The sequence below is a fragment of the Poecilia mexicana genome, unplaced genomic scaffold (assembly GCF_051168715.1).
Source record: "Poecilia mexicana isolate PSO_F unplaced genomic scaffold, ASM5116871v1 scaffold_11, whole genome shotgun sequence".
Lineage (NCBI taxonomy): Eukaryota > Metazoa > Chordata > Actinopteri > Cyprinodontiformes > Poeciliidae > Poecilia > Poecilia mexicana.
The window spans coordinates 4631789-4915336 of NW_028263380.1; the positions used below are offsets into that span (position 1 = coordinate 4631789).

Sequence of the window (283548 nt, forward strand, 5' to 3'; positions counted from 1 at the left end):
TTTGATGACATCAAAAGCAGAGAAGAATGAAAGAAATCCTGATGAACATCTAGGTGTGAGGTCGTCCTCCGGTCAGGGAAGAGGATCCTCAGTCACACCAGGTTGTGGTCCTTTGTTATCCAATGAGGTCATCAGCTGGTCACCATACTGGAACAGAGTCTGTCACCTATCTAGAGCTCCTTAATATATTTTAACAAGTAATTCCTTCCGATTTGAATTAATATTTTATTTGCACTGATTTATTAATTGATACTCTAATTATTCTTTATTGTTTCAAGTCATATATTGTTCTTGTTCTCAAATCTTATTTTAATAGTTACTTCATTGTATTATCAGGAAGGAAAAGATTTTGTGGTAGCTTTTAGTTTTATTTATTTCTCTTTAAAACTTCATTTCAAATTATCATTTATTTCCTTATGTTAAGTCTCTTCCAGTAATTTTCCTTTTGTATTATAAATCTGCTCCTTTAGAGCTGCATTTTATCAATCCTTTGACCCTCTTTTTATAAAAAGGCCTACATCAGAGAAATAAATGTTTTCCCATTGTGTTGAACCCAAACCTTAACCATATTTTAGAAGCAGTTCCATAATTGTTCATTTGTAAATCTCCAATTTAGACCAATTTAATTTCAATCATCATATTTTCTACTTTAAAACCTTAAAGAATGATCAGCCTGTTTTACATGAGTAAAGTTAACCGTGTCACTAAATATCAAAATGACTTACTTTATTCCAATCATAGTTTTAAATCCCAAAATTTCAACCATTTTTACTTTTGATCCATTTATTCTTTTGAAAACCTATTTATATTTAATTGGATAATGAATTACCCTTTTTATAGTGTTTATCAATTATCAATGCATTTTCAGTTTTGGGGAGAGATTCGATACAACTAAGTTTATTAAATGATGTAAATATTTAGCTTAGACCTTCCTGGATGTCTTAGTTAAACAACTTATTTTAAATCATATGAATAGAGATTCAACAATCCAACAATCACCTTCCTTGTTTTAAGAAACACTGTTTTATGTAAATAATTTGATAGGTAATATTTAGTTTAGTGTATTCAATTTATAAATTTTAGTTATTCCATATCCAAATAGTTAGCTCATATTTAATGAATTTTGATTTAACTTCAATAACCTCTTTTTCCGAAAAGTAAAGAGAGATCCAAACTAAAAATTTGCTTATTAGATCAATTCCATTCATCTCCCCCTGTTTCTATAACAGAACAAATGTTCTGTCATAGAATACAATAAAAATCCTATACAACTCATTGAGATGAAATCCGCCATCACCACTAACCTTAGCCTCATGTAACACAGTTGGATGCAATTTAAACATGGTGTCCCAGATGCTGTTACAATCTGCACACCTCAAATAAAGAATTTAATGTTTGATTAAATTTATGAAATCAACACAGAACTTGGTGTCATTAGCTCAGTAAGCTCCACAGACACTCATCAATCCACTTTAACACCTGAATTTTAAATTCCATTTAAATTTAAATTTAGTTTTCACTGAATGGTAGCCTGATCCTATGCAAATAAAATTTAGATCATCTTCCTTAGTAGATGAAACGTAACACACAATGAAACTCAGCTATGGTTAAGAAAAACTTTTGTAATTGTAATAGTTCCCTTCCCATTCCTGTTTTAGGAAGGAAGGGAAAAACACATTAGCATTTTGTGAGACAAACAGAGTGAATCATGGAGGAAGTTAATGCATTTCCAAGAAATGCAGAGAGTCGTAACCGCTGGGTCACACGAACCCTCAAACTGCATTGTAAAACCTCTGACACCAGGAGATGGGGTGTCCTCAACACTTAGCATTTCACAGCATGGGTTCAGGACGTGAAGGCAACAGGGCGCATCAGTGCTATAACTAAAGTAAGGAGAGAACAATGGCATCACTCACTACAAAAATTTAAAAAGAACTCATTCACCACTACCAAGTTTTGTTGGCATCCATTTCGTCTCCAACCTGCAGACTGAAGGGAACCCCAGGAGTGGGCCTTGGCGCTCAGGTCACATGATCAGAGGTGAGAATCCAGGATCAAACATGAGAACACACAACAGGACCACTGCTGAGCGACTTGCCATGCCCCAATTCTTTTCTGCTGTATGAGAAGGTGTCCAGAGTAGCAGTCATTCCCGCAGTGCAGAAACATCTGGATACAGTCCCTGTTTGATGAACTTTGGTCAGCCTTTCGTAGTCGACAGAGCAGGACGTAGAAACCAGCAGATCAGTCATCCTCTGAAACCCCGTCTGGGTTTGGACAACAAGCTTTGATCTTTGTGGTCCCGACTCCCTGCTGATTCCAGGCCGTAGAAGACTCTCACAGATAACGCCTGAGTCCCTTTTGTTTTCAGCCAGGTGTGAAAAGCAACACTCAAAGCAGACATCTGTTGCCAGGTCCTGTGAGCAGCACTTTGCCCTCACGTGACAACAGTTCATCTTCACTGACCTTAGTAATCGTTCAACAGTTTTTGGCTTTCATACAGCAGTCCAGCAGAAGATGGGCACAGTTCAGCATCGTCATGTCCTTGTTCAGCAGCAACAACAGCGGCCTGATGCGGTAATCAAGAAGATCCTTTCAAATCACATCGTCCCATGATCTCTGAGCTTGAAAGACCCTGCCCCCAAGATTGCCATCAAGTCAGAAGGAAGGAAAACTGCCAGAGAAAAATAATACAAAGTAATTTAAAAAAAAATCAAAACTTATATATGCCACATTTTGTTACTTTCACTATATAAATAAAATTAAATTTTATCTTGTGATGCATCCTCCTTTGTGGCTCTAGATTTGTTGTTACAGCACAAACGGCCAACTGCCTCAAGTCCTGAACTGCAAAAGAATAAACATAGAAATGTATTAAAACATTCCACCATCAGACGTGCCAGAATTAAGAAAATAAAGACACTTACTGTTCAAAATCAATAGACGTCTATACCTCGATGACATTCACTCTGTTTGTGCCAAATATCAACTACAAATTTTAAAATCACAACCTCACAAACTCATTAAAGAACTAGAACAAAATCTAGAATGTCCTAGTACTAACACTTATAAAAGTTGTGATTGAATTGCACTTTGTCAAATAATTATGAATTTCATATTGTTCTACTAAATACTAAACATCCTTATCATTGTCCCACGCTTCAAGACAAAGTCCTATTTTAAAATTTCAGAAGTTATTCACATTTTATTTGAATTTCATAGCAGTTTTAACCAAAATTTTTCTCAAAATTCACAATTTACACCCAACTGTATATAATTAAAGTCAGCAGTGATGCAGAAATCTATCAACAATTTTAAATGAAATAAACATGACATACATGTTGTTTTAAAGCTGTTCAATTCTAGATGATCAAATCTAATTTAGTAGAAGCTTCTATATCATATACACCATATTTTAGTCAAACAGGAAGGCAATATGAAGGCTCTTTACCTAAAGAAATCCATAATTCACTATTGTTGAATGAAAAAGTTAAAATTATTGATTAACTAATTTACAATTAACCATATCCAAAAATTTACCAGGAATTAGGGTCTACTTTTCCTTCTCCCCCTGTTGATATAATAAAATTATCATTTTGAAAACAATATTGAATCTGTTACTGTTATATAATAATTTGCTGAAAAACCAAAATATTATAAGATGTTCCACCATTTCTCCATTTCTCCAAATCTTCCATCTAGTATTCAAACTAGACTGCGATGATGTAAATTTCAAAGTTCTATCAGTAATCTGTTATCTTTATCATATCCCCCTGTGTTTTTCTTATTTCCAAAAAGAAAAACAATCTATAGGTGGAGAACCAAAATCGAAGAACTTTCCCCATATGCTAAAAGTTCAACATGTCCAATCAGTTACCCATGTAACACATAAACCAAGTTAATTTAGTTAGAAGTTAGGTTAGTTTGTTAGTGTTGTTAGTCAAAGTTTATAAGACAGTTTCCTAATAACTACATATATCGTCTTCAAGCCAAGGCTGAATTCCTGTTTCGTATTAATTGTACTGCACACGCAGATGATTCAGCTTCAACCAGATTGTGATACCAAAATATGTAATCATCACCTTTAAGATTGGCCGTAAACCAGTAATACAAGTAATTTTATGAAACAAAACCTTTACTGTCCCTAAATAGTTTCAAAATAAGAAAAATATCACACAGCTACTCACTAAAGTGACGTCATATTTACATAGCGCTTCCTAAAACCCAGCAATGGCCATTTGCATACACATTCATTCTCATTTACACTCAAGCAGACTCTTCAACACCCCATTGTAAGAAAGATGCAGGATGTTACCCCAGATGAAGCTGACCAAACAAAATGAGGTGTGATCTGCCCCCAACACTGCTGTGAGACCAAGAACATGACCCCATTCTCAGTATTTGAAGGCATCTGTATATTAGTTGACCCATAATTTCAAGAAATATACTCCCAATTATCCTCGATGACATTGGGCAAACACATTGAGTAGTGTAATTCACTTACAGCAACTGAAAAGATCCCCATGTTCACCTGTAATTTGTTCGTCACACTCCCACATGTGAAATAAAGAAATTCGTGAACCATAAAGGTAGAACTGCCCAATTTGTACTGAATCCATCTTCCAAACACATATTTACCCAAATTTCAAACCACAAATCGTCCTGTAGAAAGTCTTAAACACAATTATTATAACACCATGGTTGAAAGAAACATAATTATCCAATAGTTCTAATGTTGTTCAGTTTTGAGTGGACCTGTTTCAAAAACTCCATTTTATACACACAACCTTATTTCATGATAGCCCACTGTTATTAAATGGCTACCCAGTAACTAGACCCCCTGTAGGAAAGCCCCAAAAACCGTTCATATGGTCATGAAATAAGAAAAAATGGGCTGCACACGAAGATCATCCTACAAGAAACAAAGTAATTCATTAGTGTTCCAACATGTCCCACATTAACAGTGTAAAAAACACTGTCAAGGAGAAAAACATCACATGTTCTCGTTTTGTTCTCTTGTTCCAATCAGTGAGGGTGTTCCATCCTGTGTCAGAAAACCTAGAAATTGAAGTGATTGTCAATGTTACAATATTATAAAAAGCAATGAAATCATTCCAGTGCTCCAGCCTGGAACTGATGCCACACATTTCTCCCGCTGAGAAAGTAAAAACATCTGTAAATCTGTCATTTTGTACTTTTCATTTCAACATAAAACACAGTTCTAAAAGAAATTCACATCAAATTCCAAGAATCCTGAAAAAGTGAGCTGGAAATGTCAGTTCTAACAGAACTGAAGCACTCCCAAAATGCAAATGGAGTGGTCAATCAGGCCCCCTGCTCTGTGAAACAAAACCTGTAACCAAAATGGAGAAGAAATCTCTGTCCCACAGAAGCATGAGTTAACAGAAACACAGCAACATAACATCCAGCAAAACAGACAAACACATAAGACACAAATCACTTTTGCACAATCTCAGCACAACTCAGACTGAGACAGACAGCAGCGCGTGGTGGAACATATAACGGCGGAAGACAGACACACAATCAGTAATAGATCAACCCGCACACAAACACAGATACACAGACGACGTCGTAGTTCAGCCAAGAAAAGACAGGAAAGAAAATGTCAGGCGCCGGCTCAAAAGAACGTATGATGCATCTTATAATCTTCCAACTTCACTTTTACAAATCTCTTTTATTCTCATTTCAACTTATCAGTCCTTCAAGGTGATTCAACCTGTACCAAATTAAATAACTTATCTCAGTCCTTTATACTCTTTGGCAACTCGATTCAGGGTCCCAGAGAAAGACGATACATCCAGTAACAGACTTCTACTTACGGCGACCCGGTTCAGAGAGCCACAGTAAAGGTGATTCAACCTGCTATCAGTCCTTTTACTCCCAGAGTAGGGTGATTCAACCCAAACCTATCCAATTAATCCCAAACCAGTCCAATTATAAGTCCACTGGAGATGAGTCGTAATCCCCGGGCCGATTCAAGCCCATACTATCTGAATACACAAAGACCCAAATTCTTTTAAAGAGGTACGGGACGACTCTCAGGGCAAAGAATTCAAAAGAAACCCAGCTTTAGCAGAGGTAGCGCAAAGTCCTGCTGCTTGGAACAGCCACGAACCCCCGTTTTATGTGTATTTTCAAATCCTTAAACTATAGACTCTTTTAGGAGGGATTTTATATACCGCTGCAGTTTCCAAATTCTGCGATGCCGCACACACCAAGAACAACCAGCGACAGTCCAACGACACAGCGCTTCAGACAACCAAAAAACAATTAAACAGTGTCTTACCACACCGAAGCGTCGGGCCGAAACGGATCAATCAGGGCCAAACAGCCGCCCGCCGAGACTCCAGAACCGGCACGAGCCCCCAAATGTTAAGGAAGAATATTATCTAAAATAGTTTAAACTTAGAAAACAGTTTGGCTCTCTCTTCCTTTAGATCCCAGGTCCTCTCGGCAGGCCACGTGTAGGCACAAGGAAACAACAATGCGTGTTGACATCACAGAATTACAGAATTTAATCCAATATAAGACAATGCATAAACTTAGAAGTAAGACAATGCACAAACTTACACCAGAAACTGCAGAACAACGGAGACATACATTCATTTACCTCACATAAATGTAAAAAAGAAGAAAAGGAAAGACGTGCAAAGACATCTTTGGAGAATTGCAAGGGCAAATCTAATTTGTTACTTCTGTGTAGAAAGTTTTATCCTCTTGTATTTAATTTATTCAAATAAGGCGTACCTTTGCTCCTCCAACCAGGAGCTATCTCTGACCCTCTATCTCAAGCCAGAAACCCCTGCCGTGTTTACGGCTTTTCACAGATGAGTGTGAAAAGCTACAACTTCCACTGTATTGTTTTCCCACAGACAAAAGGCAGTTCAAACGATCCTAACAAACCATCTGCTGTAACTACAGTTAAATTAAGGTCAATAGGCCAGAATAAGTCACTGATTTAAAACCACAATTTAGGCCATTTGAATCAAGACATGTTAAGTTTTAAAACTAGCTTATTTTAAATTTATTTTCTCAACAACTGTAACACCTTCACTTCCTGTTTTATTTGAAAAGCAGACATATATTTGTGTTTTTGTTGCATATGGGTGTGTCCTTCATATTTGTTTTCTTTTCTTTGATGCTTTTTTCCCTATACATCCTCAGTCCAGAACTCGTTTTCACTCTTTTAATTCATATTTTATTCATGTTTCTTCTTTTTTCCAACAACGTTACAACATAAATTAGACAATTTTGCTATAAGGCTAAAACTTGACATGACCAAACAAAACTGAATTGTAATAACCTGAATTGAAATTGGAGTTGGCCTGAAGACTAAATCACTGCATGAAAACCCCACGCCAGCAGGGGGCTCCCAAGAGTTGAAAACCCTGCCTGCTTTGTAGCCAGAGCGAGTAATTCTCAACTTATTCTGCACAACACAACATGTTGCCAAGCCGTTTAATAAAACTGAGTGAGTATTTTTGCATGTTTAGTATTCTACAATATATTTGAATTATATGCAGAGAGCCGAGGACAAAACTGAAACTGCCGACGGCAGTAAAAATCATCTAAAGTTTACATTTCCTGTATTCATGTTCAGTTCGGCCACCATTCATTTCATTGCACTCTCACAGCTCCTGTCAGAAATTTACATACACTCTTCAGCTTTTAGCATATTTCTAATCAGTTTATTTCCATGGCGGAACGATTTTAAACTGTGTAGTTTCAGGGATTTTTAACACATTGTATTATTTTTCTAATCTGCACAAGGTTAAAATGATAAACACTGGCTCAGATATTGTCAATACTTCTAAATGTTGCGCTTTATCTCAATTTTTTATTTTATTTTTTTGCACCCATCAGCAAGCTTCTGGCTTCATTCTGGGCAGACGTGTGATCATTCTTCTCAGAACTCATTCAAGTTGATTGGTTTTCTGGCTTGATCCTGCCTTTCAAGGGATAACACATTCATTTTCAGCATAGTTGCACTCAAAAAAATCATCTACAATGGTTCTGGAATCTGATCAGGATCAGGGAAGACATGGGGCACCTTTGGTGCCGCTGCACAAATAACTTCAAAATAAAAACCTGTGAAGACACTGAGCGCATCTTCCTTCTTCACAAATTGTAAGCACAATGGAGTGGCGTCAGATTGCTCCGGTTGATTCTGTCCCTATATGGATTGGAGACCATCCAAAATTTTTTTCCAAAATTGTGCATCCAGTTCGTGATCATATAGTTGACTAAAGTTGTTGAGTGATCACTGTAGCGTCCCGGTTGAAAAGATGGTCTCTTTAACTGATGGTTCACGTTTCTTTATTCAACAGCCTTTGTACATGAACACACCGTAAGAGCTACAAACATGCAAATAAAATACCATTAGTAACTCTTAGTGGTTCTAACCTTTTACCTTGACCTATAAACCTTACTTTATGTAATATCATTAAATTTACAATACATGTATTTAATTAACTATAACATTTCTATATTACAAATGAACTAAAACGTATTCCAACTGTTTCAACTGTTTGACAGTTAATCAAATAATAACACCATTTCATGTCGAAACATAAACATCACGCTCAATAAATACAATTCACTCATCAAAACACCCACCTTGTTCCCTCATCAACCAAGCACTAGCTAATTGATTGTCTGGACCTTAATTGGACTATTCCTTAGTTATCTCCCCTCAACTGTGACTCGTATGCTCGCTCACTCTCTGCACTATGTCCAAAACAGCCAACCGTCAGTTACCATCAGAAGTTTGTGTAGATCGCCTAGCAACCTTGTCCCCCCAAAATCCCCTCAAATCAAAACATCGGTCAAAAGGCAACAAACAACTCCCGGCCAAATGAGGAACACCAAACAAAAAAAAAAATAAAATAAAATATATATATATGTTAGAGGTGTGCCGATCGATCGGTCACCGATCATAATCGGGCCGATTTTCGTGAAAAAGTGCATGATCGGTGATCGGCGATCATTGTCTCTTTTACCGATACCGATCACCTGCTTCTCATTTCGCAGCCTGCCTGTGCAGCTGGTCTCCTCTTTCCTTCACTGCGCAAACGCGCAGCAACAAATCCTAAGCGATGTGGAACTATAACGCACTGAGTGAATGGGGAAGTTTGCGTGTTGTGGGGAAAATTGAAGCACGTCAAAAATGCATCAACACAACGAAGCTAATACGACATAAAAACAGTGCCATACTTGACGGAGGTTGGCTACATCGAGGCTCACTGCAGTACAAAAGACATACGGAGGATCAGACAGCAGGTAAAGCAGCGCACAGCTACAAACACTCACCTGGATTAGCATGACGGTCAGAAAGCTAAACAAATAACCTGGAAAATTATTTAAGTCTTCGAGCTGCGATGTCAGACGCTGGTTCTGCTCTCACTGTTGAACCGCTGCTACGCTACAGGTAGTAATATTTCACAGACGGAGCTTCGCTTCTGCTCCACCTGGTAGTGACTCTCACACCGAACCTGCTTAAAGCTGCAGCATCTAACTTAAAAAAATACATTTTACCTACATATTAAAACTTTCGCTGTCCTAACATGAGACAGATAATCTCTAAAAAAATAATCGATCTCCTCCCTGTTCTGCATAATTACTCCGCTCAGTCAGAAACAGCCAATCAGAACTAGCAGTAATCAGCTAGCCGCCATGCTATCAGGAAGTTTTCATTCAGTAACTCTGGATTGTTTATTGTAATGGAACCTGTTTTTGCCTTTGAATGTTAAGTTTTATACTTGAACTTCTTGGCAATGTTGAGAGGTTTTATTTTGGCTCTTTGCATTATTTAGCCTCTTCAGAGCCTTCATATGTTATCAGTCTGTTAAAGATAGTATTATCAATAGCAGTACAATTTGCACAATCCCTGTTTTGTTTAGTTTTCTTCTTGGAAAAAGTTATTAAAAACAAGTGTTTGTCTAAATTAAGGTGAATTCATGGTTCCTTTTTCCACATAATGTAACCGGTAGTGTTTATGATAAAAAAAAAAATAATAATAATTATGTGATCGGTATCGGTGATCGGTATCGGTGTATCGGCCCTCATGGGTGATCGGTATCGGTATCGGCAGGAAAAAACCTGATCGGCACATCCCTAATATATATATATCAATAAAGTCAGTCTTTTACAATCACTGCACCTTGACAAAGATATGACACTAGCAAATGATAAATGGATGCAGTCTTTATGTTAAGTCATATGAAGAGATTGATGCAAATATACAGCAACAGTTGGTTTGGGTATTTTCACCTTCTGATACTAAAGGAAAGCATTTGAATATGCCTGGCTCAACAACAACTGAGACAAAAACAATTTGATAAATGTCCTGCTGAGGTGGATGCTTGACTTTAGATTTTTTGCAAAGTGGAAGTCTCAAATTAACAGCTTAATAAAACCTTAGAGAACCACTTTATGGCAGCAAACCCAAAATACCTTTTCAATTGGAAAAAAAAAAAAAAAAGAAAGCATGATGAGAGGAGAAGCAGGTGAGACAGCTGGAGAGATTTCCTCGACCCAAAAACAGCATTTCATTTTAAAGTGTAGCTTTTTTTTTCTGTTAGAATCAAGATCGACAGAAGGGCCTTTAGCCTTTCACCAGCATTTTTGACACGTTGTTTCATTGTCTGTCACAAGCAATCATTTCATTTCTACTATCGCGGGCGGGAGTCATAAATCACGTTTTATGAATAAGCCACATGGCTGCTGGGAGCCTGCAGTCGGGCCCTGTGAATGTGTTAATCATCGGGTTATTAAGACAGAAAGTTTCATATTGGCTTGAGGTTTGTGTGTTTGTGTGTGTGTGCGTGTATGCGTGTGTGCATGTGTGTGCGTGTGTGTGCGTGTGTGTGTGTGTGTGTGTGTGTGTGTTTCGGGGTCAGTGTCCCTCATTATTCATAATTGTACTGAGTGAACAATCACTTATCCTGCAACATTACATATCATATTGAATTTTATGGGAGGGGTCCAATGTAATCCTCCCCTGAGGACACTTTTCTTGTTGATTCCACAAAAGATATATGAATCACATTCTCTGACACAAGCTAAGAAGAGTTTTATTTGGTGGAATGTTCTTTTTTTATGCCCAACTTTTGAGTTGGAAGAGAAATATTCAACCATTCTAAATCGTCCTGACTACAGAAGCTGTGAAGTGTTTTCTGAACATCGTCTCCTGCAGAGGTAATCAGGCGAGTTCTGACACTCTGAATTGAAGGTTATAAAAGCCTCCGATAGATTATTAATGATCCACTGACTTTGTTTCCCACAATGCAGTCGTCTACTTACTGACTCCGTCATTTAAGACAGTCAAGGTCAAAACCCAAGGCACACAATGTAGGTACTCAGCTGACTCACATACTGTAGAATTATCACACAAATGTTCCTTAATGCAAATACGATTAGCATTTTCCTGGAAGGATCATTAAAGCGGCGCTTCCATGACAAATGTGCTAAAAGCTGTGTCGATATTCCCCTGATGTCGAAAAACCAAAAAAAAAAATTATGTTTTCATAGAATAAGAAATGCATTTAAAACCACAGCTGAATAAGTTTGTTCACATTAGAAGTCATTAAAAACAGGCTGCCATCCTCCTGCCTTCTTCGTGTTTTGAGTCGTCAACATTTGGTTGTTGATCATGTGACTTGTGATGCAAAAAAAGAAAAGTGGAAACCAATTTTGAAACGGCCAAAAAAAAAAACCGCATTGAGTTTTTTCAAACTGCCATATATACGTTAAGCAAAATTACTTTTTGAAGTGTCACATTGCGCAATTATACTATCATAACCCTTGAGTGTTTGAATTTTGGTTATTTTGTTGACGTTATTCATTTTTTGCCTTAACCTGCGACACTTAACCTGCAGAACATATGAAAGTAAACTAAGAGTCAATTTAAGCTGAATTTAGATTCAGATAGATCAAGTAGAAACTGACAAGAACTGGATGAAACAACAAAAATGAAAACAAATTTATTTTCCAATATAAGATCAAAATGGTCCCACACTGTGGAAACCTTTCCTTTGAGGTTGCTCCATAGTTGATGCGGTTCCATAAAAGATCAAGAATTCTTTTGGCAAATGCTTTTGACAGACTGACAGATTTGCTTCCTTATAAACACAGTTTGGCGCTTTAATGTCATTTCGAAACAGTTCCTGTATCGGTCACGTGACTTGCTGAAACCAATACGCGCACCGACACGGGATTTGGTGTATGGGCTTGACATATGCGCCGACACATCGGTGTTGCCGGACCCATCACTAGTGCATTCACACCAGCACTGATGCTACTTCATTTTTTGAGGAAGAAAGTTGCATTCAATGCTTTCAGAGGTTTTCATGTTTCTTTCAGTGGTTGTTAGTGCAGAACCACCACAGGCAAGGAGGTGAACAGGTTTTTCATGTAGTTTGGTTAGTTTGACACAGTGCAGTGTGAAAGAGAACCACAGCAGATGGAAATGAAACAAATGCTGCAATTTTGTTCCCCAACAAAACTCGGTCTACTGGACTACCAGGGGTGAAACCAGCCTAAACGATGACGCAATTTCTAGTCTCTGATAAATCTTTCTATTTTTCACTTGTAACCTGTATTTACTCCTCCTGTTTGAAGTCGTTACCTGCAGTAAGTCCAGTACAGGATGGTGTCTATTTCTGCTCATTCGCTGGTAACAAACTCGTATCGGTTCTGCTCCACTGGCGGGCAAAAGCAAGGAGGAGGCAGATGAATGCTGTAAGAACTTCATAACTCTTTTGGGAGGATTAACAAGTACAACATACTGGATAGCTGGCTTCTCTAAAGCTAACACACTCTACTCTACACAACAACGGGACTCTTCTTCCTCCTCCCAGCATGTTGCTCTCTACTGCCCCCTAGGGAAAGGCTGGGGCTGTAACACTGTATAAAAGACATTTGTCCACACACAGACTCCAGCCTCCACCATGGGCAATGTTGTGCTTCATGAAGAAAAAGTAGGAAGCCATTTCAGTTGTCCCAACACTGCTGTATTTTCTTTGCCACACAGGTATCTCTAAAGTGATATCTTCTTCTACTTATATGTATGTTCCAGCTTCACCATGTGATCAAGAATATTACTGACACCTAGTGGCTAAAACTGATAACAGTTATATCAGTATAGGTAAGACCAAAGAGCTGTCAAAGGGCAACAGGGGGAAAAAAATAGATCTGCACAAAGATGGGATGGGGCAGGGTTTTTTTTGTTTGTTTGTTTGTTTGTTTTAGTAATTTAACTTAGTCAATAAGACCTTAATCTTTAATTCTTTTTTTTTTTTACTTTGCATTGCAAACCTACAAGTTTGTGTCAAATCGTCGAACCCATAACCCAACTCTGTCGTCCTGAATTAACCGAGGCGCGAATCGCTTCTTTTCGAGCAACGTCTAAGTGAGACACATAGTTTTTAACATAGCTTATTTCACTCCGCTTTGCCTCTGCTCTCTTCTGTTTGAGGGGAACTCGCTCTCAAAAGAGATCTACATTAAACACGTGAAAGTATTACAAGGTATATTTCCTTGAAATGTGGTGTGAAATTATATGAAATGACTTCTGTGCTCCGACTGACTCAGAAACTTTCTGCAGTAATTGGTTTTGTCTTCAAAAGCCGCCCTCTCTCTCTCTCTGCTTCATCTTTATGTATTACCTGCAGCTGCTTCCTGCCACTCCATTGTATTCCCCGGCGAGCGAATGAGTTATTAAGTCTGGAACACATGCAGCACCTCCACATGGACTGGAGAGATTTTAAAAGGTGATGGATAACAGAGAGAGAGATTGAATATAAACAAACCTTAATGCTTGTTTGATTTCTGGATTACTTAATTCCTTTTTTTTTTTTCTTTTTTTTTAGCAAAGCCCAGGTTTTTTATTTCCTCCTGAACTCTGATTATGCAACATCCAGGAAAACCGGAGAATTCCCGGTAGTGTCTCCAGACTTCCATTAGTCAGTCAGTCAGAGAGCCGGGGTGGAACAGATGTTCCCTGACGGAGTGCTGGGACAGCTCAGACCGCTTTTGATCGTGACAGCTGTAAAAAAATAAATAATGCAAACACCGCGCATTAATTATTACTCCTGACTGTCCGGCCTGTTGTACGGTTAACACACGTTCACCAGCTGCCGCCGTTAAGACACGGTTTACTGTGAACGTATTCATACCCTCCTGCACGGTTTGCCACTTTACAACCAGAAACATCAATGTGTTGTTGTGATTTTATGTTAGAAATCTAAAAAAAAGCTCACTCAAATTGACTCAGACTACTTTCTTATTGTTATCAACTTTAACTGTCAAGTTAAAGCTATAGCTGAAACCTAATTTAAGTTGACTTAACTGTCTTTAGCAATTATATTAAACTAAATATGATTTTAGAGAAATTTTGTAAAATCTTGACCCAATTTATTTGATTAATTTTCACATTACCATATTGATTTAACATAAAATTTTACATTTAATGTAAGCTATGCGCAGTTATGCACTTTGATATTATACATTTTTCAGGCTCAAGAGTTTGTTTTTTTCAAAATTGCATTGTTTCCTTTAAGCAAATTTGTTTTTGAATTGTTAAATTTCATAAATTCATGGTCTGTGGAAACGCAACCTCTGATGCCTTCAAATTGGGTCTCTGTCTCTTTAAGAAGCTCCTGTTCTCTCCGACAATCCGCCTTCAAGTTATTGCAACAATGCTTCTCCGTGATGCCGTTTACAATCATTCTTCGGCGTGTTGAACTTGTAAGTAGATCATACGTCAAGCTCAGTAGACTCCACCAGGTGTTTGCTAATTGCTGCTGCCGCTAGTCTGGAGGAGCTGAGCGGAGGAGTCGCAGAGTAGGGGTGCTCTGTGAGGAGGAAACTCGGTTAGACTGATGATCCAAGGCGGATTCTTGGGTGAGCAAGTGTTTTGGTACTTCTAAATGGTTGCCACAGGAGACTCAAACTTGAATGAGAGACTCAGAGCAACAGCCCAGGTGTATTTCTGATGAAAGAATAACATTATAACATAATCTGAAGCTCAAAAAAGTCAGTTCTGTCTTTAATAACTTTTTACAAATAATAATCTAAAATGCCTAAAAGGTCTCAATGTTTTCATGAGAAAAAAATGTAAGCTACTTGTCCTTTCACTTTAAAATAATGAATTTCTATGAAGTCAAATTAAATAAATTAAAGTTTGTGACTGTAATGTGACAGAAAAACGACAAACTTTTGGGTTATAGATGCTTCAACAAGACAATGAACCACGGCAGCAAGGACAGAGGCCTCTACGGGGAAAACTTGTCAGTTGGATGTATTTTTCACTTCTCACACCTGGGTTGTCTTCCTATCTTGCCTGCAAATTGAAGTCCAGATCCTATTTCCTGTTTTTTCTTCTTCTTTTTTTTTCTTCCTCTTTAAGACAGAAGGGGAACACTCTGAATTAACAAACATGGCTGGAAGTGCAATGCATAAGGATGAATGTTGTGTCCTGTGGAGCAGCAAATTGTGTTTTTTTTCCCCCCTCTGAGCTTCAGGATATGTCACCGGTAATTAATAAACATCACACATCTAATAACATTTACTAGCTGGAGTTGAAAATTCAAGACTCAAATACGCAGATCTCAACACCGAAGCAAGGAAGAGAAAAGAATCCTTGCTTTTATTTGCATCCAAGGATTCTGCTAACCTTCATCTTCACACCATGACTCCCATGTTTCCTCCTCAGATCTCACTGTGTGGCTCCCCGGCACATCCACTTACAGGCATGTGAACAATGATTTGGTGTCGCGCTAAAACGTGAAATACAGCTGGTGGTGCTCACTGTTTGTGAAATTCATGTCATAAAGAGAGACGGGAAACTAAAAACTACTCTTTGGATCAGAGATCTGCACCGACGGTCCTGGAGGCGCTGCTGAGGCTGATGGGAAATCCGGGGACGGTTAGCGGCTGTCACACTAAACAGCGTTTTTAGTCTGTACGTTTTCCTGCTGGTAACTGTGATCTGTGATGAGTTTTGCAGAAACTGAGAGCAGGAAATGGAAACCAGTGAATCTGTAAGAGAAAAAAAAAACATTTTAAATATGCTGTATTTTTCTGAAATATTTTTTAGCATTTTATCAAGTGGATATACTTATTAAGATTGTATTTAAAAAGGAAAATAAATTTTAAAAATGTAGTTTGGGACACTTCCTCAGTTTTTTTTTCTAAAATATACTTTAAATTCTTATTAAATGTATTGCTAAAATTATACTTTGGATAATTATTTTAAAGATACGATTTGTATGTAAAAATTTATATTTTAAATGCACATTTTAAAAATATATTACAAATATATGCAAACAATACTGTTCTGAAGTTGTACGCTGGGTAATATTTTCAAATAGGCTCTGTGTATATTTTCTTAAATCTCAAAAATAATTACATTTCAATAATATTTGTAAGTACTTTGTAAATAGTGTCACATGCCATACCCCCAGGGGGCAGTGTAGCGCAAAGCTTGTCTTCAGGATTGCAGTTTGTCTTCAAAACAATTAAGGCTTCTTTTGAGAAAGAAACATGGTGCCAGTATATTTAGATATACAAGTCTGAACTATATATATATAGGCAACATAGAAATATTATGGATGGAATATTTTGTAGCTAGATTTGGTAGATTTTTATTTATTTGCAGTGTAATGCAAATCTAATCTTTGCAATGACTTGCATGTTGATGTAATGCAAATCATTCTACATTTTCGTGAGTGGAATAAAGTACAAAATAGAATATAATATGACAGCCAACATCCAAAATCATTCCAGAACTTAAATTTCTCACATGAAAAAAAAATTCCCCAAAAAATACTGCCTATATTATTCAAATCAAATTGTTATTTAAGAAATGTACTTGTTTTGTTAGGCATTCTGAACGGCGTCTCTTCAACCTTAACTTCATTTCCAAATCCTGAGAATATCTCATATTGCCGCCACCTGCTGTTTTTATTTCTCGTTTGCTTGTTTGGCTCCTTCACACTTTGGATCAAATTCTCATGGAAGTTCTCAATCCGTTTGGCTTTAGATGGTTCGATAAACAGTCTGTGATCTCCTAACAGGTGGACGTGGTAAACGTGTGATGCCCAGTCTTTCAGGTGCGAAACTAAAATCTCTTGGAACCTGCTCAGTGTGAACTCCAAGTCTTTTCAGAAATCTGCGTATATTGTGGAATCTGTTCAAACTCTCCCGCTTGACTGCGTTTGGGCACAACGTGACATAACACCATAACCCAAAATAACCCAAACCGAGTTGTTTATTTTAATCCGCCGGCTTTTGGAGTGTGTGATTCGCTGCAGGAGTGTGATGGAGGACAAACTGCATACGGGGCCAGTTGAGAGGAGAGGAGACAGCTGGCCATTCAGCTGCTGTTCACCAGGCAGGACCTGCTTCTGCAACGTAAAGGATGTTTGGAGGGGGAGAGACGCTGACGACTGCACCAAATAAAAATAGGAAAAGAATAAATGGAGGACTTTTCACCAAGACAAAACAAATGACTTTATTATTGCAGGGAATGTAATTTATGCAGTCAGTTGACTCGCTGAACCCACAGTGATGTGAGTAGTAAAAAAGGACAAAGACATTACACTGGAGTTAACTGAGTGTGTCCAACACTTTAAAGTCAACATCCTGCAGGAAAACAAAGAACTACACCAACCGGTAACGATTTCCACCAGAATTGTGATTTAGTTGCTTTTGTTAATACTTACTGTAACTCTATCACTACTGCAGTCTCTCCTATTCAGTTTTTCTTTTGGCAGCAAATATTTTGTCTTGGCAGGGATAGTCTTAAATTGCTGTTTCAACACTCTTGAACACTCTTTGTTTAAAAAAATTAATTTTCTTTTTACATATTTGTTGGAACTGTCACTATGGCGTGAAAGTGTGGAAAAAAAAAAAAAACTCTTCTGCATTCTCCCAATGCTAACCAGAAACAACCAATCGGTGCAAGGAGGCGGGTCTTAGTGCTGTCAATCACCCTCAGTGACTTCCAGATAACAGAGCCTGTCATGGATGCTAAGGCTAGTTAGCATGGCCACTGATGATGGCGGACAAATGTTTTTCCTTGAATGGTGAGTTGCTTCTCTGCTGTGAACACATTGAGCAGCACATACAGAAGACTGATTGACAGCGCCAAGAGCTCAATTTTTTTCACAAAAAACTTTCACGACATAGTGACAGTTTCAACAAATATGTAAAAAATGACTTTTTTATATAAAAAAAATCTCTCTTTCTCTCACACATTTATCATCATCATGGGTTAACAGTAATAGATTGTTCAGTAAAACCTAGATCATTTACCTCAGACAACACATACCTTAAATCACGTCTAGATTTTCTTCTTCACTCTTTTTTTTGTTCTCAATGACTCGGGAAAAGAAAGACATAAAATCTAGTGAATATGAATTCTGTTTTCCTTGGAACAAACAGTAGCTTTGCTTTCAAGAGGCTTTACATCACTATGCAAAAAAAAAAACCCCAGAGGAAAAAAAAATCTCAAACACCCACTTTCTAATCTCTTTGAGCTTGTCATTCCAAACCAAAGACTATTTTCTTGCTGCCAGTCATGCAGGGATAGCACTTCAAGGCCTGCCAAGGTTGAAAGGGAAGAAAATCAGCAGATATAAGAGGGGCCTATCACGCTTCTTTGTCACTCTTGATGCGCGTAACCTTGGAGTCTCCCCTGTTTCACTGTTACAAACGGACACATCAGCAACCCGCATGGAGCGCTGGATCTGTTACGCGCTTTTCACACCTTGACGGGAAAAAAGGTCACTGGTGATATCTGGATCTTTATAATAATAATAAAAAAGGGAGTTTCTGTCAGATATTTTTGACAAGGAATTGGAGCGGAACCCCTTGACTGCTTTGTTTGGAGTTGCGCCTCCCCGGCCCATCTTGTCCTCCTTAGCTTTCTTGGCTGTTTTGGCACGGAGAGTGATTATAATGAAAGGGAAGTATCCTCAATCCTCACGTCCATTGGTTTCGAGACACGCTGTATTTCATTAGACTCGAAAAACTTCGTTTTACTTTAAGAGGCTCTTCGACTGAATTTTTCTGATTGTGAAGCCCTTTGTTAAGAACTCGTCAGATAGATCAATTTCTATCCCAGACTGAAAAGGTGTTACATATGTTGCTGGTGATCATCATTCTTATCAATATTTCTTTTTCTTTCTTCATCTTTTTTTATTGACAGAAGAATCCCCTTGCACCCAACTTTTTTTTTTCTTTTTAGTGTGTTTGTGTGGATTGAGAGATAGATCTACATATTATGTAGGTACTATGTCCATTTTTTGATGTATCTGTTCCTGTCCACTGCCATAGTATAGTCATTTTGACTCAATCCATTTCATGTGTGTCTGTATAATTGGTGTATGTTAATGGTACTCTGTCTGTGTCACTATTATCTGTCTGTGTCACTATTATACTGCTTTTATCTTGTACCTCAGTTGTACAGACATATTTTTAATGTAATTATTCTCAGGTATTAGCGATTAAATAAAAAAAAGAACATTGTCAAACATGACAATATTGTAAATGCAAATTATTAATTCATTATTTTGACGAAGGGGGTTGTCATCGATAATAACAATAATTAAACACCGTCATTGAAGGCACCGGAGGATACACGAGCCACACTAGTAAAACGAAGGAAAGTAAATATTTCCTGCCGTTCATGTTCGGAGTCTGGAAGCTATACGGCTAATTCTGAAGCAACAGTCTCGTTTTAGTCTCCTCGGTTGAAAAAAAAGAGAGAGAGGAACATTAAAAGTCAAGCGGCGTTTCAAAATTAAGTGGTTCCAGGTGATGACTTGTCGGAATAGACTTGAATCCTAAATATGCACAGGCGCGTGCACAATGCTACAGGTTAAACTGAAAAAAAGGAAGAGGAGAAACACTTTGTGTGTGGAGGCTGCTAAAGGAATGCGCCTGGAAAAGAGTAAGTAAAAGTTGGTTTCTTGCTATTTTTTACACTAGGACTGTTTTGGCTTATTAGATCAATAGTCTCAGTGTTGTTGCATAATTTATACAGTATTGAGCTGCTGGAGTCATATCTGTACCGTGGAAACATAACCTTAAAGTAGGGTTACTCTCAGTCAGGTCAACGACAGCTGGAGTTCAACACTTACAAATTCAGGCTTGTGATTCAAATGGTAATGCTTTTAAGTTCTCAAAATGAAGTCCGCCCACACAGAGACCCTCTGAGCCAGTGATTCTCAAACTTTTTAGAGCATGTATCATCTCAGTAAATTTATAACCTGGTAAAAACCAGCCCCTTGTTATACGCTTTGCTTCGTCCAGAGGTTCTGGACCCTTGGCTATTGAGAAACGATTACTTCCTGGAAGTTTTAATCAATCAGATACTGATTTTGCCCGATTGCTAATGTTTGGCCGTGACGTGTGTAATGCGTTAGCTTGATTGTGAAAGAAGCTGCGCTATGAAACTTACCAGAAATTGCCTGTGCTGTACAGAAATTGTGTGTTCTGTACACAACCGTCCCAGGGCCACAGCATATTTGCCAGCAGTAAAATGTCTTAAACGTCCCTCTTGTACCATCTGTCACTTTTTTTTAAAAAACAACTACATCCCCAGTAACCATTTAATAAAAAAAACTATCATATCAACTATCATAGATGGTAGTTTTCACTGTAGATGAAAACTAAGTATTTCCAATAGCATGTAGAAATCAGTCAATGAACAAAAGGCATTGTACACACAGGACAGGTCAACAGTCTAGCACAGAGACACAAGGTACAAACAACTACATGTACACACTCATTTGAGAGAGTAGATGATGCATCCTTAATGAGTCATGTTTTGGGGTTCAGTTTGGCTGAAGTGAACTTTGGCACGGTTTGAATACATATGTGAATGCCAAGCAGACGAGATCTCTCAAGAGGTAGGAAACAAACTACAGCACAGGGCATTCTGGGTAAATACAACCAAAACACCAGCACTAGCCTAGTGCTATCGGGTCAAATGATTCAAGGTCTTTTACCAAAGACACAAAAGAAATCCTACAACCACTAAAATCTGACACCACTTCATTTGTTTATTCTTTGTAAAGAAGGAAGTTGCACTCAGTGTGTTCTTCAGAGGTTTTTGTGTCATTTCTTTCGGTGGTTCTTGGTGCAGCGCCACCACAAGTGAGGAAGGGAACAGGTCTTTCAAAGGGTTTGGCTGATATAACACAGTACGGTGTGAAAAAGAACCGCAACAGCTGAATGTGTGTTTCTCGAAGTGTGTGTTAGGGTGTTTTCTAACAGGCACAATGTCTGCAACAGGTTTGTCAGCACCACATTTCTAGAGAATGATTACTCCACCGCCCCCTTTTGTCAAATGCATCAAAGGATGAAGTTGTTTGCAGCTGGTGCCGTCCCTCATCGTGCTGCTAGCCTCATTTGCTGTGTTCTGGGCCCCTAGAGAGCCGACAGAGTGGGATGAGATCCCGCTGAGGGAATATTCTACTGATGTGAAGAATTAGGAGATAAACGGGGGAGAAATAATCCAGTTAACCCTAAGTGGCATGGCTAGAATCAAAGCGTTTAAACAGGATGCGCCTCGAATCCAGCTTTAATTGCTATCATGCTGTAGCTGTGTTCCCAACAAGATCTTTTCAAGGTGAGGTAAAGGAAAAAAAGAGGATTGCAGGTGAGAAAAAAGGAAATGTTTCTAATTACTGTGTCTTGTCACAATCCCTTTGTAGCGTCACGACTGCTTTGTCTTTCCCAGGCAAACGTCACCATGGTGGCTTATTAATTAGTAAGACTGTTTATCTTGATCAGCATAAAACATCCAGTTTCTAATTATCATGATTGTTGATGTCTTTGAGGAAAATATTTTTTAAATCAAAGAACTTCATTTCTTTTTGATCTGTACACTGCAGTTGTCCAGAAACTAAGACATTTGTTAAAAACACAGAACATGCCTATTATGTTCAATGTTTCTGCCTTCTCTGTTTGTTTCCCTGTGGCCAGGCTGCAGGCCAATCTTAAAATAAGACTGAAATGTATGGAGAACACAACACGATAAATGAAAAATTCAACTAATATGGAAATACTTTATTAACAATAATAAACAACTTAAAAATATTTGTGAATCATGAAGGTTCATATGGTAGAATTTGCCCAAAACCAAAGATATGTTATGTTCTGACAACAGTCCTTAGAAACATATTGAGATAAAAAAAAATAATAATAATAATTAAAACTTATTTTATTCTTTATCTGTGTTGTTTTGTGATAACAGAAGTTGGGGATGAAGTACTTTTTTTTTTTTGCAACAAGACGATGTAAATCTGACAGGGAGACAGGAAATTTATTAGGAGTGTAGTTAGTGGATTTTCCCATTGACTGCATATTCATGAAAGTAACAGAAAAGCAGTTCAGATTGCAACTGACAAAATAAATTATCTCTCGCCTTTATTCGGTCCTTGCATGCCCCTTTCTTATGCTGCCCTGGGCAACTGCCCATACGACCCAGTTCAAAAACCTGCTCTTGTAATACTTTTCAGTAATATTCTCATTTTTGAATGGGTCTGTATGTTTTAATTAAAAGTGAAACACATTATATAGATTAATTACACATAGATGGATGTTTGAGAGCCTTTATTTCTGTTGATGATGATGATGATTTTCCACTTACAGTTAATGAAAATATGATATTTAAAAATCAGAATATTACATCAGACCAATAAAAAACATTTCAAAATAAAGAAAAGTGTGTTTACCATCTAATTTAGGGCTATTTTCAAAAGGTAATTTTAATCTGACAAATGGGTCTCATCTGAACACATTCTAATTTATTGAATATGACTGCATTAAGTGTATATACAGAACGCCAAATGTCCGATAAAGTCAAATATTTATTTTTTTATCAAGCTTTTTATGCTTTTTATGTCAAAGTGTCAGCCTGTGCTTTAGTTAATGATGTTACACCACCAGCTGCAGCTTATGAAAACAGCCTGTCACGTTTCCTGCATCATATTTATGCATCATCAGGGCAGCAAATATTAAAGTGCGTTTACTGTATTGACCAACATGGCAAATCAAGAATGTATTTTCTTTGTGTAATCTCCCCACATGTTGAGAGGCTGCTGCTTGTTGGCAGCTCATTAACTGCAGTCTGATTCTGTCTGCACCTGGTGTCCAGCAGCCGCCGACCGGGTGGCTCAAACCCACTCAGCGGTGCCATTAGGCCAGCATGAGGTGCTCAGGGTAAGGTGTATAGTCCATTAGCTGCAATGCTGCTGTGACTCTGCAGGAAGAGAGGACAGGTGGAGCTGGACCATGTCCCCAAACTCAAACTTCCCTGTTTTGGTTGTTGGATATCTTTCCAGTTTGCCTCAATGCATGCTGGGAGCCTCGTTAATAGTGGCAGCACAACATGTATGGGTGATGGGTTTGGGTTCTGCTTATTATTGTTTTATTTTTTTAGGTTTTAAATTGTTATATTTATCCAGCAAATGCCCATACAGTGAGAGTGCAAAATTATCCGCGCTCTCTGAACCTTCTCACAGTTTGTCCTGTTGGTTTGTGATTCTATATGAGAGAGCAACACAAAGTAGACCATAATTATGAATAATTATTTGTTTGTGACCTTTATTTAAGCAGGATATTTAAAAATATATACATATATGTCATTCAGATTAAGAATCTCATAAGTCCTGAGCTACGTAATGAAAATTATTTCAACCTTTAAAACATCTTAAATATGACTGCTATAAAACAAATACAGCCTCATTTGTATTCAATGAATAATTGAAAACTAATTAAATTTCCAAAGACTGCAGGTTTTGAACTGGGTCATGTGGGTGGTTGCCCAGGGTGCCATTCGAAATGAGGGGGTACTAGACAAAGAGTAGAAATGGCTTGTTTTGTTAGTTGTGCCCTAAACAAACTTTCAGTTTTTGTGATTTTGCAACATCAATCTGTTAATTTAAAAAAATTATTTTTTTTTGCATTTAGAGCAGAGGTCTACAACCCGCAGTTCACAAAAGGCTCTCCAGACGTTTTAACATTGCACCTACATTAAGATATTAAGACTGAAAAAAATCGCAAGTTTTAGCTGTTTTTTGTTTTCTTTGATACTTGTCATTCATAAAGAAAGCTTTTTCAGAATCAGAAGCAGCTACATAGGCTAAGACTGTGCGCCCAAACAACAACGTTAAGCTCATGTTTGGGCTTTAGACATGAGCTTTTAAATCATGACTTTTGACATAAATATATAAAACTTCAGAGAAAATAAACAATTTTTTACAGCATTTTCCACAATGCTTCCACAATGAATCTATATGGATACATATAGATTCCCATATGTATTCATCTATTTTGCATCTTTGCTTTGAAACCTAATAATAGAAATATATGTGACATTTTCTATAGGAGATATTTATAAAAATATTTTTTTAAATAAAGGACTGATCAGATTTGTGGCCCTAATCAAGTTTTATTTAGCTGGAGTCAGAGCAAAATGGCTCTTTTCATTACAAAGGTTGCAGACTCCTTTAGAATAAAATGTTTGCGCTTTCTTCCTGAAAAATAGCACACGTTTGGTTAGATTCAGTGGAGGGTTTCTGTTAATTTTTCAACTTTGCGTTCACTTATTTTTACTTTACTTTGACTAGACCTTGTTGTTCTGGCTGTGTATTCGGTGCTGTCGTCCTCATGAACAGTGAACATATTTTTCAGCCTCCAACAGATTTTTTTTATCCAGGAACTTCCCATCATGCAACAGCACGTGTCACTGTGGGGGTGGTGTGTTCTCTTCTGCTCATGGTTTTTTTGCATGTAGGCCAAAAAACTTTTATTTCAGTCTCATCTAACCAGATGCTTCCCCTGCATCTTTGGCTCTCAAGCCTGGCCCTCAGGGCCCAAATGTCCCCCATGTTTTAAACCTGTTTTTTGTTAATTTGTTTGTTTGTTTTAGAGCCTGACTCCACTTAGATGTAATCAATTAGTCACATGTTATTCTAAAACTATATTTTGACAAAGTAAGCAACATTTTCAATTCAGAAACCCTTTTTAACTGCTGAATTACTGAATAAAAAGACATGAGCTCAACAGCAAAGATATTTATTGGAGCTAATCTGATATTAGTTATTCCACCATCAGGGTATAATACCCATTCAGCTTTCCAGTGTTTTAGAAACACCTGATCATTCGTATAACTTCTTTAAAACAGTTTGTTAGAAATGTGGACCGTGGGCGCTGGCATTAGCGCTGGAGATGTTAAAATAAATAAACATGTCATGCTTTATTGATGTAGATTTTAAGAATGATCCAGAAGCTTTTCCTTCAGCGCATGTGCTAATGAGCTAACGGTAGGGATCGTGCTTCCAGAACGCATCGAGTAGTGACAAGGAAGTCAGCTTCTTTTTACACAGCATTGACACAACAATAGTGTTTTTCAGCGTCCCACCGCAAAAATTAACCCACAGTGGGCCAAGAGAAGCAGCTTTGTCCTCCTTCGCTGTTGTTTGTGGAGGTTGCTTTTGCGACAGATTCATGGGTGTACTAGAAACGCTCAAATACGACAGTAAAATAAAAAAAAATAAATATAATGTGATTGTGTTCAAATTTGTAATGATAAAATCTATGCAATCAATGAATCAAGCTTGATGAGTTAATGTCCCAGGCCGAATAAAAATACACTTGAACGCCGTACATTCCTTTCTTTTATTCCATACATTTGCGCTACATTGTGTTAGTCAAAAGCAATATAGTTCTTTTCAGCATACGGTACAAAGTTGTTTATTTTCTTCTGTCATATTTGCTCCCCAGCATCAGATATCCTCTGCCAGAGAAAGTACCACCTCACACAAAAAGTAGAAAAGGGCTCCGATAAGAGTGTTGTGTCAGGGACACATTCACCAAAAATAAATAAATAAATAAAAAAATCAATTCATACCAGCCCTCTGCTTTTCTCCAGTCACTTCGGCCTTTACATTGAACATTTCTCTAAAACTGACATGCAGCCTTCGTTTCTGAGATGACTGAAAGTGCCTTATCTTAAAACGACTGACCCTCCGTAAGATCCTCAGGACTTGTCAGTGATATGCAGTGGTGGAGAAAGTACTCAAAAAATGTACTTAAGTAAAAGTACAAATACACAGTCAAAAATGTACTCAAGTAAAAGTCATAGTACCACATTAACATTTTACTTAAGTAAAAGTTAAAAAAAAAGTACTGGCTTTTAAAAATACTTAAGTATTAAAAGTAAAAGTACTTGCTGAATGCATTACCTAATCACTAATATCATTAAGTGTGCCAATCATATTTTAATACACATGCGCATGTCTGGAGCTCCGTGTGCGAGTAAAGGGGGAGGCGATGGGTGACAACATACAGTCCCTGAACTTCACATTTTAACGGACAAAAAGCGCAACGCGACTTGGATGTAACGAGTAACGCGACAGTTTTGTAGAAATGTAGTCAAGTAAAAAGAACAGTTACTTACTGTAAAATGTAGTGGAGTAAAAGTAGAAAGTAGCCATTTTACATCTACTTAAGTAAAGTACAGATACACGAAAACTCTACTTAAGTACAGTAACGAAGTACTTGTTACTTCCCACCACTGGTGATATGTAAAATTTAAGACCATTTGCAAAATGTGTGATTTATTCATAGCAAGCCGATGCATTGATGGTAAGAGATGCTGATGGAAACAGAACCAGAAATGTTTCCTCCAGGCTGTTTCACATCATTTTGTCCTCCTCAGTGATTTCTATTAGAGTATAAACCAGCAAGTAGATGGCACCAGAACATTCTCTTTCTCTTCAGCCAGCTCACTAAAAATAAAGCGGAGTTGGTTCAGGAGGCGGAACTGGAGCATGTTCATGCAGTAGGTGAAAAGTGGATGCTGTCAAGACTCCTTGCTGTCATAGACTGTTTCTGCCTCTTAGCAAAGTCCTGCTGCTGCTGGATGAAAGAGCGTCTCTCACCATGAGCTAAAATGTGGAAAACAATCGTCCGTACGGAATAGAAGGTCATCTCTGATGTTCGCCGTTAAGTGATTTGATCGACTTTCTGTGCATGCCAGGCGAGGCTGGGAACCCTTTCCTTTAGCTAAATATAACTGGAGTCCTTATTTCACCTTTGAGACCTGGACAGCTTGTGATTTACCTCAGTTTATCTGTTTTTCTGTTTGTACAAAATAATCCATTTGTATTTTTTTCAGTGTTTCAATATCGACAAAACTGTGTAATACAGCATAAAATACAAAAACATGGTTGAAATAAACACATGAGCATGCACAACTAAACTCCTATTTACTCTTTTTTTGCATTTATTGGTACTTTTTAGAATTTATTTTATCTTATTATTGGAGCAGTATAGCAAAATGTTGTTCAACATGTACATTTAAAATTTGCCAGAAATTGTTTTTCTATTGTTCTTTTCAGAAGTGCCAGATTTACCAAGGTGTAAAATTCGTCTGAGATTTTGAACTGGATTGATATGATGATGTCACACAAACCACAATGTGATTCCACCATATCCTGACGGTAAAAAAACACAATCATATTTATAATTTTTTTTGTCCAATTCCTAGTACATTGGAAGTAAGAGAAGACTAATTTACAAATAACTTTTAAGCAAGGTACAGCAGATTCATTTTTACACTTATGACAAGATATTTTTTCCCTGTTATAAGTGAAAAAATCTCCATGGAAGTAGTAATTTTTTTTCTTTTTACAATTAACTTGATTAAAAAATTTAATTAAGTCCCAGGACTGGTACTGTCCAGAGAAAACAAAAAATCAACAGTTTCTAGAGTTGGACCATCTTAATTTTTTGCATATTTTTTTCATACCCATAATATCAGCAAATATTTATTGAACAAGAGTTTTTCAAAAAAATGCCTTTGACTTTTGTTCCGGCATACTCCAGTGGGTCAGCAAAAACGCAAAATCTTACCAAGTAGTACGTTTTTACATTTAACTTTATTAAAATTTTAAATTTACTTCAGCCACTATTTCAGGTCATTAAAAAAATAAATCAAACTAACAGTTTCTAGATTTAGGTTATACCCATAATAATGGCAAAGACTTGCTGAACCAGAATTTTTCAAATTTTTAATATTTTTGTTCAGGCAGGACTTGGTAGGCCTCGAGTGTCATGCTGTCTGCCATTATCAATCTCTTGTCTCACGCTATTTTAAATCTCTTCAGAGTATTGCTGTAAATTAAAAGCTGTGATTTGTCAGAGTGGCAGCTGCAAGGATAAAAAAGACAAGACGGGAAGAGCTCAGCTCTGGTTTAACGCGATGAAATGCTCAGAGAGACGTGTCATGTTGCATGGCGGACATTCTCAATTAAACACCGCTAACGCATTTATCCATCAAACATTTAAGGGCAGGAAAATCTAGAGCATGCTTTCTGAAAACCTCTCCCAGCAGGAAACGCTCTTCGAATGAAAAAAAAAAACGTACAGGCATAAACACGGGACGCCGAGGTGCCTCGTGTGCGTCAAACGTCAAACAAAAGACCAGAGAGAGAGCCTTTTAATCGATTTTCTGGCAATCAAATGGTTGTTTAAACCTCGTGCCGACCGCTGTGTAGCCACAGCGCATTACCGCCGTGTGACAAAGATGACACATATTTAATTCAAAGGAGCTACCTACGCAAGAGGCGGCCCAGGACGGGAGCCTTTGAATGTTAATACTGTAGATATACACGGTGCTTCAGAGAGCCGTTGTACCGTCTCGGCAGGAGACTCTCCCAGCTCCCAGGGTGGGCCTCCCCGAGAGCACAACGTCAAACAGACTTTGAAGTCTTTCAGCAATCTGGTAAAAGCGCCTGTTAGGAGCTCTGCATCGTCACTGCAACCCTCAATGCCATAAAACTTAAGAGGGAAAAGAAAAAGACCACAAGATTCCCACTAGGCAGGATGGGAGGGAGGGTGTAGGGTGGGAAATGGTGAAGGTATTTGGTTCCACGTTGGATTTGGTCACCAGTTTAAGCCAAATTTAGGGCATTTGTTTTTAAAGAGGCAGTGTTGTGTTTTCCAGGCACACAGTGCCATTTTGTGGCCATTTTGTTGCACTAACATTTGTAAAATTTCATTTGTTATAACAATGTACATATATCAAATATGATTTTGTAATTTAGCGCCTTAAAGTTGGGGACACTTCAGAGTTCGATTGTGCGTTCACACCTCCCCCCCAAAAAACAGACTTTGGTTATACATTAAAGTGTGACTAAAAAAACAACAATGTATCTAGGTAGTAGAAATAAACAGGATAAACTGCATAGAGATGTTTTTTCATTATGACATAGTTATACGTTATTACATTTTTAGTAGATTTTCGATAATCTAAAAATTGCATTTTACTTCCTGCTAATTTTTTTCAGTGTGTTCTGTTTTTATCTCCAAATAAATCTGTTAAACAGATGCATCTTTCCCCTCTCTTCTACCTGCAGCATTGTTTATAGATTTAGAAACATTATCCTAGCCTGATTCATCCACAGAGAATTGGTTGAATTGCTTTGTTTTCTGTTGTGTTTGTAAGTGAAGAGAAACCAACTGCGGTTCTGCTGGACTCGTGTGGAAAAGCTCCTCTATTTATTTGGTGCATTCTGCTTTGTGAATCAGGTGCAGAACATTTCCAAAACCTACACATACGGTAAACAGTTGGCAAATGGAGACTTCACTGCTACTCGAACAAAAAGAAAGATCATGTGCCATTAATTCAGCTTGAGCCAGACACGTTCAGGCAGAAAACACGAAGAGCCAGATGGGGAAACAAATTGAAAATAATGGGAGACAAAAAAGAAGGAAAATTGGAGAAAAGTATCATCAGACAATGGGACATCTGTTTCTTCGCAACTTTTAACAAAGAGAAGCTCGGTGTGAAAAACAAATTGGATTAGTCACTCATTTTTCCTTTCTCTTGTTCATTCTATTCACTGATACATGAGCTGCATTTCCTGCTCCCATTCATGCTACCCTACAGTTAAACAGCTATATTAAGAGTTAAAGCATTAAATTGGTGGTCATCTCATCCAGATGGTCCACAGTGGGTTATTACGTATCATCCGTCATCTCTCACAATGTAAAGATTTCAAGTACAGGAAAATACTGAAGGCAAAGAAAAGTGCAGAAGAAATCCCAAGAAATGAAATATCCCTTGGAGAGGCAGGAACACCATCACAGTCCACAGAGAAACTGAGTTCTGCAGGGAACAGCAAAGTACAGCCACATGAGAGTATCATCATTAATTATGCTTGATGAAACCAGCAAATTAAAAAGTACATAGTTTACTCATTGAGCACTTTACAGTGTAATAAACATCATCATTAAACACTGTGCAATAAACAAAAGCCAGAATTGTGCTGATTAGCTGCTAACCACTAGCATTTTCATTAGCTTAAAGCTAATTTGCCAAAAATCACATGTAGAATGAACAACATTTCTCTCAATGGACTACAGCATTCAGCATCAACTCACCATGTTGGGTCACACTCAAAACATAAATAAGAAGTAGTTTTAATGTTAATACATACATGTGGTGTCTCACTCCAGTGAACTTTGTAACCGACAGCCAGCTTGGCAGGCAGTTGCTATGACAACAGTAAGCAAGCCACAAGCTCAGGTCTATGTGTCCACATATTTTCTTTTTGTTGATCTCGAAGCCATGGGTCCATGCGCTGTGATTCCCTACCAAGATGGCGCAGATCACTTCCAGTTCTGACTTGTGGGAACGATGTATTCACCTGGCTTGCTTCAGCTGAAGGGGCCATGAGATCAACTCTGGTTCACAGTCAAGTCTCTTAAACCAACGTAAATAATCTGCAGAGCCCCCTAGTGGAATGGGAGGAGAGACTCCAACATCAATAAAGTACACTGAAGGTACAATTTAAACAAACAAAAAAAAACTTTCCATTTTGAGCAGCAGTCAAAATGCAGAGAGTATATAAATGTGAAATATAAAGTTATTCTGTATGTGTTTCCAATAAAAATTAATATTGCTATTGTAATTGCAATATTTTAAAGACACATGAGATGTTTTCCCTTTATTGTATTATTATTCCTGCACTTAGTGTCACCAAGCATAAACCTAAATGACAGAGAAGGCTTTGTAGTTCCTTTAGTTTAGACTCAATATTAACACACACACATCTGATGGCCACAGGGCGCTGCAGCGCAGAGACACTTTCCCAGATCAACACCAGACGACTTCAGGAAGAAAATATACTTGGAGATCAAAAGTGAGACAAGACACGACATGCCCTGGCAGATGGAGAAAGGGGACAGCAATTTTCCTTCTCCAATCCATTTGATGTTTTTTGATTATGACTCTCCATCAGGAAAAAAAATGGATTTTAAATTCCTCCTTCGATACCGTTTGTCAGCTTTCCTCAGCCGCCACGTAGCTCTCCAGTTCTAGCCCCTGCAAACACTTCTTTCATTTATTTCCCCACAACATAACATGCTTTAGCCTGCCCAATCAACCTGCGCCCACACAAACCTGTTCACACGGCGTCCCAGGCAGGCATAACAAGAATTGGACGAAGATTTGAAATAACAACGCTTCCCGGGAGAGAAGGGTTTTTTCTTTTTCTTCCTCCTGGCAGGTGGGAATTGATAAATCACTCTGTAAAAAACACTCCTGCGGTTCCTGCTCAAGTGTGGCGCTGCTGCCGAATGGCCGGGGCAGCACTCAGGGTCACCACAACCAATTCCCTACATTGCACATCTTCATCTAATCCTAACTGCACCTCTACGAAACAGTAACATGGCAACAATGCACTTCTATTGGCCGTTATTACGTCTATCAATCATTGACGGGATTTTGCTTTAAGGTCGATTTGGAACATCGAAATCGACCTTCGTCTTAGCAGCCGAAGCGTTCTTGGTTTGCTAATAATCTCGGGAAGGCTTATGTGCATCCGTCTCATTGAAGGCAATTTTTCTCATCTCGTCTCATTCACGAAGGATTTTAACTGACAATATGACCGGGGAAGCAAGAGAAACGGTGAATTGCAAAACTGTTTGAACCCATTTGCACCGTCTTGCTTTTTGTACCGTCACAACCACACAGTTTGACGTATTTTGATGGGACTTCACATGGCGCACCAACAAAAAGTAGTGTATAATTGTGAAGCGGAAAGGCAACTTTCTGTGCCTGTCTGTCACTGCTTCAGCTTCCTTCATGCGTTCACAGAACGTGAACAACAAAAACAAATTCCGTATGTCACCCAGATTTACAGAATTTCTCTCCTACACCACTCAAATTTCCTAGACAAAGTAAGACAAGACACATCCTTTCAATCTAATTATCATCATCAGTTCCTCACAAGTTTTTTCCAGTCAGATATTCTTGGATTCCCACCTACAGGTAGAAGACACAAATCTATTCTTACTGAGTTTTCACACCTGATACTCCAGGAGATCCAGTTGGATTGGGATGTTCCAAAAAAAACCAAACCCATTGACAAACCGGTTCCCCTCCTCACCTGCGGTGGCACTGCACCAAAAACCACTGAAGGAGACGACACAAAAATCTTTGAAGAAAACACTGAGCCCAACTTCCTGATTGACAGAAGGTAAACTAATATAGTTGCGTCAGATATTAGCGGTTGTAGGATTTCTCTTTCGTTTTTCCATTTCTCCCGCCAGCACTAGACTTGCACGTTTTTGTTTTGGTTTTGGTTGTATTTACCCAGAATGCTCTGTGTTATAGTCCACTTCTTGATTTTGGAGCGGCCTCCAGTCCACTTGGCATTCACATACGAATTTGAACCACACCAGAGTTCACTTCAATCGACCTGAGACCGAGGTTTGTAGGCGGACCAGAATTTTAGGTCCGCATCAGAGTTTGATTACACATTCTCACACCTCCCAAAACAAACCGGACTTCCTAGACAAACAAACAGGAGTTGGATTAAAGTGGACTGACCAGGGTTTACACAAGAAGCACCTTCAAAAACCACTTACTCCACTTACGGACATATTTTGTTTTTTGTATATTTGTTTAAAAAAACCACATTGCTCAAACATCAATGTTTTTGATTGTGATGCATTCCGTGTTTATGCTCCAAAAAAACAACTGGAGCATCAATTAATATAATGTCTTTTTGATTATTCTTGATGATTTTGATGATGGCCTTTGATAATTGGTTATTATGTTATACTTTTATTACATGAAGCACTTTGAACTACCTTGTTACTGAGCTTAATGTGACAAAATGTGAAAAAGATTCAGGGACACACAGTAATGTTGAGTAAATTAGAATACGTCTTCCAATGACACTTGTTTTGAAAATAATCTCAAGGAAGTAAAAACATATTTTTCATTAAGCCCACATTTATACGTTAATTTTTTTTTTTTATTGGTCTGATGTAATATTCTAAAGTGAAAGGTCAAGTCCTCTTCAGCAGTACGGAGAAAATCATCATAATTAACAGGCTTGAAAAGCCTGCAGGTAATTACTCTATACAATGTGATTCACTTGGTGAACTGAGTTTCTAACATTCTAATGTATTGAATGAATCTACACATTTGTGTTTCTCATTTCACCTTAAACATGTAGGACTTTACCTGATGAACTATCAGGAGGAAGGATGAAAGAAATGTATGAAATAAGTGAGGTCACTTTGGAGAACAGAAGAAAAACAAGGCACAAAAAAGAAAAAATTAAAAAATCCATTCCTGGAAATGGAAAATGCTCAAAAGAGCTCTGCTCTATTGTTCCAGATGGCTAATAAATTTAGAAAGCTTATAGAATAAGAGTTGCTTTATGCCCTGAAGAACAAAAGGGGGGAAACACATACAAATTGGACCGCGCTCAAAAGTTGAGGATTTGTTAAAGGGAAAAAAAAGTGCTTGTAAGGATTTTGGCCCCTCCGGAGAGCGGCCCGGCAAAGTGGTAATCCCATTGTGCTGAGATGAGATGCTGCATCCCGCTAAGTGACCTTGGCTTCATGTGGGAAGGATGATGCCAGAGGGACGCACACATCCTGCTGGGAGGCGACGCGGCTTGGCTCCGGCGCGGATCGCAGGAATAACGTCCCTGTGGCTCTCTGGCTGAATAGGGAGCCAATCAGATCTTCGTTTCTATTAGCAACAACACAGAGGAGAATTTTTTCCCTATTCTCACAGTCGAAGCTGGAAAGACTTAGAGACACGATATCTGATGTCAGCCGAGCTATGAGAGGCAGATGATAAAATTAATTAACTTTTACTTCATTGCTGTGTAACACACACACACACACACACTGCCGCAAAATCAGACACGCAACAATTGGAGAGTTGGTAAAATGGTTCAATACTTTTTATTTTCTATATCTATGATTATCCAACACAGATGCCCAGTTTCTCTCCATCTTAGTCATATAGAAACTCTACAGATCCATTCAGAAAGGTAATATTATGAAAAATTGACTTATTTTAGCATTACATCATGTTATAATGTTATTCCCTCATCAAAAACATACCTGGAGTGTTGCCTTGATTCTTTCATGCAGGTTTGAGAAATCCTTCAATCTCCATGGCAACCATTCAGCTGTGCAAAACGTCTCTGTGGACCTACCCCCGCCTTTGAGGACGAAGCTCCTCCTCTGAGCTGCAGTTTCCAAGCTGAGCTTCAGGGACTCCCCTACTCAGCTCCTTCAGACTAGCCAGCAGTAATTAGCAACACCTGGTGGAACTGAGCATCAGCTGAGCTCGTTATAGGAGCTACTGCTCAGTGAAATGTTAGTAAAAATGTTGTTAAAGTGTTAATAGAGGAACCATGTTGTGATGACTTCCTGGAGGTGGAGCTTCAGAAAGAACAGGAGATTCTTAAAGAGAGAGAGGCCCAAATTCAAGGCGGTAAATTACAAAGTAAAATTTCTTTTTAAGTAAAGCATTTTTATAACAACTGAAAGTAACACAGTTACTTAATTGTGCTACAAATTAAAAATTAAACATGAAAATGTGAAGATTATGAACAAAAGTCAAGAAAAAGAACAAGTCGGAACATAACAGATACTGCAACATGCAAAAAATCCTAACATCTAACATCAACATGTGAAAATGTCAGACCTTTCTTCTTGACTTCAGTAGAGTGTAGGGCTGATTTGGTGATTGCTATCCAGTTATTAATTGATTAATCCAAAAAAACAAAAGTATGTTAAAATATATTTATATTATGTACAATTTAACTTAATTACTGCCCTCAATATTCTTTCAGGAAACTAGTTTTTTCTTTTAGTCCGTGTACCCCAGTTAACCATTACTAAATTATTTCAAGTCCATCATGATTGCTTCAATGAATTGTTTTAAACCTAAAATGTATGTAGACTTTGAAACTTGAGAAGTGTTCTAAAAATGTTCTGAAGATTTCTTTCTCTCGTTGTTCTGGCATTCACTAAATATAAATACTTTTGATAATGCTATTTAACCTTAAAAGAGGTTGGGTGGGGGGATAAGAAGGGAAATGTGCCCTGTTTTATTGTTAGGATGTAGTAGTGTATGTAAATCTCTAATTTCAACCATATTAAATAATCCAAGATGACAAAAATTATGCTGATCATATAGAATTTGCCTGAACTGATTCACAACAGCTGAGACAAAATGCAAAATGAAGCTCTCATGAAGATACAAATCTCGTCAAAGTCAGAGACCTCGAAATCTATCTCCCATTCATCGTTAATTGAACTCGTCTGGACTAACACTGGAGAGGAATTGTTCTAGCCTGCAGTATTGATTGACCTGCATTGGGCTTTCAGGGGAACTGTGGCAACGCTGCAGAAAGAGCACAAATTCCACCTCGCCGTCCTTTTTGTAATTACAACCAGACATCACCTCCTCTCCTACATAAAGAATTCATGACCCGAGGACAAAAGTACGCCACTGAAAAGTAGACGAGGCTCGGCTGCCAATCAGCCCATAGAATGGTAACTTCAGTTGAAAGTTTGTTGTGCTGTTGGCGCACGTCAACTTGAGCCGTGACGAGTTCAAAACTTCGCAATACAGGTTAATATCCTGTTATCTATTTGCTTTGCATTTTAATGTTACGAGACAAATAATTCTCCAGCATCTCATTTGTTCTTATCTGATACTGCAACCAGTGTGATATAAACTCTGACTAAATGCCCATTTATACTCACTTTTAAATACGCAGAAAGTTCTCTGTTTGTCTTCCGCGTTCATTTTGTGCTTCATCTTCTGATTCAATACCACCAGTAAATGTGGGGGGCAGTGTGGAGTAGCGTAGTTAACCTCTGAATAACAAAAGGAATGAGGAGGAAAATGAAATGGTCAAAATGAATGTTTTACTGAAGGGGTGGACTCTTGCTGATGTCTTGTTGAAACAAATGAATCTGATTTTACTTGATCACTAATGTCACTAACCCGCCACAGCTCAATTGTGAAGGAAGCTATGCTCTGAAGCTAGCTGGAAATTGTCAAACGGGAAGTCTAACTTCTCCTCGAAGGCGGGGCTTGTTCTTCTCAGGTGTTTTGTACTTGGTTGCCACGAGTTCTCAAACATGCATGGAAGAATCAAGGCAATGTTGAGGTATGTTTTTGATGAGGGAATAACATTATAACATTATAACATGATGTAAAGCTCACAAAAAGTTAATTTTACATAGTACTGTCTCTTTAAACATTTGCCTTGCTCTGACTTTAGTTGTTCAATAATTGGAAGCGTGGCCAACAACATTGCTGACTTTCAACCACAAGCAGACTACAATTCTAAAACAGTGCAGCTACTCAAGGTAATTGTTCACGACTCCTCCTTCTGTTTGCTGATTGGCCCGGGTGAAATGTGTCCTGAGAAATCCAACTCAATGGGAGAAATCCCAGATGGAGCACCGAATCGAGATGAGAATTGAACGGAATTGCGTAGGAAAGCAAAGTTCAGGCTCACGTTTTGGTTTTCTTTTCTTATTTTTCCTGTCCTCAGGGATTCCTCTGCACTTCAGGAAATGAAAAGATGTGCCCTGGCATGCAGCAGGTTTATTTTCAGGAGGTGCTAATTAAACACCACCAAGTTTAGCTTCATGATGGGGAGGACAGATTTGGACAGTTGGTTCAAATGTTGTATAATTTCTTTGATGTCAGTTTACTAAGAATAGAAGAATAGAAATATCTGTTATCGTCCCACAACGAGGAAATTCCTGTGCAACAGCAGCAAAGTGACAGGCAATAAAAACACTTCTGCAAAAACTCAAATACTAAAACACATAATAAAAAATTAAATAACTTTTAGTTCATTTACTTGATGCTTATGTTTCATTATAATAGTCACTATAATGACTAATAATAGTCATTATAGTGACTATTGCGCTTTCTTTTTGTTAAGTAATTTGTCATAATTTGTCAAAGTTTGTCCTCTTTTAAGGATCCTGTGACATTTTTCAATTTCTTTATGTTTTATTTTTGGGTAAATAAACCCACATTTCTCAAAAGTACTACTCTCCTCAAGCCTTACATATTTTTTGTTGTTCATTACAAACGCTGGATGGAGGCGCACATCACACTTTTCTGATTGTAATTTGTAAAAACCATATATGTAACCATCTATATGTAATTTAAAATCATCTACAGCTTAAAATCAATAAAATAAAATAAAACTGCAGCACAATACACTCAAGATTTGAGATTGCAACATGATAAAGTGTGAAAATAATTCAAGAGCTCTGACTACGTTTTGGGGATTTATTACAACATTTCGAGCCTTGAACACACATAGCTATTTCTCATCGTTCCATCTTTTTCTCTCTCTCTCTTTTTTTTTGACAAAATAGCCAAGAAAACGGGTTTGGTTTTCTTATGATGGATAAAATATACAAACTTTGTTTCTAGAGAAAATAAGGTTTCTTGATTTTAGAGTATAACACAAGTTGACTCGTGATGAAACTAGCTTTATTATGCCAACATAATGAGATGAATTACTCATTTTCTTAAACCACTGGAAACTATTTTTTCCAACAGGGCTTTTAGAAGCGTCCACGCTCTCGGGGTTTGCCTGATAACAGAGCTGTCGACTCATTTCTCTCCACTTTGAGCTTCTGTCTGACGATGCCTTCGCTACAATCAATGTCAGAGAGGAATGAGATTGATTTTCTCAGCCCAATCAGTAGTTATCAACAGCACGCCTGTCTGACTTAAACATCATTTTAAGCCGACATCGACGTGAATCTCGCTAACACATTTCTTTTCACAGGGCGGTACGAGCGAAGCCGGGTGAAGCAAGTCGTGTTTATCACATTGCTCCATTTCTGATTCAGCAGCCATGCTTGAAAAGAGGTGAAAAAACTGAGAAACAAACGGCAGATCAAACGGCGTGGACCACTCAAAGTTGCAGCATCTGTTTACAGAGCGTCAGGCCAAAGGAGAAAAGCATAGCCAGGTTGCGTTCAGGTGCTTGATCCCACAAAGTAGCAAAAAATAAAAACATTATATAATTATATTATTAAAAGTATTCACACACTTTGATCTTTTACTGTTTTTATTGCTTTTTCATAGCAATCATGAGCAACAAAAAAAATTGCTTTTTTTTTGGAAAAATTACCACAAAAAAACCCTTTAATGTCAAAGTGACATGTGAATTTTACCAAATAATAATTTTTAAAAAATGATTTACTCCCTTTGATGGTGTGGTATGTAATGTTTATATTTTTTTTCATATTTGTTAAAGATCACTATGTTGTGACAGATAATCTATGAAAAGATCCAGCTCCTCCCTGAGCTCCTATTTCTGTCTGAAGAAATGCACTGCTCCCTGTCAGAAACAACCTATCAGAGCCAGGAGGTGGGCTTTAGTGCTGTCAATCAATCTCATGCACACGGTGCTAATTGTGCTATTGGCGGAGAAACAACTTAATGTTATAGGAAAACTGTCCATCTGCCGTCATCGGTTGGTCATGCTAACTAACCACTGCATTCACAACAACATTGTTATTGACAGCGCTAAGACCCGCCCCCTGGCTCTAATTGGTTGTTTCTAGTTAGTACTGGGAGAAGGCAGAGGACATCTTTTTTTCACAGATTATCTCTCTCAAACCATACTGTAACAACATAGTGACAGTTTCAACAAATATGTAAAAAAAATATATTTAAAAAAAAGTTACATAACGCCTGTACAATGGCCTTGACTCAAAAATTGTAATCTTCCTGCAAATTAATCGTCATACTTAAGAACAGCATTAGTTCAGATATAGCTGATTTTATTTCTATTTACCTCATGAGTCTGAAAGTACTGAGGGGGAGAAAAATAGAGGTCTGCAATAAATCCATTTCTCCCTTTAACAGGAGTAATCATCCTGCGTTCACAATTGGTGCAAAACACCATGGCAACAAACATTACCATATCTGGCATCACAACGGCACATTGTGGCCAAAAGCAAGAGAAGAAAACAAGATTTTGCATACAAGCTCCGCTTCCGTTTCCCGGCTCCCGTTTTCACAGGCCTGTCTTTGCTTTCCCACGCAACGAAGACGCGCTGCATTTCCCACTTTCCCCGATGCAGATGTGGTGCCAGCGAGCGCTCCGATGTACATGCTCAGCTGACTTGTTAAGGACCCGTGCAGCCAAAGCGTCAACCCGTCTGTGGAACTTAAGATGGAGCGCTAAGCCGAAACCACAAAGGAAATGGGGAACTTATCTACATGTGAACAGGGTGTTGTACAGGCTGCTGGAGAAATGTTGCTCATATATTTAAAAGGAAAATTGACACGAGTGTCATCCTTGACAAAATAGTGTGACCTTTTTGAACTTTATCCATTAATGTTATTTTTTTTTAAAAGTTTATATCATATCATGATTTTTCTCACCTTAAAATTAAAGCTAACTTATATTGGCTTCACCTTTTTGGAAAGCAGATGTACAATACTTTGAAAGAGTAATCTGCCAGTTTATAGAGGTTGAAAATAAATGCACGCCACACTTTTCAGATTTTTTTTATTTATTTATTTTTAGCCATCTTCAGAATTTTAAAATAAAATTCCAGTAAATACAGTAAGGTTTATGGCTTTCAAAAAAGTGGAAAAAGTTCTTGGGCAATGCCCACCTTGACAAACCACACGTCTCGGGTTTTCATTAAAAAACATCTCAGGTATTCTCCACTGAAACCTTGAAGGTGCAAGTTTTACACTCCAGACAGATCAAATCTGATATGACTAATTCAGCAGCAGTAGCACCCATTCAGAAAAATAAGTTTTCCCCTCATAGCTTCAGGACATAAAGGAACAAAAATTAAATAAAATTGGCATTGCTGGTGGCACTGGCCAGCCCAACAGGTCCGTCTCCTGCAGGGCCTCGGGCTGCTATGACTGAGTGTCATTAGCTTGGTGGAGTTTACCCTGCTTAGACCGGCTGCCTTTAATCCGCCAGTCACTTCTGTTATCCTATTAGTCAGCTGCACTGATGGAAAACAGCTGCAGCGATAGCGTGAAGGTGGAAGGTGGGAGGGCACTGCAAATAAAGACAGTTTATTCTTTAGGTTACTGTCACTAAAGTATCACCAATGAAGCAAATACAGATAGAAATCAACTGCGGGTGATGTAGACCGGGTGGGTTTGTTTTTAATGACCTGGGTAGTGATAAATAGGAGGATTTCTGACTGAATGATCAGATGTGAGTGAATGGTGAGGATACTGAGGGGCGTAGCGGCGTTGTGCCCCTCATGGTCAGCCTTCAGGAACTAACCCGCCCGCCTCTCAGTGCCTGGGAGCGGAGGGAACAGCAGCCCCGCACTTCACCGCTCTCTGCCGTCCTCCACCTTCGCGGATAACAGGACAGGAGGCGCAGCCTGCTTCTGCTTCTGCCTCGCGGAGAGTGAACTTGCATTCAAACAGGCAGTTCGGAGCGCGTGCTCTCGCTCGGAGCTCTCGCGGCGGGGCTGACTCGCCCCTCCAGTCCGCTCCACGCGGAGCCTCCGGCGGCTACGGCGCACCGACAAGTACCGGGACACCGCGCGCCGCTCCGGAGCGACTTCAGGTCAGTACCGAAACCAGAACGCGTGCTTTGACACTTTGTAGCATCACCTTCTTTTCTAATTATAGTTTCTAAGCTGGCTGCGTTAAACTGAGAGGTGAACACGCGGGATTAAAGTCTTAGTGAGGATGACCAGGTGTTGAACTGTAACTTTCCTGACTGATCTGGGCAGATGAGCAATTTTAAACACCCAGTGCGGGAGCTGCCTTCCTGTCTGCATGTTTGCCTCGTGCTTTTTTATCACCTGTATTTAGCCTGCATTGAGCATGTGCTTATTATTTTAATTACTCCTATACTTATAGGCACATGAAGTTATTTTGAAGAAAAGATAATAATTCCGGTTTACCTACACGCTTTCCACATCAAAAATTAGAGGTGGGTGGCTCCAAAATATTGCTAATATCGATACCAAGTTGGTATCTGATCGATACTAACATGAGACTTAAATTTCATGTTTCCTCTTGAATTTTTTAAAATTATTTTTTCATTGTAGTTTCTTATCACTACCGTAAAAAAGATTTTGATTCGTTCATAAATCATAATTTTAAAAAAACCATTTGTTTATTTGGAAAACAATGCACACAAATTAGTTTTTTTTTTTAATATCTGTTTATCATGGAAATATGTCAAATATTTTGTAGATATCTATAAACTTTATCTAAATTGTGTCCTAGATGTTTGATGAGATATGCTTAAATAATTATCAGTATCTGCAATACCTCTTGGTATCGGATTGATATCAAAATATGCAGCATCACATGCCTCTATCAATTAAATTTTTTTCCCCATTCTCAAGTTGACATTTGTCTCGAACCTTTTATGCTCGATGTCAAAACACAAATGCAAAAGTTTACTGTTGGAATCTAAATTGTTCAGGCTTTATGTTAAGATGGCTAGAAATATCAAAAACTAGAAGATAAAAAGGAAGGAAGGTGGGATGGATGACAGGATAGATAATGGACTATTGGATGGATGAATGGACATACTGATGGAATAATAGAGGGACAAACGGGTGGATGAATAAATTGATGCTAATGCATTTCTTCTGTTAGATGCAGAGGTGGGTAGAGAACCCAAAAATTGTACTCGAATATGAGCAGCAGTTCTTCAGCATCAGGTGAAGGTAAAAAGTAATCATCCAAGAAATTAGTTGTGGTGGTTTGGTCATGTGATCAGGATGTCTTGGACCTTAGAGTTTTTCTGTGTACATGCCACATTGAAAAGCCTGTTCCCACCAGCCTGCTTCTTCTGTGGTAGCGCTGCACCAAGAATAATTGAAGGAAACAAAATAAAAACCTCAGAAGAAGACACTGGGCAGAACTTCCTCCTTCACAAAATGTAAATGAGAGGAATGGAGTGACGTCACATTTTAGCAATTGAAGGATCTCTCTTGTCTTTGGTAAAACACCAAAAGCTAATTCTCCTGCTAGTACTACTCCCACAAGTTTGTTTTGGTTGTATTTTACCTGAATGGCCCACCCTGTAGTTCCTGCTTCTGGAGACCCCTCCAAATTCACATGTGCATTCAAATCGCACCAGAATTCACTTCAACCGAACCTTGGTTTGTAGAAGGAACAGAGTTCGCTTATTTGGTCCGCAGAGTTTTGATTGTGCATTTACATCTCCCCAAATGAGCCAGACTTTCAAGACCACCAAACTTGAGTTTGATTAAGGCGGACTAATCGGAGCTGGTGTGAATGCGTCCTGAGTTTCCTTCCTGCACCTGTTACCTTCTTGATGTGATCTCAGATATGCAAAAAAATGATGGATTGATGGTAGAAAAATTGAGAAATTTATAGGAAATGCATCTGGAAATGCAGATTTTTCTACATTTTCCTTCTTACTTGTATAGACCTGGAAAATGCTTACCCAGTTCCAAACTGCATGGGATTTTGTGTAACTGTTGAATATACAGCACACTGCGAGCTCAGAAGAGAGATATCTCTGCACTAAACACTTTACAGGAGCTGGATAGTCCCCTGGCAGCAGGCTCATTAAGAGCAACAAAAAGATTTCCTTTGATATATTCTCTTAATATGTCGTAAACATTAATCAGTCTTGCTTTCATGGCCTGCAGTGTCCCATGTGTTGATAAATTCCAAGTTTATGGGCTTGGAGTTTTGTTGTGATCCCAGAGATGTCATTTCCTAATGAAGGCGTCTGCAGCTTGTTGCCTAGTTTTTTGTGTGTGTTTTTTTCTTTTATGAACAAGCTGGTGGAATAAAGGCGCAGAGGCCCTGGCTCATCAGTTCTTTAATCTGACTGGATGGGATGACCTTGGGTAGCTGAGCTGCAGCGTTTAGAGCAGCCGGGGGGCAGAGTTGTACAGGCTCTTAAGCAGAATTTGATTTGGGGGGCTTTCCTACTACCACTGCCCCTCGTTTAAGACTGACGCAAAATTCAACTTGTACAACCATTATTTTGCTTTATAGCTAGAAACTAATATAGTCAGCACCCGGGTCATCAAAAATAATTATCTCAATTTACTATTATTATTAAAAGGAACTACTTAAAGATATTAATTTGCATCAAATTGATCAGATGACACATTCACTTTTACCCAAATTTTTGTATTTCGTCTTTTTCAGACTTTTATAAAGGAAGCTTATGTTTCTATTTTATTATAGAAGGGTCTTTTATTTTTGCCTCAGTGTTACGTTTTAAGTACAGATAAATGGTAGCACACACTAAAGTAAAGCGGCTATAACAAAGTAAAACAATTGCACAACTGACTCAAAGGTACACACTTTCATGAAGGAGAGTAGAGTATAATAAAATTATCTATCGTTCCACAGTTGAAGAAAATCAGGCAAGTTAAAGGTTAATTGAAGCATTCATATTCAAATTAGGATTGAAAAATATATAAACACAGAATGATATATACTGTACATGAGGGACAAATGTATAGCTTAACTAATTAATACTGTACAGTTCTCAACATTAACCCTTACACTAACTGTTATCAAATGTTGTGCCAAACAGAGAAGCCACATCTTCAAATTATATATTTTTTATTAATGATGCCTTAATTATGCCTTACCCATTGGTTTTGCCCTAATTAATAAAGCTAAAACATTGTCATATGTTATAAGCATGGTGGGTAACCAGACTTTTCTTGCCACCCCCCCACCAGGCTGAGCATCGTTTGTTTATAGGGTTTTTAATACAACAGTAACAGTGATAGCAATAACAGATTCAGCTAGGTTTATAGTTAATGCATTAAACTGGGCACAGTCCCTACACCTGTCCATTGGTCTTGCACATGATTATGTTGGAATTATCATGTGCAACCCCAAATTTTTGTAACTTAATATTTATCACAACACGAAAATGGGCCGCAGCTGGACTGCCCTCGAACCCTCAGCACCAAGTTTTCTGGATATTGAGATTAATTATATATTTTTTTCTCTTGCCTAAAAAAGAGAGCATGTGCCTTCGAAATGTGACTGTGATATCAAAAACGGTGTCAAGTTTATTTTTTAGTATCAATATCAAGTTTGAAAATTAAGTATTGTGACATCTCTAATTGGCACATCTTGTGTATTTACTGTCTTTACAACTGAATTTTTGCTGCTTCATCTATGAGTCTGTATATGGGATTCATATAATTGTACTCTTTGACAAGGTTTTTGTTTTTTGCTAAAGTCTGGACTTCTAAGGCTGAGAACTTAACATTGGTAGAGCTATGGAGTAAAGAATGGACATCTAGCCAAAATGAACACGAGTTTTACAATTGCATATTTGGTGCTAAAATTTCACATTTGTAAATGTGACTGTGAACTATAGGGAGATCTCTATGGATGCTACAACTGATGGAACCAAATTTTGGATGGATATTTTTTTTCTCTATTAGCAATCGCAATTGGTTACATGACATGCGACGGGGGAAACTATTTTAAGAGGAAGGCTTTGCTGATAATTGCCGCCTCAGCCAGACTTAGACCTGTCTTTCCCGAGTGCTCCAAAGATTTCAATCCAGAGGGGAATGTAATTCCTCTGAATGGCAGTCCTTTTCTCAAGCTCTTTTACCACACGTCACAGTGAATCATGGCAACTTCCACCAGCTGCCAGCCAGATGAAGACGCATTGCTAGGCAAGGCCTGATGAAACCGCTCTAGCGGTGATGCCGGCGTTTCCACTTCAAAGCGCCTGTGCTGAACGGAAAGTATTCCACACACGAGTGCCCAACGGCTCATTCCAAAGTTTCCGTGGGTTTCTCATAACGATCCGACTTCCTGCTTTAAGAGCTTTCCTGTAAGGTATCTTCCTTTGGTCCTCGGCTGCCGTAGCGTGAAGGTTGAGTCCAAGTCAGCGCTGGCTTTGCTGTAATCAGTTATTCAGTTCTGCCGTTCAGTCTCAGACAGAGGAATCCCCATGGCTCACCACACACCCAATCAGCCTTTTAAGTGTGCTGCTTTACAGTTGTAGGTCTTCGACCGAGGCTGCAGCAGAAAAATGTTTCTAGACTCCGGGGGGGGTTTGGTGGTCGGGAAGCCTCTGCACCTTGTACAAGTATATTTCACCAATAGTTGTCCTGCGCTGGGGCCTCTTGGCTCAGTCACAAACCGTCTTTTCTTCCTTCAGAGTATTCCCTTTGGACATCTCTCTTTCTTTTTGATTTGCCCTCTGTTTCCACTTAACAGTCCTGGCTGTTTTCCAAGAAACACCTCAGCAATAGTCTTTCTTTTTTTTTTTTTTTACCCTTTCTGAAAACCTGAGCAGACTGCACAAGCTCTGCGGGGAATGCATGGCATTTCCTACGTGTGAGCATTCACAAGAAAAGAAAAACGTCCTCGGTCACGTTTTCCCTCAGTCGTGAAGTTATCACAGATGATTGCTAAATGACAATTAAAGTCCGTCGTCCTCCGCCTGTCGAGAATCCCCACGATTGCCGCCTTGATCTTTCCCGAGTGCAATCAGCTGCGTTGAGTCGACTCGTCAGTCCTGCAATTAGGCTCGCCAGATTAAAGCGTGGCGTTTTATTGGCGGCAGTGGTGGCTCGTATGGTGATGCTTATTGGCAGGTACCTTTTTGTGGAGCAGAGCATGACATCTGCCAGCTTCTGCCGTATGTAAAAAAAAAAAAAAAAAAAAAAAATAAAAAATGTTGTACCCCTCTTGGCACCACAACCAGAGATATTCTTTTCCTCTTGATCTGAATTTTGATTAGATCTTTGTTGAGCAAGTTGTTAATTTGCTGTCCTGATTATTATTTGGCCAAGACACTTGCAGTACCTAAAAGTATTTACAGATGTTTTGCAATGCAATGACACAAATGAAAAAGGTGCAAACATGATCTTCAATCAAAATCTTGTATTTTATTCTTTAAATTGTTCCATTGTAGCTCTGGCTCCATGTTTATAGACATTGTGCTAGAATATGAATGTCCACCCTATTCTCACGATCTTTGTAGTTTCTGTAACAGGTTGTCTTCCAGGATTACTCTGTTTTATGTCAGTCCATCACCCCGTCTGACTCTGACCTACAACCCTCTTCTTACTGAAGGAAAGAAAACCCTCAACACGATGCTACCAGAATTAATGGTGGAATCGGTGTGGGAATCTGGTTAGTTTTTGGCAAAACTAATCCTCCATGTCAAAAAGCTCAATTTTGTTCTCATTTGCTTAGTTTCCTAGATGACTTGTTTTAAAATTGCTAACGAGACTTCTTATGTCTTTGAACATTGGCGTTTTTCTCAAGATTCTTCCATGTAGAAATGCGTGACTAATAATTGTCCTAACTTGATTTCCTTTCATGTGGATGGTCAATCTTTAGTAAATTAAGTAAGTGTGGAAGTCTTGGTTGATTCTCTGATTTTTCACGTTTGTTTAGGCGTCTGTTCATTTGGGGACAAAAGTTGCAACATTTTACGTTTTCAGGTAGTGCAGTTGACTTTCACACTGGACTGTCAAATGAAACAAACCCTTTAAGAAACCCGTTTACTCTCTCACTTGTGGTGACGCTGCCCATAGTATCACTGAAGGGAAACATGAAAACCATAGAAGAAGACACTGAGCACAATTACCTTCTTCACAAGATATAAACAAAAATGGAGTGGCATCAGATTTTAGCTGTTGCAAAAATTAGCTTTTATCTTTCGTCAGCAATGGACTCAGGACGAGCCATTGTCTCCCACTAGCACTAGGTTCTTGCATTTGTTTTGGTTGCATTTAAGCAGAATGCTCTGCGCTGTAGTCCGCTTTCTGCTTTTGGAGTGGTTTCTGATCTGCTTTGAGTTCAAAAATGCATCTAAACTGAGCCAGACAGAGACCCAAGCTTTTATGTGGACCAGAGTTATCTTGTTTTGGTTCGGATCAGAGTTTGATTGCGCATTCATGCCGCCACAAATGAAATGGACTTCATGGGCAAATGAATTAGAGTTTGACATGTCTTGTTAGGTTAGCACTTCTCAAAATATTCTTTCCATTTTCAGATGACCATCTGAACAAGCTTGGTATATTGTTTTATAACCTAACCTGGCTTCAAAGGGTCCGCCATGTTCTGTGGTCTGTATGAAGCTGTCGTGGAAATCCTCTTATTGAAAGGTAGTACCATTGAATCAGTTATACAGAGAAATGCGCATTTGTCTTTAAGATATTTTATTCAAGGGTCAACAAAGCTTAAACCATTGAGAAAAGATAAGAATGAAGAAACAAGCTCATACTTCGCCTATATTTTTTTACAGCTAGTCACTTGCACAAATTTACACTTGGAGAACTTTCCAAATCAAGCATTAGCGTACATAAAAAGATGAAGTCTGATATGTCTGGTTTTGCATCTGTCATCTATGAACACATTTCAACCAAAGATCAAGATGATAAAAACAACCTTTTCATAAGTTAATTTTTCCAGTAAATAAGTCCGAAGTACAAAGTTTGTCACCACAAAGCCATTTATATGATTGGTTCTCTGGTTGTTATTTAGGGGTGTTGGAGTAAAGTGGGCTGAGAACACAAACTGCATGTTTTTTTTAATGTTCTTTCTTTGTATAAGTTTTCATTTTTCTTCCTCTTCACCAATGCACACTACTTTGTGTTGGAGCATCAAACATAATCCTGTCATTTGTGGTTGTGACGTGACACATGGGGTGTGAATACTTTCACAGGGCTCTGCACTCTGAACTGAGTGCGTTGCTCTTTCCTTCAGTGTCTTCATGACTGCAAAACGTCTTCCACGCTAGTTATTTTCATCACTGTGATCTTGACAGGCTGGCAGTCTCAGTGACCTTGTCAGGGGAAGAAAATAAATGTACTCAAATAGGGACTCAATATCGTATGAGCACCACTTCAGACACTCAGCAAGGCCATGTAAGGTTCTCTGCAGGGTTATATTTGCAAACTGAAACGGGGGGGAAAACAGACTTTGGCAGCGGGCTTTATGAGTTTCCTCTTGTTGGGTTTATTTAAAGGTGAGGCTAATTGTTATGCCTCCGAGGTCCATTGGTAATTAGAAGTTATCTCGGGCCGCTTCTCACATGGTCACTGCTCTAATTGGCAGTCGAAGCTGTGTACCACCTGGCTCATGCCTTCAACTCGACAAGCGCTGCCGGCAAAACCGACGGCCTCACGCAGGGACGCCCTCTCAAAAGACGAAATGCAGCAAAATGGGAGAAACACAAAGAGGAAAAGGACAAAGAAGTGACAGAGAGGCGCGCTGGGCTGCAGACTGTATGAGCCTCTTTAAACAATTTTTGTTGCATAAAAGTGGCAAAAAGGTGATATTCTTTTTGGGGTCAGTGTTTGACAGAAAACACAGAAAGGCTAAGAGGTTTTAGATAAGTGACTGGATAGACAATGGGAATTCAGACTAATTGTTACATGAATGACTGTTTAAAAGACAAACTTCTAAGCTGCACATCATTTGTTGATTATATTTGAGATAGAAGCCGAATTAAAAATCAGTTTGAGCCTTAGATGTCAGGAATAAGAACATTTTCTATGGATCAATTCACACAATTAGGACTTAATTTTGAGGGAGAAGAAAAAACTTAAACCAATTTTTTGTCCTTTTGTCAAACAGAGAGAAACCATCAGCATTCACATCAGCAGCATGTAGTATCTCCGTCTGTCAGCATCTCCCTGCATATTGTCACCTTCCATAATGGCTCAAATAATTTTTTGTCTAAAGTGATTTTGGCAACAAAAAAGCCCCTTTTTTATTTTTGCCAAAGATGAAATAGGCTAGAAAAAAATAAATTAAAATAAAAAGATTAATGCTTTGGCAATATTGCTGTAAAGATGAGGAAGATTGTAGACGTTGGGCTTTTCAATAGTTCGAATACAGTTTGTGTATTAATGCATTTTAAGGTATACTTGGTGTTTGAATTAGTAACAAGTGTTTGTAGGTATTTTTAGGGGGACACAATTTTGTGGATGTTGGCTATTAGCAGGCTTCTGTGGTCCCTAACCCTGTGAATGCTGAAGATCCTTTGCATTGATATTTCACACCTTGATATTGTAATGATTATGTATTTATATTTTTATGCAGTGTTATAATGGAAATTTGGCAATAAATCTACTGATCAATTATAAGGTACTTAGATTACAATGAATAGCGCGCTGGGCTGCAGACTGTATGAGCTAGCTTAACTGGACTAGCTTAATGCTTTGAGGCACATAGTTTGTTTTTCTAGACAAGTTCACAATTTTGCTGCCCAGCTAAAGTAAGTAGAAGAGCAGAGAGACTTTGGGAGACGATGAGTCAAAGTTTGAACAATGGTTCATACTGCAGCATCCTGGACAAGTTGGCTTCAATCGAGGAGGTGAACCGAAGCTGTTTCAGGTTTAGAGCTAGCCTTTTGAAGTCAATGTAATGAAAGGTTCCATAGAAATTAGTGTAATCTTTTAATACTCACACACACACCAGGACAGGCGCACTCCTCCTCTGCTGCAGTTTTCTAACGACCCAGGGGATCAGAGATGACAGCTCAGTGACACCCTGTTCAGCCTCCCAAGGTTTGTTTACTTGCGCTGTGTCTTAAAACGACTTTAAACCTGTGGAATAACCTGTAGCTGGCAGCTTTTTAATTCAATCTGTTCAAAGCTAAAGGGGGAAAAGAAAAAAAAAGTAATGACATTAGTTGGAATTTTAGACGGGGACAAATAACATTTAAAAGCAGTTCTAGCTTAAGGTTTTCGCAGAAGTTGGTGAAATGCAGTTGCATTTGGAGAGCCTCGCTGGAAGCTGTGCTGAGGAAGCGATTTAATCAAGAGATGGCGCAGCTTGTTTACACGCTGAATTGGAAAACCCACACCAGGAGCTCCAGCTGAATAGAGACTTGACTCGCCCACGTATTATTAGATCTTAGGTCGCTTTTTTTATTTTTATTATTATTATTCACCCGTGGCCATAGTAAATCTTGATTCCCTGGATATCACAATCCATTGGCCGGTCAGAGAGCCAGACAGGAGTGAGGATGACAAGGGGAAAATCTCTGATAAACTGCGCCATGCATCTCTGTGCTGCTGCAGAACAAAAAGGTTTTTGTCTTTCTGTATCCCGAAACCGATTCCCAAAATGTGACGTCTCTTTATTGTTCTTTCATCACGATAGGGAGTTGAACATGTAAATCAGACTTGCGATCAGCACCGTTTCTTGATGGGTGGGCTGAATGGAAACAAATCTGTACATTGCTTCCTCACAGTGTTATGATGGCAGAGTCTGTCAGCAAACAGCGGAGCGGAGGATGGTGTGGATTTGTCTGATTTGTTGGCTGTTTGTCTGTGGAGCTCAGACTCTGAGCTTGTGTTTTAGCCTGTCGCCTGATGTAATCCACAGTATGTTCACTGCACTCTTAAGAAAACCTAAATAATACTTTTATTGTGTTCTGCATTTGACAGCCAGTTCAAAATCAGCCAGAATCAATTTAGTCTACAGTTTAGTGACAAAACATTTGCCACTTTCTAAATTTCGTATTTTGTCATGTCTAGATGTTTCAGATCACAAAACAACATTTTTAATCAGACAAAGCAAGCCTGATTAAATTCAGTAGGTGAGATAAAAGCTTTCCATCCCTACCTATAGAGATCGTCTCCTAAACCGAAGGACTCGTTGTGTCACTCCTGCAGAGGGAAAGTACCGTCTATTAGTCCTGAAATTTGCAATTGCTCTTTCACATTGGAGGAATTTTGACCCGCTTTTCTTTTTAGGGTTCATAATTATAATCGCATAGAACATTTTTTAGGAAATTTTAGGAAACCAAATGTGCTTTAGGTCAAGTTTACAAACTGTTGGTCAGAAATTCTTATTTAGCATTTTCTGGTTTAGATCGACATTCATGATTCTATCAGTTCATCACGTTGTCCAGTTCTCAGAATAGCAAACCAGTCCCAGACCATCACACTGCCATGATTGACGATTGATATATTCTTTCTCTTAAATTTTGTGTTGTACCATGTACGTTACAACCACATGTGGTACAGCAAAATGTAATGTTTCAATTATATTTTTGTATTTTAATGATATAAAGCACTTTGAACTGCCTTGCTGCTGAAGTGTGATACACAAATAAAACTTGATTTTGACTGACTGATACAGATTACACACCTTCCAAAATGTTCCACCTTTGTTTCATCAGTCAATTGACATTAAGACAAGTGAGACCTGCAGTGGTTGGATGTTGTTCTGGGTCTTTTTTGTTGCCTCCCAGATGAGTGGTTGATGCACTTTTGGAGTAATTTTGGTTGCTCCCCCCTCGTCCCTGCTTCTGGGAAGACTTACTACCGGTTTGTATTTTCTCCAAATTTAATCCAGGTCAGTTAATTTATAATTTAACAGGAAGATCTTTTTCACACAACGCCAGCTGTAGATGACCTTTTCCCAGGTTTCACAAACTCAAATTTAAGACGTTTTAAGACCATCATGAATGGAATTTAAGACTTGTATCTGCACAGAAATGTATGAACTTCGTTCAGTTCTGGGTTAATGCGACAAATTTGCATGTACCCACTGAAGACAGAAAAAAGCCAGCTGCCTAGCAGGGATATGTTAGCAGTGACAAAAGAGAAAATGGGCAGCAAATATCTTGCACAACTCTATAATTTGCCGAGTTTCATAGCAGGTTAACAGAGACGGAAAACCAGAACTGGCTTTCACAGCCTAATCACAATAAACAAGCCAATTATTACTTCCGCTAATACCCCACTGCAACCAGTTTTAATAACACTCCATTAATCAAACATGATGTGGAAAGCAGCAGTTCTGCTCAGTGAAAGTTTCTCCTTGACTGGACACAGTTACAGAGTCCAGTTTAATTTTGTCCTGAGGGCCATCTCAGGAATAATGAGCAAAAAATAATGCAAATACTGTTTTTGCTCAACGGTTCTTCTCTTCACTTAGAATACCTGAAACAAGCTAAACCTAAAAATCAGCTTCCTAATGAGCAGTTTATTCAGACAACAAAAAGGTTTAAGTGCTTTATCGTTAAGCTCTATTATCGCATTGTATGATGTTTTAATGAGGCTATGAATTCATTTTGGTATTTAATTTGATTTATGTATCTTGCTATGATGAAAATAAGACGTGATTTATTTTATGAGACAGCTGACCTTAACCTTTTTCTTAATGCTGAGCTGGTGTAAGGATGAGAAGGGCTTACTTTAGCATAAAAACTGAACACTAAGAAATAAACTTGCCTTGCTTGTATCTTACAGTTTATGAAACATTTCTAAGATGCTTTCTAATTTGTTGTTAGACAGCAAGTTTTGGGTTTGGACTCCAAGCTTGTTTTCTTCTAGTCCTTCTTTTAAAGCTTATTATGCTAAGTAGTAAAATGTTGCTGATTACTCAAACTAAGGTTATTGACCAAAATAAGATATAAAATGATGGAAAAAAAAAAACACACTAAATGTAAGTGCGTTTGAAGTATTTGCTATTTTCACTTACTATATTTTCGCACTTTAGCTCCTTGTAAGATTTGGAACCTGGCAGGCTAATGCTAGCGAGGATAGCTGCCAATTCACCTGGAGAAAAACTAGCTCTTGCTTATTCGTCCATGCCAACCAATTGAAAGCAGATTTAACTACTGAGAAACATTAAAACACTATGATTGTTGCTTTTAAACAGTGTTGGGTTTAAACAGAAATTCAGCATTTTTCTACATTTCTGGAAAACATTTCCTCTGAATTTGTCAGTGTGAATTAAATCTCACAAGTACTGCTCCCTCTAAGAATAATAACAGTTGGTTATACTTTCACCACTTTTCAATTATTTCAGTAATATGTACTTTTGTTACCTGGGGGAAAAAAGTGCCAAAGGTGGAGTGGAGTTTTAGTTGTGGGTGTACTGAGCACTAAATATTCTGTTTTTCATCACCTCCCTGTGTAAGCCTCTGTACCGTTCATATCTTCCGTTTTATTTATTTTTTATTATTATTATAAGCCAGAAGTAATTGGTATTTTTGTTTGCCAATACAATATTCAAACCCAGTCGCTCGTGTTGAGGAATAGACGTTCACAGTGTTCCCTTTTAAATATCATAGCCGAGTTTGATCCAGCCAGGCTGAGAGTCGCCTCTTTTACGTTTCGAGTCGTGGTTCTCAATCGGAAAAGGCTAGATTGCTCCCTCTGGATTGGTGAAGGAACTCGAATGTCTTGGAGTCTTGCTTATGAGTCATTAGACTGCTGTATTTGGGGCGTTATTCCCCAAATACATCAAAGACTGAGCCAAACAGCAAATCTCTGTCAACACCTGTGGCCATGAATAAGTCGTGAATACAAGCGGCTTCAATGATTTTCCTCTTTAGGAACTGACAGCCTTAGATGCAGGGTGAAGAGCTCAATCCAGGCAGAGTTTGAGGTGGAACTATACCCAAGATGGTTCAGGGTGTTTAGGACATCTGATCAAGATGCCGCCAGCCTTTTGAAATTTTCTGGCACAATCCATTGGGAGGAGAGCCAGAGGCAAACCCAGAACATGCATGGGAACCGCTTGAGATCTCTCTAAATGAGCTGGAGAGTGTCACTGAGGAGAAGAATGTCCGAGCTTACCTTCTCAACCCATGTATGTACGGACGGTCAGGTGGGCTCGATGGACATTTGACGAGGTACAGGATCCAGGCTCTCCGCGCATCCTTAAAAGGTTTGAAAAAGTCTTAAATTCTTGTATCTAAAATTAAGGCCTTAGCATGTCTTAGATTCATAAAAATTGTTAAATGGTCCTAAATATGTTGATCCCAAGTCTTAAATGTTGTTGTGCCAGGACTATTTACTTTTGTATATTCTGGTATATGCATTTTTTTTTATTCATTTATATATTTTTTTCTAATTTTTTTTTTATATTTTTGTCAAGTTGAGTCACACGCTGACATCATCCTTGAATTCCGTGACTGGAGGCGGTTGAGGCTACCGCTAACTAGCTGCTAATATATCCTTGCTAGCCATCTATCTTTTCTGCGTCTGTCATGGATAACTGCAAATTTATCACAATTTAGCTGTTGCTTATGTCTGTTGCAAACTCATACAAATCTAGTCCAGACATGTTTAATGTTTAAGTGGCATGCTTAAAATAACTTTTACACTAGGCACTATGGGGGTCAAGACTGTAGAGAACCACATGCGGTGTCAGAAACGCAAAACTACTGCCAAGAGCCACGGTTAAATTTTACAGTTTTTACTATGCTTTATTGTAATGGGGCAAGATATACCAACCATTTCCAATATTTATAGATTTGTCAGCCTTAAATTTGATTAAAGGTGGCATATAAACAGTCTTAAATTTGACTTCCTGACACCTGCTACATTTTCTACTGAGGCTTTTGTCTTAAAATCAGTTTCTACCAGATTTTAAAGGGAAAAGTTGAACACAAAGTCCTACGATACATTGATCATTAGAAGAATAATCATTATAATTTTCATAGATACTTGTGAAAAGTCTTACCCTATAAAATGATGCCAAACTAGTGAAAATGCATCCCACCCCCACACACAGCAATCCTCTAGACTCCATATAACCATCATAACTTTTCTGTTTCCTTTTGCAGTCTAATGTCCTTTTTCTGCGTAGTCCTTGAAACAAATCAGACTTGGCACTGGTCTTTAGGAGCGCACCGCACACATCCTAATCGGCCTCTACAACGCCTATGAATAATTACTTTCTTCAATTCAATTGTGCAATCAGTTCTGGAAGTGCATGTGGCTAGGCTCGGCCCGGATACAGCAGGGATATCAGACGTGCGCAGCCTGCTTTCTAATTTCTAAGTTATTGCCATAAAGGCCGAACCGAAAACCCATTAAATCAAAAGTAAGTTTCTTCATTTTAATTTGGCTTTGCAGATATACTGAGTAAAAGGTAAAAAATATATATGTGAGGAGTCTAATTCCTGATGGCGTGTTTATGAAAAAAACTGAAAAGACTGCGATCAGGTAATGGTGAAAAACATTCATTTTATGGTTTCTTAATGTCAGCGTGAAGATCTGTCTCTCTACCAAATGCAAGAACTGTCTTTTATTTTATTATTTTTTTTAAAAATCTTCAGGATCAAAGGGTTTCTCCATCCACTCTTCTTTGGAATTCAAAGAATTTACATCTCAGCTGGTTTGATTTTTTTTTTTTTCCTTTTTTAAATCCAGGATGGAAGATTCAATCATGTTTGATAGTTTTTGCTGAAGAGGGTAATGGAAACATCTCAACACTCACAGCCACCCATCTGGACATATACATTCCTAATACTAACAGACTAATTACTGGCGATTTTGCGTATCGCCAGTCATTAGCAGCACGCGCCAAATGTAAATGACTGTGCTCTACGAGCTGTTCTGGTTGTAATCATTGATTTTTCTCTTGCATTTACCCGGTTGCTGTACCATGAGTGTCTTGGGGCTCATTATGGAGGGTTACAATGTGTGCAGATTACACACTATGAGCCAGGGTCATTAGCTCTGGGTGTCTATTCGCAGCGCTACTGAACTGTTCAAAGTGATTGCCTGTTTAGCATTTCTCCATTTTACATGGTATTTTAGATGGGGTGTTGGTGACGATGCAGCAGCTAATTGCAAACGTCAAAGCTTCCCGCAAGACGGTGGGTTTGATCTTAGACTCTGAACAACAGGTGGAAGTGTTGACACACCTACTGTGGTGCTAAACATGTTTAAATGGCTGCAGCTAATTATCATTACATTCAAGAACAAAAAAATGCTGTACAGCTACACCTGTATATGTGACCCTGAAGCAGACCTACACTGTTCTTATTATAGCCCAGACAGTACAGCTCTTATTCACCAGGGAAAATAATCTCCCAACATGTCAAGTTTTCTCTGTCAACATGTTTCTGATAGATGGGGCTTTTGACATCAACATCAGAGGTCAGTAACTATCCAAGTAATCCACACAAGCAGAAAGGTCTAAAACAGTTATGTTCAATAAATCAAGTATGTGTTAGAAAATAGAAAGATTGAATAAATTTCCCAGATGTGTGTAATATTAAAGAAAGTAGTTGGTTTTTTTTACATAGAAAATATCTTCCTTACATAGATCAGTCTTCAGATCTAGAATGTCCCTGGAGAATACAGATATAATTTGAACTGATGTCGATATCCAATACTTTATATGTATTGTATATATTTCACTACACTTTGGTCAACTTGGGGAAGGGGGGAGGCCGCAGCTCTGCTTCAGTGAAATTCCCCACATTCCTTTGCTGCATTTACTCATTAGCTGCTTTTCAATTACAAATGTGCGCAAAACTCTGTAGGTGTCCTGCTGAACAAAACAACACAATTTTTCAATTTAACATTTCCATTAAGTAGGAAACCCTATTAGAGTTATGCATGAATACGTTTGTTCAAGCAAAAATTGAACAGCATCCTGTGACTAAAAAAACCCACCTCATCCTATCGTCAAGCATTTTTTTAACTGAAGAACAGGTTTTTCAAAATTGGCGTATTTAGATTCAGCATGTTTATTTTCAAAATGTCAAATCGCGCAATTATATGATCAATGGAAAAGTAGCTGTCACATGACCAAACAAATACCACATGACCAATCTCCTCCAATTTACCTTCGTAATCGGCAACAAAATGGAAATGAATACTGATCATTAATAAACTGGGCCAGTTTTATCAATCAGGCTGATACTGATATGTTAAAAAGTGACTAATATCAGCCGATACATCATTCTAGCTGCTTTATTGCAGAACTACCTCTGCAAAAGAAACTGCAACACATTCTCTGGTTTTATGTGTTCTAGTCCTGGAACAAAAAGATCATCACAGGTCTAGACCAGACCTGGAGGCAAACCAGAGATCAGTATCGATCAGGGAAAGCGTGGTCGGTGTATCCCTGAAAGTTTAATATATTCACCGTTTTAATCTCGCCTTTTGTCTCTGCCGTAAGCGTTCCATCACTATTGTTTCTGACTGTGCATCAGAACCATTCATCTCATTTATCAATCCTGAAGGACTGTCCCGGTACGGTTTCCTTTCTCACACACACAAATGTTTTTACCTTTGTTATGAGTGCCTGTTGGGGCCTATAGATCGCTCAAATAATTTTTCTTTGTCACTTCTGCATCTGCTCTGTAAAAAATTTGAATGTGTTTGCTCTATGAAGGGCTGTTGAATATTAAATATTGCGAGTTTAACAGTGTGTGGGAGTTTGGTTTCACTGCTTTCTAGGACTGAGACTGGTCCATTCTTCCCCTAGGCACCTTTTTAAGTAATAGATGTGCAAAGTCTATTTTTCTTTTTACTGTGTTCTCGGCAGATTGCATATTGTGAAGTCTATGTCAAATTAAAAATTACGTTGATAGTTTTATAACATATGTAATACCATAATGATGGGCATCATTTCAAATAATTCTTGCTGTCAAAATGTCGTTAAGGTCATTGGTGCCTGAGGCAGCAGGAGCCCAGTAACCTGTTGGAGGCTCCGGGGACTCATGAGTGGCTTTGAAAAGCATCAGTTGCTCTGAATGGCCAGAAGGAACAGCAGCTTGTAGGGGTGGTGAAAGCAAGAACTCAGGCTTGGAAAGAATTTTGAGAGAGTAAGGAGACACTGGCTGAGGTTGCATTGCAAATGTGCGCCAAACTTTTGCAGATATTATGTTAATGTTGAAAAAATAAGTTTTGTATTTGCAGAGTTCCCATTAAATAAGAAACACAATCAAAATCACAAGAATGTTTGTTCATGCGATAAGCTATTAAAAAACATCATCCTTCTACTACTTCCTGTAGTCTTCTTCATCTCTTCCACCTGTAGTAACATCTGGATGTTAATCACATGACTTGTGACGTGAAAAAATGTTTCCATTGCAGTTTTGTGAAACACAGTAATTTGGATACAGCCTAAAACCCACCTCATCCTAGCACAAACTTTTTATTGAAAAGTGAACTTTTTTTTGTTGCTGAAATTGGGAAGACATGGCATTGTCCTCAAGGGGCAGCTCCTCCCCAAAGCTGTAGCTTCTTCTGAGCTTCTGCTTCACAGAGCTGCCTCACTCCACTCAGCTCCTTCAGACTAGCCAGTGGCAATTAGCAAACACCTGGTGGAACTGCTTCTCAGTGCAACACTGGTAAAAACCTTATTAAAGGGTTGATGGAGGAGCCATATTGTGATGACTTGCATATGAAGGCAGAGATGCAGAAAGAACAGGAGCTTCTTAAAGACACAGAGACCTTATTTCAAGGCGTTAAATTAGGAAGTCAAATCTCATTTACGTTTATTACATTTATACATGGCATTTTTATAAGAACTGAAGGTAACATAGATACTTGATTGTGCTATGAAAGGATTCTGTGTGGCTGAAAAAATGCAAAAATACACTTTGGAAATGTGAAGAGCCATTCCACATCTGAGATTTTCTAAATGAGTTCATCTGGGTTAAGTCTTTAATGGAAACTGATGGCAATATTGATTAAAAAAAATAAAAAATCCTTGACAGATACCAAGCACATTTACTCCTAAATATTCCTCTGATAGTGATGGTCCTCATAATAGCTTTGTTGTTTTTGCATAAAACCATTTAAAACAAAAATCTACATTGGATCCTAAGCTGCTGTGTGCAACAGAACTCCTGGGTTTTCTGCAGCTGTGCTGAAGGTGTGGAAATGATCCTGAGTCGGCCTGCTGATTGAGTTGAAAGCTCTTCATGTGAAACACACACATCTGACTCCACATGTAACCTTTGGGAATTAAAACCAGAAAGCTAAGACTCAAACTTTCTAACCCCGCATGCCCCTCGCAGACGATGTGGAGAGTGAGTGCGTATCCGTGCATAATTAACACGGACTGTGTGTTATTTTTAGGGAGAAGTGGTGTCTGTCTTGCCACCTGACTGCACAGACCAGAAACCCTGAGAACATGCAAATGAGAGCGGGATCCCAGCTCACACTACAGTGGAGTTATTAATATTGCTGCTGGCCTCCTGGATTTGCCTGATGTGCTTTTTTTTTTTCCCCTTTCCTGCAGCTTTAGTCAGTCTCAAAAGATTCTCCTGACTTGGATGAAATCCTGCTGCTGTATAACCAGCAGTCTGATTACATTTATTAATTGCGTTTAGGTTTTCATTAATGGGAATCCTTTATTTATTTTTCATCAGGGGCTTTTGAAAACGGATCATATTGAAGATGTGTAAAATCGTTACTTTGATCAGAGGATTTTAGGCTATTGGTGTTGGGTAAACGCTATTTTGGTGCATCATGGGACATTGGGAAATTTGAAGACTAAGCTATATCTTATTTTTAAAAATCTAATGCGACTTTAAAGGGGTGAAAATCAATTTTATTTTAGCCATTAAATACATTTTGTTGTATACTTGGACTCTAGCAGGAGAGGAAAAAGTTTAATTTAGTCTCTCCTGGTTCGTCTATCTTTATTTTTCAGTCAGTTTCAGTTTTCTCCATTTCTTGTTTTGTTTTTTGGATCATTATGCCACACTATTTGAAGTGGAAATGCTAAACAAGATCATGGATTTATGGCTAACCAGTTTTTTTTTTTTTTGTTTTTCTCATGGCAATTTTGTAAACAAAATTAAAAATTTTTGGTTTGTTGTATTAACCCAAATGATTCATACCACAGCATCAGAACTTTTATGGAATTCCTGGCTGAATGCAAATTTTCTTGGAAATTTTTACACCTCAGTGAGGAAAGCTCTTCAAGGATGAGCGCTTTAGCAATTTCCATAAGTATCAAGACAAATTCACCCAAAAACCTTGTCCAGTTGAGGCCCTGATGTTCATTCCATCTATGGAAAGATGGGAACGAGAAAATGGTAAACGGCAAATAACACTAAAACAAAAATAACGCTTTATTTGACGAGGCGAGCATAAGATTGAGATGACGGTCATAAACATAACGCCTGCCATGAACATGAAGTCTTCATGAATGGTTATGATTGTTGTCATGAAGTGTCATTTAGTAAATGACACTTTTTGTGCAAAGTTGTATTAAAAGTCCACTAAAAGCATCAACTTTGCATTAAAAGTGTCATTATTTACCGAATGATTCTTCATGACAACAGTCATAACCATTCATAAAGACTTCATGTTCATAACAGGTGTTATGTCATGTTGTCCAGTGCTGTTTCAGAGTTCAGCAGCTCTGCTTTTATTATGAATCTTCCTACACCATCTGCCTCAGCAGTGCCGTGACCTGGGGTCAAGACTTATTACTATTTTGGAGCAGCAGCCTGAATACTAAAAATTGAAAGAGGGGGAGGAACAAAACTCTAATTTAAACAGAGTCTCATAGGCCATTCTAATGTTTGCCTTTAGGGCTCTAGATTGCTGGTATTTTGCCAATGAATTAGAGAGGCCTTGTCTTAGCCGGTATTTGGAGAGGTTTTATGGGGGACATCAGGAAAGCAGTGCACTTTATTCATGATGGAGTGGGAGTTCAGCAACTGTTTTAGCATGCACAACACTTCTGGGGTGAGATCGTGGCAACAAATCTAGAGGTGCGGGCCGCAGTGAGAACTTATTCATGGGAGATGGATGGAAGTTTTTCAGCCTGTGATTTAAATGCAAAATGTAGCCATTATGCTGTTTACCAATCAGAAGGGAGGACAGTAGAAGTACAATTTCAGTTGCTGGAGTATAGAGAGAGTGACTCGGTAAAAACACAAATCAATTAATTGCATGATCAATTAAAATGAGCTTGATGATTGTTCTGAAATTATTTGTAGGGCAATTTTGTTTAGTCACTATAATCCGTTTTGGTTGTGTGGTTTTAATTTCTGTTTTATTTATTGTTTTTGTGGGGGTTTTTTTTCCAGATATTTAAAATGTCTTCCAGTTCCATTCCTGATTGTTCTTTACAAAATTAAAGTTTATTTGAGTTTCAGAGGGAAAACTTGCATTAGTTTGCCAATATCAACATATTGCTTGAAAAGGATCTCAAAACGACAATATTATCGTTTATCACAATATTTTCTGGGACAGTTCAGCCTCCAGCAGAATTTATCGTGACAGGATGTAAATACATGTCCTATTTAGACATTCCTTTTTTTTTTTTTTTTTTTCTAAAAATCACCTCCATCATTGCTGGACAATGTCGATAAATGTAGCGTCAGAATGTTTTGTATATCTTCTTTTGATGAGATTAAGATTGCATTGTATTGAATGTTTCTGGGTGGGACAGGGTTCATCAACAACACTGGCTCAGGTTTGGTTTCTGCCATGAAATGCACGTCCTGCGTGTCAAGAGATTAATTTGCAGTCGATGTTCTTTCACCTTTTGATTCCTCCATGGTGCCCCGGCTCACCCGCCGAGGTCCTCAGCTTGACTGACTTCATCTTATTTCTCACAACTGGGAGTTTTAAGCCTGCGCCATCTCTCTACCCACGTAGCTTTTTTTTTTTTCTTCTTTGTTTTTATCGATCCATCAGCTAACGCCTCCTGTGAAGCTCGCGTCACAGATGTTGTAATCAAAGCTGTCGAGAAAAACACGAGGTGCTGGATCCTCACCTCCATCTAATCAAATGACCTTAGAAAAGTTCCCGCTTCGCTGGATCTGTCTAAGAGCCGAATCACGCCGATAACTTTCTCATCATTCAAGTAAACACACAATATATATGTGTCAGATTAGGCCAGTCCATCTCAAAAGAGCTAGTAATCAGCTTAAAGGATAATGCCACCTGTATCGAGCTTCTCTGTATCTGCAGCACCTTGTGATCTTCTCCTTCCTCCTCCGACGGTTCCCCTCTATATCTCCAAATTAGAGTTGATTTATATTGCGCTCGGTGACTCTGGTGTGCATGAAAACGGTATGCAGTCACTGATTGTTTTTTCTTTAGTCCTCACCAAGAGTAAGTGTCATTAAAACAGGCAAATTCCTGCTTGCCTTATTCAGTTGAGCCCTCCCCGAATATGCAGCCTAGTTATTCACATTTCACTTTCATGAAGATGTTTCCCATTAAAACATGACCCGAGGGTTGAACCGCTCTTCACAATATATCATAACTGTGGCACTCATAGAATTAGTGCTGCATAAATGCGCAAGGAAGGTATAGCCCTGACAGACTGCCATTAATTAGTTTTTTCTTTTGCGATTGAAATGGAGTAGAACCGTCAAAAGGATTATACCTTTCACTTGTGTGTGGACAAATGAAAGGTGGTGTGTGGAAGTTCTAGAAATGCATCGGACAAACTGGCGTTGTCGCACTGTCCGGAGCATCCTTTAAACTTTTCCCTTATTTAAGGCAACTTGATGCTCTGAGTGAGCAGTCTTGTTTTTCTGTCCTTTTTGCCACAGGTGTTGCATTTGTGCCTCTTTCTGTTGGGTCATTATGTTCTGCTATGTGTCCCTGGACACACCAAGTTTTGACGTTTAAAAATGCAGTGGCCCTGCTCATGTTCATTTTGGTGTAAGGTTGCAGATTAATTCAAAACACAAAATCAACGATTTTCATAAAAGCTAGAATTTGGATGACTTTTCTCAAATAAACTGTGTTAAGAGGAATAATATTTGAAACATATTCTTATGAAAATATAGTTCTATATTCCTTCTGCTTTGCATTGTTTGAACACAAACCCATTGTTCTTAATTAGTTTCAAGCTAATTCAGTGTTGGCCTGGTAGAAGCCAGCCCCTTGTTCTACGCTTCACTTCGCCCAGCGGGTCTGGACCTTCGACTGTTTAGAAACGATTGTTTCCTGAACTAATTTGAAGCTTTAAATTTTATCAAGTCACTAACGTTTGGCTGTGACAATGCATTGATGCTATGAAGCTGTTAATAAATATTTGGAAGAGTGGCCAACATGGAGCACTGTTGATTTAAAAAGCAGGTTATTTCTGGTAAGCTATAGCGTCAAATTGACACACTGACTCATCACAACACAAAACTTTGAACAAACAAAATAACTCAACAATTCGTTATGGCGTGAAAATATTCCGGTGCGGCTATATTCTGAAGAGTGAATCAACTTCCTCCACATTGACTTATTTGCAGTCATCACAAACTAAGATGGGAGGACAATCATTAGGTTCTCATCTGCTCTTGAATTCCTTTAGCCAACCTTTTTGTTGTTGAATGGTTTGTGTTTAAATGATTTCCAGATTGCACAGGTCTGGCAGTAATCGGGTCTGTGTATGGCAAGTTTTCAGAAACGTTTAACAAAAGAAATGACTTTTTTCCATGGGGACAAATTGGTTGGCATTGGTAGTAGTAGGTTGGAGTTGCTATAGTTTCAGTGAGGCAAAAACAGAAGGACTTTCTCATGAATAATGAAAAACAAACTACTGTTGTTGAGGGCGGAGTTCTAGGGTCTGGAATTGCTTATTCAGTTAATTACTGTAAAAACCATTCATCACCACCTCGTAAATCATTGTACTGCTGTTTAACAATCCAATCGATAAAATATCTCAGACATGCCAAATTAGTTCAATGATATACGGTTTTCTTTCTTTTACAATTTATCCGATTTGTCCTAAAAGCAATTGACTGTTTAGGCTTTGAAGGAGTTTTATGTTTAACACGCTGGTACTTATTAATCCCATTTTCACTAGCAGTTAGAGATCTTATGTTTTAAAATGCTTATTTAAACAGATTCCCACAAAGTGTCTCTAATCAGTCTCATCAACACTGAGATGTTGCATGTTTATGCAAGAGACGGGCAATCATAATCAAGTTTCAGCCTCTTCATCTTTGATTTAAGATGATCAGTACAGAGAATTTCACAGAACTGATTACAGTAAGTAGATGAAAAACCACTTTGCTTTTACAATTTTTTTAATTAATACAGACTGTGACTAATGAGAACTGTTATCCGTCATCCATCAGAATCTCTTGGCAAGTCGAGATTGCAGACACATGATTCATCCACCATATTGTACCGTGATTAAAATCTGTCCAAAACAGTTTTCAGTTTCGATGAGCTGGTATTAATCGTTGGCATAGGAACCGTATGGCTGCAGAATAAGTTTCTGCACTGCTTACAAAAGAACATTTTCACACCTACAGTTCGTTTACTTTGATTCAGATCGGTTGTTAGCTTGTTAACTTGAAGCTTTTTCCAGTGCTTCTGATTTTTTTTTTTTTTTTCACAGAGAAAACTGGAAGGGACTGAAAACCTCAGCTGTGAAAACACTCTTAATTGCACCAGAAATCTTCACGGTTTCTTTAAGAAACCCTTAAAATAGGTGTTTTTTTCCCCCCTTTTTGTCCAGATTGATGGTAACATTAAGATCAGGGATAAACATCTGATTTACTTCAGTTGTGTTAGACTCATGAATTTGCAAAAGTCTTTATTGCTATTTTACTGATTCTGTGAAATGGACATGTTTAAAATGCCGCAGAGAACCAAGATGTGTCTTTTTTTTAATGCTGATGCCTCAACACTTCATTTTATTCCAGAAAATATTTATTCTTGTTATTCTGATACTTTAAGATGTGGTCACATATCAATTTGTAAGTATGGAAAAGAAAGTAACTTCAAACAATAAATGCTCATTTATTTATATATATATATATATATATATATATATATATATATATATATATATATATATATATATATATATATATATTTTTTTTTTTTTTTTTTTTTTTTTTTTTAACTGAGGTAAAAGATAGGACAATGCCTAATAGTCGATATTTTTCCCATAGACAAAAATGATTTCCTGAACATCTTCTGAATGTGTTCAAGATCTGTCTCTTGTCACCACAGGATGGCAGTTTTAACAAATATGTAAAATCTATACTGTTTATAAGTTGCACCGCAGCTTTGAGTGTTTTGTCTGAAACCCTATTGGTTCATGTTTTGATGCTGATTCACAATGTAAAATCCCATTTGAGTACTTTTCTTTTTTAGATTAAAAAACAGTTTCACAGTCTCTTCAGTTTATCCCTGGTTGCTTCTGCAACAAATAAGCTGCTTGTTCTTAAAAACTGAGCTTAAAAAAAACCACACAAAAAAAAACCTGTCAGGTGAGGAATATCGAACTGTATCGGATGCCCTGTGGAGCTGCGTTTAAGGACCGGGAAGATAAGCAGAAACACAAATGATTTTGTTTTTCTTTAAACAACTGGAGGACAGCTTTAGGACTCCTGCTGCTACCCCTCATATAAAGCCACTATTATTTTATTTAGAGCTATATGAGCTCCAGGAAGGTTTGGCGTGCCAAACAGAGATTGCCTGACAGAAAATCGAAAAATACATTTCCTGTTTAATATTAAAATGGCTTTCTCAGGAGGATAAGACCTGCACTCGGAGCTGATATTAGTCGCATAGAGAAAATCCCAAGAAACTTCCTTTTAGCTGCGAGGTAGATTATCAAAGCTTTATGTTGAATAGCACCCCCTGTAGGAACAGACAGAAAATGTGAAAGAAAATGCAATTTTTATGATTATCAAAGGATAAGGATATTAATCCTTTGATAATCACGTCTTTTCTTCATGATTTCATAATGAAAAATCATCACAAATGTTAACATTTACTCAAAATCAGACTAAGGTGAACCAAAATTAGCCTTTTATCAACTTATTAAAGTTGGACAAACATAGTAAATGTTTTCATAGAGCAACCCAAAGTCCTTGATGAGAATAAACAGGATTTTTTTAAAATAAAAAAATAAAAAGATTGATAGATTCTGATGCATTTAATTTATTAAGTTGAATTTAATTTGTCACTATACACATGTACAATGAGATTAAAGCCAACTCCAAAAATGGTGCAAACTCTGTACTTGACAATAGATTGCCAAGATTGACTATACAAATAATAAACCCTCATATATTTTGAGACTTATCGCATGTAAATAGTTATTAGTAAATGGGCGTTTCATTTTGTTTGTGTTAGCAACCGGATGCTAACAGAAAAACCATCATACCTTCAAATCTTAGTCCTTAGTTGGAGCTAAGCTAACAACTCTTTCTAAAAGACAAACTGAATGCAATCCTACGCATTGCTACTTTTATTATCTGAAACAAACATGTCTAAATAACATCTAGATTGTCTACTGACCTGAATGCTAAAGTCAACCAGAGAAAGCTACCACTGATTTAAATTTTGAACGCCAAGTCTCAGCTAGTCAAAACAACAGGTGAGGCCAATCAAGGGGAAGTGTGGAACCTGGAGTTGCAGTAAAACGCACCTCTTCACCACCTGTACTTCTACATATGCTTTTACCAAGTTAACTTTATGGTGCATTCAAGTCAAATCGTACACTAGATCATCTGCATTGGCATAAATAAAGCTTTTTCAAGGCTTCATTTAAAGAATGATGTTCTCTTCAAACCAGTTCATCAAAAACATACCCACTTAACTCTTTCAACAACAATTTTACATTTTGTATTATTATTACAAACACTCACCAATTCAGTGATGTGTGTTAAGTTCAGGCTGTGACTTCATTCATCAACACAATTACTCGGTTAATGTATCCTTCATGGTCCAGTTCTTAAATACGGTTAATCAAACAATCAAATCAGTGGACATCTAAAGCTCTCAATCTGTCCAATATCTACTAATAATGCCACAATAAGCTTCATTAAAGCTTAGAGGATAGTAGTACTTGCCATATTGCACACCTCTAAGCCTAAAATGGATCCTTCAGTAATGGTTTATGCAATGTGCCTCAGAGCATTTCATGCTGCTAAATTGCAGTGTATGAAGATTGCACAATTTAAGAAGGGTTATGGCAGAACAAAGACTTATTAAATGTTTTTTATATATATATATATACATACAGGAGCAATAAATGCAGGGTAGCAGATATTTGCATTAGCCCTTTGCTGCTCTATTGACTTCCTAGATCAGCACCCTTATCTGGAAAGTGCCTGAGGAAAAATGTTACTTTCTGACACTTTGACTCAGCTGCTTAGAGATATTAATATTTAAATTAATGGAATTCTTACTACCAAAACGTATCAGGATTTATGATTTATTGATTTTTTTAAATTGTTGATGCCATTATATAATTCAGCATATAGTACAGAGACCCCTGACGATTAGAAGAAAAGTTTAAACCAAAACTGTGGGTTTTGGTTTAAAACTGTGTCTCAGTGTGGGACATTCCATGTCCCACACTGAGATATTCAAGAAGCGTTTCTCAGCCATAACTTTGAATCACTGAGATCAATTGGAATGGGCATCAGCTGGCCAATTTGGTTATTCATCACTCTGTGCTTAATACTGGTTATTTATAATGATATTTCAACACTTTTGTCAAGCTCGAAGTCATGCGAAAGCGACTCTGATTCTCCCAGCAGCTGTGTTCAAGTGTTTTCTCAAGGACGTGAAGTACAACAGAACAATCTTCTTGACGTGGAACAGTCACATTGTCAATCAGTGTGGCTCTCTGTCTGAATGACTCTGATTGGACACATACAAAATGCATAAAACAAGATTATGCAACATTTAGAATGTGAGATTTTTGTCTGTGCACAACCATAGGCAAAAAGAAAGCCAATCATTTATTATAATTTCTTTAGATGTTTCAAAAAATAATCAATATTTCTGTAACAGTATCTACATTTCTATTTTCCATTTGCAGTTTGACATTTTGAAAATGATTTCGCTCAATGGAAATGCACCAATTTTGTCAAAATTGTTTTTGGATAAAAAGTTCTGGTGATAGGATGAGGTGTTTTGGCTTGTATTGGAATTGGTTTATTTCTCAAAATCGCAACAGAAGCACTTTTTTTTCACGTCACACCAGTCACGTGTGAGAAAATAAATAAAATAACATTTAGGATCATACTTGCACCACTTCTGTTTATTTTCCATTAATAATTGAAATCTATCAAAACTCTTAGCAAAATGAGATTTTTTTTCACAATAATAAACGACATAATAAACTCCCTAGTTACTGCTAACTTTTTTTTAAACTGATTTCTATTTGAATCTCTTAGTAATGCTATTGAGAAAAAAAACAGGAGTTTATCATAGTGAAGGTTTCAGTATAAATGTTTTTTTCTTCTGTCTCATAAGTACAACTTGTTCTGTACAAATATGGCGCTGCACTAAAATCCAACGCAATTTCTATTCCATTAGCTTCGTTTTCTAATGGGTTCATGCACTATTCATAGAGCTGAATGAATAAAAGCTTTGAGTTTTTTTGCTCAGTCATATACAATTATGTAAATAATTACATTCCTGCTTCATCGCATATTTAAAGACTACAACAAACCGAGTTGTAGTCTTCCCTTTTTCATATCCAAGCTAATCGGATAAAGATATTTAGATGATGATACTCCGGCTCTTTTATCGGGTTACCATCGACTGAGTGGAAATTGACTGCCGTCAAGGTTGACCCTCCTGCGGTGACGGTGCCAATGCCCAGCTGCTCTTTCTCTCCCCTCGGTCAGATGACTCACTTCCTTCCTTTGTCTGCCTTTGCAGAAAGCACACTGATGCGACGTAGGGGGACGAGGTGTGGGCAGTGCAGGTGGATGCCCCTGTGGCGTGTTGCCACGAGACCGCAGCTGACAAATGTGTTGGTCAGCGTGACACCTGAAACTTTTGTCACGTTGGAACAGTTGCAAGATTGTCAAAATGATTTCTATGAACAGTAGCAATGGGACGTTCGACTGTTTTCAGAGAGCCGGCTCTTTTGGCTCGACTCCCAAAAAAGAGCTTTCAAATGGCTCTTAATCTGTTATCGTCTGCAGCCCCTTGTTTTAGCTAATGTGCCAATATGCTAATATGAAGGTTTTCTATGCTAAGTCCTTTTACAATTAGTGTTTTTATGAAAAACCTTATATATTCGCAAGCAAAGCATCAAAGTCAAAATGTCTTTCTTCCAAAAAAATTGTTCTAAAAAAAATTGCACATACAGAAAGAAGCTGGATTGTTTTGTTTTTTTTATTTTATTTATTTATTTTATCGCTTTCTCAGAAGAGCTGAACAGATTGTGTCATTTATAAATGAAACGGCGGCGCCGTTCAAACCCTCATTGTTCATGGCTTTACCAGCAGTAATCAGCTGCAGTTAACGGTCGCCTTTTTCTTTTCCTTTTTTTCACGGCATCAGAGCCAGAAGAACAAAACACAGACTTTTCACTCTATTCAGATAATCTTTTCCGCCAACAATTTGTTATACACAAAGCAGCTTGCCAGTTAGCTTGGGATGGTTTTTATGACTAAATGACATGTTGTCAGCTGTAATAGTAGTTTCTTATCTGAAACAACTAACTTTTCTGGGAGTGGAACTATATTAAAAAACATTGTTGCATTCACTAGTTGATGTTGCTGAAATGTGATGTGGACAACATATTTTTTTCTGCTCACCACGTTTTACACAACTATTTAATCTACAGAAATATGCCATGCTTTTGTGGAATGAAAAGGTAACCGAATGAAATTGTAAAGAAGATGAAAATGTGGTTGGGAAGTGAACAGCTGACTGTCTAAACCTAATGGAGAAACCGATGGACTGGATCAAAGTGCAATTGGAGCAGTGGTCTAGGTTTCAGTACGTTTTTATTTTTCATACAAAAAAGGTTCATTAAAGAGTTGAAACGCAACTGGTTTTGTTCTAATTCAACTTTCCTTCCTGAAGAATACCTTTTCACAGGAGGAACCTGGGATGTGGTTAGGCTGACCTTTTTTTAATCAATACAAAATAAATAAATGTAGCCTCTAATCCACATAAAATTAAATTTTAGAGGGAGGAAAGAAAACGACTGTCTAAATTAAAACATAATATATGCAGAGTTGGCTGCTTCAGTTACTCTGATGGAAGCAGCTAACTCTTCAGCTTACCCTTCAGTTAGCTGCTTCAGTTTCTGAAGCAGTAAGCTCGTAACAATTCCTGAAACTAGACCTACATCACGTGTTTACCTGCTTCAAGCATAAGTTCTCATTATTTCGGCTGTCCCACAGAGCCCGAGTCGACCTTCGGCTGCGGTGCCAGTCATCCAAGTATGGGGCTAGCTGGTTATCAAACTACAATGTTTTGATGGCTACAAACATGAGGTAGCTTACTTAGCATTAGCTGCTAGCAAGCGAAAGGCTACTGGTGGAACTTCTTTTCTTGTATGAAGACAAAGACATCTTTTTATAAATATAGCTCTATTTAAGACTTGCTGCTCTTTGCTTTGCTTCAACTGCCTTTTGCTTATGTAGATACAAACAGGCTGCAGTTAGTGGACAATTAAAAAACCTGGAGATTTATACTGCACAACCACCAAATACAGATTTAATGCTAATTTCTTTGGGAAATAGTAATACTGATGGAAATGTTACAGAAGTAATGATTATTTCTTTTCCTGCCTTTTTTTTTCCTTTTTTAAGTAGAGTTAACATATACAATTGGAGAACATATGATTATTTGCAACGTTATGCTAATTTTTGTATTTGTAATTATTGTAATTATTTGTACTTTAATGAGTCATCAGTTTAACAAGATGTAATTTCTCATTTTGTTCCTCTTGACCAAATTTATAGCTACGCTAATTTAAAAAATAAATTGACGTTTTTTTGCTCAAAAAAATGTTCCAGTGAAAATGTAATTACCTGGATTCTATTAAACATTGAGTAGATACCTAAATCTGCTACCAGGAGAATACTCTGCTGTATTTCCAGTGATTCATGTTGCACAATTTATTTCATCCAAATTACTCATGCCTTCAAATTCATTTAGTCTCACCAGGACACCAGCATCTACTTACCTATACGGTAGTTTTACATGTACGGTACACAACAGCCAATATCGTAGATCTTAGTGTTGATGGCTTAACTGGAAAAAGTTGAATTTACAACTGTCTCGCATCAGGAGCAGAAACAAACCAGGTGTTACAACCAGAAGGCTCAGAGTTCATCCAACACGCCACATGGCAGCGCCGGCCTCGACAGCTGAAGGGAGGGGTGGCGGGAGCCAGAGCGGCACTTCCATTATTAAGAACCTGCAGTGGTCCGATAACACTGTGGCAATAGATTAGACAGAGCAGAGATGGCTGTTCTTCCTGTGGAAGGTCAGGTTATTTAATATAGCCTGTCTTAATCCCACACACTGCTACTGCCAGAAATGGTCCCATCTGTTCCCGGTGTCTAGGCATCTCCAGTCTGTCAATTTGATTAATATTTTAAACGGTGTGGGGTTTTCTGATGACGAGTGGATCACTGAAAGAGGTTTTCACATCTTGTTTCGTGTTTATTTTGGAGATTATCACCTTTTTTTTTTTTATTCAAACACACAGCTACTGCCCGCCTCCAGCAGCAAATATACAATCACAGAACTTGAAACTCTGGATCCTCTGTCGGCCTTTTCACGTTCTGCCTAAAATTAAAAGGTATGACTATTCAACAGCAGAAGACTGTGTGTTTGTAAAATATACCTCAAAACAGTATTATGTATTTTAGGGATACATAATATTGTATGCATCCCACATTGTTCACTTCGATGTTGATTGTTCACTTCAGATACTGATATCAATATCTGGGGTTTAGTATCGGCCAATACCGACCCGATACATAAAAAGTGCTGAATTGACTTAAAATGTTTATTTTTTTTAACACATACATAAATGTACTAATTTACAAATTTATTTAATAATTCTGCACCAGTGTAGCGCACTTAAATGGACCAGTGTCTTTAACTTAAATTTGTTCAGGCAATGAAATTATGAGTATAACAGTCAATGTAAAATAAAAATATTTTAAAAACTGACAAAAAAGCTTCTTTCAAGTGGTTTAAAAAGGTCAAAGCATAGAATTATACTGAATAGATCTGCCCTTATGTATAGCTACTGATATCAGATCTAGAATATTTTTCAATATCAGGACCGATGTAGATAATGACATCGGATTAGTGCATCTCTAATGTATTTTTCAGACATAGTACAAAAAAGAGAAAATAGAAATTCAATTTAGTGTATTTGTATAAGCACCATTTCACGACAAACGTCAAGGCACTTTAAATAAGAAAACAAATCATAAACCAAAGATTCATATGTTGTAGCTCCTCCTTTGACTTTTCCAGATTTCTAATAGTTTTATTGCATCTAGCAGCTGATGGGTCATGTTTTGTAGGATGGAGTCTTACTAGGACCCTTTATCTTTCCCCACAATCCACCAAACAAGTTTATTGGGACTGAGTTTAACGGCCTTGTTGATCTCGCTTTTACGAAGGCAAGTTTGATGGAGTTCGTCTTGATGCATCAGTATCATCGTCTTCTCTACTCCATGTCATCAGTGATGGTGGAAATCAGCCATCTCCATATGTTTCATTCACCAAATAAACATTTGAGCTTCATCGTATAGGAAAAGCCAGACTTAGAGTTTATCTCCGATTCCCACTTTCATCCAATCATCCATGGCTGCTTCTCTTCAGTAGTTATTTTCTTCTTCTGTGGTGCTAAGGATGACTCTAAAATGCCTTTTCTAGACACAAATCCCACTTTCTACTTCTACTTGACTCTTGTTTCTGCCCATTATTGAATATGTCCACGACATTTGTTGTTTTACATTCTTAAATGAGTTTTATGACCATTTCAACAGCCAGATCTCTTGTTCGGACCATATTTTCCCAAGGAAAGTAGAGTTAATCAAATTGCTTTGAGGGACTTTGAGGGAAAATAGTCACAACAATCTCCTCCTACACTACTTTCTCTTTTATTCCCTCCTCCTCTTCCCACACCACATGAAACTTTCTAACGGAGAAGAGGCCACTCCATAGCGAAGAGCCTATTAGAAGCTCTAGCATGCATCATGAAAATTGCTGCATTTTTTTTTTTTTTTCCATTTGCATTTGGGGCTGAAAGCTTTTAGATCTAGTGTACCACAACATGTCCGGATTATTTTCTCTCTGTATTAGAATATGTGACGGTCGTCACTGATTGCTTTTTGTGTCCCTAAATTGTACCTTCGGTCGCCCTTTCCTGGACTTTAACCATTTGTATAACAGGATGTAGGAGCTGAATTTCCTGGGGAAATGTTTTGGATCCACAATGGCGGTCATGAGAATGTATCACCTCTTAATTTCAGGTTTTGTATGCAGCTCCTAGTTTTATGCATCTGTGTAGTGCCAGTGGCAAGAAGGGTTCACCAGAGGTTCAGATGCATTGAGTACAGAAGTCACAACACAGTCAGGATTTGGGCTGCAAAGGATGAATAAAATCTATAATGTCCATATTTTTCCAATCAAATTTTTGTAAGGACACATTATGCTGCTAAGAAAAATTTCAGTAGCATTTCATTTGAGGGGGTGTGCATAAGACTGACATTACACTGTCAAACATGACATGGCACCTGCCATGAGTATAAAGGTATCTTTATTTTGGTAAATAATGATACCTTTAATACAAATATGCATTAAAAGTGTAAACTTGGCAATATTTGGTAAATAACTACATTTTTATGCAAAGTTTCATTAAAACTTACATTGAAAGTCAATTAAGAGTCAACTTTGCACTCAGTCAGTATTTACTCAATGACACTTCATGACGACATTTATGAAGACTTTCATGCGTTTCAGGTGTTATGTTTATGACAATGTAATGTCAGTCTTACACACACCTCTCAATATGAAGTGTTACCTACATTCTTAATATGCTAAGATGGTAGTGTTTATACACTGGGATGAGTTTTGGAATACCAAAGCAAAGCATAGTACTATTATTATATTACATAATATTTCAAGAAAAAAAAGCCACGAAACTCTTGAGTATGTGACTAACATGGAAAACAAATGTCACATTTTACTTTTTTCCCCTTTTCCACCTCTGCCACAACCCTGATTCCTGTGCTTCCTCAATCTCTACCACCTTCTGGTGTGAGCATCTGGGATAGCGAGTTTCTATATGCCATTAGCTTGCAGAGTGAGAACGCACAACACCTGGAAGCATCATTTCCTCCCATTTCTTGCTGTCTAAGCAGTCCGTTGTTGTATTGATGTGGTTTGTTATGACCGTGTGCATATAGGGATGAAACTGTTGGCCGTTTTTATGGTAACTGTGATAAAATTTCCGGGCATTTTGAGAGGACATTACCGTTAAACGGCTCCAATATAAAACAGAAGCATGTTTAACAACAAAGGCAGAAGGTAGAGAAAAAGTGTTGGACATTTTTCAGATAAAAACTGCAGCAGGTCTTGGATTTTAACACCTTTCATAGAAAATGTTTTCGAGATGTTTCCTCTTTATGGAACTCAATGCAGAAAGAAGAGACGGGAGTTAACATAAGTCCTCCAACTTCTGCAGTTACTTAGAGCTAGCACCTGATACTAAGTTAGTTAGTTGCTAGCCATATGTATACAGTCTAAAGCAGGGGTCACCAACTCCAGTCCTCGAGGGCTACCATCCTGTAACTTTTAGATGCGTCTCTGCTCAAACACACCTGGATCAAATAAACTGCTCGTTTCCAGCCTATTGCAGAGAGGAATGAATGCTGGTGAGGGAATTCAGATATTTTGGAGCAGAGGTGAATCTAAAGGTTGCAGGATGGTAGCCTTTGAGGACTGGAGTTGGTGACCCCTGGTCTAAAGAATCATAGTACCGTAGTTTCTTTCTGTACCGACAGAAACCGTCAGTACAGACAGTTTACGCAATTGCGGAATTGCGGACAGGTACAACCCCTGGCAAAAAGTATGGAATCACCAGTGTTGGATGAGCAGTCATTCAGACATTTCATGCTGTAAAACAAACTCGGATCAAAAACATGATACAATATTAAGGTCATTCCAAAGTGCAACTTGTTGGCTTTCAGGAACACTCAAAGAAATGAAGAGAAAACATTGTGGAAGTCAGTGAATGATACTTTTATTGACCAAACACAGGGAAATAAATATGGAATCACTCAATTCTGAGGAAAAAAGTATGGAATCACTCAAATTGGAGGTAGAAAAAAGGACACACCCAGTCTATTTCCTTTCCCTAAATGGACACCTGCCCCAGATTAGATGTGCCCGTTAGTGTGCAGATCAAAACACCTGCAGTCATGACACCTTGGAGGGCTGCTGGACGAAGTGGAGTGGCGAGAACCATGACTCCAACAAGAGAAATGTCCCTTGAAACAAAAGAGAGGATTGTGAAACTTCTTGAAGAAGGTAACCCTTCACGCATGGTTGCTAAAGATGTGGGCTGTTCACAGTCAGCTGTATCCAAGATATGGTCCAAACACAAACAGCATGGAATGGTTGTTAAAGCCAAGCGTACTGGTAGACCAAGAAAGACATTAAAGCGTCAAGACAAACAACTAAAGGTCATTTGTCTTGAAAACCAAAAAAGTTCAACTAAACAGATGAAGCATAAATGGGAGGAAGCTGGAGTCAATGTATGTGACCGAACCGTAAGAAATCGCCTAAAGGAGGTGGGATTTCAATACAGGAAAGCTAAATGAAAACCAGCATTGACACCTAACCATAAAAGAACAAGATTCCGATGGGCTAAGGAGAGGCAATCATGGACTGTGGATGACTGGATGAAAGTTGTCTTCAGTGATGAGTCAAGAATCTGCATTGGACAAGGTGATGATGCTGGAACTTTTGTTTGGTGCCGTTCCAGTGAGATTTATGAAGAGGCCTGCCTGAAGAAAACAACCAAATTTCCACAGTCCTTGATGATATGGGGCTGCATGTCAGGCAAAGGCACTGGGGAGATGACTGTGGTTAATTCTTCTATCAATGCACAAGTTTACATTGACATTTTGGACAGTTTTCTCATCCCTTCAATTGAACAGATGTTTGGAGATGATGAAATAATTTTCCAAGATGACAATGCATCGTGCCATAGGGCAAAAACAGTGAAGGCATTCCTTGAAGAAAGACACATTCAGTCGATGTCATGGCCTGCAAATAGTCCAGATCTCAACCCAATAGAAAACCTGTGGTGGAGATTGAAAAAAATGTTCCACAAGAAGGCTCCAACCTGCAAAGCTGATCTGGCAACTGCTATCAAAGAGAGTAGGCACCAAATACTGTTTGTCCCTCATCAAGTCCATGCCTCAGAGACTAAAAGCTGTTATAAAAGCCAAAGATGGTGCAACTAAATACTAGTGATGTATTTTGAATGGTCTTTTGTTTATGTGTTTTTCATGATTCCATACTTTTTTCCTCAGAATTGAGTGATTCCATATTTATTTCCCTGTGTTTGGTCAATAAAAGTATCATTCACTGACTTCCACAATGTTTTCTCTTCATTTCTTTGAGTGTTCCTGAAAGCCAACAAGTTGCACTTTGGAACGACCTTAATATTGTGTCATGTTTTTGATCCGAGTTTGTTTTACAGCATGAAATGTCTGAATGACTGCTCATCCAACACTGGTGATTCCATACTTTTTGCCAGGGGTTGTAGAAGCAAAAACTAAGAATTTTTACTAAAAGAAGATGAAGGTCTTTATTCTGTTAACGTCAATGGAAAATGCAATTTGAAACAACTTCCTGAAAACCTTTACAAATGAAAGTTTTGAACATAAAGAACTTATCTTTGAAGACTAATTATATAGTAAGTTACATAATGCATGTGTGTGTCCTTACAAATGCACAACAGTATTATTGCTTAGTACATAGGATCTATACATGGTTGACTTGCATCCAAAATATGGATTTAACAAAAATAATTCAACTTTCCAGCTAAAAGTTTAATGAACAAACTCACTAAGCTAGCACCGCTTATCTACTTTACTCAGTAAATAATGAAAACTATTAAACTAGCAAAACATTAAAAATGAAGAAATAATAAAAACAAAAAAAAATGATACAATGATGTCACAGTTCAGTATGACAGTGAATTCTGAGAAACCAGATTTACTTTGCGGAATTTTAAAACGAGGCCTAGTAAGCTTTTAACTAATTAGGATTATAGTTTGTACCAAAATATGTTTTGTATTACTCGCACATCAGCCTCAGTATATGGGAAGTAACTCGTACAATGTTATGTAGTCCAGTGTGAATGTTATGTATGCTTAAAGACCAATGTTTGCATTGGAGGAGTTGAAATTAGGCCAAGTTAGCTGTAAGCTAATTAGTATTAGCTTAAGATTGACATTTGCCGTGTGTTCAAACAATCAGTTCACAATACAAACAAGAAGTGAAGATAAAAATATTATTTTGAGAAAGTAATGTTTCATTGAGTCATTTGCGGAATTCAATAACCTTTTGGACAGTTGATTGTGATTAATCAATGTATTTCTTAATCAGTAACCAAAGTTGTCATCTGATTTAATGCACCTTGAGACACGGGGTGGGAAAGTATCTTTTTATTCACTATATGTATATTTCTGGTTTACTCTTGCAATTTTTTTCATAAAATTAGATCCCAAACTGTGTTTTTATCGTGTTATTTTCCAACATGAGCAACTATAGAAAAAAGGGAACAAGCTTTATGGGGGGAAAAAATTAAAAAAAAAAACCTGACGCTAACCTTGGTGTTTTCGTGCTCAGCAACTTCCAATGCTTGGTTGCACTTGCCTACGGTTACTTGAACTTTAAATTAAATAATGAAGGGTAATGATTTAATGACTCTCTTATCTTCTGGCTTTTTCTCTATTACACAGTTTAAACATCTTCACTCAGCTGTATTGCAGCACTTTTCATTTTCATTAAAGCGAATTCAAGTGTATCTGATCCAGTTAAAGTGAGTGGAGTAGTCTCAGGTCAAACAATGAGAAAAATGTCTCAAGGTCTCCACTGTCGACACAATAGGTGCCTTTCCGTTGACTACATAATGGTGCAACTTGACATTTCGAAAATAAGTTTGCTTAATGGAAACACGACAATTTCGTGTTTTGGCAATATGACTTGGGTTTTTTTTTTGTTTGTTTTTTTGGCAGTATCAAAGTTGATTTATTTCAAAAAACTGCAATGGGACCACTTTTTTTTCGCACTACAGGAGTCACATGATCAACTATTGACTGTTACCACTGGCACAAACCACGAAGAAGACAAATTGGTAGCAGAATGATGTTGCCACATGTTTTTTTTAATTTTTTTTATTACTTTTGTCAACAAACTTATTCACGCGTGATTTTAATTGTTTCTAATTTTATGGAAACACAGTTGGTTTATAATTTTGCTACAGCTTTAGACGCTCTGATGTTTTTGTTCTGTTGTTTTCAGCTGTTTATCCTAAAGAGAAACACAACCTTCGTTTGTTTCAGTTCAATTCAAATTTATTTCACGTGAAATAATTTCACTTAAAACAATATTACATGTGAGAAACAGAACAACTCTTGTTTTGTGTATAGGCTTTCTAGTCACAGGCTAATTTGCAAACCCAGTCTTTGATTGGACCTGTATTTGTTGGACCTTTATTAAAAACAGTCAAATTAAAAATTCCTCTCACACACAGACACACACTGAACCCTATGCTGAAGTTCTGCAACTATTAACAAGAAAACAAAAAATACAGTTTATGCATTATTGTCATCAACAAGGGAGAAATGATCAATTCGCTAGCATATACAGTCTTCAAATACTTTTTTCTTCCTCTTCTTGTGATTTGAGTTTTTCTTCCCTTTTTGATCGTCACAAAAAACTTTTGCTTGTCCACAATCGGTGATAAAGCCTGATGCTTGAGTGGACAGTCAAGTTGCTTTAAATGTATGTATTTGCTCTAAAAGAGAGTGATTTTCTCAAACGCAATCAAGAATCTCAAGGCTCTACATTCAGACATCAACTTTCTATCCTTTTTTAAATCACACCCTTGGTCAAATTGTTTTTGGTCATGGGCTACAATTTCATTTCTTTGGTGATGACATAAAAATCTACATCAGTATCAAGTCACTGAGCAAACTGTCCCAGCAATCAGTGGCCAACAATAAAAGAGAGACCAGAGTATGGATGTCTGCCAAACAACTTAAACACAACAGCAGCACGAATGAGTTCACTTCTCAGAGAGGCTGGAGGTATAATATACCGATGTAGAAATGTTTTCTATCATCCGAGATCCACAATCTTGGCTTGACCTTGTCTGAATCCAAGAAACGTCTTGAGGCTCGGACAACGTATCCATGACTTTGTAAAAGAAACTCTCATTAAGCCTTTAGTTTCGTCTATGGCTTGGTTTTCCATCAAAGCTTTTGAAAGCCTCTGATGCATTTAACACTCCAGCGTCAGTGTCTTTACACACACCGAACCACGACCAAAGTATAAGTGTTTAGCTGGTAGAGCTTGGAAATAAATTCAGAATCTTGTTTAAGTGAGAAAATGTTCTCGTTGCAATGATATTTTAAAAACTTGTATTAATGAGATAAATCTCTCATTAAAACCAAAACATATTTTTCTTTTAATTAAGAAAGGTCGTAACAGTAAAACAGCTACACCTCTTGGAGTTTTTAGATGTAGCCTAGAGAAAACGGGGTAAAAAGAAAAGTGGGAAAAAATGTGTAACAGAGTTTTATTTTAACAATATCATAAATGTATGGAAGAGAATTAGGGCCACTGGGAAAAAAATAATTAAAAATTCTGACTTTAATCTCAGAATTCTGAGAAAAATCTGAATTATTTTTGAGATTAAAGTCAGAATTCTGAGATTAAAGTCAGAACTCTTTTATTTTTTTTCCAGTGGCTCTAATCCTCTTCTGTATAAATGTGAAGTTTGTCAAGAAAATATTCTTTGAATTTATTTTGTTTAGTCAACTTGTTGCTTCTTCAGACATTTATTGGTGTTTTAATTTCTGTTCTGTTGCTCTTGATTGTTGGTTATCGTAGTAACCAATAACTGCTATTAGCTGCTGCTAACCGCTCATTGAGAGCTACTGATTTGTAGCTTTAGGATTATTTATTGTAGTTTATTTAATGTTTATGAGCAGAAGCTGTCGGACTGATGTTAACCACCAACTTGATTTCCTCTTTTCTTAAAGTAAATATAATTGCCGTGTCCAAATTCAGGGGCTGCATCCTTAAAGGACAGGGTCTATGTAGGACGGTTCCTTCGCAGGCCGCAAATATCAAAGACCAGAAGAGAGAAACTGAATTTGGACAGGTCTAGCCTTCAGCTAGCTGTCTAGTCTCCACCTCAGCGTAGCTCATGTTGCCTAACAACTGTGACTCAGTGAAGCACAGAGTGGCAAAAGAAAAAAAAGCTGTGCCGAAGTTTATTTTTTAACCATGCATTACTCCTGATTTCTGTTATTATTCACATTTTGTACTAGAGGTTGTTAAAAAAAATCTGTTTGATTGTAAAATGTTCAAACATGTGTTTACCATGTCTGCTAAAATATGCTACAACAGCAGCAGAATGTAAGAAAATGATTCATTTACAAGTGTAATGCTCTCCAAATTTCAGATAAGACATTATAGTTAAATAAAACTACCATGTTTGAAGCCTTAACTTCAATCAGTCAAATCAATTTGCTAAATTAAATACTGTAAACCAAACATTTTACCACTAGATATTACCTGACTCAATAATAGTAAGGCAGCGGGAGCAGACATCTCAGAAAATGATGGAGCAATATTGCAAGTAGGTGATGTTTTGATGAACCGAGCAGATACGAGACGTACACAGCTACATTCCCGCTTAAAAATGTTGAAAAAAGTCATGTCATCACTTATAGCAAAATAATAATTTGCCTCCCTTCGCCGCCATTGCTGCTTTGTCTGAACGCCTTGTTTGGACCCGCAATGAATTATGGGATATCGTGGGCTGTGAAGGATACACCAGACCCATTCTTGAAATCTGGGGAAAAGGCCGTATTTGAAGGAGTTTTCGAATTCAGACAGGCCTTGTCGCCACACTATGTTGTAAGCGGTCTACAAATCCAGCGTTCCTTCGAAGGACACAGCCCCTGAATTCGGACACGGCTAATGAACCTGAATGCGTCTGTTGTGAAATCAACCTATTAGACCCGCGACGAGCATAGAAGGGTGACAAATGTACGCCTCCGGTTTAAAGCAGGCGTGGAAAGACCTGCTGCGATCCACAGCACTAAAACCTAGAGAATTATCACCATCATGGCAGAGATTTTTATGCTGACAAAAAATGCAAATGCAACGGTTCATTTCACTCAAGGCCTCCCACAACTCTCCCGCCGATCATGATTAATAGGGCCGACTTCGCGTTCACAACGGAGGACTTCGTCCACCGGGTGCATTAATCCCAAGGTCTGTTTTGTATTCTCTTCGAGGCTGCACCTAGCTATCGGTGACAGCCCCGGAAAACATTTGTCTGCATGTAAAGTAGCCTCATCAAAAATAGAGATAAAAACGGCAGACCTCCCCGGCGCGTGGCGCCGGGGAGGATTGAAGATCCTGAGATCTTCAATCTGTGATTGAAGATCTCCGTCCTGTTTTACTCCGTCAGAACCATCCGTCATCCTCGGCTTTGTCAGTGATTAATGCGAGTCGTTCCGGTACGTAGAATAAATGTGACAAGACGCATCTACAACTCGGAGTGCTTTTATTTCTATTCACCTTGGTATTTAGAAAATATCAAGGTGCATGGAGGAAAGCTTTCAGAATTTAGAAAAAAAAAAGAAGCAACTTTTACTCCACCTGATGCGTTTTTTTATTTTTTCAGTCAAAACAATCCGCTGGCTTAAAATAACACAAACTGGACCTTGTACCGCATTTCATAAGTGGATTGAATTTGTTCTGTTGGCTTAATTTCCATATTTATGTCGGAACAAAGCTGGGCTGAATTTTATTTGCTATGATTTATGTTCCAGGCCCGTTTGTTGTGCTCACGTCAGACAACAGAGGCAATATCTTCAACAGTGTGTCCTGTATTGCAATTTTTGCATCCTGAGAAAATACACAAATTTAAAACGTAACTCATAACTGATGTGTTTAATTATGTTTTTATTAAGATGAATACGGCACTAAGATATAATTTCTCATAGTGAAAATATAATGAAATCTCTTCAACTCGCAGAGCAACAGTCTTCATTATTTAAACTTTTTGTGCCAAGGAAAAGAAATGATGCTCCTGGATTGGCCGGTTTGAAAACATCAGCCAATAGTGTGTCAAGTAGCATTATTGTTAAGCAATTTCAGCTACCCTAGTTGCTTTTTCTTTTGAATAATTCAGATAGGTTCCTAGATAACGTACGTGAATAGACGGGTTTTCCGTGAATGATTCAGATTTGGAGTACATCGTACGAAAAATACATAAAATATCAACTCCGTGAAATGACGAGAGTCCAATGAAACCCAAAACAAAAAGATTACAACTTTTTGTTTGACATGCGTACTTGTTGTAAATGTTTTAGAATAGAATTATTTATTAGGTAGAGCTATAGAGAGCTCAAAAAACTCACTTTTAAATATTTTACTATGACCCTGGTGAAAACTCACGTTTAATGAATCAATTCTTAAGGATTTATGGTAGAAATACTGCCAGAAAATATCCAACCTTCTCTTAGTGCTGTTTTCTGCAATCAATTGTTGAAAATCCCGATGCTGCTTCTTTTCAAAAGGGAAAAAACACAAACGATAAAGCTTTGAAAATGTATTGAATTCATCGAGCACTTAGCGCAGCTACCTTTGCGTCAGTCAAGCTCCACATCCTACTCAGGGGCATAAGGGAGAATACATTTACAAGCTCCGCTTTCCGATTTGTTTTCTTTTAATTTCACTCCACCAATATAGACGATGTGAAGGTCAATTTTGGAAAAAAAAATTTTTTAAATAAATGAACCATATCCATTTAAAGTGCGAGGTGTGATGCTTCTGAAAAAGAAAAACAAGCCAAAGGGGGTGCACAAGTTACCGGGGTGCTCAAGCTTTCACATGAATACTAAAGTCTGTCATTCATTGCCAAGACACGGTGTGGTTTTAAGAAGCTTTGAATATTTTATCCTTAAAAAAAGGAAACATTTTAAATTAGGCTGCAACAGGGCGATGCGTCGTATGGCTGAAGATTGCTTAAACAAACACATACTTTATCATGGTAGAGGTGAGGATGTTGCTCTGCGCTAGGGGTTTCTCTCAAGCTGCAGTGCTTTGTGCTGCACACAGTGACAGCAGCCTAAACTCAACAAGGCAACCTCACAGGGACTCGACACACCAGAGGAAGTCCATTGCTTCAGGCAGCTGCAGGTACATGGACAGAGTGTGAAGGACGTGACTCATGCGTCTGCCGTAGTCGGCTCACGAGAGACTCTCTAAACGAGCGGCTAATCTAATTCTTTCATTATGAAATTAGATATAGAAAGTGCAGGACACATGAGGGAAGGTTGACTGGAGATGTGATTTACATGTGCAAGGATGGCAGGCCAAAATGGAAATGGAGTATCTGCCAATTTAGGTTGAGGGCATTTTTGAGCAAGTGTGTGCTTGTAGCCCAAAGCTCCTAAATTCGCTTGTTGAGCCTTTAGGACTGGCCGAAAGCGCGCCTAAAATACACCGAGTCATCACAAACAACACCCAGTCTGCCCTGAAACTCTGATTTCCACATCATGTCCTCGGGTCTCCTGCTGTACTTAAGTCTGATTGGTGCTATTTCACATTACGCCTAGCTTCAGAAGCAAAACAGTTTTAAAGGGGTAGTCTGAAATGTTTCTTTCTTGTGAAGATCTTGTAAACGTTTATTGCAGTGGCTTTGCTGAAGAACATGGAAGTCATCAGGGTAATAATGGAAGTCTAACAGATTATCAGGAATACAGAAGTACACCAGTGAACACTGTCTACACGTTCATAGGAGGCTGCTGCAGAGTTTGTCGCCGTCTTATAATAAACATTGGACCCCGACATATTTGCAGTTTATTACTTGCAGATTTTTTGTGGAATATGACCCTACATTACTTGCTGATGTTTTCATATCTGGAATATTTTTAAAAATGCAGCTTTGAAGGGTGACAAATACCTAGACACAATGCCATTTAGTTTGCTTTTGGCAGACATTTGCAAAGAGGCCAATCCAGGCCATTTACTTTTCTTGGCACTGATTGGCTGTAAGTATAAGACTGGAAATGAGGTTTGTAAATGGTGTAACCCTCCTTACTTAGTCTGCTACCCCCACGACCCGACTCTGGATAAGCAGAAGAAGATGGATGGATAGTGTTTTTAGAGAATTCTATAGATTTTGGCTCGTAATGCTTTGTAATTTCTGTTCTAAGTTGGTGTTTCACTGGTGGACACACCACGGCAAGACCAACACTAAGATCAGACCTTCCAAGACCAATGTCGCACATCCCAACATCAAGACTAGACCCAGACCTCTCACGACTAATTTATATTTGTAATTCATTTCACAACATTACATTAGGTACCGGCAGCGACGCTCTTTCCACTCAGGAATGGGAGAGAACGCGCGCTGATCATAGAAAATGCCCTAACTTCCCACCATCAAAAGTCCTTTTTAGAATATTTTTTTTCCAAAAGCAACACTACTGTGTTAAAGTTCATTGATTTTCCTTTCCAATGATACCAGTTTTATGTATGTTGAAGCAAATTAAACACTTTAAATTTCCCAGTAATTTTCATAATTTTTTCGAAAAGCCGCATTATTTATGCTAATTCGAACGCCCCTCCTGACACATAGTTCAAGAAAATCAGTTGGCGCGTCACGAACATATGACCAAATGAGTCAACAGTGATATCATATTAAACCTTAAACTATAGGCTTTCTCTACATACCCGGTTTGTCAAGGATTATTTTTTTAGTTTTTTTGTAAATCATAAAAGTATCAAAACTTCGTCAAATAGCGAACGAATTATAAAAAATAAACCAGACAAACCGGGTATCAAAATAAAGATTAATTTGTTAGCTTTAATATAATACAGGAATCACACTTGTAGAATCAATGTGCGTGACGCGCCGAGCATATCATCAACGAAAGGCACGTCGCCCCTCTAGCATAAAAAAATGGAGCCGCCTTCTGTGGACGCTGCTGACTGTTCGGATCACTGCTCTATTCCGGACGTACTAAATCCATACTTGGGTAAGTTAGACACACCTTCTTACATCAGATATCTTTAAAGTAATGTAAAGATAATAGTTAGCGTTATTTTGATATGTGATTGCAGCTATTTAATCCGGTGTGGGAAGGCGGTTTCTGCCGATCTGGTCGGGCTTTCTCTAACTTCGCCGTCCTGTTAGCAAGCTGCTTGTTTTTAGCTGGGTTTCTATATAGCTTACGCTTAAAATACAAAACGGAGTGGTAGGAGATGGAGCTTATATGTGTGAATTTAGATACCTGGTCAATAAAATAAATAATATTGATTGTATATTCTCAGAGAAATGGGTTCGGTCTTGGAGCGGATTTTTTTTTTTTTCATTAGTGTGCCGCTTACGCTACAACCAGCGGTTAAGAAACAAAAATATCAATGCTCATTATACATGCTAGTTATTAAAGATACGTTGTTACTTCATTTCTCATATCGGACTCTTTTTATAGACTATTTAATTTTACTTGTCTGGTGACATCGCAGCACAAACGTGCGAGATTTCACAGACGAGAGTCTGTGAAATCGATCGATTTCCCAATGTCTGTGTACAGAAAAACATCCGACATGACAGTTCATGGATGAAAAAATAAACAAATGAACATGGTGTTTTTTCATGTTTATTTTTATTTTGTGTTTTTTTTAACAATAAGATGTGTTCATTTTTATAATCAAAATCAACGTGAGCAATAAAGAAAATCAGGGTATCTAATTTCAGTAGAAGCTCAAATACATGTAAAGCTTAAAAAAATTTAATGAGAATATTCATTGCTGCTTTCTTGTTTTTCAGTGAATGATGACTACTACTAGTTAACTCTAGACCATTTTTATGAAAAATGGCACCTTCTTTGGCACTTTTTCAGATGGTCGCTAATAGTGAATTTTCCATTAAAAAAAGGAAAAATCTATATTTTCTGTGCCAGCTTTATTAAGAAAACTACTGAAGATAGCCCTAAGTAAATGTCTTTATCTGATGCAGCAGCCTAATTGACATCTAGGAAGGAAGTTTCTATGAAACGCATAAAACAACAAACATTTTGGAGCAAGTCAAAAATTGTCTAAAATACGAATTTTTTAAAAAACGCCTCAAAATCCATCTTTCCTACCTGGAATATTAAGGAAACTATTGAAGGTAGCCAAAAATGGATGTCTTTATAATATTCAGCAACCTAATTTACTTGTACTAAAGAAGTTTCATTGAAATCCAATGAAAGATACAAATTTGAGGAGTGGTCAAAAAATACTCAATTTTGTCTATTTTTGAAATTTTGTTCCGTCGGTCAAATTAGCTTAGGAAGCATTTTTGCAGCCAAATAATTTTTTGTTTGACTGTCCCAGACCCCTACAAAAAATTGGGCTTGTTAAAATCACATAGCAGCCTGGGAAAAATGGCTTTTGGGCCTTAGTTTCAATATATATTTTTTAATATCATATCCCAAACATGCCATCTCTGCTGTCAGGGTAAATATTGAAATTTCTGTTATTTTAAAAATTCAATTTTTTAAAGAACCTTCATTTTTAAAGTAAGCTAATTATACTGCACATTTTCATGTTTTAGAATATAATTTATATCTATTTAAAGAATGTAATTACAAATAAGTGTTAAATTGATTTATTTTTTGAGTAATCGACTTTCAAAAACCACATCTTTTTCTACTCCAAGGTGCGTTTGTGGGAAGGTACACCTAACCCCCAAAATCTCAAAAACCGTTAGAGATAATGGGCTGAAATTTTTTCTGCTCTTTTCTGGTAATACACTTAGTAGAAAAATGCATTTAGAGTACCAAAAATCTAAAGAAAAAAAATTGGCTGCCGGTACCTAATTACATTTCCCTTTGTGATCAATAAAATACTTCTGAATTTCAATTGAATTTTGAAATCTTAAGACAAGACCTCCCATGACCAAGACTGAAGACAAACGTTTAGAGTTTGGCTAATACATCAGCGCATTGGGGGCGGGGTTTGTTTGTTCACCATGAAATGCAAAACTTAATGGAGAAACAGAAACCAAAACTACTACTTGTTATTGAATCAAGAACTGACATAATAATTAAGGCTTAAATTATTAAATGCAGCCACAAATTGATACACAATCGCTAAACCAAATTCAGTTAGCTTACATTGCTAAATGAATTCATAGTTGTATGATAAATAATAAAACAGTAATGGAGTAATAAAGATTTATATGCTAGATGTGAAGTCAGGACCGGTTCTTCCCAGAGCGAGGCCAGAAAATAACAGTACGGAGCCCTCGGCCCCTGGCTAAGGTCCTACCTCCTTACAGCCATTTAGCAGAATCTCACTTTAAAAATCCTGAACTCTCGCCTTAAGATCTTGTGAGAACATTTGTAAATCCATCAGCGCCCTGTGATTCATCTCCTTTGTGCTTGAGCAGGAAACATTACTAATGGCTTTTTTTTTTTTCCTTTTTGATAAAAACCAAGCTACGAGTCGGTATTTGCTCAAATGAAATTCTCCGCTCTACACTTACAGGACTTATATACGTGATGCCATCAGATGTAACATCCGGAGCTCTCTGATGGTATTATTAGCTACAGAGCTGAGATTTCATCGAAGATCCCTCTGGATTTCGTCTCGGCTGCCTTTACCATCCCTGAGTTTTCTCATTCATTATTCATTCTGTCAGGTGAAGCTGCAGATACTGAATGAGAACGACAGGAAAGATTAGGGGATTCTTACTTATAGTACCAGCATTGTGTTGTTCATGCCGAGGAGTTGAGCCATGAGACGGACCAGCACATAGCACAGAAATCATTTCAGGCTCTGTCTGTGAAATTTCCCTGCCTTCTCCTCCTTTATTTCCATCAACTGAAACTCAGCATAAACTAAACACAGTGCCATCACTCATTTCAAGTGGCGACTCTGCTTCCAGCCGATCGCTAACAATGAAAAACGCAGGAAATAGTCAGTCAGCGAAAGAAAAAAAAGTCGAACCTCTTTGCAGCAAGTGAAGTGCTGAGGTTCTAAGAAATGGCCCGAGTGTGTAGTTGCAACGGGAAGGAGTGCAAAAAACGCAGAACTCATGATGAGGTCCAATAACTCTTGTAAAGGTGTTTGAATTAGCTGCATTAAACGGAGGAGAAAAGCAGAAAATCTGAAATTAATGCCGAAGCCTCAGAAGCCGTTTGATGCCTGAAATGCGGCTACACACCTGACGCACACTGTGCATCACACATTCCTGCCAGGAGTCATTTTTACTGGGTTTTATTTGGTTTTCTATGATAGAATAGGCCAATATGAAGCAATGATGTAGATGAAAAGAGGTTTACATACACTGAGTAAAATGATTTTTTTTCTTCCCATTTCCTGACATCAAGTCAGAAACTTCTCTTGTTTTAACTCGGCTTGAATGATCAAATTATTTCCATTTGCAAAATGCCACAATGAGTGAATTTGACAGATTTGCTTATTGGCGTCTTCAAAATCAGAAGATGACACATTTCCACACTGTTTGGTTGCATTGCCTTTGAACTGTAATATTTTGGTTAAATGTTTTTGGACGTCCTTCCACAAGCTGCTCACAGTAGTTTGTTGGAATTCTGGCCTCTTTATATATTTCCACATAATTTTTGTTCCTCACAATGTCATCAGTTCCTTCTGCAGCGAAACAACCACTAAAACACAATGCTGCTACTCCCATACTTCATAGTTGGGTTAGTTTGCTCCTATTCTTGCCAGCATCCTGCTTTTTCCTCCAAATGTGACAAACCATTCCAGTTTAGTCTCATTAGACCAGGAGGCATGTCCCCAAAAGTGAAGGACTTTGTTCCTGTATTCATTTTTACTTTTCTTTTGGAGTAATGGCTTCCTCCTTGGTGAGCGGCCTTTCAGCCCGTCACTCATCAAGGTGCATAATAACTTTGTGGGAAAAACATAGCTGAATGTAGTGAGACAAAGTGTTTGGCTTTTGGTGTGGGGTAGATTTGCACATTTTGAACCAAAACCCATTAACCTCACAGAATCGTCTCCATCCTGAGTGGTGCACTAATTGGACCTTACCATCATGTCGATACTTCCGAATGAACGTGGTACGTTCAAGCAGCTGGAAATCCTTCAAGAATGACCCAGACTTTTGTTGTTTTTGCTAATAAAATCTGAATAATCTGTGGCATGTACTTGCATTGAGCATCACTGGGACATTATTTGATAGAAGTGACATTGACTCCAGTTAAAACTTTGACGATTTACCTTTAGTTATGAGGCTGTACGGTCTCTTTGCCATCACCCTAATCATTAATTCCCTCCATAGATTTTCTATTGGATTCAACACATTAATGTCCCTTCCAATATTGGGGGTAACGCGCAGTATAATAGTTATTAGCATGTACTGTTATTACAACAAGGAGTCTATAAACTTTTTTTATGCTTCTAATTTAACTTTCAGCCACTGAGAAACCCTCAGAATAAAGCCAACTTAAGCATGATTGTCCACATGTAAAACTGACATGTTCCAGTCGCTGATGCACTAAAGTCAGGAGTTAAACGTTTGACTCTTCTGGCCCCACTCTCAGTCCGGCAGACAAAACCACTCTCAGGTATGCTTAAACGTCTTCAAAACGGCCCGGTTCTGATTTCCTGAACAGCCCACGAGAGTAAGAAGCAGAGGTAAGACACGACAAAAGGCAATTTCCACAAACCGCAAAACCGAAATCACTTTGCAGCAACTACAGCCCTTGAAAAGTTGTTGACTCCTCAAAAGCAAAGATTAGGCTGAAAAAAAAAATCAAAGCTTGTGTGCACTTCTTCTTCTCCTCACCCTCTCCTCCCTGCTCTCTGAAGTGTGAACAGACGCTTTGCTGTCTCAGCTCGGCAACCTTTGATCAGCGCCCGAGTCTCTTGGACAAGGTTGGGGGAAACAATGTGACGGTCGACGGGCCGTCGAACACGGTGCGACGCCACCTGTTTGAGAAAAATGTTGTTTGCTCTGCTATCTAACCACCAAAAGACCTCAAACCGAGAGGCAGCAGCAGCCCGTTATTGATGCGTCCCCTTGGTAAAGCTGTTAAGGTTGATCTCCTGGACTGCGCTCGCCCTTTGGGCTGTCCGCAAATCTGTATTTACCCACAGAGGCTAGGATCGCTTGAGCATTGCTTTGTGTCAGTGCAGCTGATGAACAGCCATGCCGTTTGTTTTCTGCTCCCTTAGCGAAAATGAAATCAGCACACGAGCCACATAGTCTTTCTCAGCCAATTTGCTTTCCTCCCCTTAGGGTGGAATTTGAACGAACTGATCAATTTCTAATCAGCAAAAAAAGAAAAAAAAACTGCAGACCTGTTCTAAAGAAATGGAATTCACCACAAATCTTCTCTACAAACTCTTAAAAAACTGTTAAGGAGTAAAAGGGAGGCGGGAGTTGAGGTTTGTTAGATTCCTGCGGCTCGCTCCTTCAAACCCATTTCTCGCTCTGTGAGGGGATGATAGCGTTTAATCTGCACTGCAGATCCGCTGTTACCTAAATATAGAGTTATCGCTGGAGTCCCAAAACACCGCTGCACATCAGAGGGATGGCTGGTCCCCCGTACAAAGGCGGAGGTGGCCTTTTCATGTTGGAAATGAAACCCCAGGACGCCTGCTGCCGTTTTCTGTGCTGAAAAAGTCACGGTCTGGAAAAATGAAACTTTAACTCCAGGTGTTTCTGTCACTGGTGTGTCAGATACTGGCGTGTGTTTGAAAAATGATTAAATCCAGTTTATACTGATGTACAAATCAGAGTTTGTGGCCAATTTTCCATTTTTAATTGAGTCATTCTTTAACCTACTGATGCAGGTTTTACCTTAAAACACTTTTAGACTTTGGATCCTGCAAATAATGTTTTGCTAATCCTTCTTCCGGTTATTAGTTGTTCATTTTTAGGAGCAGATGTCTACCCATTGTGTTTGAGACTACTACTTTTTGACATTTTTATCTCTTTATCAACTTAGTCATCAACTTAGCATTGTAAAGCTCTGTACCTCCTGTAAAATATAGGCTCCTATAATAACTCCAAGATTGACAAAAAGGTGCCAAAGCTCCATGTTGGCATGCAAGGACAAATAAAATATATTTCTATTCTAAGATAAAAGAGGCTAACTTTAAATCTTGCTCTCCATTTCCTCTATTGCAGATTGGCTAAAACACAGATATGTTGGACATCTTGATTATTCATTTTCTTTTTTAATACCATCTTAACTCTCTGCACGTCCTCTGACTAGGTTTTAAAATCTCTTGCCGACATTAGTTGCGTTTCAGTTAAACATAAATAAATGAAGCTTAATTGAAATGCGCCGGATTTTGACAAAAAAAAAAAGAAAATCAAATTTTTTGATGAAAGATTTTAGCTCTAGATGAGGTGGGGTTTTGTCCTTATCAAAATAACTGTATGTTGCAAAAACTGCAGTGGAAACAACTTTTTTAATCACGAGTCGCATGATCAACAACCGGTTATTACTGCTGGCGGAAACGACAAAGACAAAAGGAAGTGGTAAAACTGAGATCATATTTAAATACTTTCTGTAAGAAATGTATGTATTGATTGTAGTTATGGTGGCATTAGCATTACGTTTGACCCTACTTACTGTTTGTCACTAATCATTACAAATTAGTATCACTATGCAGGACTAGCAACCAAGACAAAACGGTCTTTGAAAGAATCTCTTAAACACTCAAACTATTGATGAAAACCACGTCAACGGATGACAACAAAGTCTGCCTTCTCGAAAGCAGAACATTATAAAAGTGGGTTGTTTAAAAACTTTTGCTGGGAATGGTATGAAAGTGCACTTTCATCAATAGTATTTCGACCACATCGTTTGTTTTGTGGTCCTCGGGACACCGGAGTGGAGCTTTAAAGCTTCTTCTTTTTACAGCAGATGACATTTCAGCTGCTGAAATAAATTGCGGTAGCTCTACTTATTTTTCCCCCCCAAATGTTTCAAAGAGGAACTCCCAGCGGGTGATAAACTACTACAACACTGTAGTGAGCATTTATGCCCAGTGGTTGCTCTATGAGATTGAGCTACGTATAAATATTCAGGATGAACTTTTTCCACCTTTTCTTTTTTTTTTTTTTTTTTTTTAGAGCTTTTATTTCAGTTAATTATTCTGTCTTGGCAGTTTTTAAGGTTATTGCTGCTACTAGTAAGTTTACACGGCCATAATAAAATTTTTATTAATCCCCCCTCTCATTTGTTCTTTTATGCTGCCGTTTCCACCCTAAAACCTGCTTCTACCTTTAAACTGAGCAATTCTTCTTGGCTACTTCCAATTACTATTGGAAAATCTGCATATTTCCTTCCAAGTAGTGCCACATTCATACGAAAACTACATTTGCAGGTTTCATAACACGGTTAAAAATGGGTTGCAGCCATTAAAATCTTGCTAAATCCTTTATGCTAATGCCAAACTGAGCTTATTCTGCCATTTCTCAGTGTTTTCACATTGTTTATTAGATTGGACAATTGGCCAAGAAAGCTATAAAGATCAGAAATCCTTTAATTTCACAGAGCACCACTCCTCCACGGCTCCACTACTCTGCTCCTTCAGACTAGCCAGCAGCAATTGGCAAACAAATAATGGATTTACACATCTAAGTTCATTGTAGGAACTACTTCTCAGTGAAGCGCTGCTAAAAACGTTGCTAAAGGTATAGTAGAACAGACATGTTATGATGACTTCCTGAAGCAGAGTTTCAGAAAGAACTAGAATTGTTAGACAGAGACTCGATTTCAAGTTGTTACATTCCAAAGTTGGATTTCTTTTTAGTCATATTTGATATACGTATATAGGCCTGTCACGATAACAAATTTTGCAGAGCGATTGTCTAAAAAATTATTGCAATAAACGATAATATTGTATTGAGACCTTTTGACACTGATTTAATGGACATGACTAGTAATGCATGTGATTTCCTGCCATAGATAGATACACTTTATTTTCAAAAGAACACACAACACTGGAACTGATAAACTAAACAAAACAAGCAAAAATAAAATGGATTCTCAGTCTCATTAACAAAAAACATACTTGAATAAAAGCTAAACAACATAAAGCCAAAGTGGAAATAAATACTGCATTCAACCAAAAGAGTGCAGATTATGAAATCTGTATACTATATTGCCCTTCAGTAATCACTAGATTTAAATAGAGAAGATGGGCACATCCGACTACCTAACGCAGTCGTTCATACTACACGATTTTTTTGCCTCTATTTTCCCCTTATGATAATCTTAGAACGTTGGCCGCTGGTGATTTCGTAACCGATCATCCTTCAGTGTGTGGTGTGTTACGGTGGATCGTCGTGGCCGCTCCGATCTAAATCATGGATTTCCCCCGACTGGAAGCGTCAATGCAGCCCGTTGAATGTGACCGGCAGCCAATCAGAAAGCGTGGATTCTCCTCCGTGCTTTTTGAGGGGAAATTACGGAGGGGAATCCTAAACAGCTGACACGGCGCAACCCGAAGTCCAGCGGACATTGGAGATGATATGTGGAAATAACATTAATATTTATTCAACATTTCGTTCAAAGAATATAGAAATGACAAGGGGAGGAACTGGAGCCAAATTGCTACTGCAACCCGGTAACTTTTCAGCTGTTCTTCGTTAACGTGACATAAATAGGTTATAATGATTTTCATCCAGTCAGGACTTTACGCGGACTCTAGCCACATGCATCACAGGTAGATTCTAGTAAAGCATTGATTAATGCTTGGTTTTAAAATTAGTTAACTGGACTTGTAGCCATTATTTTGTGCCCATGTGGCTGGACACCACATGGCACGACGAACCCGATCGAACCGTTATACCTAGGCTTTCTGTCGGCTAATGGTGGTCTGTCAGGTTTTGAAAATGGGCCGACAGTCCGCCAACAACTTGTGTATTATGTGCTGGACATTACACTAAGGAAGAGCACCGGAGTTGAGCCTTTTTTCATTCAGTGTCATCAACAGATAGAAAAAAAGACAGGAAGAGACGATAAAGTCGATAATTTAAATGAGGTCGATAGGTTTAATTTATCGTGCGATTAATTGATTTATCGTTTATCACGACAGGCCTATAGCATTTGTACAACAGCTTACTGAAGTTAACAAAACTACTTGATTGTGCTATAAAATAGCAAGAAAAACAAAAGTTAGAATCACAGTTTGAACACCTGAATTGTATGGACTTGATAGGATTTTTTTTTTCCTTTGGAAGATCTTGTCCAATGGCCACTGGAAATGGCCCACAGCAAACTATTTCCTTAGGTTTTGCTCTTTGTCTGGTCAATCAATGATCTCTGGATCTCAGATTATCCAGACAGCAACATTTTCTCTGCACTGGGTGAGGAGGAGCCAGATAATCAAATCTGTTTTGGTCCAGGTTGGTTGCAGCCATTTTCACTAAAGACGGTCAGTAATAGTCTTTTTAAGAGCTGTGTAATGTGGCACCAAAATACGGCGCTGTGAAAATTGTGTTGCCCCCTCAGAGATTTCTTCTGTTTTTTCTTTTTTTTTCTTTTGTCACATTTAAATGTTTCATACCATTAATTAAATTTTAACATTAGACAAAAATATCAGAGTAAAATCTTAACGGCAATTTTTAAATGATGATTTCATTCATTATGGGGAAAATAAAAATCTTTATGGGGGAAAAATATTTTTCACACATCTGAGAAAGCATGTAGTGCTCTCCACTAAACACTTAAGCTGATTATGTGCCATCAGTTCATCTGTAGGAACGTCATGCTTGAGAAATTAATGATATTAAGCATTCTAGCGTACTAGCAAAAAAATAAAGTGATATTTCCCAGTCCTTTAAATTGACGTCTGTTAAAACTGGTGCTGTCAATTAATTAATTAAAAAATATATTCAGACTAATCAAACTTTACGGTACTGTGATTAATCAAGATTTATCACCGTGCTCAGCTTTCTCAGCTTGGAATATAAATATGCATGTTTTTATGATGCAAAAAGCTGAAGATGGACAGAAAACAATGCCAGTTTACAGATATGATTTGAGGAGTTCATATGAGCAGGAATATTTTTCAGTTCCTCAGGGTGAACTTTTTTTAGAACACTATTACAATACTTATCAATCAAATTTTATTTGTATAGCACATTTCAGCAGCAAGGCATTTCAATGCCACCGGCACACAAACCTAACTCAGCCCAACTTTGTTGAGTGCGATATGGTGGTGAGCAGCGCTGCGCCCCACGCTGACTAACTGCATCTTAATACCTAAAATAAAATAATTATTCACGTCAGGCTTTCTTGGGACTTTAAAAAAATAAAATAAAATAAAAAATTCTGCCAAAGCAGCTCAAGTCTGTTTTTCCTTTTACTATGCTTCTAAGTTATAAGTAGCCCTTTAATGTTATAAAGCACACACTACTTTTTTGATTTCCACGTTTTTGACATCATTGAAAAGCTAAGAAATCACATTGTCTGTAAATAATTCAAATTACCCCGAGTAGACTGGTTCATTGTGTTGTCATGATCTGTCACATTTACAAAACGGCCCCAGTCCTTGTCATCAGGATGAACAAAGAAGACAACATAAGTGAGCTAAGGGACATTTTTTTTATTTATTTCAGGTTGTATATATTAAGATGTTCTTGAGATGCCAGTTTCAAGTTAGGTGGTCTGTGAGTGCTTGCTAAATGGGTTAAGTCTGCTGGAAAAACACGGGAAACACGACTGTAGAGTTGGAGCAAGCGCCTCATATACGGAGGCTATTGGTCCTTGATTTAACTTTCTGTGGTTTGATTCCTGACCAACAGACCTTTGCTGCATGTCTTCTCCTGTTCTGTCTACATTCATTTCCTGTCTAAAATATTAAAAATAAAGGCATCTAACATCACTGAAAACCCTGTATTAAGAATAAGAATGGTTTTGCTCAATCGTTGGTCTAGTAAGGCATGCCATTGTCTGACTAGGCCACTTTCTGTACATGTAATTTTCACTTGAACCTTACTTTGGAAATTTTGAACTATCCCTTTAAAGCCTGAATGTTGCTTTCTCTGTCAAACATTTTTTTCTCTTTGTTTGTGTTTCAGGTTGATAAGAGAAGAGTGAAAGACACAGCAGTCACTGACCCTGCAGACTAAATACCTGATTGGTAAAAGCGGTTTTCTCACAGAACACACACCGTCCTCTGGTGGATTTCAAGATCTTTTCAAAATAAGAACACGGACACCTTTGAATGAGGACGTTTATGACCTAAATCCTCATCTCTCTGCATCGTAAGGACGCCGGGGTTTTCCACATTACACCATGTGATTGAAATATTTGTGGATCTCAACTCTCCACGATGCCATTTCCCTTCACTGCACTCTCCGAGTTTTCAACCAAGTGACAAGATGTCTTTGGTCAAACGGAGAAAGTTCAGGACTTTTGCTCTCCTGGTGTGCGTCATTACCTTCACCACGCTCCTGTTCAGCTTCACTTTCCGGGACCCATCGCTCTACTTCTTCAAGTACTTCCGCCTCTCGGACAGCTTCTTCTCCAAGGGGCCGTGCTCCTGTCGGCAGTGCATCGCTGAGCTGGAAGGCGACCCGTGGTTCGCCGAGCACTTCAACCTATCCATCCACCCTCTGATGACCAGGGAGAACAGTTTCCTCTCTGAGGAGACCTTTAAATGGTGGCAGGTGAGATGTGGAAGATATTCTCTTGATGCCGTCTTACAAAAGCTGGAGAAGCGGAGAGAGGAGCTGGTTCTGGAAACGGGCGAGGTGCAGATTCTGAAAGAATGCAGATAAAGGGAGCTCATGCACAGCTGTGACGCTTCCAAGAAGGTGTTTGTTTTGGCCTCATTGATTGTTTCCAAATCCAGGGGATCTTTACCAGGATCAGACTGCAAAACAAACTCCCACACACCATTTGTATGCATTTAATGATTACGATGGGGGAGAAGAAAACTGTTGTTTTTCTCTCACCGCCTCTCCTCCTGTTTATCTTTAGATAAGTACAGCTATGTTTTCAATCGTAACTCTGAGACTTGGCTAACGCCTTGACATTTCACCCTCTTAAAATTTTCATCAGAAAGCGCAGCAGTGTTTAGCAGTGGAAACACCAGCAGCAAAGCCATGAAAGTACACCAACATCCTGCTGACTAGTAACACCTTTGACTGCAGAGCCAAATTATCAAGGTCTTTTGCGATCCTACAGTAGCGCATCAAAAGTAGAGAGGGTATAAAAAGCGTACAAGCACCTTTATTGAAATGTCTGTTTTTTGTGATGAAAAATAGAAAAACTAGAACTTAATTAGCTATACCCAAGGACTCCAGTGAAATTTGGGTTTTGATAAAAATGCAGCTGTAGTACATATAATTTTTTAAATGTTTGACTATGGACTCCTTGCATGTTACTGTTAACACGTGGAAATTTTGCACATTTGCACAACACTGGAGGGCAAAAAGACCATAATTTTACTTTTCATCCATCTAAGCACCTGCTCTACTGATGATCTGTCAATGTTGGTGTGTCAGTCGCCTTTTTTTTTAAATTTTGTAGCTGAACCATAACACACTGAATTCCACACCACATCTACATGCAAAGATTGTCAAAGTCAAGCTAGCATAGCTACTTCTTTCTTCCTCGCTACATTTTTCTTAATTAAAACTTTTTCCTGACCTTCTTACCTAGTTGTCTTAATGTTGACAATTAGTAGTAAAGCAATGCATACCTTATTCTTTTATATAACAGGCACTAACATTTAAGATTTAGCACTTTATATTCATAACAGCTAAAACCAATGGTAGTCATTGTCAGCAAAACTATGACTACAATTGGTTTTTCCATGTGTATATAGTATTATTCCAGTTACTTTCACTTTTTTTTTTTTTTTCAAATAAAATATAAAAATAATTTTGAGGGTGCCTATAATGGTACATGATCATCTAATGTTGGCCCAGGGCACCAAACGGGCTAGGACCGCCCCTGGTCACAGCCTTAGGTGTTCCCACGTTCACCTCGCATGACGCCTAATTAGATTCCAGAGTAAAAAAGGAAAAAAAAAGAAAAAAGAAATTGATGACAAGGTTGTCTCTTGTCACTACTCATTCCAGAGGATGTGTCTACCTGGAGATGCCGCTGTAAGGCTGAACACCGGGTTTACCTGGGCCCTTTTCTCCACTGAGCTGTCAAAGCTAACATGGACATGCTAACATGCTAACACTGACACAGGGAGTGAACGGTGTGAGGCTCAATGTGATAAGGTAATTTAACATGCTAACTTGCTAACACTGTGACAGGATGAAAACAGTATGGGGCTCTATCTGGTATACATGTCATTTGATTTGCTTAAAAGCCCTTTTTGAGATCAGAACGTGAAGCTAGTCCTATTAAGCTGATGGAATGTGTTTAAAATAATGTTAAGCTTCTTTGTCAAATTATGTAATCCTGCACGCATTACTGTGAAGGAAGCCTTGAAGAAAATCTAATGTGGCCTTGCAAAAGAAGCTAACTTCTCCCCTGAGGTTATGTCGGAAATAAATTCCGCGTCTGCAGCTCGGCCGTCCTCTTTATAAGTCATTTCTACTTGAAGCGACCCCCAGGGGGTCTCTCCCCTCCCTCAAAGGCTTTCGTTTTGTCGTCACCAGTGGTTGCAGTCAGAGAGGCAGCCGGCCAACTTCTCCGAGGTGGTGGAGGAGCTGTTCCAAGTCATCCCTGACGATGTCCTTTACGTGGACGCCAGCCCCGAGCGCTGCCGGAGCTGCGCTGTGGTGGGGAACTCCGGGAACCTGAAGCGGTCCCGCTACGGTGGCCTCATTGACGCCTGCGATTTTATCATAAGGTAGGCTAAACTTTCACACAGAGTTACATCAAAGGTGACCGGGTACGTTTCTCCAATCATCCTTACTTGAAAAATATAAAGACATATATTAGACAGCTTAAAATGTACTCGCATACAATGTACATGGGTACTTTGTATGTACCCACATACATACAAAGTAAAATTCATGGGAATTGGATGCACCGTGATTGCTCTTCACTAGCCACTTATTTTTACATCTTTTAGTTTTAAAATTTGTATTTGGGATGAAGTTTGTTGCATCTAAATTGTGAAATTAAAGTAAGAGATATAAACGGCAACATTTGAATATTGTAACATAAAAAAAACCTCACAAGCTGTGGCTCCCAGTTATCTGTCACATGAACTGAAGCGTGGCAGAGCAGCAGGAGACGGAGTTCTCCCCAGATGGATTCTGGGTCTGTATTGTATGGTGTTAAAATGTACGGCTGGATTTATAACAACAGCTAATTTAGATGCTAATAGGCTAGATCACCGTCCTCAGTGAGACTCTGTGGAATGACTACTGGCTGTGTCCGTGTGTAAAACCTGTACAGTGAATATGTTGGTACATCCACATGCCTCATTTGGCTGCAACTTTAAAATCTGTTCAAATCTGCCTCCAATTTATTTATTATGAATCTGAGAAATCAAGTTTCACTGTATTCTAAAAGGACTTCTGCACCAGAGCAAGTTCTCCACATACGATAACATTCTTTTGAACAACAGCATTTTTTTTAACCAAATGTATTGATCAGAAATGTTGCAGGACCTTAATTAAGTATTTATTTGTGAGAAAAAATAAGTCTAATTGGTTTTTCCTCTTGAACAAATGATGTTTTGAAACAAACAGAACCTTTTGCTTCTACTTTGTTCGGCAGATGAAAGTGTTGAAATGAGCCTTTGTCTCTGACTCTAACAGACAAAAGTAACTTCCAAGGCTTTTGAATTGTTTAATTAAAAATTGACTTCTGAAGCATAAATAAGTTACACCAACGGTTAAAATTAGATTACACCTTGTGCGCTCATGTGTTGTTACTGTCATAGTTGATCAAGTTTTTCTCTGGATAACTTTCGCCCTCTTTCAGTTTCCAGATGAAGCCTTTTAAGCCACAAAATGAAGATGCAGATGATGTCATTGTTGTGTGAATGAGGGAGATTAAATCTTCCTTTTATCTCTTTCATATGGTGACATTGGGGATAAAGAGATCCACACTGGACCCAACAGACCCAACAACCATAAGCTGAAAGTGGTTTAAAAAAAAAAAAAGAAAAACTGCCTTTAATCACAAAAATGCAACAGAAGTGTTAGAAATAAAGTTTGAAGACAACTGGACAATTTATTGATTCTCTATGTATTTGGACATATAGATGTTTAATATAAATGTCAATACAGAATGTTTCAAATAATAAGGTTACAATCAATGATTATTTTAGTAATTGATTATTCTGATGATTAATTGCATAAAAAATTCTCATTTGCAGATTTTTTTCATTTAACTGCTTAAGTCTTTTATATACAATAGTAGAAATGCATTAAAAGATGCAAATTGCCAAATAATTCAATACAGCTTAGACTTTATTAGAGTCTGTATACTCCAGACGATTAATCGATTACTAAAGTAGTTGATTATTTCAACAATCGAGTCGTCGCGATAAATCCAGTTAATTGCTTCAGCCTTCAATAATAGAAAAAAAACTATAAAACAGAAAATGCCTTCGAAAATATAACAACAAAAACTATTTCTGGAAAGAACTAATTGAGAACGCCCCTTTATTGGTTCCAACTTAAAACGATTAAAGTTGCACACAGGACCTCATTGCTCAGCAGTTTGAAGGATGCTAACCCTCAGATATCTGTGTCGAAGGTGAAATCAGTGGATCGGTGCATCCCTACTAAAGACTTCCAGAGTAATTTCCCTGAAACAGAAATGAGCGCTGTAAGATGACAGCGATCCGAGTTCTGGGCCTAGTCAAAGATTGGATTTTCAATCTCACCGAGATGCTGTGGGGTGACTTTAAACGAGCCGTCCATGCAACAAAAAAAAAAACGCTCAAACATCTCAAAGCTGGAAGTAAGGAGTGGTGTCAACTTTCCACGGCCTGATGACGAGGCCGACATCAGGCCTCGACACCATGGACGGTGGTGGATGTCTCACTGAAGTTACGTTAGCCAACGTTTTAATTTTAACATTTTAATATATTTTCTTTGATAACTTTAAAAAGAAATATTACTTTTTGTTTAAGTGAAATCAAATCTTTCCCAGAGACAAAAAAATAGATTTGGCATCAATATTTGAACATTAAGGAACAGAATGTTTAATAATGCATCCTAATTTTTTCACTCTATTTCCTAAACACTAGCCATATTTTATAAAAGATTTAGTTTATTTTCAACCGATCAAACAACGCTTCACAACTTCACCCTCTACCAGAACTATGTGTATGTCTGTTGGAAAGTATTTGGTGATTCTGAGTTAAATTCACAAACCCATTATGAACTATTTCACACTTTTTCATCCCTTTCTTTTTACAACACAGTCTTCCAGAACAACGTGCTGGAGCTGGAAGACAATGTCATGCATCAATTAGAATGTTAATTAAGTCATCACTAGCGTTCGCAGTCTGCTCTCCACCAGCTTATTTACATCCATTTGATTCTCTCCTGCTCTCTTTGCTCACATAAATATTTTAATGAGGCCTGATTCCCAAGAAAACAACAATTATTGGTATATTTTTCTGTTTCTGTTGGGAGACAAAGGCCGAGAGAAAGCTGCTTTAAATAAAGCCTGAAGTTGACAGATCAGTTGGACTGTACATTTGTTTTCAAAATGTGAGCAGTCCAATGTCCTTGACCACAAATTTAATCCGTTTCTGGTTGAAATTTGCAGTTCCGTATCCATCTACTTGATATTTTTTGTGGAACATAAATGATCTACTTAGAAAGTTTGCTTATTATAGATTTTTTTTTTTGAGCACTTCTGACATATTAATAAAAATCACCCCACTGCTGCCATCTCAGTGACTTTCTTGCCATGTTTAGCGACATTTCACACAAAAATATTGGTATTGGCCAAAATCAGAATCGGCAGGTCAGACTTTAGAAATTGGTAATCGGCAATCAGCCAGAAAACTGCAATCGGTGCAGCCCTATTGCTTATTGATAGATGTTCAATGTTGTCATACATTGAACACGTATGACAATATGTTGTCATACATGTCATGTATCGAGTCAGCGTGATAAATTCAATTATCACGCATAGCTGCTTTTTAGCATTTAGCAGCTATTTTCTGCTAAATGCTACTTACAGCATTTAGCAGAATGCTGATTTCCAACCATAGCCCCATCAGACAGATGCAACATACAAACACATCCAGTTTTCTGCATGAAAATCAGAAACAGAAAAAACTAATCAAAACCACTGTCTGACACCTCAGACGCTCCTTTTGGATCTATAGAAATTGAATTTGTAAAGTTTCTGCTTCACACAAATTCCACTATCGATGTAACTGCAGCGCAGCTTAAATCTCCTAAAGCAAATTTCACCCCGCATTGTGGCGTGCCTCATCATTCTTGGCTGCATGGCTCTGACGGCCCGCCGCGACGCGTCGCCTCTCTAAATAAAGCCACATTACAGCTCCTGTCTCCCCCCAGCCAGCCTCCCGCTGCGACAGCAGCATGCTGTTCTCCACAGATTCAATTACGGCATGACAGGGATAACAGCAAGATGAGAGTTATTACTTTGCCATTAGTGGACAAAGAAAATAAAAAAATCCTTGCCATGGAATTGTGATGTTTTATTTTTAATCATCCGAGCGGAGTCAGACCCGGAGAGCCCACGCTCTGTTAGAGGCAGCCGGGCTGAGCTGGAAGGTTACCTTAGCAGCAGGAACAGGCTGGGTGACAGGAAGGTGTGGAGTACACATGCCTCTGATGAGACTGTGGGGTGGGGATGATGTGTTCACTGAACTGACGAGTGCAGAGGCACAACATGCAAATTAGTTAGCGGAGGTTCACCTCTGCTTTCATAGGAAAGCATCTCGGCGTTAATGTTCGGGTTGAATCCACGGTTTTCCTGCTTTTCATCACTCTTAAATGTATGTGAACGGTCAGTAATGGTAATCAGGAAGCCTTGATTTCACATCTAATGAAATACAAAAACGGCAATTCACTGCAAAACTACATCTATTCTCCAGATTTCAATAATTACATGAAATTATAGAGCAAACAGGAAACGGTAATCACCCTAACTTGTTTTAGTTATGAGGTAAATGGAGAAGACAAAAACCTGTGAAGTCTAACCACTTAAAGGGAATGCTCAGACTAGTTTAGGTAAAAATGCTGATAATATAGAATGGATTCTTTCGCTCTCTCTTGCTCTTTAGCTACGCTTCCATTACAAATGTGCACAAAACCTTTTTCAACATTGCACTAATGTTGAAAGAACACAATTTGGCAAATGTGGTGTTTATATTGAGTAAGAAAAGCAATTCAAATCACATTTTGATGAGTTCATGCGGTAAGGCTTTTTTTTTAATGCCTTACTGTGTCGTCTTCATAGTCTGCATCTGCTGCAACATCCCATTGTTCTTGTGACGTGAAATAAACCAATTTTGATCCAAATGGATAAACCCCCACCTCACCTTTGCAAAAAAGTTTTGTTTTTTTTTGAAAAACAAGACTCTTCAAAGAGGAGAAAATGACAGAATAAGACCATAAAATATATATTCATGTACATTAGCATTTTTACAAAATATTTTAAATATTTTATCATAACAGCCTCGTTGTTCTAAATAAGAAATTAGAATAGAGCAGAATTATTCCACAGAGGGGAAATTCAGCAAAGTGACAGGCAATCAAAGCAAGTAGGTTAACGCAAAGATAGAATATTTAAAAACTGAAGAAATACTAAAATAAGGAAAGAATTTTCAACATGACTACTATGCAGATATTAAAGAAAAGACTGGAGAGTTTTTTTCCAACAGTCTGGGTCAGAAAAGTGAAGTGTTTATATCTGTGTGTGCATCAGCATGTTCAAGGTTGGGTTTTTTTGTGCGTTTTTAAGGGAGTTGAACTAAAACACAAAGCATCTCTAAAAAAAAAAAAACAGAAAAAACTTTTAATGGAAATAAAATCTGTTCAAAAGTAGAAGGAACAAATGAAGAAACTCAACAGGGAGGAATGAATGGATATGGCAACACCATGTTAGCAATAAGGAACACAGAGAGGTCAACTGAATATGGCAAGACCTATTGAACATAATTAAACCACAGGGATGGTTACCTGTTAGGTGGACGGCTCAGTAGGTTTGCTGTTCTTTATTACCATTTGTATTTTCAGATGATGAACTTCATGAACGTCACTCTTGGGGTTTATTGCATGATTTATTATAAATGTCTTATTTTAAGAATTTGATTACAGTTGCCACAATAATTTCCTATTAATCTTTAAGAAAACCCAATTGTCTATATTATTGGATTGTAATTCTTTTTTTTTATTTATTTATTTATTGCTGTTTTCTCTAGTGTTTATTCAATGAGAGCATCAGTTAATTTGATTTGGTAAAACCTTGTATGATTTTTTTCCTACCACTTTACAGTTTAAAGGGGCAGTATTATGCGGTTTTCCAGGCACATTGTGCCATTTTACAACTTAATCAAGTAACTTTAACTTTAGTTGGTAAAAAAAATGTTGTATATACCAAATATGACTTAAAAGAAATTTGACTTTTAAAGCCTTGAAATTGGGCCTCTGTCTCTTTAAAAATCTCCTGCTCTTTCTGAAACTCCTCCTTCAGGAAGTCATCACAACATGGCTCTTTTAACTTTTCACCAACGTTTTTACCAGTGTACCTCTGAGACGTAGATCGTTTAATGAGTTCAGCTGACGTTCGGTTCCATCAGGTGTTTGCTAATTCCTGCTGGCTAGTCTGAAGGAGTCGAGTGTGGAAGTTCACTGAGAGGCGTAAGCTTGGAAATTTGGAAGCCGCAGCTCTGAGGAGGAGCTTTGTCTTTGAAGGCGGGGCTAGGTCCACCCAGGCGTTTTGCACAGCTGAATGGTTGCCACGGGTGATTAAAAGGTTTCTCAAACATGCATGAAAGAATCAAGGCAACACTCCATGTATGTATTTGATGAGGGAATAACATTATAGATTCATTTTACATAACATTGCCTCTTTAAGCACAACATTCAGTTTTTTTTGTCTTGTAACATCCTGACAGAATACATTGAATTTTGTGGTTGTAACGAGACAAAACATGGAATGGTGAGCATGAACGTTTCTGTGGGGCAGTGAATAATTCACATCACAATGCAACCAAATCCTGTAAAGCCTTAATCAAAGACTCCTGAGATTGCTGAATAGCATTGGCTTATTGGCTAAAAGCCTTTTGTTTATTCAGCCATTTGCGGCGCCAAAATCGACTGTCATCACAAGAGATGTTTTTTTTCCATCTTCCTCTGATTGACAAGTGCAAGCTGTGTAGCTTTTGAATAATTAAATGTTTTCATGTATAGGCTTTTTGAAGCACTAATAAGCCACAGAGGTTGTTCAATTTAAATTTGAAATTAGTTTTTTTTTTGGTTGTTTTTTCTAGTTCTAAGACATGAACATCAATAAGCAAAAGCATATGATCTCACAGAAATGTTAGTAGTTTTTTTTTATTATTTTTATAAATGTTATCTTTTGGATGCTTACAAACAAACACTGAATCTGGCTCTGCTTTATGTCCGTACGGAGATAAGTCTTACATTTCCCACTCAAAGAAAGAGCTTTTATCTTTAAAATGTGAAAATGCAGCTGACTTTATCGAGCTAAAATTGAGATAGCGGAATCGCCTATTCATCTCCTTTGTGGCCCCGAAACGCGCGGCGTAGCAGAGATAAGGGAGACAAATGAGAGCAAAACAATAAACACAACTGGCCTGCTAAACGCTCGCCTCGGGAACACAAACAATTAAGCGTGAATGGAAAGTGCAACACAAGGATAAAGAGATGGAATGGCAAATAAATCAATGCATGAAGACCACAGTAGTACTAAACAGGACTCGGTAGATGCAGGACAGTGGACTGCAGACATGCGCACAAAAAAACTATTTGACCTGCTTTGAAATGTCGAACGTGACAAGTGTCTGTACGAGAACAAGTTTGTGTGAATATGCAGGAGGTTTTGATTGTTTCAGCCTTTTTGTTTTATGTAAAATCAGTGGTGGTTGATGAGCTAATCTAAACACCTGCTCTACTGAAGATCTGTCAGAGTTGGTGTGTGGGTTGCCTTTTCTTTTTAGCTGAGCTGAACCGACACACCTAATTCTGCAGCACATCTACATGTTAAGGTTGTCAAAGTCAAGCTAGCATAACTCACCATCTTCTCTCTTCCTTGCTTTTTTCTTTTTGTTAAAACTTTTCCTGACTCTTTATCTAGTTGTTGTAGTGTCAACAATTTATAGCTGCATCCCCTTTTCTGTTATTTATATGATCACATTTACATTTAAGAGTTAGCATTTTATTTCTACAACTTGACAGCTAAAACCAATGCTAGTCATTGTCGGCGAGCAGTCTTTGGCAGATCCAGTGACGTCTCCATGGAGCGCTTTGTACAATGCAAATACTTAAGCGCACTACACAACAGCTATGTCAGAACTGGTCTCTGAAACATATTCACTTTTTTTTCCCAAAGACTATAACAGTTAATATATCGTTGAACCGCCACATTATTGCTGTTCTTCTGCATGTTCCCTTGTCACACCAGAGCGTCCTTTATCTTAGAAAAGTAAGGCTGTCTTGCATGTCTCATCATCTCATTATTCATATTTACGCAGCTGAATTGAGCATCAGTCAGGCTTAAATTCTACAAGATGGTGTATGCTTTGGCAGAAACCTTCACTAAGATGGATCTTAAGCCGTGAAAGTTTAAATTCTCCTCTCGACTCATCTCAGCCAGCGCTGAATCTATGCAAACACGAGGTTTTCCCCTCGTTTGTGAGAGCGTTACCGTAATGAGACGTTCCTGTGAGGCGACAAATGGCCAGAATGTTTTTTTTTTTGTTTTTTTTTTTCCAGCGCCACCTACACGTCAAAAACATGTCAGAGAGCAGATAACCCGCGCTCGGTGCCAGCAAGCAACACTCTGCAGCTTTAAAAGCTCGAGTCCAATTATTCCTCCTCCTCTTTATTGTTATTAATGTGTCCCTAAAAATTCAATTTAGGTTTTTCTTTTTTATGGGCACTCAATCAACTCTGCAATCAGGCCTGTTTCTTTGCCCAGTGGACCTCATTGTAAATCAAAGAAAAACATAGGTCAACAGATTGATTGCTGTTTGGGCTGCAACAACACATTTAAACAAAAAAACAAACAGTGTAAACACTGCAGAGTCAGAAGGTGGATTTAGATGCTTTCCACGTGTGGTGTAGTGTTAAACATAGCTCTGTGTAAATGCTAACCCAAGGACCCATGTAGGTTGCAGAGAGGCGTGTTGCCCTAATGCTAACGGAGAACACCGTCAGGCAATTGGCTTGTTTACATTTCATCAGTGAATAATTCAGCATGTCTACAATGCAAATGGCTTAGTTAAACAAAAAGGGGACGATAACTGGGGGGTTTTCCATCAGCATTCTTAAACGACTCGAAGCGGCTGGCTTTCTGCAGACACTTTAAGGACGAGTTTATAGGATGGTGTGATCGACGTTTGCCTCGTTTGTTGACCCTGAGGTCCCCGCTCAAAATAAGAATGAGGCACATTACCACCATGAGGCACGGCAAGATTTTTAAAATGTAAAAAGCTTTCAAATTTACCATCATATCTCTGGTACTTGAATCGAATTAGTTTTCTTCGGCTGTATGGAGCAGAGAATACTGTAACGTGCTCACTGGTCCACTGCAAAAACACACAAGTTGTTTTTTTTGTCTAGTTTCTAGTACGCTTGCTGAAAAGTGAGGAATTATGCTAATAATTCCTTGTAAAAAATATGTTTTTTACATATTTGTTGAAGCTGTCATTATGTTGTGACAGTTTGGTATGATACAGATAATCTATTAAAAAAAAAATCAAGCTCCTTCTCCCAGTGCTAACTGGAGGCAACCAATCAGAAGCAGGAGGAGGGTCTTAGGGCTGTCAATCATAATCTTGTGTGGCGCTGTTCATTGCCTCCATGCCCTCTGCTACACTGCAGCTAGCATTGCCTGTGGTGATTGCTAAGGCTAGTTAGCATGTCCACCAATGACTGCAGATGAACAGTTGGTTCTCAACCATTAGCACAATCCAGAGCGAGTACATGAGGTTGATTGACAGCGCTAAGACCCACCCTCTGACTCTGATTGGTTGTTTTTGGTCAGAAGGGGGACATTTTGTTTGATGGGGTGACTAACAGACAGTTGATGTTTACCAGTAGAATGAATTTTAAGGTTTGATGGTAGTATAAGATTAGACATGTAAAAGGTCTGCTTAAGTCTCATCTTTACTAAATATCTCTATGTAAAAATTCTATTTTGACACAAGAACATCATAAATACTGTACAAGATGTGATGTGGAGTGTTTTATATAATTATTGACCAGCTGAAAGCGCTCGGGCTTCTCTGATTGTTACCCAGACAGGGTTGTAAAGACCAGCTGCGGTAACAACGGCAGACTGAGGATGTGGAGCCCACAGAGAGCTGAAATGCCGCTGACCTTTAAAGTGCTACCTATTACATGCTGTGTGATCCAGCTGCACCTTCAATTGTTCGGCCATGTCATACAACGCAGAGATTCTTGACACCGGACATTTAAAGCGGAAATGAATGTTAATCAGGCCAACAGTATCCGAGAGGTTTGCCGGATAACAAACAGCCGTGACATTAAAGCTGTTGTCGCTTACTGGTCGCCATGACACCACGCCATTGTTGTTCCTCACTTCAAAAACAACCCAGTTCAATCCTGACCGCAGACAGACTGTCTGCTCCCATCAATGTGTTCTAGACATTTTTCAGCACTATAAGGATGAGTCAGTTTTACCTCTGGGGTCGTGATGCACGTCCTGTCAAGTCAGGAGTCCTGAAGCAGACCACCGACAAAATGTAGCACCTTTAAAATATAATGTTGTTTTGACAAATAAATATACCATGCAAATTTTTCTATCATTTCTAAGTCTTAAAGTTGCAGTATTGTGTTTTCGAGGCACATTGTGACATTTTATAGCACAATCAAGTAACTGCTAACTTCAGTTATCAAAATGCTGTATATGTCAAGTACAACTTAAAAGAAATTTGACTTTGTAAGTTAACACTTTAAAATTGGGCCTCTGTCTCTTTAAGAAGCTCCTGCTTGTTCTAAAACTCCGCCTTCAGGAAGTCGTCACAATGTCGCTCCTCTATTAACCCTTCAACCACGTTTCAGTTTCTGAAAGAGCAGAAGTTCTTAAAGAGACAGAGGCCCAATTTCAAGGCATTAACTTGAATTTAAATTTCTTTTAAATGCTATATACATAGCATTTTTATAACTGAAGGTAACACAGTTACTTGATTATGCTATAACGTGGAACTCTATGCCTGGAAAATGCAAAATACTTCCTCTTTAAAGTAATCCAGAATGAAATAAACTATAATTCGTGGCACCTGATCAACTAAATTGCCGAATCCTGACATTTGAATTCAAGTCAATTTTACAAAACACTGCCCCTTTAAGATCTTGGGTAGTTTTTTTTTTTTCTTCTTAATCCATGTCCCAAAATTACTACTGAAGTCCACCAAAATCATGAATAAATTGGGGGTGTGGTATGTAAAGTTTACATACCTCTGTGACCTACTTCATTTGTTTTGTACACAAACCTTTTTTCTAACATCTTTAGACACTGTAGTGAACACTATTAAAACAGGAAGTCTTAAGAGTGGTAAGCATAGCAGCGACTTGCTCTGACAAGATTTTTTTTGTTTTTTTTACTGAAACTCCAACATAGAGAACAAGGATCAGATCAATTCTTTCCTTTCTGCAAGCAGGCTAGCCTGAAAAAGAACCGTGTCAGCGTCTTTCTGCTGCTGATTTATCCCGCCTGCCTCTTCAGAGCTTCCAGACGGCTGTTTTTCAACAACACCGGGACCGTCTGCACAGGTGCTGACCATTAGTGGAGATGGTTCGCCATGTTCAAATACACGTCTGTGATGAATGGTGACCAACACGGCACAGTCTGTCGGCAGGGAAGCACTGCAGAGCATCAGTGAACTGAAGCTTTGAACTTTTTCACAGACAGATCAACGAAAAGCGGGAAACAGGTTTGCAGAATGGCTATAAATAAAAATCTGAATGTAAATAAGTACATTTAAGAGCCTTTCAAAGTAAAATAAAAAAATCTAAATAAAATTAACAGAGTAGTAATATGTGGTGGAAAAAAATGTAAAATCCACAAAAATTTTAAATGATGCAATAAAAAAAAAAAACAAGAGAAAAAAAAAATTACTCACACTTGAGCCTGAATAGATGAGCCTTCGGTTCTACTTGAACAAGTTCGGTAGACAGAAAGTGTGGGATCAACTTTTGCTGCAGTTACTGTCATCGTTTGCTGATTTTCTCCAATAATTGCAACTTTTCTGCAAATCTGACCAATCGCGTGAACATTTTCTGCATTTCCCTCTTTTCTGACCAATTACTGCAGCGACTCCGAGATTGGTCAAAATTGCCACTTTTAAGTTCGTCCCTTTTTAATTCAACTTCTTGTTTCACGGTATCTGTTGAAAGCCGAACCAAATGAAAGCACGCATGATGCTAAATGATAAGATTTAGCCTTATTTCTTTTTTATTATTATTTTTTCCTCTGTCCAAAAACCATTTTGAGATGTGATGTAGAACTTGTATATAAGATATGCACAAATCTCACATTTGTCTAAAATGGCAAAAAGTTTTTGGCTCTGGCTAAAAAACTTTGCAGTTTTTGTCCAAATTAGCCTTGTAAGCTGAGTAAAGCTGCTGGATGCAGCATTTAAGTTAATCATTTGGATTAACTAAATGATAATCAACCCATGTCAGTATAACATATTAAACTTGGTAACAAGAATATTAACATTGCTGTTACCCATTTTACATGAATTGACCCAGTACTTTTTCAGTTTTACTTCCGATGACATTTTGAAAATAAATTGGCTGAATGGAAACACGGCAATGTTGAAAAAACTCATTTGTCAATAAAACGTTTTGGCGCTAGGATGAGATGGTCTTCTGTCTGGGTCAAAACTAAAATGGAAACACTTTTTCACAAGAGTCGCATGTTGGCCCTGTAGGAAACCATGAAGAAGACGACGACAGGAAGTAGTTGTCATTGACAAACATGGCTGCATGTTCTTCAATGACTTGTCGCGTGAACAAACTTATCTAGGTGTGGTTTTAACTACGCGTCTTATTTAATGGAAATGCCTCAGTTGCGAATTTGCGCTTATTCGACATCCGTGGAATATTAACAAAGTTCTGCACACGTTTGAAACGGAAACTCAGCTACTGTTGCTTTCCGCTTAACTCAAAAGAAATATTTTCCTGTCACAACAGAGCAAAGAGTCAGAATTGAAGCTTGAAAAACTTTTTGGAAAAAGTTCCACTAAAACCAGTCATTTTAGGCTGCAACGGTCACAGGATGATGCGCTTCGTTAGTTTTCCTCAACACAGAGCTTTTTGTATCTATACGAAAAGTTTAATCTGCACCTTTTCTTTTTTTTCTTTCTTTTCCCATGTGAAGTGTGAAAAACTTGTGGCCGATATTTCAATTGCTACCTTTCAGCCACAGCTTTCCTCTTGCGCCCCTGAAAAATGGCCACATCTCACCGTCGATGAGCAAAAGCTATTAGTGTTTTTTTTGTTGTTTTTTTTGTTCTTTTTCTCCACTCTCGTTGTTTGCTACACCACAGCAGTCCCCTTCCATCTCTTTACGTTTTCAGCTTTATCCCGCCTACTGAGCTGTCGCGCTGCACAATAGATTAATCATTTCATTAAAATTCAATTTGGTGTTTAGTCATGAGCGTGACCCGTGTCTCACGGGAATATTCATTAACAGTAACTGACAACAAACTCAGCAGTCATGACAAGGAGACGTAATGTGTGACTCCAAACGAGACGGAGGCGTCATCTGAGAGGGTGACGGCTGAACGAATGAGCGGCTAATACTTTAGCCAGGCAGGTGGGCTGCAGTTTAAAGACGCTCATTAGCCGTTTGGGCCGCAAATACAATCCAGAAATGATTCAACAAAGAAAGATTAATAAACCAAGTTTGTGCCTGAGAGTTGTCTTAGTGATTTGTGCGTTGTTTTTTTATCTAAAATGAACACAGGAATTTTTTTGTATAATGCCGATCTGTTCGTCATCAGATGATTTGAGCCAGTGTAGATAGGAAAAATAATACATTTCTGCAGAAAAAAGAAAATCCCAGGAATTTTGAGATTAATCTCAGAAGTTTTCTAGAAAATTATTGGAATTTTCTGTGCTTGTAAAGTGGAAATTTTTCTAGGAAAAAAAAAAACTCCTCAAATATTTGGAGAGAACAACCTTGAACATTTTGACTTTTAGAAAGTTTTAACTTTTATGGGGGGGGGGGGTTTCTTGAAAATCTCTGAGCTTAGTTTCTAAATTTCTGAGTTTTTTCCTAGCAAGTTTTCGACTTTTTAAACTCAGAAATTTCCATGGTCTTTTTTTTTTTTTTTGGAAAATTTTTTAGGTTAATTTCAAAATGTTGGTGTTTTTTATAAACATTTCCCACGTTTTTCTATCTGCAAAGTCCCTACTACACTGTTAATCAGTGAGAGTTGCCCTGTTGAAGCCAAGGGCGTAGGTTCGGTCTAAGTTTTGGTGGGGACCTTGACACCCCCGGCAGCACAGTGAAATGCCCAAGAGCACCGAACATTTTTGAGAAGGGGGGGAAAACCACATTGGCTTAATAACCCCCTCCCCCCAACCATAACCATATCATACATCTTGTGTATACAACGAGATACAGTCATACTCAGCAGATCAGTTCAAGAACACTTTACTTTTTCCTTTACAAAATTCAGCAAACGTTACAAGTAAGATCAAAAGAAATATCCTCTGGATACAGCAAACACAATTGCAGATAAGAAGAAATCAATAATAAAATAAAAAAGAAAAAATATTACATAATTAACAGACCTATTCTACCTCACATTCAGTGCTGACCTTACTAAACACCGGACTTTACAACAAATGCGTTGCGTGATAGATATCTAACTTATGGGTCCACTCACTGTACTTACAGCCGACGTAGCGAAATAACTTCTAATGTCTGTCCTTTTCTTTTTTGGTGGCGACATGGTCTCGGAGACTCAGAAGGAGACGCGTGTGCCCAGCTAGCCGCCGCCTTTTGCAGCTAATCAAAGAACGTCCGACGATTCAACTGACTCCCCCTCCCCCCACCCCCCCGACAGCACCGTTCCGACACGGTCTCGGAGGCTCATAATAAATGTCAAACTAAGAAGCTTCCGTTCCGCGCACCGCCTGTTGCTGCTAATCAAAGATCGTAGATCCACGTTCTTTGAGCCAATATGGCAAAAATTGGTCGGGACTTTTTCATATCCCGTGAATATTGGTCGGGACATGTCCCTACCGTCCCTACCCAAACCTACGCCCATGGTTGAAGCCACATTTAATAGTCATACAGTGGATCTTAAACTCAAACTTCTGTCACCTAAACAAAAATAAAATGGAAATTATAGAGCGCAGACCATTCCAATATATTTATAGAGCCCTTTATGTCATACAATCATTCTGGTAAATTCATTAACAGTTTCTTTAAATTCACTAAATGCAGTACTTCAGTTGTCAAGACGACGTTGCCGTTTCTAATTACGACTTGCTGCGAAGCAAAAGCCTTCCTTCCTAAAGATTTTGAAAGCTTGAGCCACATCTTTACATCAACCTGTCTAGATTATTTTAAATTCCTTTGTGTTGGCTCAGATCAGTCATCCTGTCACCGTTTGCAGCTCGTAGAAAACGCTGTTGCTGGTCTGTTAACAGGAAGTAGTGAACAAGAAACCGTTGAAACCAGAAGTTTACATACAGTAAATCAAAACACCTACATCATTTTACTGCTGTCTGAAGTTAAATCAGACCAGACTTCTCTTGTTTTAGGTCAGAATGACCAAAATTATTTTTGATTTGTTAAATTCCACAATAACAAGAAAAAGAAAATGTCAGATTCATCTTGTTAGAAACTTTTTTCTTATGTAATTTTGCACAAAAAATCAACATGATGTAGGATGAAAATCAATCCATCCTGAACCTGAAAAAAGTTCAATAAAATGGTGGCACTTTAAATATGACAGCAAATTGTTCCTGGCTGATATTGATCAAATAATGGCTCAAGTCATTTTTGGACAAGTTTGTTTTTTTTCTGCTTAAATCATCTCTTAGCATTAGAAAGTGGCCAATTTATTTTATTTTATTTTTTTCCCCAAAAAATCACTTTTGACAAAAAAAAAAGATTTAGGAAGGTGACAATATAATAAGTTATTTTTTTATTATTTTTTTTTTTACAAATAAACCATGTAATATTTGTGCCTCTGAATGAATTTATTTGTGGTACATAAAAATGTCTCTGCATTGTACAGGTTGCAAACACATGCCCATGTCTGTGCTGAGGGGGAATAAAACCCCCACCAGTCCTGGTTTTGTTCTTTCAACCCTCTGAACTTTATGATTCCATAAATCTACAAACTGCTACGTCAAGGCTTTCACAGCAGCTAAAGCCAGAGTCGCACAAAGAGAATCCTTCCAAATCAAATATCTCTATTTCAAAGGCACTTATGTTCCCTGAATATTTTTGGCGTTTTGTGGGTTAAGAACCTCTGTTTCCAGCGCATAAGCAATCCAATTTATTAGCTCCGAAGGGCCAGAACATCCATTTATTTTGTTTCAAGTCCATCTGCTGTGAATATTTTTCTCGAGCCGGGGCAAAGAAGCAGAGGGCCGAGGTGATGTAGTTGAATATTGATTGAACCAATTTACAATCTCTACCTCCTTAGAGCAGTTGAAACACACACACACACACACACACACGATTAAGTGAATAAGCATTCCACAGAGTCCTCTTATCAACACAGGTCCACTCCTCTTAGTGCCCTCAGAGACGGGAGTTATTCTTGCATTGACCCCTCTGGCAGGAAGCAGAAGGATGAGCGCGTTCTTCGACTGAGCTCTAAAAGCGGGAAGTAATTTCCATCAAATGAATAACATTTCAGTGGCTCTGAGAAGACAATAATAGAAAGATTTAACAAAGAAGGCTTGACACTGACTCACAGTGAAGGTTTTTGAAAGAAAAATACATTTTTTTTTCTTTTTCTTTTATGAACAGCAGAGATTTTACACAACCAAAGGTCCTTATTTTTCAACGTGTTCTGTCAGCAGAGGTGACGCATCTTAAGTTCTCTGAAAAAGCTTAGCGCATGCGTCAAACTCGAGGCTCCGGGGGCCAAATCTGGCCTGCCATAGCTTTCTATGTGGCCCTTTAAACTCCTAATTACATCAATAAGTCCTTCCGGTTTTTCACAAATCTGAAAAATTCACACAAAATCAACAATTCTCCACATTTTTTCTCTGATTTTACTGCAATTCTTTTCAACATTGGTCAGAAACATTGAGTTTAAGTGACTGCTGCCTCAGTTATAATTGATACAGTGAGTTTTAAAAAGCCACATCTAACATCATACATTAGTGCAAATATCATAAAACTTCCTTACAGACATTTCTAAATAGGCACCACGAAATCTGCATATCAGATTTTTTAAAAAAACACAAAAAAAAAACATTAAAACAATCACAAAACCCTGGAGGAACAGCTATTTATTGATATTTTAATATTTTAACAATTTAATTGGTTTTATCAATATATTCTGGCACATACTGATTTTCATTTTGTTACCTTGTGAAGGTTTGCTGTAATAACTCTCCACTTATGGCTTTATGCCTCTTTTGACAGCACCAAGTCTGATGCGCAGATGCAACCATATCCTTTGAACGCAAGAACGGTTCGAGGAATGTGACATATTGAACTTGTCATCAACAATAAATAGCCTTGGCCAGTGATGCCTCTCGCCAGCGGTTGTTCTGACAGGCCCAGGCTGAAAATGTCAGGTTGTTATATAGCCGTCATCTCAGACTCCGTAATGAGGGAGATGATACCGCTCAGGCCAGAGCTCCCAAATAGGTACCACTAGTCACACAGGGGGGTCAGACTCGTGTTTCAGGCTTTGTGTGTCACTTCCTACTTGTGACCGAAGCCAGCTGCCATTGTCAAACTGTATTCCCGCCAATTACTGTCCCAGTTTGAGAGAAAATTGTTGGACAATAATGGGAATGCTTCGGCTGCTCTGCCAAGAGGTAATTGCCTGGCTCCATACAGACGCTGGATTGTACCGAGCCGCTTTTTGGGGTGGTGGAACAAGGTGATGGAGGACAATTTAAGCATTTTTCTCTCTTCTGTCTTTCTGTATTTTTTTAAAATCTAAAATCTGTGGCTCAGCTTATGTTAAAAGTATCATACCAGTTTAACTTTCCTGCATTTTGCTATGCGACAACCACAAGATTGTAGGAGATTTTATGTGCTGGAACTACAAAAAGTGGTGTTGAATTGTGAAGTGGAAGGAGAATAATGTATGTATCATGTGTACTGTATATGGTTACATACTTTTGTTAAAAAGAGAAATGTTGTCTGCTTACATATTCAGCCATCTTTACCTCAATCCACTTCTGACACAGTCTAACTACCAAAAAATGACCGTCCGTCTTAACGGCTACTCAGCAAATTTGGCAGAATTAAATCAACACTGTGCTGAGTAAGTTTAACACTCAAAAGGGTTAAAACGAAACTAATCTCTTGTTGAAATAACTGAGTTAAATTAATACCAATTCAGAAAAGGAGAAACTAGACTTGGCATATTTGCTGCGTTTCCTTTGACCATATAATTGCACAACTTGACATTTAGAAAATAAATTTGTTTAATGGGAACGCATCAGTTTAAAAAAATAAAATAAAATCTTCCGATTTCTGACTGTGTATTAATGGGTTTATTTGGCAAAATTGCAATGGAGACACTTTTTTGGCTTCACATGAGTCATATGATGAGCAACCGGATGTTGCCGCTGGGGCAAACCACAAAGAAGACAATGACAGGAAGTGGTTGAAGGATGATGGCATGGGATTTTTTTTATTGACTTATTGCATGAACAAACTTATTCACGTGAGATTTTTAAATCACATTTCTTATTTAACAGTCACCGCAATTGCCAAATTTAGTTTTTTCGACATCAGTGGAATATTGACAAAGTTTGACAAACATTTGCAATAGAAACATGTTGCTAATGTTGATTTAACTCTAGTTGTGCACTCTATAAAGCTAGTCTTTAAACAAATTTCCAACACTGAGCCCTTTGGTAGGTCATGTAGGAAGTTGCTGTGAACAGATGAGACCAAAATGGAACTTTTCTGAATAGAAAGTACTATAACTAAATGTAGTGTTACGCCAAGAAGAAAACCTATTGAAGGATTCTCGTATGTTGGGTGTAAAAGCTGCAGGATAGATTTAGCTAAAGGTCCAAATTAGATAACGTTATATGTTTGAGTTCTCAAGAACTAAATCCTAACTGTGTCTCTAAAAATGCTCTGACCAATTTGCCAGCAGCTGCGTTTCCTTTGACCATAAAACTGCGTAAATTGGAATTATGAAAATAAATTTGCTTAATGGAAGTCCACCAATTTCGAAAAACCTCAAGTTTTTCCAATCAAAAGTTTTTGCGTCGGGATGAGCCATATCAAAATGTGTGTATTTTGCAAAACTGCAATAAAAACGCTTCTTTCGCATCACGCCAGTTTGCAGCTGCAGTGAAAGGTCGTTCTGCAAGGCGTTGGGGGGGGGGGATGGAATGCAAACGCACAACTCTGTTTACAGATTTTATGGGTAAAAAATTGCAAAAATCTACTATGTTGTGTTGGCCTCTCACATCAAACTGCGTGCAAGATTAAAGAGTTGGGCTATAATGTAAGAAAATGTAAAAAAAATAAAAAAAAGCCCAAGGGGAACATAAACTTTCGCTGTGTTTCATATCTCCCTAAGTAATTTAAGCAAGTTAGAGGGAATCTTATTAAGTAAGATGCAAACTCTTTTTCTGAGGCCTGCTTGTTTATTTCTCATCTTTGAGAGTTAAAGACTCACTGAATTGTCCAGGGGCTCAGGAAGATGACAAACTCGATCCACAAATGGGGGAAGAAAAGGAGGGAGATGTGAGAGAAACGGCTCTTAAATTAAGGATGTTTTTGTCTGTCCCTCCAGGATGAACCAGGCTCCTACCAGTGGATTCGAGGAGGATGTCGGAACACGCACCACCCATCATGTCATGTACCCAGAGAGCGCCATAGACTTGGACAACAACACCAGCCTGGTTCTGATCCCGTTCAAGACTCTGGACCTGCAGTGGCTCATCAGTGCTCTGACCACTGGCACTATCACACAGTAAGAGCTGTGAGAGAAGCTAAAGCTCCACTAAGCTATGAGTCGGTTTTCAAATATGAGCAGAAGATAAAATGTGATGTAAAAGTCAAACCCATGCTCTAAAATGGTGCAAAAGAAAAAAAAAATAATTAAGCAAAGAGTAAATTCTGACGATAACTAAAACAAAACAAACACGTTATTTGAATAACAGTATTCCTGCTAAATTACATATTACATGACTTTATTGTGATTAATGTGTTATGTTAATTTTGATGTCAATTCATTGAATACAAGCAGAAGGAGATGCAATGTCATTGTCTTTAAAATCAGTTATGGATACCTTCAAATTTGTACTTTAAATTCTCATTTTAGTACTTAGATGAAAGTCAAATTTATAGCAAGAGAGCAAGCAGGTCATTTAAGAGATAAAGATGTAGTATACAGCGATTAAACAAAAACAATTTGAATAAACAGCCACAATACATTTAAATACTGTTAATTAGCCAACATTAGCTAGCTGGGTAAACCCGTGTGCACTAACAGCAGAGTAAAAATTGTCTGTTTAAAATGAAAATATAGAGTAATCAACATAAAAGTTTAGTTGTAGTTTGAAAGTAGATGTAGCTGAACGAAGTACTGCAAAATATTGTACAAAAACTAACAACCTAATGCAGGTTGGTGTCTTTAATGAAGTCATTCTAATATTATTTCAACCTCATTCTTGTAATTTTATGGATGTTTTGTAATAGTACACAAAAAGCCAATGTTCACAGTTAGCTAGGCTAACAGTACAGATCCTGCTAACTGCTGTTTTAAGCTTTTGCTATAATGAATATTTTGCAGGTAATTAAGTAAAACAAAAATGTTTGTTTTTTCTCTCTTGGTGTGAGAAGAGAAAAAAAACTAGTTTTCATTACTCATTTTCTCACTGCCACGCTGCAGAGGCATTATCATGCATGCTGCATGTATCACACTCCCAGAATCATTTCCACTCCTCTAACACCAGATTGCCATCCAGTCACACTCTCCTGCTTTTTCTATCTGTCTCTTTGCCACAACAAGGATAATCACTTTGATTTTTTTACTTATTTATTTTTTTCTTCTTTTCCAGCACATTCCACCTTTAGCCGCTTCTCTCTCACTTACCCATAATCATTAGCTTAACTACCGGACACGCAGGAATAAAACAGAGCCACTGCCAAGCAGAGCCGCGACTAATAAATCAATCATGCTGCGATGTTAGATGGTGGGAGTTTCCAAGCAAATGTGGCTCATAAATGCAGCGATGACCCGCTGCCAAAGTAATCCGTCTGCATCATTAAATTTGAACTCCACCGGCAGAGATGTCAGCTTCAGCCCGGCGGCCTTCGGATCGCTATGAGTTTTGCCGCGTTTTCAGTGAATCTGGGCTCCGAGTGTCGAAGGACGCAGGACTATTTGTCCACATTTGCATATCGAGAAGACATTTTTCATGCTAACTAAACATGGGCTCGGCAGCAGGTGCCGCACACACCTTTCTATTTAAATATATATCTAGTGTCTACACTTGCAGCTTCACACCAGATGCTTTCGTGTTAAAAAAAAAAAAAAAAAAAACCCAGAAAGACAAAAGAATGAGCTTTACTTTGGTATCTGCCTCGGTATCTGGATTTAATTAGCTCCGTTCGCGCAGGCTTAATGAAGAAAGACACTGGACTTTCATTTTATTCACCATCTGTTACTTTTGAATGAAACCATTTAGATGTGTTATTATTCTGGAGCTCTTGCTTAAAAAGAGGAATATGACTTTATGTGTATGTCTCTTGCAGCACATATTTACCAGTTAGGGCCAGGATAAAGGCGAATAAAGATAAGGTGGGCTTAAATATTCTTATGAAACGTGTTTTCTTGATTAAAAATGCAATATAACTGAGTCTTTGTTTCTGTTTTGTTTTGGGGGGTTTATTTCAGGTGTTGATTTATAATCCAACTTTTTTCAAATACGTTCACGAGTCGTGGCTGGAAGGTCATGGACGATATCCGTCGACTGGCTTTCTCAGCTTGCTGCTTGCTCTCCACATATGTGACGAGGTAAGCTACACTTATGCAGTCCAGCAGCAGCGTCATCTTTCTGCACAGTGCTGTTCTCACATAATTTGTTTTTGTGCAACAAAGGCAGCTAAAATGATACAGCTCTGGACTGAGCTACACTGCTTTCCAAAAATATTTGTACCGCTTGAACCTCAGTAATGGCACAGATGTCACGTTTGCTCTTTAATTTTTGCAAGCACACTAGTTGCACAGGCGTTGGGACAAACAGTATGGCAACATTTGAAATGCCTGTAACTTTGGAAGACGATGACGTTCCAGCAGCTTTATTTCCACATACTTTGTCAAAGAAACACAGTGTGGAACAACTTAAACGTTTGTTGAGATTGTAAAGGACTTAAAGTGAGCGGAAAGAAGGCAGCCTAGGTTGCTAGCACAAAGTAATCTAGTGCTAGCAACCACTAGATAACTCTGACCAGGAACTTGAACAATACCCAAGTTCCTGTTCAGGAATAGAGGTGGGTAAAAACATCGATTTATCAATGCATTGCAATTAATTATTTTCTCTTCTTTAATATACCCTGGTAAAAACCAGCCCCTTGTTCTATGCTTTACGTCATACTGGAGTCTTAACTATTGAGAAATGATTACTTCTTGGAGGAGAGGACTCTGTTGAGGATGGACATTTTACCCAATCGCTACCACTTAGCCGTGACGTATGTAGTGCGCCAGTTTAACGCTAAGAAACTTACCAGAAATTGCCTCCACTCAAGTGGAAGTGTGGCCAACACGGACTGGATGACTTTGTTCACTTCCTCTGCTGCCATTGCTACAATTCTAAAGCAGCGCAGAAAATCAATGTCGTCGTTCACAACTTCTTCTTCTGTTCACTTATTGGCGCAGCTGGAATTCTTTGGGAGAAATCCAGGTCAATGAGAGAAAGGCCAGATGGAGCTGGAAAGGGAGATGAGAATCGAGTTGAATTGCATAGGAAGGCAATGACCAGAATACTTTAATTGTGACATGTTAACAAAATGGATGGAAATAAAAATCTACCCCAACCTGATTCAAACTTTTGATCGCGGAGAGGCTAACGATGGCGTCGACATTGACGTTGAACATAAGAGGAGTCAGAAAACTTCACCTTTACTGTAATCGATATCTTTCCTGCAATTTTCAAGTCATAGTATCATAGTTCCACGTTTTCTTACAATAGCTGAGGGTTACTATTGATGATTTTACATTTTATTGGGATTGGTTTTTCTATTTCAGGTCAGCGTGTTCGGATTTGGCGCCGACCGGTTCGGAAACTGGCACCACTATTGGGAGACGAACCATTTGGCAGGAGCTTTCAGACACACCGGAGTCCATGACGGAGATTATGAATATAATGTCACCTTGCTGCTGGCGGACAAGCACAAAATCCGAATGTTCACTGGCAGATGATGGCAAACATGGGATGACCACCCATGCTTGAAAAAGAAAAATACAAATAAAATACTAATTTCATCATGTCTTCAAACATGTCTGCTTGACCTCTTTTATGCAGGCCTGTTATTTCTTATTAGCTGAAGCTGCTGTCACGGTAATTAGAAACCAATAAAGCTTTCTGTCAAACAGACGTTTCATTGACCAGACAAAAAGCAACACTGCCGCTTTCCAGAAGCTACAATCCACCTCTGAGCAGCCAGGAGGAAAATAAAGATGCATGCCATATTAAAATGCCAATGTCACAAGACTAAACGTTTCCCTCCGTTTTCTTTTCTTTTTTTTCTCTCTCTCCTAACCAACTTTAATTTTTTTCTTTCTGTATGACTTTCTGTGGACATCTTAAGCTTGTGTGTTAATGAAATTGAAAAGAACAAAGGCGTTCTGTCAGTAGCAGAAAGACAAAATGCTACATTATACTCCTGATGTATGCGTACGGAGACCTGAATTGCTAAAAAGGCCCATTTTTTTGAAGCTGCTAAGCCCTGCGTTTATGACCAAAAAAACTAGTGTCAGAACCCTATTGACTAAGGCGTAAATCTTATTCATAAATCGACACAATGCGGGAGTTGAGGCGTCTTGGTTTAATGGCCGTCATGACAAAGTCTCGGTTGTTTTTATTGCGCCGATCAATTCTCGCATTACTCATTTCCATCACGTCGCTCCTTGCTTGTGTCCTTGCAGATGTTTGACGATCGAAGATCATTCTGAAACTTATCCCCCAAGGAATGCTTTTTATTACAATGTGACATTTATAAAATATATATTTATATATAAAACACCCACTGGGCTGCAGCCAGCCTTCAAGAATAACTGATGTTGTTAGCCTTCAAACATATTATTATCCAAACTGGGAACATTTCAATCAAACAAACAGATTCATTTTTTATTTATTTTTTTTTAATCTTTTGGTAATTGACTGAAAGTGGCTTCAGTCTGTTTTTTTTTCCCTAAAAATGTTTTCCAATTTTAAAATACAGTCTAAAAAGAAATGCATTTACATACATAGAAAAAGTAATTTGTCCTGTTGGTTGTTTGGCTTAAACTTATCAGACTAAGTGATTAGTCGCATTTACACATACATGTGTTGGACTTCAATATTGACATTTATTTAATTTTAACTGCTCTGAGATCCTGCCTGCGCTTAGCCTTTAGCTCTTCCAGACGAATGTTAGCCTGCTGACATGCTACAAAGAACACCACTCTGTTAAATTGCTTAACTAAGTGAGAATTTAGCCTGTTTATGTTGTGGTGCATTCCATGACTTTTGAATGTCAGAATTAAGTTTAAAAATATGAACTAGAAGATTTATTGAAGTTGAAATTCCAACTAGGAATGATGGCTAACAAATGTTAGCATGCTAGCATGTTGAACAAAGCTAGAGAGCACTTAAAAATGCACTAAACTGAGTCAAAATTTTAACCTGCTGCTTGGAAGTTGGAATAGCCATGTTGGAAACAATAGCATAGAACAAACTAGAAAATGTTAATTTTGACTTGGAAAGTCAGAGATTTCTCACCAAGCCCCGATCTCAAAATCCAACATGGCTGCCACATTTTGAAAAGATGGTTCATGTAATACCGAAAGTAATTTCCCTAGTGTTTTTGGCACTTCTGACAATTTATACATCATTCATTGACATTGTGCATTATTGGTAGGTTAGCTCAGAAGTATTCATACCCCTGGCAGATTTAGGTATAAATCTTAATCTTACTTTCTTCTGATTAGAATTGGCATAGACGCACTGGAGTAGCCATGCTCATGTGTGTCCCAACTTGAATCTGACAAAGACTCTGTGGACAGAGTTAATGATTAGGGTGATGGAAAAGAGGTATTCCCAACCTTAAATATAAGCTCCAGCAGACCTGGAGCTTATATTGTTGTAAAACATGCAAAAATAAAAAGTGAAATGCAATTATGAGAAGCATCTGCTGCAAAGACAATAGTCTTCCATGCATTATTGAGAAAGGTGTTAATTTTCAACAAGACATTTTTTTTAATTCAATCTAATTGAACACTTTTTAAAAAAAGATTTATATACTAATTTCAGTGTTTTATTTCTCCTTTGAAGAAATATCTCTCCTTCCCCATCAGTAATAATCTTATTTGAATGAAAGCAATGTTAAATCTCAGTATACCAGGGGCATGAATAGTTTTGGGCTTACCTGTGTTTGCCAACATGTTTCTTTGATAATTAAAAATACAAAGCAATATGTTGTTGGTGGCCTGCGTTACTAACACTAGTTTGCTCGGTCACTATAAGCACACAAATAGCAAATCCCACTGATAGTTTAACTTGGAACTGGAGCAAGGTTTACTTGGACATGATGTCATTCCAGCTTCTGAGGTAAATGGAACAAACATTTATATGAAACTAAATTGGGGCCATAAAGTTTGTTCAAAAGAAAAAAAAAAAAAACTGAAAAAAAAAACTTGAATCTGAAAAGTACTTTTGAACTTTTTTTCTCAGTTTCAAAGCATTTTTTTCTGCTTCAAATCTTTATTTTCAGTTTAAATTTTTTTGGCCCTAATTTATCTTCATACATTTAGTTTTGGCTTAGATACTCTCCTAAAGTCACCATGTTTAAAAATATTTAATGCACTTTCTGGAACAGCTAAATTACTCACCCAGAAGTTATTTTTCAATATATGCAACTACTTAGAGTTTGGGCCTTATGAATAAGAATCATCATGATTGGCTTTCATATGATATAGCCTGCAAAAAATGCCTTATTGCTTATATATATTGGTTGCAATTTTTATATACATAGTGACACATTTGGAATGAAAAGTAGATGTAAGTGCCTTCATGGACAGTTTTTGATATTTATTTTGCCATCAAATTCAGCTGTATTCTGATATTTACAAATTTATAATGTCTGTTATCGTCTGTTTTAATTAAAAAAAATAATCCAAGTGGTATATGCAGTATAACAATCTAAAGTTACAGATAAGATGTCGACATGTTTAGTGTCAGTTTTATCAGCATCACTCCATTTCGTGCAGGTTTGAAATTAAAATCTATTTGCTAAGCTACTGTATGTATTTAAATGTTCATTACCCTGTGGTTGAGGGGGGATAAAGCATATCCATTCACACTCCAGTGTTTTTTTCCCCAGACTTTTCAGGCATTAAGGTTGGGTGCTGTCTCCTGATTGGTTAAAATTTGCTCCATGTGCCTTGAAACCAAACTTTACATTGTGACCTGCTTTACACGTCTTTGCAAATCTGTAGAGTTGTCTCAAGGCTGCTGCTGTTTATTTGTTCTACAGGGAACACTGTCATCTAGTGGATAAGCACTTGTTCTTTTCATTAATAATCCTGATTGATGTAAACGCTTTATATTTCATTGTCCAACTTTTAAATAATATTTTTGAGTGTTTGAAATTCATCAATGAAGCAACATGTCAACTTTACTGGCCTGAGAAGTTTCGCTGATGTTGACCTGAGTGGGACAGACGAATGATTAAAATTTTAATAATTTACATATTCAGCCATCTGTGGATGCCCAGGTGTGTGTGTGGGAGGAGGAGGAGGTAAATTATTCATATTTGATTGGAAAGAGAAATAATTGCTTATAAATAAAAATCTGTATTTGAGATTTCAAGGTGAGAACTTTGACTGGGTGTCCTTTTCTTCTGCAGTGTTCTAAAATCAACATATACCCTCATTATTCCTGTGTACATTTCTGAAATGAGTTCATTAACCATAACTGGAGAAATGATCAGTGTTGGCATCTCTCTTTTTCATCAGTGTACACTACAGATGATTTTTTTTTAATAAAATTGTTTGAATTCAAATATATATTTTATTAAAATGGTAGGGATAGAGGTTGCACCAGAGGGTGGACGGTAGGGGGTGCTATAGCTCCCTCTGGATTAGACATGGCAATCCTCCCATCAGGGGCACGGTATAGGGGGAAAAGTGATGACAATTCTAGGGGCCCTGACCAACAGGGGACCCTCCACAATTTTATTGTTCATAGAAACAATAAAATTGTTTCTATGAAACAATTCATAGAAACAATTCTATGAATTGTTTCATAGAATTGGGGGGGAGACAGGGCATCTCCCCCCCTTTTTTTTAAAAAAAAAAAAGGGGGGGGAGATGCCCTGTCGATTGAAAAATTAATCATAATGTATTTTCAAAGATTGTTTTTAGCAGTAAAAATTTAATGTTCCCACTCCCAGACCCCCAATCTGCGTTAAATGGTGCGTTCCTGCTCAGGGCGCTTGACTGTGATACTGTTAGCAGCAGTCAGTAAGAGACGAGAAGGACTGTGGCAGCTACTATGCTGCTAAGAAAAGTCATAAAACCAGGTTTTCAAATAAAAATAGAGGCAGAGAGAGAAAAAGGCAAGTGTCAATTTATAACCCAGTTTTTCTCCGAGAGGTGGGTAGACTGTGTGAATTTATCAACCATTTAGCATAGTTAGCGTAGCTACAGACTAATGTTTGCTTCCATTTCACTAACATTTAATGAATTAAGGGGGAAAAAATACCAAGGTATTCATATATTTAACTTGTCCCTTGAGCATTTTTTCACACTTAACAGATGAGTCGGTCAGCAGCAGCTCTAACCCACGTCCCTCCTGACCTGTTCTCCAAGTGAAATTAAAGCTGCAGTATAACTTTTATTTAAAAAAAATAATTTTTCCACATATTTGTTAAAACTGTCATTATGTTGTGACAGTATGGCATGAGAGATAATCTGTGAAAAATCTATTTCCTCTGCCTTCTCACAGTGCTAGAAACAACCAGTCAGTGTTAGGAGAGTTTTAGTGCTGTCAAACACAATCTCATGTGGTGCTGCTCATCCTTCATCCCCTTGCTCTGTGCTATTCTTCAGCTAGCATAGCCTGTTGTAAATGCTTAGTCTAGTAAGCATGGCTACCAATGATGGCAGATAAACGATTTTCCTGTAACAATAAGTTGTTTCGCCACCGTTAGCACATTTAGCAGTGAGTGAAAGTTGATTGACAGCACTAAGACCCTCCTCCTGGTTCTGATTGGTTGTTTTAGTCACAACAGTGCATTACCTTAACCAGTAATAGTAATTCAGGAAGGAGGTGGAGGAGATTGATTGTGTTCACGGATTATCTGTCACCTAAACTGCTGCATCGTGACAGCTTTAACAAATATGGAGAAAAATATTTTTTTATTAAAGTTATGTACTGCAGCTTGGATAAAATGCGACTATATGGCATTTTTTGAGAAGTCTCGATTGCTTTATGTGTATTTTGCATGTTGCCTTTGACTGTTGCTCATGGGGAGAAACATTTCAGTGTCTAAAACTAATGGAAAAAAATTTAAGCAACCTACTTGCATACTGTATGCATACTGAATTTTACTCTTGCATGTAAAATTCATGAGCAGTAAATATTGTGCTAGTTATCAGTATTAGATCAAAGAAAGCAAGGCAGTTGCAAGCCTTTGAAATTATGACTCTTTTGATGGGTCAGATAGACTCAAAAAATTGTAACAGCAGCTGCGTGAGGGGGCCCAAATAATTTTTTTGTCAGGGGGCCCAAGATTCCTGGCAGCGCCCCTGCCTCCCATAGTTCCCCGCGGCCGAAGATAGGATATTTTTATTTATTTATTTACTTATTTATTTTTCAATTTAATAAGAAGTAAAAGTTGATGTTCAAGTAATATGAACGGTGTTATGAATGAACAACAAAAACAATCAGAAAATTGGAAAAGACCATGTACTTTTATTTATTTATGCATATATCAGTGAGGAAAAGCAGGAAGCAGCTCCACCAGGTTCTGAAAGGTACAGTGATGTACCATAAAAACATGTAGGATTTAATTTGGAAAAACAAAGATGTGGTTTCTATAAGTTGACATGTGTATCTTCGACTCTTAATGTATCAGTGAAGCGTGAATGGAAGTGGGCTGTAAGTAGTTGCAATTATTTGAGCAACTTTCTGGAAAAATTTACTTCCATGGGTATTTATTACCAAGGGCCACCAGGAATCTTAGGCCCCCTGACAAAAAATTAGATCCCCCCACGCAGCTGCTGTTACAATTTGTATTTGACCCATAAAAGCGTCACAATTTTAAAGGCTTGCAACTTGCTTTCTTTGGTTCAATGCTGATAGTAGCACAATATTTACTACTGCTAATAAATTTTACATCCAACAGTCCGCATCCAGTATGCAACAGCTCCACTGTTGAAATGAGGCTCTAACATTCACAAATGACAGTGAAATAAAATCCAGTCCAACATCTGGTTTGAGGTGATTCCTCTGGAACCTGTTGGAGGAAAAATATCCCAACTTCAGAAGATGAGCTTTAACCTAACAGAGCTCTGTGGTTCCTCCTATCAGAGTCAGGGTGAGGAGGCGCCATGTTAGGAAGAGAAGTGGAAGCTGCAGGATCTTCAGAACAAACAGGTCATGATCAAATCAAATCAAATTTTATTTGTATAGCACATTTCAGCAGCAAGGCATTTCAAAGTGCTTTACATAATTAAAATAAAAACAGCATGTGACGCAAACAGTGAGAAAGAGAAATAAAAAGAAAGTAATAAAAAGATTTAAAAAAAAGATAAAAACATTAAAAAAAACATCAAATACATTGAAGACATCAAAACCCACACTCTAATCCTAATTTAACCATAAGCAACTCTAAACAGGTGGGTTTTAAGTTGAGATTTAAAGGCACCCAGTGTTTCGGCTGTTTTACAGTTTTCTGGAAGTTTGTTCCAAATCCGTGGTGCATAGAAACTGAATGCTGCTTCTCCTCGTTTGGTTCTGGTTCTGGGTATGCAAAGCAGACCAGAGAAGATCTGAGGGGTCTAGACGGTTGGTACAGCAATAACGGATCTTAATGTATTGTGGTGCTAAACCGTTCAGTGATTTATAAACTAACAACAGTATTTTAAAGTCTATTCTTTGAGCTACAGGGAGCCAGTGAAGGGATTTTAAAACTGGTGTTATGTACTCTATCTTCCTGGTTTTAGTGACAACGCGAGCAGCAGCTTCTGGATCAGCTGCAGCTGTTTGATTTATTAGTCAGACCTGTGAAGACGCTGGGCTACTGATGATCCCTCTGGACACAGGATCAATAGAACCAGTTTAAAAGCTAAAATGAATGGTTATATGCCAGACATGGAAAACTGGGATGCACTCCATGCCATGATGTTCAGGATTTAGGTCTCATGGCATCAAGGTGTCAACATTGCAGCCAGTGGGCTGAGGGAAATACAGCTTTATTTTGTAGCAATTCAAGAGCTACCAGCTTTTATCGCTTCGCAAAAACATTAATCAGCACAGAAACTCCAAAGCACACAAAGAAGTTTTATATATATATATATATATATATATATATATATATATATATATATATATATATATATATATATATATATATATTGTCATAGTACCCCCAAGAATTTAAAGCTACTTTCACCCCTGGTTGCAGGATATCAGGTCTTGTGTCCTGGAGTTGAAGACCCCTAATCAAGTGAATGAAAAACTTCATGGAAGTCAAGAAAGAGAAGGAAACTATTTTCTGATATTTAATCTGAGTAGTGAGACAAGTCTTATATTATCAACTGTATAACTGTATCGCTTCCAACCATAAAATCATGTTGAGATTCCTGAAAAACACCATGAAGTTAGGTTAGTTATTAAATAATATTCACCTCGCTTTATTTGTTTTGGTGATAAATTTAAAGTTAGTACAATTGCTTTATGGACTGTTAGAGTGTTGGCCTAATTTCTGTTTCGCAATGCTCCAATTGTCCAAAACTTGCGGCCACAGATCAGATGAGACCATAAAAAAGTCAGTCATCCACCTGCAGCCTGGGGTGTCCTGTTGTCGAGAGCACATATGACATCATGTTCAACCATTATGACTGAACATGATGTTATTTATGGAGAATCCATGACGAGCACAGAGGTCCACCAACAGAACACCACTAGGGTTTATATCAGGGGTGCCCAAAGTCGGTCCTGGAGGGCCGGCATCCTGCATGTTTTAGTTCTCACCCTGGTTTAACACACCTGGATCAAATGATGGCTCGTTAGAAGGACTAAAAGGAACATTGACAAGCTGAAAAGGTTGTTACTACCACCAGGGAGGGAACTAAAACATGCAGGATGCCGGCCCTCGAAGACCGACTTTGGACACACCTGGTTTATATCATCCCCTCATCCCTTCATCCCCTCATCCCTTTATTCCCTCATCCCATCATGCCCTCATCCCTTTATCCCATCCATCCTTCTGGTGCCTGTCTCCAGGTGAGAGGCGGGGTCATCCTGCACAGGTAGTCAGTCCTTCGCAGGGCAACACAGAGACACACAGGACAAACAACCGTGCACACACACACTCACACCTAGGGTCAGTTTGGAGAGGCCAATTAACCTGACAGTCATGTTTTTGGACTGTGGGAGGAAACTGGAGTACCCAGAGAAAACCCCTGCATGCACAGGGAGAACATGCAAACTACATGCAGAAAAAAGGCCTGGAATTGAACCCAGAACCTTCTTGCTGCAAGGCAACAGTTCTACCAACTGCACCACTGTGCATCATGCCTTCTTTTTTTTTAAAAATCTTTAAACTTATATCTTCTAGTTCTAGTGAAATTAAGTTAATATGTTAACTTAAGTTCAGAAGCAGAGCCACGTTCAGATCACACCTCTAATTATATATTTATCTAATTTCATCCCTTTGTCCCATCCATCCATTTTTTTACACTCTTATCCCATTGAGATCTGTTCTGGTGCCCATCTCCAGTGGTCAACGGGCGAGAGGCAGGGTACACCCAGGACGGGTCACCAGTCCCTCAAACAAAGACAAACGATCATATAAACAGATTTAAGGAGAATTTAGAGAAATCAATTAACCTGACAGTCATGTTTTGGACTGTGGGAGGAAGCCGGAGTACCCGGAGAGAACCCACACTTGCACAGGGAGAACATGCAAACTCCATGCAGAAAAAAGGGCTGGAATTGAACCCAGAACCTTCTTGCTGCAAGGCAACAGTTCTACCAACTGCATCATGCCTTCTTTTTTAAAATCTTTTATACTTATATCTTCTAGTTCTAGTGAAATGAAGTCAATATATTAACTTAAGTTCAGGAGCAGGACCACATCCAGACCACACCTCTAATTTTCCAGTGAGTACTTGGCTCACTCTTTCTTCTCAGTTTGTTACGTTTCGTCAACCCTCGACTCTGTGGGCTCAGGAAAATAAAGAGGAGTGATTTTCCCAAATATCCCCTCCCCACACTTAGTCTTCACCTCTTCACCTCCCTTCATCCCTTCATCCCCTCATTCTCTCATCCCTTCATCTTCAATAAATCTTTAAACTTCTACCATTATGATGTGGTCCTTGCTAGTTAATTAAAATCTTCATCCATTCATTATAGTGAGAAGTTTCATTGTCTTGGCCCCTAGCATAAATGAGCGTTACTCAATTTCTCCAGCCTCCCTTTTCTTCCATCTTTCTGGTTTCCTCAAACCCAGCGCATGTCGGAGTTTTTTCAGAAAAGGCTTCTTTTCTGGTAGGGGAGCCTTTGCTTCGTCATTCTCCTGTTCTTTCTGTTTTAGCTCCTCAGAGAGCTTGTAATTACGTGCAAGTTGACGTTCTATATAAGCTGTCAAAAAATCCATGTCTTTTTTATGCTCTACTTCATCTAAAAAGAGTTTCCGTTTCACTTCGTCCAGTTCCTTCTGCAACATGTCTTTCTCAGCATGAAGGTTTTTGGCTCTCTTTCCATTAGATATCTCAATCTCTGCATGCTGATATCTTTCATGTCTGTGCTCCTGCTCCATCGTTTCTATTTCTTCCCTGAGGGCCAAAATATCAGCTTCATATTTCTGGACCATTTCCAGACTCACCTCTTTCCTTTGTTCCAGCTCATTCTGGAAACATGACAAAAACCAATGACCTGACAAAAAAAAAATCTGGACCTTGACACAGTTACTAACTACCACAATTACAGCTGAATTTTTAACGTCTTTTCCGTTTCTTTGAGTTCTGGTTTATCTTAATGAAACATTTATAATGGTTTTGTGTTTTCATAAGGTATAATTTGCAAGCCAGGGATTGTCCACATACTTTTCTTGCATGCTTTTGATAATTGTAAAGACATAAAACAATAAACATTATCTATAATCAATTCACTGCACAGCATCCATAGATTCTCTAGAAAAACTAATTCTGGTGGCGATATTGATGGAGGCTGCAAAAACACAAAATTTTACCAAGTATGTTTGATCTAGTTTCTAAGATACTGAAATATTTGCATAATAAGACAAAACTCATTTCCAAGTATCTTTTCAACAGGATGCAGGAGATTGTTTTCAGTCAATATTGATGAAAAAGTACTAGTTCCACTGGCAGATTATTTCACTTACTGGAAAAAATATAACTTTCCAGGAATTTTATTCACGATCTTGTACTTTTTTTTTTTTGACACTATGACATACCGAATTCCATAGCAACACGCCTGATTAAAAACCCAGCTACAGAATAAACGGCATCATATCATACAGTATTATAGCTTTGATGGGAAGTCACAGAGGAGAAAAAGACAATGAGACGGGCTAAATCCACAGAGGAGCATCCTCTTTAAGAGGCTTGAAACAGGTGCATTGGTATCTTTAGAATCGCATCACATAACTGCAGCGTCTACAGTTTGATTCAAGCAGGGTGGGCTGTATGTGTCCTACATACAGCCCACGCAACGGCGTATGAAAGCCATGGGCATGAAAGGTAATATTGAAAGCATCACCACTTTCCGTTCACGAAAGAAGTAGAACTTTTACCTTGAACTTAATAAACTGCAGAGGCGTCCATTGGGTGTGAAGGTGTTTCCCCATGTCTCCGTGTTTAAGACCAGGAGGGTCTTTTCTGTATTTTTTATGTATGAGTGTTTTAAATGCAATGCAGCCTCCCGAACTAAACAAGACAGTGTTTAAAATGTCAATATCCCCCTCAGGTGCAATAAACTTTTACAAAGGTTGTAAAATGCACGCAAGTGTTAAGAGTCTCATTCTGCCCAATTATTATGGCCCTGGTAAACATTTCACAAGCCCCGTGCCCGGGGAGAATAAATACAACACACAACATTCAAGTTGGTGCTGAGCTTTTTGTTTTTAATGAATAGTTTTGTCACCAAATGCTTTCTACTCGTTTAAAATGCTGGCCATAAGATATCGTTTTAGGAAATAAATCCAAAGTCTTTCACAATTTCTCTCTCAGTGTACCCCCACTTAAAATATTTGTTTTCCCTTTTTGGCTGTACAGCTGGTACAACTGCAGATTCCTTTAGTCATTCCTTTTTAAACGTTGGTATTAATTATTTGCAAGATTCATCCCTGCCAATTGTGATGTATTTTTATTTATTACATAAATGTAATTGGACATAATTTGACGAATTGACATTTTTGAATGAAAAAGTTTCCACATAGAATAAAATCCATTTATCATACATTTGTAATTGCACGATCTAACTGAAATACAATATTGTAGTGTTGCTAATAAAAATACAAGTAATATTTTGTAGTTTAAACTTAGCATGTTTTAAGTTCCATAAGTTTCCTTGTATTCAGCAGTAAGCAAAGGAAACTAAGTCCAATTCACACACATACAAGCAGTAGCAAACTTGTTCAGGCCAAGGCACAAACAATTATTATATGCTGTATTAACCTTATACACATATAAAAAAATATATTATCAAAGTCAATAAAAGCAGTTTGAGAACTGAATTTCTTAGGATGTAATTTACAACAAACACTCGGCCATACTTTCTTGGAATGGAGGATTGTGAAGATTCAATGCAATCTTCTGGTTTCTTCAGAACATCAGTTTATATTTTTTAAATGACAGGAAAAATTAACAATAAGCAAATACTAAGCTCATTGGAACCCTTGGGAAACATTTCCTAAATGTCCTCAAAGGGTTACAACAATAACAAAAATAAACAAGACATGAAAAACTGCAAATAGATTAAATTAAGAAACATATTTTTTTAAAAGCAAGAAGGACATAAAACACATCTGAGTTTGATTAAAAAAGTCATGTAAAAAGAGTAGAACATATAATTCTGCAGACAGTTTTCACTAGGCTGCCATTTTTGTTATAAAGCCTCTTTTTTTGGTCTTATGTAACACTTATTTTCTAAGAACTTGTGAGCTTCCCTGTGGCTAAGTCATAAAAATCAACATTTACAGCATAGAAAACCCGCTGGGAATATATCTTTGTGTGTGGAGTTAAAATATTAAGCTTCTGAATTGAATTCCTAACATTCTGAAATTACTGAAAGAAATCACTGAAATAAATGAACTTTTTAATGATAATTTATCGATATGCACCTGTAAAATTGACCTTTTTGCCTTGTATTTTACATTAAAACGACTTTTTGGGGAGCGGGAGGGTGACGGGGTAAATACTCTTATAAATAAACACCTTTAAATTAAGTTAAACTTCGTGAAGTCCATACTTTTACAGTGAGTTTATCCATATATCAGTTTCTCCTTCAGGTCTGAACAACTATGTGACAAGCAGTTCAGAAACTGGCGGCGCTCCTTTAATACGCAGCGACGGGCTGATGACGCCATTAGTGTTCAACAAGCAGCAAAACAAGGAAGCGCACCACTGTCTGATGAAAGTCAATGTTTTCTTTGTAGCACAGGTAAGAAAGTCTCCAAAATGTTCGCCTACCCGCCTTTGGAAAATTACCTTTCCTTATTTTGTAGCCGTTTTATGAAAAGAACTGCAACACGCAGTCTTTTATAGTCCCTTCAAGCTAGTTTCTAGAAGCTACAAGAGCTCCTGCTTTCACTTTAAAGCTTGTAACACGACGGCGCTAAGTCATAGTGTATACACTTTAGGTAAACTACAATTTAAATTAAAAAGTGCGTCACACCAGCGCTGTTAGCGGCGGCATAACAAGCTAAAGTGGAAGTGTGGCATTTTGGCTCTGAAACAATGTTCCTGATAAGACTTCCTGTAAGTGTCAGGCTGAGTAACCTGCTGCAGAGTGTAGGCCCTGGTTGGGTTTATTACTGGCGGCGGGAAGGAAAACCTAAATGCAGTAAAAGAAGTGAAATATTTCAGATAAATGAAAACATCTCCTCATCTACTTAACGTGTAGAGTAGAAAGTGAACTGAAACATTTTCTGAAGGTTCTTAGCATTTTTAAACCCGTCTCATTATTCCATGATTGTAATCACTGATGGTCAACACAGATATCATCCGTGACAATGAAAAGTACAATGTGAAATATAGGCAACACATGCATCACACCAGGTTTTAGCAAAATTTCCACTGTCAACCTGCAGTCAGTGTTCTGGTGGTTTGAACAGTAAGATATATGAAAATCCAGTCAGTTTAGTTATTAACAAGTAGTCACAATAATGTAGCATAAAAACATTTCTTCACAGGTTGCAGAACAATAATTTCTTTACCCAAAAAACTCCTGTCACCTTCATAAACACATTTATTTTGTCACGACAGACGATAAAAAGTCCATACATGAAATTAAGTCAGACAAGATGTGATGTAGGATTAGAATTATATATATATATATATATATATATATATATATATATATATATATATATAAAATGACTTTTAAGGAGTACATTTCTGCCAAATAAATTATGGAAATCGTTACAATCTTACAGTCTGTTTCCCTGGCAAATTTGACTTAAGGCAATATTCAAGTTTTTAATTTTAAATATGCAAAATTAACATAAAATGTATTCCTGGAGGGATAGAAGGGATGTACTTCTCCATGGCAATAATATTTTTCTTCTCCAGTGGCCTCAATAAGAGTTGTACTCTATTGAGTTTACAGCTGTAAAAGAAAATTGACAATTTCCCAAAAGATGTTTTATTATGTGGAATGTGTAGGATATATATATAAAAATAAATAAGCACAAGCTATTAATTATTTTATAAAGTAGGCAAAGTTTTAAATTCGTAAGTTCACTTTCAAAGTGCACAACAGTGGCAAAGCAAGTGTTTTGAGGATTGTTTTCCATGTTGAAAAGCCAACTTTCATTGCTGCACTATCTTAGATATTTGGAAAACATGACATTGCAGATATTGTTTATGATTAACCCACATTTTCATTGCCAGTCTCTTTCTTTTTCACCATCTCAATGCCCTCAATTAGATCAATATCAGATGTGGGTATAAAAGATGGTCAAAGTCCAACCTGGGGGCCAAATATATTAATAACATAACAGAACTTAATGCGTGGCATTTTTCTACTGCAATTTTGTACACATTGATTTTGCGAAATTACTATTGATGCATTTTACAGCTGTGACCTTTAAAACAATGAAAAATGGAAATCATGATTACCGCTCAATAAGTGATTAGTCAATAGTAAGAGAACTGTTTATGTGTGTCTAAAGTTTTAAAGACTAAAATTCAGGGTGTTTTTTAGTTTGTTTAACGCAAGTGTTGGTTACCAGGACAACTGGTCTCATAGCCTTCAACATGCTTAACCTCATGTAACTTTGGTGGTGAAGATATTTCTGAGAAGTGCGCCCAGAAACTTCAATGAAAATTAAGTTTATAAATGGAAAAATGAAATTAAAATGAAGTTCTTGTAACAACATAAACCTGTGTGTATCGATATACAATTCTGATGTCAAGTATACAGAGAGAAAACACTGTTAGTTTCTTTATTTTCTTTTTTAGGATGTCTGGCAACAACCCGGAGGGCAGGACGGTGGAGGTGCTGGAGCTTCCTGGAAACATAGACGAGGAACTGCTCTACCTCTACTTTGAGAACAAGCGTCGCTCTGGAGGAGGTCCACTCGAGTCCGTGGAGATCAAGCAGAACTGCGCCGTGCTGCGTTTCGAAGATGCAGAAGGCAAGTGAAGTTTCCGGCAGAGTTTCCAGGCAACTGCACCATTGGTAGCACTAGAACTGTGCAAAAAAATCTGTACAAAATTCATGAGCCACTCATTGAAATGTTCCTTTTCTTGTGCAATTTTAGTTTATTCTTGAAACACTTGGCAGATCTTGAAAAAGGATTTTCCAAATTAACATATTTTTATATTTATCACTTTGCACCTGAAAAAGACATGAGGTAACAGCTTTAGTTTTTACATGATGCAACCTCTATGATGTAAAACTGAACATGAACTACTTCAACAGAGGTCCAGTCAATTGGTGCCACTAGTTTCACAATCATGCTGCGTTTTTGCAATTGCGTGGTGTATCCATTAAATAAGAAGTGCAATTAAAATCACACACGATAAGTCACTAAAAAGCATGCAGCGCCATTATCCTCCAACTACTTACTGTTGTCGTCTTCTTCGTGGTTTGTGCCAGTGGCAACATCCAGTCGCTACAATACTTGCAAACATAAGTTGTTCTCTCTGATAAGTTAATTAGCATTAAACATTAGCTGTCCATACGTCTAGAACCACTTGACTTTAGGCAGTGTATACATTTGTTACTCACTTACCGTATGCTCATTTCTTTTCCTTCTGCTTTTATCCCGTCAACAGCTGCAGCCAGAGTTCTGTCGAAAGGTCATCATGTAGTGCATAACTCTGAGCTGAGCGTAAGAAAGCCTCCATCGAAGGACCGGTGCAGGCTTCTGCTGCGGGGGGTCAGCCCCTACACCAGCACTGAGATGATAGAGCTCTACGTGGAAAACATGATGGACCTGAAAGTGACGGACTACACTCTGATCCCGTCTCCAGAAAAAAACTTTGTCCTCATCCATCTCAGCCAACCCTTGTCTAAAGGTCAAATGAGAGTATTTTACCTCTGTTCAGAAGACATTCAGAGATGACGCGTACAAAAAACTCATCTGCAGCTGGCCTGTTGTTTTGTTTTGCTTTTTTATGGATGACTAAATCAACTTCTGTTTTTTTGTTGTTGTTATTTTTAGATTTCCAGACTCTAAGGACCAGGATCTCCAAGAGAAAACTGGATGGGTCAGAGGTAACTCTGGAACAGATTGAGCAAACGGACTCAGTGTTGTTGGAGAACATGCACCCGGGCACCTCACCAGATCTGCTTAGGTTGTACTTTGAGAGCGAGCGGGGCGGGAACCAGCGGGTGAAGGAGGTCACCATGCTCTCTGAGGGAACGGCCAAGGTGACCTTTGCATATTACGAGTGTAAGTTGTACGCTGCGTCACCTTCTGGTGACTATATTTTTTTCTCACAAAACTATAGTGTCAGGCAAAAGATTGAATTGTGCGATAACTAGCTGCTATAATATGCTAGCTAGCTACCTAGCAAGGGTAAAGCAAGCTAGCTTTACCTTTGCTGGTTGGCTTTACAGCTAGCTAGCTGTCTGGCTAGCAGGGGCAAAGTTAGTTAGCTTTTTTAAAGTTCATCATGGGTCACTAGAAATGTATCAAAAGTTGACTGGATGATGTTCGTCCTCACCATTGGCTGACTTCTGTTACCAACCCGTACGATTTAATTATTTCTGAGTTTTATTTTGTACATTTCTGTCACAATGCAGGGCTTAAATTCCAATCTTTATGGCATTAAAAAGTCTTAAATTTGAGTTTGTGAAACCTGTGGAAACCTTGTATATGATGGTAGAAAGTGAAGAGACTGAAGTGGAATGAGTAAGCTCTGTAACTCGATGTATAAATGTAATTACTGTGTTCTCTCATCAGCTGTGGACTGCGTCCTACGTCTTCAACACAAAGTGAACGACACCGAACTCGTAGTGAAGGCTTACTTTGACTTCCTTCAACCTGCGACACAAGACTCTGTAACTGAGAGCCAAGATGTCACAGACACTGACTCGGTGGAAGTGGAAAATGTGGACATGCAGACCAGTCCGCTCCCAGTCGATGCAGAGCCGTCGCCCCCTGCTGGGACGGCACACGGGAGTCAGGTGCCACCTGCTGCCAACGTTGTGGAGGTGGAGGAGGCAGTCATGGAGGATCAAACTGTGGAAATAGAAGCACACTCGTGCCATATCCCTGTCACAGACCGAATAAAACTTGCTTGGTATCGAAAGAACAACATTCAACAAGATGTGCAAAAGGCTCATCCGAGTTTTAGCATCCAAATCAAAGACGACACCGTTCATGTTTCAGGACCAAACAAACTGGAACTGGAGCAGATAAAAGACTCGATCTCACGCTTTTTCGGGAGCATAGCAGAGACTCGTTTTACCGTTGGTCCGGAGGTGGCTCTGTTCCTCGAAAGAGAAGACGTGAAGAACCATTTACTACAAACATTGACTCAAAGGAGACTGCCCGCTTTGTTTGTCGTGTCCGATTCGACTGTGTCCGTAACCTCCCTGAGCAAAAAGGTCGCCGACCAGGCGGGTATCTTTTTAAAATCCCAGGTGTGTGAGTTCAGTGTTCCTCTGGAGTCGGAGCAGGAGGCGCTGCTGTGCTGCAGGGAGTGGTCCGACTTCCTGCAGACTCTGGGCTACACGTCGACAAAGTCGTCAGAGCGCCCCGGCAGCATAGACGTCCTGACCCTGAAAGGCATGGAGAACGACAAGCAGGCCGCCATTATGCAGTTTCTGACCACTCCCATCGAAAGGGAGGCACTCCTCACCATGGAGCCCGGCATGCTCAAGTACATCCAGATTCACTGTCACCAGCTGCTGGCCGACATGGATCAGGTGTCCATTTTTCCACTGGAGGGCGAAGAGAATTGTGGGCTGAAGGTACGTAGGGGAACAAGAACGTCAGTAAATTAGAAAACTAAATTGTTTCATATTTCATTTCCATTTTTGGCGAATTCGCTAGATCCACGGTCAAGCGGTTGCGTGCCAAATGGCGGAGGAGGTCCTGCAGGGCGTGGTGTCGTCAGTCTGCACCAGAATCATCACTGTGAACGTCCCGGGCGTGTGTCGCTTTTTAGACGAGAAGGAGTGCAGGAGCATTCTGAACGAGATGGAGACGAAGTTTCAGGTGTTCATCAGCCTGAAGTACGTCCCCTGGGAGCCACTACCGCACCAGGTAACGCCATGAAGCAAAACGTTTTGAACTCTCGTGCTTTTCAAGTTATGCAGCTCCAAGCTTCCCCCCACTCTCTCAGCTGACTGGTTCTACTGGTTCTGATCCATTCTAACGAGCCTGCAGTCTTTTTTTTTTTACCAGCCTGAGGCAACATCTTCCAGCGTACAGAATGTAGAGACTGCTCAGTTTTCTGAATGAGTCTCACCTTCAGCAAAGTGTTTTTTTTTTCAGTGCAAATTAGAAGCTTTGAAACTTCGCCTCTTTTAACTTGAATGGAATATTGACAATTTTTTTAAATACCACAAACTGGGGCTGGGCAGTCAATTGATTTTATTGATTAATTTAAATTTTTGGTTTTTGAAGACAATTTTTTTTTAAATCTGGATTTTTTTTCCATCAGTCCACTCATTGGGTTTCCATGGTTCAGAGTGATGTCAACTCTTTGATGGAATATTTCAGCCAGACCACTTTTTTTTTTTCTTGATAACAAGAATAAAGTCGTGATATTGCAGAAATATCACATATTATTTTGTCAGCAAAGTCAAAATAATACTTTGCTGTATTATTTCTCTTTGAATAAACACCAACATACAGATGTGGTGCAGCTTTCCCAGTCCTGTTTTTGTGGTAGAAATCAAAGTGAGGCTGACTGAAAATGGAAATCACAACCAAGATGTTCTAAGAGGTGTATCAGCTTACCCAAAATTGCAGTTTCTACTCTGGTTTTTTAATAGCTTTACATTGACTCTTATTTTCCAAACAGATTCCATTCATACAGAGTCAGATTATTCCATAGATATCATACAGACTGAAACAAATTCTGCTAATGAAGATGAAGGAGAAAATGAATTGACATTTCCCTTTATGTTCCAGGACATTTTTGAAAGTGCGTGGAAGATGCTATCTCAGAAAAACATTCAGAAGGGTTGTGTGAACGGCTCTGCCCCTGAGCTGAAGGCAGATTCAATGCAGACAGACTCTAATGGAGCCACAAACACAGGTACTAGCTTCCTTCCTCACCAGCTCATTTCTTTCACCACAGTGTCACTGAATCCGTCCACCTCCTTTCAGGTCTTCTGGCGGAGGCCAAGAGAATCGTCTCAACCGTCGATAAACGCCAGGAAGACGGGGTGCCCGCTCCAGACCAGTTTGATGACATGGACAATTTAGATCTGTACACGGCCGAGGAACCGAGTGCGTTAGCGGATCAGGACGTGACCGACGTCCAAAGCCCCCAGCCTTTATCTGATCAAAATGTGCCGAGTGCGTTTCTGTCTCAGGGAGTTCTAGGCAGCAGCCTGGAGGAAGAGGCCCAGCTCTCCTTAGCCATCCAGTACTCTATGGAGGCGAACCAGTGGTCCCAGCAGGATGAAGAGGAACAGCTTCAAAAAGCCTTGGAGCTCTCCAAGAAAGTGACTCGAGAAGAACACTCCAATAGTCCTTCAGGCAACAGCCAGCAGGTAGCTCGGCAGCAAAGCGTCGATCTGTCCTTCGAGAACGCGCTGAAGGCGGCCAACACCCTTCAGCTCCACGTGTTTGCCGGGTACAGCTGCGACCTGATTCGGGTCGACATCGCTTTCAACAAGAAGGTGAACCAGAGGCAGGTCGAGGAGAAGGTGGAGCACAGGACTGTCAAAAACATGACCAATTACCACGCAAAGTGTTTGGAGGTGATCAAGCGGAAGCACGCGGTGGATGTCCAGGTTCAGGGAACCATCATTGCCGTTTCTGGGTTTAAGGATTACGTGACCGCAGCGATTTCTGACGTGAAGCTGCTGCTGGAGAATATCTCTAACGCCGTATCGGACAAAGAAATCCTGAAGACTGTTCAGTGGGTTCATCACAACCCGATCACCTCGAAGGCAAAAGCTTACTCTACGGACGCTATAGTATTTATTGAGAACGCTTGGAGGATGAAGCTTAAGAAAGTTGACATTTTGTTCGACAATCAACCCCACATTATCAACTTTGAGAAGATGCAGGAATATAACATTGCTTCTGGGAAGTCGGTGAAAATCTCCAGGAAGCTGCTGGAGTTGGGGGACGTGACCCAGGATGTACCAGGTAACTGTGTGCTATTGTTGGGGTGTCAGGACAAGTCAACACCCAAACATATAACATTTCTTTGAGTCAAGAGAGAATAGAGAGTTGGCCTTTTAAACTGGTATTAGCATTTTATAGTGGTGATTAGCTAAGTTAGCATAGCTAGCATTACTTAAACAGCAGTTTTAGTCTGGTTAGCCCCAAGAAAGTATGGTACTAATGATATAATATCTGCACTTAAATAGTGCTTTATCAAGTTCAGAGGACCCCAAAGTGCTTCACACTTTATTCAGTCATTCACACACATGCATGCATGCCAAGCTACTACATTGTAGCTGCGGCTGCCTGGGGGCAGTCTGACCAAAGGAAAACTTCCCGCCCTCCTAATTTCTTCTGAATGTCCTGCAGCCTGAATGAACTGCAGGCATCTTGTCGACATGTCATAGTAAAGACAGTTTTCTTTTAGATACAGTGGACCATCGGTATTCACAGGGTTAGGGTCCAGAGCCTCCCGTGAATAGATGACATTCATGAATTCTTGACACTATGAATGCTTATGACTGTCTAGTCTAATTGTTCAAACACCAAAACATACCTTAATATGCATTAATACACACAGTGGTAGCCATCTTGGCACTATCACATAAGCTAATATCTACTGTCTTCCTGATCTCTGCTCAGTGCTAAGGAAAATAAAAAGTACTCCTGGATTGGCTGGTTTGAAAACACCAGCCAATGGCGTGTGAGGAAGCATTCCTCCTCAGGATCACATTTTGATTAAGTTCCACTGAAATGGCCGCGAATACTGAATAGGCAGGGTAGCTGCATGTTCTTCTCCTGATTTAATTTTTAAACACCTTATAGAGACTGAAAATGAGTACTTTTGTCTTCCACTCTCCATAATGTTGTCTAAACTGTAGAGAGTATCAGCACAGTCTCTTAACTCTTGAGTGTGCTGCGTTTAGTGATTGGAAATATTGGGATGTTTTTATGTGTCTCTGTAGTCAAAACAGTTTAATGGTAGATGGTTTGAGTTGCATGTTATGGGCTTTTTTATATAATTTTGGAATGATGTTAGGGATTTGAAAACTGTTCCATTGACGTAAGTAAAAAAATTACTTACTTTGCCTTCAAAAAACATAAAAATGTTGTTAAAGTGAATGATGAAAGGAAGACTGGTACTGCTAGTTTTCTATTTTGAACAAACTGATGAAACGACATAACTAAAACAGTTTAAGTAGCCTAATAAAAACACAAATGTATACTTTGAGGTATAATTACTTTATTAGCTTTTATTTTATGTGCTGTATTGCTGACTGTAATACCCATCTGGTTGTCCTTGCCTGCCTTTTGTCAGTTTTTCCAGCTTTATGTCATTGTTGCTAAGTGACGACGGCGATTGATTTTCATCCTAAATCTTATTATAACAGAGGAGGAATATTCTCTCCTGTCCCACCTGCCTGATGCGACCAAAATTGACGAAGAGTCCGAGGAGTTCCAGGAAGTGGTGAAGAATTTCTACAGCACCATACAAGAGTACCACAGCAAAATCCGAATCATACAGGTGATGAAGACGACACCTGGTGGCAAATTTATGTGACGTTTCTGGAATAAAGAGGGTTCTTATTTTTTTGTTGGGTTTTGGTCGTCCAGGTGGAAAAACTCATGAACCGACTGCTGTACAATCAGTACAAACTGAAGAAGGCGAGCGTACTTCAGCATTCCACTCAGCCGATAGTCGAACGGGTTCTGTACCACGGAACGAGCGAGGGGAGCGTGAAGGAGATCTGTGTTCATGGGTTTAACAGAAGCTTCTGCGGGAAGAACGGTACATCTCAAACCTTTCCCATGATGCGTGTCTGTTCCTGCAGGTCGCATATGCCCTGTAATTTTATCATCTTCTTTTCCCCTGCACAGCCACAGTCTACGGTCAGGGAGTGTACTTCGCCGTCAACTCCGCTCTGTCCGTCCAGGATCAGTACTCGCCCCCAAACGCCGACGGATACAAGTTTATATTCGCCTCCAAGGTTCTAACAGGAGACTTCACCAAAGGCTGCCACTCGATGAAGACCGCACCGCTGAAGGAGACGGGAAATATTCCCCTCCGATACGACAGCGTGACCGACGACATCACCAAGCCCACCATGTTTGTCATCTTCAACGACACGCAGGCGTTCCCAGAATACCTCATCACGTGCCAGAGAATCTACCGCTAAGCAGAGGGTGTTTTTGTTGTTTACCATGATTTAAGAAGTGCATTTTAATGTTTAAATGGCCTTGGTTTTGGAGGCTTAATCAGTGACAATCAACCCTTTATCAAGTCTGAAACCTGTTTTGTTTTTGCCTTCATTGTTTCAGCGATGTACGATTTAAAAAACACCAAGTCGCTGAAACTGAAAGACTCGTAATAATGCAATGCTGGACATGTTCTCTCTGCACACTATGGCTTATTATGGTCTGATCTTTAACGCAACCTTGCACTTATTTCAGTCCATTTCCATGGGAACTGTTCAACTGACAATGCCGACACAGCTCATCAGCAGGGTCATTCATTACTCGCATTTTGCGCTACGAGCATGAAAGTAAAACAATGACAAAGGTTGAAAATAAATGAACCCAAACTGAAATCCAAGAATGAACTTGCTTCTATTTGTAGGAGGTCCACTTGGGGGGAAATGGGCTTAATTGGTGCAAGTGTTTAAGTGTCTTAAATACTACTTTTTAAGTAGTTTTTTCTTTCTTTTTTTTATATGTTTCTGCATCTCTGAGCACAATTCTACTGAGCATAAAGAAAATCCAAAAATTGAGATTGCAATGTTAACAAAATGGCTGACAGTTTGACTTAGGGCAAGCACAGTCAAGATGAATCTGCCAGAAAGACACTAATTTTTGCTTTTCAGCAGTTTTATGCAATGGAATCTGTTCTAACTTTCTGAGCTCTTGCATCTTTCACCTGCAATCTGAAAGAATGTCTTGATTTTAATAAAACAAAGGCAGTCAAGCTGTGTTTTTTTTGTGTGACATTAGCAGTACCGTGAATCTTCCGGTTGGCCACTTTGCAGTATTGACTGTAGCACCGTCGGCATGATGATAATTATAGCATTCAAAGTGCCTGTTTAAGGTTTTTAACTGTTCTTGATGAATGCCCTGACTGCAATTCAGATTTCAGTTGTACTTTTTAAATATGCAAGTGAATATTTTTTGTTCTTGTAGAGCTCTTGATTTTTAATGAAAATCTTAAAATTAGAATCTGAGGACTTTTTTTTCACCACTGTTTTACTTTCCTTTACCATCTCATTTGCAAAGGAAGTCTTAAATAATTGAAGAAGTTAAGTTTTCATACAGTAATAGTTATAAACTATTGTTTAATAAAGTGTAATAAAATATATTAGAATGTTTTGTGTGTACATGTGTAAATCTAGAAAAAGACATATCCACCTTTTTTTTCCCTCACTGAATGGAATCAGACCAAACTTCTCTTGTTTTTCAGAATGTTCACAAATATTTCTAATGTCACAATCATGAGAGAATGTCAGAGATTTATACACTGTCTTAAAAGTCAGACATTGAGATACAGAATCATTGCTTTAACCTTCCCACAGTCGCAGTCAACGCTCGGGAAGAGTGAGGCAGATTTCATGGTCGGACAATGAGGAAGTGATGAGGGGTGTCGGGTCAGCCCGTCGGTTCCCAAACCATAAAAAAATACTGCTAAAAGCACACTCGGGGTTAATGCAACCCTGCTGGGACTGCGCACAGGGTAAAAATCTTGTGAATGGTCCACTTGACACCTCAGTATGGCAGCATTATCATGACAAAATCTGCACAATTTTGCAATAGTTATGTTCATTATATTTCAAGGAAAAGGCAGGACACATGTAAACCTGGGAACATTTATCTTTTTTTACAGAAAAAAAGTAATAATTTATTTCAGTTAATTTGTATTTAAAGAAACATGTAACCAAAAATAAGCAGTTCAAATGCATAGGTAATTGATTTTTAAATATTTTTCTTTAAATAAATTCTTCAAATTTTTGGTTGTACACTTAGAAATAGTGGACAAGTATAGTGTGATTTTCACCAAAGCTGGAGGGGAAAAAGGTGAAGATCATATTCACAAATCATTTTGTGAATATGATTTTATTATTATATTATTATTCATAAAACAAAGGAACAGAATACAGAATATTAAGAAGCATGCCAGGGCTGTAGGGTTCTATTGTAGGTACATTGGTACAAAAGTAAGAAAGCAGGTATTACAGACATGAAAAAAAAATTCAATAATCTACAACATTCACGTGTGTTTATAGTTTTTTGCTTGTTCTCTTGAAAATAGTGTAAATTGTGGCTAGATGTCAGAGCTCGGGCTTTTTGGCGTCTCTAAAACGTTAAACTGTAGGGGGCAGCAGCACGACTGTATGCCTTTGCTTAGTTCGCAGAACAAGAACTCTGGGAGCAACACAACAAAGCTAACTGCCAGGTTACCTGGCAATTAGCAAGAACGCTGACAGTCATTTTTACACAAAAATATGACTCATTGAATGTATATTAAGAGGCACTTAATAAAGCGTCAAGCTTAGATAACTTATCGGATATAGGTACGTTAATAAGTTTAATTCAGAATTTCTTAGATAACCTGGACGTAGCGCTGAACATGCTAGCTACTGAGCTACACGAGCATGATGCTAGCTGAACCGACTGAAGCTGCTAGTTGCTTTATTTTTGTTACAGACATACCAAGGGCTTAACTGTATTAATATATTAAATATATGACATAAAAATGACCAATAACACATTATGTACTCTTTCAACTTCCTTGCACGCGTTCTTGATGTAGCTCATTGTCTGGCTGTGGCAATAGCAGTTTTGTAAATATGCTAGCAGAAGAACAATTTAAATTGAACAGCGGGAAAAGGGCAGTAGAGGTGTTGACACATTTGTTGTCTCCTGTCAGATGCTGAAGGGAACCTCTCAGGATGTATGCCGTGTACAGACAGGCCCACACCCCCACCGCTGTGGAGTTTTCCGTCTACTGCAACTTTATATCCAGTAAGGAGAAAAACCTGGTCATCGCCGGAACGTCGCAGCTTTTCGTCTACAGGATCATCCATGATGTGGAGGTAGCTGTCAGCTCGACCTGTTTGTGAATGTCTGTTGAAAGAGGTTGTTCTGTGTCTTTACATTTTTTGTGTGTGATTATTGCAGAGCACGTCCAAGACTGACAAGCCATCCGGTACGTCCATGCGCCTGACCCTCAGCAATACAAGAATGAATAGTAGTGAAGAAAACATTTGCAATGATTTTCTGAATGTGTTGCAGATGCTAAAACGCGTAAGGAGAAGCTGGAGCAGGTGGCATCTTTTTCTGTCTTTGGCAACATCATGTCCATGGCCAGTGTGCAGCTAATAGGGGCCAGCAGAGATGCGCTCCTTCTCAGTTTTAAAGATGCAAAGGTATCGACTGCCTAAGCTAGTGACGCTCAAACTGTAAACAGGTCAGTTCAAGTGATGTGTGCATGTTCTCTCTCCAGCTGGCTGTAGTGGAGTACGACCCTGGGACTCATGACCTCAAGACTCTTTCGCTGCATTACTTTGAGGAGCCAGAACTGAGAGTAAGCACACCACCTTGCCTAAATCCACACGTTGTCACATAGCATCAACAAATATCAGTGTATTTTAATGGGATTTAGACCAACACAGATTTGTTATAACTCTGTGGAAGATGCAGAGATTCATAACTCAGGTGGGAAAATCTGTTGACCGGACAACTGTTAGTTGAACATTTCGTCAAAAGAATGACTCTAAAGTAACCAGTAATACTTTTTTGTAATCTCATTTTTATTTATTATTTTTGGTCAGCTATATAGAGCAAAACGGTGTGCCCAAACAACTTAAAGTTAAGAATATTTCATTGCGTTTTCCACAAATATCAACATCCCATAGAAGAAAATGTACTCGTCCACTTGATTGCAAATATGTTGCGTCTTACTTTATTTTAAAATCTAAAAACAGAAATGAAATCATGGCTTTTACACCATCATTTCATTTGGCAGATAAATTTGGTAGATAAATATCCACCGAATTCTATTTGGTGGATATTTATCAAAAATTATAAGCCATCTTTTCTCAAAAGATCATGTAACATTTGTAAGCAAGTTTTTCTTAGCTGGACAGAGTCCAAAATGGATCTTTTAATTATAAAGGTGTCAGATTAGACCAGGGTCTGTGGCCAGACTTTGCTTGTAGCTGAAGATAATTAAGTCTCTATATGTACAAAGCTGATAAACGCACCCCTCTATAGCCTTGCAGCTGTTGAAAGTGTTGAAAGTATTGACTCAAAGAGGATGAAGACAGTTCCCCACCATATTTGAGAAAAATATGGAAAACTGTGCACCATTTTCTCACCAGTTTACGTTTGGTCTGTCTCGTAAATTGCCAGTTGTGCATGAAATACACAAGGTAATGGGTTTTATGTTCAACTCGTCTGATCGTTTTGCTTCTTCAGGACGGCTTCGTTCAGAACGTCCACATCCCGATTGTCCGCGTTGACCCAGAGAACCGCTGCGCTGTCATGCTCGTCTACGGCACCAAGCTGGTGGTGCTACCGTTCCGGAAGGACACCCTTACCGACGAACAGGAGAATGGAGTAGGAGAAGGGTAGGACTGAACTTCCAGCAGAATTCCCCCTCCATGTCTCCAGTTGTTCTCATTGGTTGGAATTGGTTGTGTGAACCATCTGCAGACCCAAATCCAGCTTCATGCCCAGTTACATCATCGACGTTCGCGAGTTAGATGAGAAGCTTCTCAACATTGTCGACATGAAGTTCCTTCACGGTTACTACGAGCCGACGCTGCTCATTCTGTATGAGCCCAACCAGACGTGGCCGGGGTGAGTCGGCGTTGTGACTCCTGGAAGTGTTTATAATCTGTTTTTACGCAACGTTCACTTCCTGTGATGTGATTCCTCTCCCAGGCGTGTGGCCGTTCGTCAGGACACATGCAGCATCGTGGCCATCTCCCTCAACATCATGCAGAAGGTCCATCCTGTCATCTGGTCTCTTAGCAACCTGCCCTTTGATTGCACACAAGTCATGGCTGTTCCCAAACCCATCGGTGAGCCTTTTTTTTTCTCACTCAGCTAACAGTGTGTTGTGAAGATCGTTACCTTTGTGGATCTAGGATCTGAATTAACACGTGGATTTTGTTGGTAAAGTTATTGTCGCCTCTCTGTGTTCTGGTCCTGTCACATCTTCTTAGGTGGTGTTGTTGTGTTTGCTGTGAATTCACTGCTGTATCTGAACCAGAGCGTCCCACCGTACGGAGTCTCTCTGAATTCTCTCACCAATGGGACCACATCCTTCCCTCTACGTAAGCAAAATTAGCCAAACCTGCTTTTTCTGTTACACAGCACCAGGAGTTCAATGTAGTCTTGCAAAGTATGAAATACTTTTAAATGGGGGAAACAAAAACTAGAGCAAAAAAAAAAGTCTCTGCTTTCTAAAAAATAAATATGGTAACTAAAAAAAGGTTGAAATAAGTTAAGTACTGATGGACAAAGTCACTGACATCTTCTAGATAACCTGCTACATCAAGCCTTAAGGTTGACATTTTAGCCATCAGCAACTCTCTTATGGAAAACCTTGAAACACACACACACACACACACACAAGTAACTTAAGATGTAGCAATGGGCATCGCTAAGTAAAAACTTAGTTGCTTTAACCCTAAAGCAGTAATCAAAAACATTGGTTCTGCTAATGCTAAAGCACTACACCAACACAATATTTAGAAACAATATGTTATCTAACTGAAGCTCATTCTAAATTGTTAACCAACATGATAGTTAGCAGAAGCTAAAGCTGAAGCGCTACACCAATAAGGTATTTAACAGAATCAGATTCTCTTAAATTAGCTTCCACTTTAGCTTTAGTGGAAGCTAAAGCTAAAGAAAATGAAGCTAAATTCAACAATTGAACTTGACTCCAATTGTTAAATTGGAGCTAAATTGTTCAATTCATCAATTGAATAATTGGCACTCAGTTGTTCAATCGTTGACTTCATGGTGTTTTCTTTGTAATTTTCTGTTTATGTTACGTCTCTTGTCAGCTGAAATTCCTGCTCCTCGTTTTCTTCTTTCTCTAGCTGCAGGCGGGTTAAAATCCCTTTAACTGAGCCGGAGAAACAAAGACATTTCTTATAACGTCTCATCTGTAATCCTTGACTGTTTGTTTGATCCAGAAACCAACAATTGATACAAGAGATCACTGTAATGTTCTCTCCATATATTTTTGCATGGAAGAATAGATCTTTTTTTTCAAAAACAGTTGAAAACCTGAATAATTTTAGCTTTAACATGGGTAGTCTGTATAATGCTGTAAATATACCTTTAGAAATTCAGTGATCGTCTCTAAACAACGTGTTTGTTACTCACAGGAGTCCAAGAAGAAGTAAAGATCGCTCTGGACTGTTCTCAGTCTGACTTTATCGCCTATGACAAGATGGTGATCTCACTGAGAGGAGGGGAAATGTGAGTTCCCTTAGACGTCTTTAGAAAGTACGCAATTTTTGGGATTCTTCACCGACTGTGGTTTCCTTGCAGCTACGTGTTGACACTCATAACAGATGGCATGAGAAGCGTGAGGGCTTTCCACTTCGACAAAGCAGCAGCCAGCGTCCTCACGACATGCGTAGGTTCTCCGGTTTAAATGCTAGCTGGTTCTCCTCCGTTCTTCCCAAAAGAAAAGGTTCGGTGTCACTGTGTTCTTTCCCTCATTCAGATGGTAACCATGGAGCCCGGCTACCTCTTTCTCGGTTCCCGCCTCGGAAACTCGCTGCTGCTGAAGTACACGGAGAAGCTGCAGGAGACGCCGGCGGAGGACGGCAAAGACAAGCAGGACAAAGAGAAGGAGAACGAGGCAGAAAAGCAGGCGAGTTAGGCTTCTATGATACGCCACGACTTCACAGCTTTCATTCTGACTTTAACACTTGGCTGCTGATGACTTCCAGGAGGAACCACCAGTCAAAAAGAAGCGTGTGGAGTCTTCCGCCAACTGGACAGGTAAAGCCACCGTCGCCTCATGTGAGCTCTGAGCACTATACGAGCTGATCGGCTCTACGGCTGACGACTTTGTGGTTTTCAGACGAGGTGGACGAGATCGAAGTGTATGGAAGCGAGGCCCAGTCAGGCACCCAGCTGGCCACCTACTCGTTTGAGGTGAAAAACGTCATGTTTTTTTGTTTTACCTATAGTAACTGCAGATTTAAACAGGATAAAAGATGGGATATTTTTTTTTATTAAATCATTTTTTTAAGTTATTAAAACAAAATGACACCCAATTATTGCAAAACCAAGGCAGACATGTAGAAGATAATCAGCAATCAGCATGATTTCAATTTGCAAAAACAATAGAAAAGGCAGAGGGAAGGAAAAACTAGAAACAGCTGAAAAGTCACTTTCTGTTTAAGTTGGACTGTTTACAGGGAACATGTGTGTATTTTCCTGCAGGTGTGTGATAGCATCCTCAACATCGGGCCTTGTGCGAATGCCTCCATGGGCGAGCCCGCCTTCCTATCAGAAGAGGTAAGCACACACTTCCTGAGTACGATGTTTGATGTTCCTTATCCCAGTGTCAAACATCGTACTCAGACTGAAATTGATCATTTTTTCCCCCTGCAGTTTCAGAGCAACCCTGAGCCTGACCTGGAGGTCGTTGTGTGCTCCGGTTACGGTAAAAACGGCGCGCTGTCCGTCCTCCAGGTAAAACCCTTTGTCTCCGTGTCACTGCATCGTCGTCGTGTACCAGACTAGTGTTGCCGCGCCGTCCTAAAACCTGCGGTGGCGAGGGCCGTCTGCCGCAGGTCATGCGACGGTGCTAAAGGGAAGTCTGGGTTTACCAGGGCTGCCTCAGAGATCCATGGAGTAGCCTGTAAACACCCCAGATACAGCATCCATCTGCTGTTTGTTAAATCTGCTTCAATCGTCCCTTTCCTGTTGTTTCCGTTCTCTCCGTAGAGGAGCATTCGACCTCAGGTGGTCACTACTTTCGAGCTGCCAGGCTGCCAAGACATGTGGACTGTTGTCTCGAGTGAGGTCAAGGAAGACAAGAAAGTAGGAGTCGTTTCAGAAGGGACTGAGGTTTTCTGGCATGTTAAATTCAGGGTTGTCCTCATTTTTTCTTGCCGCACTGTGTCGCTTTGTAGACCTCAAAAAGTGATGAGTCAGAGGACGGAGGAAAGACCGAAGTTAAGGAGGATGGTGAAGAGGTCGAGAAGGACAAAGAAGAGCCGGAGAAAGGGGAGGAGAAGACGGAGCCTCCCATGGAGGACGATGCCAAAAAACACGGCTTCCTCATCCTGAGCAGAGAGGATTCCACCATGGTAGGGACGCTTTTTCACATTTTACTTCTTTGAGATAATTTTAAAGCAATATGTTGTCACCTTCCTAGAATAATGATTTAGGCCATTGTTTTAGGAAGATGACAATGTGTAACTTGAAAATGCTCTCAAAACAACAATATTTTCGTTTATCACGATAATTGCTGGGACAATTTATCATTCAGCAAAACTTATTGAGACCAGCCCAGTAATCAGGTGGCATCTTACCTCCAATGCTTGCTTGTAGATCCTTCAAACGGGTCAGGAAATCATGGAGCTGGACACCAGCGGGTTTGCCACTCAGGGCCCGACGGTGTTCGCTGGAAACATCGGCGATGACCAGTACATCATCCAGGTCTCACCCATGGGCCTTCGACTTCTGGAAGGAGGTAAAATCTCCACGAGTAAAGACTCTAGTCATGAATGGAAGATCTTAAGCAAACTTCGGATCTTAGTCCTTCCAGTAAAATGTTTTTTCTCCTGCTTACTGGTTTCTAACCTGCTTTGCTTTCAGTGAAACAGCTCCACTTCATCCCAGTGGACCTGGGCTCCCCCATCGTGCATTGCTCCGTGGCAGACCCCTACGTGGTCATCATGACAGCCGAGGGCGTGGTCACCATGTTTGTGCTGAAGAACGATTCCTACATGGGGAAAACCCACCGACTGGCCCTGCAGAAACCTCAGATTTCCACCGTGAGTGAAGCATTCTCTCTTTTCAGAACGTTATAGCTTAGAAGTGTCAGGTTTTTAAAAGTTGCATCAGAATTGCAGACTTCTTTAAGAGCCCTAAACGCTCATATCGAAATGTTTGTTTCTATTCCAAAGCAATCCCGTGTGATCGCACTGTGCGCATACCGAGATGTCAGCGGTATGTTCACCACAGAAAACAAAACAAGCTCCTCCACCAAAGAAGACTTCCTCACCAGGAGTCATTCAGAGGCAGAGACGGTTTACCAGGACCTCAGGTATGAACGCCCGTCACTTTTATTGGGCCTTAACCCTCCTGGTTTAACAGGGTGTCTGCACATCCTTAAAAAGTCTCTAAAAGTCTTACATACATCTATGTTCATTTAAGACCTTAAATTGTGTGAAATTCATTTGAATGAAAAAATAAAATAAGTTGACTTTAAATGCTTTAGTCACTTAAATTTTGCTGTGGCTGGACTATTTAATCTCATTCTGTCTTAACTGTTACATGAACATGCGGACATCTTCACTGCATCCTGTGCAGTGAAGATTTGTGCAAATTTATCACCAGTTGACTGGATGATATTTGTCTTCACCATTGGCTTGCTTCTGTTGCCAACCCATACAATTTATTTATTTGCATTATTTTGTGCATTTTTGTCATGTCATGTCCAATTTGTAGTGGTCTTAAAAAGTCTTAAATTTGAAGTTTTGAAACCTCACAGAAACCCTGAGCAGCTTTTTTTTTTTTTTTTTTTTTTTACATCCGTCATGGGTAAATGGAAATTTGTTGGCTGGACGATGTTCGACTTCGCCATTGGCCCACTTCTATTGACAACAATACATATGATGTATTTATTTGTGTTTTTCTTTTTTCTCCCTACATTTCTTAAATTCCATTTGTAACGGCCTTAAAAAGTCTTAAATGTAAGTCAGCAAAACCTACAGAAACCCTGTTTAATATCATTCATGTTTGTGCAGCAACACCGTGGATGATGAGGAGGAAATGCTGTACGGAGAGTCCGGCACCAACGCTGCACCTGCTAAAGAGGAAATGAGCCGCGGCTCCGCCGGACCCACACCTGGTACGAGTGAGGGAAGCCCAAGTAAAGCAGAGCCATCCCACTGGTGTGTGATCATCAGGGACAACGGCGTGATGGAGGTATGCTGGTTTTCTTCCAGTTGACTGAGGAAAATGATATTCATAAGGTTTCAGGCATGTAGGTCTAACCTTTTTGACCCTTCTTTGTTTTTTTTCAAAAACAGATTTTCCAGCTACCAGACTGGCGTTTGGTCTTCCTGGTCAAGAACTTCCCAGTAGGCCAGAGAGTGCTGGTGGACAGTTCCTCCGGCCAATCGGCTACTCAGGGAGAGGGTAAAAAGGAGGAAGTGGCTCGACAGGGAGAGTTCCCACTGATCAAAGAAGTCGCTTTGGTTTCACTGGGCAACAATCGCAGCAGACCATACCTGCTGGCAAGTTCCTAACTTTGGTTGCACTCAATTTTTAATTTCTAGACTAAAAAAATAACTTCAACCTCCTTCGTTTTTTTTAGGTCTACGTGGAGAACGAGCTTCTGATTTATGAGGCGTTCCCATACGACCAGCAGCAGCCGCAAAACAACCTGAAAGTTCGCTTCAAAAAAGTACGAGCTACAAGCAGCGAATATGTCGTCTTTGTAGAAGCTGGTGTTAACAGCGACTCTGTCCGTCTGAGCAGGTTCACCACAACATCAATTTCCGAGAAAAGAAATCCAAGCTGAAGAAAGACAAGAAGACAGACAGCAGCAGTACGGAGGAGAACCCGGCGGTGAAAAGTCGCATTTCTAGGTTTAGATACTTCGAGGACATCTCTGGTTATTCAGGGGTACGAATCAGATACATGAAGGATATTTAGGAACCTCACTTCACGGTGTGAAGACTTAACTTTTTGCCATCCTGGTTGGGACAGGTATTCATCTGCGGCCCGTCTCCTCACTGGATGCTGGTCACCTCACGAGGAGCACTGAGGCTCCATCCCATGAGCATCGACGGACCCATCGAGTCCTTCTCTCCCTTCCACAACATCAACTGTCCGAAAGGTTTCCTGTACTTCAACAAGCAGGTAAAGTGATTACACTTTAATTCAGCTAGGTATCAAAGGCTAATCAATCAGCTTATTTACCTCTAAAGTCTAAATATATGCTCTGTTTGTTATTTGGGTAACTTTGTATTGAATCCAGCGTTAAATAAAAAACATCTTATTTTGAAGGATGTTTTTGCTCTTCTTTGCATAATATCTTTATTTCAAATGAAACATACAGGAACAAAGTAAAACATGGACAGTAGAGGATGAGATGTAAACAATATAATACCTAAGGCCATTGTTGAAAATGTAAACTGTGGAAATTAAATTGGTGTTTGAGGACTGGCCTGTCAAGGCCAGATATAATTTGAATTGAAGTTAGCACTTTAGCATTAGCTTCAGCTAAATACCTTATTGTTCTAGTACTTTAGCAATAGCCTTCACTAAATACCGTGATGGTGTAGGTCTTTAGTATTAGCTTCTGCTAAAGTCAATGAGGATTTTACACTTTAGCATTTCTTCTTCTAAATATCATGTATCTAGCATTAGCTTTGGCTAAATACTGTATTGGTACAGTGCCTTAGCTATAGCTTCCACTAAATACCGCGGTGGTGTAGCGCTTTAGCATTAGCGGTTGCTAAATATTATGGTGGTGTAGCACTCACACAATAGTTTTTGCTAGATACCGTGTTGGTGTAGCGCTTTAGCGCCAGTCAAAGTAATTTTTATTTTTAGTGCTTTAGGGCTAGCAAAACTAATGTTTTAGTTAGCGGTGCTCACCGCTGAACAAATGGTGTTTGACGATCCTGGTACTGGTGATCCAACACCATGCAGTTCATGATTTACTTTAGCTTTGATGGTTCCTGAACATGGTCAGAAAAGTCATTCAAATAGTTGAACTTGAGTGTTTCAACAGGAAAATGATCCCAAATAAATCCTGCTTTTAGTAAATTGAAAAAGCATATTTAAGATGGGTGTATTTTACATGGCAATTCTGGTAGAAACAGTTTCCACCCCACATGAATATGAAAACTTACCCTGGAGTGAATAAAGCTGGCTGACTATAAGCTAACAGAATAAACTCCACCTCTGCAGTATTAAAATTTGAGGAAATCTGCATCAAAGCCAGGACTGTTCCAGCAAACCAAGCAGTTTTTATTCTGCTGAGATGAGGAGTAAAAAATGCCAGCAGCTTATTGATGCTGACATGAGTGTGTGATTTAACCAGATATAGCTGGGGGGGTGTGTGTATCTTGCAGCCTGTAGTTGTGCGTGTTAAGAGAAAATCCATTGTCAATTCCAACTTGTGCATTTAATTATGTACTTTTAGCAATTAAAGTCGTTGGTTTTTAAATCGTTCTGCGTTCAAGCATCTCATGTTTGACCGTTTCTTCCACAGGGCGAGCTGAGGATCAGTGTCCTCCCCACCTACCTGTCCTACGACGCCCCCTGGCCCGTCAGAAAGATCCCCCTGAGGTGCACGGTGCACTATGTCTCCTACCACGTGGAAAGCAAGGTAAGGCTCCTCAGCGTCGAGCGCTTCTTTGGTGTGAATTCAACCCATAAAACCCTCCCAGTCTTTCACGCCTCCGCCTCGGTAACACGAGGCAGAATAAAACCACATGGGTCGAGCCGCTTTGAAAAGTTCGACATGAAAGGCTTCTGGCCTTGAAGTTTTCTTAAAGCAAAAAGGGAGGAAGAAAAAAAATCAATGCGAGCGACTCTGAAGGGATTATTCTTTGATGCTACAGTTTTTTTTTCTCTTTCTTCCCTTCTGTTGGATTTCAGGTGTACGCTGTGTGCACAAGTGTGAAAGAGCTGTGCACTCGCATCCCCAGAATGACGGGAGAGGAGAAGGAGTTTGAAACCATAGAGAGAGGTCGGAGAAAACACACATTTTCTGTTGGTTTAATCATCCAGTGAGCTTTAAGCTTTAAGCTCTTGTTAGCTGGTGTTAAAAACAGAGGAGGAACGTCTGGAATGTTGGGTAGAAATCAGCATGTTGATGCGTCTCCTGCCGTTTCTCCTGATCCTCTCTGCAGACGAGCGCCACATTAACCCTCAGCAGGAGAAGTTCTCCATCCAGCTCATCTCTCCTGTTAGCTGGGAGACCATTCCCAACACAAGGTAAAAACATCTCTGCAAGGCTCTGCAGCCTCAGTCAGGCAGAGGACAATTAATTCAGTCTCACTTCATTTCAGTCAGGGCAGCTGGAACCAGGAGGTAGTTTATCCTGGTCTCAGCTCATTTAGAAACTCTGCTGACAGTAATTAAAACTGTGACTGCTTCACCTCTAGGTTAATGAAGTAACATTGATTTGCTGTGCGTTCACACTCTACTGTGCAAAAAAAGAGGTGGAGTCACATTTATTTCTCCAGAATCTCTTGTTTTTTATTGTTGTTTGTTTGCCAAGTGGGTGAACTTGCCACCTGTAGATCATGTTGGCCTTAATCAGTTCTCTTACTCTCTATAAACAAATCCATCTTGTGATAAAACATTTGAGACTTTTAAAGCGGAATGAAAGTTTGTAGTGGTTTTGAATTATTTTTTGTTTAATGATTTCTTCCTTTTTTTTTAACATCAGTAGGAATGTTCACATGTAAAGCAGAAATACAAAATAAAGTCACTGCTTTCCCACCCAACTCCAGTCAAGCTGAACCTCATGGACACCAGTCAAAAAGGAGAAAAAAAGTTATGAAAAAGTGAATGAATTCAAAAAGGAAAAACATATATGTATATAAACAAAGTGTTTTAGAGGGGGACAACGTTTCTGCTGGGCTTCAAGTAAATGTGCATGAAAGCTCTGAGTCCATAGTTTATTCAATCAAGATCATTTTATTGGTCCTTACAGGGAAATTATTTTGCCCAAGTAACACAAAATACAGTAAATTATAGAGTGAAATAAGAATATGAATTTGTACAGTTAGCCAAAGAGGCAGATGTGCAATCCGCCACAGACAGTGCAGTTCATTAGTTGGAGTTGTGTATTCTCATGGCTCAGCTGCTCTCTCTCCCAGCCAGGATGTAGTGAAGCAGGTGACTGTTACAGATCGGGACGTTCTGTGCCAGCCTCCAGCAGAGCCTCTTAAAGACAATTGACTTCCAGTGTTCTCCTTCCAGCTAATGCGAATGAAATTATAATCCTGTGTCTATTCCGTAACTGTATGCTTTATTTTTTGACAACTACTACACCAAATACATGTTTACACTGCAGTGTGCTATATAGTATATTAGCTGGATGATGGAAGACTTTAAACTGTACAATGGCCTGTCTGACACAGGGAGTATGTTTGGTCCTTGTCAGAGCGTCATCCCAGATGTCCTGCCCCGTCTCCTCTGATCTTATTCTCAAAAAACCAGCATTAAAATTAATCTTTGAGATACGACATTTGGAGTTTGAAAGGTATTCCGAACACTTTTATCTTTTTATCTCCTTCAGGATCGACCTGGAGGAGTGGGAGCATGTGACCTGTATGAAGACGGTGGCCTTGAGGAGTCAGGAGACGGTATCAGGACTGAAAGGCTACATTGCAGCAGGAACCTGCGTGATGCAGGGGGAGGAGGTCACCTGCAGGGGCAGGGTGAGCGGGTCATACCTCTGCAGACTCAGCTTTGATGCTTTTGTTTTTCTCACAGCGTCTGTTTGTGTTCAGATCCTGATCCTGGATGTGATAGAGGTGGTCCCAGAGCCAGGCCAGCCCCTCACCAAGAACAAGTTTAAAGTGCTATATGAGAAGGAGCAGAAGGGACCGGTGACGGCCCTGTGCCACTGCCATGGGTACCTGGTGTCAGCCATTGGCCAAAAGGTTCCAAAAACACACACAGAGAAGAAAGAGCTTTAGAGTTTCAAATAGCAGAAACAAGGGTGGCGATGACGTCCATGTTCCCTGCAGATCTTCCTGTGGGTCCTGAAGGACAACGACCTGACAGGCATGGCCTTCATCGACACGCAGCTCTACATCCACCAGATGATCAGCATCAAGAACTTCATCCTGGCAGCAGATCTGATGAAGAGCATCTCTCTGCTGCGCTACCAGGAAGAGAGCAAGACGCTGTCGCTCGTCAGCAGGGTGAGCCGAGACTCTTCCTCACAGCTACTCTTATCTGTTGCTGTGTTAAATTGAACCCGTTTCATTTTGTCTGAACAGGACGCGAAGCCCTTAGAAGTCTACAGCATTGAATTCATGGTGGACAACAACCAGCTTGGATTCCTGGGTAAAATTCCTAACGACCTCTAGATAACAGGACCCTCAAATGTTCCGTCTCGCAGACCTTTGAGTTTTTCCCCCCGTTTTTTACAGTGTCTGATCGAGACAAGAACCTGTTCGTGTACATGTATTTACCTGAAGGTGGGTCGCTGCAGTCTGATCTGAAACGCCAGGACTTTGGTAAATAAAAGTGTTAAGTTTGTGACATGTGTTTGCAGCCAAAGAGAGCTTCGGAGGAATGCGCCTGCTGAGGCGAGCCGACTTCAACGCCGGCGCTCACGTCAACACGTTGTGGCGGATGCCGTGCCGCGGATCACTGGACTCCGGCAGCAAGAAGGCTCTCACCTGGGACAACAAGCAGATCTCGTGGTTCGGTAAGACGCAGCTCATCCTGCAAGTTTTTCACATCTCCTCTTCTCTTTGCTAACATGAAAACATCGGTTCCTGCAGCGACGCTGGACGGAGGGATTGGCCTGCTGCTTCCCATGCCGGAGAAGACATACCGTCGCCTGCTGATGTTGCAGAACGCCCTCAACACTTTGCTGCCTCATCACGCTGGTCTCAATCCAAAAGCCTTCAGGTTTGTTTTTTTTTTTTTTAATCTTCAGCTTTCTAGAATGAAAAAAAAATTTCAGCACACATTACTTCACTTTTCCTGTCGTTCCTTAGAATGATGCACTGCGACAGACGGAGTCTTCAGAACGCCGTGAGGAACGTCCTGGATGGAGAACTCCTCAGCAAGTACGTGTACCTCAGCACCATGGAGCGCAGCGAGCTGGCCAAGAAGATCGGCACCACGCAGGACATCGTGAGTGCTCCCAAGTTCTGATCGCTTCTCCTCAAATAGGGGCTTTTCCTGTCTTTTTTTTGTCATCTGTTCCTTTCTTCTCTTTTTGCAGATCATGGACGATCTTCTGGAAATCGACAGAGTAACCGCTCATTTCTGAGCGTTCTCACATTCCCGTCGGTTCCAAACGCTTGTCGCGTTCTGGGTGCAGACACCATCTTTTGTGTTTTTTTTGTTATTCAAAAGTCCACCTTGTTTTCTTAGAATATTTTGTATTAAAAAAAGGAGAAGAAAACATTTGTTTTGAGTCGTTATTATTGATCACAAAGACAACGCAAGGGAGAGGTAGAGCACTTTATTGTCATGTAAAAAAAACAAACATCTATTTAGTGGATTGTTCCTTTAACCTTCATTGAGAGATCTCTTGGCTCTCTCTAATCGGTAGTTTCACACTTCTTCAGCTCACAGAATATGAGTTTGACTAGATGACCAGAGGTGATCCGGTAAGTCGGCCCAGATTTCCTTCATTTTGGAAGATCGGTGATTGGCCGAAAATAAAAATCAGGTCACGTCTGGACGTGTGCGATTAACTATACTCACACAACTGCGATCAACTTTGCGACTTCTCTGAAAAAAGAAAAGTGGCATCAGCTAAAATCACAACTGATTTTAAAGATCAGCCAGAAACGGTGCACCCCAAAAAGTAAATGACTTTTTCAGACAGTAACTTACAAATTTTATAAAATGTCACGCTACTGCTCTTTTAAAACAAACGGACAAAAAATAAAATTATCTTTAAATGCACCGAGATCATTGTCATTGGCTGTGGTATTCAGTTGTACTGGAACTGGGCTCAGTGCTTCACTCTTCTTTACACAGAGCTTCTTCAGATTCTCGCCCATCCCCACACTGAATGTGATTTGGCTAAAAAAAAAAGTAAAATCAGCAGCATCTCCATTAGTGATTTGTGTCCTGGTTGCTAAGGAGACCCTGAAAGGGAGGGTCCCCCCAGTGAGCTGTATTCACTTGTATTTGGAATGGCTCCTCCTGCTGTTGGATGTCAGCAACTACGTCAGGTAACTGTAGACTTCGGCGTCCAGAGTAACGAGACCCAAGAACTCCAGCAGCCTCAGGCAGGTGCGGGTCAGTCTCATGATGGCCATCTCAGACCTGAAAGAAGACAAACAGTTTAAGTATGGACAGGCGAGTAAAATTTAATAGTTTTTATGACCATTTTAATGCCACCATGAATGAAATTTAGGGAAATACAAACTATAAAAGTAAGGGATGATTGGTTGACCTTGCGGCATTATTAAGCATAGCAAAAACTGTAATTTCGGGGGTCTATTTGCGGTTCTTGGCGGCAGCTTTCCCCCCCTCATGTTGCTTGTAGCTCTACGGTCTTAACCCCTGAAGTGCCAAGCTTAAAAGCTTATTTTTTGCACGGACTGTGTAGTCTCGTAAGGGTTAGCAACAAAAGTGAGTCAATGGCGAAAACGAACTTCGTCCAGACAACTGACATTAATTTTGACCTTGCCCATGATGGTCACAAAAAAGCTAGCTAGCGAGGGTATTGGCAGCTAGTTAGCGGTGGCATCGACCGTCTGGAGTCAGAACTCGATGAAAATGTCTGCGCGCGACTCAAACATTTGTCAGAAAAAAAGGAAAAAAAAAAAAAAGACATACCATATATGTAGTTTTTTTATACATGATATGCGAGATTAAATGGTCCTAACGCCACAAAGTCTAAGACCTGTGAGATTAACATATTAAGGGCCAACTTAAACTTAATAATATACAGTGATTCCTCGCTATAACGCGTTTCACCTTTTGCAGTCTCGCTGCTTCGCGGATTTTTTTGTGCAGTTTTTTCACAGTGCATTGTGTTCTGTGTCCTGATTGGCTAAACAGTCTCCGAGCTCCTTCTCTACCTGTGTGCCAATAACGTTACAGTATTTACATTCAGGAGATGAAAGCTGAAAACTTTGAATGCCTGCTGGAAAAAACTGTGGCCATAGGCAGCGCAAAATCCACGGAGGCTCGCTTGACGAGATCCATCGCTCTGCCGTAGATACTCTGTGAATCTCGCGAGTTGGAGGAGATGCTTTAATGACATGACTCTGGATCACATTAATGCCGTGATTGATGCACACACACACATCCGCTGACCTGAAAACAGGTTTTGTTCTTTGGTTTCAATGTAGAGTATTTGGGTGATTCTCACGAACATGGTACAACTTACAACAAAAATAAAAATGCATTGTATGCACACAAAAACACACCTTCTTTATAAAATAGAATCTAATTTTATCTTTCAATGTAAAATTATAACCTCTATGCATATTTTTAAAGGTATTTTTAGACATTTTAGTCTGACTTTGAAGAAATAAATTCATTACCGTAACACAATTTTGATGAAGAAATATGAAACCACAAAAACATTTTTCCACTTTTTTTGGACACCATGGACTTCAGTGTCCACAAAGGAGAAGGTACCAACAAAGAATAGTCATTAATAACAAAATTTATTATTTTAATGTAAACAATTATTTCATTACCGTAACATGAATACAATTTTAAAATCTATTTTTGTTCTAATTTTGTGTTAAATCATTAAATTGAAAAAACAACACAACCATAATATAAAAGAGTCTGACCATTTCATTGAGGAATTAAAAAGTTCATGTAATTCTTTTATCTAATCTAAATAAATTATCATAAAATGAGCATAGCGGTAATGAAAAAACGTATGGCGGTAATGAATAAGAATGTTTCGGTAATGAACACTTTATAATTACACTAACATTTAACTACACATAAATAATAAAATGGCATGTAACAAAACATACATCTGCAAATTAAACATTTTACCAACGTTGAGCCATGGAAACAAACCCACAACTGACTTTTTTTCATCTCTGCTAATGTAAGGTTGGGCAATTGGACGAATTCATCAATCCTCAGGAATAGTAGGGCTGTAGTGATTCAATAATCTCACGACACAATACAATACACGATATTCTGCTCACGATACCATATATATTGCGATATTCAGCAAACAATACAATTCAATACACTTTTGCAATTTTCTGAAAGATTTTAGAGGGACAGAGTGATTTTGGTGACATTTTGTGACTTAGAGTTGGATTGAATTAATTTAACTGAAAACTGATTAAAAGCACCAACTACACAATACCTGGCTCTAGTTGGACATGGACACAGACTTAAAGTCAACAGCTGGACAAAATGAATCAAAGAAGTGGTGAGAAGACATGTTTCTTTTAATTGAAACAGTACAAACTGTAGCTTACATGCATTTGTGAAGTAAATAAAGTGCACCAAGTACCTGCTCTGAATAGTTTGATACCTTTTTAACCTTGACACTTAACATCTGAAGGAATCACTCTAAGCCTGATGACCTAATCACTCTCCTGGCAAAGCAAGCAATGAGTGAACAAGATGACAGTTGGATGTTACAATACTTGCATTACTATATCGATTTTTTCTAGGAAAGAAAATATTGATATATATCGCAAAAATCGATATTATTACACAGACCTGGATAATAGGCTATGTCCTTCACTGGGTGTTTTTTTAATTTTTATTCATTTATTTTTATGTAAGGGTGATTTATTTATTGAGGTGGCTCGGGCATCCTCACCAGATGCCCAAGCCACCTCAACTGGCTCCTCTCAATGTGGAGGAGCAGTGGCTCTACTCTGAGTCCCTCCCAGATGACCAAGCTCCTCACCTTGTCTCTACAGGAGAGCTCAGAGAAAAAACATTTTAGCCTCTTGTAGCTGTGATCTTGTTCTTTTGGTGATGACCCAAATCTCATGCCCATAAATGAGGGAAGGGTTGTAGATTGGCCAGTAAATTGAGAGCTTTGTCTTTTGACTCAGCTCTCTCTTCACCAGGGCAGACCAGTGCAACTGAGAAAATGTTGCATATTGCTGAACCATAATGGAAAGCCATTACTGCTTACAATGAAAAGCAGTATATGCTTCACTGTGGACGCTGCACCAATCCACCTGTCAATTTCTCACTCCATTTTCCCATCCATGACTACAGATATACTGGGAACTAAACCTGTAGATCATGACCTGATGAAGCCAACAGGACCACATCATCTGCAAAAAGCAGAGATGCGAAGGCCACCAAAACGGACCCTGTCCACATCTTGGCTGCGTTTAGAAATTCTGTCCATGAAAGTAATGAACAGAATCGATGACAAAGGGCAGCCTTGGCGGAGTCCAACTCTCACCGGAAACCAGCCCGACTTACTGTCAGCCCCTACAGGGCTCCCTGAAGGACACGGTCGAACACCTTTTCCAAGTTCACAATACGCATGTAGATTGATTGGGCGAACTTCCACGGACCCTCCAGGACCTGCTGAGGGTGTAGAGCTGGTCTAGTGTTTCACCACCAAGACAAAACCCACACTGCTCTTCCTGAAGCTTAGATTCGACTAATCCAGATAATCCAGAACCACAGAATAGACATTACCAGGGAGGCCTAAGAACCCTCTGTAGTTGGAGCATACTCTGTAGGTGGACCACCCCCCTGGGCTGCCAGTCCAGGAGAACTGCCCCCAGTATACATCTTCTTTCACTCATTCACCTTCCAAGTAAAATTTTGATAGTGGAATATCCTTAACTGAATCGAAAAACCATCAAATTGGATCATGAGCTGAAATGGGTCCCTCTGAATCTAAGCATTTTTGGAAATTTTAATTGATATCCAGCACTACTTCGTTTTGCCCTTCACATTAGGTAATTAATATTTGTTGCCATAAAATAGTATAACCATTTTTCATAAGTAGGAAGTAAATAAAAAACTGCTGTAATTGTGTAAAAAAAAACAATAAGAAGGAGCATTAAAGTTTAAATGCACTATGTATTTATCTATTTTTTCATTTAAAAAAGACACTGTTCATCACCGTAATCTTGTTTTTCATTACCGCAACAGGTCTAAAATTACGCGGTAATGAAAGTTGTGCATTACGGTAATGAGTGACAATCGCATGAGATAGCTTAAAATGGTAGCATGCCATGGTGAGTCAGCTAAAATTTTTTCACCTACAATACAAATTCCCTGATATCTTCTCTACAGAAAAATATCTAATCATTTACTTTTTAAGCACATGAGGTAATGCACATTACGGTAATGATCGGCTGTGGTGTGCGAATAGGCGTATGCAAGGAGAAACATAATTATCATAATCAAAATATGTCAAACAATCTTATTTTTTAGCCATATTTTGTCTTCTCTTCTTTGTGGTACATTATGGGTCAAAATAACTCAATTTTAAAAAATTCTATAAATTTAACAGGACTTCGAACAAGGTGCTACGGTAATGAGTTTTGCACCTCTGGACACTCACTTTTATTAAAATATATTTTATTATTTAATAGGAAATCATTAGATATTACAATATTGAGCTAGTTTACATTATTTTACACAAGTTGGTAGTATTTTTTTATAAACCAGCTCGAATAATTACAATGATAAATTGAGGTGAAAGCTTTTTTTTTTACTGTGGACGCATTACGGTAATGAATTTCTGACTCTAAAATTAGTTAAAAAACATTTTAAAAAATATTTTGGTAACTAACAATTAACTGTGCCAAATATTAGAAATGATGATTGTTCAAATAAAAGTGAATTATTTTTAATTTTCATGAGTATGACTTTAAAATCTTCTTAGACATTCAAATGACTGGGTTCGTGAGAATCACCCATTTAATTATGCTGTACAATAATGGTAAAACCTAAAGGTAAGTACTTCGCGGATTTCACTTATCGCGGGTTATTTTCGGAACGAAACCCCGCGAAAAACGAGGGATCACTACTTAAGACTTTATAAGGATGTGCAGACACACTGTTGGATGGAGTGCACATGTGAACAGCAACTTTCAACTGTTGCTGAAGATTCACCATGCTTAGATGAATTTAGGTCTGGACTTTGACTAGGCAATTCTGAATGCTATGATCTAAACCAGAGGTGTCCCCACTGTAAATGTTGGGAACAACACAAACAGTTTTAATTACCAGGCTTGCTTTCTATTTGTTTTCTTAGAAATGCCTCACAACCACAGGTGAGGATTGGAACATAGACAGACTGTTGTTATTCATTGGTTTTAAAATTATTTTTATTCATTTTGGGTTCACCCAACAAGTGATTTTAAAGGATGAGTCACCCAAGTCTTTTTCTTGATGAGAATAAAAAGATGCTCACCTTAAAGCCACTTGAAACTTGAGGCTCTCCCATGTTGTCCTGAACCAGCTGATGATCCGTAACCTGGGCAGGATTCCTGTCTTCTCCGCCTGAATCTTCCCCCAGCCTCGCACCGCGCTTGGAAGTGAAGAAAAAAAGTCCCAAAGGGAATCTTTGAAAGGTCAGCTTAAAATGAAGCCATGTGTTTTTAGCTAATGTGTCATCCCAAGAAGAAGAACTTGTACAACCCCCTAACTCTTACCTTTTGGCCATGACAAAGTAGCGGTCCACCGGGGCCCCCAGAGTGATGTTGATGCTCCGGACCGTGTTGATGTTCCGAAACACCAGCAACATGGGCCGGGGCATGGACTTCAGCACCTGCATGATGCTCTCAAAGCGGTTGACGGCCATTTGTCGCATGTAGGCCGTCTCCTCCCGGCTCAGGATGTTGGATAGGGCCAGCGTCCGCATGTTGATGGGGCGCTGCAGCAGCATCTCGCAGAACAGGAAGTACTCTGCAAACACTCTCAAGTTATTCTCTAGCTTCGGTTTAAGCACCATAAGAACTGAAAACCTTATCTTTAGTTACCTTTGACCCCCAGAGCATCAGAGTACATCTTCATCCCCTCCTCGTCTCTCAGGACAATAGCCCGCCACAGTTTACACAGAGCCTCTCTGTCTCTGAGGTCAGAGGTCACAGTTAGAGCCACATGTGCTTTATCAAAAGCATCAGTGAAACAGAAGTATTCAGGCCTTACGTTTCGCTGAGGAACTCGTACAAGCCATGGTCCAACAGCACCAGCTCGGCCTTCTTATCTGGACCTTGCCTCACCAGAACTGCCAGAGAGAAAACAAACGCTCAAACAGCTACCTCAGTTAGCTTTTTTTTTTTTTTGACATCAAATAAAAAAATTTTTTTTTTCAAAGTTTTGTGAATTTGAGCCTGTAAAATACCCAAACAAGCTGACTCTAAGAGTAATGATGACACAACTTGTTCCAGGGTTTCTACCTACATAACTCCAATCCAAACCTTTCCAGTCTGCTGGAAACATTTTTCCAAAACATATCTGAAATTAAATCATTCCAAGAAGGGGTTTGTTCTGGATATTTATGTCTAGACACGTGTTGTCTGTACCACAATCCCAGTTGTGGGTTTCATTATGTCAGAAGTGATGAACGGTTCAATCAGCAACAATCGGGATGTACCAACCATTTCCAGGATGAGGGTCGGCGTGGATAAAGCCGGTGTAGAATATCTGCTCTGCAAATATTCGGATCAGTTTGTCGGCAGTCTGGAACACAAACACATCAATGTCTCACTTACAATTGACATCAAAAACTCCAACAATCAGTATCGAGAGATCAGCTCACATCTTTCAGACTTATGCCTTGCTGCTTGATTTCTTTCACATTGTTGATTTTGCATCCGCTGCAGAACTCAGCCGTCAACACTCTCTATTCCAGAAAAAAAAATTTATTAAATGAAACCGATGATGAAGGTGGATTTTATTTTCTTTGTGTTAAATTAAAAAGCTTACTTTACTGGTTTGCTCCCAGAAGACTTTGGGAACAACTACAAAGTGAAAATGCTTCAGCTCCTCGGCGCACCTCTCTGAGTTTCTAGCTTCGTTCTCAAAGTCCAGCTCCTGAGCCAGAGTTGCCTTCAAGTCCTGCAGAAACCAAAGTGACAGCTGGTCAGCAGACAGAAGCAGCAGATCTCAGAAAAATTCAACCATCTCCACACCTTAAGGACCCATCGGAATCCAAAGCTTGGGTGCATGAATTTGATTATATCCAGCAGGATCTCCAAAGTTCTGATATCCCCGTCGAACCTGTCCCTGAGGTCAATGTACTGCACCTACAGGAAGGTAATGTGGGGTGCAAGATGTCAGGTCAGAAAGCTTACGGACAGATGACCCAAAGTTTTTGTGCAGCTCACCTTCACTGCCACAGAAGTCCCGTCGTAGAGCTCCGCCTTGTGAACCTGAGCCAAGCTGGCCGCTGCGATGGGCTCATAGTCAAAGGTCTTGAAAAGTTGCTTGGGGGTTTTGTTGAAGTCCTCCAGGAAGAGAGCGTCCACCTGTTCCAGACGCATATTAAACCCCTCTCTTGCAGAACTGGGTGTTCTGTTTGTGCTCCAGAACTCACCTCCTTGTACCTCCGGTTTAAGGCTTGGTCCTCCAAGACCTGCAGTGTGCGGATGTATTCGGGGGGCAGCAGGTGGTTGAAGGCACAAAGTCCTTGCCCCAGCTTGATGTATAGCCCTCCGTTCCTTACGGCTCCTTCCACCATGTAGTCTGCTGCCCTCTGGTGGCAGGCTGACATCTCAGACAAGTAGGATGGGCTGCTCTGGCAGGGGGGCAGGACGGAAGTTGTACATGATTGTTTGTGCGTCTTGAACCTTTTCACATTATCATATCACAACGCAAGGATCTTTAGGATCTGCGACACACCAAACCAACTCCAACGTTTCTCAGCCTGGCTTTCTAACAATATGGACAGAGAGATCGGTGGCAGAAGTAAATGAGATGAATTAGCCCTACTTGCCAATGATGTCAACCTATACATGTGACTGTGGAATATTGTCTCTGCTGCCAAGATGTTAAACTGAGACCTCTTCAGATTCATTGCTTCCACCCCACATCATTGCCATCAACATCCACAATAAAATAAAAAATTAAATTAAATACAACCAGTTGTCTTTAGGAGTCAGTGAGAAAATAAGAGTTCTCCTGTGTTGATGGAAAACTAACTAACACATCATCCTGATGGTGAAACATGGCGGTGGTGGATCGTGCTGTGGGTACGGCCCTTTCTATCAAACTTTATGTGAAATTGATGGAGCTAAATACATGGTAGCACGAAGCCTGATAAAAACCAGCCCCTTGTTTTACCTTCGTACAGAGGGTCTGGACCCTTGGCCATTGGGAACAGACTGCTTGCTGGAGGTATGGACTCTGTTGAAGTTTTAAACTTTACTCAATAGCTAACATTTGTCTGTGACTTATGCAATCCACCAGTTTGACGCTATGAAGTTTACTGGACATTTCCTGTAAACAACCATCCTCCAATGCGAAGAGAGAAGTGTCGAGCCGAACAAGATGACTAATATTAATACAGTACTTGGAAGAGTTGCCAACACGGACTGAACGGCTTCGTTCACTTCCTCCGCTGCCATTGCTAAAACTACAGGCAGATTATAACTCTAAAACAATGCAGAAAATAAATGGCATAGTTCACAACTTCTCCTGCCATTTGCTGATTGGCCCGGTTGGAATTCTACTGGAGAAATCTCCCTCAAAGGGAGAAAGCCCAGACTGAGTTCGAGAGGGAAGAGAATCGAATGGAATTGCATAGGAAAGCTATGGCCAAGCTAGCTAGCACTGGAGTATACATAACTGAAATTAGTGCTGTTCAGGAGCAGGATTGCTGTCAAGGTTTGATACAATGAAACCTCTGTCAAACAGGCAGCTTTGTTATATTTCAATAGTTCAGTACCTGATTCAATGGCTTATGTAGAAGTGAATCACTGGTTAGACTTGCGGAGAGGAACCTTGTTTAAGGTATTCCCCTAATGTCTTATACCTTATTTTTCTATCCTTCTAAAATGATAGGAAAAAAATCTATAAAATACTTAATTACACAATATATCTAAGATGCTAACTATCTATATATATTCAATATAATTATCACGTTACAATGTGATAGGGCTTGAAAATGTATTTCCCTCCAGCAATACGCTTCCGTAGATATCAGACAGAACTATCACATGGTAGTGAAGCCGAAGCTGAACCTGCCTGCCTTCACATTTTTGGCCACTAGATGTCACCAAATACAAACACTTGAGCACGTTTGAAAAGCCTTATCTGGCCATCACTACCACAAAGTAACGGTGTGAAAGCCTCAAGTTACTAACTGTTGCTAATGCTGCCGTTTCAATTAAACTGTTATACTGATAGTAAAAATAACATCAATAGCTGATACAGTATATCTGAAAAGAGATTGTATTTATTTATTTTTTTTAGTTTTCAAACGCTTGTAGCATAATTTGCAGGGATGATGGTGTTGGTTGTAGAAGTTTGCATGCATGAATTGGTGAATGACTGAATGTAGTGAGAATCTCTTAAGGGTTCTATGGGCTTGATAAAATAAATATAGGCTTTACTATCATCAGTTATTATATTGCATGATTTCGAAGGAGGATCTCAAGATCCCACAGTCCAAAGATTTGAATAGCAATAGTCTCCACATGGATCTTACCTCATCCATCCCTCGCAGAGCCACATTGGTGGTCCACCAGTAATCCATAGAGATGAAGATCCCTACAGAGAGAGACCTGGAGGCACACACATCAGATGTTGCTTGTAATTTGGACGTGGAAATATTAAAACAAAACAAAACAAAAAAGAGATAGATAACCCCTTCTGGATTGACTTACTGTGTCACAAATATAATTTTATTTTCCTAAAAATCTACTATCACACTCTAATTCTGCTGCTGGTTCTAATACCTGTTTGAATATTATGTTAAGCAGAAGAATATGATCTAGTCAAAGATGCTTTTTTCCTTTAAATCAAAGCTAAAATCCACCTGGTTAGAGTGGCCTTTTATTAATAGATTATCATAATCAATGCATATTTACTTGATGACTTTGATTATGCCATTTTACAAAATGTAATGTTTATTGCTTGTTTCATAATTATGTTTTTGTGGTGTAAAGCTCTTTGAACTGCCTTGTTGCTGAAACATGATACACAATTAAACTAAAGTTCAGAAAGGTGGAGATTTTTCTGTACAGATTCAGACCTGGAAAATAACAAAGCGTATTTCATACTTTTTAAGACTGAGTAGGAACCCTGCATGCATGCAAGTACGCAACAAACCTGCAGAAACGACCAAATCCCTCGACCACAATCCTCATCCTCCTCCTCTGCCTCGGTTCTGCAGTGGCGTACTTCACGCCTACTGCCAGTGGAAACCCCACAGAGAGACCGAGAAGGGTCTTCCAAAACAGCCCCCTTCGCTTCCCCGGCCTGGAAACAGAACATACTTCATCAAGGAGAAGGACATCCATCATGGACGGCCGTCCAGATTGCATAAGTAGAACTTGAAGCAATACCTGACAACGCTGAGGGATCTGGTTGTTCGGGCATTATGTGGATGTCTTTGCAAGAGAGCCAGATGATGATTGCATAATCTAAGCTACAGTAAAAACAAAGAATTTTCAACTAGGGTTGATAAATCGTCATTATCAATTGATTGCATTTTTGGTTTTGAATATTAAATTAAAATGTGGATTCCCCCCCCCCCACCACACACATTTGGACGCATCTGGTCTTTATTCTGCTAATATTATAGCCACGTTCTCGGAATTAAAGAATACTCTCTACCCTGTCTGTTGTACAACTCACAGAAGAGATGACTGAAATAAAAGGCACTTTCAGAAAAAAAAATTGCTGTAATTTGTAATTTCTTTTTTCTTTTTTTTTCTTTTTTTTTAGAAAAGAGGAAAAAAAATGGATGTCGGATGGATCTGTCGGAGATTTTATTTTTAAGTCATATTACCTACCCTACCTATTAAAAGAAAAAAAGGTCTGTATAACGTGCATATTATCTGGTTATTAACCGTGTGTGTGTGATTGTTGGCTGGCAACTGAAAGTGAACTGTGGACCCTGCGAAGGATCTATCTGAGCAGACCCAGCCTCCTACACCGGCCGTGTGTGTTTGCATGGATGCAAGGGGGGAGACTCCTACCAAGGCCAGAACTGTTGTTTTTGTTCGCTGTCTGCAATGTGAGGGACAAAATGTCTCTACCGCTGACAAATTGATACCCAGATAACGGGGATGTCAATGACCTGAGCACGGACATTAATGCAATAGGATTCCTTCTCCAACTTTAGACAGCAAGGAGAGAGATTCTGGAGGAGGATCGCGACAAACACGAGGAGGACAAGTCAAGGAGTTAACTATTAAACCCTTCTGCTGCTTCAGCCATCTGCCAAACTGACGGGAAAACTAGAAAAACACTCGAATTTTTGCATATGAAAAGCTTTGCCGTATTAATATTCTCCAGTGATTTGAATGAAAAAGCTGTCATAAGAGAAAAACATGACAGTGAGTAACGATTAGCTATTAATCAACTAGCTGATCTTAAGAAATAACCCTATCGGACTGTACGAATGTACTAAAAATATGCTTTATTTACCACTCGCGATGTTTCCCCTGTCATGGTTCTCCACAGTGATTACAGCATAGACGAGTAAGCAGCCACAGGTTTGCCCTCCAGCCAGCCACAGCACCTCATTTGGCTACTAGCATACTGGTCACTCAAAGAGTAGCCTCTGCGTGAGTCCAAGATGAAGTTCGCCTGCCTACTTCCGTCTCCGTTTACTCCAGAGAACTGCTCGAGAAAGGTCAAGCAGCGTCAAGCTTCTCTCCTGTGAGACTCACGTTGTTGCTGACGTATTTCCGCTCTCCGAAGAAGCTCGCGCTAGATTATCCCGTCCAAGCGCTCCTGGATTCCAAGTAGGTAGTTCCGTTAACTTACGTAACAACTATGAAGAAACCGTCTTAAAGACAAGTTGCCTTTGTTGGAAAAACGTGATTGAAATAATCAGAAACTTGTAAAAACAGTAGCTCTTATTAAGAAACTTAGCTTTATCTCAGAAGCGGATCTCTTTGCTATATTGTTTACTTTTATTTTTCCTTGTTTGTTGTTGTAACAGATCCTTTATTATATTTTTTTGAATGTTCTTTTGCACATTTGAAAATAAAATCGAAATAAAGTACGTTTTTTGAAGGAAAAAGGTCATTCCGTCAAACTTGAAAGTCAAGCAGTTAAATCAAACAGTATGGATTAAATTCACTAATATCTAATAATATTTAATATTATATTATCTTTTTCTCCTCTTACATCCGAATTTCCCTTTTGGGAGAGAATAAAGGCTCTTTCTAATTCTCTTCCATTCTATTCTATTTCTGTACACCTGGAAACAAATTGTAAGTTTTCCTCCTAAAGTACCTTCAGGTAATATTTGTTTTCACTATGTAAATAAACAAATTTCCATTGTGTTTTTAGTAATGAGCGCCACAGTAATTGAGAAACCCCAAAGTTTGTTGTCTTGAAACCAGAACATGCACAGGCAGGATGTGACGCGATTCCCAGATACAGCCATTCAGACAGGGAACTATCTTGAAAGCTCACTCTTTGTTTGAAGATTTCACAATAACACGTCATTAAACGGAGGTGTGTGAGAGCTTGTGCCGTTGTCCCGACACTGCCATTACTTAAGGCAGTGTCGGGACAAGGGCCTCCGTCTTCTTTTCTTCGCGTCCCACCACTTCTTCGCATAAATCAGATTTACTTAAGGTTATCATTACCTTCAATAATAATAACTGCAGTATATCAGTATTCCGCTCCAATCTCATCATGACAGGTAATTTGCACATTATTTGTTTTGAAGCCTATGACAGCAATTTTGACTCAAAACTTTTGAGCAACAGACCCCATGGTGGTGGAAATTAGAGAATTTAAAAAATCGCAAATATGTGTAGCTTCCAAAGTTAAAGAAAAAACAAAAAAACGGTAAAACTGTATACATTTATTAATTTATGATTTCTTTGTCAATAAAAGTATTTAGAGTTACATATTGATCAGAGGAGTGGTTTATGAAAAATAGTTTAAACGAAACCAATATTACATGTATTCATATGTGCTTTTATTTTGAAGAGTAGTGTCTCGTTTATGCCGCCTGTCCACCGGAAGCTCTGCGACCCGTGTCGCTGCAGCGTTGCTTTCCTGTTTACGAGCGGGAAGAGCGAACGGAGCTTCACCGTGTACACTTTTAGGGGTTTATAACCGCCTGCACATTTATTTTTAGCTGTCTTCCAGAGCGGCAGTCTGCATGTTTTAATGAACCACTTGGCACTGTGGGGAGTTTAGATACGTTGTCGGCGGAACGCTGGTGAAAACAAGAGGTGTTTTTGGAGCAGAGTGGGACAGATGGAGGATCCTCCAGCAGATCCTATCGGCGGCGGCGGCGGTGGTGCAGCAGCCGCCACAGCGGAGGGCCCCACGATGCAGGTGGCTGACATGCGCTGGCCAAGCGGAGCTCTTCCGCTCCGGCTCCTGGAGTGGAAGGTCAAACCAGGGTCTCTCGTGAACGTGGACTCGGTTCTTGCCTTATGTGCTCTCATAGCCCAGGATAAGGAGACGGAGGCTGCTGCTAGGCTGCCAGAGAAGAAGGTGAAATCGGACCGTGCTGGAGTGGTGAAGGAGCTCTGCTGTCAGCCAGGACAAATAATTCCTCCCGGGTGAGTTACTGACTCTACCTGCTAATTTTAGCTCATGTTAGTTGACCTGCACGGAAAGGCTACAGGCAGTATGTCAGCTGCATCTCCCGACAACACCCTGTTTAACACGGCTGTTAGCTTACAAGCTAACAATGCTAACGTGATTTTAGCCCATCTTCCACTGTCAAGGTGGCACAAATGAAGAGCCTTTTAACTAGAACTTTCAAAGTAAAAGCAGTGTATTTGAGTAAAATGTCTCACAGCCTTAGTATACCTTTTAACTATTATATTAGAGATGATACAGTTTAAATAGAATGTACACAAGTAAGCAAACGACAGCTTTGACACTTGTTGATATAGATTAATTCTACAAGAATATAAGTGTTCGCTTTTATTTTGAAAAGTAAACCAGATGTAGCGTTGTCTCGCGTTGTTATGGGTTGACCTGACAACCAGGGAGCGTGTAGGAGCTGATGAGGTTGACAGGTGGAAGGCAAGCTTAAGTCTAACCGACTGGGCTCAGACCGGACGTTTCCCGCCGTTTTTTATGTTACAAAATTATCCAGAATTTAACACCGTCTGCCTAAAATACCTCTGGAAAATTATTACGGGATGAGGTTCCAGTATTGAGGTTTGGAAGAAAAAAAATAGTTTGGAAATAAATAGGAGTAGTAATGCTTTTCACTCCTTTACATGAGGAGGACCGAAGTACACCCCCTCAAAGTTTTACTTTATTGAAAGTATACACACCCATGTTAAAATTTAAGGTTGTGTAAAGTAAATAAGGTTAATCATAATAAATAATTTACAAACTGCTTACTACACATGTCAGTACCTCACATTTTGATTTGCTTCCTCCACTCTACCTTGCGAAATTTCTTCAATTCTCCAAGCCATTTGAAAACTTTAAAGATACTTTAGTGATATTACTCAATTAAATAAAAAAATAGTTTTAAGTATTCCAAAGGTAAATTACATGGTGTTATAACTCATACCATTTATCATCAAAGAGTCGCTGAGGACGATGATTATCTGGGCAGGAAGGATGCGCAGTAGCAGTCAGTCTTCCAACTAATCTGAGGAAGCCTCTGACTGAAGACTGTTGCTGTATGATAGTCTCATGAATCAACTTATCTGTTATAAGTGAAGTTGGAGCAGTGAAATACCTCTTTATTTTCAGATTTTTTTAACAGTTTTGAATATTTTGGACCAAAAATTTCTAGTATTTGGAACGTCTGATAGCTCAGTTTGAGCTGAAGGACAGTAACTCCATTGTATCGTACTTCATAAAACTGCAATGGAAACACTTCACACAAGTGATAAACAACCAGATTTTACTACTGGTGGAAAAGACAAAGTCGACGACAGGAAGCGGTAGGAGGATGATGGCGCGGCATGTCTTTTAATGACTTACCAGGCGAACAGACTTATTCACCTGTGATTTTAATTGCATTTCCTATTTAATGGAAACAGATATTGCAAAACTGCATTTTGTTGGGACATTAGAGGAATATTGACAACGTCTTATGCACATTTGTTATGGAAACAAAGCTTATAAGGCCTTATGTAACATTCAAACCTTATGAGAAGCTAAACTGTAATAAAATTTAGCAATGTATTTAATTAAAATATGTGCGATCTAAGTTTTTTGCATCAAAAAACTGAAATAAATACACTTTTTGAAGATATTGTAACTTAATAATCTGTATTTTAGAAATCCACATTATGTGAAAATAGCATATTGCTTAAAAACTAAAATGATTTATTAATTTAATGCATTCTGAAAATTAATTGTACTTTGTGTACATAATATTATAGAATTCACGTTTCTTTAAAACAAACGGGAACCATACGAAGGTACACAGCAAATTTGACATGGTTATTAAAGATGAAGTGAAAACATAAAATCCGGTGTGGATAAAGAAGTTCACCCACGGTGGAGGGCCACCTTCAGCAGCAGGGTTCCTCTTTATCAGTCTCTTCCATTGTTGTGGAGGAATTTGGCCTCATTCATCTTTATGAGATCGTTTGGGTTCATCGAGGTTCGCAGACCTTTGCTAATGCAAAGTTCTGTTGAACCCCCCAGCACAGTTTGAGTCAGATTGAGGTCTGGACTTTGCACCTTTTCCATTATTTTGTGTTGCAGTCAGTTTGTTGTGGATGATGAGATTATTCTTTCTTTATTTTACACTTTGCAGCAAAGCTCACTCTGGGGCTCCTATTAGTCTGATTTTCACACACAAACTCAAGTGAAACACAAAGACTTCCATTTTTGAAACAAAGATGATAAAGTCAAATTGCAAAAAAAAAAAAAAAAAAAAGGTGTATTTGGAAAGTACACCCTTTCCAAATATTTTGAGCAATCTGTGTCGTAACAGTTAAGGATTGGTTTGATCAAATGAGTATTCAAATGTTTAATTGGCAAATAAAGCCGGTGATCATCAACATACAGACGAAAGGAAATACAGAGCTTTCCACTGTTTATACAACAAAAATGTAACTCTTTTAATCTAGATTTAACAAATTTCACACATTTGTTTTTTCCTGTGTCTAGTGGCGTCATCGTCAGAATCGAAGAATGCAGCCATCCAATAGTGATGAAGGGTCTGTGCGCCGAATGCGGCCAGGATCTGACTCAGTAAGGTTCTTTTCTTCATTTAAGGAGAAACTGGTTGCTGATTCTACACCAGTGTAGCATTTCAGATGACACTCAGCTAGCTGCCTAGGCTGCAGAGTGGATTGTGTCACATAATTCCATGAAGTGACATCAGACATCACAGTAGAGTTAGTTATCCTGAAATAATCTATATTGCAGGATATTACCGTAAAATTTAAAAACTTATATTCAACATAAGATCGTAATTTGTTCTATGTGCTTAGTGGTTTAGCATTAGCTTCCACTGATTATTAAATATGTACCAGTTCAGCATTAGCTTCTGCTATTTTTTTTTTTGTGGTTTAACACTAGCTTTCAATAGAGCTAAGACTCTTCTTTAGCAAATTAGTAGTTAGTGGAACTAACCTTTTGGCTAGCTGTGTCCACCGCTGGCAATAACTACTGGCTATGTTGGTGTGAGCAGATGTTCTTCATTATAGCTGTGGTGGCCATTTTGAAAAATGTCCGTCAGAAAAGGGAAACGCAAAATCAAGAAAATATGTGTGGGTTTTATGGGTCAAAAAATATGTAGGCCTTGATTTGACACCAAACACATTCACAGTTGGCGATTTTAGCACAAAACCATGATAACCGTGGTGGCCATCTTGAAAAATCAATAACTTGTCAGTAAATATGATTTCTGTGATATTTATTAATTTGACACTAAAAGTATTCATCTGTGAAAAATATTTGCAGTATTAGTGCAAAAATAGTTTTTCCTTGGCGACCAAGTTTAATTTTTTTAGTGGCTCACGTTCATGAGTCATCCACTCTGCTGCATGACTATCAGCTTTGAGGTTTTAGATGTTTTGTGTTTTTGTTGGACAAAAGAATAAAGTAACAAGTAGCTACAAACAGTCCTAAGTGAACTGCTGCAGCAGACGAGTTCTTGGAGTAGCAACTGTTGATGATGTATCCATCCAGTCACGGTATGTTCAAGGACATTAGAAATGCACAAACGCAGAACTCCTACTCCTTTTATTTCCCTTTCAGGCTGCAGGGGACTAATGGGAACCAGCAAAGTCCCATCTCCACAGCAACAGTCTCCATGGTGCACAGTGTTCCTGAACTGATGGTCAGCTCGGAGGTGAGTCATATGACGGCAATACCTTCAATGAACAACCGCTCTACTGTAAGTTTCATTGTGTTTCTGTACGCTCTCTGCCACAATTGCCATTGTTTGAGAAACTCCAAGGTTCTAGTTGCACCGGATGAAGAAGTTCACTGAATAAACCAGATGAAAAACGTGACGGAAACTGCTGTGAGAGTTTGTTGTTTCTCCCCCCACAACAGCAAGCCAAACAGCTGGCCCGAGAAGACCAGCAGAGACTGCACCGGAACAAAAAGCTGGTCCTCATGGTGGACCTGGACCAGACGCTGATCCACACAACTGAGCAGCACTGCCAGCGCATGTCCAACAAGGTACCGCTCCCACCTACTGCCCCACTGTTTCACTGCTAAATTTACTGGCAACCATTTTTTTAAAAAAAAGTGTTTCCTTCAGGGGATCTTCCACTTCCAGCTGGGTAGGGGGGAGCCCATGCTCCACACGCGGTTACGGCCGCACTGCAAGGAATTCCTGGAGAAAATCGCCAAACTCTATGAGCTGCACGTCTTCACATTCGGGAGCCGTTTATATGCACACACCATCGCTGGTAATGGGCTCATGACCGTTTCCTCACAACTAACACTGGAGAATCTGCTGTACCCTGCAATAGTTTCCACGCTCCGGGAACTCTTCCATGTTTTATCACGTTGCAGAATTCAGTGTACAGGATTTCTCCTAGTGTATCATAAACCTGGCGGGCTGCCAGGCTTAACTTGCCCCTCTGCCAAACTCAACATTGTTTGTTTATTTACTTTAAATATTTCTTTTTATACACCAGTAACAGTGATAGTACAGACGGTTTAACCTATGTCTTTAATCGATGCAATGAACTGAAAATGGTTTATTACTACAGTGATCTTGCAGAGGAGGTTCACCTCTACTGGCATTTGTTTTATAAGTCTAAGAAGGCTGTCTTTATTTGGATAACATACACGTCAAGTTTAAAAGCCTTACCGCTTTTTCGGCTCATGCACACTTAACACCAACACATAAAAGCGCAACGATAAAGTCTGAGTCACAGTCACACTTTTAGAGGTTTGTGTTCAATGCGCATATGATGTGAGTGCATATGTCTGTGTGGACAAAGAACGAGTTGAGTGAGTTTCCATCTCGCCCACACTCGCTCAATACACGTACTGGCATGCGTTTTGATCTGTGTCTGCACTTACAACTTTATAAAGTTGATATAAATGTACAACACCACCAGGCAATCACAGTCTGGTATTTTTCATCCAGACTATTTCTTGCAAATTCTCCTTTGCTTGGATAAATAACAACGAATCACAAGAAAGGCAGAATAATTGCAAAACAAAACAAACTATACAGTATGGACAAATAGAGTCACTGCATTTTTGAGGTGACTTGCACTGGATTTTATTTAGGGGTCTCAGAATAAAGGTGGTTTAATACAAATGCGAATTACATATTTTTTTAGATGTTCTTGTAAAAACAAAAACAAAAAAAAAAACAATTGAAGGGGGGAAAAAATGCCGTATAATTTTCGAGATTTGACAGTTGTCAGCTTGCACTTCCTGCTACCGTCCAACAGGGGGCAGTGTGTGCTAACGCTGTAGAGACCTGCTCAACTTTGGTTTTTTCCGGGGAAGACAGTTTCTACAACTGATTTCCAGCAGATTTTTTTTCTATTATTTTTTTTTTTTGGATGCTTTTCTTAGTATAAACATTTCGCTGCTGTATATCAGGTTTTAGACGGAGCTTTTATGCAGCATCCTTTTGGCATTCATGCTGCTGTCTTTCGTAGTGGTATAAATAATAAGAGCAGCCCCGGCCCAGTGCTTGTTTCTGCCTCCACAATGAATGTTTAATGCAGGTTGAATTGGATTCTGCTGCTGACCTCATTGCAGAGAGTTCAGCTTGTTTCAGAGCAGTTATTATCAGCAGCAGTTGTGGAGTTTTTATTTTATTTTTCATAGCGCGCAGCATATTTCGTTTCAGAAACCCAGCAAACATTAGATTGCATTCAAAATGAAGTTTCTGTTGAAATCAATCTACTCTGCGAGAACCTCCAGATAGATGATATAATTCAGACGGAACAGAAATCAAACATCTCTTCTTCTTCCTCTCTAGGCTTCTTGGATCCTGAAAAGAAACTTTTCTCCCACAGAATCCTTTCTAGAGACGAATGCATAGATCCGTTCTCCAAGACGGGGAATCTTAGGTGAGAGATGCGCTCTGTCTGTTTACGCATTAGCACACATGATGATGTTTCTGAGTTGTTGCTTAAAAAACAGATGCAGTTTAAATGATATAATTACATCCACTGTATAGAAATCAATTTCCCTTGTTTTTTCCTCTGTCTGGCATGAAATCAGACTAAATGTTCTTGTTTTAGGAGGATTACCAACATTAGGTTTGATTGCTAAATGCTTTTCTTTAAGTTTAGACCCCTACTTCTCTTTCCTGTTTGGTAGAACTGTCTTAAAATGTATGACATGGGCCAAAGTCTTCAGATATCCATCATCACCGTAGTTTGCTGGAATTGTGATCGTTCCTCCTGACAGAACTGAGTCAGGTTTGTTTTCCTCTAACTCCACCCACAGATTTCCCGTCTGACTGCGATCAGGCCTCTGTGTTGGCTGCTGTAAAACATCGACGTTCTTGTCCTTAATCCACTTTATCACTAATTTGATGCTACAAACAAAGTCATTGTCCGTTTGGAAGACTTCCTGGCTGACGACTTGACATGTCGCTTTAGTATCTACACATGATTTTCCGTCCTCAAGATGTGTGAAGTGCACCAGTCTCTCCTGCCGTAAAAATCACCTTGGAATAGTGTTCTCAGGCTAGTGAGCTTTCCTCTTCTGTTGGTTGTTGTGGCCAAATGCTTCAATTTAGGTATCATCAGACTGCACTCAGAGTGCACCAATAAATCCACCCTGATTTCCTTAATTTTGGGGCAATCGGCCAATACTTTCATATGAAACCAACCTGATCTACTTCCACGTAGATCTGAAAATCAACTACTGTGTTCATCTGCGTGGCTAACTACGGTTAAGCTTGACAGCTTAAAGACTTTGTCAACATATTTAGCAACTTCTCAGACAAGAACAAATCATAATTGGCCAAAAGTGGAGTCGGCAGGTCAGACTTTGTAAAGATTGGTGATCGGACCAAAAAAAACCTGAAATCGGTGCACACCTTTGTTTCCTGAGTGAGGTTTTAAAATACATCCACAGGTGTGTTGTTTATTAATTTCTAAGAAATATTTAACGTAGGTTGAATGGAGTAAAAGTTATTTAAAAGAATCTCATTAATCTGTCGCTTAGCAAACGGAAATAATAGTAAAAATTCAAACTGAGCTGAAACAGGAACGCTTCAGTCCGATTTAATGTCAGACATGAAAACAAGCGTATATAAATATCTGGTTTTACTTTGCATTTCATAAATGCATATGAAATGCATATATATATATATATATATATATATATATATATATAAATATATTTATATATTTATTTATTTATTTTTTCCCCTTTTACAGAAACCTGTTCCCCTGCGGCGACTCCATGGTCTGCATCATCGACGACCGGGAAGACGTCTGGAAGTTTGCACCGAACCTCATCACTGTGAAGAAGTACATCTACTTCCAGGGCATCGGAGACATCAACGCTCCACCGGGATCACGGGAAGCTCAGATGGCCAAGAAAGGTACAAGAACGTTTTTTTTTCTTTTCTTTTCTTTTCTTTTCTTTTCTTTTCTGAAACACTTTAAAACTACACCTTGAAATGATGTTGTTAGACCATGCCTGGTTAGATTTGGTGGATTTATTGCGTTTCTCAAGCTGACTATAAAAAGTAATTGCAGAGATTTTATTGGACAGAAACTCTGCCCCCCGTTCATGCAAGCAGTTGTCCATGGTTTAATTTACTACTTTTGTGTTCGTAGAGCCGGTACAAACCCCAAACTGCTGTAGCGTGGCCTGTCTCCTCCGATTATTACGCCTCCATATCTTGTCCATTCAGCCCAGTGGTTTCAAAAGATACAGTATACTTACTTTGAACAAGGCAACTTTTATTTATGTATTCTTTTTTTTTTTTTTCCCCTAGTCTGCCTTGTTGACAGGTTATCTCCTCACATATTTCACGCTCAAACAGAGTCGCTGGCTGCCGAGTGACTCAGCGTTCCCAGAGGAATCGGATTTGCCTTGCAGGAGTGTTCTCCTCCAAGAAGTGTTTGCCAACACGGGGCGAAGGCAGAGCTGCACTCGCTGTGTTGAAATCTAAGCAATTCTCTTTGCGGAGCGTATTAGAGGGGAATTTCAGGCAACTTTGGGCAACTAGAAAGAGGAAAGTTGTTGATTTATCTACATGGAGACAAGTTTCCTAATAGGTCTGCAGTCAGAGAGTTGGGTTCTGTTATCGCAAGACATTCAGTTGCCAATGAATTTACTCCTGTACCTTCATGTTTTGTCTTGTAATCATAATATAGTTTAGTAGGATTTTTATGATGGATGAACACAAAGCAGTGCATTCTTGTATAGTGGGATGAAAATGATAAACGGTTTTTCCAAATCAAAATCAGAAAAATTTATTTGCGCTTCCCTTAGACGACACGTTGCTGAACCGCCTTTAGCTACAGGTAAAGCTGCAAGTCCTTCTGGGTATTTTTCTACCAGCTTTCCACATCTAGAGACTGAATGCCTTTCCTGATTTCTTTTCTCAGGTTGGATTGAGAGCATCTGCAGGTCTCTGCAGTGTAACATAAGCCTGGTGGCCCACCAGGCTTTACTTGCAACCCCTGCCAGGCTAAACTTTGTTTTTTAATATCGTATTAATATGTTTTTTTACACACCATTAACAGTGATGGCAAACACAGGATCGTGTGTGCCACCTCTTATTAAAAATCGTCTATTTAGAAGGTGATCTTGCAGAACAGGTTCACCTGTACCAGCGTTTACATTGTCCCTCCAAAGAACTAATGCATACTTCACGTTGGTGGTGGACTGCCTCAGCAACCCTACCACTGCGCTTCGCAAGCTTTCTGGGGGAAACACTGCACCTGAGAACAGCAATTTTAATATTTTGGAAGCCTGATTTATGTGTTGAGTTTGATTGGACCATTCAAACACGGAACATGCTTTGATTAAAAATTTATTGCAGCTCTGGATATGTGTTTAGGGTGGTTATCCTGCTGAGAGGAGAACCGCCTCAAGTCTTTTACAGCCTTTAACAGATTTTTTTTCCCAGCTTTTAGCTTCACATATCTTCCTATCAGCTGGCGCCAGCTCTGCTTTATGTGGCGACGTACCTCACAGCATTCCTCAAACTATAACAATTGTTACTTTCAACAATGATTTTCTATTGAGTTTCCTCTATAAAGGCCACATTTGAGCATTTTCTAAAAAATGTCAAAAACCGTGTTTGATTTTCTTTCGTCACACAGTGAGGTACTTCCAAGTTCATCAGCAGATCTTACTTCACCCTCACATCTTGTTTGTTTGTTTATGTGATCGGATTTTCATGTCTTCCAGCTGGAGGCCCTTCGAGTCGGCCGACAGAGAGCACAGAACAAGCGGAGGCGATTGCTGCTGATGAGCAAAATAATGGCCTCAGGAAACGGTCAAAGGAGCCAAGCATTTCAACAAAGGAAGAGCTTTCATTACCTCAGTCTTCTCAGGAAGGAGCTGCCGGCGAAAGGACACAGGGAGGTGTGGAGGAGAATCAGGAGGAGGCAGGACGAAGTCGAGGGTCAGACGCTGGTCAAAAGGTTTCAGAGTCTGGGCAGAAACCAAAGGACACTCAGGTGGAGGATAAAAAAGATGTTAAAGAGGATGGTGGTAACGGGACAGAAGAGGCTCAGGGATGTGCCAACTCCTCAGCACCGGGCCACGACTCCAATAACTTGGATTTTGACCTTTCTAGTGACAGCGACAGTGAATCGGGTACAGGAAAGCCCGCCTCGCCAGACTGCGGGAGTCAAAGCAGGACTCACTTGACAAAGGAGTATGAACAGGAAGGAGATGGACACGAGCCCTCTGATGAGGATATGATGAAGGACGGGGACAGCAAAGGTTCTTGCGAAGTTGAGAACAGCTCGGACTCTGCAGAACACCCAGGCGTTGTCCTGCCCGACCCCGAGCTGGGGAACGGCTGCTTGGAGAGGAGAGAGCCGGAAACCGAGTCCCAGAACAGCGAACAGTCCGGAGTCACGGTGGGAGAGGAGCTGCTGGATCAGAGCATGGAAGACGAGGAAGAAGAGGAAGAGACCGACAACGACCAGGACGATCACCTTATCTACCTGGAGGAGGTGCTGGAGCGGATCCACGCAGAGTACTTCGCCCGCTACGAGACCTACCTGAGGAAGGAGGCGTCAGAGATGCCGGACATCCGAAGGATCGTTCCAGAGCTGAAGAGCAAGACTCTGGAGGGCACGACGGTCGTGTTCAGCGGACTTTACCCCACTAACTACCCCATGGAGAGGACAAGGGAGTTCTACCACGCCAAAGCCCTGGGGGCCAAAATCAGCAAGAGTCTGATCCTCAACTCTCAGGACCCCAACCGGACGACACATCTAGTTGCAGCGAGGGCAGGTACGTAGACATGGATGATAACAAATGCAGCATAGTTGTGTGTCGTCCAGTTAGATTCATGTTTCTTTTATATTTTCGTGAAGCTGACTGACTCTGCAAGGAGTAACGTGCATTTATTTTGCCCCAAATTGATGTTTTTTAGTTGCTTACCCAACAACAATGGCCAAATGTGGTTAATATTGTAGTAAATGGAGTAAAAGTTGTTTAACTCATTATTTACCTTACGTTAGTATTTCATACCTGAGAAAGTCGGACAATGACCAGCATCCACTGCTGCAGTAGCGTTTACCAAGTTAAAGATGTAACGTCTGTTCATTTATGTGGAAACACTTTGGATCCAGAACCATAAACATGGATGACCACCCCATAATGAGCAGGTTATGCTAGTTAAAGGTGCTCCTTCATGTTAAAGGTAATTTGGATCCCAGGTGGAGCAGGTACATTGTTTTTCCAAACTCAGTCACTAAGCAACCTTACTAAGAATTTGACAGAAACTCTTCAATATATACAGACTTTGTTGGGCAAACTTCCACTAATGCACTAATGGCGAAGCTAATTTTTTTGCTTAGCGCTTTTGCTAACTTTGAAAATAATAATGGCCTTAGCTTCCCCCATTTTTTTTTATTCTAAACTGTTAATTTATTTGGCTGTTTTGTAAACACTCTCTTGAATTAAATTTGTTGTCTGTGTTGAAGTTTTGGTTTATCAGCTGTTCTTTAAGTAGACATTTATACCTATGTTTTTATTTTGAAGTAGGTGATGACTGTTTACACAGCAGTTCTGTAACTTTCTCTTTTTTTTCCCCCAATAACTTTACTTCAAATAAGAAACATACAGAAACAAAATAAAGGACAGCATCATAGAACATATAAATTATGTCAAAATTAAATTGCTGCTTGTGGTCTTTCAAGGGCAGATATATTATAATTGGTGCTTAAACTAAATTCCATGTCAGTGTAGTGCTGTACCATTATCTAAATGCCATTTTGGTGTAGCGCTTTAGCTAAATGCAATGTTGGTATAGTGATTTAGCTTTAGCTAATATGTTGTATAGCACGTTAGCTTTATCTATATGTAATGTTGTGGAGCACTTTACCATTAGCTTTTGTTAATTACCACATTGGCGTAGTGCTTTAGCATTAGCTTTAACGAAAAACCATGTGCAGTGGTTTAGCATTAGCTTAAGCTAAAAACATGACATGTTTGCGTCATGTTGTAGCTAAATACAATGTTTTGTACCACTTTAGCATTAGCTAAATACCATGTTTAGCACTTTACCATTAGCCTTGGGAAAATACCATGTTTGTGTAGAGCTTTAGTGTTAACGTAACTGTTTTTTTGTAGTTGTAGTTGAGTAGTTGACACAACTAACTTTTTAGTTAGCATTGTCCACCACTGTAGACAGACATGTCAAACATAGAATGGATTCTTCTATTGATTCTAGTGTTTGTAGCCTTTATGTGAAAACAAATTATTTGCATTCCAAGTGTCCCTCCAAATATATCATCCATTTCTCATACATCCCATATTTGTTCTGTCTTGTGAGCTAATGTTTCACCAAACTCCTTACAACTGCGGTTCTCGCAGGAACCGAGAAGGTACGGCAGGCGCAGGGCTGCAAGCACCTCCATGTGGTCAACCCCGACTGGCTGTGGAGCTGCCTGGAGCGCTGGGAGCGGGTGGAGGAGCAGTTGTACCCCCTGAAGGAGGATTACTCCAGGACGCCACGGTACCAGAACCACAATGTCCCAGGCTAATCTGTTAGCACCTAAACATGTACGAGCCCAAGTACGGAGTTAAACTCCCAGTTCCGTCTCTTGAAGGAGCAACAGCCCGGCCGCTTTTCTCGACAATCAGGGCTGCCTGCAGAAAGCCGTTTTCCAGCCAGTTCCCGTCCACCCCAGACCCCGAGGGGCGTTTTCAGAGGCCCGGACCTACGACTCGGTCACAGGGAAGCTAATCCGCAGGGGCCCTCAAGCAGCGCGTCCAGCAGCCTACCTCCAGGCGTCGGGACCCCTCTCCGACCGCATGGACCAGTCTGGTCTCAGGTACTAAACTCAACCCGTTATATCACTATGAACATTGATAATCATAAAATGTAGTAATAATCCTTTTGTCACCCAATTCACCACTCAGTTTCTTAGCGTTCCCTTTGCTTTCACCAGAGAACGCTGCCATACTCAGAAAAACTACCGATAGCCGAGCTTTTTGTTTGAGTGATTCACCAGAACAGTCCCATCAGTGAGTCACCCATCAGTCTGGGTGACTTCCTGTCCCGTTCACACTTGGTTCCGTTGTGAAACATGAGACGAACCTGAAACAGCCTTAGGGTTGGTAGAAATAAGAGCAGAGGTTCAGATGCAGATGTTTTTGTTGAGCACTGATGGTAGAGTTGCCTTTGGCTGTTATTGTTATCCTCAGATTTCTTTAAGTTACAACATCTTCTAGTGCAGAGGTTCCCAAACTGTGGGGCGCGCCGTGCCATTGCAGGGGGGGCGTGGGAAGCGGTATGGATGAATGAATGTACACCATACTCCATACACAACATGAGTGTTTAAACCTCTTGTCTTCAGTTTGACTCTCTTTTTAAAGCAAAGTTTAGAAAAAAAATCATCCAGTGATTTAATATAAATGAAACAAATTTTCTTTTTCATCTGAGTTTTTCAGGATATAATTATTTAGACCTGCCCGCTAATCTAAAGCAGTTAGACAGCTGTGTGTGGGAATATACTTTATAATTAAGAATATATATCATTTTCTTTAATATATCACCCACTGGCTTGAAGGAGTGTGAGTCTTTTCTGTACTACACCAAAATGATTTCTATTTGCAAAACGCCAATAAAGAATGATAATGGGGAATATGCTTTTTTATTTTTGAATGACTTCCAAGTTTCACTTAAATAACATAAGAACGTCGCTTTCCGTCCCGTCTTTTACCGTTTCTCCATTCCCGATCCACCCCAGACGGCCGCCCTCCGTCCTTAAAACATCCTCAAATTGAACAGATCTCTGACGATGCTCTGTGATTAATCATCTGAAGTGGAAAATTGCCCTATTTTATTCATGGATTAGAGGCACAATTAAGTTTTCAGCGAGTTGCTTTAAAATGAAGAGAATCATCAAAGGAGATCCGTTCAATTAAGCAGCGCCCGGAGGAATCGGAGAAGCCGTCCCTTTCGCATTTGCATATACATCCATTAGGCTTTTCCGAGTCCTGCGCGATTCCCATCGTCGCTCGCCTGCTTTCACCTCCCTGCTTTTGTCGCTGTGGACGGTTAAAAGCTGATTGTGTTTTGCATTTTTGCAAATGAGTCTTGCTCCCTGGTGAGGCCCACAAAGATCTGAGTGGCACAAAGAAAGGAAAAAATATAAAAGTACAAAGTGACAGAAAGTTATTCTTCTGATGTTCTGCTTTTCTTTTCTTTCTTTTTTTTTTTTTTTACAAATAGATTCACTAAAATGTAGAATATTTAATGTTAATGTGTCTTTAAATGAGCTTAAAAGCAAAAAGTTGAATTTGAAATTGAATTTTTTCCAGGGATGCACGCACCTATCCACTTTGTTCACTTCTGATACCGATACCAGTATCAGAGGTTTAGTATCGGCCAATACAATACAATACACAGCACATGTGCACCAGTACACATGTGCACATGTGTACTGGTGCACATGTGCAGCGTGTGAAGCTGTTTGACCAGCTTCACACGCTAGTCAAACATGTAAAAACAGCCAATATAAAATAAATAATAAAGAAATTGAAAATGATAAAATCAATAGGTTGAGCATTTTGGTCAAACATAAAAACAAACAGCAGCAAACCGTTCAAATGGGTCAAAAAGTGCAATAATTCTTAATGTAAAATAAAGCATTGGAGCACAAAACAGACTTGGACTGAATAGATTGGCCACGTTGTCACCGATCTAGATGTTTTACAGTGTCAGGACTGATACAGAAGTCAATGTTGAATCCGTGCATCTGTGCTTTTCCCCAGGACTCCTGGAAAAGTATGAAGTACCTGAGATGTGAATGTGTAAAAACCCCCATTTGCCAACCGGTTCCAACATTCAGACTGGTTTTCTCATTCTCCTCTGCTCCTGCGCCTCAGGGGAGCCGCACAGGGTCAGCAGAACGAGGCGGCCGGGTCCAGTCAGGATGACGAGCAGCCGGGACCTTCCCGCCGGGAGCGGCAGCCTAGCATGTCGGAAACGATGCCGCTGTACACGCTCTGCAAGGAGGACCTGGACAGCATGGACAAAGAGGTGAGGACCGCCGCCGCCTGGGGTCTGGGTAGAGTAAAGAGTGCAGAAACACGTTCTGGAGGCTTTTACTGTGAATGCACACACAGCACATAACACAGTGACTCAGCTGCTTTCTGAATATGTTTTAATATCGTCACCTCACAGGTGGTTGGAAGTACGTCCACCTGCAGCCTGTTCAGCTTCCCTCCAAGCTAAACAGGCTTTCCCCCCCCTTATTTACATGAACAACTTCACTTTCTAAATCTGAAACAAGCTCATAATCCGTCCTTTATATTCCTGATCTTGCTTGGTTGGAACTCCCAAAGTAGAATCTTTTGGGTTTTTTCCAGTCTAGAAGAAATTATTTGAAAAGAAACTTTAGTTTCTATAAAAGTATTTTGGATGCAGGGCTGCAGCTACAGATTATTGTAGTAATCGGTTATTCTGACAATTAATGGGTTAAATAATTTTTGGCACATTCTGCAGATTTTTCAGCTAGCGACTTGCGCTTATTTTATACAATATTAGAAATGCACAAGTGAATTTTAAATAATAAAACTAAATTATTATATTGCTTAAAACTCATACAAGCTAAACAGGTGAGGCTAAAACTGCCACTTGAAGTGAAGAACAATGTTTCTCATTTTAAATCCAGAATCTTTTGTACAGTTTTGGCTTAATTGCTGCTCTCAGTGTGTTGCTGAGTCAGAAAAATAATCCTTTTTTTCCCCATTACTCCAGCTAACGATAACTGGAATAATCATTAACTCTAGTTAACGATTACTCAGTTACGAGTTGACGATTACTTCAGCAATCAATTAACCATGATTAAAGTATTAGATAAACCGCCAACATAGTCTGAAGGTTGGCAGACATAGTCTGGCTTTATAATTGTCTTAAGAAGTCAATTAAGACAATTATAATAGTTCTCATCATAATAACGTCTTTTCCATGATAACCAGTGCAATAACTGCTCGTCCTCTAATGAATGAATAATCCCTGCTCACAGCTGGAACGGTGTAGCTTTAATCAGTATTGACAGGTGAAGGTCAACAGCTGGAGGTCAGAGGTCAGCCACAAACCTTTGTGGTTTTAAACATGGTGGTTACCACTCAGTCCTCCTGAAACTCTTCACATTCCTTTGATTTCCCTCTGGCTCTCCACTTGCACCGTTCCCGTCCTTCCATTCCATATCCGGCGCCGTTCTGCATGTTACATCCATGGACCTCATGAGGCAGGTGAAGTGATTAGTAACGACGGAGAACTCGGCACCTCCTGCCTGGATAATGCTCTTTAATTGAGACTGAGTTGTGATAATGCTGCAGCGCGGAGAGATCTGCTCAGCAGACCCTCGAGATGAGCCAAGAACCTCTCAGTAAGTGATTATTGTACAGAAAAACAAAGGCCCCTCTGTGGTTTGACTAAGTGGAATATGTGACGAGGCATGTTGTAAAGACATTCAGGGCCATTTTTATTGATTTTACCTTTTCATGAATTGCTTGTTTCTGATGTGACGGCTCAGCTGGGATCCTCTCGGCTACTTCACCGTTTTCCTTCTTGAACATTTGCTTTATAAAGCTCGATTTGTCGTGTCTTTAGAAAATGACTTTGAAAGCTACAGTAATAGCCGAAAAATATAAATGGCTAAACGAACAGTGAGAAGTGATGGTCAAGGATTCATCATCGGTAGGCCTGTCACAATAATCAGTAAATCAGTTAATCGCATGATAAATTTAAACAAACTCAGTAATTTCCATTGGCATGATTTATCATTTTATCTCTTTTTTTGTCTCTCTTTCTACCAAAAACTGCGTGATAAAAGTTTTCAGTTTAGTGCTTTGGTCTCAACTAGCTCTTTTTTTTTTATTGAAGGACAGTTTTGTTTACAAAGACTTCAAAATGCATTTTATTTGTTGTGCTGTTTGTTTATTTTGGTTATTTAAAATGTCTTCCAGTTCCAGTGTTAAATGTTCATTAAACTATAAAGTTTACTGATCTTTAGAATATGCTCTTTCATTATTAGTTTTTGCCATTACCGGTATATTATTTTTAAAATACTGTCAAAACAACAATATTATCGTTTATTGCAATAACTTCTGGAACAGTTTATCGTTCAGCAAAATTTGTTATTGTGACAGGCCTAATCGTGGGACTGCTTTATTGATGCCATTTCAAGCTTATAGTTTAATTTCCTTCTTCTTTGCTATGAATTTCTCTAAATTGATTAAAAACTATTGATAGACAATAAATGGAGATCGGTCAAAGTTTATCCGAGTTGCTGCGATTGGTCAGACTGGAAGGAAATGCAGAAAAATGTTGAAGCGATTGGTCAGAATTGCGGGAAAGTTACGATGTCCAGTGAAAATTGGAATCTGCACAAAATTTTCAAACATGTGAATTAATGAATTAATTAATAGCTGCGATCACAACTTCTTGGAGGGACTGGTGAATATGCTGCAGTCGCCGTTTCCTTTGGGGCAACCATTTGCTCCTCAAAGCACAACTAAATCCCTCTTTAACATCTTTTTTTTTTTTCTTTCTTTCTTTTTTTTTACTAAAACATAAATTGACTCAAAAGCAGAATACCTTTCCCAACACAGTTTCAAATGCCACGTTCCTGGCGTACGCCTCAGCAAAAGGGCAGTCTTTGACATTCTTAAACGCTGCAGATCTTCAGGGCCACCACAGTAGCGCGCTTAATTGGCCGGAGTGAGGCAGAACGTCTGAGTCAGGTGGACAGCCTCGCATTTAAATGTCACCGACGGTTACGCGATGCTCCGTCAGTTTATCTGGAGCAACATGTGCAAAGAACGGCGGGCGGAGAAAAGCAGCAGAGTACCAGCTGTGTGACCTTTTCCTGAAGCCTTGTTGGCCATTTGATGACTTGGAAAGTGTGTGTCCGTTTTTTGTTCAATACATCAGTATTCAGTCGAGTCCAGTTGTTTGCTTTAAGCCGCATATCTGGGAGCAGATTCTACTTCAGTTCATGTTTCAGTTTTTTGTATTTTAACACTGATTTGAAGAAATTACAAATGAATAAAGAAATCACTGTTCATGTCTGTGGATCAGCATTGACCAATAAAAAACCTCAGATATCGGAACAGGAAGTGAAAAAAGTGGATCAGTGCATCTCTGTTTTGAAGGCCGTTTCCCCATGAAGAGAGGAAACATCCCCAAATCTATCTGTAATTTCCCCATCTACCGCTGCTAGATCTAGACACCGAGGCCCATTACCAGAACTCGGCATACTTACCCGCCACTCGCATTAAAGTAAGATAATCTTTTTAGTTCACTGAATAACACCAGGACAACATGACCCGACTGTGTCAGATGGACCTATTTTTAGCTACGCCTGCAGTTTCACCAGGATACAATCAGTTTCTGGAATCGGCGGATCTCGGAAAGACATTAGGCTGCTGCAGAACAAGAGCAACAGGGAGATTAGTTTGACAATTTCTTCTGAGAATTACTGAGACATCTCTGACATTTAAGCAGAGCCATTTAAAAACTACCCTTAAAGGTTGTGAATGGTAAATATTAACAATTCTGCCAAAAGAATGAAACATATTAATCACGATTAATTGGATTAGTCGTGATTAATCTGATTAATTGTGATTACTTGATTATTGAATCAGTTGTCAGCTAATATAGTAATTGATTAATCATCAGATCAGTCAGCCAAACTTGTACAAAAAACATATGCGGTACATTTTGCATTTAAGATGTATAAAAAAAAATATTTGTTTGTGATTATGTTTTACTCAAAACTCAAGTGGAAGTTTTAGCTTCACCTGATTCAAATTCTTTAAAAAATAAAAAAAAATCCTTTTGCCATCCAGGTGTTAATGCTGTAATCCAAAAATAGTCAACAGATGTTAAGTCGGGCGAAAAGGGCAGAGCTTTTCACTTATTAATGTTAGAAATCTTTTTATTCTTTGCTACAAATGATCAAATCTACACTAAATAAATGCCGTTTTATTGCATTTTAGGCTACAGAATATTTGTAATATTTAGAAAAAGGAATTAAATTATTTATTTGCATCTTTTAATGTGTTTCTAATATTGCATAAAAAGACTGAATTGGGTAATTTTCTTTTTATCTGATTAATCGTCCAAATAATTGAGATGAATAAAAAACTAAAATAATTTAGTTGCAGCTAAAATTGACTTATCAGATTGCTGTGAATTTCACACCTTTAACCCCAAACCGCTTGTCTTCTTCAGAACAGAAGTGCCTCAAAGTGTGCGCATACATAAAATATGCAAAGTGTTGATGTTCCCCAAGACCCCCCATTCGGTTCCTTTTCACGTGTTTCTCCATATGCCAGCATATAAAAAAAAACAATAACAGCAGTCTAAGATTAAAACTGTAATATCCTAATAGATTGCACATGATTAAAGTGCCTCTAAATGGGAACTATATAGTTAAAAAACTGCTAAAGGGAGTCTGTTGAGTAGAAGCCGGATTACTACACCCAGTTGAGAATTGGTTGAAGTGTTTTTTTTTTTTTTCGTCCCTCACAGACCTCTAAACAGGAACACAGAATTCTCCTCAGAGTTGTGAATAAAGCAGAGTTTCTGCATGTGTGAGGAACATGAACATGCGCCTGGATAAGTCCAGGAAGCTGACTCTGTCAGACAGAAGCTGAGTGGGCGAAGTCACGCGTTTCTTTGATAGTTAAATACGAGGTCAATCAACTTTTACTCTCAGAGCTCGAGTCGTTCCGCAGCCCATCGGTTCCCAGGCTCTCACAGTTTCTGTCGTTCATTACAGCAGCTTATGTTTTCCAGCAACACCTCCTAATAGTCTTCGTCAAACTAGTCTCACTGATTCGGGGGGTTTTTGCCGCCTGTTTAGGGCTGCAACCAACGATTATTTTGCTAATTGATTAATCAATCAATTATTCTGACGATTAATCGATTAATCAGATACAAAAATTGGCATATTATACAAATTTTTCATTTAACCACTTAAACCGTTTTGTGCAATATTAGAAATAGATAAAAAAATGCAAGTAAACAATAATAAATTTATTAAGTGAGAAAATAAACAATGTATTGCCTAAAATGCAATAGCGTACCATTCCTTTAGTACATCTGAACTGTGTGAAGCCTAAACATATTTACACGAAAGGTGTATATGTATTTGTTGTACAGTTTTGGCTTAATTACTTGTCTGAAAAATGTTTTTTTTTTTTTTTACCCAATGAGTTTTTCTTAGTCAGCAGAATAATCGTTAAAGTTAACGATTATTCGGTTATTACATCAATTGATGACTATTTCGATAATCGATTAGCCCAATTAATCGTTTCAGCCTTACACCCGTAAAACCAGTAACATTGCTCTCTGTCTGTCCTCCCAAATTTTAAAATCTTATTATTTCTGTACTCATTTTTGGTGTACTTCATAGTTTATATCATCTCTCTCCACTTTTAGGTCATTGTCTCATATTTTGATCAACTAAACACAGGGATTCCAGAACAAAGGTGAAAATGTGAAATGATGCAAAGCCAATAAGCTGCAGAATCTCAGTAAGTTACAGGGAAAGTCCTTCACACATATGCAGCATAGGCAGCATATGTCCAACTCAGTATACGGCCAGCATACTGAGTTCCTGGCTGTGCCCTCATTTCCAAAAACGCCCCAGAGCTTCATGATCTGAAACTGCAAACAGCCCCCTCATCTCCACACATCGACTTGCGAGATCACTGAAAATTTCAGTCAAAAACAGATTAAAGTTTGAGGTCATAACGTGAGAAAATGCCCCCCGCCACCCAAAAAAAAACCTTCCAAGGGCTATTAATACTGTAGATCTCCCATCTGTTTTTCCAAAATCCAGTTTTCTCCGAGTGGAAAACAACCCCAAGCCTCACTGTTTGGAGTTGTGCATCGTTTGCAAAGCGATGCGTCTTTGCAGTGAGAAGTTTTCACACCTCTACTGTACTGTGTCAGCAAAGCTGATGAGTCATGCTGTAGCTCGCCGAGCGGATCTGTCAGGGCTTTATGGGCCTCTCCTTAGTTATCATCGACTCGCTCATGACTTACTCGCAGGAGCGTAAACACAAGTTATGATGTCGGAATGGCACAATTAAATTAATCTAGCGAGTCTGTCGGATGGTTCAGTTTTGCTGTGATGGAGAGGATCCTGAAGGAGAGTTTTTTTTTTTTTAACTCTCTTCATGCTGAGAAAGTTCAACTTTTTCATGCAGTCGCTTCATTGATGTTCAGACAAACCGACTTTCCTAAAACGTGAAACTTGACTTTGAAAGAGGATTTAAAAAAAATTAAACTGTTTACTTTTACCTCTTCATTTCTGGATCAAATGCCTTGACAGCATTTGGTCAGTTCTCAAACTTTATTAAATTCTGCCTGAAAAAAATCTCATTTGGCACCTAAAAACAGAACAAGCTGAAATAAGGAACTGGTGATAGTGGTCTATCATTAATGTGAGCTTTGGACCGTGCAGTTTGACATGGAGGCCATGAGAGACGAGACTCATTAAGTGTTGGATCATAGGAGGGTTTTTTTTACATGGCCCTCTGTTACCATGATCACAGCTCACACTTAGTGGCCTGCAGATATTGATCTCTTACCTCCTCTGTGAGCTGTACGAGCTTTTCAGGTGTTACTGGGAGCCAAGAGTTTCTGCATGAATTTGCAGTAAATAAATTTTCTAGGAATGTGTTTATAACGGCAAACATTTATCTTTTTTTATTATTATTATTTGCTCTACTGTTCAGCCATTAAGTCTGTATTTTGTCTGTTCTGGTGGTGTGCTCCACATACTTTTTGTTGAACGTAAACTTGTCTATAGTGACACTGCATTAATATCTGTTTGCATGTGCGTTGAATAGAGATCATCGCAGTGATGAATTTCCTGTGGAAATGTTGTGAAAATTGGTTCATTTGGTCCAAATTGAAAAATTCCACCAATCAAACTCAAATATTTGATCATGTTTTTGTCTGATCTTCTCTCCATAACTAAAAGCTATGAGATTGTGCTAACGGCGACACTATTTGGTCAGTTTCTGAAACACTTTGACTAGGGATGTCACAATAATAAATATATCAATTAATTGCATGATAAATTAAAACAAACTCAGTAATTTCCATTGGCATGATTTATTGTGTATCTGTTTTTCTCTCTTTCTGCCAAAAACTGGATGATAAAAGTCTTCAGTTTGGTGCTTTGGTCACAACTAGCTCTTTTTTTGAAGGATAATTTTGTTTACAAAGACTTCAAAATGCATTTTATTTGATGTTTTGTTTATTTTGGATATTTAAAATGTCTTCCAGTTCCAGTGTTAAGTGTTCACTAGAATTTTAAGTTTTCTGATCTTTTAGAGTGTGTTCTTGCATTATTACTTTGTCATTACCTTTATAGTACTTAAAAATCTACCAGTAACGTTTGGAGCAATTTATTGTCCAGCAAAATGTGTTCTTGTGACAGGGCTAACCAGACCGGACTTTGTGGAACCAAGAACCCCGTCAGATTCAAAGTCATCCGTTCCTCTCAAATCCGATGCTCAGTTAGAACTTAAGCAAGTCGTATTGGCACATCTTAACACCTAAAGCTAGCCTTAAGATTGACGTACTGATCAACTAAACGCATCAACATTAGCTAATTCTTGCTCTAGCAAGAACAGATGTACAGGTGATAAAGTGGCCTGTGAGTGTTCAGCTTTGTAAATTTAGCTTCAAGTTCAGATTCTTAAATAACTTATTTTTTTATTATTATTAAATCTCCATCTGGTTCTTCTCATTACCTCTCCTTTGAGGCGCTGCTGCTCATTCCTAGAAGTAAGAGAAATGCTTGGGGAAATTTTTTCTTTTTTTTCTTCGGAAATTGTAAAAATTAAATGGAAACAAAAACCTCACAGAGGAAGAAGCCACTGCCTCATGTGGTTGCTCGAGCTTTACACCATATTTGTAAAGCAAAGCAAGGCTCTTATATAAAGAGACGCCATGTAGACAAGATGTAATATCCTTCAAAGACCCACAACATCGAGTTAATCCCCCCAGAGGGATGTTTACAGCCAGGTAGACACCTGCTATCCTCTGCTAATTCTTTTTTCTGATACTATTCCCAGTTCAGAGAAATTAGCAACCCTTCTAATTAGCTGTAATTTGTTCAGAAACATTTCCAAACTATGCAGTTTATACTCATCTAAGAACTCTCTGGTATCTGATTTTTCACCCAAGGCTGTGCTCTCCATCTTTCTCCTTTTTTTTTTTTTATATATATATATTATTTCATCCTTATGTAACTGGCCTCAACTCACCCTCAGCTGCAAGTGTGGCTCTTCTTTTACTGAGTCGGTGTTGGGGAGAGAGAGCCAGTATCATCCTGTTTGCAGATCGTCTTAAGAAGTCTCATTCTGAAACAGAATCAGAGTGGTCTCCACGTTCGGAGCGGGAGCTTCTTCTGCACGTAGGAGGAAGCGGGCGGAGGGAAAATGTGAATCGGAGCTGGGATTGTTCCCGGCGGAGTGGCCTTCCATTAGGATGTGGATTTGGCCTGAGAGCTTACAAAGCAGGTCAGGAGGATTTAAGCTAATTTCCTGTCCCATCAGGATTTCAAGCAACCTTTTTGCTCCAACGAAGGAGTCCTTCCGGTCCCACTTTGTGTTGTCGTTGGGCCTACCTCCTGCGTAGTTTCGTCAGATTTTGACGCTACACCAAGGCTGCAACAAACAGGGAGTGTAGTTTGCAAACTAGCATGGACCACACACATCAGAAAAAAACACGACCTCCAACAACCCATAGGTAACTCTGGAAAAATGTCGAATTTTTCCAGAGTTTCATGCCTCTGGTAAGACATTAACACACCAGTGGATGGGAAAGTTAGTTAAGTCAGGACGTACTCTGCAAATGTTTCCATTTCCCCAATAGTTGATTATCTTTTTTTTTTTTTCTTTTTCAGAAAAGCAAAAAAAAAAAAAAGATTTTTTGTGCTAACTTGCAGAAGTTATTTCGAATTTTGACGTTTCCCTCTACTTTTTCCTAATCCGATACTTTAAAAGATTGATGAGATTCCACCTCACATGTTGCGTTTTCATTGTGCATAAATTGACACATATTGTAATCTCAAATAAATTTGCTTAATGATGGAAACTCTTGCTTTTTAATTTAAAAGATTTTGCAGTATCATCAGGTGGTCGAAATTTGTGTATTTCACAAAACTGCAATGGAAACACTTTTTTCCCATCCTGCGAGTTTGTATCCTACATCGTGTTTAGGATACAAACATGTAGGCGTTGGCGTTCTTGAACACGGCGCAGCTTTCTTCACCACAGGACTCACAGCATCACATAGTTCATCTGAAGTCGAGTTTCGTCATTCAGACGTGTTGAATCCACAGCTCTTCTGTAAAATAGCCGACTACAATTTCCACAAAATGGCACTCATTGTGACTTTTCGACTTTTGGTGAATATCAAAAAAATCTTTGCACACATTTGTAATGGAAAAGCAGCTACAATTATGCACCACTTTGTTTATCCCAAGAAATCGCAGTATTGCACACCGAGGTTTGTGTTTTGAAATTTGATAAATGTTGGAGAAGTTCAGTTGGTTTTAAACATTTTCATGGAACTGTAAAAGCATTATGTACAAAAGCAGGACTTTGAACAATAAACGCTAATTGGATTTATAAAGAGACTCTCGCTGAGATTTCCTGCCTCGTCTGTTCTGCCGCAGGACATTAATCCAGATTTATTATTCCTCCCTCCCATTGGCTGCCGTGATTTGTAGAAACACTCGTGTTTTCATTAACAGTCAGACCTCGGCTAATAAAATCACCTTCAGATTACATGCAGCTTGTTCTCGTCGCAGGAGAGCTGAATCAGTTTGGTGGAAATGTCGCCCTATTTCTTTTACCGTTTCTCTTTTTCCTCCTCAGTCGCTGTGAGCCACAACACTTTCCCATCGTTGCATGGCATCCTCAGAATTGTGCCTGAATAATGAAACCCGTTAATTAATAATGTGGCTTAGCTGCATGCCTACATAGGTTATTACTTTGTCACGACTCACAACGACGAATGGAAAAGCTTCTGAATGACATTAATTTCACCAGACTGCAGCCTGGCCAGCGATATCAAAAGATATTAAGTGGAAAAGTAACACAGAAGAACAGAAACTTATTCAAAGTTCGGCGTTGGCCAATAATTTCCTTCAAGTTGGCCCGCGCTCAGCTCCGAACGCTTTTGCTCTGGGCAACAGCCACTCACTCTTCTGACTGTTCCAGCTACTCCTAATTGCCGGCTTTCATTCCAAAGTAATTGACTGTCATCTACTTTCCCAGCAGATGAATCTCTGCCTGCCACAGTTTCCACCTCCAGCTGAATTTCATGCATACATTTTAAACATTGGGTTTGCAGAGATTATAGGTGAGTGTTTCGGTGGATCTGCTTTTATCACGTTTTGAGGCCGTTTCGTGTTCGCCCTACTTTACGTTACCCATCAGGAGGGAGGCAGGATAGGCACACACAGATGGGCGATGAATTCATTTCATGAGATGAGAGGACATTGGCTTCACGAGATTGAACAGAAATGTTAGCTGTGTAAGGCGTCTCGACTTAGATTGAGAACTGTGAATACTTTATACCTTAAATTGCAGGTTTTTAGCTTCTCTGCTCTTTTTCTTGGAACATCTTGCAAGCTGAACAAAAACTGTCGGAACAATTTTCACTCAAGGCTTAACGCAAAATAAAAAGAAAAGAAAATACGACAACGGATATTCTATCAAAAGTGCTTGTGTCTTAAATTGCTACTGTTTTTCTAAGATTATTATTGCTGTCTGAACTCCTGCACTCCCAAATTAATTTTGTTTTATATATTTATAATCAATTTTTGTTTCATCGGTCTACTTGTCTTTGATCCCGTCTGCTGCTGTCTTTCTTGGCCAGGTCACCCTGAGTGAAGAGGTTTTGATCTCAATGGGTTTTTATCTGGGTAGTGAAGGCTTAATATAAATAAGACATGGGGCAACTAGAGTCACTTAACTTTACATACATTTCCAAGGCCGAAATCTTCTTCATCACAGACATGAGGTGACGTCTTATGAAAAGCTTTGCTGGACAGATTTCTCTTAACAAAAGGAAAGTCAATCATTCAGAAACGAATCAAATCTACATCATACAACTAACAGAGGCTTCGTGTGTAGCATAGCATGTGTGTTACAGAGTGTTGTGCATAAAATAAGTGTCCGGAAACCTGTAAGGGGATAAACACATTCGTGACGTTTGAGCAAAAGTCCTCTGACCTGGTTTGCCTGTACGACCCATCGACTCATTCACTGTGTTTCCATTACAAATGTGCGCAAAACTTTCCGCTGTCGGAGAAAAAAAAACAACGCAATTTTGCTGTTGCGGTCTTTTCATTAAATAAGAAGTGCAATTAAAGTCACACCTAAATAAGTTTAGTCGCACGATAAGTCGTTAAAAAAAACCCTGGCGCACAATCATCATCCACCCCTTTCTGTCTTCTTTCTTTTCTTCCAATAGTAGCATCTGGTTATTGATCTTTTGACTCGAGTGATATGAAGACAAGTGTTCCCGTCGCAGTTTTGCAAAATACACTAATATCAATATGGCTGAAAAAAAAAATTATCCTAGCGCAAAAACTTTTTATGGAAAACACTTGTTTTTTGTTTTTGTTTGTTTTTCAAAATTGGCGTGAACAACTAAACAAATTTACTTTTGTAATTTGAATTTGTACAATTATGCGACGTGGTGTCCATGTGCTCTTTGCCTTAAATCATTTGCCACACAGATGGTCTTTAATCGCTACACATGTCGCCTGTCAGCCGATTCGGGGTCCTTACCCATCTGGTTGGGTGATCTTGTGTTCCTCATGTGAAATGTCCGGGCTGAAAGGCATTCGAGGAAATAACGAAAACGAAGACCCGATTGAGTCAGACAACAGCCGTTCAGCCTCGTCTGAATCACAAAGCTTCTTGGCTCAAACTCAAAGGCGATGATGGACCTTCTGACCGCAAACAAATATCTGTTCCATCTAACTCTGCTCTCCACCTTTAGATAGACTCAGTGAGCCACGGGGTAGTTTAAAAAAGATCTCTGCCACAATCGTTCAGCAGTCTTTGAGCCTAAAGTAGCTTCTGTGCCCTGGAATCACACCTGACATTAGAGTTTTCAGTCTCGAGATGAAAAGCCTGCCTTCAAGCTGCTTTGAGGGTATGACATACTTTGCTTTAAAAAGTTTTAGGCTCTCTTGTGCTTGGCCTTTGATTATAGCAAGGACAAATGATTCTGCTGGAAGTTTGCTTCATTGTTTGTGGAGATTAATAGATTCATTTGTTTTTAAAGGCTAGTAATCACGGACAGAGCATGCTTCACCAGCTGTGTAGTTAATTATGTTGTCTTGAAGGTACCTGTAAGAGAAAAATGATTTCTTTTCTGAATGCGCAGACTATCGGCTTAATAGATTTTTTTTTTGTTGCATTTAAATTTGGGTTTTATCCTTAAAGAACCTAAATACTTAAGGACTAGATGCCAATTTACTGTTGGACTTTGTCCAAAGCCAAGATAAATGGGGAGTGTTGCATTAGAAAGGGTAAAAAATTGATAATTTGTATCTCGAAATTGCTATTCACAAACACTTTACAAAGAACAGCAGAAGCTTTTAAACTCTAGATTTGCTAATCTGGTAAAGACTGAAGGGGCTGGTGCTCACTGATCACTTTTCAGTTTTTGTTGTGCAAACGTTTCAACACCATCTGTGTCTTCATCAGAGTCGGTAGAGACATACCCCAAAAGACCTTAGAAAAATAATTCATTTCTGAGTTCCTCCATTGCCTAAATAAATATTACGGGCTATTAATCTGCTGCTCTTTTCAAAACGGCATGTTTATTTTTCAGTCTTAGTTTTATCTTTGTTCAGACCTCAACCATCTCCAGCTGCATTTCCATTGACCATATAATTGCAGAATTTAACATTTTGAGAAAAAAGATTTTGCTCAATGGAAACAAGCCAATTTTGAAAATACTGGGATTTTTTTTTCTATAAAAAGTTTTTGCAGTAGGATTAGGGTTTTTTGTTTTGTTTTTTGGAGTTTTAAAAACTACAGTGGAAACTTTTTTCGCATCACACGAGTCACATGACTCCTGTGACGCCCTATTCATGTTGCCACTGGCACAAACCATGAAGAAGACAACAGGAAGCAGTTGAATGGTCATGTTTTTGAATGACTTAAAGGATTAACAAATTTCTTAATTAATGGAATCACAATAGTTGTGGTTTTTCAACATTAGCGGAATATCGATGAATTTTTGCACACATTTGTAATGGAAACGCAGCTACTGAACCACTTAAAGTACAAGAGTCAGAGCATCAGGCAAACATCGACCTGAATGAAATGTCCAAATAATGACACATGCAAGGTCGTGTTACGTTTTTATCTCAAACAAGTTCAGGTTCAGTCATACTAACAAAGACGGTCCATGAAAGAACTGTTGAACATTGTTATTGCTTTAAGCAACCTTAAAGCTAATCCTTGACCAAACTTTGTCCACACCGAGCCGATTTCCCATAATTTCTGGTTCCAAAACCAGATCACTAATCCCTACTTCACTGCCTTACAGTCCTTGACTATTTTCTAAATGATCTCTGCAGACATTACATTGTGTTTGTTGATATTATGGGGAGAGATGATGTTTACTTTAATGGTGCAAGGAAATAAGTGCTGATCTTAAGCATCTCTATAGACCTCTTCAAATGCAAGGCAGAGACTTGGGGGAACTTTCCAGCCACTAAAAGCTTTTCTGTCTTTGACTAATATGGGTTTTCAGGACACATCATCAGGACGGTACTGAAAACGACATGTTTATGACACAATGTGAGAACAAAGACCTTGCTTGCCAACCAGATTAAAACTGCCTGTCTGCAGTTTGATTAAAAACAAAATAATAAAGCAACGCAGATATTCAGAACAATGTTTTGTTGATTATCTGACAAACCCAATTCTGAATGTGTTTGTACAGCGATTTATGAAGTCCAGAGGACCCTAAAGAGCTTCACACTACATTCAGTTAGTCAGTCATTCCCACGCTTTGTAAAATATATCCCATCTGTGGGATTCAGTGCTGGTTCTATTACGAATTAGACCCATTTTTGTGGCCCAGAGAGCAAGAAATTGTTTTAATAAAATGTCAGGGCGTGTGTCTTTGAACCCAGTCATGGCAGAAAGTGGGTCAATAAGCGCAAAAGTAACTGAGGTTACGTCTCTTTGACTCTTCTCGGCTTCTAACTGCAGGACACGGTGGTGGGGGAAACGTCAAAGAAATGGAACAGTCTTAGCCTGACAAAAAGACGAGAAAATGAAATGGTGAATTGATATTATTCTGGAAACAAACCAAGCTCATTTTCCTCTTTTGTTTGGATCTGTTGCCTGTAACGTGACGGACGCCTACAAGGTTGGCCTCAATCAAATCCGAGCAAAGCTGGAGAAGAGAACAAAGACGAGTGTTATTTTTTCCCTTGTTCCTGTATGGATTAGCTTACATTGCGTCCCTCCTGTCATCGACACGGCAGCGTGTGGCTGTAATGAGCCTGGCGCGGAGCCAGAAACGTTCGTCCCTCTTCATTCATCGTTGTTTTGACCAAAGAGAAAGTGATTGAAACGAGTTGATATTTAAAAAGCAATGGGTTATACCCGTTGATATTGATCCGAAAGCTGTCAAGAGGCTAACCCGTTTGAACGGGTCAGTAATGATCAGCTTAAGAAATGACCGGCTGCCAGGTGCTCCGCTTCTTCAATTGTCTAGATTTTTCCTTTTGAGTTGATTAACTGTGTTCTGTGCAGATTATTATTATTTATTTTTCTTAGCACAAATGACTTTTAGAAGATATTTAGTGGTGGGACTCGATTATAATTTTTTATCGAGTTAATTACAGGGCCTGTAATTAATTACACATTTTAATCAAAAACCATATATAGACAAACTAAGCAATACTCTCAATTTAAAAACCCTGGTTGCTAAATTAGTGACTACACATTAGTTCAACAATGGAGATATGTGCTTTAATCTGTTATTTAGGTTATTCAACCATTAGATCAAATTGTTACTAAACCTACTCAGTTTTCCAGTGTTTCAGGAACCCCGGATCATTCCAGGAACTTTGAAAAAAATGTTTCCCTTAAAAATGTGGAGGTGGACATTAGTGTTTACCTCTGTTCTCCTGCAACATGTTTAGCATTGAGATGTTATTTTATGCTTAAATAGCTTCACTGATAGGCTAACTCCTTTAGGCACTACTTGAACACAACAATAGTATTTTCCAGCGTCCAGTCAGATCGCTTTTTGAAGCAAAAATTAACCCAGCGATGAGCCAAGAGAGGAGGCTTTGTCGTCCATTGCTGTTTGCTGATATCGCTTATGCTTCAGATTTACGAGTGTACAATCTTTTGTTGTGTGTGTGTATATATGTAATATAACTCTATTAATTGCATTAAAAAGAAGAAGAAAAAAAAGCTAAAAATTAAGGCCCCGGCCCTAAAAGTATCACAGATGTCTCTTCTGTCCTGACAGAATGTACGAAGCTAAAGAGTCCACCGCCGTTTATTATAGATATGATCCACGATCGTTTGAGACTCTTCTAAAAATGACTATAACTGCCTAGTTTAATAGTTCAAATACCAAATATACCTTAATATGCATTAATACACACAGTGGAAACCATCTCAGCACCACCACAGAAGCTAGCATCAGCAGTCTTCCGTATTTCTGCCAGTCAGTATGAAGGAAAATACAATGCTGTCTCTGATTGGCCACTTTGCAAACGCCAGCCAATAGGATGTGTTGAAGTTTCTTAAATTTCCACCCTGGATTTTCCTTCAATATATTTCAGATATGCCCTACAAAAAATTAGGTGAATGGAAAAAGTTTTTACAAACAGTTTGGAGTCACGTTCCACAGACAAATCCACAAATTCTGAACCGTCCATAAGTGGTAGTCCAGTGTATATCTTCTTTGTTCTCATTAATGCTGCCAAATATCCTACACACACCTTTTGTCCTGCTGATTTACTGGATATGTGACGAGCATTGTTCCAAAAAGAAATGACACACCTGTTTCAGCCACAGCATCATGGGGCCCCAAGTTCATTTACCCTTCAAGAGTTCACTAGACACATCTCAAACTAGTTGAGTTATTTAGTTACATCTGGGTTGTAGAAGACAGAGTCGAGATTTGTGTTCAATGTGTTAATGCTGGTGTTACTAAGGAGTGGAAAAAAATCCAAACTAAACAAAAGCTCCCCCTCCAAAACCAAACCCAATTCAGGTGGACGACATTTTAGGAGAGGAGAGCGACAACGAGAGCGAGGGTCGAGGGAAGGAGAAGCCGGGCAACGAGGATATTGCTGAGGAAGAGGAGGAAGAGGAGGAGCAACCACAGCAGCAGCCAGAAGCTGGAGAGTCGACAACATCAGGGCCCCCCTCTAAGCCAGATGGAGTGGAGGAAAGACTTCAGACCTCACCTCCCAGTGACTCCAGTTTGTCAGAGAATGCCCCAAGGTGAGGAACAAATGTCATGTGGCAGTCGTCCTCGCCAAACTGGATATGATAGCGTCTTAAACCAACAGTTGTTATCCAGTCATACGTGTTCAGAGATATAATGCAAGGAGTACAGGCATCCTTACTAAGTCTTAAATTCATGTATCTACAGCTAAGGCCTTAATATGTATTAAATTCATTAGAAAATATGTAAGTTGGCCTTAAATATGTTAATCACAGGTCTTAAATTTTGTTGTGGCTGGACTATTTAACCTAGAATATACTATATAGTTTATTTTTTCCGTGGGACTTTTCTGTCAGCTAAAAGACCAAGTCACACACAGACGTCTTCATTAGTTTCTGAGACGTAGAAGTAGTTGAGGCTACCGCTAACTGACTTCCAATAAACCCCTGTAGCTAGCTAGCTTTTTTGCACCCTTCAATGAGAAATGTAATCATTGCCAGTTGGCTGGACGACATTTGTCTTCGCCTTTGGCTCACTTCTGCTGCCAAGCTACATGAATGCTGTGCTAAAAGCTCGGCACTGCTATTTATAATATGTTAATTAAAAAATAAAATTTCTGTTGTGACACAAATCTTAAATTTTATTCGTAAAAAAGGCATTAAAATATTTGAATTTCATTGGAAAATATGCACGTTGGTCTTAAATATGTTAATCAGAGGTCTAGAATTTTGTTGTGGCAGGACTATTAAATCCTCTATATTCTGCCTTATTTTCTCATGGAACTTTTCTGTCAGGTAAAATATTAAGTCACACACAGTCGTCTTCATTGTGATCTGTGACTCCAGGTGGTTGAGGCTGCTGCTAACTACCTTCCAATAAACCCTTACAGCTAGCTTTTCTCTCTTTTTTTTGCGTCTATCATTGCAAAAAATAAAATAAAATAAAAGCACTTGCCAAATTTAAGTATAAATTTATCTCCAGTTGGTTTGTCTTTGCCTTTAGCTCACTTCTGTTGCTGACCCGTACGATGCTACATCCATTCTATGCAAAGAAGCTTTGCACTTCCACTGTGTGAAATGTGCGATTTTCTTTTGTACATTTCTGTCGTGCTCTAGGTCTTAAATTTCATTCCTAATTATCTTTTTAAAAAGGTTTTTAATAGTCTTAAATTTGAGTTGGCGAAACCTGCAGAAACCCAGGAATAAAATCTTCAGGTCACACACTGTCGTAGCTGATGTTGACGCTCACCACAGACCCCCTGCTGGGCGGTGGAGAGGGGGGTAAAACATGGCTCATTATGTGCCCACCTTCCAAATATGCTGCATGTTTCCAGGTCCAGCGTCTCGGTAAGTGACAATTATCATAACACACCACTTCATCAGCGTGTCTGTGCCACAGCCAGACGGTCTGGTCCGTTGCCATGGAGACTAATTCCAAACAGACAGCAGGCATTTGAAGATTTCAGAACATAATTATGAGAATCTCCTGTTGCTGAAGGACAGGACGGGCCGTCAGTCTGCCACAGCAGATGATTTTCACCGTCTCTGCTGCGTTCTGAGCAAGAGAGATCTTCTCCTGCGAGCTGCAGTTCCCTTAAATTTAAAAACTCCTCAATGACGGACAGCACTGGACGGTTTTTGTAAAGCCGTACTGTTTAAACTTTGATTAGAGGGGTAGGAGTTTGCCCGTTTTATAGGTTTTTTTTAGGGGTGTAGCGAAATGTGATACCAGGAGATATTAAAACATTCTTGAGTCAGTTTTATATTCTCTCTGAATGATCAGCTTATGTTTTACCATGGTAAAAATTAAAATGATCCAATCTAGTTTGTTAAAGGTAACTATATGTGCTTATTGAACCAAATTTGATTCATTTCCCTCCTATTGTTTGTATTGGCTGTTCTCCAATTACATCAGCAATAACCAAACAGTGTCATAAAAAAGCACAGAAGGGTTTACATGAGTCGGCTCTGTGTCTTGTCCTCATCTGTTCATGAGGACAAAATATAGTGCTGAACAATCAGGTGTAAAGTGAACCTTATTATGATTAACTAAAACTAACAAAATAACAAACTGAAATTTCATTAACTTAAATAAATAGAAACGGTCCTGAGGACCTTAGCTAATTTATTTCCAGTACCAGCTGTGTTTCCAATTGACTTTAAGTTGTTTCTGGTGAGTAATTAAGTTAAATGTTGTAAAAAATACTGGCAAACTTTGGTTGTGTAATTCTTTCACTCTCAATCGTCACTGTAGCTCAATGAGAATCCTTGGCTTTTCTGAAATGACAGACTTTAGCGATCGCCGGGAGTCTGTCGGCTTTGTTTCAGTATTTGTGCGTACCAGCGTTGTGCAAAATATTTTCAGTAGGTATTTGTGCGTCGTTTTTACAACTGCATATTGCAAACAATCTTCAACTGGAGCTGCAGAAGAAGAGGTTAGTCTTCACATCACAACTTTTCAACTCGTGACTCCCGAGTTTCAGCTTCACCACCCAGAACTAACAAAGCATTAAATGCAACAGTTCTTTTTTTTTTTTTTTTTCTTTCCTCACATTGACACTGAGAACCCTGTCTGCTCGCTGTGGTTCAGTATCCAAGGTAGTTCAGACATGTCACGCCATCCATCACCTGGTCTGGCACCTTTGGCTGTGGCTAATGAGTCAGGCCCGAGATGCACCGTCCACAGTGTTGTTTACATGCTGTTTAAACTCTCTGGAAGTCCGTCTCCGGACTGCTCAGAGACAGAGAGGAGCAGCTCTTGATTAAACGCCCTGACACACCGGGGGAGAGGTGTGAATCTGATTTGGGGAGAGCGGTGCGGACACAAATTGGCAGGTGGGTGTTTGGGTTCTGTATAGAAAGACACCGGTGTCATGGGTTCATCATATGAGCCAGAGCTAAACCCCTGCTGAGCCTGGAGCGGTCTGATTGTAGAAACGTGATGTTGAGACAATAACTTTCTAAAATTGTTGTAAGGTTTGGATTACGCAATATAAATTCAGCTGTCAACAGACACCGGCTGAAGTTAGGTTATAATGATTTACTTTAAATCTAAGAAGAAGTCCGTCACATTAACACATTTTTCTGGACGATAAATTGTCCCAATAATTATTGCCATAAACAATAATATTGTCGTTCTGAGATGATTTTCAAAAAAATTTGTTGATAGTGGAATATGCGAGTTTGCTCTAAGATGAACAACTGTTGTGTAGAACACTTAATATCCAAAACAAAAACACAACAACCAAAAACAATAAACAAAATGGAATCAAAAACGACACATAAAAACCATAAATAAAAGGGATTATCAGGTCTCTGTAAACAAACTTGCCCTTCAAAAATATTAATTGCCAGATTGGAAATTGTCAAGGTCATTTTAGTTAATTATTCGATTGATTATTGCAAAAGGCTTACATACCGTTGCTGGCCAGTGTCATCTCTTCATTATATTACTGTCAAATAAAACACTTAATCTCTCATCTGACAGGCTCACTGAATGCCAAAAAGTACTTTGTTTCCTGCTGGATAAACAGAATTGTCAACTTAAGCTAGAGGCAAAAGAAACTCGCAGAAGTCGTTAATTTAAATGGACTCTGACACGTGGAGCCGCCCCATCGTCCCCGTGTCCAGTGAGCCGTCAGAGATTCGGTTGATCGTCTCTCCATGCATCCACATTCGGCTCCTTTCTGCCTCAGACCTCCAGCCGGCCCTAATGGCCGCCATTCTGTCAGTCTCCATGCCCGGCTCGATCGCTTCCTTTTATTTGCTACAAAACAGCGCTCACATCTGTTGCTAAGAGACCGCGGCGATGTGAATGTCTCCGTTTTGTTCTCGGCACCATTCAGGTTCTGCCGGGGCCAGCCGCCGCAGGGGAAAGCGGAGCGGCGGTTTCCACTGCTCTTTTCTCACTGCCGCCCGTCCAACCGACAACACGCCGGAGGCATTCGGTTTACGCCGCTAATGGCAAAACGACGCTAATGTCCAGCATGTCACTTTGTAAATTTGTCTCACTGATGAGAAAATTAGTGCTACGTGAACAAAGAAGGAAAAAGGGGGATTTTATAAAAAAAAAAAAGATGGAACAAATGTTTTGTGGAAATACTTTTTTTTTTTTTTTTTACAAAAATCTTCAACCTACTTAGTATTTCTCTTTAAGAACTATGAATGGCATAATTCATCTTTAAAGGTTTGATATTTTTTTAAAGGAAGGATTATGATGATTATGAAGTTGACATTTTAATCTGTTGTAGCTGTTGTATTAGCGGTTAGCATTGCTAAAAATATCAGTTTCTTAGTGTTTCTTTTCCCCTGTGGAGTAAGAAGAATTGTACCTTAGATGGAAGAATCCTGTAATAGTGTCAATATTACCTGATCCATCATGTTCCTTGACAGACATCATGGGACTCTTCAACAGGAAAAAGCAGAGTTGTTGTTTATTTACTGAAGGAGGCTGAAGCCAAAGCACCTACATACTTGATGCTTTCTGCGAAAACCAGAACCGTAGTAACGTCAATGTAGCTTTTCTCTCTTTAGCCCTTCTTTAAACGGCACAGGTTCACTGGGTTAAATGAATGTTACTTTTTAAGTGGGTGAAATGTAAGATTTCTTCCAAAAAGTTAACGGTGAACACAGAGATAAATGTCCAGGCCTGTGTGTGCCTTTTGTGGAGCAGGATGCCCAGCACTGTTAGCAACAATGTCTGGTTTCACGTGAGAGTCTGTCACTAAAGCGCTGAATGAATCCGTTTGCATTAACACGTACCAAGCTGTTGTCCATTTCCTCTGCAGAACAGTGACAGCGTTTAAGTGGGTTCATTGCTAATGCACTTTATATTTCTCCTAATAAACATTTAAGGCATCATCTAAAGTCGAGCATAAAGTGCTTTTAACGTGCATCCTGCATTCGTCCTGCGCGCTGCTGCCAGGGCCGAGTTTCTGAATGACTTCCAAACACACTGAGTGCATTTAGGAATTCACTATGAAGCTAATGTGCTTTGAGCATAAACACTTCCATTACTGTCTCCTGTAATTAAATGCGGTGCAAAAACACCAAGTTTGTACAACTTTTTTCCAATCAAAACTAACCTTGAACCGGCTCAGCCTGGGCTGCCTTGAACTTCCTGTCTTCATATCGGGTCTGTCTGTGTCTTTAAAACCGAGGATATGGAATCCTCCACATTTATTGGCACCTGTGGTAAGTGATGTGTGAAACGCTGCAAAATGAATTCATCTTCACAATCTCACACTGAAATATTTAGAGAAATGACACATCTAATTGTGGTATGATGCTGTACATTCAGTTCCAGATTTAGGATGACCATTGGTGAAATTGTTGGTTGGCCTGACTTCCATCCATCCATTCATTGTCTTTACTCATTAGAACTTATACAGTCTAGAAACTTTTGACTAGTATTTCATGACTTTGTCTCTCTGTGGCTTCCTGTCCATTTCGTCATTTTGTACCCTGGCAGTTTGGCTCCTTTCATTCCCTTCAAACATAAACTGCTTCCCTCCTCTGTGAGACTTTGTTCAGCAGGGAGAAATTTTAAACAATGTCCAAATATTGAATATTTAGATCAAAAGTCTTTGTGTTTTTGACATTGTGGGTTTCATTTAGACTTCAAATCAAATGTTGGAACTGTAACAGTGAGGGCGTGGCTGGCATGTTTCTATTAAAACCTTCATAGCAGATACAGGTTTGGTAGCCAAATACCATAAAAACATATTTAGTTCAAATCGTTTCCATAGTTTGTTATATTTTCAGTTCAGCCATCTGCTTGAAAAGGGAGGGGAAAAAACCCTTCATTTTAACTCGGCTGCCATTTATATTCACACTCCTTATTTTTTTCCCTCATTCAAACCTGACAGGACTTTTATTAAATAGGCTGAATGCTCGCACATTACGGCATATATAAAGTAAAGCTGCACTCATTGAAGCCACCTTTTCACTTCAGTTTCATCATCCTAATTTGATGCACCAAAGAGCACATGAGCTGAGCACCGACTGCTGAGGCATTTGGTTCAAACTCAACTGCTTAAATTTGTTCACAAGCTGTTGAGATGCTTCTCTCTTTCCGTTCCATGTTGCATGTTTGCTTAGACGGACATAATTCTCCAAAGATTTCTTCTTTTTTTTTTCTTCTTTTTTTTTTACTCTTGGCTTGTTAAAACGTTGCAGCTCTGTTACACAGTTTATGCTGTTGGGACTTGTGAGAAAAGCGTATCTGTAAATATTGCTTCATTGGTTGAAATCATCAGGGTAGTTTCTAATTTTGCAAACAAAAATCTGCAAAATGTGGCCTTTTTTATCATCCTGTTTTTACATGAGCTATATCTGGCATCACCATACCTGGTCTTTGGAGGGCAGCAGCAGCTTCAGACATTGGTGTTGCAGAGCCTGAAGGCTCCAAGCTGCTTACATGGGAGTCATAATCGTATTCTGATGTTTTTAGTCAGATTTTTATTTGCTTGGTTAATTTCAATAGCTCAACTAAATGCATTGGTGTTTTCAGATGTCTCCAGTGAACTGGTCTTAGATAAATCTGTCTTTTGGTCACATTTATCCCCAACATAAACATGGGATTGCTCATGCTTTAACTCTGCGGCTTTTCTTAATTTTAGATAGATCTGAAATTGCATAGATTGCGATTTTAGATCTATCTAAAAGATATTAGAACATTGCAGACTGTTACCAGGCCAGGTTTTTTAGTGGAGAGCCTCATCTCCTGCAACTTCACCAACAAATTAGACCAATTTAATGAGTTCTCCAGTCTGCTTTTGGGGTTTACTGAGCCAAATAGTTGAGGGATAGATCATTTTTTCCTCCTCTCCATGGACCCTATCAGATTGGATTTTATTAAAAGGAGATGAGGGAATTTTAATATTAGCTGCCCCCGGTCACCGGGTTTTTTTAAGCCAGCCGTCCGGCGTTATGGGTGAATCATTTTTCAAACACTCCTGACTGCTTATCACAGCTGAAATTACATCCTGTTTTTCACCAAAGCTGCTGCTGTCTCCATAATTTAAAGCCCATCCTCTGATTCAGGCACACAATCTCAGAAGATGTTGGGTTTTTTTTTTTTTTCTCTGCTGATTTTTAGCAGCTCAGTGTGAAAATTGGCGTCAGCGTGAGACTGGAGAAGGTTGAAGGAAGGCAACGCCATTATATATGCCCGTTTAGAAATAAGGAATAAGGAGCCAGATGATTTTTGTTTTCATATTTTTTTGAGGGATTGACGGAATAAATGATCAATTATATTTTCACAGATTTTAGTGTAAATGTAAAATATTCCAGATTTTTTTCTTTGTTTTTAATTTGGCGTGTTTCCATTAAGTGGGTTTGTTTTTGACAGAGCAGTTATTTGTTCAGTGGAATCAAGCGATCCCTGCTCCTAACGAGCAGACAGCCTGATTGGACAGTCGATTGGATTAGGCCGTTTGCTTTGCAGCAATCTTTCATATTAGTCGGGTATGTGGCCCCATGAGGAAGTATTAATGTTTTCCAATAACAAGGTAAGATTGTGTTCACAAGATGGGATTTGAACCAGATGTGTAAGATGGTAGAAAAGATGGTAAAATATTTGTTTTGTTTTGTTTTTTTAAGTGCTTCCTCCGTTGACTGCTGAATGTTTTCCGTCATCTTTCCTTTTTTTTAGTCCCAACGTTGGCAACACTCAGATCAGTTTGTTGCACTTCCACACGTGTGCCATCAGTCCTCCTCGTTTTTAATTTCCTGTCTCTCTAGGTGTCGTAGAATCACTCATGCGCCCAGCCTCTCCCCTTACCGTGTTCCTCCAGAGAGCTTTTTTTTTTTTTTTCTCCGCTTGAAAATGAAAGTGTGAAACTTGCCGGCTCAAGTGAGCATGTTATTACAACGTCGTCAGGACGGAGGAGACGGACGGAGGCAAGCGGGTTGTAAAGTTTTCCATTAAGGTTGTCAGACAGCAAAGTGTGAAATTTGAAATGCGTTTCGTCTTCGGAGGAGCTAATATTTGGAAAATCTTCCAGACCTCAGTTCTCGTTGGCCGCTGGCTCCGTTTGTTGTTGCTGTATCAGGTTTTTAAAGGGTTGCACATCTCGTCTGTTCCTGCCTTTTTTTTATCACATTGTCTTCTGAGTGATATAACTCACTCACAGCGAAACATTATTTTTGCCATGAATAAAATCTCTCTGATAAAAAAGATGATCTGAACACTGAGTGAAAAGGGAAATGATCCTCAATTTTGAATAATTGAAATGTTCTAATTTTACTTCCATTACTGAAACTTTTTGATTTATTTATTTTACACATTAAAATAAATTTATTTTGCACATTAAAATAAATAAATGACTAGTAATGTCTGGAAAACATATTATGACACAATATGGATAATTATATCTAAGATGGTAAAAAGTGATCTTTCCTGTTTCCTCTCATTTTCTCCCTTCATTCCCCACCGCCATTTTTTAAAATTCTAACCAAATTTGAGGCATAGTAGCAAAACACTGGACTGCTGCGCTAATTGCTAGCTTACCAATAAGTGGGTTGGTTGATGCCACCAACTTTGCTCAGCTGGCCGTGGGAGACTGAAAGCTTTTCCTCTGCCTACGTCTCCCAGAATACTGTGTGATTATCTTCAGACAGTGAGGGGGGAAAAAAGCATTTTCATTTGCTTTAAGTCAACTTCTGGTATCAACTGTAAGTGGCTGAATTATCTCCTTTAGTTTACAGTCAAGTTCTCCATAGTCCTGCTAATGCTAATGTTGCTCTGGTATGAACTTTTCAGTCCCAGCATTACGTTTTGCTTGCACACAGACTAATACAGTAAATCTCTCTTAGTTTCAGTTGAACTGTTTGTGCTGAAATCAATAGACCAATGCTAGAATTTATGCTAACACTTCGGTTGTTAATGTGAATCCTCATAATTAGCACATTTAATCCTCTTAATCTGAATGTGCGATCTCGGCGAAAGCCTCAGAAGAAGTTCGGTCATCCTTAAATTGATAATTTAGTGGTTAAACGGCGTCCTGCGTCGTTAATCACAGCTCAGATCTGCAGAGGTGCAGCGGAGCATTAAGTCATGTCTTCCCTCTGGCTGCACATATTGTCTGATTTCAAAGGGCCGCTGCAGTCGGGAAGCTGATTAAACATGAATGAAACACAGAAGTTTAAAAACAAAACAAAAAAAAAAAAAAAACACCTCAGACCAAAGAATGAAGTTGGTTTTCCCTCTCGGTGCATTGCCCTCCTATCTGTGTGCTTTCTCTCTCATCAAACATTTCATCTCGCTGCGTGTCAGTGGATGATAAGTCTTCTGAAATGAGTTTTGACTCCTTTGAGTGATAAGAAGCTCAAAGGAGCTTACTTTTCTTACATTTTAAAGCTTATTTAACACCTCCTGACCTCTGTTTGCTCTCATGTTAGCTTGAAGGTATTGGAATCAGCATTGCAGCACTTATCTGTTAGTAAATCTGACGTTAAGATTCTATTATAGTGAATGATTTCGGCTGTAGCTCATTACAAACGCACGGACGGACCTTCAGAATGTTTGATAAGCCTCTTTGAAGGCCTCCTATAATTAAACATGCATTACCTGCTTTAGAAAAGCACAATGACTCTGCGGTTTGCTGGCTTCTGCTGCTGATCTCACTAGCTGACCATATAATTGCGCAAATAGGAAATATGAATATAAATTAGCTTAATGGAAACATAGCATTTTCAATAAAAAGTTTTGGCGTTGGGACGATGCCGGGGATTATTTTTGGCCATGTAGAAATTAGTGTGTTCCACAAATCTGTGACGAAAACACTTTTGTCGCATCGCACAAAAGTGTCGTTTCTGCTACTACTGGCAGAAACGACAAAGAAGATGACAGGAAGTCATCTTGCTGTTTTTTTTTTATTTATTTATTGTGTAGACAAACTTGTTCAAACTTTCTTCTTTAATGGAGCAATTGCAAAATTGTGGGGTTTCTTTGACATTCGCAAAATATTGGCAAAGTTATACTTATATAAGTTATATTTGTATATTTTGGGCTGACATAGTATGTCACCTGTGATGGCAGGTGAGAGGAGACATTTGGAATACATTTCAACCCGTCAGCCATTCACTGTCCCTTACGTAACAAAGAAGAGTTTCAGCATGAAGTCCTTCATGTAGCTTTTACATCCTCCTTTCCAACTTGTTTGGATTATAACAGAGAAGTTATTTCCCAGTAATGGCCATTATTAATATTTAATTCTGCTCTGTAAACTTAGGTTGCTACTGTATCTTTGAGTAAATTTCTTTAGGAAGCAGATCCTAAGTACCGCGTCAGTGAGAGCCACTCTGGAAGTTTCACGTTATGGAAGCCCGTTTTTCCTTGCAGAAAACATTAACGACCATCGATCTGAGTGGCTACATTAACACGAGTCGATCTAAACGTGGTGTTCTGGAAGCGGTGTTGCAAATACAGTAAAGTCAATATTTGTGGGAACACACTTGGGTTTCTGGATAAGTTTTGTCTATATGCATTTTAAGGCTTCTGCATAATGTTTCCCACATAGATGATTATACTCCGTGTTGTGGCTTTTCATTTTCTCAAGTGCACTGAGCCATTTGTTTCTGGTTTCCTCCTCCACTTAAACACTCCTTCAGTTCGGCTCAGCAAAAGTAACCTGGGTTACTGGTTCTGGTTTTTAAAGGAAAACTTTTTAAGATTTAAAAACTTTTTTAAATCTTTTTTTAAACCAGTTTCTATGTAAAAGATATAGTGTGAACAGTGAATTAGCGTATTTGCAACATTTGTACAACATCATTTTGACTGTTGCAGCTGTTTCAAGCAATGCTAATGTAAAGCTAATGCTACAGACCCTGACTTCTATCTTGTTTGGATTTTAGTTGAGAATTTATTTGATGGTCATTATTAATATTTTTATTCTGCTCTGTATAATTAGGTTGCCACTGTATTGATTATCTTTGAATAATTATCTTTAGAAAGCAGATCCTAAGGGCTAATGCTACAGGCATTAGCTTTTCATCGCTAGTTTTAGAGATATATAAAAAAGATGTTTTGTAAATGAAAGTTCCTTACTGCTGCTTTAACACATTCATATCATTTAGACTGGAATGTTTTCCATTTTGTTGGTCCAGAAAGTGTTAGTCTATTAAATCCTTTCTCCACTTTATCCACTTAATGTTTGATTTTCTTCTTACAATGATAGAAAATGAAAGCAAGAAAACAGTGGCCAATGTTTCCCCAGCATTTTTTTATTTGGGATAATAAATAGCATAACAGATTAATAGTGTCATTTCTGGAACTCATAAATTTTCAGTTGTTTTAGTATTTAGTGTTTTAGAAGCAAAAAGTAACAACTAAGCACCACTTCTTTTTGTCCAGGTGTCATCAGCTTTGTTTTAGAAATCCCTTTATTAAACTGCTAATTGTGCTAAATCATTACAGTCTATAGCTCCTCAATGGCATCAATCATTTAGGTTGTGATATATGAAAAGTGTCATAAACGCTGCACTGTGGCCTATATAAAACCCGCACAGCAAAGTAACAGGACTCTGGGTAGAAGTGCAACGCTTGCACTATGTTGGGTTATATAAATAAACTGCAGCAAAAGTGAGAAAACAGAGACGATGGCGAGGAACGCAGCTCACCTTGATGAACGGCACACAGTGTGGAAGTAATATTTCTGCTCTGACTTTAACCAGAATAACCGCTCTCTTCCTCTTCCCAAGATGCATTTGTCATCCCCCCTCCACCATCTTTCCAGCAGCATTCAGTGCGTTCTTCATTTCTTCGCAGGTAGAATTCATTAGGCTAAAATCCCTGCTAATGTTGGACAATTTGTCACAATTAGAAAGATGAAGTCCAAACTGTTTCCTGAAGAGTTCACGTCTGAAACATCTGAGTAACTCTCTCTCATTATAAAGAAAAGTGAGTTCTATTTTGTTCATTAACAGAGTCTCACTTGAAAAGTCCTGAACTGCCCCTTTAAAGGGGATCCTACGCATTCTGGAAAAGTACTGGATTTGATTTAAGTATGAAAAAAAGAGTATATCTCTATGACAAAAAAACATATCAGATTATGGAGAACTTACTGATATTTCAGTAACTTTGTGCACTAAGGGGAGAAACATAACATCAGGCCTTCATTTCTGTTAATCATGATGAAAACACAACATTTAAGATTAGAATATTATATCAGATTAATTAAAAAAAACATTTTAATACAGAAATGAACACTTAATCAACAGTGTGTTTAATTCCTGCTTTAAGGTTATTTTAAGAAGGTACTTTGAATCTGACAAAGAGCCTTATTGGAGTCCATAAATACAGGAGGGTCATTTATTTTCCTTGGCGCTGATTGGTTCTGGTTTGTGTTCTTTCTTGCTCTCTCTTCCCTCTTTCAGTTTTATTTCTTTTTCTCTTTTTTGTCTCTTTCTCTATCTTCTTTCTTTCTTTCTCTCCATTTCTCTCTCTGTCTCTCTCCCCCCATTCTTCCACTTCATATTTTTTCCAGGATATTTGACACCAATCCACTCTAGAAATGTCAAATTCATGGTGATTTTTTACATTGTTAAACTCAACGTAAAATAATAACTGCAAATTTACATCTTTTAGAAACTCTAAAAATGTCCACATCTGAATTATGTAGGAACCTGCTGTAATAAGCAACATTAAGCAGTGATTTATATTACATCAGAGTAGGTTAGCACTCATTAGCACCGCTCTGTCCCTCTCTGTAACGTTGTCAGAATTAGTCAAATGGACCTTCAGGACAGATGATGGTGCCTCATTTTTAAAGGACCCTGGCCGTCTGCCCATCAGGCTGGGTGTAGGTAAACCGTCCGCTGTGTCGGGTCAGTGACCCGATGTCAGCACTTCCAAACCACGTCGTTGTTCCCACCAACTATTCGTCAACAACAGCGGGTTTGTCGTTGGCCGCGGACCCTGACCACCCACCAGAACGCAAACCTCCCTAAATAAATAATAGCTGCTTTAGCCGGTGCCGTCACTCACCGGCGCTCCTTTTCCTTCAATAAACAGATTGTGCAGCCAGACCAAATTACCATGCTTGACATTCATCACCTTATCAAATTGCAGAGCAGCTGCCCCCTCACAGCTCAGAGCCCACTGCTGGGGCTGATTCTGGTTGTGGGCTGTACATAAGTGCTACTTGTACATAAGATTAAATGAGCAATCCGCACTCGGAGGCCAAGATTCATTATTTGAGAATTCATCTCAGAAAGGCATATTTTCCCTTCCTGCACTCAGACGTTCATAATTACAGCTGAGCGGCGGGTTATTCATCTCCGCCTGGTCACATCACATATTTAACAGGAAGTTGTCCTTGTCCTTAAAAGGCCCTCCTGTTGTGTTCGTCTAGAATAAATATGTTGCGTTGCAGACAAAGCCGATTCTGTCATCTTCCTCCTCTTCAAACAGGAGAAAACCACAAACAGCCCAGTCAGGCTGGTTGGTCTCATGTGTTTTTGCTGCCTTTTTGTTCACCGTTTGCTTCAGTGGAGATGAAAGTGGATATCTTGGCATCCGGTGAATTGGCCTAACTGCGCTCTTTCTTCCTCTAACTCTCCGTCTTGCCTTGCCTCCTCTCCCACCTCTCTACCTTTTTTTTGCGCCGCTTCTCCAGCCTGTAGTTCTGTGTGATTTGGGTCTGTTTGTTCCGCCTGACTGATTGAGAGCTGCAGATCCTAAGCAGCGGTCTGTTCTCCCATGTTTCTGAATGGTAATTCAGTGTGAATCTTTATCCCTTCTGAGTCATTATGTAATTACAGCTCCAGTTGTTTACCGCTGTCCTACACGGCTTAATTTGGCGAACATAATAACGAAAGACATGTAGCAGCAACTACTTTTTGAAGTTCGGATATGATGCTTTTCAGATGCACCTATCAGAATAGTCTGGCCCAGTTTCAACCCACAGTATTTGTAAAGCTGTGAACTGCCATAAATAGATACGAGGTGATTTATTTCTTTTTAAGAGCAATAATAGGGGAACATAAAGTTACGGTAATTACAATATTTAGCCATCTGCCGAATTGGAAACCTCAATCGGAAGCCAACTTCAGCTCTGTATAATGTTTATACATGGTGTGAAGTTGGATTACAATAAACTCTGTCAAAAGAACACGTTTCTGTAACTTATGGAGCTTACAGATATTGTATGCCAACAATAATGCACTTTCCTTGACAATAATATTAAAGAAAGTGCTAGGTGACTAATAAGTGTCCAGCATATCCAAGACTAACGTCAACAAATTTAATTCTAACTCTAGCCTATCCATCGAGAATCTCGATTTTTCATTGTTGTACTCATCCAGCTCTTTTCCTCAGACCTTCTAATAACTCAACCGTGCTAGGCTCTTTTTGTGTTTTTGAATTCACAATAATTTTGGATCACTTTTTAACCAAAATCTTAGTAAGGAAATGAAGAAAAAGGTTCAAGAAATGAATTTTACTTCAATTAAAGTATTTAATCTTCACAGTTAGAATCAGTAAATTTCCAAATTCTTCTTTTCTTTCTTAGTTGCCCAAATTACCGTTTAACAGCCCATAAAGCCAAGACCGGCTGCAGGTAGAACAGTCCTGTTTTTATTGTTTACTTTAAGTCAGCAGTTCACTCTTTAATCTAGCAGAACTGCTGTGTAGCAGTTCAGCACATCCGCCCCATTAACGTGAGTAAATGTTCAGGCGCTGCTGTGAAACCTGAGGGGGAGTGAAGTCATCTCCTTCCAGACCGACCGGCTGCTGTTTCAACAGCTCAGTCCCGATTTCCTAATGAAGAAGGAGATTGGGAAAGTTACAGGAAAGATAAGGCTGTTATCTGCTCGCGTTTATAGAAAGTTTGGCTCAAAGTGCTTTCCAATTAGAAAGTCTGAGCCTCAGGGGTCCCATTGAGAATAATTGTTTTCAAGGATCGGCCGATACCCCAAAGACTGCAGTAATGGCGCTGTATTTCTCCAGCGCGGGGCTCGGATTACTGTCGGTTCTTACTGAACATGTTTCCTCTGAGATGATAGACCCGGCTTTTTTGTTGTACTCGTCCCGCTCTTTTCGTCCGATGAAGATGCGGAGCTCTCAGCGCTATCCGCCGCTGCAGAGTAATTAAACCTCTGCAACACGTGTGTAGCTTTCTGCCATTCAGGGCCAAACAAACAAACAAACAAACAAACAGCCTTACGGAAGTCAGCCTGTGTCCGTCAAACCGTCTCGCTCTTTTCACAGCTCCACAAAGCGGACTGTTTTTTTGCTTTTGCGTTCAGTCGGAGTCCCTTCCATTTGATGAGACCTGGGTAATATGATCTGTCAGATACAAACAAATGAATCCAAGCACTCTTTGTTTGAGTGAACAATGCTTTATTTTCCTGCCACTGTTAGAAAGGTGAAGGAGTTTGCTGCAGTTGCCATGAGGGCAGCTGAGAGATTTAGTGTCTCTGTTTGCCTAACGCATTACAGATCTGTAACAAATTTATTGGAATTGCATTATTGTAAATAAGGACTAACATCAGCATAGTCATTTTTAACATTGTATTGGTCTGATATACAGGTAGGCATTTATTGTATTGTTTATCATTTATGAAAAATCTCCCCTAAGAATCTCGTTTTATCATTGTTTTTGATAAACTCCAATGAATTACACGAGATTAAAAAAATACAATATTATCAGAATTACTGTGGGCATTTTAGTGATATAAATCACCCTTATTTAAGTAAGTGGTGTCTTGAAGAAGCTTATTTCAAATGGCAATATTTCTTTAAGAACAGTGTTTGTGACGCCATGAATGATGTACCATGCATTCATTGCCATAGTTACCTAAAAAAGAAGTAATACATAGATTTTCTAATCTTAATTTGTAGTGTTATCACAATGTTACCGCACAACATTGCAATAAAATTCAATGTCCATAGTCTAATAGATAAAACTGTAAACTGAGCCGATATTAACTGATTTTTTTTTCAAGGTGTCGATAAGGTATATTATATTATATAATATTGGTTATCTGCCAGTAACGGCAATATTAATATCAGATATCGGCCCAAATTTTCAGATCAGTGCATCCCTAATTATGAAGCGTAAGAGAATGGATGCAAGCCTATAAATCTGAAAAGAGTGACCTATGTTTGTATTCTGTCAAATACAAATCTGACCGAATCTGGTCATTAGAAAACAAGAAAAGTTTGGTCTAACTTAACTTCAGACAGGGAGGAAAAATTGTTCAGTGTGTGTAAACTTTAGGTTTCAATTGTACATCGTTCTCCAAGGGGCATCAATACTTTTTTTTTTTTTTAAGTCACTCTACTACTCCAAAAATTCCTTTTATATTTAAGAACAGTGAGCAAGAAAAGCTAATAATGTGATGGTCTCTTTTCTGCATCCTTAGAGGCTGACGTTTCCTCAACCGAATTGCTTACTTCTAAGAAGACAGCCGGACAGACTGTGTGACCCCTTAAAAGCTATTTTTCAGGCAGAATCTTTCCTCTAAATGTATGCCTCATATCTCCAGGAAAAGGTTGATTCTAAAGGCAGCGCTCTAATGCATTTGCTACATGAAATGAAAGGTGAAACGTCATACATTTTGATTAGGTTTGACTGCATAATGCACCAGTATGTTAGTGTTTTTAAAGATGTTCTCCTTTTTCATTCATAAAACATCCATCAGCCCACTGTAATGCATACAAACTCATATGTGTGAAAATTTACATTGAAAATTTAAATGTCATAAACATGAATCATAGAAGCAAATATGGGCTGCAGGCACTTTTTTTATCCAACAGAAAACATTACATAATTCTCCCTTTGGTATTAACAAATATGACAAACTTTTATCAGATCAAATTTGCTCCATTTCCAGTGTTTGATCTCGCCATTGGGTCATTGTTGTTATCAACCCCTTAAAATTTTCTGGGTATAATTCTGTCATGTTAAAGGTCTTCAATTCCATTCGTATTGGTCTTAAAACGTCTTAAGTTTGAGTTGGTGCAACTTACAGAAACCCTTCAAGTGCCTTATCCCTCTCTTTTATGTCTTTTTGTAACTTTTTAACATTTTACTTGCCTCTTTAAACCTGCCTAAAATGCCTCTTTTGTCTGACTAACTGCTTGAATTTAATTATGATGACAGAATGAAAGATGGTGTATAAATGTATTAATATTGAGGGGGAAGGATACGACCGCTATCCTGGTCTGTAATTGGATTCAGGTAAAAATTTTATTGTTTTGATGATGAACCATCAGAAAGAAAGCAACAGACGTGGTTTGGGACGGATAGAAAGCGCTGCTCGTGTTCTCCAAAGCTTCCCACTGAGACTCACAAACTCCAGCGGCGCCTTCTGCTGAGATGTTGATTAAACATTGACATTTCGCTTCCGTTTAATCGGGATTTGCAGGAGGAGATAGACGGATGTCCCGAGGGATCGAGTAATTTCCCACAAACTATATCTCAATAACCTACTGAGCAAACCCCCGCCATCCTTGAGATTTATATTCCTGATTCCAGAAACGGTAGACGACGTTGTTTTTTAGGGCAGTGGATGCTCCAATCCTAAAATCTTGCCTCTTTTACATGTTTAACGTCATGTTTCGGATTTATGTTTGCATTTTCCACATTAGGATTACTATTATGAAGCAGATTTAAAGTGTCTCCATTAGAGTCCCACCCCTCCGGAGCCCGACTGACCCATCAGTGTGTGTGCTGTTAGTGCAGCGGCGATGAGAAACGGCGCCGTGATCCTCGTGTTCAGCTGGGCGAGAGGAGGCGGCAGACCGCGAGGAATACGAGTGCTGACTCAGGCTTTTCACATATTTGAGGAGAGGAAGACGGAAGGGGGAAAAGGAGAATATAATCTGACCCAGTTTCTTTATTGGTGCTGATGGGGCAGGAAGGTTTTTTTGGTGTGTGTGTGCTTTTGCTATAGAATGCTATTGTTGTATTCAAGTACTGGTGCAGTTATCAGATGAATATGTATTTCAGTACATTTATGTCTGTTTAAAAAAAGAAGGAATATTTTCAGTCAGTTCAGCTGTTTTTCTGTATCAGATCGGTATCAGTCGATACTAATCATCAGATATTGGCATCAGAAGTGAAAAAAGTGGATCGGTGCATCCACATAATCTGGCTGACGTAGGAAGCCATTGTTGAAAGAAAGCCATAAGAAGTAAGGATGCACTGATAAATCGGCCACGATTCCCTTAATTTTGGGAGATCGGTGATCGGCCAGTACTTACATGAGTAACCGATCTTATAAACCTCAGCAAACGTCTGAAAATTAACCACTGTCCCCCTTTTGTCAACCGCATATGCATGGTTAACGATAGTAACCCGACTGTTGCGACTTTTCAGACAAAAAAAATAAATAAATTCTGCATTGGCGAAAATCGTATTTTTAAAGATCAGTGATCGGCCAGAAAACCACCATCGATGCAGCCCTAAAATTAAGCTCTGCTTGCAGTTTGCCACAAGCCATGTAGGGAAGACGGTAAAAACATGAAATCAGGTGGTCAGAGGGACCTGATCTTAAAATTAAGAGCCTCATTTTACATCAGAGAGATTCAAACAAGTAGACAAGATTGAAACTGGTGCAAAAAGTAGCAAAGGAATGTCAGCCCCGAAGGTTAAAACGATTACGAATATCCTATAATATCATAAAACTGGTAAATACAAATTTATGACTGAGCCATCAGTAATTTACTCTGGTGTTAGGAAGGCTAATGGAGGTGTAAAAAAGCTTCAGTCGTCCTGAATGCTGATGATCAGTAGCAGCCAGAGGGGAGAAGCTTGTAGTGTTGAGTTGATCTATGTGGGCTCAGACTCTGTCTGAAGTCCTTTCTCTCTGCTGGGTCATTTGTTGTCGATACCACGGAGTGGACCCAAGAACAAACCTCTGGCTTTGCTGCACAGTTTGATAACTTTGTGGAGAGGACTGTTGTGGATTTGGTTCAGTTCAGTTATGATGTTAAAGTTAAAGATGGTTTCACTAAGGACACACAGAAGACACAGTTGACTGATGTACCTGGAGTTTATAGGATTTCTTTATAAATTACTGTTGGTAACGTAATTTTGTCTCTTTTCATAAAATAAAGACTTTCATCAGAAAGTCAAGCTTTGCTGTGCGTAAACTCATCTGTCGGAGTTGTAACAATCCTAATGTGTGATATGCTAATGGTAAAAAAAAATTTAAAAAAAAGTTGCCGTACACAGAATATTTTTTAATAACATCGAGGACTGCTCCAGTAAGACTTGCATGCCTATCCAAAACAATAAAAAAAACAGAGCAAGTGATCAAACTGCATCTTTTCAGCAAGTTGGATTTTAAATCTTAAGAAGAAAAAGAATAACTTTTTTACAGCTGTGGAGTGCATTTCTTTGTTTTTATTCCTATAAACTCTACACATTATGGCGTTAAAATAATTTCATCTAAGCATCTCATCTCTGTAAACAAGAGTGCAGAATGCTCAGGAAGATGTAAGCCTCTATAACGTCTTACATCTCTGTTGTTTTCGTGCTCCAGTTTTCATTGAAGCTCTGTGTTGAAAATAAAAATGTTTTCATCTCCTTTTAACTATTTCATGGACCAGAGCTTCATAGGAAACCTCCATTATTTTGTCATCTACTATATTCTTAGAAACAAATTATGCCACAGAATCTGTCAAAAATAGACAGGTATTTTTGTTTTTCACTTCATCTGCCTGTACAGATTCAATTATTAGTTTGTCTGTTTGGAGAAAAATGTGAAAATACTAAGTGAAAACACATTTGTTGTGCTTTAACAGTAATGTTTGGTTCGTGTCGCTGAGATCATTCAGGTGATTCTGCCTCATTTCCTGTTTAATCTCATTTAGATCAACTTCACATTTAGATTGTAACTCTAAATATGTTATTCCTAATAATACAACTGTTTATGCCTAATGCTGACTGAAACCTGCAACCAAATTCTTCCAGTTTGTAGTTTTGTCTAAAATATTTTTTTAAATTATTGGGGGGGGGGTTCATATTTTACACAAACTCGAGGTTTTCCCTTGGTTGTTTCCACATTTGTGTCCCAGGTCATATGTTCTCCCCAAAACAGAACATGGATCAAGTAAACAATTCTCTCAAATTGAGTCACGATGCTCTTAGAATACTAATGTAACCTTTTGATGACATTCTACAAGGAAGTTAAAGAAAAGCTTATGCACGACTTGGGGAGTGGGGGGAAAAAAACTTTTTTACAGAGCGATCAAAACACCCAACAGATCGGCGCAGTTCTGACATCTTTTGAAGAAGTCTAGAGTTTTTGTAGCCTAGTTATCATTTTCAGCTTGAACTGAGAGCTGTAAAGGGTTCTGACGGTTTGTTTGCAAACTCAGGCTATATTTAAAATCTAAGCTCCTATATTGTATACACACTCATGTTATGCTGTGTTTTTGTCTTGATCTCATCCAGAAAACTGTCATGATTCGCCTTAAAGGGGCAGTATTGATTGTTCTTCTGGCACATGGTGCCAATTTATAGCACAATCAAGTAACTATTAACTTCATTTGTTATAACAATTCTATACCACTTAAAAAGTTTTTACTTACCAAATTAACAGTAAAATTTCAAAGGTGGAGTTTTGTTCTGAAGTCATCACAACATTGCTCTTCTGTTAACCCTTTACCAAGTTTTCTACCAGTTTTTCACTGAATGAGCTAATGAGTTCAGCAGATGTGCAGTTCCACCAGGGGTTTGCTAATTACTTCTGGCTAGTCTGAAGGAGCTGAGTGGGAGAGTTGCAGGGGAAAGCTGCTCTGTGAGACAGAAGTTTGGAAACTGCAGCTTAGACGAGGAGCTTCGTCTTCGAAGGCGGAGCTATGTCCAACCAGGTGTTTTATTCAGCTGAATGGTTGCCACGGGAGATTAGAGGATTTCTCAAACATGCATGAAAGAATCAAAGCAACACTCCAGGTATGTTTTTGATGAGGGAATAACTTTATAACATAATCCAAATATCAAAAAAATGATCTTAGGCAACTCTGCCTCTTTAAAACACATCTCTACTTTTCATAAAGTCATCTCTAGTGGAAGAACTTTGACTTTTGAGAAAAGTTAGATATGTAAGTGTAATAGTAAGTCTGAATGTTTACTTCTTATACAAACGCTTTTAAACATACCGAAGTGAAACACTCGCTGCTAGAAAAACAACAAATGTATACAGAACAGCATTTATTCCCAGATATGTTTAGCTGCTTGCCCCTATCCGCCGCCCAACGAGGGGCAGGATAATCCATCTCAGGCTCCTGTGAAAAGATCTTTGCAGCCTTGTCAAAAGCTTTAGCAGCAGCAGTGCAGACTGAGAGGAGGGGGAGGGGGAAGTAATGCTTCTGAAAAGATGCCTGAGGGCTTAAATCTGATTCCACTGCCTGTAGCTGTGCCAGAGAGAAAGATGATGTGATGCAGACATCGGTGACCGGGGAGATATAAATGACAGTGAAATAAGTGTCAGTGAATTGCACAGTTGACTCCTGGAGTCATACCTCCGTCAAACTTGTTACAGTTGGACATTACAGTCAGACTTCCTTTGGTCGGGTCTAGAGACGTTTTTCTGAGGGAGGATGCCAGCGGTTTTGTTTAACGTCGTCAGAAAGTGGAACTATATTTCAGTCTGTCTGAGATATGGATATGGTTTTTGTGATAACTGGTTCATGAGCAAAACAGTCATCCGTGTCTACAGCAACACACAGCTTAATTCTTTTCTTTTACTTGGAGCCCCCAAAAAGGTCTAAAAATATCCAAATGCAAAGGCCAAAGATCAAAACAAATGATTTTATTTATGAAAAACATTTTAGAAAAGGACAATCATTTCATTATATTAAAGTTGTTTGAAATTGATTCTTCTGATGTATCTCCAATATATTTTTCAGTAAGGTGTTTCATGTGAACATATCTCTATAGAAGGCAGACGTATTGAAAACACAGCCAAGTGCAAACCGAGCTGCTGTATTTTAAACTGTAGTTTTTGTGCCAACGAACAACAATCTGAGACAAAGCAAGAGATTTAGTTAAATTTAAACTGTTTTCTGTCAAAACTTTCAAACATGTCTTTTATCACAGCCAAACTTCTACCCATTTGGCTCACCAATTTATCGATATGCTCTTTTCATGATCAATCACTTCCCAACAGTAACTTAACTAGATTTAACTCTGGACTATCGGTAAGATATTTAGACCCTATTATCATAGATCTTGTTTCTTCAGGATCCTAAGTACTTTCCTGGCCAAAGGGATATTTAGCCCTTTTTCCTATCATGATAGAATAGAGCAGTGCCTCAATGGGCCCAGATATCTCCCTCTCTACCATCTCTTGTAAACGAGGCATAAAGATACTTGAACTCCTTTTTACCTGAAGCAGAATCTAACCACCAACCCAGCAGGAGCTGTACAATTTTAAGAAAGTACATGATAATTAATAATATTTCAACAAGTTTTTACCTTGAGCACAAAACTATAAATTCTCCACTTTTCATTTTCAGTATTAATTTATCAAGGTCACAAAGTGCAGAAAAACGCAAGTCAAGGGAGTCCTGTATTAAGAGTGCTTGACAGGCGTGTTTGAAAGCACACTCCGTACCAAGAAACAGAAGGCCAGAGGTAGTGAGGTTCCACTGATTACCTTCAATAAAAGTCTAGAAGCGTGAAGCCCATGTAGAAAAATAGCTGTGGTAATTAAAGTTGCATGAGATAGACTCCCCTGTTGCTTGTTTTTGAGCCACGCCAGGCAGCTGAAATAAAAAGAAGTTAGTACCACAAGTTTGACAAAAATAAAAACCCAGTGGCTTTTCTCATTAATGTTGTAAAACATGTACACAATTTGATGTTTTTTGTGGTTTTTTTTCCTCGAATTTGCTTAGGCAAATTCGAAAAAGTCTGTCTGCTTGGCAAATTACATTTGTTGTACTCTGCTGAAGTAAGTCATCCTTGCCTGAAAAAATTCCTCGTTTGTGTCCAGACAGATGGTGTTGTTGCTTCGAGCAACACCAGAGGGATGACAACACAAACCAGGACGGTTTGAAGAAGGAGAGGGGGGGTTAGTTATAAACCTACTTTGTGTGTAACTCCAAGTGATGAAAGTTAATTTAAACCTCAGATATGTTCTCACAGAGAGAAAAAAGCAGTTTGTGGTTATTGTCTTCATGTCTGGTTTGCTGTTGGAAAGAAACCCAAATTCAGAATGAAAACTGGGTACAAATTATTGTGACTAGAAGTTACAACTGTCAGAATCTCATGGGGAAAAAAAGATGGAAAAAACATCACACTTAAACATTTGTCAAAGTTTACGTCCCAATGTCAGTGCTGACATGTAGTGTACCCTGTTTTAAAGGAACCTAAATTTACACTTGTGCTGACTAAATATAACTCGCCTTGGGAACATTTCATACAGACTGTGGGTCAATCCATACTGCCTCAGGGAATATTTCATGCTAACTAATATGAATTTGTACTCCCTCGGGGTCTTCTTGTACCAACCATTCCTCAATTTCTACCTCCATGGAGACCTGCTGTCCACATCACAGTTCAACCCCTCCAGGGACTTTCTATACCAACCGTGCCTCAATTCAAACCGCACTACTTTCTGTATCGACGACAACTTAATGCAGTCTCTCCTCCAGGACTCTTCATACCAACTTTACGTCAATTTGTAAACCCCTTGGGGATGTGTGTGTACCAAATATTTCTCAATTTATACCCAATTTGTTCCCCACTTTAAAAATGTTTGTACTGACCTTGTGTTAATTCATATGCTCTTTGTGGATATTGCAAACCAACCATTGCTTAATCCCTCCTCCCTTTGTCGACATTTCATACATTTCTTGGGAATGTTTCATACCAACTGTGCATAATTCATAGCCCACTTTGGGACATTTCCGGTGTGCCATGCTTCAATTCCTGCTAAAACCGCACAACATATTAAATTGCAACCTCTAAGAGAAGCTTAAATGCTATTCACACTTCCCATTTCAATAATATATTTTGCCTTTTGGAACATTTTGACGACTTGTCTTCATAATTCATGAAAAAGATTCTTTTTTTTCTATGAGAATTACAAACAATCCGTAGCTACATAAGTTGGAAATGATTTGTATATGAATAGAAAACGAATTTCACAGGTAATGAATGGATGAATTTACTTGGAGCTGGTTTTTAAGAGTTAAAACAGTTAGAGATGTCAGTCACACTTTCCTGACAGCCAATAATCTTAGTATAAAAAAGTAATTTGACTTCTAAAAGCAGATTCTTCTAGATAAATCAAAACATAAAGCCACCTCTTTCATACAGTTCTACCAATGCCAAAAAAACAGCTACAACATTCACTGAAAGGCAGATCTGCCATCCTGTTGTATGAACCTTCCTGACACCCCTTGAGAAAGAGGAGAACTAACAGATTTCTGCTTTGTTGATTGACAACTGCCTCCAAGCATACTGAGCTCCTCTACCGTGAGCTCCCTGCCCTCGATCCTTGTCACCATGTATATTTCACAAGTGGGTTGCTTAGAAGCTTGTGGTTTCAGAGATGACTCAGTCACTCTCTGAGTGCTTGTTGTTGGGCCATTATTCTTCCAGTGGATTTCTCTTTTCATCGCACCACTGCCTTCATGCGCCATTGTTCTTCAATTAAACCCAAACAAAGCTGACACATTGCCTCCGAACTGAAAACAGGGGTCTACCTCCAGCCTATCAGTTCTCGGCGTGAGGCAGGAGGGGAATCTATAAGCGCCTCTGTAGTTAACATGGATGCAGTAGATGATGTGGGGATTAATGGAGGAAGGGGAAGCAAAACGACAGACTTCTATCCCTCCTGCCCTCGTTAGACTCCTTCGGGGACTTGTTAACGTTGAAGGTCTGTTGTGTTGTGTGCGTCATGGTAACTAAATGAAGGCTGAAGAAGCCTTTGTAGCTCCCGCAAACGGCCCGTTTGAGAAAAAGAAAAAAAGCAAAGCGATTGGAGTTCAAGGAAAGATGGTATCTTGATCTTTGGTTGTCCCTGTTTTTGTTGAAGTTTGTTGGGAGTCTTATCTAACTCTTTGCTTAAAGAAACCTGTGAGGATTGGTTTCAGTCACAGTCATTGCGTGAATATTAAAGTTACTTTATCATGCTTTTGCCATCCGTCTCCTGTCCTTCTTTTTTTTTTTATTTGTTTGCCTCTTCCACCGCTCAGGGGTGTGTCTAGGATTTTTATTTAACCGAACAAAACGCATGGATCCGTTCAGCATGGGAAAACAATGCTAGCTTAACTGTGTATAACTCTGTACAACACAGAGTTGTATAACTATATATAACTTAGCTATGCTAACTCTGTTCAGCTTATCAGCTTAAACTGGAAATTATTAAACCATTGCAGAGTAGAAATTACAAACCATTTTTAATTATCCCCCTCCTCGCCTTCATGAAGTATTTTTTCGCATTAATCTGAGGCCACTTTTTCTTCTTCTTATTATTATTATTATTATTAAGCATCATATACAAGGTTTCCCCCAGAAAACTTGCTAAGCCTGGTGGTTGAGTGCTAGGGCAGTCATTCATCCAGCGGTCCGTCATATTTTTGAGTTAAAAAATCTTTAAAGTTGACAGAAAATTATAAAATATCACTTGATATTTATGCATTATTGGAAGATTAATACCTGAACAGCAACTATAAAATCTTAAAAATGCTAACATTTTAAAAAGACTTAAATAAATAGGCAAAGCTTTGCCTGATGGGGCACAAGTAAAGCCTGGTAGCCCGCCAGGCTTGTAATACACTGGGGGAAACCCTGATCAACTTGACAACGGGACTACAGATTGAAATTAACCACTTGGTTATAATCTCAGGTACTTTCATGAAAATTTTAATATATATATATATATATATATATATATTTATATATATATATATATATATATATATATATATATATATATATATATATATATATATATATATATATATATATATATATATATTTTTTTTTTTTTTTTTTTTTTTTTTTTTTTAAATAGCAATCAACAACAAAAAGTTATTGTCAGTTCATCTCTGTATGGTATGATATGAACAAACTGACCGCTCTTGTGGGGGTGGCCAGGCAGGATCCAACCCCTCATCTGTTCTACTTCCATAGATCATAGCTGTGAAAACCATTTGAAGGGAGTTTTACAAACGGATGCCTTGGTTGTCTTGGACCCAGATATGAGGAGGATTAGTTTTTGTACCCCGTCTATGAAGTCGTTCCCAGTCCATGCCCCTCTCAACGTTCCCCCTAGGCGACATTCCTGCTGTCTGAGTTTGGAGTAGATGCTTTTTTTCCTGTCCTATATCAGTCATTGTGGGTCCCTAATGCAGCTCTAATGATGTGCTGAGGCTTATGAAGCTGCAGGCTGTTTGTTGTACCAGCAGACACTCTGTAGTATGTTCTCCTGACACCCCTAATGCAATCAGACTCCCACAATATGTACACATAATGATATTGTCGAGTAATGACTTCAACATCTGTCTGAGGAGCAACACACCGCACCGAGTTACTTGTTGACCCTCCTAGCTGTAAAGTCTGACATATCTGAAGAGAATGCACAACTTTTTTTGTTCCATTCATAGGTCAGGTTTGTAAAAAAATGTCTTTATCTTGGACAATTTCTCTGCACACTTTCAAATTATGATCCAAATTATGGCATTAAAATCAGAGCTCTTCTTTTTTTTCACATTTACATCCACCTCCACATCAATTGGCTTCCTTTTGTAAAGATGTGTGTTATCTCTTAAATTAAATGTAATTATTTATGGCTTAATTTCACCCCCCACAAATTTTGGTGAGATTCTAACTTCCGTAGAAGTACATTTGGGTAAAAGGGAAAAATGTTAACAAATAGCAGACTTTAAATGAGCATTTTTTCTTTTACTTTTTAAATTTTGTAGTTTCTACATTTGATTACTTGGACAAATTATCTTTTTGCTACATTCCTGTCTTGTGATTTAATGTTTGTATGGGTTGGGGGGGGGCAGTTTTCTTTTTACAGTGTCTTTTCCTCTTTTGCATTTGCCGATTGATTTTTAGGGTATTGTTCAGAATATACTCAAAATTGTTACATTTTAATAAAACTAAATCAAATTTAACAAGACCCTATATATCGACTAAGTGTAACCACCATTGTATCATATTAAGTCATTTTGATTTTTTGAATTGAGACTTGGATTTCTCAGATTCAAAAACATATATTTTTGATGCATAGATCATCAAAATGGGGTTATTCAATCAGAATGTAGCTCAAACGCCATTTAAAACCGCTTTGAATGGCAGATTAAATTAAGTGGTATGAATCACAAAACTCCTTCAGTTAAATGTATTTCTACAGAGATTATTATAAACACACACATACATCAAGTACTCAGATTTCTTCAGTTAATTGCTGACAAGAGTTTTAAGAAGTTGTCGGCCTTTCACTCCACTGGTCAGCGGCAAACGGATCCAGTAATGAGGAAATTTAGGAGGTCGCATCCAAAGATGAAGCCGTCTGAACTCTAGCCAACTTTTCAAGATCTAACACCTAATAATGAGCTACCTTTCTATCAGCAAGCACACCTCCATCCACAACTCTTTTCATTAAGTCTCTCAGGCTGAAAGTCTTTCTGGTTCAGCTCATCAACCTCCACTCTTGATTTAACACCAGACTCTTTTTGACTTTTCCATCTGAATTGCCTGAAAAGACTGTTCTGAGTGTTGATGTTTTTTTGTGGCATATATGTTACAGATAGTTTAAGACAAGATTTCTCTTTTGTAAGTTTTCCTGCTAACGGAACTCGAGACTAAAAACTGATTTGCAAGTTTTCTGGAAGTTTGTTCCAGATTTGAGATGCATAGAAGCTGAAATGGTTGCAGAACTCAGTCAAACAAGAAAAGAAGTTGCAGCATCCAGTAAGCTTTTGCTTCATGTTGACTCCCAGCATTTTGCCAAGTGTTTTCTGTTGAATGCAAGGTGAACAGAGAGTGATACTTTTAATAAGTTCCAACTTCTTTAGAATATTAGTTTGGTAATATGCAACTCACATTCTGGTTTAAAGGTAACCATGTGAAAAATAACTATGGCTTGGAGCTTCTTTTGTTTAAGTTATCATAATGACTGTAAAATTTGAGGGTGTTTTGTAGTGACAATTTATAAGTCATAAAGTGTAATTAGCAGCAGGAACCTGTTGCTAAAATATAACCATTAATTTAAAAAAAAAAAAAGTCTCACCAAAACAAATGGGTTTATTACTCCCTCTTACTAAATGTCTTGTGTAAAGCTATGCTTAAAAAAAAGCTTAAGACTGATTGCTCTCAACATTATTTATATTCACCTGGCAACAAAAAAACATTTAATGCTGAAAATTGTGAAATTAGCCCATCGCTTGCAGCTCACTCTGGGCGTCTCATATTTGTAAAATGCCTAAAATTTGAATATTTTTGTAAACAGCAATATTCCACCTTTATTACAATGTAGTTTAACAGCTGAGACAGAGAGCAGATATCACATAAAAGTAGATTACATCTGAAACTTGGTTAGCAGTTGACATGAATGAACATGGGTGAAGCGTCTGGAGTGTGTGTGTGTGTGTGTGTGTGTGTGTGTGTGTGTGTGTGTGTGTGTGTGTGTGTGTGTCGGTGGGGGGTTGGATTAATAGAGGACAGAGATTGGATGTAATGATCCAAAGCTAAAAGCAGCAGGAGGGGGACTAACCCCTAGACCCCTGCTGTCTCCACTATTAATATTTGCAAACAGAAGAAGAAGAATGGAGTTATGTGCGTGCACACTCAAGCAGCCTCTCCAACGGCTCAGGTAGCAAAAAACAAAAATTTGTTTGGAAGTCGCAGTGAAACTAGAAGCGTGACTCACAGCAGTCGCTCGGCCTCAGAAATGAAAACACTGAGGCCGAGTTTTTATTTCTGCTGATCCTTCAAGCTAAAACTCGTTAGCTTGAAGAATCAGCGTAGCTCTTCTGCTGAGCTTTTCCTCCCACAGTAACCTGTAACTAGCATGTCACCTGCCCTCTTCGCTCATATTAGTCGGGATCTGACCTTGAACGAACGGAGAGCCAGAGCCTAGCCGCCGCTGGAGGTTAGCGAGGCCTAATGAGAGAGAGGGATTGGGGGGTGGGCTCTGTGTCGGACCTCCACAATAACCACGCAGACCCTCATTAGCATGACGCTAACAAGCTGCTTGGCAGAGGATGTCACAGAGAAAGCTGGAGTGGAGCAAGAGATGGCATGTTTGCTCACAGAACACATCAAAGGATTTTCCAGCCACCTACAAATGTGTTTTCCTTTTTTTTTTGGTTTTGTTTCCTCCTCTCTTCCAGCTTCATCATTATCCATAAGTGGCTGGTTTGCAGAAACACAGCTGGCATTGCTTGTTTTTGTTGTACAATATGTTCGCTGTATGTACGTTTTTAAATAATGTACATATTTTGGACAGCTTTGCTACATTGTCGTTTCCATGCTCACAAAAGCATTTTGAAGACATGGTTTTGTTTTCAGGGTCTCTAAAGCTTGTGGAAGTTTTATTTCAGACCTTCAGTGTCTGAATGCCCAGAGATTGTAGCTACAACTCAAAATCTCACTGCTGTAGAAATTGGTTGTATTTAATAAATTAGGACTTTGTGGTTATAGCTCCAGTCTCCAGTCTCTGCACTTAATATTTTCCTTTGTGCGAAGCTATCTAGCTTAAGCTGTCAGATTTTATTGTAAACTGTTAATTTGGTCTCAATCAATAGTTTTCCAGGTTATCTGAAAGCTTTTTTTGTATTTATTAATACCAACAGATGGATGTCTTGTCTTCAGAAAGCAGGAAAAACTCAAAGCAAAGACGAGTTCTTAGAGGAAATCATGCTGAAGTCTGTAAAGTTTTTAACAAGAATTAGCTACATCGCTCATGGCTTCTTTTAAATGTTTCGCAGTGACATTAAATCCTTTATGTTGGTTTTATCAGTGTAGTTAGTGTAAGAGCAACTCTTCCCAATTGTATGTGAACTTTATCAAATTATTAGCCTATTTCTGCCCAAACATGGAGTTGATAATATCTCAAAAATATGTAAAAGTTCAAATCTCAGGAGTTAAAATCTTTTATGGACATAAAATGTTAAATATGTCTCCAATCATTACAGTGTAGGTGTCTCTCTGGCTGCCAACTCAACCTGAAGCTAACCTCATGATTCATTCTCTGTTTCGCCAACTTACACTTTATCGAAAGTTTTTTTTATCTCCAGTTATGTTTAATGAAAACAGAAGTTGTCATTTGACTTTTTTTTTTCTTGTGGATTATTGATGAGTACGAGAGAAAACTGAAGAGAGAATTTGGAAAATAGTTTATTTCTAAAAATCTAAATATTAACATTTTGCCTTAAATTTGGGCTTTCAGGTTGATTTTAAACACAACAAAATGGAAATTATTCTCAGTATGTCATAGATTACTTTGACATCAAACCTCAGTTTAACTTTTTATAGTATAGAATTAACAGTAGAGAAATATTTTTTTTTATTTTATAGTTTATTCAGATTTTTTGAATAAACAGAAATTGGCCATTCCAAAATAAATCACGATATAAAAGGTGTTATTTTATACGACAAACCAGTCACAATGATGCCTGCAGGACAACACTTATGAAGTTCCATAGTTTTTTTTGTTTTGTTTTTTTTACTTTCCTGGACCATTCAGGGTGTGTTAGAGAAACGGTTATAGACATTATAATATTTTAGTGTAACCGTTCTGGCGAATGCAGAATACTATCAAAAGATACAATTAATAACAGCAATAAATTAAATAAAACTGTGAATTGAAGCTTCCTCTTTAGTTCATTTGTATTGCTTTTAATCTCTAAAGTGTGACAGTGGAAAAGTTTAAAAACGTACCTTGAAAATGCTTGAATAGGTGTGCTGTGGTGGCACAGGGGTTAAGCACAACCCACATATGGAGGCCTTAGTCCTCGACGTAGCTGTTGCAGGTTTGATTCCCGGCCTGGCAACCTCTGCCTCATGTCTTCCCCCTTCTCTGATTCCCTACTTTCCTGTCAATTAACTATCAAATAAAGGCCACTAGAGCCAATAAACCTTAATTTAAAAAAATATATACATATATTGAAAATACTTTAATAGACTCGACTTATCCGTCCACTTCTTGGGGAAACGAGGTGGAAGGAAGATGGGTGGAGCTAAAAACAGAAAACCTGCTGGACTGTAGTTTGCTGTCCAATCAGCAAGCTCAAAACCTTAGGACTTCTGATTTAGAACATGGAAAGCAATCTTCAAGTTCTGTGTTTTGTTTTGTTTTTTGTCCAGGGGTCAAAAACGGAAGCATGACTCCGGAGAGGATGAGGAGGATGCGGACATGGAGAGCAAGCAGAAAAGGCGGGACTCCGCTGACGAGTCGTCCAAGGACTCCAATGAGGAAGAGGAGGGCAGCAGCTCGGAGGCAGACGAGATGGCCGCCGCCCTGGAGGCTGAGCTAAACGACTTTATGTGACGAGGGGAAAAAAAAAAACGACTGCAAGAAAACGACTGAAAGCCAGCCCATACCGACGTCACACGGTACCCACACATCACTGTTTCCCCCAGAGTCACCATGGTTACGGCGTGGGGAGCGATGAATGTGTGTCGTAATAAAAACCTGAATGTCCTGTACAGAACCAGCGCCTTTCTGCGGAAATGAAGGCTTGGACTTTTGTAGCACTGCTATATATATATATACGAATATAAATAGGTATAAATATAAATCGCCTTTTTGTGGCATAAATCCTTTGAAGTTAACATTTTATTGTGAGGTGAGCTCCAGGACTCATGAAATTTGATACTTTTTGAGTTGTTTTTCTATTTGGATTTTTATACTGTTGAAAAGATGAATAAAAAAAACAACATAAGTGTATATTTTGCTGATGGTTCTTGCCAAAGAGTTTTGAAATAGGTTTGCCAAGTTGTGCAGCTAAAAAAAATTTTAATCTTGACTTCCAGTTTTTAAGATTTTTTTTTATTATTATTATTGTAATAATTAAATTTTTGGTCTCAGCAGGTTTTTAGGGTCAACTAGTTCATCCAGACATTTGAATGTGTTTCTTCCATTAGTTTCTATCTTGTTTGTACATTTTGTAAACATTTTGTGTGCTAACAGAAGATCTTTTGTTAATGATGAATAAATGATAACATCCCAGTAACAGGAAGCGGATCTGACTCTGCCAATGATGACTTCCTGTTGGCGGGAATCAGAACACAGGAAACAGATTTTATAGGGGCAGACATTTTGAGTTCAACTGAAAATAAAGGGATTATAAGATTGTCCAAAACCGCTATCTGATATGAACTAACGAGAAAGTTGGTCATTTTGGTTGTTGAACTTTGTTTTGCCTGTGCTGCAGTTTACACATTCCTGAACCATTCTTTAGATCAGTGGTCCCCAACCGCCGGTCCGTGGACCAATTTTATTTTGAAAATCCTTTAACCGGATTCTCTGTTACTTGCGCGCCAACACTGAGCCCACAAACAGCAAAATGAGTAAGAAACAGATCAGATGTCTTTGGAAAGTTTTTTTTGCAAAGGGGAAAAGGCCCAGAGAAGAGACAGGAGGATGGATTCATCCCGGACCGGCAGGTGAGTCCCACATTACAAGCCGCTCTGAGTAACATTCGGTGACCGGCTGCTAATGAGGCAATGAAGCTTCAAACTGCTTCGCCACGTAGAGACCAAGCAGGCTGTGGATATAAGCAACACTTCGGGTGTCATTGTCTCCCATCACTCCCTGATGGGACCGTCTCGTTGCAGAGAAAAACTCAGGGCTCCCATTAGTTGTTATCGTGAGTTAAAATTTTCACGAAAGTAAAATTTTCGTTTTTGTGGCGCATCTGTATCTTATTTTGAAGGGATACGTAAACATTACCATAGCGACCAGAGTCAGAGAGCGTTTGGGCAGTGGTCGAGAGGAGATGAGTAGAGCTTGTGAGTCTTAAGTCTGGTTCAGACGGCAAGATTTAAGAATTGTCAGCCGATTCTCCAAACCTCTGTGACCACAGAGCTGATAAAAGTACAAAAGGTTCAATCAGTTCGTGTCCAGCCACAAGGCAGGAGCAGCAAACCACACGAACCGATTCCACTCACGAACATCCCGATTCCAGAGGATAATCCAGTAAAACACCCAACATAGCATACGGGAATTTAGAATAACCAAACATGGATGACGATGTAGAAGCAATAGTGATAGTTTGTGGAGTCATTTTAAGAGATAAAAGACAACAAAAATAAAAGGTGGTGGATAAAAGACGACGGGAGCAGCCGCTCTATTTGCTGTACTATGATTTGGAGGTGAGTTATGATTTTTCATAGTTAACGTTTTTAACTGAATAAACATAATAAAGATATATAATAACAACCTTTACATATAATAATAAACATTTCCACCATCTCCAATATCCACCAGACTCTCAGTTGCGATATGTCAGCTGTTTCGGATTCCCCTCTGTTCTTACGTTGCGCTTTCTGATTGGCTACCTGTCACATTCAGCAGGTTGTATTCTCATTCCCAGTCAGGTAAAACCCCACAGGCTGCGGTAAAAAGGCCGAGACAACCAAAATGGGTATATTCAGGCTTTAGCTGGAACACCAACATGCAGAAGCCTTATCTGACTTAATATTTTTTATTTTTGCCAAGAACTGCACCACACAGAAGATAAAAATGTGCCACATCAAATTGATTTAATTTATTTATTTTTATATATATATAAAAAAAAGTAGGAAAATGAATGTTGGTTGATGCTTTTATAAATCAAAACTGGTGGGAATATTAAGTTTTTATGAGTGCAGGGGGGAAAAATTGTTCAGAATTTGTCCCAGAGATCAATCAGAGCTGATCAAAAAGAATATTGGCTGATTTCAATCTGCCTGACTGACCAGCGAGTCTTTAGGCAAAATCTCTTTCATTTTCATGTTTTAAATTAGCAGTTTTTATCTAAAAGTCAAACTCTATCTTGCCCGTTCTGTGCCCTTCAGATTTCAGAGCAGCTTAATATTTTATATTTCTCTATTCTATGTTGCTTTCTTGTCTAGGAATAAAAATTGAGGGACATAAAAAGAAAATGTCAATCTTAAGTAAAATTGCCAAATTTCATTCTAACCGACTTGTAGCGAACAACGACCAATCAAAGCAGGCCTTTTACCAACTGTTTAACTTGTTTTAACAAATGAATTGTCTGTGAAATTAACTTGGACATTTTTTTTGCTACAGAGTAGGGATGCAACAATATGAAATCTAAGCCGATATTGATGTCAAATATTAATATTGCTGTTTTGGTCGATAACCAATATTTGCCAATATTATTTATATTTCTCAACTGCTTTGATTACTAAAAAATAACTGTACCATGCCCAACACAAACATAATTGTTCGCGTTGGATTAAAATTTCCAATTTCTAGACACAAAATCACAAATATTTATTTTTATAACATTTTTTACATTTTGATGTTTTGCAGACTATTTTTTTTTTCAATGTTTTATTACTATTAATATTATTTCAAGTGAAATCAGATTTCATTTTGCCGAGATTTTAGGATGGAATATGGAAATGTATATTGGTTGTTAATATCTGTCCAGTTTTATTGATTGGGTCAATACTAATATGTAAAAAAAAGACTAGCATCAGCCGATACTGGTGCCGATATACCACGTGTCCCTATTTCAGAATGCTGTCTGTGGATCCTCTTTCTGCATATAAAATGACTTAATTCTAAATGATAGAGTTGCTGCTTTTAGGGTTTTCTTCCACTAATGTTCACCAGAGCAAGTCTGGCCCTGTTTACCGTCTTCGTGCTAAGATAACTAGCTAGCCGCTATGCTCGGGATTAGCACAGCATTTCTCGGGGATAAAAACCGTGTAAAAAATGTGAATTTACTCTGAATTTTCTTGGTGAAAAGAGAAACCGTCGGCAGACGATTAACAGAGAGCTGGAATAGTTCACCTGAATCATCCACACCCCGCAGGACGTGGGCTTTAAGATCCTAAGTCTGCGCCGTGTCCTCTCGGCCGCTTCCTCTCCACGACGAGCTTCAGATATGAAACCAGAGCGTCTATAGTCTCCCTCCTGACTGGTTGGATTAATGTCATTTCTAGGAAACAGTTCGTTTAGTTATTTTTTTATTCGCCACTTGTGTTGTGTTTGTATTATCTTGGAGAGGGAGGGGAAAAAAAACTAACCTCAGAGCTCTTGGTTAATTGCTCTTGAATTTGTATCGTTGCGATATTTCTTCAAAAAACAGATTTTTGCTTATCAAATCTAAGTTTTCAGTTTTGCTCCTTCCCTTCTCACGGGAAGCTTTAAACGTGAGCTCCCAGAACCGAGCAGAGGATTTCACCAGCACTTCTTCACCTTTAGTGGCGTCACCCAGCTTTGCTGCTGCGGATTTCATCGCTGACGCAAAGTGCTAACGGTGGCTAATGTTTACCTCCGCTTCCGTGTGCTCAAACTGAAACCTACAGCTCTGCTATTTCTCCTCTGTTCCTTTTAATTCTCGTCTTGAACTCGGCATCTTTTCTGTTTGAGCTGCGGAGCTAAATCACTGTAATTATTGTCTGAAGGCTGATGTCTCAGCGTGATTTGTGTTCAGTGACTGTTTTGCCATCAGATTCTTTTTTTTTCTCCCCTGCTAACACCCACACGTTCTCCTTTTATTTCCACTTTCACTGTGTTTCTGTGCTCTGCTTGTGGTTTTTATCAATAGGTTTTCACCACATCAAGCAGATATCATGTAAGATACTTGTAAAGTCTATTTCCTACTTGAAAGAGATACTTTTATTAAATAAAGATATTTCTGAAGAAATGTATTTGCCTTTGTTTTAAACACTCGCATAGACTTCAATGTATTCTCAGGATCAGAATCAGCTTTATTCTGAGCTCCACCAAGGAATTTAGTTTTCAAGCATACACTGTAAAAACACTAAATCTTATGAAGCACCTTTTTTTGTGGAGTTTCTTGTGCAAATGTCTTAGTACACAAGTTAATTTTCAGCCAAATATAGGAGCTTGTTTTAAGTCAGTACTTTAATATTTATGAAAAAGTACCAGCTCCTTTGGCAGATTATTTCACTTATGGACTAAAATGTCTAAAAAGAAAGAAAAATTGTGACTGTGCACATATGCTTATGTTTCACAATGAAGTAATTGACTATTTTGGCTGTAAAGTGTCCGTTATGTCCATCAGAGAGACAACCTGGAGGAAGAAACTGTCTCTGGAGCGCCAATCCACAGGTAAGGATTTAAACTATATGTGTCCAGGATGTGTGGGATCTGCCGAATGGGCTATAGCATCTCCTTTTCCTGACAGTGGCTGCAAAACCTACAAAATCACTGACGAAAGAGATTTCATCCTCAGGCAGTAAAATCCTGATGCGTATGAGGCCACCTTCCCTTTGTTCGGTTAGCTTGTGTCCTCTACACATTTCCCTAACATTACCCTTTTTACCCTTGTCAATTTGCAATTGGACATGCGGAGAGGAGCGATGGAGCCAGTGGTGCGTGAAAGCAAACCGTTCCTGAAACGTCTTCATTTTGGTGTGAAAACGTCAGAGCCCGGCTCTATGGGGGCCACAGAGCCGTCAGTGACATTACTCTGTCGTCTCATCATCCAGCCGAGGTAATGGGTCCACAGGTGGTTACACAGGACGCGGCAGGTAAAATGACGTAAAGTCTAGTCAAAGCACACGTTTCCTGATGGACTTCCATGGGTTTTTTTCTCTCTTGAACGCCTCGTGATCGGTTTTCTGAAAAGCCTCAGCAAACAGACATGAACTGAGACAGTGATAGGTCGGTCTTTTACAGCTCAACATTTGTCTTCATGTTCACACAGCAGCTGTTATACAGTTTAATACATTTCAATTTAATATCGACTAACACATTCCTCACATGGATTTAACAGACAGTCAGACAAAATCCCAAAGAACAGCGAGGAAATGTAAACAAAACAAAAAACAAAGCTTTTGTATTTTTGTATTTATATGGATTATAATCCTAGCTCGCACCTATTTTTATGGCCGATCTAAAATGCATCTGAAGACGCAAGTTTTCCTACATTAAAACGTCTCTTACACAGTAAAAACTGCTGGGTTAAAAATAACCCAATACGTAACCCAGCGCTGGGTCAAATATGGACCGACCCAACGCTGGGTTGTTTTAACCCAACTGGGTTGGGTTGAGGGTTTGACCCAGCACATTGGGTCATGGCAACTAACCAAACATTGGGTTAAATTGACTTGTTTAAATTGGTTAAATTGACCCAAAATTGGGTTGAAATTCATAACCCAACACAAGGGTTATTATACCACTATAGTTGGGTTAAAAAAAATTATTTTAAATTTCACTATATAAAAACAGGATTAAAAGACATATGAATTTAAAGCTTCTTTTATTTCCACATGATACATATATAGAGCCAGCAATTTCATTTACAAAAGTTACAAAACATAAGTAGTTAAATCACTTCAATTCATTTGGCTACAACTCCAGAAGTATCTGTTACTCCATATTAGAAAACATTTAATGAAAAAAAGTGTTTTAAAGCAAACTACAAGTAAACCTTTCAGCCATTAAACAAGGAGCATTTTTAACGACTTAGCATTTTGCCTGTCTCCCTGCATGAGGACATACAAGTTGTCACATTTTGTAGATGCACCACCAGGTTTGTCCCAACCTGATGGAGAGAGAAGACAGAAAAAAACAGGCCATTAGTGATGAACTTATATAAACAGCAAACAATGTGAGCATGATTCAGAGATGAATGTTGACTTACAGGCTGGATATCAATGAAAACATCTGAACTTCCAGGTTGATGGATCTGAAACTCTTCTCCCAAATGTGTAAGCAGGGAGGAGCACTGGCAGCAGCTGCAGGGCTACATCATCTTGTCTGCATGGGAAACATAAGCTTGTGTTAAAATGTTAAATGTTAACAGTTTATAAACATCTCTTGAGCTTCAATACCTTAAGGGAGAAAATTCATGTTGTTGAGAAGACGGCCGCTCCTTTCTCTTCTTGGCCATACAAAAGATCTTCGTTGAGAACAAGAGAGAGAAGCACAAAAACAGGCCTTTAGTGAATTTAAAGGTAAAGGGCTACATTCTCAAAAACTAATTTCTGACTGATTCTAGTTTAACACAAAACCTCACTATTGAATGTGATGCACTTAAACAATCTGAGCATTATTCAGAGATGAAGGTTGACTTACAGGCTGGATATCAATGAAAACATCTGAATTTCCAGGTTGATGGATCTGAAACTTCTCCCAAATTAGTAAGGTGGAGCAGGAAAGGATACTGGCAGCAGCTGCAGGAATACATCATCTTCTGTATCAAACATAAGTTAGTGTTAAAATGTTACAGTAACTAAAAAGCATGACAGCATTTTAGAGAACATTTCTTCTGAGCTTCAATACCTTGAGGGAGCAGACTCATGTTCCTGGTCATGCAGAAGGTCTTCGTTGATAACAATGAGTTTGGGTTTCGCTTAATTCTCCTGAAGATCCTGGATGTAAAATTACAAAATCTATCAGAAAAGACAAAATCACAAATCAAACTTTAAGAATGACTGAATTAAATCTTATAGCTGTCTCCACTGCAAATAACTTGTAATTAGCCAGCAATTTCAAATGCTCAGAGTAATTTTATGTTCCTAAAAATAAATATAGCACTTAATAAAATAAAATGACATATAATTTAATTTAGAAGTAAAACTTAACACAAACTTAGTGCTGAATAACTTTCAGCACCAACTTTAAATAAATGTATTTGTAATTAATACCGTGTTTCCCCGATAGTATTACGTATTGTCTTACGTATTGTAAGACGTATCGGGGGTTTCAGGGGGTTCGGCTAATATAAGCCGTACCCCGAAAGTAAGACATATGTCTTACTTTTCGGGGAAACACCTCTCATCTAGCTGCGCGCCGCCTCCTGCCCACGTCCGCACCGTCCCCCTCTCCATACGTCACCGCGTCTGCCACCTCCCTCTGATCTTAATGAGCGCCGCCTCCTGCCCACTTCAGCGTTTTATGGTTAAAACAAAAAATTCGACAATTTTTTTCCAATATAAGACATGCCCCGAAAGTAAGACATAGTGGGGCTTTTGGGGATAAAAAGAAAGTAAGACACTGTCTTACTTTCGGGGAAACACGGTAGTAACAATAATAATAAAATGAGCAAACATTAACATTAGATATTGTCTTAGTTTTGCTTTTAATTCGTTGCCTAAAACCAGCGGGAGTTTGAAAGCAATGTGCCGGGAGACGGTCGTTCTCTCTCGGCTTAACGAGCCGCTCCGCCCGGTCAACTGACAGAGAGGGCGAGACGAGCCGGCGGCTGGAGGGGAGCGATAAGTGCGAACACGTCCGAGCATGTTTGTAATTAAGCTATATGTTAATAAACCGAGCGCATAATTCAGGTTTGCACAACTAATTTATCGCTTAATAACTTTCAAAAGTTATTTTATTTTCAAAAAGCATAATATACCCACATTATTAAAGCTCTGCTCGCTCTCCTCCGCCATGACTGCTGGTGTTCGAACACGTAGCCTCAGCCCGCTAAGAATGCGCGCGCATATTGCAAAAATCAGGGGACAAACCGTCAACTACCTTTTCTTTTAAAACTAAATCGATTTTTTAAAAATTGACTATGTTAAGTTACGAACAAATATGATTGAGGTTATATTAAAAACTGAATTTAATTTACTTGACAAATTGTGCCCTTCCCCTTCATCTATTTTTTCCCCCAACATCCGTGTTGTAGCAACACCGAAGCTCTTTGTCAGAGGAACCTACCGTAATAAACATTTTAAATAACCATAAAAATAAATATCAAACATGTTTGAAATAAATTCAATTTATGTATAAAATTCTATAAACGTTGAAACTTTATCTTCTTTTTACTTACCATGTCTTATTTCAAAGTAGAGGAGAAGTCCGTTATGCAATGTTCACAGTCATGTTGAAAATGGAGGCTTGTGAAGAGGGGCGTGGCTTCTTCCAAGTTTCATCTTTAACCCAACCGTTTGGGTAAATCTACCCACCCAACTCCTGGCCCAACAGAAGTGTGCAAGATGTAGACTTCCGATAAATTTCTGACCCAACTCATGAGTTATGAATTTTGACCCAATATTTGGTCAAACTAACCCAACCTATGACCCAACAGCTTCAACCCAGAAATTGGGTTATGAAAATAACCCAGCATTTTTTACTGTGTACTGAAGGGTTCAAGAGCTCCATTTCCTTTCATCCGTCGGTGAACCCCCTGGTGTCGCTTCTTGTGGGTTTCTCCATCCTGAGTCGTGTAAGTGAACCTTCACTTACACAACAAACAGCAAGGTTTACATCAAAGGCTGTTCAGAGCTTCAACCCCTTTAGATACACGAGACAGCAGTTAAAGTACAGAACAGACCAAGAGGTCTGTATGTAATCGGTGGCCTGTGTGAGAATCTCCAGGCTATCTGGTTAGCTTTTACATCATTTAGTGCTGTGCTCCCTATTCTCAGCAACATGGAGGTTCCAGCTCCCAAATGAATGCCATAAAAGTACAAAAAGAAAAAGAAAAAAAAAAGAGGCTCTTATCCAAATCCTAACTGGATTGTACATTTTACCTCACTAGACAGGAAGTGAAATCTTGACTAATGGATGTTATGAGCTTTCTTGACAGGTCTTGGTGTTAAGGGGTCAGACACTTAAATGACACATTATTAGATGAAATGCATAAGTCTAAAATGCAAAGAGGTTAATTTAGGTTCACATCTGTAATGCAATATTCATATGTGAGAGGTGAACAGCATTAGTCATGGGTCAGAGATAACCTCTACAGGGTCAGGTTGTAATAATAATAATAAAGGAAGGATAGAGAAAATGTAGAAACAGCAAAAAAAAACAAAAAAAAAAAACAATCCACATCTCTACAGAAAATGATTTATTTATCATCACTGACAAACATAAGAAGTATTAATCAGAAATGACAAATTTGATATTTCTATATTTAAAAAATGGGCATAAGGGAAGCTAATCGATATGCCAGATTACTAATATTCATGCTTGACTGGATGTACCAGCTTCACATTTTCACCTTGACAGTTTATTGATCTTCTTGGAAATCATTACTGTGAAAACAACACGGCGCTGCTGTTGTGGGACATTTGCCTGGATAAGAAAAAACCCTACCTGATAGGTCCTGCACCAAACTGAAGGAGACCTTCAGGTGGAAAGCTCAGATTTGTTTCCCAACACAACCGAGATGTTCAAACATTCATGTTCATGAAAACAGTAGCAAGCTTCATTTTGTTAAAGAACTGAAGGGAATTTTGAGGAACTTTTTTGCTTTGTAGTTCTTTTTGTTGCCGTGGTTTGTTCTTTGTTTCAGGCTTTTTATTCCCTTTTGATTGTTTCTACTTTGGTGTGAGGAAACTAACTCGTTGTTCCTGAAATGCCCTCATAGCTCTCAGTGGGGTACTGCTTTTTTTAGGCCAAGGTTCTGCTGTGCTCTCTCAAGTTTTTCAACATCGTCTGTAATATGCTGATTTGAACACCTTTTTGGGTGAATTCTTTCTACATCTATGCGTCTTTATGACGCAGTTTGACTTTAAAAGGTGTTTTTAACAACCACTCACTTCAGAGCAGCAGAACCTTTAACTAATCCCTTTTCCATCTTTTTTCTCTATAAGTAGGGTTTATGAGAGATTACCAGAGTTTATCCCAAACCTGAAATAAACCTCTTACAGAGCAAAAACATCCACATGAGCTCAACTATTTATCCTGAGATGAACCAGTTATTTATTTTACTCAGAAGATGTCTCTCTCTTGTCCTTGAGAGTGTGAGGAGGAGGATTCTGAGTAAATATGTTTCTAAAGGTGCAGTTGGCATGAAACTCTAACACCATTTAGAAGAAGTTCTGTGAAGTCTGTGTGTTTTAATCTGATTATCTGTGAAGAATCACAGTGCCGCTTTTTCTACCCAAACAAACACGATTTTGCGACAAAACGATTGGTCAACTTCTGTGCCAAAAGCTTGAATACAACTGTTGGTTTTGAAGAACTGACCCAGCAGTTTTGCAGTGACAAATTGAATGCATTCCACATCATCCCCATCTTGATTTTTCCTGCAGCAGACGAAGCCGAGCACGATGCTGCTAAACCCATCCAGTCGAACGGAAGCGATGGGTGCAGGATGTTTTATGGGATGTGTGTCTGGCAGTGAAATGCCATGGTGTCTGTCGCTGTAGACAAAGCGCTCTGTTGGCGGATTTATGATGAGCGCGGCGTTATCTCACATGATCTTGTTGTCGACTGGATATGAGTCTCATCCCGTATCATCTCAGCCCTCTACACAATGTTTCCTTGTGACCTTTAGGTCCAAAACTTTCATTAGAGCTATCAGCAGTCTTCTGGGTGATATCCACTCCAATAAACCAAAAGTCCACACCGATTTCTCTCTCAAATAAAGAATGTAAGTGAAAGCTGCAACCGAAAGACTCACAATAAGGACAACAGAACTTAGATTTACATAAGAACTTTTTATTTTTATGGTTACTAGTTAACCATTCTTCCCATGATAACACGAGCATTATGACTTGATTATTTAGCTTGTACTTAATGACATAATTATATTGGAGGGAGTATAGAAAATGCGAATCGTGATTTCAGACCGCAGCTGGGGTGCCAACCTTGATTATGGGGCTAATTGTATTATTTGCATCATTACCATTAGTGAATTTTAAGCGCTATTCATTTCTCTCTAGTAGTAGGGATTCGTTCTTTTCTTCTGCTACAATAATGGAAACTTGTAATTCTTGGATCTCTCGGATGCGTCGCTTTGATTTACAGAGCTAATAAAAAGCGTCGGCCCCAGGCTTCGGAGGGAGCCACGCAGAGGCCACCCTGCGTAGCGGCCAAATATAGAAAGCTACTGAGGCTGGGATTAATGAATTTGGAAGTGTGTTTATCGGAGTCGAAGCAGATCTTTACAAGGTTATGATTGCTTCATCAATTCAAGTCATGCCCGGTGCTTAAACCCGGCTGCTTCAGCGCCGGCAGGGGTTATTGGTTTGCTGTGAAAGAGCATTTTACGTCTTGTTAAAGCAGCGGCAAAAGACGGTCCAGACGAAGACACGGACTCATCACACATAAGTTGTCTCGATGAGCTCTTTGTCTTATTCCGTTTCTCTTTCTGAAAACACATTTAGCCACTGTGCGCTCGGAAAACATTCAGCCTGATTCGTGGCCACCGGGTGGCTCCTGTTCAACGGTCGCGGTTTCCCCCCAAAAGGTTGCGAACGGCTTCCGGAAACGAGCCGACAGGACGGAAGATCCACTGCTGTATAAAAGTAGAGGAGGAGAGTCGGGTGGAGTTGGAACCTGCTTTGTGTGGATCCTGAAGAGTCCAGAGGAAGTCAGTCATCGTCATTAACGACGACATCTGTCTGCTGAGACACAGACAGATGTCAAATTAGCCTGTTTTTCCTCTTACCGGCTGAATGCCAGATGCAAACATCTGATTGTATTGAGTTACTCGTTTGAGAAACATTGTGTTTTAATTTATTTGGACGTGATTTGGGAAGAGTGAAACTAATGGACTCTCCTACCTGAGCAGCGGATCTGTCTCTCCTTTAGAAAGACGCCACTGCAAAAACATCAAATCTTACCCAGTATTTTTTAAAATCTTGTTTATAGTTCAAATCTCTCAGTGCATCTGAAACAAGACAAGATAAAGGTCATTGTTTTAAGTAAAAATTCATTAATAATTTCAAAAACACAAGACATTTTCTTGTGTTATAAGTGAAATAATTTGTCAGTGGAACTTTTAAAAAAAAATCAAACTCCTATATATTGCTGAAAACTTACTTAGAAGTTTTTTTTTTCCTTACTTCAAGTGTACTAGGATATTTGCAGTAGAAGCTACTTTGTCAGATGTTGTGTTTTTGCAGTGTAGGGATGTGGAGGTACGTCCTGCTCTTTTATTGGCTTTTTTATTGTTTTATCACAAACCCTGCTTTAACTTCTCTTTCTGCCGCATTCCTTCACTTCTTTCCCTCTGAAGACGTTTTGTTGCTCTGCATTTTATTTAGGTCTTTCTGGACATTTATTTGTGTTTACTTTTGAATGTTTTCTTTTTTCCTTCAGCTTCACCATTATGCTGAAGGATTTTGTGTGACAGAGCAACACGAAATACCGCAGTATTTCGTGTTGCTCTGTCACACAAAATCCTCTAAAGTACGCTGAAGTTTATGGAAAAGCAGAAGGAGTGTGAATAATTTTGTTTGCCCACCAGAATATCTGGGGTTCTGTGGTGGTGCAGGGGTTAAACACAACCTAGATAAAAAGGCCTCAAGTCTTTGATGCTGCTGTTGTCGGTTCGATTCCCGGCCTGGTGACCTTTGCCCCATGTCTTCCCTCTCTCTCTCTTTCTTCACCTACTTTCCTGTCTTAGCACTTTCAAATAAAGGCCACTGGAGCCAAAAAATAATTTCTAAATGATCTTGTTGGACTTATTGCTGCTTAGTGCTAAGTAGTGAAGGAATCAGTGTAGATAGAAAGAATGCAGGTGGGTGTTGGCACCAGCAGACCCTCCCCCCCCCTCTGCCCTCCTGAATATCACTGTTTGACAAGACACACGTCCTCTGACAACCACAGCCCACTCCTATCATGGGAATGTCTCCTGCTGCTGGTGACAGGAGTAACAAATGTGGCAGGCAGTGCCATCCCATGAATCTGTCCAGCATGTTGCTGCTGCTGCTGCTGGTGGTGTGCCAGCGAGGAGGAGACTGAGAACAGATGTTCTGGCAGCTCTGAAGTGAAACAATCCCCCCCAAAAAACTTAGACTTCCAAGTAAATCCAAACTTTTTCCACTTTCAAAAAACGAATCTCATATTGAAACAGTTAACAGTTTAAGTAACAAGAACCAAAGGTGACGACATGTAAAAAACGTTTTGTTTTTTAATTATTTTATCAAAGCTGAAAAATAAAAGCTGAGGATTTTCTTGCTGCCCTTCCAGGTACAGCAAATTCCTCCCACAGTTTAAACAAATAACATTTAGGTTGATTTGAGTGTGTGAGAATGCTTGTTTGTTCTGTGTGTCTCCATGTTGGCCTGAGGTGGCCAAGTGACCATACCTGTCAAGTCTCCCGGGTTGGGAGACTCCCGGTTTTCCCGCCATGCTCCCGTATTATTATTTTTCCCGTAAATATCCCATATTGCACCCCTGTTCCTCCCCTTAGTTTCTCTCCCTCCCGGTTCTTATGGTAGCATATACCTAGTATCAGTACAGTATAGTAGCTCCGGATCGTGACATTTCTCGTATTCTCAAGTCCAAAACTTGACAGGTTTGCTAGCAACCCATCCAAGGTGTGTGCCCCCGCCTCTCGCCCAATGACAGATGGAGATAGGGACCAGCCTACAGATTTGTGTGCACCCATGTCTGTTTGTGAGGAAAAGTCTCTGGATGTTTGCAGTCCTGTCTACTTATGAGTTAAAAGACAGAAGAAAGTAGCACTCATGGTCGTTAAAGGATGAATACTTGGTGTTATACCTAATGTTTTCCTTTTTAGGAAGATTTCAATTGTCAATAAAACAACAACACAAAGATCTCCATCTGCATCACCCGCCAGCAGAGACGATATTCGTCAGCGCCGTGTCCTAGACGACATCATCAGTCAGTGGTAAACATCGTCTGTAAATCTTACGGTTAGAACGTCGGACAGAGAAGGTAACATTGAGGGGGGGCAAAATCAGATGCATCTTTGCTGCCAAATGATGCTGCTTTCAGCTAATCGCTCAGCTCTGCTCTCTGCACCTGAGAGGCAAAGCAAAGTGGAGACAGCTGTGGCCAGTACCACTGCAGAGAGAAACACACACCAACAACCACAGGTAGAAAACAAGCTCATGGCCTGTAGCAGCACTGAGACTGCAGAAATTAAAAGGTCAACCTAAACTGGTGTATGAAATCCTCTGATCATCAGAAATTGCATGTATTTGATTGTTTTTTTGTTTTTTTTATTGATCCACCAAACAGTTTGACCTGAAATCAGAACATTGATTGTTGCAGCTTTAAATAGTTTGAATATAAACGCTGGTAACAACAACATGAAATGAAATGTGTGGCCGTAGACTTTCAGTGTTCTCTCTGCCATTACATCTGCTGTTGATTAGTACTTCTCGCTCCTACCTGCTGTGACGGCCGAGTGACATTTAAGATTTGAAATAAAAAGCTGGTAAAAAAAAAAAAGAAAGAAAAGAAAAAAGGAAGCGATCAAAATGAAATGCATTTATGCAGCCGTTCCAGCTCTAAAGTGCTTTTTCTTCTTCTGCTGATTTGACCATTAGGACTCATTAGCTCGGAACGATGACAGGATGTCGGCGAGGTGGACGTCTGAGGGGCCGATTGGTCCACATTACGTGGAATGTAGGCTGGAAGACGACTGAAAATGAGCTCCGTTGAGAGTTCACTTATATCCCCACCCCCTGCCCCCTTAAATATCACCTCAGTGCCTCATCACAGTATTCTAAAAGAAAACATGTCAGAACAAAACTGTTTTATTATGTCTGAAATATAATATCTGCATAACTACATAAGTGTTTGTTTCCCGCTGTGCTGCATTGTACCGATCTAAATGACTCAGTTGCTGATTGAGTCTGAGAAACTAAGTACAATGAGGGGTTTTTCCCCAGAGGCCATGATCTTCAGACCTACTGTAGGTAGGTCTGAAATTTATTCACGAGTGCTTTAATATAAGTGCTAAAAAAGGGTAAAAAGAGTGAACATAGGGGACAGTCAAATATTTTGTTCATCTTGGATAAAGGTAAAAGGGGGTGTTACAGTATGGATCATGGCAAACTTTCCATGTGTAATTGTTACTTATCAGAAGAAGTGACAACATGGTGACAGAACCACAGAGGATTCATGTTGGTGTTTCATTTCCTGGCCCACATGCAGAATAATTGTGTCTGGAAAAGGAAAGGTAAGGTAAGTTACTTGGTGTTCAGATGAGTTGATTTGATGTGAACATTTTCAGTGAGTAGCAGCTTAATGTGACTGGAGGCTGAAAGGACATTGTTTGGTGTCCAGAGGTTGGAGTGAAGGTAAATGGAAAGTTCGATGATCCAGACAGGATGTGAGCGTGGAGTAGTTTGTGTCGATGTATCAGATTCAAATTGGTCCACATAAAAGTAAAGATGTGCAAATTGGAAAACCCCCTGGATAAAGTGCCAAGGTGGATAGAGCAACCAAAAATTGTAGTCAAGTAAGAGAAGTACTTCCTCTATTATGACTATAGTGGAAGTAAAAAGCAGCTGAATAAATTAGCAGAGTAAAAATGATTTGTTAAAAGGCTGATCAAGGACTGAACTCCTGATTTTTTTCATACAAAATGTTTTAATTAGACAGACAAGGATATAAAGTTACAATTCTGGTATTTTAAAGGATGAACGAAAAAAAATCACATTTCTAAATATATTTTTTCACATTATAAAGCTAAATAAATTAGAATATTGTTGAAAAGTTTGTTTGCCCATATTTTCACACCATTCTGTTTATTATGACGCTTTTCTAATGAAAACAAGAGCTTTCAATTCTTAGAAGATTAGAACATCAAATCGAGTCATAATAATAAAATTAGACGGAAATGTTGGCTTAATGAAAAGTATGTTTAATGTCTGCTTAGAGGTGATTATTTTTAAACACTAAGGGACTTTCAATCTGACAAACTGGCCTCTTCGGAAAACACACTTTTAAATGTACTGAAACTTACAAATATCATTTATTGTATATTCACTCAACCTGCAAATGGCTCATCAGGCTTAGCAGAAACATAACAGAGCAAAGAGGCTTTTGTGCAAACAGGAAGTCTCACTTTGAGAAAAAAAAAAGCTATTACGTCTTGTACACTTTTTTGGTTTAAATGATGTGGGTGAATTTTTCTGACATAATTTGCGAGCACACTTTTTCAGTCTGAAAGCAGGATTTCACGTCTTTTGTTCTCAAAACGTTTAACACTTTTGCTTACATTTTCAGTTTGAAAGCAGGACTTTATGTCCTTCTCAAAACTTGTAATGCTTGTACTCAAAACTTCTGCTCTCTTTCAAATATTCACGGTGCTTTTTCAAACCTTTCTCCTCACACTCAAAACTGTCCCTGCCTGGATCAAATCTCCTCTTGCTAATCTTTCTGCTCGCTTGCGAGTCATTTTGTGCTCGGAACAAAAAAGTGCCGTCGCCTGGCAACCTCTGAGCCACATTTGGACGATTTTTGAAAGAGAGCAGAAGTTTTGAGTCCTGCTTTCAAACTCAAAATGTAAGCATAAGTATCAAACGTTCTGAGGACAAAAGACATGAAGTCCTGCTTTCAGACTGAAAATGTGTGTTCTCGAATTGTGGCAGAAAAATTACCCCATAAAAATGTGCTTGTTCTTCACTCAAGTTGTCTAGAGCAGCCCTCCCACCCCCCCAAAAACCAAAAAAACTGCTCTAAAGTAAGAGTAGCATTACTTCAAAGTGTTTCCATTGAACCAGAAGTAACATCTGATAGGGGGTTTGATCATCACATGTGAACAGCTGCATGCTGAGCCCCAGGGGGCCGATGGGATGAAACACATCAGCTTGTGTGTGTCATTAATATTGAAACCCTGTGCAGGTCTTGCATCATGGCGGCGTCTTGCAGAAGGTGAGCATCCCGTTTTGTCAGCAGGGCATAATCTCAAGGCCAAACTGGTGTTATCTGATTCATAATTTACGTTGTTGGAGGAGGCTGCATATGCTCACTGTGAAGAAATGAATCAACGTCTCCAGGATGACCGTGATTTACCGTTGAATAAATTCTAAATTGAAGAAGAAAAAAAAATATATCATTAGATGTTGTCATTAGATACAGGTGAACCCAGCAGTTTACTTACATCAAATAAAAAGATGCACACATTTTTCTCTCACTTTCTGACGTTAAATCAGATCAAACTTCTCCTGTTTTAGTTCAGTTAGAATAACTAAATGCTAAAAGCAAAAAAAAAAAAAGAGTCTGTCAGAGATGATTGATTAATGTCTTCACAATCAGAAGTTTACATACATTTCCTCAGTACTTTGTAGGATGACCTTTGTTTGAACTCTATGACTTGGACCAAACATTTTGGGAATCATTCCACACGTTTCCAACAACAGTTTGCTGGAATTCTGGTCCATTCCTCCTGTAACGATGGTCATTATGGCCAAACAGTTCCGCTTTGGTTTCATCTCCAAGAATGAGGTTCTTTGTCCTGGTGTGGGTTTGTTTCTTCTGGAGTAATGGCTTCCTCCTTGTTGAGCAGCTTTTCAGCACCATGTCAGTCCAGAACACTTCCCATGGGGATGATGACTCCGTCCGACCAGCTTCAGAGCATCTTCAGTGGGACGACATTCTGGTACAGCTTTGGCTGTTCAACAAATGCAACAAATTCCCAGCAACTCGGTGCAATTATGCATATTTTCTCACTGTACCAGGAGTAAATAAGGCTTTGTGTTTTCTCTTCTCCTTTCATGTTGAGGATACAACCTCAGGAAACATGTTGGGACCATAATTGCAGGTTAACAACTTGCCATATATAGCAAAGTCACTTCATCCTCCCATAGAGAGAGCAGGAAGAGATTAGAGATTCATGATTTAGTATTATTAGGGCCCACTGTAGATTCAACTCATCCTGACAATTATATTTTACTTTGCTGTCATTTGCTGCTTACGTTCTGCAGGTGAAGGACCAAATCCACCTGTATGTGCTCCGTTCAATGACATAATCTGGCTAAATCTGCAGATATGAATGTCCGTCACATCTAAAATCACTTTCTAAGTTAGCATTCCGTTTGCAGAGCTGAGTTTTTTTTTTATTACTACACGGTAAATTATTTAATCCTCAAACTAGCTTACAAGTAGCATGAGCTTAGAAAGGTGGCAAAACAACAGAAGATTAGAGAAAAGCTCTTGACCTCAAAGGTTAACGCGGTTGCTTTAATGAGTTTATTTTAAAGTAAACCTTGTTATTTTTCCTAAGAGCAAAACAAATCAGAAGGTTTTCCTGTCTAAACATGAATACACAGCAATTAAAATGTGTTTGAACATCAAAGTGTTCACATAGAGTCAGCAAAAAGCTACCAAATTTAAAATATCAGAGTAAGACAACTGGAGTAAATACAAGCGTTAAAAAAAAACCAACCAAACAAACAAAAAAAGCAAGCTAAAGAAAAAATGAGACATTCAGGTCAGATAAGGCCAAAATTGAAACCTGCACCTAAGTAAATATGGAGGACAAAAATGCTAGATGCTAGAACTTTACCTTCCAGAGGGACCACAGCCTTAAAAATCCCAAAATCAGGTCGATATTCCAGAGAGAAAGAGTTGAAAAATCGTTCTAATCTAAGATTGAGAGGAAATGTCAAAAAGGGAGAGATGATCAGCATAAGTGTTGATTCTGTCGCTGTTAACCTGATTTAATCCATGTAAGATCATGTCTCATCATACATTTTTTAGCCCATAATCCCTTTTAATGGAAGCTCTGTGAAAATCATGGTCTTTGATTTCTCCAGTACATCTTACACAATTCAGTATGATTTATTAATGTCAGAAATGCCAGAAGACAGTCAACAGTCACCTGAATATATGACTACCTGTCAAACAGACTCTTGTTGATAGTGAGACTGAAGGACTGTGTGTCTAATCATTGTGTTAGTTGCACAGGAGAACCACAGGGTACTGCATTGGCACCATTTTATTTCATTCTGTATTTTTCCAGCCCAATACAAACATCTGCATCTACAGAAATACTCTGCAGTCATTGGGGGAATCAGAGACTGACAACAGGCTGAGTGAGTACAGAGAGCTGGTGGACCACTTTACATCATGGTGTAGGAAGATTATTTATGTTCAAGATTTTCTTGAACATAAACCAAATAATGGAGATGGTTGTAAATTTAAAGAGAAACAGAAACAGATTAAACCCTTGCCATTATGGGAAATGGGGTGATTGAGGAGTTTAAACACCTTCCTGGCGAACTGAAGGTCTTTCGGTGTTTGAAGCAAGATGTGGCATATCTTCTCTAACTTACTTTAAAAAGCTAAACAACCTGATAAAGAAGACTGGTTCTGATCTGGGGACTCTTCTGGAACACCTGAAGATTAATAAAACAAAGAACATAATTAATGACCCTCAACATTGTCATATAAGAACAGTATTAGTTTTACAAACCACTAAAATAGCCCATACACATCAGCAAATACAGCAACTTTTTGAACAAACTTTTATAATATGACTTACAACATTAACTGTTCCTTTGGGATAAATAAAGGGGATAAATAAAGCCTTTTTGATTTGAATTAAGCAGATGCGAAAACATGGAAGCCAGGCTGTAAAATCGGTGGAACTCCTCATGAATTTTAATAGTTTGGTGTCAGCCCACTACAAGTTTTGACTGCATATGAAAATCGGAATGCTGCTTCTCAAAACACGACTTAAAGATGTTGGATTTGCTGGGCAGTGAATTATTCAGCAGGGAAGGTGCAGGGTGGAAGCTGTTGCATGATGTTGCATTTCATTGCGTGTCGCAGAACACAGAAAAGGTAGGAAGCTTTTTAAAGGCCAATATTATGTTTGTCACACAATTATGTGACTATAAAATTGTTTGATCTCATTATTTCTGAGTATATATTTCCACTTCACATCGTAAAAGTTCAAGCTTAGCAGATGGTTATAGTTTAGCTGTTGGGTATTTGTGCAAAGACGTGGTAGACGTTGCCTGAGACCCAGTGAATTGTTTTCCACAAGCAACTCCATTGCTCCATTCAAAATCAGACTTTCCTTTAAAGTCTGATTTTGAAAATCCAGATTTTGAGGTTCTGTTGACAGAATCACCCAAAAACAATTAAAACAAAGAAAAGATTTCAAACAGCTGAACGGCAGAATCAAATGTGCTTTACAGAATTTCTTTAACGGCCAGCTACACAAAAAATAAAATTCAGGGACACCGGTGCAACCAATCCAAAATGTTAGTCTACTGCATCTGTGGAGCACTGACAACAAAGTTCCTGGATTACTTTGGTTATCTGATATTTGTTTTTTATAAAATCATACAGGAAGATCATCATGCAAATAAGAAAATGTTATTGAAATATGACGATTTGACCAAGTCGCAGCATTTTTACAACGAAAACAGAATAAAACTGAGGATATAGAGCTCTGAGGTACTGCATAAGAAAGTGCAGTTTAGGATCTCATTTACAGAAGTGACCCGTTTAAACAAAACCAAATAATAATAATAATAATAATAATAATAATAATAATAATAATAATAATAATGATAATAATAATGATAATAATAATAATAATAATAATAATAATAAAATACAACACAGTAACAAAACAAATAAGAAGTTTGACGCCGTTAAATAAGTCAATAAAAATGAGTTAAAACCAAGATTTCTCTTTTTGTCATAAAAGAAACTGAAATGGTCCCAAAGGAATCAAAGCTGAAACATTGATTGTGATGGACAGCTCAGATAATAGTTGCTAAAATTGTAAAAACGAATGCATTGCCTGTCTGACAGATTAATGACAGACTATTCCAGACAATTTTGTTGCTGCTGTTGTTATTTTATCTCTCAACTTATTCTCAACTGTTTGGTTATCTATTTTTTACAGGGAGGCTAAAATTTCGTATTTATCATTTTCACATCTCCCAGCCCTACCAAGAGAAAACCTTTAGAGTCATTAACAAAATACAGCAACCACTGAATGAAATGTACAACCTGAAACCGTTGGATTGAATAAATAAACATACGTGAGGCAGAGTATTTAAGGATGACGCTGAGAGATGTATTGAGAGTGACAACCGAGGAAGCAAACAGATGAGGCACAAGAGGGATCAATAATAAACTCATGGCATCAGTGAGGGTCAGCAGGCTGGCTGCTGTCAGATCTTTGTCATGTCATCTGCTCTTACTCCACTGTAGGCAATATGTGGTTGTACAAGACGAAACACACAATCAGTTGACTCTGACCTCATTAAACCTCATAAGCACCTTGGTGTAATGCAGGAATGGTTCAGACTTTGGCGAGGTTTGAATTGATCTCCGGTCCGCCTCAGTTCGGTTTTGGCTGAAGTGAACTCTGGTGTGTTTCTAATGCCTATGTGGACGCCAAGTGGACCAGAGACCGCTCCAAAAGCAGGAAGCGGACTACATCGCAGGGCATTCTGGGTGAATACAACCAAAACAAACCTTTGTGTCTGGTGCTAGCAGTCGAAATGACTCACAGTCTTTGTAGGATTTCTACAACAACTGCTAAAAGCTGATGCTGCTACATTTATTTACATTTTGTGAAGGAGGAAGTTGCGCTCGGTGTCTCGTTAGGAGGTTTTTGTATCTTTTCCTTCAGTGGTTCTTGGCACATCAGTAGTTTTGTCCTTGCGCTGTTAGCGGGCGTTTAACAAGGCATGATGGATGCTTCTGCTGCCATCATCACTGGTTTCTCTTTAGCATCCATCAGCGTCTGGAGGTTGTTGTCTCAGATGATAAACCCCCAACTAGCTGTGAGTCTGAGCTGGCGGATGGCTGCTTTCTGTGGTGGGAGTCTGGGTGTGTCTGTTGCCTAATAAGAAGTTCAACCACAATAAAAATATGACGGCGCACACACTGCTGGTCGCTCTATAAAGGGCTTCCAAGGTTTTAAGAGAAATTATTTCAAAGAGAATGAGAGAAATGAATGCCCTGAAATGAATTTGTTGCCTATCCAGTCCTTATGTACCCAGGAATGGTTTGATATAGTGTATTTACTAGGCACACAGTGTCGTTGCATACAGTCAAGTAACTCTGTTACTTTCAGTTGTTATGAAAATGCTGCACATGTCAAACATGCCTTAAAAGAAATAAAACTTTGCATCTGACACGTTGTCATTGGTCTCTGTCTCTTTAAGAAACTCACTCTCATCATCACAACAATGCTTCTCCATGAAGCCATTTACAATCATTCTTATGAGCAATGGGCTGAGAAGATGACTTGAGCATACTACCAGGGGTTGACTAATTGCTGCTGCCGCTAGTCTGCAGGAGCTGAGTGGGAAAGACATGGGGGAGCGGTGCTCTGTGGGGCAGGAGCCTGACTGTGGACTGCAAGCATCAAGTCAGAATTCTGACATAAAAATCAGAATTTTTTTCCCCCAGTTTACCTGCTGGAAACATATCCCAAATAGGTTTGCATCTGTAGTAAAAGATGCAAATAAAATTCACTTAAGTTTGTGTATGTGAGGAGATAAAAGGCAGAAAAGTTAAACTGTTGTAAATATTTTTGGCAAGATGATAGGATCAGTACCACTGAAAAATAAACAAATTCTCAGAATTCTGACTTCATCCTCAGAATTTCGACTTTTTTCTGAGAATTTCGTCTTTTTTCAGAATTCTAATTTTTTTTCTCAGAATTTTGACTTTTTGTCAGAATTCTGACTTTTAAGTTTAAAGACAAAATTCTGAGGGAAAAAAAGAGTCAGAATTCTTCCTCTTTTTCTCTCTCAGTGGTCCTAATCCTCTCCCATCAACGGTCCTCTCAGTCAGAATCAAAAGTCACAGCCCGGCGTGCAGCAGCGGATGACAGACCCTCCCTCTGACGCGCTCAAACTGCTCTGAGATCAGCCTGTGTTTGTCAGAGCGCAACGGAGCGCGCGCAGCTCCGGACGCACCTGAGCGGTCCGCGCGGAGCTGTGTGACCACCACGACGGTCTCTCTCTCTCTCTCTCTCTCTCATGCACACACACATACACACACATTCACACACCCACTCTCGTGGAACATCTGCCACGTCTCGTCCGATGGAGAGAGTGGCCGAACCCCCTCCGACGGGTCGTCGCTGATGCGGACTTCCAGATGATCAGTCTTTTCCTCACGCGCCTTCTGCTTAAAGCGGGACTTTCAGGAAGAACAGGAAGTCCGGAGAGCTCCGCGTGAAATCTTCGCTACGATGTCCCACACCGTCTGCGTGGAAAACTTAAAGGCATGCTGCGTGGCGAAAGGCGCGTTCGTGCGAGCAAGCCGGAGCAGATGGACTCCCGCCCCACAGCACACCTGGTGAGTCTTGTTGGCTTAGACCCAGCAGAACTGTCGAAAGAGTTTGGAATCATAAGGTAGTCTATATTTCAATATATAGTCATTGTTCGCAATATGACAAAAAGTTCCCAGAGGTGCCGCTCTTTGTAACAGCCATCTTCCTCTCTGTTGTGTCCGTCTCTCCATTTAGTGCTTTGTCAAAAATTATTACATTGTTTCTCTTCTTTTTGGTTTGCCGCATATATTCCACTAGAGCAGAGGTCTGCAACCCGCGGCTCTTGTTAGGCTAAAATAATAACCAACAGTGTTTTTTATGAACATAAATTCCATTATAGAATAACAATAAAAATCTTTGGTCGAGTTTTCTCGTCATTAGGTTGGAAACTGCGAGTGTTTCACAAATTTCCAGAAATATGTACAAGTTTTATATTTTGCTTTATTTTAAAATCTAAATTGAGAAAGAAATAAAAGTGTACTTCTTTTTTTTTTTAAAGACACATTTCCCATTTCAAAAATTAGAATCAAAAATTACAAGTTGTCTTTTGGTCAAAAGGTAACATTTTCAGCTCTGCGTGAGTTTTATTTAGCTGAACTACGGGCAGAAATGGGCAGAGTTGAGTTTTGAGTCTTAGGTTTTTAACTCCCCTAAAAAACGGCTAAAGTACTTAATACCTGTTGGTAAGACAACAAAAGAGGGAAGAAATAACTAAATAATGAATATTTGAGAAAAAAATCAAGTGAATTTTTTTCGTTACAACAAACCTCAGTCAGATTTAATTCACAACAATATCAATCTGAAATAGAACGATTCTATCAATAGTTCAATGTGGAAAGACTCAGACGGAGAAAAAGGAACAATTAAAAGGTTTAATGACAGAAATGAATATCAGTTCTTTGGTGCTCGGGCCCCGGCAGCTGATTTGAGCTGAGATTTGATGTGAAGTCGATGACCATCCTGATAACTGATTAGGGATGCTCTCCCCCGGGGCCCGACACTGATGGTGGAGGTCGGGAAAGGATGCTATCCTGAAGAGCCGAAGGTTGTGGGTGGAGAAGGGGCGGTGGAGGGTTGAACACAGCTGGGAACCGGCTGACGGCTTGGGTGTGGATCCTTTTCTGCAGAGCTTGATTGCTGATTGGACTCGCCGGGTGAGGTCCAGAGCTGAGGTTGGAGATGAGCATGACGCCGATGGGCGAACGGAGGGGGCGGAGTCTTTCAGCTTGAACTTTCGCTATTAGCTCCATGTCATTTTCCATGCTTTCAAATCCAACACAAAGTTTTATTCTTTATTCTTTTATGCTTTATAGAAGTTTCAGCAACAGCCAGGCAGTGAACTGACAAAAAAAGTTGAATGAATATGAGGCCAAATGCTTAGATTAATATCCAGAATAAAACATAAAAGATGTGGAATTAAGTGAAGAAACAGCAGAGACAGATATGAACAGCATAAAGACATTAAAAAGCTGACATTCTGAGCCAATAAAGTCACTATGAACATCAGTCAAATACCCAAAGATGAAACATGGACTTCTTGCTGCTGCCTGCTTAGCAACTTTGTTGCTCGTTTAGTGAGAATTTGGAAGCATTTAGCGGAAGGGACAAGGAACAAATCTGGTTTGTTTTCCTGCATTTTTGGAGACATACTGCATCTCTGTAGTCTTGATCTGTTTAGTTTATTAGTTTTACATATTGTGAGTTCTGTAGGGTTTAAATAATCAAAAGGAGGCTTCAGAAATCCTAACAAAGAACCTAAGCGTGAACAAATGTTCTTAAGAACATTCGGATACGGTTTTAAACATAAAGTGCTTTTTAAAACTCTCCTCTGTAACTCTATCACTCCTACATTACTGCACAATTAAGTCCATCCTCCCCCATTTCTGACACTAAACAGGCATTTTATTCGGTCCATTTCCTCCTCCTGCCTGACTCCCTCTCTGCCGTCTGATTGACACGTAGCATCAGAGTCGGAGCGCAGGTTTAATTTTCAATTACGGATTGTCATAGAGCTCAGGAAACTTCAGAAGAGCCCTAATGATGCGAGGCGTTGAGAGAGACAGAGGGTGAAGTTAAGACAGTCTTTTCCCCGGGGGAGTGGGCTGACTTTGTGTGGAAGCTGTTCTCTAAAAAGTTCATGATGAGTTTATGGTGGAACTGCTAAAATATGAAGTTAGGGAAGTCGAGTGAGTTTATTTCTAAATGTATTTTTCCACAGTGTCGCACTATAGAAAGAAGCCACAGCGTGAAGAAAGTGGGACTGAAATGATTGATCGTGATAAATTGATTAGCGAATTAATCAGCAATTAATTTAGTCGCATATTAATTAACTGGAGGACACAGTCATTAAGCTAGAACTGTACAAACAATTTACACATTTTACATGATAAAAAAAACTTCTTTTTATTTAAATATGTTACCCAAAACTCGTCAAGTTGCCTTATTTTAGCTCCACTGGGTTCAAATTCTGTTAAAAGAAAAAAAGGTCCTATTAAGCACCTTTTTCTGTTCAGTTATTAATAGTCAGCAAATCTTCCCAACCCCACACTGATGCTCAGTTAAGCAGAAAGGGCTGAGGTTTTCACATGTTGATGTCAGAAGGATTTTTTTAAAAACTCCAGATTCATCCTGCAGTACAAATGACCAAGCCCTCACTAAAGGGATGCTGAGTTACTGCATTTTATGCAATAAAATGTTTATTTTCTTATTTTAGAAATGAATTGAATCACTGATTTCCATCTTTTAATGTATTTCTAATATTAAATAAAAAATCTTAAGTCGTTAAATGAAAAGAATCTGCATTATGTGGGAGATTATTTTCATCCGATTGATCATTTAATTAATTAATCGGATGACTTTCCGTCCTTAAAGAAAGTAGAAACGCAGCGGTCAATTTAGAATCTGAAACTTTTAATTTGACCAGCCCTTACTGGGTCAGAAACTCAAATATCAGACCCCTTCCCCATCTTCAGTGCTATCAGAGAGTGCTAACAGCAACACTCTTCAGTGTGGTTGCGGTTACTCAGGAAAGATGACCCCAGATTGGCTGTTTTCAGTGTTACTGAAAACATTTAATACACATAAAATGTGTAAAATGGTATTTAAATGCTTGATGCTGCAGGAGATAACAGGCAGGTTGAACTGTTACTGCAAAAATAATATTTTCACTTGTTAGTAATGTAACATGCAGAGAAATATGGGACTTTAGGTCAGGATCTACATTCTCTACCGATTATACATAGACACTTCTGTTTACAGTTAGGAATGCTATCTATGCTAATGTTTAAAGTGTCACTCTGTAACAATTTGTTTCTTTTATTCAGAACAGTAAAATGTAGTCTTTCAATTCTCAGCTTTTCTGTTCTGTCACACACACAGTGTGACGTCGCCTCTGCTCCTGCTGACCCCAAACGCAGCAAAGCTACAATCCATTTTCTTTCATTGACAAATCTTAAAGAGAATTGGCTGCAATCAATATTGGCAGAGCAGGGGGGTACAACAATCGTAAATCAGAAATTGATAAAAACAAAAACATTCTGATCGGTGTCTCTCTAAAACAACCTGGGAATCAAGAAGGGAATGTGAGATGATCAGCAGCAGCAGAACTGAGACAGACAGCCTTGGATGCAAACGTGCCTGCAGAGAGAAAGTCAGACACAGAGATCACAAGGGAGCTGGCATAAAGTGGAGGACACATATAGTGGCATAAATGCACTGGAAAGAAAAAAAAGATAGAAGCAAATGGCTCAGTTCATGCAGAGTTGTTTCCCAGGAGCCTTGGCCTGAAGGAAAAGTTTAACGTTGTACATTTCGTCTCAGATTAGAAGAAGTCAAAACAGAAAGAGAGCTGGAGATGCATGCAACACAGGAATAATAGAGCATACAGTGCAAAATGCCTCTAAAACTGCTCAAAACATGAAGTATCACCTTTATGCATGACTCAGCAACATGATGCTGTTATTAAAAACCTGAGTGTGCAGGTTATATGCAGAAGCCTGCCTCTGCATTATTTTTTTACTAAGCCAGTTCATTTGTGACAATATCAGGACAGTATTATCCTTTATGTCAGCATAAACCGGAAAACTCTGAAATCAGATCGAGTGGATTTAGTGCTGCTTGAAACTTTGCAAACCCGTTGGAGGAACATTGGAGGTTTCCAATCATCTAATTTATGTAATCAGAATGATGGAGAATAAATATCACTGCTCACACATGTAGTCGCATGAAGTGAAAAGATAAAAGCAGTTAACAACAAACAAAAATATTAAAAAATACTTACGGTAAACCTGTGTCAATGTTCCGACTAGCTGAGTGAATGAGCAAGTTGACGATTCCAGTGCAGATAAACTGACTGATTTCCTCCATGATGTGTTTCTACCACCAAACCTCAATGGCGTTGGAGACACAAAATATTATAGTGGATACGCAAAAAATGTTGTTTTTTTTAAATTTATTTCTGATTTTGGTATAGATTTGAGTAAATGTTACTTGAGGGGAGCCGTGTGTGAGAGAGAGGAATCACTAGCTTAAATGATGACAAAATGATTTTGGAGTTTATTGCTGGGTTTCAGACACGTGACCCAGATGAGACGCACAATTCAGATGGAGGTCTGGAAGTGGATTTCTCCGGTTCAAAGCAAAGCAAAATGGATCACAATGAGTAGCTAATACCCTAAGCAGGTTAGAAGAGACCGTACAGGACTCGGACTTTAGGCATTTTGATGCTGGATCAACAGAAATAAATGGGCTGCATTTACTTGCCCTCCATCTGCATTGGGTGACGTCAATGCTACGTCATCTGAAACCCAACAATAAACGTGTATTAGCGATTTGTGTTGTTAGTGGAGCTAGCATTGCTGAAACAGTAGCCTCAATTTGTATTCCTTAGAAGATGTCACCATCTTTACTCAGAAACAACCAAAACGCCGCCAGCGTCTGCAAACAAGAATGACAAGAATGAACAAACTAATCCAGGATACAAAAATAACCATAAAATAACTGGATTTCAACTTGGAAACACTGATACAGAGAGAAAGTAGGTATTAAAAAGTTTATTTGAATTTGACAAGTAAAACTCTCTGGTGGTCAAACCCCATCAGATAGAAGGAGGCGTGCGATGAGGTGATAGACGGTGCAGGCGAGATGAAGAGAGGAGAGATGAAGAGAGTCTTCCATTTGAATTTACGCCAAGCCTTGTTATTTCCATTCTAAGTAACTTTTTTTTATAGTATTATAAAAGAATAACCAACTGTATAAAAGTGAACTTTTTATGAAGTTGCTTGTTGAACATAGTTCGGCTATCTGCCAGCTTGGATGAAATAACTTGGCTTGTGGTTCAGAAAACACCAAGAGATCTGCTGTGAATACATAAGAAGAGGATATCTTTCAGTCTGGATACTTAAAATACTGTCAATGTTGCCATCTGAGTTTAAAGTCTGGTAGATCACAGTTCAGCCAACATGTCGATACAACCACTGGCAGCCCCCACTGTCTCCAGTCTTGCAATTAAGAATCCATCCGGAGACACTCGCTTGTGTCTGGATTGAAAATGTTCCTAACAGTGTCTTACCATTACAGTTGTTCAGACTGATGTTGCGTAGGATCCTGGGTGATACCAGGTACTGCTTTCTTCCTTCTTTTCTCAACTTTGTGCTCCTTTCTGATGGCAGCAGATGACAGCTCCTCTCCCCCTCTGTCGGCTTTTTTTGCTTTCATTGGAAGAAGCAGAAGAAAAAGCAGGTAAACAACATGGGAGAGTCATTGCGCTTGTTGCAGCAACAGGAGGAGGAAACATTGCCAAATAGCTAGAGGCACACAGTGGGCTGGATTGTTCAGCAGGCTGCTGTCACACACTTTGTTTTTGGTGTAAGATAGAAGTCAAATGGCTCAAGTCCAAGTGAGGTCATGAGTCGGATTGAGTGTAAAGTCGTTTAATCTCAATTCCAAGTGATGCAACTCGAGTCCACACTTCTCTAGTTTGTCTGCCTAGAAAGTCCGGTTTGTTTGGGGAGGAGTGTAATCAAACTTTGATGCGGACCAAAAAAGTGAACTCTGGTATGCTTAAAAACATCGCTCTTGGTTCTGTTGAAGAGAACTCTGGTGTGGTGTGAATGCATATGTGGATGCCACGTGGACTAGAGACCACTCTGTGAAATGTAGCACAGGGGATTCTGGGTAAATACAACCAAAACAAACGTGAGAGTCTACCGCTAGCAGTAGAAATGGCTTGTGGTCTTTTACCAAAGACAAAAGAGAAATCCTATAACCACTAAAATCTGTCGCTACACCCAGTTTTGCTTACATTCCGTTGCATTCGTGTCTTCTTCAGAGGTTTTTGTGTCGTTTCCTTCAGTGGTTCTTGGCGCAGCGCCCTCACAGGCGAGGAGGTAAACAGCTTTGTCAAAGGTTTCAGTTTGTTTGACAGCGCAGTGTGAAAGCTGAAAATATAATGGATGTTGCAATTTTGGTCCCCAATCAAGCCGAGTCCACTGGACAACCAGGTGTGAAGACACTGTAAGAGAAGAGAAACTGCACATCAGCCTTGGAACTCGTCCCATGAAACTTCCCTGGCCTGACAGCTCCTCTGTGGAAGTAGCCACACGTATTATTGAAACTCCTCACCTTCTCTTTGTTCCTGCAGAAAGCCGTCCCGCTTGGACACATGGCTGGACATATTCCAAGTCTGCGTTCTGTTCAGCGGCTCCACTTTGCACAGAGGTGGTCCTGCATTGTTGGGCTTTCAGAGTACATTAATAACGAGCTTTGGGTTAAAGATTGTCAACCCATTTGGCACATTTATAATTCATACAAGAGAAGCCGGCTGTGCTGCTTTTCCATTTCCAGCTATGAACATCGGATGTCGAATCAATAATCCAGCTACTTTCTGAACATAACCATCAGCCACTGTGACTCATTATGAAATGGTGAGCCTCTGTCGTTAATATGTACGGCTTAATAAGCTGTACATATTAAGCATCATTATTCTGTGAAACATACTCTGTTAATTCATACTATGACATTTTCAATCTTTCTAGATTACAAGACACATTTCTATTGCCTCATTTCCTGCCATGGTTTTGGAGGCAAAGGACTTAAATGCCCTAATATATGTGGAGTGGAGTATGAATAAAAAGGAACGGCCTGAAGAGACCAGTCGGAAAGGTAATGGTTCAGTGTCATTTAGGTTCTCGTTGTATGAGTCCTTCAGGCCTCTTGCAGAGATGAAGATGGAGTGGATGTGGGAGGGCATCAGTGGTTTGCAGATTGCTGATTTATGCAAAGAGTCATGCAAATTTGGTTTGCATGAGCAACTGGTGGCAAAAGAACAATGCCGCATCTAAAGTGTCCCCTGAGCTGCAGGTACAGGATCATGTATAATAAAGTAGAGAAAAAGAAAAAGAGGGAAAGTTTGGGTTTTATATTCTATCTGACTCTGTCGTCACGTAGTTCCACATAAACCAAACACACAAGTCAACTGAAAACGCAAAAAACAAGTGGCTATGTAACTTATAGGGAACTTGTGCAAATTTCTATAATCAGAAGCAGTTTACATATTAAAAAGACACATCCTGAGATCTTCTGACATAAAAAAATTACTCTAAACAATACCTAAATGCCGACTGTAAAGTCTTACAAAAGTCAAACATAAAAAGTACAATTAAAATAAATATATATGTTTTGCACTTCAGTTGTTTTGTCCTAATTAAAGCATCCAAAATCTGTTGACCATTTTTCCATGATTTGTCATTTTGTTGTCTTTGTTGTTGGTGTGTAAACCAGTAAAGAAAGGCAGCGCTTACAAGATCCAGTGAATAACAAAAAGACGTATGACCTCAGTCTCTACACTGTAAAAACAAAAAATCTTACCCTATAGTGATGGTCTAGTTTCTGGTGCAAATATCTTAGTACACATGAAATAAGACATTTAGAAATGTCTTGTTGTTGGTATTATCAAGTGACTGGTGTTTTATCAGCTTGATGACATGGTGAAGAAAAATACAAGACAATAATAAATGGAACTGGTTCTTTTTGGGGGGTAGGGAGAATCATAATTGCCAGATACATACAAACAAATTTAAAAACTTTATTTCTAAAAATTAAATAAATGGAAACTTATAAAAAAATTTGTGCACCATGGGAAATACCTTATTTTAAGATAAATCACAGCCACACATATTCATGAAAACCCCATGAAAAGGTTTTAATTTTAAATTATGTTTGTTTGCACAACATTTCAAATATTTTAATGAATATACTTTTATTTTAAAATTTAATTTAGCTTGCTAAATTAAAAACACATTTCATTTTATAAGTGAAATAATCTACCAAGAGAAGTAGTACTTTTAAAAAAATCCATATTAAGGAATTATTTACTAAAAAAAACTTGTTTAAAAAGCGTATACTCTATTGTTGTTTGTCCTCTGCCTGTCAAATTGTTTATTTTGTAGATCAATGCCTGTCTGCATTGTTTGTTTTGAATGCACTAATTGGTGAATGAAAAAAGGCGAGTAAATAGACAAAAAAAAAAATCATTACTCATTTTTCACAACAAAACTGTCTCGTTTCCTGAAACAAGTTTTGTGGTTGATTGAAAACAAAAATCAATATCTGTGATTCATTTTGAATCTAACTGTTGATAAAACATAATATTTCTATAAACACTCTAAGTCATTTGAAAACATAAATATTCCCATGCCCTAACAAGCCAACCTGACTCTTCATTTCTCTGTTTTGGGTTCGATTCAGTTTATTCCCACCTCAGGGCTGCCCATCATGCTCATTAAGCCGCTCCTGTCAAAAGCACTTTGCAGACTTGCTGTAAAGCTGGCGCTCCCTGAACCTCCGCCCCGGAGCAAAACGAGCCGTTTCCAAACGATCGGCCTCATGACAGAGGAGCAAACTCTGAGGACGGCTCTGGGTCTGATGGCTCTGGGTTCTTCATTTGTTGTGATGACGTGTGGGGCCTCGTTAAATCTGTTCGCCCAGCCCTCCACTACCTCAGGTTAACACCCAGTTCTTAAGCCTTTTCGCTGATCTAATCTGGATTGTGGTACGATTTATAAAGATTATAGCGGTTGGCTTTCAAAGAAAAGACGTCCTCCAAAACGTTTGATTAGATTCTAAGGGATCCTTTTTGAGGAGATAAGATGTGCAGCATGTAATCAGCGATAGATGCCAGCAGTGAGATTCAGCGAGAGCATTTGTGGAAGAGGAAGTTAGAGATTAACATTTCTCTGTTAAAACCTTGCAGAGGCAGACAATCATACTTTGAAAGAAAATTCACCTTTCTTTACAAATGTTTTGGAAGATCACAGGTAATATTTCCACTCAGAAAGACAAAGAACTCATTTTGTTATTCATGAACAAAATAGCCCTGGCCCTGCCTTTAAATATATATGAGATATATATGAGGGAAAATCATTTTTAAAAAGAGGCTGGCTCTGGTTTGTGTTGTTACTGTGATTTTTACTTCTTACTTTTCTTTTTTTAATATTGCTTTTGGGCCTGAAACTTGAAGCTTTTATTCATTTTTTTTTTTTTTTTGCTTAACAATATACTATAAAGTTATTCCCTTGTCAAAGAGATATCTGGAGTGTTGCTTTGATTCTTTCATGCATGTTTGAGAAATCCTTTAATTTCCCATGGCAACCATTCAGCTGTGTAAAATGCCTGGGTGGACCTAGCCCCGCCTTCGAGGACCTAGCTCCTCCTCTGAGCTGCAGCTTCCAAGCTTTTGTCTCAACGAGGCAATCGGACAATCTCCTGCGATTCCCCCACTCAGCTCCTTCAAACTAGCCACCAGCAATTAGCAAACACCTGGTGGAGCTGAGCATCTGCTGAGCTCATTATACAATCTACTTCTCACTGCAACACTGATAAAAATGTTGTTAAAGAGTTAATAGAGGAGCCATGTTGCGATGACTTCCTGACAAAGAACTCATTTTGTGTGTCCATGAAAAAAAAAATACTCCTGGCATTCCCTTTAAATATATATTGGGGGAAAATTAGTTTTAAAGAGCTGGTTTGGGATTTTTTTTTTTTTGATCAAGGTCTTTTTATTATTTTTTACATACACCACACACACACACACACACACACAAAAAAAAGACTGACGAAATATACAACAAAAATCCCTCCCAAACCTCCCCTCCTATACCGGATCTACTACCCCAACAAGAATACACCTTTTATACATACATCAGCCGATACAGAGCACAGGTTTGCACACAAAGAACCAATATTTGACCTTTACACAAAGTTATCTGCCGAAATATTCCCGACATAAGATATAAATGGCTGCCAGATGTCAAAGAATTTGTTTACAGAACCCCTAACAGTATATCTGATCTTCTCTAAATGAATGTAAGACATAACTTCTCTTAACCAATGTCCATATATTGGAGGATGTGGATCCTTCCATCGAAGAAGAATGAGTCTTCTAGCCAGTAGAGAGCAGAAAGCTAACACAGTCCTCTGATGTTTGCTGAAGGGGGTCTCTGCTGGAGCCACCCCAAAGAGAGAGATGAGTGGTGATGGACAGACAGTTTGTCCAAATATTCCTGAAAAAGTGTCAAAAATGCCTTGCCAATATCTGTGCAACTTTGGACAAGACCAGAATGTGTGTAAAAGTGTGGCTGGAGATTGTTTACAACGATCACACGTCGGATCCAAGTCCCTTTTGAGTTTGCACAATCTGTCCTTAGACCAGTGTAAACGATGTACTACCTTGAATTGAACTATAACATGTTTCAGACATATTGAGGACGAATAGATATTTTGAATAATTTTTTGCCAAACTGTATCTGATATGGACTCCTCCAAGTCCATCTCCCACTTGACCCTCAAGGAATCTAAATTGGTATCATTAAATGAACTGAGCAGAGAATAGACTCTACTCATAGAACATCTTGTTACAGACTTGCACATCAAAACCTCATCAACAAGAGAAGTTGGTGGATGTAGGTTTGGGATTTTGTGCAGTTAATTCTTCTATTTCGTACTTTTTTTCCCCCAAGTTTCTTTTGTGCCTAAAGCTTTTTTTACGACTTGAAACAAAATTCCCATCCTTTTTTTTCCACCAGGGATCAGATAAGGATATGGTTCCCAGATCTACATGTCATTATAAACTTACATTGCTTGCCTTTTACCTTGTGAAATGCTTACGTTATTTCAGAAAAACCGCATGTACACAAGTTATTGTTAATCACAGAATAAAGTCGGCATCAAATAATAGATTGTGCGTCAGTGTAATTCTAAAATATGCATAAACCCCTGCTGCACAAGATTAAACATTGAGCATCCAGTGTGCAAGCGTTATTTGTTAAACACGACAGCGGAGGCTCTTTTGTTTTCACATTCGCCTCGGTGTGCGGCGGCGAGGTCGAAGCGATGAAGTGCATTTCCTGCGGTATGTTCAACAGAACAGGCCGTCAATGCGGTAAAATGGAAAAGCAACAAATTTAATTAAAGCCGAGTGAGTTCAAAGCGCAGCACGGCATCTGCATGCTGCGCTTTGAGGCGTTGTTGCAATTAAAGCGCAGGAAACATGCTTTTTGGATGTAAAAAGAAAACTCATCATGCCTCAGCGTCTTCTTAAAACAAAACTTTGCTCTTCTTTTTTCTGTCGAGAAAGAAACATAGTCTGATTACTCACTTTCCTGTCACAGCATGGTGGGGGGAAGTCAGACATTCAGAGTCTGACATATACATGTCAGCTGATGAATCAGACTACTATGTCTTACATAAGTTAAGATCAAATGGTTTTTCAAAATAGCACATAAGTTAAAGGCATCTCCTCGTCCTTCTGAGGTTGGTCCAACTTAAAAAAAAACCTTTTTAAGGTCTCACATTAAGAAACACAATAAGAGACAATGTGTCATTGTTGAATGAACACAAATTAGGTAAAAGAAAAAAAGGAAATAAACTACGTACAACCCATAAATCAGAAGCTTATGGAATGGCGGCAACAATAAAAGCACAAATCATCACTTTACCATCGGATGATCGTGTTTGGCGATTAGTAAAGGATGTTTGCACTGACATTCTGGGTTTTAATTTTCTGTGGATTGTGGGTAAACATGTCAGCTTTCAGTCTGGTTGTAAAGATCTTTGTCACACAAAAAACACAAAGAAGTTGAATGATATGGTTTTAGCTCCATATTCTGCCATTCTTAGTGATTTTTGACCTCATGGTTGCTTTTTATGCTGTAGATCACAATATTCTGATTACCTATCTGAGGCATTGTGGATATTCTAAGCTCGTCAATGGGGGAATTCAGATCTTAATGGTTTAAGAGAAGTTTTAACCCTCTCATGGTCTTAGCAAGAGGCTCACGAGGAGCACATCAGACGTCACAGTCGGACAGCGGGGAAGTGAAGTGGATGTCCTGTCAGACCATCATCAATCGTAAAAGCACACGCTGGGTCAATGCGACCCCTTCGGTTAAGACCGTGAGAGGGTTATTGCTTTGTTGCTTTCTTTACTTCTGTATCCTGTTTTGCCTTCGTCTCTGGTGGAGTTCCCCAAGGATCCGTTCTTGGACCAGTGATGCTTTTTATTTGAATATTTGGTCTTTAGGTTTTGGGTTTAGAGATTAGCAATAGCAAACATTTTAAGGGATTTTCATAATTTTTTTAAAAATGAATTTGTTTAAAGAAAAATATTTACTTTGTTTTGTTTTATTGTTATTATTATTATTATTCTACAGACACGATCTTTGTTGCTGAATGGGTGACGAGCCTCCAGTCGCTTCATACACTCGACGCATTGTGCAGGACAGGGTCCCCCAGCCGGGTCGCAGGGATGTACCAGGAGGTGGCCTTCTTGGCAGGCAACACTGACCACCAGTTCACCCCTTTTCGCTTTAACCGCGTGGAAAATCCACAGGAAGTCACATCCAAGAAGGGCTTGTTCTACAAGAGAGCCCAGATTCTGCTCCAGCCTCAGCCCAACCAGCAGGACGGAGACGAGGCGGGCCTGGCTGACAGGGCAGCCATTATCAATGTGGGGGGGATCAAGTATCACATCCCCTGGTCCACGCTGGACGAGTTCCCGCTGACCCGACTGGGCAAACTGCGCAGCTGCAGCAACGAGGCCGAGATCATGGACGTGTGCGACGACTACGACGTCAGCCGCAACGAGTACTTTTTCGACCGCAACCCGTCGGCCTTCCGCATCATAGTGACCTTCCTGGCGGCGGGGAAGCTGAGGCTGCTGAGGGAGATGTGTGCCCTTTCCTTCCAGGAGGAGCTGCTCTACTGGGGTCTGGAGGATGACAACCTGGAGTGGTGCTGCCTCCGCAAGCTGCGCCTCAGGCAGGAGGAGTACAAGGAGCTGCAAAGGCTGGAGGAGGAGGAAGCCGAGCTCACTGCCCCGCAGTCCTGCGAGGAGAGCCAGCAGCCTCCAGGCGGGCCGGAGGAGACCCTCTCGGGGGGCTGCATGCGAAGGCTCAGGGACATGGTGGAGAACCCGCACTCGGGCCTGCCCGGCAAGATCTTCGCTTGCCTGTCTGTGCTGTTTGTAGCCATCACCGCGGTGACGCTGTGCGTCAGCACCATGCCGGACCTCAGAGAGGAGGAGGAGAGGGTGAGTTCACTTCCACACCTAGTTTTTCCACAGATTCTAGTTCTAAATTAATTTAGCACCTGTGAGACACAACAAGAAAAGAACAGGTTCTCTATAGATTTATTCAGACTTGGATCGATGACGTTAAACACAGAGCAACTCCTGGAAGGATATATTAGAGGCTGAAAATGATTAGAGGCTAGGGCAGAGGTTCAGCCATAAACCCATAGAACCAGGATTTAAGTGGTGACCCAGCCAAAGTTCAGACCTGAATCCAACTGAGAACCTGATGTTCAGAGATGATACCTGTCTCTGACATGATAGGTGTGAATGTGTTTGAGGGCATTCACACTAACCGTATTTAGTCTGCTTTCATTGAAATCTTGTTGATTTTCCCTGAAAGTCCAGTTCATTTGAGGGAGCGTGGAACAAAAAAGTGAACTCTGGTCCCCCTACAAACATAGGTCTCAGCTTGGTTAAAGCAAACTCTGATGCAGTTTGATTGAATATGTGAACGCAAAGTTGATCTGCTGGAAAAACGGACTATAGCGTAGGGCATTCTGGGTAAATCCGGCCCAACCAAAGGCTTGTCTAATTCTAGCAAGAGAAATGGCTTGTGATCTTTTACCAAAGACAAAAGAGGAAATCCTACAACCGCTAAAATCTGATTCTACCTCATTTTGGTAACATTTTTCCTGAAGAAACATCTGAACGTCTTTATTTCCTTCAGTGGTTTGTGGCGTGGCTGCACAGTGGCGCAGTTGGTAGAGCTGTTGCCTTGCAGCAAGAAGGTTCTGGGTTTGATTCCCGGCCCCGATCTTTCTGCATGGAGTTTGCATGTTCTCCCTGTGCATGCGTATATGTGGGTTTTCTCCAGGTACTCCGGTTTCCTCCCACAGTCCAAAAACATGACTATCATGTTAATTGGCCTCTCCAAATTGCCCCTAGGTGTGAGTGTGTATGCATGGTTGTGTGTCTCTGTGTTGCCCTGCAACAGACTGGCAACCTGTCCAGAGTGACCCCGCCTCTCACCTGGAACGTTAGCTGGAGATAGGCACCAGCAACCCTCCCAACCCCACTGAGGGACAAGGGTGTAAAGAAAATGGATGGATGAAATGGTTTGTGGCGCCACCACAGGCGTGAAGGGGAACAGGTCTTTTAAAACGTTGGCTTTCAGTGTGAAAGTGACTCGCAGCAGCTGAAACATAAAAAAGATTTGCTTCTGGAATTGCAACCAAAGTTGACAACTGATAACTGTTTTGAAAACCATTTCTCTTCATTTCACTTCACCAACTTTCTCCGTTTTGTGTCGGCCTATCGCATCAAATCCAATTTGAATACCACCAGACTGGTCGTGGTGTAGCAAAATAAGCAAAACGTCAAAGTATGATTATTTTTATGAGGTGCTCTGTGTCACTGAAGTTTTCCTCAGAAGATTTAAGCTTCTTTTACGCTTCCCAGGCATACAGTTATTTAAAATAACCTTCTTCTTCCCCAAGCCCCTGGCATTCAAACACAACCTGAAATTTCTCAAATAGAAATTAGATTAGAGCACATTGATTTTCTAATTTCAGTGAAGAATGAAAGCAGACTGTAGTCCCATTTTGTGGATACTCATACTACTTTTTGTGCATAAAAAACAGCATGCGTCTTATAAATGGCCTCACTTGTGTATTTGAAGAGTTAAATACAAAACAGACTTTCAGAGGGAACACCATGATGGCCTTTAAACAGCTCACAGAGGGGAGAGGGAATCCATTCTCAGGACTCCTTCTGTTTTTTTGTTGTTTTTTTTCTCATCGCCTTTGGGCTGTGTGTGCAGTAGAGCAGCTACAGCAGGCATTCAGAATATGTTGATGCAGCGGCCCACATACAGAGACTTTCCGGGGTTTATTGTAAATCACTATGAAATAAACCAAGGCGACGGCTCAGGAACAACAGGCCTACTCACCCTTCACTTGAGTGCCAGATTATTGTACCACACTTCCTCCTGTTTCTGCAGTCTGTCTTCTGCAGCAAAGCAAATTCCAACTTTTCTTGTTTTTGCTTTTTCCTCCATACATGAGATTGAGGACAGCAAACACCAGCTATGTTTTCCCCGCAGCTTTAAACGGGAGGTGGAATTGGTTTTGTACGCTGTCTTTGCAAAAAAAGCCTCAGATACGTTCCACATGCCGTACATTTTACTTGACCTGTTTTCACAAATGAAAATAATAGAAACTGGGATGAAATACAGAGTGAGCTCATTATAATTATGTAACTGTGTGATTATGAAAATTATAACCATGTAAAAGCTTGTTTATACAAATCCTCCCAAAAGCAGATGACCACTAAAAATGAAGCTATGAATAAATACTTCTTAATTAATTGCTTTGGGACTTCCACAGCAATGCCCCCATCAAGCTATTACTTCATGTCAGTCATGTAAAAAGGTGCACTGTCTTGGATGAACAATAAGGCACCACTGTTATGTTGTGAACTTTAACCTTTATCATGAATAACGTAATCTCCAGAGACACCAGAGGACCCAAATTCGTCTGTCTATATATGGCCCATATTTGGCCATTGCTGTGCCAGTTCACTACTTCTAAATTCAGTCCATCCATCTTCAGTGGAAATAATTTATGTTCATAGTTCACTACCCAAACATTCAAAACGAAGTTCTGAGCCCTGACATGCAGTAGTTCTCATTAATTCATCAACTTATGGGTCTTGATGTCGCTCATCAATTAGCATGTCAAGGATGTCATTGTGCTGTCATCTTTAATTCTCTTCTTTTTTCTTTGCTCACATAAACTGTATGTAAGTTTCCTCTTAGGCTAAAAAGCAGTTTATTAAGGTCATGTTTGTAATCAGGATCACTTTGACAACACAAGGAGGTTAATGTTCCTCTTAATAACCCTTGAAGGGATTATTAAGACACCAGCAGGGTTTCCCTCAGTGCATTATTAGCCTGGGAGGCTGCCAGGCTTTACATGCCCCCCTGCCAGGCTAAGCGTCATGTGTTCATTTATTATAAATAGGTTTTTCTACTTGCCAGTGAAAGTGATAGCAAACACAAAAGAGCGTATTTGGTGGAAAGGTTGAACACATAAAGAGTTTGCAGTCTGTACCGTCTACAAGCTAACGCCTTCATTGAATAAAGTGATGAGTCATGTATAAAGATAAAGCTAGCTAGCATAGATGTTAGCACGTCGTAAAAGCAACCTTCTATGTATGACGTTATATACGCAGAAGGTTGGCGTTCAGTGAGACTGATGTGAGCACATATATCTTTGTGAACAAAGAATAATATACAGCGTGTCCATTTCCATCTCACACACACTCGCTCGGTGTGTGTTCAGGCAAGCTTTTGATTCTGCGTCTTTCCCAGACTCTTGGTCAGTGAGCCACACCACCAACCAATCAGAGACAGCTTTCATCCAACCAGACAACTAGACAACCAATCATAACTAGCAAATCAAAATGTTGCGCTAAGCGGCAGACATTACTAAACAAAACAGTAAAACACAAGAAAACTTAAAAATAAATTAATTTTGTATCTTAAGAATATGTAAACACACAGTACTTGCAAATTAGCTTTTTTAAGCAATACAAAAAGAATTATTATTAAGTGCAACTTGTTTTTTTGCGCAGTGCTAAACCACAACCTGAATTAGTTTTCTAATGAAACATTCAGCTATAGTGTATTATAATGTATTTGTATTGTACACAAAACAATCACAGCCCATTCCTTCATTTCTTATTTATTGTACAACAAAGGTTTTAACAATTCCAATTGCAGAAAGGTCTACTCGCTGTAGAAAGAGTGATCCCATAATCTGTTGGTTCCTCTGTGATGCCTTAAAGGCATCACATCACATTAGGGAAATTTTTTAAAACAATCCTCAGCTGATATTAATCAAAGGTTGGATTCTGCCGGGTTCAGGTTTCGTGACGCTCTCATCTATCAGACTCGGCTCTTTAATTAGGCCTGAAAGTCAAAGCAGAGCCACATCCACTTGTTGCCGAGTTTGGCTTTCATCTCACAGAAAGAGAAGCATTGCAACCTCGGGTTTTTGTTCCGACTCACTACTCGTGTTGCGATTGCCCATGACAAGAACAGCAAAAAGGCACATTAAAGCTTGGAATGTCTCATTCCTGAGATTTTTCATGTTCCGCCTTGGCCCAGGAGGCTTTAGCAAGCCTCGGAGATCCGGCTGCAGGGTGTGCATGTGTCGCGCTAATTCATCTTTTGATTGGCATCAGTGGACTGGAGTATAATCACAGCAGGGCCCTGCAGTTCCTCCCTCTGTCAAAGTTACGGTTTTCATCAGCGACCTTGAAGAGTGTTGGCTTCAAAAAAGGAGAAATCAATGAAAACGAGGGAGGAAATAAAAATACAGACAGTGATGAAGATGTTTTCTGTTTTACCTACAACTAAACATTACCTCTCCCAATGTGGCAGCAATGATCCATCCAAAGATAACAATATTTAATTTGGAAAATCCATATTTCAAATGCAAAGACAGCTAGACTCGTTTCACTGAAGTGCCAATTAGCTGCCCAAAGATCGGTGAGAGCTCCAGATCTTCTGCTGTGTGAATTATGGCAGCGGGTCATTAGGACTGAAAACCAGAGGTGGAAATCAAACCAAAAAGGAAAGTGTTAGTAGAATAATGAGGTGGCCTTCTTTTCACATAGCTGCTAAAGACACAAGAAAATATTGAAATCACAATCCTTCAAGTCATTAATCGAGTTATGCCACATCTGTTTTAACATCCTTAAGGGTTTCTGTTACATTCCTCCTAGAAAAGGCTGTGATATTGTATAGTGTTTTAAGGCTTTTGATGAATGTTTTATATTACTTTCTTAGACTAAAAATCAAATTAGTCACTGCTTTTTTTTTAAGCAAATAAAGAGATAAGCACTGAAAAAAGAAAGTCATACAGTGATAGTACTTACTCTCACAAACATCTAGTCATTCTTGTTCTTTGTCCTGCTGCCATTAAAGTATTCACCTGCCAGCTGCTTCCTGTTTATGTTCGCTGTGTTTCTATGTAGAGCCGTTTCTTTCTGCTCTTCACTTTGCAAGGGCTGTAAATCCAACAGCATATACTTATCAGTTAAATCAACTTTCTTTCACTTTCACCAAAACATGTGCAGGTTATTGTTAGAACACTGTTGAGCTTTAGAGCAGTGGCAAATTATAGCGTCAACATGGAAGAGAGGCTGGGAAATAGTCCAGTAGACTCAGTTCGATTGGGGATCAAAATTCTAACATTTGTTACATTTCATCCGCTGTGGTTTGCTGTCACATTGCTCTGTGTCAAACGAAGCAAACCCTTTGAATAACCTGGTTACCTCCTTTGTCTGAGGTGGATCAAGAACCGTTAAAGGACAATGAGGCATTTCTTCCACTAGCACGAGACACGTATGTTTGTTTTGGTTGTATTTACCCAGAATGCCCTACGCTGTAATCCACTTCCTGCTTTAGGAGTGCCCTCCAGTCCTCTCGGTGTTTGCATATGGATTTAAACTGCACCAGAGTTCACTTCAATCAAACCCAATTCTAAGTTTTTAGGTGGACCAGAGTTTGCTTTTTGAATGTTTGAATGCTCCCATAATTAGTACAGTCACTTAATTAAACTCGTTAAGTACGAGAAAGCAATCATATTTAACAATAGGAATGGCAGCAGAAGAGGAGTTGAGCATGTATTAAGTGCACAAAAACAAACTTGTTCAAACTTATTTCCATGTGATTGTTCTCACACTCTGCCGAATATTTGAAGCGTGGCCTGTAGTGATGTGAGCAGTCAGCCTCCTGCCGCTGCTTCCAGCTTCAGTTTGGTTCTCTTCTGCCCCTCTGCCACCCCGTCCTCCCCCGTGGACTCCCAGGTCAGAGACCCTCTCCTCCTCAGTTCCTGACATGTGGAAGACATGCTGAGGGTTAGAGATGAGCTCATGATTTTATGAAACGTTGGGGAGAACGGCTATGTAGCCTTGGTGCCTAACTCAAACTTCTACCATCTTGGCTTATCTACACCAGAGTTGTAGAACAAATTAAAACTGAATTAATGGTTGAATGACCTTGTCAACATCACAACACGTTCTGCACAGGTCTAGTAATTAAACTTTAATTTGATTTAGGGTTATTGAACCAGGCAAACATTGAAAACATTCAGAACCGCCTGCTACTTTATGGCAGTGATAAGTAACGACAGCGATTTGAAGTGAGCTGATATCCAATGATCTTTACACACATCTGATGGTGACCACAATATTAAATAAATGACCTATAACCCAGAAATGAGGACATCAAACAGACCTTTGTTGTTTGTAAAAGTTTCAAACTGACCTGTGTTCAGTGTGTTTGTTCCCGCTTCATTTTTATTCGCAGCAACAGTCAGAGAAGTATTCACTCACCAAGTATTTTTCAACGAGTTCTAATAACTCACTCCATTGTTTTTGCTAACCATCAGCTCTCTTTCATCTGCTAATTTAATCTGTGACACAGACTCCTTGTATTTGTTAGCTTCAAAAGTCACATTTACTTCTTCCCCACTCCTTCTGCCACCAAAATGTGTTTAGGTCAACATTTTCTTTTTATATGTGGAAGCTGTGAGCATGAACACAATCGCCTCTCTGAGAGACTTTTTTGCTGCAGTGCATTTCCCAGCTCCTTAAAGGGGCAACGTTATGTGTGTTCCAGGCACATTGTGCCATTTTATATTACAATCAAGTAACTATGTTAACTTCATAGCTATAAATGTCAAATATGTCTTAAAAGATATTTGACTTAGCAATTTAACGCCTTGAAATTGGGCCTCTGTATCTTTAAAAGCTCATACTCTTAATAAAGCTCCGCCTTCAGGAAGTCATCATAACATGGCTCCTTTATCAACCCTTTAGCAAAGTTTTTACCAGCATTTCACTGAGAGGTAGCTGCTATGATGAGCTCAGCTGATGCTCAGTTTCACCAGGTGTTTGCTAATTGCTCCTGGCTAGTCTGAAGGAACTGGGTGAGTGAGTAGTGGGCCAGGGGTTAGGGTTATGTTTTTGATGACATTATATCATGATGTAAAGCTCAAAACAGTCCATTTTACAAACACTGTCTTTTGTAGTCGGAATTGGGATGAGAGAAATCGACTGGAACACCCTCATTGGTGCATGTTTGAAGGCAAATACCACTTCCTGCAACCATTAAAAAGAAATCCTCACTAAAGCTTTGAGATGAATTTCAGGAGCTTTAGATTTAACTTCATCCTCAAAAAACCTCCAGCGCACTGCCAGATAAACAGACCTGCAGGATTAAGAAGTAGCGGCTCAGCTGAAAGAAGAGAGAGCCACTTTGTACGACTTCTGCACAATTTTCTTTTGAATTAAAGCTAAATTTCATTTTGGATTCTGTCTTTGGGGGCAGATCAAGTTTCAACTACAAATGGAACGCACCATAATTTTAAACATCTAAACTAGTTCTTGTTCCTCTACCATTTATTCCATCCAAAATGTCAAGTTTAAAATGTCAACAATTATCATATTATGTTGCTACATTCATAAAAAAACAAAATAAACTCTTTCATGTATTGTACTTTATTAGCAAAACTACATTTCCTAAAAGTTGTCCATTTACACTACGCTTCTAATTGCAGTCATACGGTTACAAAACTTTTCATCATGTAAGTTTTAAGCACAATATCTTTGGTGTTATTTTGGCTACTTCATTGTTAGGTGATGGGCTGAGAAAACATAAGTTTTAAGCTGGATCTTTTCAGCTGATCTCTGCTGTATCTCCTACTCATTAACAAAAACATTATCTTTTAGTCTTGATGGTTAGGACATTAGTCGTAAGTTAATATTCTTGTGTTTGAAAGCAAAGCTTAAGATTTATTTTGTTTAAAGTGAGGGAATAGGAATCAACATCAGGTCCCCACAAAGCTGGCAAAGTGTGTGTCACAGCTGAGCCAAATACACACGCACGCACGCACGAGCACACACACACACACACACACACACACACACGCACACCCCCACACACACACACACACACACACACACACACACACACACACACACACACACACACACACACACACACACACACACACACACACAGTCATTAAGCTTTCCTTAATAGAAAATTGTTGCAGCTATTTTTGCACAAAATGGGCCAAATTCATCCATGCAAAGTACAGTATAATCTTTCTCTCAGCTACAAATTGAGCACATTTTTGGAAATTAATTAGAGAATGACCACTGTAGATGGCTGGGATTGGATTAGGACATCAGTAGGCGATGGATTGTGTTTGAACCGTCACACTAAAAGATTTTTCTTTCAGTTTTTCTTCTCAGACATTCAGAACCGCTGACTCTATTCTCACGAAGCATCTTTAAAGAACCTGTTTCTCCAGTGAGAGTCCTGGCCGTGAATCTTACCTTTCAGTGACCCCGTTCCTGCCCCTCAGCCCTCATGTGCTCATTGTGATGTAAATCTGTGGCACTTTAAAGCGCAACCTTACCAGGGCCACATTTTACCGGGGAGCGGGCGGCTCACGGTTGGACTGCATGGAGTGGGAATGTGTGGAACTGCTGCAGGAAAACAGATTTCTTTTTTTTTTTGCTTTAGTCAAAGCTGGATAACGGAGGAGGCCATTACTCATTCCTGCTGACTGTGAGTTAGACATGCTGCTGTTCCGGCTTGGAGAAACGTACGATCCATCATAGACGGGGTAGCAAATAATTTTTGCTTAACTGAAAAGTTTTTATATATATATATATATATATATATATATATATATATATATAACTTTCTTCAGCAAATCATGCCACAGTGAGCTGCAGAATGTTGTGTTCAGATGCAGCTCTATTATTATACACAAATCAGGCATAATATTATGACCACTAAGAAGTGTAACTGAGGACAGTTCAGACGCTGACCCCTGTCTGACAGCAAAAGCAACACTGAGTACTCACATTTTCTTTGACATCAGGTGAAGGTCAGGTGGATGTCCATCTTTTACTTGTGTTTCACATGGCACTAAAATATATTTTTTGTAGTTTCAAGTTGATTCCCATGGCAAGTTAATGTCTTCTTAAACATTAAATGTTACAAAACAAACAGAATTTTTCTTTTTTTCAGACTTTATTTTGTTTTTTGCTAATATTTTTCATTTCAAAGTAAGTCATGCCCAGATATATTTACTCAGAAGCCACAAAGAAAATTTGTCAGTTTTGGGGGCTGGAAATGAACTAAAAACATTTTGTAGGTCAACAAAATAGAAAAGAATTGGCACAAAAAGTTTAATAACTAAAAATAGAGGCAAACGTCAATATTATCCATTTTGCAGTGCAGGTAAAAGAGGAAGAAATCACAATAATTACATTTCTGCATTTTAATTGGGGAAGAAAAGCACACGTTGGCCTTATGGGCAAAACTT

General features: G+C 39.1%; 6 protein-coding genes and 1 long non-coding RNA gene across 13 annotated transcripts; 5 read left to right on the forward strand and 2 right to left on the reverse strand.

Moving 5' to 3' along the window:
• Positions 1–40724: 40724 nt before the first annotated feature.
• Positions 40725–125511, forward strand: LOC106924718 (CMP-N-acetylneuraminate-beta-galactosamide-alpha-2,3-sialyltransferase 1-like). The gene is made up of 7 exons (XM_088010091.1): positions 40725–40967; positions 96194–96784; positions 98738–98931; positions 118222–118401; positions 120189–120234; positions 120331–120450; positions 121681–125511. The coding sequence occupies exons 2-7, from the start codon at positions 96497–96499 to the stop codon at positions 121852–121854; spliced, it is 1002 nt and encodes a 333-aa protein (XP_087866217.1). The 5' UTR covers positions 40725–40967; positions 96194–96496; the 3' UTR covers positions 121855–125511.
• An 8925-nt stretch (positions 125512–134436) lies between these two features.
• Positions 134437–145257, forward strand: parp10 (poly(ADP-ribose) polymerase family member 10). The gene is made up of 11 exons (XM_014998553.2): positions 134437–134545; positions 136567–136742; positions 137386–137628; positions 137775–138005; positions 138519–139531; positions 139614–139826; positions 140700–140826; positions 140898–141890; positions 143300–143433; positions 143523–143697; positions 143787–145257. Exons 2-11 carry the CDS (start codon positions 136568–136570, stop codon positions 144083–144085), a joined length of 3603 nt encoding a protein of 1200 aa, XP_014854039.2. The 5' UTR covers positions 134437–134545; position 136567; the 3' UTR covers positions 144086–145257.
• Positions 145258–146301: 1044 nt separating this feature from the next.
• On the forward strand, positions 146302–160281 carry cpsf1 (cleavage and polyadenylation specific factor 1). The gene is made up of 38 exons (XM_014998521.2): positions 146302–146467; positions 146824–146989; positions 147075–147102; positions 147189–147322; positions 147400–147480; positions 148374–148525; positions 148611–148757; positions 148842–148981; positions 149126–149236; positions 150302–150395; positions 150468–150555; positions 150646–150795; positions 150875–150926; positions 151009–151082; positions 151374–151448; positions 151545–151625; positions 151881–151976; positions 152069–152245; positions 152490–152631; positions 152757–152935; positions 153068–153207; positions 153911–154091; positions 154196–154402; positions 154483–154572; positions 154647–154793; positions 154878–155030; positions 156391–156507; positions 156780–156870; positions 157034–157118; positions 158431–158572; positions 158645–158797; positions 158885–159061; positions 159140–159206; positions 159293–159340; positions 159418–159573; positions 159650–159779; positions 159869–160007; positions 160099–160281. The coding sequence occupies exons 2-38, from the start codon at positions 146846–146848 to the stop codon at positions 160144–160146; spliced, it is 4416 nt and encodes a 1471-aa protein (XP_014854007.1). The 5' UTR covers positions 146302–146467; positions 146824–146845; the 3' UTR covers positions 160147–160281.
• A 43-nt stretch (positions 160282–160324) lies between these two features.
• adck5 (aarF domain containing kinase 5) lies at positions 160325–172621 on the reverse strand. 2 transcript variants are annotated; one of them, XM_014998535.2, is made up of 15 exons: positions 172410–172621; positions 171323–171405; positions 171087–171236; positions 170464–170539; positions 168352–168552; positions 168143–168283; positions 167948–168061; positions 167742–167873; positions 167575–167658; positions 167414–167495; positions 166962–167040; positions 166793–166884; positions 166466–166718; positions 166225–166341; positions 160325–161156 (listed from the first exon to the last, which is right to left on the reverse strand). In XM_014998535.2, exons 1-15 carry the CDS (start codon positions 172431–172433, stop codon positions 161054–161056), a joined length of 1731 nt encoding a protein of 576 aa, XP_014854021.2. In that variant the 5' UTR covers positions 172434–172621; the 3' UTR covers positions 160325–161053. The 2 variants fall into 2 exon arrangements, with proteins under 2 accessions (XP_014854021.2, XP_014854028.2); XM_014998542.2 differs by lacking the exons at positions 171323–171405; positions 172410–172621 and having other exon boundaries at positions 168352–168547; positions 171087–171222.
• An 831-nt stretch (positions 172622–173452) lies between these two features.
• Positions 173453–237807, forward strand: ctdp1 (CTD (carboxy-terminal domain, RNA polymerase II, polypeptide A) phosphatase, subunit 1). Of its 4 annotated transcripts, none has more exons than XM_088010092.1 (14): positions 173457–173640; positions 174085–174517; positions 177051–177134; positions 178146–178239; positions 178446–178574; positions 178657–178807; positions 180349–180439; positions 181763–181929; positions 183753–184811; positions 186399–186540; positions 186635–186859; positions 188919–189072; positions 205351–205583; positions 236810–237807. In XM_088010092.1, exons 2-14 carry the CDS (start codon positions 174207–174209, stop codon positions 236991–236993), a joined length of 3024 nt encoding a protein of 1007 aa, XP_087866218.1. In that variant the 5' UTR covers positions 173457–173640; positions 174085–174206; the 3' UTR covers positions 236994–237807. The 4 variants fall into 4 exon arrangements, with proteins under 4 accessions (XP_014853997.2, XP_087866218.1, XP_087866219.1 ...); XM_088010093.1 differs by having other exon boundaries at positions 174147–174517; XM_014998504.2 differs by having other exon boundaries at positions 173457–174517.
• A 5086-nt stretch (positions 237808–242893) lies between these two features.
• Positions 242894–245733, reverse strand: LOC148156372 (uncharacterized). 3 transcript variants are annotated; one of them, XR_015764607.1, is made up of 6 exons: positions 245428–245733; positions 243936–244024; positions 243729–243846; positions 243485–243552; positions 243295–243410; positions 242894–243195 (listed from the first exon to the last, which is right to left on the reverse strand). It is a non-coding gene; the product is annotated as an uncharacterized LOC148156372 (long non-coding RNA). The 3 variants fall into 3 exon arrangements; XR_015764606.1 differs by having other exon boundaries at positions 243936–244045; XR_015764605.1 differs by lacking the exon at positions 245428–245733 and having other exon boundaries at positions 243936–244549.
• A 27637-nt stretch (positions 245734–273370) lies between these two features.
• Positions 273371–277520, forward strand: LOC106924653 (voltage-gated potassium channel regulatory subunit KCNG2-like). Its single transcript, XM_088009936.1, has 2 exons — positions 273371–274153; positions 277506–277520. The coding sequence occupies exons 1-2, from the start codon at positions 273371–273373 to the stop codon at positions 277518–277520; spliced, it is 798 nt and encodes a 265-aa protein (XP_087866062.1).
• The last annotated feature ends 6028 nt before the right edge of the window (positions 277521–283548 follow it).

Coding starts and splice junctions, on each gene's coding strand:
- adck5 (XM_014998535.2), bottom strand. CDS start 172,433: ATGACAGGGGAAACATCGCGAGTG. Junction 171,406..172,409: donor CAGGGGAAACATCGCGAGTG/GTAAATAAAGCA, acceptor TTTTTACTGTAG/CTTAGATTATGCAATCATCA. Junction 170,540..171,086: donor GGATTTGGTCGTTTCTGCAG/GTTTGTTGCGTA, acceptor GTGTGCCTCCAG/GTCTCTCTCTGTAGGGATCT.
- cpsf1 (XM_014998521.2), top strand. CDS start 146,846: ATGTATGCCGTGTACAGACAGGCCCACACCCCCACCGCTGTGGAGTTT. Junction 148,758..148,841: donor CCCAACCAGACGTGGCCGGG/GTGAGTCGGCGT, acceptor TTCCTCTCCCAG/GCGTGTGGCCGTTCGTCAGG. Junction 150,396..150,467: donor TCACTGAGAGGAGGGGAAAT/GTGAGTTCCCTT, acceptor GTTTCCTTGCAG/CTACGTGTTGACACTCATAA.
- parp10 (XM_014998553.2), top strand. CDS start 136,568: ATGTCTGGCAACAACCCGGAGGGCAGGACGGTGGAGGTGCTGGAGCTT. Junction 138,006..138,518: donor GACCTTTGCATATTACGAGT/GTAAGTTGTACG, acceptor TTCTCTCATCAG/CTGTGGACTGCGTCCTACGT. Junction 140,827..140,897: donor TAATGGAGCCACAAACACAG/GTACTAGCTTCC, acceptor ACCTCCTTTCAG/GTCTTCTGGCGGAGGCCAAG.
- LOC106924653 (XM_088009936.1), top strand. CDS start 273,371: ATGTACCAGGAGGTGGCCTTCTTGGCAGGCAACACTGACCACCAGTTC.
- ctdp1 (XM_014998504.2), top strand. CDS start 174,207: ATGGAGGATCCTCCAGCAGATCCTATCGGCGGCGGCGGCGGTGGTGCA. Junction 186,860..188,918: donor ATGGACCAGTCTGGTCTCAG/GTACTAAACTCA, acceptor CCTGCGCCTCAG/GGGAGCCGCACAGGGTCAGC. Junction 205,584..236,809: donor TTGTCAGAGAATGCCCCAAG/GTGAGGAACAAA, acceptor TTTTTTGTCCAG/GGGTCAAAAACGGAAGCATG.
- LOC106924718 (XM_088010091.1), top strand. CDS start 96,497: ATGTCTTTGGTCAAACGGAGAAAGTTCAGGACTTTTGCTCTCCTGGTG. Junction 96,785..98,737: donor AGACCTTTAAATGGTGGCAG/GTGAGATGTGGA, acceptor TGTCGTCACCAG/TGGTTGCAGTCAGAGAGGCA. Junction 120,235..120,330: donor TAAAGGCGAATAAAGATAAG/GTGGGCTTAAAT, acceptor GGTTTATTTCAG/GTGTTGATTTATAATCCAAC.